Source organism: Bos indicus x Bos taurus, chromosome 5, assembly GCF_003369695.1.
Source record: "Bos indicus x Bos taurus breed Angus x Brahman F1 hybrid chromosome 5, Bos_hybrid_MaternalHap_v2.0, whole genome shotgun sequence".
Classification (NCBI taxonomy): Eukaryota; Metazoa; Chordata; class Mammalia; order Artiodactyla; family Bovidae; genus Bos; species Bos indicus x Bos taurus.
The window spans coordinates 60,057,118-60,298,351 of record NC_040080.1 but is presented as its reverse complement, the minus strand read 5'-3'; the positions used below and the strand labels follow the sequence as shown (position 1 = coordinate 60,298,351).

The 241,234-nt window shown below is 38.8% G+C and overlaps 1 protein-coding gene and 1 non-coding gene across 6 annotated transcripts; one reads left to right on the top strand and one right to left on the bottom strand.

Annotated features, from left to right (window-relative positions):
* Window positions 1-62,823: 62,823 nt before the first annotated feature.
* On the bottom strand, window positions 62,824-192,906 carry NTN4 (netrin 4). Of its 5 annotated transcripts, none has more exons than XM_027542117.1 (10): window positions 192,295-192,906; window positions 188,992-189,521; window positions 142,559-142,837; window positions 118,231-118,357; window positions 115,176-115,364; window positions 81,108-81,321; window positions 80,629-80,741; window positions 72,172-72,240; window positions 69,996-70,166; window positions 62,824-64,263 (listed from the first exon to the last, which is right to left on the bottom strand). In XM_027542117.1, the coding sequence occupies exons 1-10, from the start codon at window positions 192,347-192,349 to the stop codon at window positions 64,127-64,129; spliced, it is 1,884 nt and encodes a 627-aa protein (XP_027397918.1). In that variant the 5' UTR covers window positions 192,350-192,906; the 3' UTR covers window positions 62,824-64,126. The 5 variants fall into 5 exon arrangements, with proteins under 5 accessions (XP_027397918.1, XP_027397915.1, XP_027397917.1 ...); XM_027542114.1 differs by having other exon boundaries at window positions 80,617-80,744; window positions 192,295-192,848; XM_027542116.1 differs by having other exon boundaries at window positions 80,629-80,744; window positions 192,295-192,848.
* On the top strand, window positions 101,371-101,474 carry LOC113893897. Its single transcript, XR_003511409.1, has one exon. It is a non-coding gene; the product is annotated as a U6 spliceosomal RNA (small nuclear RNA).
* Window positions 192,907-241,234: the final 48,328 nt, after the last annotated feature.

Sequence of the window (241,234 nt, the reverse complement as noted above, 5' to 3'; positions counted from 1 at the left end):
AATTTCAGAGAATTTTCTGAGATTATTAATGACTTAAGGTCTTATAAGGACTAAAATCATTTGACTAAATGACAGGAGGAGGTGAAATGGAAAGAAGATGAAGTAAAGGCAGGCATAGGTGGAGAGTACTAAAAAGGATGTCTTGAATAAAATGTCTTTGATACAAAAATGTAAACTAGGGAGAGGTGCTCCATGGGAAGGGGGGACTGGAGATAAATTATCTGGAGATAATTGTTAATTAGGTTAATAATTAAAGAATAGGAATGGGATGAGCTTCCCTGCTAGCTCAGGTGGTAAAGAATCCGCCTGCAATGTGGAAGAACTGGGTTTGATCCCTGGGTTAGGAAGATTCCCCTGGCAGAGGACATGGCAACCCACTCCACTATTCTTGGCTGGAGAACCCCCAGGGACAGAGGAGCCTGGCGGGCTATAGTCCATGGGTAGCAAAAAGTCGGACACAACTGAGGAACCAAGCACAATAGGAATGGGATAGTGTGTAGCATAGCCTTTTCTTTATTATTTTTATCTTAATCCAACTTGGAAATTTCCTCAGCTACCATTTTATTTCAGGTCTTAACAACCTAGGCCTAAAATATGGCATGTCTAGCTTGTCTACTGAGCTCCAAGACCTCTCTATTGCAATCTGGTTTTTACATAACTATCATAAAAATCATTCTTCTCAGGTAATTTCCCTATTTGCTTTTTACCCACCATATAAAATCTAAGCTTTTAAATAACAACCACAACAAAAATCTCCATCCCTTCCCCTCTTTATCACCTGACTTCCCCAAACTTACCAATTGCATTCTCAAAATCAGTCAGTTCAGTCGCTCAGTGATGTCCGACTCTCTGCAGCATGCCAGGCCTCCCTGTCCATCACCAACTCCCAGAGCTTACTCAAACTCATGTCCATTGAGTCGGTGATACCATCCAACCATCTCATCTTCTGTCATCCCTTTCTCCTCTCGCCTTCAGTTTTTTCCAGCATCAGAATCTTTTCAAATGAGTCAGTTCTTCAGATCAGGTGGCCAAAGTATTGAAGTTTCAGCTTTAGCATCAGTCCTTCCAATGAATATTCAGGATGATTTCCTTTAGGATGAGATCATCTCACTTTCTTGGTTATGGAAAGTCTGGTTGGATCTCCTTGCAGTCCAAGGGACTCTCAAGAGTCTTCTCCAACACCACAGTTCAAAAGCATCAATTCTTCGGCGCCCAGCTTTCTTCACAGTCCAACTGTCCCATACATGACTACTGGAAAAACCATAGCTTTGACTAGACAGACCTTTGTTGGCAAAGTAATGTCTCTGCTTTTTGATATGCTGTCTAGGTTGGTCATAACTTTCCTTCCAAGGAGTAAGCGTCTTTTAATTTCATGGCTGCAATCACCATCTGCAGCGATTTAGGAGCCCAGAAAAATAAAGTCTGACACTGTTTCCACTGTTTCCCCATCTATTTCCCATGAAGTGATGGGACCAGATGCCATGATCTTAGTTTCTGAATGTTGAGCTTTAAGCCAACTTTTTCACTCTCCACTTTCACTTTCATCAAGAGGCTCTTTAGTTCCTCTTCACTTTCTGCCATAAGGGTGGTGTCATCTGCATATCTGAGGTTATTGATATTTCTCCCGGCAATCTTGATTCCAGCTTGTGCTTCTTCCAGCCCAGTGTTTCTCATGCTCTACTCTGCATATAAGTTAAATAAGCAGGGTGATAATATACAGCCTTGACATACTCCTTTTCCTATCTAAATGAATACAATTCCCAGATTTTCCAACCCAGACTTCTGTTAACTTCTGACCCCATATATCTATCTGCCTATTCAGTGTCTCTGCATGGATGTTGAATAGATAGCTGAACTTGACATTTGCAAAACTGAATTCAAAGTCTTCAAGTCTGCTCTGTTGTTGTTCAGTCACTAGGTCATGTCTGACTCTTTGTTACCCCATAGACTGCAGCACACCAGGCTTCCTAGTCCTTCACTGTCTCCCATAGTTTGCTCAAGTTTGTGTCCATTGGATTGGTGATGCTATCCAACCATCTAGTCCTCTGCCACCCCCTTATCCTTTTGCCTTCAATCTTTCCCAGCATCAGGGTCCTTTCCAATGAGTCATCTCTTTGCATCAGGTGGCCAAAGTATTGGAGCTTCAGCTTCAGCATCAGTCCTTCCAATGAATATTCAAAGTTGATTTCCTTTAGGACTGATTGGTTTGATCTTCTTGGTGCCCAAGGGACTCTCAAAAGTCTTCACCACAGTTCAGAAGCCTCGATTCTCAGTGTTCAGTCTTTTTTATGGCCCAACTCTCACATCTGTACATGACTACTGGAAAAACTGTAGCCTTAATTATATGGACCTTTGATGGCTTTTTCTGATGTTTAACATAAGATCATAGAGATTTATTCTTAACATACAGAACATTTAAAAAGTCTAAATAATGGGTTAAAAAATAACAGGAGACAGAAGTTACATGTGAGTATCCTGTCATGCTAAATTAATATAAACATTTGCTTGGTTCAGAATTATTAGTTCATGTCCTGTCTTTCCAACTGCAGCAAGAACCCTCCAGAGAACCATATTTATAGCTGTAGTCATTCACCATCTTAACAATAAGGATCAATGATCCTGTTCAGTCAATAACAAGTCAGAGGGTATTCATAACATGAATGGGCTCTGAAGCTGGCATCCAAGATGAGTTCAGAGATTAATGGGTGTGAATGGTTTAATGAAAGATGACATGTCACAGAATACTTCAAGTCCAGCTGGTGGTATAAGAATCCATCTGGGAATTAAGCTTATCAGGAGTATAAAAACCAGGTCTATTTAGGTTTGCCATGATTGAATGAAGCTAAAGTTTAGAGTTCTATGTTCTTCTAACATGAAAAAATTAATTTTTGAAGTAGTAAATGAATCTACTTATAAAGTGAACTGAGACTATTCTTTTGAGTGCCAGGGGGATTTCTAATTTCCCATCAAAAAAGGAGAAAAGATCTTAAGAGTGGAAAATCAGTATTTGTTTATGTTGAATATTTAAAGCACTTGACTTTTCCTGTTGAAACCCTTTCCTTAGTGAATTTAGCCATAAGGGGGTGCCCTGGGATAATACTGTTCAGCAAAGCCACTGTCCTTTCTACTTGGTTACCTGAAAAAAAGCAAACTTGTAGATTTGGTAGTTCTACTTCTCATCCAGACTCATTAACCTTTGAAAGGTGTCAGCTTAAATTAAAACAATCAAAACTAGTGAAATCTATTTAAAATAACAAGTGTCATTTTGTTAGACCTTTGTTTCCTTTTCAAAGAAATAACAAACATAATAAGCCAAAGTTACACTTGAATTCTGTTGACTTGGGAGCTAAATCCATATCTTGAGGAACTAGTAGTTACTCTTTTCCTTTAGTTCCTTTTTGTGGCATTACTTTCACTATGTCATTGTTTTTGGCCAATGCTTTGGGGGTGCATTGTAGTTGAAACTGCTTTCTTATGAAGTTTCGCCAGTGTTTCTGTAACCGCTACTGTTAACCTCTGCCACATTTATTGACAAATTCTTGCCTCCCTAAGTGTTGCAAGTGACACAGTAAGAAGGAAACTGAATTCTCTTTTTATGGCCTGGAAGGGAGAATGAGAGGCAATCATAGTATTCCAGACACAGAATGCCGTGAAGGACAACTAACTAGTCAAATCACTAACAGGACATTCAGTGAGATGGCTACAACATCTGATGGCTAGAACAGAGGGTCCTCATTGTTTTGGGCACAAGAACTCACTAGGTTGTACCACAGGATATGTGACGGTGTTGGCTCCTTAATTGCCTGGCAAATAGCCCTAGTATTTAGTAGAGGGATAGAGAGAAATGTTATACCTTTGCTTATAAAAGACTAAGTCTCTCTCTATATTTCCTAAACTCATCTCCTCAGGCATAACTCGGTGAGACTTCTTTAGTCACCCCTATATACAAGAGGGAAATTTGACTGAGGATTTATATAGTGTAATTTGGGAGGTTTTTTTTTTTTTTTATGATTGGTGTATAGCTACTTTACAATGTTGTGTTAGTTTCTACTGTACAGCAAAGTGAATCAGCTACACATATACATATATCCCCACCTCCTTGGATTTCCTTCCCATTTAGGTCACCACAGAGCATTGAGTTCCTTGTGCTCCACAGTCATTTCTCATCAGTTATCTATTTTATATATAGTAATGGATATATGCCAATCCAACTTGGGGGACTTTTAGAATAATGTATGTTCATCCATCTATAGTGTCCTTTTTTCCATGGCATTAACTTAAAAAATAAGATATATCCATATCAATATCTATATTTGAAAAATACATTTTTCTTAAATATATGTTGGGTTCCACTTCTTAGAATTGGTTACCTTTAAGCTTTTTTTTTTTAAGAGGTGATGCAGAGAAATGAGGGTGAGAAAGAGTTATGGGTAAAGGAAAATGTATATAAATTTTTTCCTCCTTATTTTTAAGGTTTAAACTAGTATTTTCCTGTTCTTTCCACTTGTGGTGGAAAAATCCAAACTTTTATTAGATTCCTAGAATCTAGTATTAGAAACCCTAAGAGTTTATCAAATGTCAAAGAACTAAAACAAAGAAAGAAAATGTTCTCTGTTTTTTCTTGCTGCTTTCCCATCCATTTAAGATGAGAACTTTAAAAAGATTTTTAAATAAGCCACAAACTGCACATGTCTGATAGTTGCCTCAAGGATTTTGTGGGCTGATCAAGCATCAGAAGGGAGATGTACAGTTACTAAACTGGCTCCTGACCTGCACACACATTTTTTTCTCATTAATCCTTTGCACAGAACAGATGCTCTGGGTGTAGCTTTAGGCCAGAAGAATGTCCAAGATATGTGGGTGTGAATTTGGCCAAAGGGTTAGCTGAATGTGGAGCTCAGATACCAACCTGGTAACAGGCCACATTTTAATGAAAAACGCACAATCAGCATGGCATTGTGTTTTTCAAAGAGGTAATTCCCAGCCATGGAGATTACAAGGGAGAAACAGGCAATCATGTGGAACTGCTTTAAAACAAAGTTCTTGTGTATCCTGGCTGGTGGGGCAGGGCTCTCTAGTAGCCCCTGGGAAATTAGATGATGGAATTTTGCTAGGCATAATTGAGTTTTTTTTGATCATCAGTCATAACTCTTCAAAAAGAAAAACCCTCTACAATTGAATAAAGAAAAGACTTCAAAATTATAATTGGTTATGGTAGAAAAAACTTTCTAAGAGGGGCAAAGATGTTGTGTCATTCACAAGCTGAGAACTGTGAATAAGCACAGGAACAGAATTTTCCTTGTTCCACTTAAGAAAAGAAAAAAAATAGTGAAGAAAACAAAGTGACCAAAAACTCTTTACCTGTACATAAAGAGTGAAATTCTTGTGCTTCCCTGTGTCTCAGCTGGTAAAGAATCTGCCTGCCATGCAGGAGACCTGAGTTCAATCCCTGGGTTGGGAAGATCCCCCTTGGAGAAGGGAAAGGCTACTCCAGTATTCTGGCCTAGAGAATTCCATGAACTATATAGTCCATGGGGTCACAAAGAGTCAGGCATGACTGAGCAGCTTTCACTTCACTTCACTTCAAAGAGTGAAATATAAGTCTCTTAGATATATGTTGTACTAGAAATGGTTCTGTTTCCTCTCAAGAAGCATGTATGTGTTTTAAACCATGTTGTATCATCTGTAAGTACATAAGCGGCTTCCCAGATGGCACTGGTGGTAAAGAACCTGCCTGCCACTGAAGGAGATGTAAGAGACATGGGTTTGATCCCTGGGTCAGGAAGATTCCCTGGAAGAGGGCATGGCAACCCAATCCAGTATTCTTGCCTGGAGAATCCAATGGACAGAGGAGCCTGGAGGGCTACAGTTCGTAGCATTGCAGAGTTGGACATGACTAAATCAACTTGCACACACACACATAAGTACATAAGAAACATAACTGAGGTTATCTTTTAAGAATGAGAGAAATGTAGAAACAGTAGACTCATTCACTTTTAAAAAACTTATTTACTTACTTATTTTGGCCCACCATGTGGCCTATGGGATCTTAATTCCCTGTCCAGGGGTTGAGTCCATGCCCTCTGCAGCAGAAGCATGAAGTCTTAACCCACTGGACCTCCAGGGATGTTCCAGTCATGTTTTAAATAGGAACATAATGCTATTTGATAGTGTTGACAAATAAAGATTTAATTTTATGTCACTGTTATGGCTAGTTGTATGCAGCATACAAAAACAGCAATAGAAAGTGGCTTCGGAAAAGGAAACACATTAATAAAGGTATTATGTGTGAAGTAAAGAAGGTGAGAGTTTATTCTACATTCTGCTAGTCAATTTTATGTTCAGAACCTTCCTTCAGAAGAGCTAAGGTGCTGAGGGGAGATGACATTAGGACAGCAAGGAAAAGTGAAAGAATCTTAGTGTTGGCAAGACTAGAAGAGTCAAGAGGAGGAAGAAAGATCAGACTTCTTCTGGAAGGACCTTATCATGTTGAATTTTGTTCAGTGAATGGAAAAAGTAGGTATTGGTCAAATTTTGGTTTAGTAGTGAGCTCTTCAGGGGCCTCCCAGGTGGTGCTGGTGGTAAAGAACCCACCTGCCAATGCAGCAGATAAGAGAGGATGGCTTGATCCCTAGGCTGGCAAAATCCTCTGGAGGAGGGCATGACAGCCCACCCCAGTATTCTTGCCTGGAGAATCCCATGGACAGAGGAGCCTGGCAGGCTACAGTCCTTAGGATCACAAAGAGTTGGACACGACTGAAGCAACCTAGCATGCACGCACGCATGCAAATGATTACAACTAACAATATAAAGAAAACTCTTTTGAGTTTTAACAACTATTGAAATAAGTTGAACCCCTTCTTGTTACCTTCTCTGTGAGATGAAAGTGGTTGTCAAGGGCTAGAGATTTCCTACACTTGGATTCAAAGAAAAGAAAAACAACTCAGAAGACTCTCTTCTTGTTCTGGAAGATCAGTGCTGGAACAGTTGAGTGTCTTTATGGGAAAAAGAGAAATAGACTTCTACCTCACACCATAGACATGCAACCTCAATGCATGAAGCAGGGCACCCAAAGCCAGTGCTCTGGGACAACCCAGAGGGATAGGGTGGAGAGGGAGGTGGGAGGGGGGTTCAGGATCGGGGGGACACATGTATACCCATGGCTGATTCATGTTGACATATGGTAAAAACACCACAATATTGTAAAGTAATTATCCTCCAATTAAAATTAATTAATTAATTAAAAAATCAATACCAGGTAGATTTATGACTTCAATATGAAAGTCAAAACTATAAAGCTATTAGGAGAAATATAGGAAAATACCTCAAGGTTTAAGTGACATTAAACAAGTTACAAAAATCACTAAACATAAAGGGAAAAATTGACTATATTAAAATTATGTCAAAAGACGACTTAAAAAGACAGAAAAGAAATGACAGAAAATGGAAGACTTTTGCAACCTGTAGGATCAATCAAGTATTTATTAGTACTCAGAATAAAGAACTCCTTTTAAAAAAAAAAAAAAAAAACAATCTATAGCAACAGCAAAACATGTGAGGGATTTTTCACCACTTCACAATAAAGGATATCCAGATGGCTGGTAAAATTTATGAAAAAGGTACTCAACCTCCTTTCTAATCAAGGCTATGTAGATTAGTGGGATACCTTTACACACCCAGCAGATTTGCAAAAATTAGTACATCTGACAATATCAAGAGTTGTCCAGGATAAAAAGCAGCTGGAGCTCATAGATTTCTAGTTGCAGTGTAATTAGGCACAATTGCTTTGGAAATTAGTTTGCATTATCAGGTAAAATTGAAGATATTCATATCCTGTGACATAAGAATTCCAGTCTTAGGAATACACTGTGTGCTTATGTTTATCACAGTTCATGTTTAACAGCATTCATAGCACTGTTATTGTTAGTAGTCCTCAAATTGAAACATCATAAATGTTTATTAGCTGTACAATGGAGAAATAAAAGGATATTTAGAAATGGAAAATTAGACAGAAGTAAAAATGAACAAGTATAGACATAAGCAACAATATGGAGCAAAAGAGAATACATATAGTATGATTCAACTTTTATGAATTTCAAAAATAGGCAAAACTAAATTATATTATTTAAGGATACATATATGGGTGGTGAAACTAAAGGAAGCAAGGACAAGACTATGATAAAAGTAAAGGTAATGATTAAGGGGATCGGAGAATAACAGAAGATCCATTCTCCAGAGTTAGTAAGTATAGATGATTTCTAGAAGGAACAAGGTATAGAAAGTTCGTGAGTTGAAAAGAAAGTGTGTCTAAAAGAGCTATCTATAAATAAGGTATCATCTAATTTTGAAATATCTTAGAAGATAAATTCACATCCAAACCTAACTTAGTTAATATGGGCTTATTTTACCTGAAATCTTATGAGGGTAGATTATTGGTAAAATTGTAGAATAGGCCAAAAATTTTCTTAGGCTGTCTGGTGAACTCGTTTCATCTCATTTCTAAGTTATTTAATGAAGATGATAACTGCCCTCTTGGTTTAAGGGATTAACTCTCCCAGGAATTTGTATTTTAAGAGATTTTTTTAAGAAGACTGAAAGGTTTTTAAAGACTTTAATAAAATCTCAGAGAGTGGAATTTAAACTATTTTTTTTAATGTGGAGCAATTTTTCACAAGAGGACTCACTTATAAGGTTTTGCAAGTAACAATCAGTCTCTGCTTATAGAAGGCCCACCAAAAGAGAGCCCTGTCTAACTTGGCAGTTGATTACTTTTGAAATCAGCAAAGATTTAAAACACTTTACCTGAAGCTTTTGCTTCGTAAGAGGTGAAATCTCTACTAACTCAACGATTTGTAAGTAGAGATGCACATTTTAGTTGTTCATATATGAGATGGCTTTTTTCAGTTCAGTGAAATGAAATATAACCAGCCACCAAAGTATGAAACGTATATCCTTTATAAAAGAAACTGAAAGCTTATACTCTTGGTTAGAATGGAATGAATTTCTTTGATTTATAAAGTATAAATTGTTAAGATCATTGGTTTGGCAAAATTAAAAAGGATGTATTACTATGCATGAGTATAAGAATTCTGTTGAATTTGAAATGCATTCTTTAAATAATTATCCCCAAGACTGAATCAACTCTCAGGATAGAAGCAATCATCAGAAAGTACTAAATTTCTAACTGATCAAGTAGATAATTTGTGGAGCTGTGCTTGCAATGAACAAAAGAATTTAAATAAGTTGGACTATATCCTAACTGTTGAATACCCCCAAATTCATTGAGTGGCAATAATTGCTAATTCAACTCAAAATTGTAGGTGAAAATACTCCTGTATTGGTTTAAATGTTAGCTCAATAATATAAAGAGTACAGTACAGTTGACCCTTGAACAGCAATACATTTGAACTGCTCAGGTGCACTTATCTGTGGATTTTTTCAATAGTAAAATAATACAGTACTATATGACCCAAGGTTCGTTGAACCCTCAGATGCTGAACCATGGGTACAGAGGAACTTAGGATATTGAGGAATTACTGAAATTTATATGCAACTTTTCTACTGCTCAGAGAGTGCGTTGTTCAAGGGTCAACACACACACACACACACACACACTTGAGAATTTCATTAGATTCTTGTCTGAGTAGTCAAGGATACCTGTAATAGATTTCAAAATGGATAAATATCCTGATGCATCTTTGTTTCAGAGTAGCCAATCTAGTTGCCACAGTTAAAATTTTATTTTCTACTTCCATTACCTGATTTTCAAGAAAATCTCACAGATGCACAAGGATATATATATGTATATATACTTATATATATAAGTATATAATGTTCTCCCCCAAAACATTTTTTAAGTTTAATTTTTATTTTATATTAGAGTGTAGCTGATTTACAATGTTGTGTTAATTTTAGATGTACAAAAAAAAGTGATTCAGTTATACATATATCCATCCTCTTTCAGATTCTTTTCCCATATAGATTATTACAGAATACTGAGTAGAGTTCCCTGTGCTATATAGTAAGTCCTTGTTGATTACTCTATATATAGTATTGTATATCTGTTAATCCAAAGCTTCTAATTTATCCTTCCCTCAGCCTTTTCCCTTTAGTAACTATAAATTTGTTTTCTATGTCTGTGAATCTCTGTTTTGTGAATAAATTCATTTGTGTCATTTTTTTAGATTCCACATATAAACGGTATAGCATTTGCATTTTTATACACTAACAATGAAAGATCAGAAAGGGATATTCCATTTACCATTGCATAAAAAGCAATAAAACACCAGACTTCCCTAGTGGTCCAGTGGTTAAGAATCTGCCTGCCAATGCAGGAGACATGAGTTCAATCACTGGCCTGGGAGGATTCCACATGCCACGTGGCAACCAAGCCCATGAACCACAGCTACTGAAGCCTACACTAGAGCCCATACTTTGCAACAGGAGAAGCTGCTGCAATGAGAAGCCTTCACACTATAACTAGTGAGTAGTCCCCACTAGAAACTAGAGAAAGCCTGTGCACAGCAACAAAGAACCAGTGCAGCCAAAAAAAAAAAAGAATAAAATACCTACCTAGGAATAAACCTACCTAAGGAAAAAAAAATCTATTTCTGCTTTATTGACTGTGCCAAAGCCTTTGACTATGTGGATCACAATAAACTGTGGAAAATTCTGAAAGAGGTGGGAATACCAGACCACCTGATTTGCCTCTTGAGAAATTTGTATGCAGGTCAGGAAGCAACAGTTAGAACTGGACATGGAACAACAGACTGGTTCCAAATAGGAAAAGGAGTTTGTCAAGGCTGTATATTGTCACCCTGCTTATTTAACTTATATGCAGAGTACATCATGAGAAACGCTGGACTGGAAGAAACACTAGCTGGAATCAAGGTTGCCGGGAGAAATATCAATAACCTCAGATATGCAGATGACACCACCCTTATGGCAGAAAGTGAAGAGGAACTCAAAAGCCTCTTGATGAAAGTGAAAGTGGAGAGTGAAAAAGTTGGCTTAAAGCTCAACATTCAGAAAACAAAGATCATGGCATCTGGTCCCATCACTTCATGAGAAATAGATGGAGAAACAGTGGAAACAGTGTCCGACTTTATTTTTCTGGGCTCCAAAATCACTACAGATGGTGACTGCAGCCATGAAATTAAAAGAGCTTACTCCTTGGAAGAAAAGTTATGACCAGCCTAGATAGCATATTCAAAAGCAGAGACATTACTTTGCCAACAAAGGTTCGTCTAGTCAAGGCTATGGTTTTTCCTGTGGTCATGTATGGATGTGAGAGTTGGACTGTGAAGAAGGCTGAGCGCCAAAAAATTGATGCTTTTGAACTGTGGTGTTGGAGAAGACTCGTGAGAGTCCCTTGGACTGCAAGGAGATCCAGCCAGTCCATTCTGAAGGAGATCAGCCCTGGGATTTCTTTGGAAGGAATGATGCTAAAGCTGAAACTCCAGTCCTTTGGCCACCTCATGCGAAGATTGACTCATTGGAAAAGACTCTGATGCTGGGAAGGATTGGGGGCAGGAGGAGAAGGGGATGACAGAGGATGACATGGCTGGATGGCAAACTGACTCGATGGACGTGAGTCTGGGTGAACTCCAGGAGTTGGTGATGGACAGGGAGGCCTGGCGTGCTGCAATTCATGGGGTCCCAAAGAGTCAGACACGACTGAGCAACTGAACTGAACTGAACTGAAGGAGGAAAAAACCCTGTACTCTGAAAATTATGTGATGCTGATAAAATAAATTAAATACACAAACAGATGAAAAGATAAAATGTCATGTTCTTGGATTGGAAGAATCAATATTGTAAAAATGACTGTACTACTTAAGGCAATCTACGAATTCAATGCAGTCCCTACTAAATTCCCTGGAACATTTTAAAGGGAAAAAAAAAATTGAAGACAAGCTATAAGCTCATTATAGTGGAATAGTTGTATTATGGTACAATGATAAAAATGAATGAGCTAGATTTATAGTATAAATGTAAAAGGATTCCTGCTCCTGAAATATTAGCTTCTTTCTCCCAACCTGTGCCTGTGGCCTCATTGGGAGTTGCCTGCAATCAGTTGATAGGGGAAGACAAATCTTAGGCCTGGTTTATAGATGATTCTGTGCAACATGCAGACACCACTTGAAAATGGACAGCTATAGTACTACAACCCCTTTCTGGGACATCTCTGAAGGATGGTGATGAAAGGAAGTCCTCCCAGTGGGCAGAATGTCAAGCAGCACACCTGCTTGCTCATTTTTCTTGGAAGGGAAAATGACCAGCTGTGTGATTATATACTGATTCATGGGCTGTGGCCAATAGTTTGGCTGGAAGGTCAGACACTTGGAAGAAGCATGACTGGAAAACTGGAAACGAAATTTGGGGAAGAAGTATATGAATACACCTCTCTGAATGAGTGAAAATGTGAAGTTATTTGTGTCTCATGTGAGTGTTCACAAAAGTATGTCCTCAATAGGGGAGGAGTTTAATAATCAAGTGGATAGGATGACCCATTCTGGGGATACCAGTCAGCCTCTTTGCTCAGCCACCTCTGTCATTGCTCAATGGGCTCATGAACAAAGTGGCCATAGTGGCAGGGCTGGAGTCTATGCCTAGGCTCAGTGAAATGGACTCGTACTCACCACAGCTGACCTGGTTGTGGCCACTGCTGAGTGCTCAGTCTGCTATCTACACTGAGTCCCCAAAAAGGCATCCTTCCCCAGGGTGATCAGCCAACTACCAGCCGACATGTTGATTACATTGGACCACTTCCATAATGGAGGGGGCAGCATTTTCTTTTTATTGGAATAGACACTCTAGATATGAATTTACCTTCCCTGCACACAGTGCTTCAGCCAAAAATACCATTTGTAGACAAATAGAATGCTTTATCCGCTATTAGGGTATTCCAGCATTACTTCTGATCAGGGAACTCAATTTACAACAAATAAAGTGTGACTATGGACTATGTTCATGGAACTTGTTGGTCTTACCATGTCTCCCATCATGCAGAGACATCTGGCTTCACAGAATGGTGGAAAGGCCTTTCAAAGACTCATTTATAATGCCACCTAGGTGGCAATTTTGAGCATTAGTTTACTAGCGTGTGAGATGAATGCAATTGTGCGGTAGTTTGAGCATTCTTTGACATTGCCTTTCTTTGGGATTGGAATGAAAACACCTTTTCCAGTCCTGTGGCCACTGCTGAGTTCTCCAAATTTGCTGGCATATTGAGTGTAGCACTTTCACAGCATCATCTTTCAGGATTTGAAATAGCTCAACTGGAATTCCATCACCTCCACTAGCTTTGTTCATAGTGTGCTTTCTAAGGTCCACTTGACTTCACATTCCAGGATTCACTTCACTGGCTCTAGGTCAGTGATCACACCATCGTGATTATCTTGGTTGTGAAGCTCTTTTTTATACAGTTCTTCTGTGTATTCTTGCCACCTCTTCTTAGTATCTTCTGCTTCTGTTAAGTCCATACCATTTCTGTCCTTTATCGAGCCCATCTTTGCATGAAAGTTTCCCTTGGTATCTCTAATTTTCTTGAAGAGATCTCTAGTCTTTCCCATTCTGTTGTTTTCTTCTATTTCTTTGTGTTGATCACTGAGGAAGGCTTTCTTATCTCTTTTTACTCTTCTTTGGAACTCTGCATTCAGATGCTTATATCTTTCCTTTTCTCCTTTGCTTTTTGCTTCTCTTCTTTTCACAGCTATTTGTAAGGCCTCCCCAGACAGCCATTTTGCATTTTTGCATTTCTTTTCCATGGGGATGGTCTTGATCCCTGTCTTCTGTACAATGTCATGAACCTCAGTCCATAGCTCATCAGACACTCTATCTATCAGATCTAGTCCCTTAAATCTCACATGCTAGTAAAGTAATGCTCAAAATTCTCCAAGCCAGGCTTCAGCAATACGTGAACCGTGAACTTCCAGATGTTCAAGCTGGCTTTAGAAAAGGCAGAGGAACCAGAGATCAAATTGCCGACATCTGCTGGATCATGGAAAAAGCAAGAGAGTTCCAGAAAAACATCTATTTCTGCTTTATTGACTATGCCAAAGCCTTTGACTGTGTGGATCACAATAAACTGTGGAAAATTCTGAAAGAGATGGGAATACCAGACCACCTGACCTGCCTCCTGAGAAATCTGTATGCAGGTCAGGAAGCAACAGTTAGAACTGGACATGGAACAACAGACTGGTTCCAAATAGGAAAAGGAGTATGTCAAGGCTGTATATTGTCACTCTGCTTATTAAACTTATATGCAGAGTACATCATGAGAAACGCTGAGCTGGAAGAAGCACAAGCTGGAATCAAGATTGCCGGGAGAAATATCAATAACCTCAGCTATTCTGATGACACCACCCTTATGGCAGAAAGTGAAGAGGAACTAAAAAACCTCTTGATGAAAGTGAAAGTGGAGAGTGAAAAAGTTGGCTTAAAGCTCAACATTCAGAAAACTAAGATCATGGCATCTGGTCCCATCACTTCATGGGAAATAGATGGGGAAACAGTGGAAACAGTGTCAGACTTTATTTTTGAGGGCTCCAAAATCACTGCAGATGGTGAATGCAGCCATGAAATTAAAAGATGCTTACTCCTTGAAAAGTTATGACCAACCTAGATAGCATATTGAAAAGGAGAGACATTACTTTGCCAAAAAAGGTCCATCTAGTCAAGGCTATAGTTTTTCCAGTAGTCATGTATGGATGTAAGAGTTGGACTGTGAAGAAAGCTGAGCACCAAAGAATTGATGCTTTTGAACTGTGGTGTTGGAGAAGACTCTTGAGAGTCCCTTGGACTGCAAGGAGATCCAACCAGTCCATCCTAAAGAAGATCAGCCATGGGATTTCTTTGGAAGGACTGATACTAAAGCTGAAACTCCAGTCCTTTGGCCACCTCACACGAAGAATTGACTCATTGGAAAAGACTCTGATGCTGGGAGGGATTGGGGGCAGGGGGAAAAGGGGATGACAGAGGATGAGATGGCTGGCTGGCATCACCAACTCGATGGACATGAGTTTGAGTGAACTCCAGGAGTTGGTGATGGACAGGGAGGCCTGATGTGCTGCAATTCATGGGGTTGCAGAGTCGGACATGACTGAGCAACTGAACTGAACTGAGGTGGCAATATCTTGTAGGAGTAGGACAAGATTGGCCAGGAGGTTTTATGTACTCTGTACTTTCTGCTGTTCTCCTGTAGCCAGGATTCATGAGTCCAGGAATTAAATGGTGGAAATGGGAGCAGCACCATTCACTATTTTCCCTAGTAATCCACTATCAAATTTTTTTCTTTCTGTCCTTATAAACTCATATTCTGCTGGCCTAAAGATCTTAGTGTTAAATGAAAGAATGCCTTTTTCCAGGAGACACAAAACAGATTGGAAGTTAAGACTGCCACCCCACCACTTTGGGCTCCTCATACCCCTAAACAGACAAAGAATAGAGTTACTATGTTGGCTGGGATGACTGATCTTGATAACCAAGGGGAAATTGGTCTACTACTTCACAGTGGAGGTAAGGAAGGGCATGTCTCTTAGGGTGTCTCTTTATTATTACCATGCTCTGTAATCAAAGTGAAAGTGAAAGTGAAGTCACTCAGTTGTGTCCAACTCTTTGCGGCCCCATGGACTGTAGCCCACCAGGCTTCTCTGTCCATGGGATTCTCCAGGCAAGAGTACTGGAGTGGGTTGCCATTTCCTTCTCCAGAGGATCTTCCCAACCCAGGGATCGAACCCAGGTCTCCCACATTGCGGGCAGACCCTTTAACCTCTGAGCCACCAGGCAAGTCAAAGATGATGGAAAGTTACAACAACCCAATTCAGGCAGGACTAGAAATAACCTAGATCTTCCAGGAATGAAAGTTTGAGTTATTTACGTGGTAAAGAACCACAACCAGCAGAGGTGCTTGCTGAGCGAAAGGGGAAATACAGAATATGGAGTGGAAGAATGTATTCTAAATACCAGCTGTGGCTGTATGACCAGTAGTAATAACTGTTGGTGAGGGACAGGTAAGCCTAGCATGTTAAGGTCCATGGGGTCGCAAAGAGACGGACACAACTGAGCAACTGAACTGTACTGTAACAACTGTAATTATCATGAGCATTTCATACTTATTTTATTATGAATGTCTGTATGTGTGTATTCCTAGCAAGTATCTTTGTTTTCTTCTTTTTTGATCCTCTTATATAACATAAGATGTATTAGTTTTATAATATTTAAGTTGTATGGTAAGAAGAGTGAACATCACCCAAGAACTTTGCATCTTCTTTTGGAGAAAGGGTTAGTGCTTTTTCAGTTGTACAAAGGATAGTTGTACCATATTAGATGGAAATATAATCTTATTGTTATGGATGGAATGTTTGTGTCCTTCCAAAATTAATATGTTGAAACTCCACCCCTACAGTGTTATGGTATTAAGAGATGGGGTCTTTAGGATTAGGATAAGATGGGGTCATGATGATAAAACCCTCAGGAATGGGATTAATGCCTTTATCAAGCCTACAAGAGAGCTTCCTGTCTCTTCCTGCTTTCTGCCATGTAATACAAGAAATCAGCAGTCAGTAACTGGAAGAGTTTCTAGAAGAACTTGTCCAGAACTTGACCATGCTGGCACCCTGACCTCTGACTTCCAAGCTTTAGAAAAATACATTTCTGTTACTTATAAGCCACCCAGTCTGTGGTACTTCACTATATAGCCTGAACTAAGACACTTGTTATTATCTTTATTTAGATATTAAGTATGATTTTAAAAGTACCAAATTGACAAAGGGTGTACTGTGATGATTAATCCTGAATGTGTCAACTTGGCTTGTCTGTGGTGCCCAGATGTTTGGTTAAATTCCAATTTAGATGTTGTCAAGGTAATTTTTAGATATGATTAACATTTAAATCAGTAGTTTTGAGTAAAGCAGATTATCTTCTATAATGTGGGTTGCTGAGAAGCACATAGAGTAAATTCCATTTTTATTAAAAATTCATATTCAAACATATGCACACCTATAAATAAGTAGTCATAGAAAAAGCTCTGGCAATAATGCACATCCAACCAACAGCGATTACCTCTGGGGAATGGGACAGGGGTTGAGGTGAGGAAAGAGGTGGATCATTCCTTTTGGATCTTATAAAATTTCTGTAATTAAAAGTTCACCAATCAGAATATATTTCTTACATTTGTACTATATTCCATAAGAAGATTCTACTTTTCTTTATTTAGTTTTTATTTTGGTTAAGAGGATCAGTTATCAGACTGACAAACTTGGTTCCCCGAGATTCACCTACAGCTATCTGCTGGAACTAGCGCTATGTCCAAAGCACAGCCACACCATGACCATCCTCCCTCCACCCTGCAGGCTGTATAAATGTGCATAATAAGACAAGGAATACTGTAACTTGTTTGAGATTCCATTTTTTTTCAATAACTACATTTAGTGTCATGAAGTATTAAAAATGTGAGATATTTTGTGAGGGAAAAGATGGCCTTTTTTTGGTAATGTACTTGCAGTGTTGCAAGTTGGGTTTCCCAGGCAGCAGACTCTGAGACACAGCTTAGCGTGCAGGATGTTTATTAAGCAGTGCCTTGGAATTAAAACTTGTTGAAACATGGGGAAGGAAGTAAAGGGATAAATCCAGCTGTGATGCACACCAACCACTGTCTCCGCTGACCCTACAAAGAGCTCTGAAGCTAGAATGGCCATTTGGGGTTGTCCTAAGTTGGCCCTAGATGGCTAAGTCTTTATACTTCCACATCAACCAGTCATTGGATAGGGGCCACCCTGGAAAGGGCATGGTTTGGGGCAAGGTTTCCCATCATAGCTCAGTCAGTAAAGAATCTGCCTGCAATGCAGGAGACACCGGTTTGATTCCTGGGTCAGGAAGATTCCCTGGAGAAGGGATAGGCTACCTACTCCAGTATTCTTGGGCTCCCCTTGTGGCTCAGCTGGTAAAGAATCCACCTGTAATGCGGGAGACCTGGGTTCAATCCCTGGGTTGGGAAGATTCCCTGGAGAAGGGAAAGGCTACTCACTCCAGTATTCTGACCTGGAGAATTCCATGGATTGTATAGTCCATAGGGTCGCAAAGAGTCGGACACAACTGAGCGACTTTCACACACACTTCAGGCAAAAGTCTCTGCTTCTGAGGCAGTCCTGGAAGGGGCTGGCTGATGGCAGAAACCTGATTAAGATAGTTCCTGAAAGGTGTTAACGTAGGGCAAGACTGTCTGCCAACAATGTTCTTAGCTGAGGCAACGTCTGTCAATGAAGAGGAATCTGGGCAGTGCAACACAATATCTACCTCATGCACCCTTTTTAGTCTTAGGATCAACTTCTCAAAACCATTCATATGTCTTTTTTTGTATGTAATTATATAATCATAGCAGTATGATAACTCAATGAGATAAGTCATGTGAAATATTTATGATGCCTATTAAGTGCTCTTATTATCATAATTATTAATACGATTGTTATTATTCTCACCTAGTTGGCAGATGTCTTGGAAAAAAGAAAACAGTATAATTTACCAAGCTGTTTTTTTATTAAGCATGGAAAAGAGCTAGTATAAGTGGAAAGGAAAATTATAACATTTCTGTTGAGCATACATTATATTGTTTATCCTAAAAAAGTTTCAAATTTTAGGTTGTTTTCTTGTGGTGTGAGTGCTAATTCCTTTCACATGACAAAGGGAATTTTATTCTTCCCTTTTTATTTTATAAGATATACTTCAGTGTTATTCAATGATTCCTAAGGAATTCTCTTTCCTGGTTTATTAAGAAAAGAGTTAGGCCCAGATTTTAAAGTCATTCCCTTGACAAATGTAATCCCATCATAAATCACCATAAATTAAAAGCTGGCTTTTGCTCTTGGAAAAAAATAGTCATGTGAGACTATTGTGTTAATGCATTGACATTTGGTTTTTTACATTTGACTGCTATGCTGATGAAAAATACTTGTTAACCAGGGGGAAAAAAGAAGCTCACACTTACTGAGTACTCTTCTAAGTATTTTACCTGCTTTATTTCATATGTCAATCTTCTGAGGTAGATACTAGTATTGTCTCTTTTACAGATGATGAAAGTGAGGTTTGATTAAGGTCAAACATGTACTTAGAGGCAGCACAGGAATTAGGGCCTAGGATTTTTGGACTGTAAGATTCATATCATTCCTCTTTACTAACATTAAGGACTGATTTGGGTTCATTTCTCTGTTAATTAATTGTTTATTGAAAACATACTGTGAGCCCAGCACAGCCCAGGATTGGAAAGATTTCAAGAAAATCAAGGGAAGTGTTCCCTACACCTTAATTATTCATTTACTATTTTTCTTTGTTGTCATGTGGTCCACATGAAGTATTACTTCCCCCTCTCTGAACACTTTTGTTTCCAAAACTTGACTTGTAAACTCAATTCTCCCAACTGTGTTTAAAAAAAAACCTTAACCAAAGAAATAGTTATTCTTTTATCTTTTGTATTTTCTTGAAAGGTAATTCAATACTTTGTTTAGGACAATAAGAAACTGAAGAGTGATGTAATAGTGGTGATTTATTTTACTATTGCAAATACTTCTGGTAATTTAATAATTCTATTTTCTTATTATCTTATTCTTTGAAAATCATAGTTGAGAATAATTGGTAAGTATTGATGAGCCAATTTCAAGGATGATGGCATAGCAAAATAATTGAATATATGAGAAAAATAAGGTCACTAAAATCCCATATGTTAGATTTTGAAGAGTTCATTGGACCTGTATGGCAATTACAAGATAATAACAGTTTAAGCCTAAAAAATAAAAACACAAAATTTCTCTTTGTTTTTTTACAATCTCTAAAATAAGTCAATCTTCTCAGATGAAGACCTCTATGAAAAGTTAATCTTTACAAATAGAGCTACTCAAAATAGAAATTCAATCATCAAAAAGGAGTCTAGTGGACACTGACATTATACCAAGGTTACATTTTGAAACAATTTTATGAGATAGATTCTATTATTTCCATTTTACAGATCAAAATATTCAGTGTTTAAGAAACTTGCAGTCAGTCCAGCCTTACAACCTGTGCTCATATATGTGCTTACTATTCTATAATAATTCTCCTAACCTCTCATGTCATCCTTTAGTTGTCCTTCAAAAACTATACATACATACAGCTTCTCACTGTAAGGACAGAAAGTATGTTTTGCTGACCTAAGTTTATCACTGCTTACAGTAGTGCCTGGCACAGAATCAATGCACAGTTAATATCAATAAAATTGAATAAAGAAGAGACAATTATTTAGTCATTGTGCTTAGCACCTAATCAGTTAACATGGGCAAAGGTATCTAAACACTTTATATATTAAACACATATTCTCTTAAGAGCAAGTTGTAGACTCTGGAAAAAGAAGATCAAGACATAATCCCTGTTCTCAAGGAACCTTTGATATAGATGGGATGTAGGGCAGGGAGCAAAGACAGGGGGATAAAAGGGTTAATAATAATGCAGGAGGGAAGGTATAGACAATTAGTCTATATAGAGCATCACCCTCCCTAGGAGCTTCTCAGCTTCACATGACGGAGTCATCATGAGGGTTCCATTTTGTCCAGGACAGAGGAAACTAACCCATATAAAAAGAGAAACGTATGCCTCCTTTTTCTAATCCATGGTCTCTTCCAGGACGTTATTTCAACCTATATCTTATATGCTCAGTTTAAACAGACATCCTCTTTTCCTCTTCTTAGAGATAGGAACTAGTGGTGAATGTTTATATGCAGACTTTGAGGATCATTTACTAAGTCACTCTCCAGTCTTCTTTTCTCCAGGCATATAATTTTTAAAAGTTTCATCCTAAGTTTTATTTTCCTACCCTCCAATTATAATTACAGCTTCCCTTAGACTTACCTGCAAATTTTCCAGGTTTATTTTAAGTTGTGAAGTTGAGATTTGAACATGGCCCTTATAGTCACTTCAGTTCAGTTGCTCAGTCATGTCCGACTCTTTGTGATCCCATGGACTGCAGCACTCCAGGAGACTTCCCTGTCCATCGCCAACTCCCAGAGCCTACTCAAACTCATGTCCATTGAGTCAGTGATGCCATCCAACCATCTCAACCATCCCCTTCTCCTCCCGCCTTCAATCTTTTCCAGAATCAGGGTCTTTTCCAGTGAGATGGTTCTTCGCATCAGGTGGCCAAAGTATTGGAGTTTCAGCTTCAACATCAGTCCTTCCAATGAATACTCAGGACTGATCTCCTTTAGGATGGACTGGTTGGATCTCCTTGCAGTCCAAGGGACTCTCAAGAGTCTTCTCCAACACCACAGTTCAAAAGCATCAATTCTTCGGCACTCAGCTTTCCTTATAGTCCAACTCTCACATCCATACATGACTATTGGAAAAACCATAGCCCTTATAGTAGAATCATTATTTACCTGTTTCTGCCTATTTTCCTCTTCTTCTTTTCTTTTTCTTTTTTTCCTGTGTTGGCAATGCCAAACAGTACTTTTTTCCCCCACTATGTTTTATTATACAGACATATTAGAGTCAAATTTTACTGATAATAGCATACTGTTAACTTTACCCAAGCCACAGCTCCTCTGTGGTAAATTGAACTATGCCTTCTGTTATTCAGGCCCCTGTGTTATGTTCTCCTCTTGACTGTGGGCTGGCCCTGAGACCTGCTGTAACTAACAGAATACTGAGAAAGTGACACTGTGCTCATTCCAGACTTAAGCCTCAAGAAGACCTAGTAGCTTTCTGGAGTAAAGCCAGCCACTGTGTAACATTTCCACCCTAAGACTGCCATGCCGTGAGCAGTTGTGCTCCACATCACCTCTCCACGAGCCCAAACTAGCCACATGGAGAGGCCATGTAGAGAAGACCAACCCCTGGCCAACGGCCCTTGCTGATCTAACTGACCATGCCAACTACACCAGCTTGACTTCCCACCAGTGAGGCCATCTTGTAAGTAGATGGAATTCTCTAATCATAGACATGGCACCCCATCTGAAGCCATGTGGAGTGATGACAAACTATCCTTGCCCATCCTTACCCAAATTACAGAATTAGAGGCAAATAAATGGCTTTTTAAAGCCACTATCTTTCAGGTTAATTTGTTAAATAGCAAGAGAATTGAAACACACTCTCTGTGCAAGATGTTTTTCATCTGTAAGATGAATTAGTCGGACAAGATAATTTCCATATAGCATAAACTCCCAGAAGTTGCTACTCAACTTCTGTCTGCAGCCTTATGTTGGTCCTACAGATTCTTCATATCAATTTGTGACTGATCTTGTTAAAATTTTTTCTTTTCTTTTTTAAATTTTAGACACAAGTCTCTAACTTGCCAAAGTCATTCTCGGTACTGATTTTTATCCTCCAGTATGCTAATGCCTCTCTCAGCTTCTTGGTGTGTCCATTTTATGACCTTACTTTCTACTTCATCGTTTCCTTCAGCAATCTCACAGCTGCATTCTCACAGCTGGACTGGCTGATTCACTGTCTTTCTTGGCCCTCAGAAAATCTTACTGGCATAGTTTCTAGGATTCAGAACCCTGCAACTCAACCTTCCCACCATTTTGCTGTTTCTGGCTCAAGAATACTCCTAAATGGGTCACTTTTCCAAGACATAGCATGTCCATTCCTGTGAATTTCTTATGAGTAATATGTGCTATTAGAAAGTTAATGAGAAAAATACTTCCCTTTTTTGGTGGTGTCTTGGCTCAGAATATTTCTGAAGCAATCGTCAATTAATTATGCCTCAGGACTTCTGTGATATTGATGTGAAACAAGTAATTTTTTCTCACATCATGTCTCAGAATATTACAGCACATCTGCTCTCCTTGAGCCGAATTCTTTCCAGAAAGAACATGTTTCTCAGTAAATATCATCCAGTCATTTCTGAAGGACCCTTAAGCTTAGAGAGTATTAAAGTAATTGATTCTCAGCATTTCTAAAACTACTTTCAATTTTAGCCACTGCCGACCATCTGTTTATTCACTTCAGAAAGAGTTCCAAACATAGCCTAGAGTCATCATGAGTAATCTTAACAGGCTCACTGGAGCATATGCTATAACCCCCATCTTCCCAGGATTTCAAAGTGCTTTAGAAAAAAAACTGCATGCCATGTTAGGATCCACTTATGCTGTCTCACAGATGATATACTCAGAATATCTAGGAACTAAACATGTTAACTGAGGTAAAAACAAAATAGAAGAGTTGATCTATGGGACAACTGTAAGGTTGTAAGGTTAACTCGACACAAATTCCCATGATGTTAGGTTACTAGTTCCAGGGCAGAAGATTGCTGCTTTCCCTCCTCACTAAACCTTTCAACTTGGAAAGCACCAATTGCCATAGACTCCTTAAATACATGCATAAAAATGTTCTGGAGTAATACGATTTACCAGACATTCAGCTTTCCTACTGCGCTGGACTCTCTCTCTTTTTTTTTTTTTTTTTTCATATCCAGCATCCTTTCTTTATGGGAACTGCCTCTCCTCTACTTCCTGTGACTCTTATTGGCTGCATTTCCCAGGGTCTCACTCATTTGGCAACAGTAAAGGCACATGAACCAGGCTTGGCCATTCATAGTAACCTCTTCTTCTAAACATAGTTATTGGCTCAGGAGTGGGCATTGATCTAAGCAAGACCAGTCTGAGACTTTCACTGAACTGATGGAAGGTGGTAAAAAGGATTCCTTCTGCAAAGCTGCCAGATTAGGATATAGCATGAAGCCTCACAGAATAATCCTCCCAGGCCTCATGGAGTCTGTCTTACACTAAGAGAAAATTAACACACAGGAGCAGAGTGGAGAAACAGAGAGAAAATGAAAGGTGCCGATATTGGTCTGGTTCCTGGATATACTTGTATTTAAACTTTTCCAGACAACCTAGTCATTTGCTCTTTTTCTTAAACGCATCTAAGTTGTGTTTGTCTCATTTTTAATTGAGTTATAATTAATAACAATCTATTCTTTAAGGATCTTCTAGAAGTGACACCAAAAACAGATGTCCTTTTCATCATAGGGGAATGGAATGGAAAAGTAGGAAGTCAAGAGATACCTGGAGTAACAGGCAAGTTTGGCCTTGGAATACAAAATGAAGCAGGACAATGGCCAACTGAGTTTTGCCAAGAGAACGCACTGGTCATAGCAAACACCCTCTTCCAACAACACAGGAGACAACTCTACACATGGACATCACCAGATGGTCAATACTGAAATCAGATTGATTATATTCTTTGCAGCTGGAGATGAAGAAGCTCTATACAGTCAGCAAAAAAAAAGACCCAGAGCTGATGGTAGGTCAGATCATGAGCTCCTTATTGCAAAATTCAGACTTAAATTCAAGAAAGTAGGGAAAACCACTAAGCCATTCAGGTATGACCTTAATCAAATCCCTTACAATTATACACTGAAAGTGACAAATAGATTCAAGGGGTTAGATCTGATAGACAGAGTGCCTGAAGAACTGTGGACAGAGGTTTGTAACACTATACAGGAGTCGGTGATCAAAACCATCCCCAAGAAAAAGAAATGCAAAAAGGCAAAATGGCTGTCTGAGGAGGCCTTACAAATAGCTGTGAAAAGCAGAGACACTAAAGGCAGAGGAGAAAAGGAAAGATATACCTATCTGAATACAGAGTTCCAAATAGAAAGGAGAGATAAGAAAGCCTTCCTAAGTGAACAATGCAAAGAAATAGAGGAAAACAATAGAATGGGAAAGACTAGAGGTCTATTCAAGAAAATTAGAGATACTGAGGGAACATTTCATGCAAAGAAAAGCACAATAAAGGACAGAAATGGTATGGACCTAACAGAAGCAGAAGATATTTAGAGGGGGCAAGAATTCATTGAAGCACTACACACACACACACACACACACACACACACACACACACACAAGATCTTAATGACCTGGATAACTCTGATGGCGTGATCACTCACCTGGAGCCAGACATCCAGGAGACATCCAGGAGTGTAAAGTTAAGTGGGCCTTAGGAAGCATCACTATGAACAAAGCTAGTGGAGGTGATGGAATTCCAGCTGAGCTATCTCAATCCTAAAAGATGATGCTGTGAAAGTACTGCACTCAATATGCCAGCAAATCTGGAAAACTCAGCAGTGGAAAAGGTCAGTTTTCATTCCAATCCCAAAGAAGGGCAATGCCACAGAATGTTCAAACTACCATACAATTGCACTCATTTCTCATACTAACAAGGTCATGCTCAAAATCCTCCAAGCCAGGCTTCAACAGTATGTGAACTGTGAACTTCCAGGTGTACAAGCTGTACTTAGAAAAGGTAGAGGAACCAGAAATCAAATTGCCAACATCCATTGGATCATCGAAAAAGCAAGAGAATTCCAAAAAAACATCTACTTCCTCTTCATTGACTACACTAAAGCCTTTGACAATGTGGATGACAGCAAATTGTGGAAAATTCTTCAAGAGATGGGACTACCAGACCACCTTACCTGCCTCATTAGAAACCTGTGTGCAGCTCAAGAAGCAATGGTTAGAACCAAACATGGAACAATAGACTGGCTCAAAATTGAGAAAGGAGTGCATCAAGGCTGTATATTGTCACCCTGTTTATTTAACTTACATGCAGAGTACATCATGGTAAATGTCAGGCTGGATGAAGCACAAGCTAGAATCAAGATTTCTGGGAGAAATATCAATAACCTCAGATATGCAGATGACACAACCCTTATGTAAGAAAGGGAAGAGGAACTAAAGAGTCTCTAGATGAAGGTGAAAAAGGAAAGTGAAAACACTGGCTTAAAATTCAGCTTTAAAAAAATGAAGATCATAGCATCTTGTCCCATCATTTCATGGCAAACAGATGGGGAAACAATGGAAACAGTGACAGACTTTATTTTCTTGGGCTCCAAAATCAGAGGAGGTGGTGAGTGCAGCCATGAAATTAAAAGACGCTTGTTCCTTGGAAGAAAAGCTTTGACAAATCTAGACAGTGTATTAAAAAGCATAGACATTACTTTGCTGACACAGTTCCATCTAGTCAAAGCTATGGTTTTTGCAGTAGTCATGTGTGGATGTGAGAGTTGGACCATAAAGAAATCTGAGCATTGAAGAATTGTCGCTTTTGAACTGTACTGTTGGAGAAGACTCTGGAGAGTCCCTTGGACCTCAAGGAGATTCAACCAGTCAATCCTAAAGGAAATCAACCCTGAATATTCATTGGAAGGACTGATACTGAAGCTGCAGCTCCAATACTTTGGCCACCTGATGTGAATAGCTGACTCATTTGAAAAGACCCTGATGCTGGGAAAGATGGAAGGCAGGAGGAGAAGGGGACAATGAAGGAGGAGATTGTTGGATGGCATCACTGACTCAACAGACATGAGTTTGAGCAAGCTCCGGGAGATGGTGATGGACAGGGAAGCCTGGCATGCTGAGGTCCATGGGATCATGAAGAGTCAGACATGACTGAGCAACTGAACAATAAAATTCTTTAAGGAAAGTCTATGCAACCTTAAAAGTTGCTTTCCTATCCAGTAATCCCGCTTTTTGGTATATATAGTCAAAGGAAACGCAGCCAGTATCTTGAAGCAATATCTGTACTCTTATGTTCATTGCAACACTATTCACAATAGCCATGGTATGGAAACAACCTAAGTGTCCATAAGGGCATCCCAGGTAGCACTGGCAAGAACCTGCCTGCCAATGCAGGTGACATTAAGACACCAGGGTTTGATCCTTGGGTGGGGAAGATCTGCTGGAGGAGGCCATAGCAACCCAATCCAGTATTCTTGCCTGGAGAATCCCATGGAGAGAGGAGCCTGATGGGCTACCATCCATAGGGTCACAAAGAGTTGGACACAACTGAAGCAACTTAGCATGCATGCATCCATTAACAGATGACTGGATCAAAAAAATCTCATCTGTCTGCACACACAGACACCAACACACACACAGGAATATTAGTCAGCCTTAAAAAAAGAAGGAAATCCTGTCATTTGGGACAATGTGGCTGAACCCAGAGGGAATTATGCTAGGTGAAAGAAGCCAGACAGAAAAGACAAATACTACCTGGTTGGGCTACAGTCCATAGGGTCACAACGAGTCAGACACAACGGAAGTGACTTAGCACACACACACACACTATGTACCTGTGGAATCTTAAAAAAAAAGTTCAAACTCAAAGTAACAGAGCAGACTGGTAGCTACCAGAGTCTAGAAGATGGGGGAAAAGGGGAGATATTAATCAAACCATACAAACATTCAGTTATAAGATGATTAATTTCTGGAGACCTAGTGTACAGCATGATGACTGTAGCTAGTAGTAATGTATTGCATACTTGAAATTTGCTAAAAGACTGTATCTCAGGTGTTCTTACCACACACACACATACACGCTACATACAAGGTAACTATGGGAGGTGATGGATATGTGAATTACTTTGATTGTGGTAATCATTCCATCATATATTTATACATATTACATATGTGTGTGTTTATATATATATATATATATATATCAGAACATCATGTACACCTTAAGTACATACAATTTTTATCTGTCATACATAAAAATTCAGACACAGTTTAAACTGAAAATTACTAATCAAAGTGAACAGACAAAATTCCAGTTAAAAAAAAAACAAATGGGAAGGGAAGAAGTAGAAGGGAAGAGGCATTCTTAAACTTGGAAAATCTTAGAGGATTATGCCAGTTTTCTTTATAAAGATAAAAACATTTAATTACAAAGATAGCAGTTAAGGTGAAATAAAAAGTTTACTGATCATCTTTGCTTAGAAGTGTCCTTTTCCATCTCCTGATACATCCATCAGAAAATACTTATGTTCAGTGGACTCTGCATCATGATCACATCTTGAAATCAGTACCCCCTGCCCCCCATCCCTAAGGAGGCACATGCCAGAGTTCCTTAATTCTGATTATTTCTCTGGGTTCTCAGTTTCTAATATTTCAGGCTAAAGAGATGCTGCAACTATATTTCTTGGGCTAAAACCTCCCAGTAGGTAAAAATACATTTTTTTGAAAGAAAATTAGGATGGAGAATCTTATCAAATAAGGCTCTACCTGCCTGGATTAAGGATGCCACTTCTAGCTCTGGTACTCTTGCCTTCTGAAAAATTATCATATTATATGAAAATTCTGTTCTAAAATTTTAACACCTGTCATTTACATTTCCAAAAAGAAGGCTAGTATTTATTTTGGCCATGTGGCTTGCAGGATCCTAGCTCCCCAACCAGGAATTGAACTCCATGTTTCTATGAATTATACATTTTATAGTGGAATTGACAGTTGCTGTAAACCAGTGACTACTGCGTATTTCCCATTTTTCCCTTTTCTGACTTGGAGTTTTTATTGTGGTTATCTTGTGTTTGTCATACTACATATTGGAATGGAATATGTATAAACATTATATATATATATATATATATATATACATACACACACACACACACACACACACACCACATTTTCTGTATTTTTCTTTATCCATTCATCTGTTGAGGGATACTGAAATGGTCTCCATACCTTGGCTATTATGAATAATACTGCATTAAATATGGGAGTAAAGATATCTGTTAAAGATGTAACTTTATTTCCTTTAGATATGTACCCAGAAGTGGGATTGATGAATCTTATGGTATTTCTATTTTTAATTTTTTTGAGGAACCTCCAAACAATTTACCATAATGGCACATGGGTTCCCTATCTACACATCCTCATATACAAGCAACTCCTGCAGCTCAATTCTAAAAAAATAAATGACCCAATCAAAAAATGGGCCAAAAAACTAAACAGACATTTCTCCAAAGAAGACATACAGATGGCTAACAAACACATGAAAAGATGCTCAACATCACTCATTATAAGAGAAATGCAAATCAAAACCACAATGAGGTACCATTTCACGCCAGTCAGAATGGCTGTGATCCAAAAGTCTACAAGCAATAAATGCTGGAGAGGGTGTGGAGAAAAGGGAACCCTCTTACACTGTTGGTGGGAATGCAAACTAGTACAGCCACTGTGAAGAACAGTGTGGAGATTCCTTAAAAAACTGGAAATAGAACTGCCATACGACCCAGCAATCCCACTGCTGGGCATACACAACAAGGAAACCAGAATTGAAAGAGACACGTGTACCCCAGTGTTCATGGCAGCACTGTTTATAATAGCCAGGACATGGAAGCAACCTAGATGTCCATAAGCAGATGGATAAGAAAGCTGTGGTACATATACACAATGGAGTATTACTCAGCCATTAAAAAGAATACATTTGAATCAGTTCTAATGAGGTGAATGAAACTGGAGCCTATTATACAGAGTGAAGTAAGCCAGAAAGAAAAACACCAATACAGTATGCTAATGCATATATATGGAATTTAGAAAGATGGTAACAACAACCCTGTATGTGAGACAGCAAAAGAGACACAGATATATAGAACAGTCTTTTGGACTCTGTGGGAGAGGGAGAGGGAGGATGATTTGGGAGAATGTCATTAAAACATGTATAATATCATATAAGAAACGAATCGCCAGTCCAGGTTCGATGCAGGATACAGGAAGCTTGGGGCTGGTGCACTGGGATGATCCAGAGGGATGGTATGGGGAGGGAGGTGGGAGGGGTGTTCAGAATGGGGAACACGTGTACACCCGTGGCGGATGCATGTTGATGTATGGCAAAACCAATACAATATTGTAAAGTTAAAAAAAATAATAATAATAATACACATCCTCACCAACAAGTGATACCTTTTGACTTTTTTAATAGTAGCCATTCTAACAGGTTTGAAGTGATATCTCCCATATTGTGGTTTTGATTTGCATTTCCCTGATAATTAGTGATGTCGAGCATCTTTCATATAACTGTTGGCCATTTTTATGTCTTCTTTGGAAAAATGCCTATCCAAGTGTGTTTGTATTTTATATTTATAGTACCTTAAACACATTTTCAGAGAAGGCAATGGCACCCCACTCCAATACTCTTGCTTGGAGAATCCCATGGATGGAGGAGCCTGGTGGGCTGCAGTCCATGGGGTCATGGAGAGTCAGACACAACTGAGCGACTTCCCTTTCACTTTTCACTTTCCTGTATTGGAGAAGGAAATGGCAACTCACTCCAGCGTTCTTGCCTGGGGAATCCCAGGGACGGCAGAGCCTGGTGGGCTTCTGTCTATGGGGTCGCACAGAGTCAGACACGACTGAAGTGACTTAGCAGCAGCAGCAGCAAACACATTTTAGAAGTATAATAAATACACATATATACATACAAAATAAGGCTAGAGACTTCTGGCAAGATTGGAGGAAATAGTAATAAAAACGTACTTTGATTTTAGACTCAATATTATCCTCTAAAAAATTAACAAGCACACTAGAGAACCTAGCAAAAATGATAATTTTGATAAGTACTTAAGCTGAAGTAATCAAATATTTTTGAACACCCATGTACAAGAAATCATGCCAAATACTGAGAATGAGAAGATGGAAATGATTTAATTCTTCACCCTTAGGAATTTAGTAAGGGGGATAGATTTGATTTCCCAAAGAAGCCGGACTAATACTTCTTCCATTAGGCTCTTATTGTAACTATCTCTATTACAGCATATATTATAATTATTTCTTTAAGTATCCATGTACTTTTTTTTTTAATTTTGGCTATGCTGGGTCTTCACTGTGGCACTCAGGCTCTTTGTTGTAGCCTGCAGACTTCTCTAGATGCAGTGCATGGGCTTCTCTAATTACAGTGTGCAGGCTTAGATGCCCCGAGCCATGTGGGATCTTAGTTTTCTAACCAAGAATTGAACCCACATCCCCTGCTTTTAAAGGATGGATTCTTAATCACTGGACCGTGTCCCTTCATGTCCTCTTTTAGAATAAAAATTCTCCAGTGGACCAGTTGATTGTCTTCATTTTTATTCTTTCAGTGTTAAAATCTTTTAACACTTAAAAAGTATCTGTACAGTAGATACTTAACAAAAACTTGATGATGCAACTAACTTATGTTAACTTATGTTAGTTCACATAAGGAGAACTCCAGTGGTAGGGTGGATCCAGAAGTCCCAATATGTCATCAAAGACAAAGGGTCATTCTGTTGCTGTGTTCTGTTTCAATCTGCAGACAGATTTCTTTTGGTGTTGAAGGATGGTTACTAGAACAATTAGGGTGCAGGCAAACTTGGCATGTGACAGGATAGAGAGAGATAGAGACCGAGAAGGAGGAAGTCACACACACACACACATATACACACGCACACACACACTCCTAAGCTTCTTTCTTAAGAGACATGAGCAGTTTTCCCAGAGCATCTAGAAAACCTCTTCTAGTTGGTTGGACTTGGGTCACATCATCATTCCTTCTCATCAGAGGGATGGGATTAGGGCTTCTCAGCCTTGACACCGTCAGCATTGGGCTGGGTCAGTCTTTGTTGTGGGGGACTGTCCTGTGCATTTTAGGTTATTTGGCAGCACCCCAGCTTTTACCCACTAGATGCCAGGAGCATCCCCCAGCCAGTTGCAACAACCAGAATATCTCTAGATGTTGCCAAATGTCCCCTAGAGGCAAAATCACCCTGAATGAAAACCACTGATTTAGATAATTCAGGATTACTCCAGAAGCTGACTGTAGATCAGCTTTGTGTAAAGCAGATGGGAACACAGACTTAAACTCATCAGGGTACTGTCAGGAAGGTAATGGATCTGCTTAGGTAACTGACTGACAATGTGCACTATGCTTATTGGACATAGAGACCAATTTAAAATTGGTATCCAATTTACAATTTTAGTTTTCTTCCATCTCTTATGTCCTCAAAACCAATTTCTGCACAGTTTAGTGAAATTAAACATGAAAAAATGAATTTGTGTTAGAATGATTATTGTCTCTAAGCAGTTTCTTACAAAAGTAAAATTGAGTCAGGGCACTTTAAGTTGGAAGTTACGGAAACACAATCCAAACTGTTTATGCAAAAATGGAACTCACTGGCTCATAATAATAATCACAGCCAAATTTTATCAAGTGCTTCTCCTTAACAAGAATTGTTCTAAATGCTTTCCATGTGTCAACAGATCTAATTCTCATAATAATTCTGTAAAATCTTTGCTATTGTTTCCGTAAGAAAACCAAAGCACAGGGAAGGTAAGTAACCAGTAACTAGCCAGTAAATGATCACAATTTTTAAGTGCTGTTGGAGCCCTAAGGAGGAATTGATTGATTCTGACCTGGGTATACTAAGGAGATCTTATAGAGAAGGGGCATTTTTACTTTGCTTGAAAGCAAGAGTAAACTATTTATATGGTTAGGATGACATTGTGTTGAAGGTTGAATAGAGAGAAGAAAATGTTCCCCACTACTGTGTAATGCTCACTCAGGGGTGTACTTTGGCAAAAACTCTGGATCCTAAAAGGTAGAGTTCTGCTCAGTTTACAAGTCCCCACTATTTCCTGCATAGGCACACTCAGATCTCTGATGTGGTTGCTTCAGATGGGTTCTGATATTAACTGAGAAGTACTTAGAAGCAGCACTCTTTCAACCCTTCTTGGGAAGCTTGGCTCATAAGTCTAGACTCCTGTCTTCACAATGAGTGTCTTCTAAAGGATTCCTTGCCCTTTCCTGTAATCTGACCTCACTCAGGATTGGGGCTATCACAGCCTTGCAGTTTGTGTGCTATACAATTCCAGGTGTGTCACTCACAGAAAACTATTAAATGTTTGCAAGAAACCATAAACCTATGCTTTTTCACACCCCAGTACAACCCTGGGGCCCACACCAGCAGGAAACAGACTGAGAAAATTTCAAGTATCCAAGAAGGACATAGTTTCTAATACCAACTTCAGATGTGGTTACAGAGGATATTGGTGAAAGAACCCCCATAGAGCAGAACTGGGGTGATCAGAAGTGCCAACCAAGGGACTTAGTCTTTGCTGGGGCAGGGAATCTTTGCAGTTTTTGCTCATTAGGAATTTACAGTTGCTGTGTACTAGTGACTACGACCGTATTTCCCATTTTTCCCTTTTCTGACTTGGAGTTTTTATTGTGGTTATCTTGCCTTTGTCATACCACTACATATTGGCTGTCTTATGAAAAGAAGCCACATCCAGATATGATGGAAAAGATTGCTTAATGCTCACAGAACTTGGACTCCAAGATGGATGTGGTAACTAGGTGGGATGTTGGATGGGTTCCCATGGGAAGGAAGTGGATGTGCTCTTATGTATCAGAAGGGTATGTGTCAACACTAGGGTGGCCAGAGAGGTGGTCTGTAGGAAAGCCTACTAATTGACCTCTGATAATTATTCTGTCAGTCTTTTATTTTTTTAATTAATAGAAGTTCCAGTTTTTAGTTGGGAAAACGACTATCAAGCTAGAAACAACATTTTCCAGCTTTCTCTGAATGTAGGCCATGTAACTAAGTTCTGGCCAATGAGATGTGAAAGGGATTGTCACACTTAAGGAAATATCTTTAGTTCTCTTTTTACTCTTTCACACAAGCTGCAGTGTGGTGGTAAACCAGCTTTGACTTTGCAGTAGAGAACTTCATTTAGTATATTTCTTTGCAGAGGTTGGCAAATTTTCTTAAAGGACCTGATAGGAGATATTTTGACTTATAGGCCATAGGGTCTTTGTCACAACTCAGTTCTGCTGTCATAGATTAAAAGCAGCCATAGCCAATACTTACACACTTGGGCATGGCTATATTCTAATAAAACTCTTTTTTTTTTTTTTACAAAAGTAAGCGATCACCCTACTGACTATAGTTTCTCTACCCCTGCTCTTGTGGAACAATAACATAGGTGAAATCTGGGTTCTTGGGTGACTTCATGGAAGAAAGCCACCCTACACTCCACATCATCTACCAGCTCAGACTTTTATGTGAAGGAGAAATAATTCTTTATTCTTATTTAAGTCACTGTTATGTTGGATTCTGTTAAGGTATGCAAACCAATGTCTTAATGCAGTCATATCTTATTGTGAGAAATTCCTAAATATATGTAATCATAATCCACTAGAAGTATTATTGCTTTATTTTAATCACTAATCTATTTCTAGAAAAAAGAGCATTGATTTGGGAATGACTTTCTCAAAATCCCATGGCAAGTCTGTGATAGTACTGAGAAATGCTCTCATTTCCCTTGATTTTGAAGATGTCAATCAGGCATAGCAACTAAAGTTTTTTGGTTTTGTTTTTAACTTGAAATCATTGTGAAAGTGCTTGGAAAATGTCAAATGACCTCTGAGCCACTTATTTATTGGTAAGGATATAATGAATAACTTTTCATTAAATGCACATTAGTTGCATGTTCTTACATGAAATTCTGGTTAAACATATGTATTTTAAAGATAGCATGTTGGTAAAGGAAATTCCAATATGATGCATTAAATTTACATTTTATCCATCATTCAAGGCCTTGTATGCACTATTAACTTCTCTAACCACTCTCTTTATTCATAATGAATATAAAATTGAAAGGAACTTCCTCTCCTGTTGTTGATAGCTTGATGTTTTCTGAAGAGCAAGATAATCAAAACAAAAGAATAGGTCACATTGAAAAAGAAAATTTACTGAATGAAGCAGGTAGTTGGAGGGAAGGGGTTATAATTATTGTTGAGAAAAGTTGCATAGATTGTTCATTTTAAAAGATCTTCAGAGTATTCTTTTTATTTTCCCTTTTTAGTGAAGGCATAAGTGTATGCTGTTTAATGTTCTCTTCTCTATAGTAAATAGCACATTCATTCACTTACCTAAAATTTTATCTTTTGGCTCCATAGTTTTAAAAGTGCAAAGTGATATTTATATTACCATTTTGGATTTTTGCAGTAGTAGGTGTGGTTGCCTTATAAAAAGCTCTTTTATTTGGTATAGTGAATGTCATGTTCCTTATTTGTGTGTTATTTGCTAAACATATTCAAGGCAGCACCCCCTGAGACAGCTGTGACAATAATGCCCCACCATGACAACAGAGGAACAGTGCCAAAGCTCAGCAAAACAAAATTTACTTGGCAGGGAAGAGAGAGTAGAGGCTTTCACTGCTCTTTGTAAATGCTAATAAGGTCTCAACCTTGAACCATGCTCATTTTTTATCTTGGAAACCCTTTCCAGTTATGATACAATCTGTATAAGTAGAAGGAAGAGATTCCAAGTTGGGAGTTTATGCAACAGCAGATTGATAAGAAGGGTTAGTCCAAAATCCAGGTGCTCTCATCTGGGAGAAGGTATACACGGGGCCATTTTAAAGTCCATAATCAACTTCTTTGGTCCCTTAAAACTTGAGTCTCCAGCTTGGCAGGCATCATCACCAGGGGTGGCATTGTGTTAAAATGGATGAAATACATTTGTGTTGTGTAAACAGTTGACTCAGAGCTCAGATTTTGTTCTGATGAATAGCTCTTTTAAGCTTACCTGCCCATTTTGTCCTACATTGCATAGTTGAAGAAAAATATTATTATTTCATGGCTGAATTTAAAGATCCACACTAAACCAACTAAACTCAGCCTTCATACTCACATATTCCCTCCAATGTATGGCAGTAATCTTTTAAGTAAGCAATCGGAGGAATACTGTTTTATGGGTGTATGAAAACTGGTCACTCTGTTATGTCTCAACAACTCACGGAAGCTTGAAGCTGGGTTGCTGGATGAAAACTTTCCCTTTTCTTTCTCTGCTGTATGCTCTTTGGAATAATTAGAAGGATGGTGCTTTCCTTCTGTGATTTATCTGTGTTTTCAATGACATAAATCCCATGAAGAGATGGGCTATTAAGAATTACAAAAGTCAATACATTTAAATATCTGTTTGAAATTTGTATTTCTTTTTTACTGTTTCTAAAAGACTAAGAATCTTGATAAATAAGCTATAACTCTCTTGTTGATCATTTTTAGTAATTTAAAGCCCCCACCCAATTATATAAACTGACACTGTTTGCAGAAGGAAATGGCAACCCACTCCAGTATTCTTGCCTGGAAAATCCCATGGACAGAGGAGCCTGGTGGGCTACAATCCAGGCGGTAGCAAAGAGTCAGACACGACTCAGCAACTTCACTTTCACTTTAGTATAAAAACAGATAATACAGGATCATGGGAAATCCAAGTTGTATCATTGCAGATCAAAAGTCAACAATTAGTTATGATTAACTGTCTTAAAATTTATCTCTTCCTACAGAAAAAAACAGTATTATTATTAACAGGCCCCTTTGGATCCTTTTTGTTATTTTTCTTTAGTACTGGATGTCTGGTAATATTTTTCTCTGTATTTTCATGCATGCTTTAATAAGTGACTTCCTTGGTGGCTCAGATGGTAAAGAATATGCCTCCAACTCAGGAGACCCAGGTTCGATCCCTCTACGGAAGATCTCCTGGAGAAGGGAATGGCAGCCCACTACACTATTCTTGCCTGGAAAATTTCATTGACAGAGGAACTTGGTGGTCTGTAGTCCATGAGGTCATAAAGAGTCGGACATGACTAAGTGACTAACACACACACATACTTTAATAAGAAAAGCAGATGAGATAAAAACAACATAGGAATATTATGTCTATGTAAATGAATAAGGCTTAAGTAAGTATTTTATGGCAATTAAATTAGTAATGTGAATAATAATATGTGATCACTGAGTGGTCTCCATAATAAAATGTTGGAAGTTATATTTACAGTAGTTTTCAAATTAAGATGAGGCAGTGGCACCCCACTCCAGTACTCTCGCCTGGAAAATCCCATGGATGGAGGAGCCTGGAAAGGCTGCAGTCCATGGGGTCGCTGAGGGTCAGACACGACTGAGCGACTTAACTTTCACTTTTCACTTTCATGCATTGGAGACGGCAATGGCAACCCACTCCAGTGTTCTTGCCTGGAGAATCCCAGGGACAGGGGAGCCTGGTGGGCTGCCGTCTATGGAGTCACACAGAGTCGGAAACAACTGAAGTGACTTAGCAGCAGCTGCAGGGACCAAAGCATACTTTCATAATAAAATAATTTTTCAGTGTTACTACAAACCAAACTATATGTGTATATCTGTATGTAAGAAAAGAATGCTTGTAGAAAATTTGGAAAAACTTCATCTAAGATTTTAAAAGAGATAAAAACAAATACTCTGTTACATCTTTCTAGTCTTTTTCAAAAAATGGACACAAGCATTTTCTCTTTTACAAAATTGAAATAAAAATCTGTATACATCTAACAGTGCTTCACTATCTGCTTTTGCTTTCACCATGTGATATTTTATACATTTTACTATTTCTTTCAATTTATTTGGTAACATGACTTTAAAGCTTAATCAGGTAAACACCACAATTTATTTAACAAAATAATGTTGGTCATTTAGATTGGGCTCAATTTTTTCCTTTTTATGGTAACATTCAGCATAATACCACTGAACATAAATCTTTGGATGCATCTTGATTATTTCTTAGGATAAGTTCCTAAGTTTAACCTTAGTGACTCCAAAGTTACGGTCACCTCAGTTTTAATGGGCGAAATAATTTTAAAAGTTATTTTCAAGTCAATAGTTTCCTTTAATTTCTATATGTGAGAAATAAGTTCTCTAACAAAATAAACTTTTTCCTTTTAAAGGTAAGGATAGTTTGGCTTATCCAACAAATGAAATTTTATGTCAGTGTATATGTGATTTTGTAAGCATTATAAAATATATTTGGGGAACAAATTGCCTTGGAGCCCCCCTTCTGCATGAGTGCCCCATTGCTTCATTTATAGCAATCCATTTGCAGCTGTTATTACCACCCCTGTCATTTGGGAGGGTGGAGGTAGAGACAAAGACTGATGATCAAAGATGGATTAGGAATTAATACCAAATCAGACAAGAAGGACATAAGTAAATGGTGAGAACTGGTCAGATAGTTCTAGAACCAGAGTAAATAATTTAATCTATTTCGATGAATACTAATCAGCTGGCTTAGTGACAATCTTGTCTTAATATACAAAAATACAATGGCTTATGCAAACATTTAGTTTAGTTATTAATATGTGGCCCTAGGAACAGATTACACAGTTGGATTCTTCCTCAATCATTTTCCTTTCCCGAACATGCCCCAAAATGCAGCTGTGGGAATCAAAACAACTATTAAAAAATATTTAGTTCAGAAGTGTAGTATTTTGAGTGAAAATGTAGTTCAAAGGTTATAGACAAGAAATAATTAATTTTTTATAAATAATTTTTATTCATGGAACAAAGCCAGAAGGTTTGAAAGCTATTTTGTGGTTGCACTGCTACTATGAAACAGTGAGGAACTTTCTTTATAGGAGTAGAGGACCAGCCGCCCAGGAAAATTGTTGCTACCTGGGATAATCTTCATTCCATCTAAAACTAAAGAGCAAGCATAAGTTATCCCTCCTTCCAAATTAAAGCAGAGGTAAGAGGGATAATTGAAATCCTGTGAGTCAGAATTTATCAGAGAGATGAGATGGTCAAACAGGGAGAGGTGATGTTAGAAATAAACAGATGTAATCACTGTTGTCACTGAGACTGTGTCCTCTGGCCAGGGTTGGATCTCTTAGAGCTGTGGTTTCCACATCTGAGCATCAGCTATAACTGAGGCATTGACATGTTCGAACTCAGAACCTTTGGAGGGAGGGGGCTTGAGATTCTATCTTGTAAAAAAGTTTCCAAATCTGTCAGGCTAGGAGCTACTGTCTTGAAGCTTTATCATTTTAAAATGTGACTGTGTGCTCTGGCCATCAGACCTAGTAAGAGTTTCTTAAAGTTATATAGTCTCCAAAGTAGGAATGTTGGAAAAAATATTAGAAATATCTTTATTTTTAAAATCTTATTTAAAACATTGTACATTTTTCATGCATTATGAAATATATGATACAGGAGTATGTATTATATAATATGATTTATAACTCAGGTGGCTCAGTGGCCACAGGAGACATGGGTTTGATCCCTGGGTCAGGAAGATCCCCTCCAGGAGGATGTGGCAACCCACTCCAATATTCTTGCCTAAAAAATCCCATAGACAGAGGAGCCTGGTGGGCCACAGTCCATGGGGTCACAAAGAGTTGGATACCACTGAGTGACTGAGCACAAACATGCATACAGTGGAACTTGTGCTCAAACTGGTAAGAGTTGAGTAGTCAAAACAGAATTTGGCAACCACTGTCTTTAGATAACCGAGAAAATTGAAACTTATGTTTAAGGGGCAGATGTGTATCCAGAAAGATTATTTGGCCTTCAGAAGCAGGTATAATGGACACCACATTTCTAGCGTCACTGTAGCGTAGAAAATGAATGATCCAGACAGGACAAGGGTAAAATACCAGGACAAGGAGAAACCAGGGCAGGAACTGCAGTTCTGACCACTGACAGTTTGAGACGGGGCATGACATAGCAAAAAAAGGGTAGACTTAGGAGTCAGCGGGTCTGACTGAAACTTTGAGTTCTGCCACTTCACAGCTGTGGAAGTCAGTGTTTGATGTCACATATCATGCTGTCTATAAGAAGTGATTTGGAAGTTTATAAATTTAAAAAGTCTCAGACTTTTGTAATATATAATAAAGTAGAATAATTAAATGGATAAATATATATTATTTGTCAATGAGTAAAACATTGTTGTGTACATTTAAAACATTGTTCCATTCTCATGCCCTTTTACATATACAGATTTTCAATGCTACATTAAAATGTAATCTTGAAATTATTTTAAGTGACATTAAATATAAATTTAAATATTTATTAGAGTATGCAAGTAACTGATAAAACCTGCATTATACTGATGTTCTGTCTGAGAATTGACAGCATTTTAGAATCAAATAATTTGAAATTTCTCTTTTCTAGGTATAGATCAAGACTCCTCTGTCTGTTACCTCTTTTTCTTGGGGAGATCTGTTGTATTCTAGTTAAGCAAGATTAATCACATAGTCCAATCCAGGACCAAGAGAACTCCAGGAAAGGGATATAGGCACTATCTTTATCTTAGAACAGAGGAGAGACTATAAAAAGAGCTGTACTGGACTTGGTGAAGTCAGCTTGGACTGTTAATGCCTGAGCTCTGGTGTTATTTGGAAAAGGAATGACCCTGGGCTTTTGGAAGTATATTGAAGTGATTATCTTTGAGACTCTCAGAGTAAGACCATACTTTGGTGAGTTTTGGATGGTGGTTTTCATGATGACAGTGGAAATTTGTGATCTTGGAAACTCAGTCATCTTGAAAGAAGCACTTCCTGGGACTGGAAATAAAATAGAACTTGGGTGAGCCTTAGACCAGATGAGAGAACTCTTTTGTCTCACTAGACTTTTTGGCATTTTGCCTGGGTTTTGCTACATGGACATTCCAGTACACTAGTAGTGGTGGGGCTGAGCCAATGTCTACCACATGAATGCAGGTTGAAAATTAGACATGGATGTGCCCTGAGGGTTCCTCATATTGGCTGCTGGTCTTATGGGCTCTGAAAGAAGTCACATCTTATAGCAGTTGTAAATTACTTCCCATGCCAGTCAGTCAAATATTGGTGTGCATGTATACCTTCTGGGGAGATTATTATCATATCTGAGTCCCACTTCCAGAAATTCTAATCAAGGGCAAAGTGGGGCCCTTAACCTTGTTTGTTAACAAGCACTTCAGATAATTCTAATGCATGTAGTTTAGAGTTTAGCAGATAATCTTAGGGTCTCTTCCAGTTTGTTACTTTTGAACCTTTGTTGAAGCCTTGTTATGGGTGATATAGTCTGCCTTGATGAATTATTAGAAAGGCCTGTTGCATGCTTGAAAAGATGTGGCAAAGAGAAGAATGATGCCACATCTCTAGGGCCAGAGAAGTGGGAGCAGTGGTGGTGACCAAGCTGAAGAAAGCTATGCTTAATAAAGTAACTACCTCACCAGGGACATCGTGATAGGGAGCAGCCTTACTCAGGCTGCTGGGGAAGTGGCAAGGTTGAAGCTTGCAAGGATTTCTCAGGGAAAGAAATAAGAGGAAGTAATTTGGAATCAAGGATCTAGCTAATTTAGATAAAAGGGCTCAAAATTATAGAGTGGTTTCCAAAAGAAGAAAAGGCCACCCTTTCTCCCCGATATTCCATCCTCAGATATATGTATAGCCAGGAAAGGCTGACTTCAGTTTCCCTCAAGGGTGACAAACAGGAAGAGAAGACAGAGTTCGACACTGCTGCTCCCTGGAACCGTTCTTATCAGCTGGGCTTCACTGAAGCTCCCAATGGTACTGCTATTCTTGGGGACTTCCTCCAGTTTGTGTGTTTGATAACTAACCTTTGTGTGTGTGTGTGTGTGTGTGTGTGTGTGTGTGTGTGTGTGTGTGTGTTCAGTCTCTCAGTCTTGTCCACCTCTATGCAACCTATGGACTGTAGTCCGCCAGGCTCCTCTGTCCATGGAATTCTCCATGCAAGAATACTGGTGCGGGTTGCCATTTCTTCCTCCAGGGGATCTTCCCGATCCAGGGCTTGAACCCGCCTCTCCTGCATTGCAGGCGGATTCTTTACCGCTGAGTCAATGGAGGAAGCCCGGAGAAGTCCTGGTGGTGGTGGTTTAGTCACTAAGCCAAGTCCGACTTTTGCGACCGACCCCATGGACTGTAGCTAGCCAGGCTCCTCTGCCCATAGAATTCTCCAGGCAAGAATACTGGAGTGGGGAGAAGCCCTGACCCCTTCCCAAATATCCTTAGGCCACGCAGTGACTAGAAACCGCAGTATCGCCTCTAGAGGGCGCCTGGATCTATCCCAAAGCCGTCAGTGGCCTGACTAATCTGAGATTGCCACTCATCTTCTAAGAAATTCCTTTTTTAAGGTTACACAAGAGAGAGAGGCCTGTGGGGTCCTAATCGATGTCCCGTGTTCTCTATCTTCTTCAGTGCCACGCTGGGGGGCAGGTTCCTCTCTCTGCCCTGGCTAAGGACACATTCTTAAATTTTCCGTTAGGTACCCTCTTCCCAATGCTCCTCCTGCACGGCAGGGTGTTGATGCCAGATCCATTCTCAGGAGTCTTGTGGTCTTGGCAACAGCCCTAATGACCTCCTTCTGTGTTGCCCCAAGTAGGGTGTAGGACCACAGAGGCAGACTGGGCTCAGGTACTGCTAGAGGAACTGATCACAGAGAACCCTAAGGTAGATTTGCAAGCTAAACTTTGAAAATCAGCCCCAGGAAGCACTGATCGGTATCAATTTCCAGGCAAGAACAAGTGAAAAGAAGTTCTCCTCTGTCAACCCCAAAGAAAAGCAGTTTTGACCTCTTTGTCCTCAATAGATTGTTTGCTCACAGTAAAAAATGTTCACATGGAATAGCTGCCATTAATATGGGTGACCTAAAGGTTAATATAGCCCAGGGAATGCTTTTCATTGTTCTGTATTGTTTGTTTCCCTTTTGTGAACTTGTGGCCAGGGAACTGCATCATTCCAGTATGTGGCCCAGTAGCACATTACTAATTGCATTCTTTAAAATACAGATTATGTTGATTTGTTTGGCCATACCAGGAGAGAAACCAGTGCAGGGGGTTATAAAGCGTCAAGGTTATAAACTTTATGGGGCTTTCAGGCAAATGAGGAATTTTTATTAATTCTTTAAATGCAAATGTCTAGTAATGTCCTCACTTGTCACACCCCTGCAGCGCTCCAGTTAGGAAAGGATTGCAACCTGCTCAGTTGGGGGCCAAGTGGAGGAAGAAAATCTGATTATTCATCAGATATTATTCAGGGGCTCTCCGTTGTTGAAGTGTATAACTGAATTAAAAAACTCCCCTTCTCCTCTGTCTCCTCTCCTAAAAAACCATGTGTCACATACAAATGCAAAACAGAGGAATCCCTCTCTTTTGTAGCCCCTGGCAGGACACATTTTAGAATGAAATCAGCAAGTACTTTGGCAGGCACCCAAGGTATCAGGTAAATTGTTAACTATCTGACTGTTCTTTTACAACCCCCAAACTGAGTGTGATGTTAAAGCAAAACCTCTTTATTTTAAACTAGTTGTTCATGATCCTATTTTAGATGTCCCTAAATAATCCTTCATAAGAACTTTTAAAAAGTGTGCTTTTTTTTTTTCCCTTTCATACTACAGCAACGGAAGTCCAAACTTAGAATAACAAATCAACATGTATCAATCACCTTCATATTCCTGTCAAGGGCATATTGGGTTACCATGAAAAAGACCCTAAACCTATCTTCTTGTTCCCAAGTTAGCATGGGATGAACTTTTCACACTTTAACATATTATTATCTGTAGCCACATGTTATTGCTGACCTGTGTTTTTGTTTATAATGCATACAGTAGAGATTTGATGGTTAAAGAAGGAGGAGATTGCTTTATACCAGTAGTTCTCAACATGTGAAAGTGGGGAATTAGAGACAGGGTTCTCTAATCAGCTGTGACACAGCACTGTCTGTGGATCATAAATAACAAATCTTGGGATGGGGTGGGAGATAGGAGGAAGGTTGAAGAGGGAGGGGACATATGTATACTTTTGACTGATTCATGCTGATGTATGGCAGAAACCAACACAATATTGTAAAGCAATTATTCTTCAATTAAAAATGAATTAATTTTTTTAATATCTTACATATATATGTATGTGCTTTATGAAATCAGGTGCTATATTGGTTTTTACTCACTTCTGTACCTTCAGTGCCTGCCTTGGTACCTGGGATATATTATGCATTCCATAAACAGACAACTATAGGAAATAATGAACATGGTTCTCCTAACATATGTAAATGCCATAAAAATACAAATTTTTTTAGTTTTTTTAATTTTTTTTAATTGAAGGATAATTGCTTTACAGAATTTTGTTGTTTAAAAGCATCACTAAATTCATATTTCATCATCCTGATTTTTTTATTGTAGTAAACTACTCATAACATTAAATTTACCATTTTAACCACTTTTAACTGGATAATTCTATGGCATTAGTCAACATGGTTTCTTAATACCAGGAATTTAAATACTAACCTGATGAATTCAAAGGGGACCTTATACTTAGAAACGCTGGAGACCACTTGTATTCAATTTTACTGATAGCAAGTCATCCAATGTTGACTATTTCCAGTATCATAGATCTCATCCTTTTGAAGGGGTGGCATGTTTCATGACTAGGCCATAAAAGTGTTAAAAATTTATCATTTGTATTGAACTGAAATCTGTCTCTCAGCATTTTCCCATCCGTCTTATTGATCCTAGCAGGAAGAAATAGCATCAATATACATTATGCTTTCTTCCAAGGAACAGCCCTTATTGGATGCCAGCTTTTAATTTTTTTTTTCCTTTTAAAGCAACTTGTTATAAAATCTTGATTAAATCTAACCAAAATTCCTCCCATTTAAATTTAAAGACTTTAAAAATTTTCTGCTTTCTATCAATTCTGGTTAGTAATATAAAAAGCATATGTAGTTTGGGTAGGCCAGGTATGTCACTCTCACACCTCAGAGACCAAGCCCTGGTAGGACAGCTCAAGTTTTCGCCTGCAAAGGGAAGGCCTTGTCCAAGACAGAGCCTCACTTGTCTTCTTTTTGTTATTAGTGATGAACCACACAGTGGGCTACGCTTGACCTCTCCTGCTGTTCCCCACAGCCAATCCAGCACAGAAGAGACTTGATGTTTCCCTTCCACAATCCTATATGTGCCAGCTTTAATAACATCTTTGAATCCAAAGTTATTACTTTCTTTTCCCGCATCATCAGATGTTTGGGTATACATTTTTTAGAAATGTTCTTTCTTTCTGCTGTCTATTTTCTTCTCCTGTCATTCTGTTTTCTCTCCACTATTCTGCCTTGTGTCCTATAGACCACTGCTTTCCTTCTGTGATTTGTTTGGCAACAATAATCTGAGTTATTCATCTCAATTAAGAGTAAATGTCAGTGTCAAACCAGACTCCTGGCTTCACGTTTTGATGAAGAGTTACTACACTCAGAAAACAGTGGGTCTAGTGCTAGGTCACACTCCAGTGAATGTTGAAGGAAGGTTGACTACTGAGTGAAAGATGAAATAACAAAACAAGCTAGTTGGAGCTGCCAGTCTGTACTTGGCTGCCTCTTGTGTTTCCCTGATTACCAGAGCCAAAATTAGCTATGAGTGGGAGATCATGCTTTCTTTTTCCAACTCCCACCCCATGTTGACTCACATGGACATTTCAAAGGATCCTCAAGTCCAAAATAATTTGTCACGAGTACAAATACTTCATTTCTAATTCTGGCCTTTAATTAAGGTCTATAAAGGAAGTTTGTACCTGATGGTTAAATAAAGTGTATGGGAACCAATATCTAAATTTAGGTTTTTGACTTCCTTCTAGAAGTCAGTTCCTGGACAAGTTCTGGACAGTTTAGCTTCTCAGTAGTTATTTCCACAAGTGAGCCTTTGTCAAAACTTATATAATATGATATGGAATCAATAGGGGCTACCTTTACCTGGTTTTCTTTTCTCCCAGCTGAAAAAACCACTTATGCTCAGTCAGAATTTTTCAGCACCCCTTTAATTCTTTTGCTGTTGTTCTAGAGAATTACTTGGAAGAACTAGTGAAAGTCAGCTAGGTCTAGCTATGATTTCAGGATTGAATTTAGCTAAGCCAACCCAATTGGACCATAAGTTCTAAGAGCAATATAGGCCTTCCGTAGTATTAACTAACCTGTTCTCTTTTCAACTAGGACAGGAAGTAATCTTGTCACTTCTTCCCAACAAGGAAAACTTCTGATTGCTCTTTAATGTAAAACAGAAATTCTGTTAGTCATTATCCCATGGTGATCCTCTGAATACATATGTAATGATGGGTTTCAGAGGATTCTAGGACTGGAAGGAAGCCCTCGGTAATATGGTACATTTCCACAATAATCCTTTATGTCCATGTTAAAGAGCCTAAGTCGGCTCTTGGTCATTTCCTCACCATGTTAAATGACATTATCTCTACGAGATTTGCTAGTGTCGATTTCCTCTCTTGGAAGAAGAAAACATTCCTTTTTCTGTCTGAAAGCATTTTCATGTGTCTACAGTACGATACAGTATAGGTTTTTTATCCTTTGCATATGGAGGAAACATTGTTAACATGCCATTATTAGGGCATATTCTTTAAGTGACAGTTTCTTCAAAAACAAATGTCATGCGGTAAAAAAAGAAGAAGGAGGTATCATTACAAATAAAAGGAAAGTTGAGGGCCATATCAGTTAACCAAAATCTATGGGCCTGGTTTAGATCTTGATTTTACCAAAACTATTGTAAAAACGATACTTTTGACACCGTTGGGAAATTTGATCATGGAATGCATACTAGATGATATTAAGCAACAATTGTTTTAAGAAAGAAATGATTGCTAGCTTTGTTAGATATGATCATTGTATTGAAGTTATGTTAAAAAGAAGTTCTTTTCTGATAGGGATTCAAACTGAAATATTTATAGTTGAAATTATAATATATTTGGTATTAGCTTTAAAACATTCTGGAAAAATAAGATAAAACAATTTAGAAAATAAAAATAAAACAATCTAGAAAAATAAGATGAAATAAGATTGAATAAATGCTAATTATTGATACTGTGTAAATGGAGATTCATTAGATTAGTTGCTTTAATTTTGTATATGTTTCAAAATTTCCCAAAATAGAAGGGTTTTTTTTTGAAGGAGAAAGAGCAATTCCTTTATTTTTCCAACTATTAATTTGTTATTGTTATTATTCTAGAAGCAGATAAAAAATATTATTCAATCTGGGTCTTACCTATATTATTTGTACTAATGATAAAAGAATCCAAAACATAGTTACTAAATTAAATAGCTACACTGGCTGTTTTTTTGTTTTGTTTTGTTTTGTTTTTTAGAGTTAACCACTATATTTCAAGTGCTTTATAAATATTTAATTAATTGCTCTGTAGTAGATTATGTTATTCTTTTACAGTTGAGGAAACTGCGCTTCAGAGAGCTTAAATAATGTAGGGTTAATAAAGTAACAGATGATTGAGCCTAAGGTCTGGACCCAGAGCTATCTCATTCCAAAGCCCATGCTCTTTGCACTACCACCCTACCTCTCATTCTGTGTGCAGTTTGAGACCTTGTTGACTAGAGGAAGCCACATCAGCAGGTTAATTAAGAGTGATTCTCCTAAAACATAATCCAGAGTATGTCATTCCTCAGCTAAAAACCTCCCAAAGAATTTCCATCTCACATAGCGAAATTCAGAACGTTTTCAGAATCTACAAGGATCCTAGTCATCTTCCCCCCTGACACCCATTCCACCTCATCTCTTTGCACTCTCGCCTTTGCTTACTCTGCTGTAGCCACACTGGCGACATCAGTGTTTTTCCTAAAATGTATAAAACATCCTCTTGTACAAGGCCCTTCACTTGGTGTGCCTTCTGCCTGGAATGCTCTTTCCATGGATATCCCATGGTTCACTTTCTTCTCCCTTCCCTCTGTTCCTTCAGTCTGCTCAGATGTCTTCTTATGAGAGAGGACTTCCCTGGCCATCTAAATTGAATAGCACCCCCACTGAAGTTTTCTCTTTTCCTCTTTAACCTTCTTTATTTTTCTTCATAGTGCTTATCCCTACTTGACATCATTATGTACTTAGTTGTCTGTTTCCCCTTGCATATTCAGTCACTTCAGTCATGTCCAATTCTTTTTGACCCCATGGACCATAGCCCGGCAGGCTCCTCTATCCACGGGATTCTCCTGGCAAGAATACTGGAGTAGATTGCCATGCCCTCCTCCAGGGGATCTTCCCAACCCACGGATCAAACCCGAGGCTCCACCATCTCCATCATTGCAGGCAGATTCTTAACTGCTGGGAAGCCCTGTTTCCCTTTATTAGAATGTAAACCCAGCGAGGACAGGGACTTTGTCTGTTGATTCACTGCTGTTTCTCTTATACCTAGAACAGAGCCTGGCACACAGTAATTTCTCAACAATATTGGTTACAACTGAGTGGCTGTGGGCCTCATCAGCACTGTGATCTGAGTCATCAGTCATATACATCATTGCTCAGTAACCAGGCAATGTGTGGGACTAACATGGGATCACTGATAGAGACCAGCAGCACCCTCTGATGTTCTGTTTTATGATGTGGACATTGTGGAAAGATTATCATTCCAGATCCATCATTTCCCAGCTGCCTATAAGTATATTTCTTAACTCGTTTTAGTCTTACATCTTTAAATGAGATAATAATGTAAAAAATGAGATAATAATTATTAATTACATGATTATCAGATACTCATGTAGAATACTGAGCAAGTTGTACAGTCCAAACCTTCTCTTTATGGTATATCAGACGGTCCTCCTTTAGCTCCAAACACTTTCTTTCATAGACCTAGACATCTGGTCAGGCAGCCAAGAGCTCTGAAAGGCCTTTGGCTGGAAACTGAGGATTTACTAAAGCCCATGTGCTCTCCCTCTTGTTTGAGCATGTAGATAACATGGAATAACCCCTCTGATTTATTGAATTGGCTTTTCCAGGGTTGTTTGTATTGCCAGATGATCACTTCCCATTTTGATAAAGCTCACTTCATAAGGGGGATTAGATGGTGCAAAAATGACAGTGGTCTCTGCCGGATCTGTCAGTCTTTTTTTTTTAACCAAAAATCTTCAGCATGCCAAAACTTTGCACAAAGACTTATTGTTGTACAAGTTTCCAGGACTTAATAAATTACCCATTGTTATGAGATAACCTCAAAACATTAAAAGATCCTGGCTAGGAGGCAATAAGATAATTAAAAAATGGAGTAGAAGTATGGATGCATCAGTTAAAAAAAAAAGCTTTAATCCCAGATATTATATTTTTTTTCCAAGTTTGAGTGGAAAGTAGTATAATCATAGGAATGTACATTAACAAAAAAACAAGCTAATTAAATAACACAAATGTTTTATTGTCTGGGTATTAATGCTTAAAGGTCGTGTCTTAGTTTACAATGGCGAAGGGAATTTATTAAGGGAAGGTTATTTGACAGGAATCTTTTTGTCCTACAAGTTATGTGGAGGTTAAGATAATCAACAGTTCTTTCTTATTTATTTTTTCCTATGAGTGGAATCACAGAGAAGAGAAGTCTCTGCAACATACATGTCTTGTTTGTTACATTATGGTGTTTGGCTCACAGGATCTTGGGAAGAGGAGAAGTAAAAAGAGGAGAGGAGAGGAGAAAACTCTTTTTGGGCATAAAGCTGGGGGCTAGTGTTCTAGTCAGCTGGCCATAGTAAGAGGCACTGAGTCTTGCACAAGTTTCTGGGATTTAATACCTAACAGAGCAGGAAGCAAATGAGCACTGAGCAATGTGGCACCATTTTCCTGTCATCTCTAAACAAAGAGAGCAAACGTCCAAAAGCACAAAGGTGGGTCTGGCACATGGAGCTGGGTTTCCTGGTGCCTTTATCTCTGTCTTGGCATTTGGTCTGTGTTTACAATCTGAGTAACAGATATGAGGTAATGAAGCAAAGGAGGGAAGTGCTAAATAATGACCGTAACACAGAGGTACTGTTTGCTTGGAGCCTTTTGGAGGGTAGAGGAGGGCTGGAAAACTCAGCTATACTTGAGTCTGTCTGCAGTACGTCTGTGGCCCAGGCTTGCTCCATTCAATAGTCCACCATCACTCAGGACCGCACCAGAGCTCCTGGAGGGCAGTGAGGGCTGTGAAAAGCATGTGACATAATGACGCTTTCAGAGAAAACTGTTGGTTCTAGCGACAATAACTGGGTGCCAAGAACTTCTTGGTGCTAGGCATAAAGAAGGTTCTCAATAAATATTTGAGGTGACTTGACCCTGACACAGGCTCTAGTAAGAGACTCCTTTCCTTTACTAGGATAACCTAGGCTGTTGTAGGTCTGTGTAGGGAAACTAAGAAATACCCCAGGCTTGTTTTGCTCAGGTGTCCCTATTTCACCTGGGAGTGGTAGAAGGGCTGGTAATCATGGAAGAAGGGCCAAGGACACACTCAAAGACATGGGCTAAAGAGAGTCAGTGGGTCCATGTCTTTCCTCAGAGACTTAAATGTTAGTCAAGAGGCAGTTTTGAGTATGACTGCAGTGTGTTCCCTTAGCTTCCCTACTCTAATTTTTTAGGGCCGTATGCAAGTTTGATTCAAAAAGGGTTTGGGGGACGAACTAGGAGACATGATCTTTGCAGGCAATATATATATTCAGTGGAGAGACTGCTCTGAGCCCCTCTTTGACAAAGGTATTACAGAGTCCCTTTAAGAAGTGTAACTGGAACTTCCCTGGTGGTCCAAAGACAAAGACTGTCTTCCCATGCAGCGGCATGGGTCGGATCCCTGGTTGGAGAACTAACATCCCTCATGCTGCAGGGATGCAGTCAAAAACAAACAAAAAAGAAAGTGTAACCAACTCCTGAGGCAACAAGGGGCATCAGCGTGTGCAGGAACTTTGCCACTAGGGGGAGCCATGGCTGAAGAGAGTAACAAGGAGCCTGAGACAAAAAGAGACTGGTCCCCACCAGACAAAAGTAATTCAGTCTGGGTATGACAAACTCTGAAGTAAATCAAATAATGAAATAGTCTTAAAGCAGAAACCAGAATTAAAGCTGCTTCTGAAGATGCCTGAAAAAATGTGATAACAGGCACCTCTGAGAGTCTCTGTCATCAGGTGGGCAGCATAGTTACTCCACCTTACTTGCAGGGCAAAGAATGAAGGAAGAGGCAGAGACCACAAAATGATTTTGTGGCAAGATGTAACTAGAACCCAGGAGTGGTGAAATCTGAGAGAGTTTCATGGGTCACTGGAAATTTCCCAGTAAGCACCAGGGCCAGATGAAGTACTGTTGAGTTCAGGGAAATAAATTTTCACTAAATGACAGTGATCAAGCAGAGTTAGCAGTTTTGAGCCTTGCCAAATTCAATGCTTTGTTAACACCGCGAACCAGAATTAAAGCAGAACACAGCTGGCCCTGCCTGTCTGTGGTTTCTGTGTCTGTGGATTCAACCGAGGATCAAAAATGTTAGAAAAATAAGTTTCAAAAAGCAAAACTTGTGTTTGCTGTAAACTGGCAACTGTCTACATAGCATTTACATTGTATTTGCAATTTACATAGCATTTACTTTGTATTAGGTATATAAGTAATCTAGAGATGATTTAAAATATACAGGAGGATGGGAAGATATCCATAGGTTTTGTGCAAACACCATGCCACTTTATGTAAGAGACTTGAGCATCTGTGGATTTTGGTATCTGGAGGGGGAGGGGGTTTCCTGGAACTAGTCCCTACATATACCAAAGGACTATGGTATTTGTTTCCATATTGTCTTTTGTTATTTGAACACTGATGTCATTACTTCCTAATCTCCAGTTTTATGGTTTTCTCCATACCTCACTAGGACCAGTCAGTGAAAGAATATTTAGCTGCCAGACAACAGGAAAATACCATGCATAGCACCTAAAGATGTATGAGTTTAGAAAAACATGATGGCCTCAGAAAATCAACAAGGATAATCCTAGCATATATCCAATAATGACTTATTTTAAACTATAGCTCATTTCAAGTAATCCTTCTGTTCCAGGAAAAAAGCACCTGTTCACTGCAATTCCTGACATGAGACTATAGGAAAAGTTCTCCAAGCCAAATTACTACGTAATACAAATAATAATATTTCATTATGTGAGATATTTGTTGGTGCCTTTTAGGCTTCTTGGAAAATGCTGCAGATTACGCCATGTAAAAGACAGAATGGCTGCTCTTCAGGATCATTACTTGCTCACACTCCCTTCCCACCTCAACCCTCTGCTAAGAGTCCCTAGGACAGACAAGTGGGACTTGAAGTAAGGAAAGCATTTGTACAAGGTCGAAATCCTTAAGATGTCAAGCCTGAGGTGAGGAGGACTAGAAGAGAAAGACTAGAGCCTGTGCAAGCAAGATGAGGGCCATCACCATGTTCTGAACTCCATGAGCTTTCGGTGTGTGGTGAGCTGTCTGGGAAGACAGACAGGGCTGGGCTTGGGGAAGGAAAGCAGCAGGGACTGGGGGGATGTCTGAACAGCAGCCTAAAATTGTGAACCTGGCCTACCCACCATTCTACTCTCTATTTTTATGAGTTTGGCTTTTTTAGATTACACAGATGATATAAAATGTTTGTCTTTGGATTATCTCACTAAGCCTAATGCTCTCAAGGTCCATCTGTGTTGTGCAAGTTCCTTCTTTCTCATGGCTGAATAATATTTCACTATTTATAATAGAATATTAAATATATATGTACATATCATATCTTCTTTATCCATTCATCCACTGATGGGCATTTAGGTTGTTTCTGCATCTTGGCTACTGTGAATATAGTAAACATGGGAGTGCAGATATTTTTTTCTCATTCTGTTTCTATTTCCTGGGACTTTCTCAAGGCCTTGCATGTTTCTTCTTGTTCTCTTGAGTCTCTGCCACTATCTTTGCCTGGCTGGCCTGCTGGTCCTGGGAGGATGAGAGACATAGAGTGTAGCTACCTGTCTGACCCACAGACCTGCAGATAACAGCAGAGATGCTTATATTAAACCACAGACAATTTAGAGATGGGAGCAAAAATATATTATTGTTGTTTTATGCCACTGAGTATTGGGAATCGTCATGTGCCAATAACCTCCCAGGTAGTGCTAATGGTAGAGAATCTCCTACCAGTGCAGGAGATGCAAGAGATGTGAGTTTGACCCCTGGGTCAGGAAGAGAAGGTTACCTTGAGAAGGAAATGGTACCCCAGTCCAGTATTCTTGCCTGGAAAATTCCATGGGCAAAGGAGCCTCATAGGGCTATAGGCCATGGAGCTGCAGAGAGTCGGTCACGACTGAGTAAGCACACACATGTGGCAATAGCAGCATTTGTTTACCTTTCCAAATATGAATCTTTAGCCTTTGGTGTCTCTTCTTTTGTGCTCTAGACTTTTATATCCAACTGACTATTTGACATCTCCACTGTGTCTAGGAGGCATCTCAAATGAAAAAATCCAAAATAGACTCTTTATTTTCAACCCCAAATCTGCCTTTTACCATCTCAGTGGATACCACCATTCTTCCAGTCGTTCAAGCCAAAAGAACTAGGAGTCATTCTTGAGTCTCTTTTTCACTTTCCACATTTAATCCTTTAACAACCCTGTGGGGTTTCCTGCAGAGTCGTGCATGTAAATACAGCCACTTTTCTCATGTTCATCAACATACCAGCTGCTGCTGCTGCTGCTAAGTCGCTTCAGTCGTGTCTGACTCTGTGAGACCCCATAGACGGCAGCCCACGAGGCTCCCCAGTTCCTGGGATTCTCCAGGCAAGAATACTGGAGTGGGTTGCCATTGCCTTCTCCAGTGCATGAAAGTGAAAAGTGAACGTGAAGCTGCTCAGTCGTGTCTGACTCTTAGCGACCCCATGGACTGCAGCCTACCAGGCTCCCCCGTCCATGGGATTTTCCAGGTAAGAGTACTGGAGTGGGGTGCCATTGCCTTCTCTACAACATACCAGCACTTGTTAGGAAAACTTCAATAACCTTTTAATTGGTCTTTCTTTCTTCACTTGTATTCTTTCTTTAATCTATTCCCAAAATACCAGCCAGAGGGGTCTTTTTAAAAAGTAAAACAGATTCTGCCTCTTTCCTCCAATTGCTCCTCATCATTATCTAGAATAAAATCCAAACTCTTCCAAGGTTCTCATGCTCCGGCCCCTGCCTGCCTCTTCAGATCTCATTTTATACCACTCTCCACCCGGACTGGCTGTTTGAACTTTGAACACTCCCAACTTGTTCTGTCCTGGGGGACACTGTTCTATTTCCTTTAATAAGAATGCTTTCTCCTCTCTACTTTATGGCTGCCACTTCCTCACTGTAGAGTTACCAGCTTAAACATTACCTCCTCAAAGAGGCCTTCCATGACCACATTTTCAGGCAGTGACCCGTCCCTTCCATCATGTCTTCTCGGTGGAATGCGTACTGGGTGCTATCCTGTCTCCCTTCAGTGGCAGCGGGCAGTCTTCAGCTGTCAGCCCCTTTAGGAACTTCTTCAGCTGCAGAGATCATGGTCATGCCCCTTCCTCAGGTAGCCCCCATCCAAAGAGGTATCTAAAAGCCTGTTTACCTCAGCCCCACTCAGGACAGCCCTGAAGGTTCACTCTGCTCCAGCTGCCCTTGTGGCGTGAACTGGGGCTATGGTTGGGCCTGCTTTGCTGTTCAGTTTCTCCTCTGATTACTTCTGTTTCCATCTCCTCCCTTCCACAGAGGTTGACCTCTCCTTAGTAAACATTCTAAATCCCACCTCCGTGCTCATTTTGCAGGTGGCACTAGTGATAAAGAACCTGCCCGCCAATGCAGGAGATGTAAGAGACACAGGTTCCACCCCTGCGTCTGGAAGATCCCCGGGAAGAGGGCATGGCAACTCACTCCAGTATTCTTGCCTGGAGAATCCCATGGAGAGAGGAGCCTGGCGGGCTACAGTCCATGGGATCGCACAGAGTTGGACACAAATGAAGCGACTTAGCACACACACACACTCATTTCTCAACACCAGGAAAGTGTCATTTCCTTCATAGTGTTTAAAACTATTTGAAATTGTTTCACTGACTGGTTTGTAAGTTTACTGTTTGTTTCTCCCACTAGAATGTAAGTTATATGTACACAGGGACCTATCTGACTTTTTCACTAATGTACCCCCGGTGCCCTGAAGCTTAGAACACCATCATCATCTTCATCATAGCAAACACCTACTGTTTATTATATGCCAGGTGCTGTTTTATTTATTTATTTATTGGCTGCATCACTTGACATGCAGGATCTTAGTTCCCTGGCCAGGGATTAAACCCATGAGCCCTGTATTGGGAACATAGATTCTTAACCACTGGACCCAAATCCCAGGTGCTGTTCTAAGCACTTTACCTATGTTAATTCACTTCTTCCTTACAACAATCCAAGGGTAGGTGGGTGCTGTTACTTGCCCCATTTTACAGATTGGGAATATAAAATACGGAAAGGTTAGTTGGTTAGCCCAGGTCCACATAGCTGATAAGCGACAGAACCAATATTTGAATCTAGGCAATCAGTTTACATTCTGTGTTCTTAAACACTCCATTAAGCCATTTCTTTTAGTAACTGCTGTTCAATTAATTTTGAGTAATTAAATATATAAAGAAAAGGGAACAGTTGAATATGTTTTGGGAGATACCACCTATTTATTCATTGACAAATATTTTCTGAATACCTGCTATATGCCAGGCACTCTGGTATGCATAGGGGATATAATGTGAAGAAAATAGATATAGTGAGTCCCTTACATATGAACCTTCAAGTTGTGAGCTTTCAAAGATGCGAACCCTGAAAGGAGTGAAGACTTCTTACAAAAGCCATAAGTAGTCATAGATGTGGATTTCCAAAGCTTAAGGAAAAACTACTCTGCAAAAATCAGATCACAATGTCTTAGTGCTCTGGAATAGCAACGCTTTATGTTAAAAATCTTCAAAGCTCTGAAATGTCATTGCCCAAAGCCAAAGGATAATTCACCAAATCCCAGATTGACCTCCCTATAAAATCAGCTTGTGGTTCATGATAAAAAACAGCAGGGAGAGAATCTATAGAGTTAATGACTAAACTTTGGTCTATTAAATGTACAAAGCATACGAGGATGGTGCTGAAACTTTGACGTAAGTGGAGGAATTTGAATTCTTTTGCAGCTGGAATGTGCTGGAACTTCCCAACAGCTTGAAAGAATGCCTAGTATTTCTTTTTCTATTATGATCACTGTTATTTCTCACAGGGGCAAGTGAATCTTCCCAAACTCTCATGACTGGAGTTGATGAGACCCCAGTAAGCTTGTGTGGGGAGCAAAGCCAGCCAGTACACCAAGGCTTGGGCACCTGGAATCCCTGTGTTTCTCATGCATGAGTGTCGCACAGAGCTGTTGTAAATCTTTGAAGCCAACAGGAAAATTAATGAGCACCACACAGAGCAGGACCTTGTCAGTTCCATAACGGGTGGTGGGAGGAAAAATTCTGCTGCTTCCCGCCTCCCCCCCACCCCACCCCAGGCATTTAGTGTAACTCAAAAATGCCTGCTTTGTGACCATTAGCCAATTTTAACAGCTTTCCATTCTGAAGAATGTAATCATTTATTGCTTTCAGTTCATCTGGGAGAAAATAGTGTTCAATGCAACCAAGATGACAGGGTTCATTGCATTAGATTTTCCCTTTAGTGATGAAAAGAGGATATTCCTCTTAAATCATTTAGGGCCAGGGAGCACTCCATAAATAATCCTTGCAGTGTGGATAAAGAGTAGGGCTTATTATATGTATCTTATGAAAGGCCTCTCCCAACACAGTGTAAGCTCCATGAGAGTAGGGATTTTATTTCATTGACCTCTGTATCCCCAGGACCCAGAACAATGCCCACTGCACAGGAAGGTCATTAGAAATACCTGTATTCAAGATGTTGTTCTGAGGATCAATTGAGATGAAAATTGTGATGAAGTTTGACACTCTGAAAATGCTGATTCTACCCCTGCCTCCCATAAATCATGTTGTTTCAGTCAGGAATTTACATAATGGATGACCTACTCAATGGGAGACTAAGCGAGTCAAGCATCTCTTTACTGCCTTAAAAATCGATATTAAAGAACTCTTCATGTTGCAGGGTACTTACTCTTCTTTTGTTTTTTTTTAATGTGTTATTTTCTTTTCTACTTGAAAATGGAAAGCACATTTTGTAAAGATACTGAATCAGAATCCTGAAAAATCAACCATGGCCTATACGAGGCTTTAAAACACCATTTCTCAAATAGCTTTTACCTAATCCAAGTTGGATAACATTTAGGGTCAAGCAAAAGCTTGGAGGGATCTTTCCTAAAGTTAGCTTTCTTTCCTGAGACTTGTAAAACTTGTAAAATTCTGGAGGATGCGAATTAAGTATACTTGTAAATACTGCATTAAAACAATGTATTCACTGTGTTTTTGCTTCAAACTACTTAGTACAACATTTATCAAAGGCAGAGAACACTGATAAAAATATCCAGTTGTGTATTCTCAATTATTATAAAAAGCTCTCAAGGTTGCTAAGGTCACTGCTGGCCAACTCTCTATGTGTAAGAGGTTGGAGCTTGTATGTGTATATAACAAGTATTACTGAAGTTAAGGAATTCTATTTTCTGTGATACAAGTTGTGTACATTTTCTCGATTTTTCTGCCCATGTGTATCAAGGAAAATGTTATCCTAGATTTTACTTCTCACTTACAGGAATGAGAAAGAAAAACGTGAAGTCTGTGCAGACTATTATTTGTGGCATGAATCCTTATTTCTGACAGAGGGTAAGTTAGATGGCTCTCAATGCTTTCCTTTCCCAATGTCACTGCTTTTTATATTTCTCCTTACTTCTTAAGCTTCTGAGTGGGTAGCTTACACTCACAATTGAGTGTATGAATAGGACTGGCGCTGCCTAAAGGGAAATTAGGAAGCTGCCTAAGCCGCCTGATTTATGAGGCATTGAAAAGCACAACTGACCAAAAATATCTCCTCCACTGGCCTGCCATCAGTGCCTGAAATTCCTATGATAAGAATCACCCATTAAAAGTTTTCTGCAGACACGCATGGTTTATTTGGGTCAATAAAACATTGTGTTCGGGAAAAAGAAGAAAGTGGGAAAATGGGAAGGTGTCTCATTATGATGGCTTATTTTACCTTATCAGTTTGTGAATCTCTTAGTAAAGAGCCGCATCTTGACAGGTAGGTACAGTATACAGTTAAGGCTGGAGGGAAAGTTGAGAGTCCAGAGTTTCATGTAGCATCTTCATGTAGACTCTCAGCAGTATGAAGGCAATAAGCGCTTGGGAGAAGATTGCCCAAAATGGACCAAGGAGCAAATTTAAATATTTCACAGTTCTGTTTCAGGCAAGGTTAAGAAGTAGGGTACATAATAGTTGGAGGAATCCCCTTTCAATTCCCTTTTCCACTGTCTTTGTTGTTGTTGTTGTTCAGTGCAACCCCATGAACTGCAGCACACCAGGCTTCCCTGTCCTTCACTATCTCCCTGAATTTGGGCAAACTCATGTCCATTGAGTCAGTGATGCCATCCAACCATTTCATCCTCTGTTGCCCCCTTCTCACTATTAGTTCTTGGGTAACCATAACAGGACTAATGATTTGGTTATTCATAAAATTAATATTCATGATGAAGGCCAAGTGGATTTATGATCAGAGGGAGATACATTTGTAGAAGCAGAACTAATGATCATTCTGACTTTGTTGAGACTATTCTGTAAAAGTGTCTAGGGCAGTTGTATCTGAATCACCACACAGATTTAATTGCCTCTCCCCGGTTCCCACCCAGAGTCTCTGAAACAGATGTTCTGAGATGGGGGTCTGGGACTCTGCATTTTAACAAATATGTCTGTTGATTCTTATGCACATTATTTGAGAATTATTGGTTTGGAGGTTTCAGTAGATTATAGAGGTTAAAAATATGGGTTCTAAAGGTAGGTAGGTCAGGGTTCATATCCCACCTCAGCTGCTTGCTTGTTTGGTGACCTTGGACAAGCAACCATCTAGCCCTCAGTTCCTGCCTAATAAGAATACCAACTTCACAAGATTTTTAAGTGAGGTCCAAGGAGCTAAGTTGTATGAAGTTTAGCACAGCATCTGGCACTTAATAAGGGCAAAAGTGATATCATTATTAAGATGAGTATATTTATTGGAAAAGACTCAGGCAGGACTAATATTAGATATTAAATATTTTGATGACCATGTACTTTATAAAAGATGATTTCAAAATTCTATTGCAATATATGGTAAAACCAACTGGTTTCCTAATTATTGTTCCCTAAGGTTTTTCTGTTGCTGTATCTTCTTTAGCTTTTCTGACTTCTCAAACATATCTAATAGCAAAAGAGTTGGATGGAATATTTTGTAATAAAAATTTGGAACAATCTCACCTAAATCATGGTATCTAGCAATGGAAGAATTGATTATGTTATACTTTGAAATATTTTGCATATTCTTACTAGAACAGACCACCTGGTTTCTTTCCCAGCTGTCACTTTCCTTTTCTTCTCTTATATCTTTACCCTTTGTTTCTTACCTTTTGCTCTCTCTCCTTGGTCAACATAGTGCCTACATTCTCTATTTTCTTCTGTTTCCTTGTCTCTCTGGTGTAATTCCTTCTCATTCATCTTGCAAGCAGAATTGCTCTACATAGCAAAATTTAAAGCTGAGAGAACCGATTGAAATTCTGTTAAATTGCATAGTAACTTATTCAGGGTCACTACTGATAAATGCGAAAGTGGACCTTTTACCTAAATAGATCTCAGAAAATCAAACCAAGAGGAAAAGAGCAAAGATAAAAATGGACTCATTGTTTCATCCTAGTGTAAACTATGGTAAACAGTTTTATGCTAATGGCAATGTAATAATAAGAAATAAAATTATGTAATCACAGAATAATGGGATACATTATAATTTGGAGGATAGAGAAGGAAAACTGGGATTCAACTGCAATCCAAAAGAAACAGCATGTGAAATCTAAAATATCACACAAATGAACTTATCTACAGAACAGAAACACTCACAGACATAGAAAACAGACTTGTGGTTGCCAAGGAGGAAGGTGGAGTTAGGAAGGGTTGGAGCTGAAGTCTGGGGACTAGCAGATGCAAACTATCATATATAGAATGGACAACAACAAAGTTCTATTGTATAGCCACAGGGGGCTATATTCAGCATCCTGTAATAAACCATAATGGAAAATAATATGAAAAAAATATATATATATATAAATGAGTCACTTTGCTGTGATCAGAAACTAACACAACATTGTAAATCAACTATACTTCAATGAATAAATAAATAAAAGAAACAGCCAATGAAAAAAATGGTGCTGTTGGCATCATCTCACATGAATTCCCCTCTGAATACTAGGATCCCCTTTTAGTGGTTGAAATATGAACTCTGGCAGTTAGAATGCTTGGGTTCAAACACAGGCTCCACAATTATTGGCTGAGTGTCCTTGGACAATTTAGTCTCACTGTGCCTCAGTTTCCTTGTCTGGGAATGTAGATAATAACAGCATGTCCTTTAAGGGTGCTTAGGAGGATCAAATGAGAATAACATGTGTAAAGCACTGAGAGAAGTGCCTTCTTTGTGGCAAACTCTTAAGTACTGATTGCTATTGATGTATTATCTTTCTTATTTTTCATTCACCAAGTTTGAAATCCTCAGTGATGTCCTGAGTGAGGAGGAAGTATTCAGCGAGTTTCTGGACAGACCATTTTGCTCACATTGTGAAAATTTGCTGACAGTGGTTATTTTTCTTTCTGGGAAGCAAGTTTCCTTGCCTGGCTGCCATTCCCCTTTATTCAGATAAATGCACTATGATTTGATCACCCCCAATAAACCTTGGATAGTTTTAGATTTATAAATTAACTTGTTATTAATGATCACACTTTGGGATATAATCACCCATCTGTGACCACATATTAAAAAACTAGAGGTGTATTCAGTATTTACTAAAACTCTCTCTTAACAGAACATGCATCTTAATTCTGGAAATATCTATTTGACCCAGTGCATATATCTTTCTCGCTCGTAACTAATACTGCTTTTTTTGTCTTTCAGCATATATAAAGACTAATAATAAAGCTGAGAATTTGTCTTTTAAAATATTGTAGGTCTCAAACACAGTAATGTTAAAAAAGTAGAGAAATGTTCAAATCTCTTTGGCAGAAGTGTAGGAAAGCAGGAACAAGGGCATCATTTTTCAGAAAGTATTCTCAGACAAATCATTCTCTGAGAGATTAAAAAAAAAATCAGTCATGCAAGGCACACCCCTTTGCTTCTATTCCATTTTTATCATGGCAATCTCCCCTACAAAATTGAGGTTGTTCGTAAATATTTTCCTTCCAAACTGTGGGAAATAAATCATGAGTAACTTTGGATCTTTGATAAAGTTAGGTTAGGGGACTGCTTATCATTGAAACAATGAACACAAAGGCAATTCAGTCCTGGGGCCTCTGACAAAACTCTCAACAGCTGAGGCGGTACTCACGCTCCTTTTTCTCAAGCATTCCAGGGGAGTGGCAAAGGGACAGACAGCACAAGGAATTTTCAAGGTTCTTTTTCCCACCCTTCAGAGTTGATAAGTCTCTAATCATTTAGAAAGGGATTTGTTCTGCAAGAACCCAAAGTATCCCAAAGAACTATATTTACCCATAACAGGCCTTGCTCTCTGTTTAATCTAGCCAGATGGACACTGCTTTTTGGACTCACAATCATATCCCTACAGATTTGACCTCATTTAGCAGACACTATTAAAAGATTATCCTATGATTGAGAATTTCCATTGCATCAAATACTAAATATTAGTAACATTCCTCTATGGGGAAAGTGATGTAATAAAAGGGCATAGACTGAGTTGACCTCAGACAAATTATACAGAGAAGTATGTGAAGATTATGCAACTAATCTGCTGGCTAATAAAGCCCAGCGGTACAGGGAATAAAGCTCTGGGGGCAGACTTTCCCACTAGCTCTCGAAGGAAGTGTTCATGTTCATCTGCAGCCATAGATGGAAGCTGTATGTGATTCTGTTGCCTTGGTACCGTCATGGTTATTTTGAAAGATGCCAAGGGTGAGAAAGTATACAGAAGTGTGGCAGAATGATGGAATGGTGGGATGGGAGTGGGGTCAGGAGGCAGCTTCCTCACATTTCATTTTGTTATTTACTTTTACAAATGGGGAGCATGAGGTTTCTTTTCTTTTTTTTTTTTCCCTCTGGAAGCCAACAATGCTCACAGGAAATTAAAACTGCAGTGAAGGGGCTAAAAATGATATGAAAATCAAGGCATTAAGAAATGATCACAAGAGGGGCCTTTTTTTTAGAATATTGCCAGAAAAGGTGTTGAAAGAGTACCTAGTGAAGATTCGAATCATAAGGACTGGATTCTGATCAAAAGACATGTTTTTTAAGCTGCTTGTAAATGGAAAGCCATATAGGGGGCCCCAGCAATGTGGTAAACTAGCTAAATTAAATTTTTGCTATGATTTTGCTTGAACATACTTTAAAAACAATTGATTAACAGTTAATTATTTTAAAAATGTTACAAAACCAGTACATAATCAAGGAAAGAAAGTCAAGCAATGCCGACATATGTAAAATAAAAGGTGAACGCCTCCCTCCTTCTTTCCCCTGCAGGGGCAAATATTACTACTATATAATCTATCTGTCAGAACTTTTGAAATGCTGTATATTTTATAAATGTGTTTTAGGAGTGGGAGCTAATACTGTACATATTGTTCTGTCATTTTCTTTTACTGAATAATATATTATTAGCATCTTTGTACTCTTTTAAAAAATAGACATTATTTATATTCTTCTTTTTAAGGGGTTATTTTATGTAAAGTGAAATGGAAACGAAGGCAACCTGGCAATTCTGAAACTTAAGAAAGTCATATATTTGATATATTTTTATTTTTATTGATATGATGTACTTACCACTATGTTGTATAAGTTGTTTGTAAATTATGCCTGCTAGATAGCATTCCATCTACCAGGATAAGACAGGAATAGAGAAGAAACTGAGACCTATGCTACAGGTTATAAAAGCAGATTTCCTAATAGTATGTATAGTGTAATTCCAGTTCTATAAAAGGTATGTATATGCATAGAAAGCAGTCTAGCAACATCTACACTGAAATGCTAATAGTTATTATCACAGGATTGTTGGAGTATAGCCATATTTTTCTCTCATTATGGTTTTCTGTATTTTCAACAATGAAATTTTATTGCTTTTAAAAAGTAAATGTAATATAAAAACGCAATGCATCTGATGAAAAAAGTTCACATCCAACAGCTACAGAAAGTAAACCCTTCTGAATTAGCTTCCACTCCATTCCCAAACCCCACGATATTTTATTTTCTTAATTTAAGGGATTAGAGTTGAGCTCCTACATTGAGAGAAAGCAATCTTTAATATCAGTGAAAGAGCTGATCAGAAAATGAGGCAAAAGTAAGGAGATCATATTTCTTTATTACATATATGAAGTATAAAAAACTTAACAGAGCAATATATATAAATTTTTTGCTAGTCCACAGGACCTCAGGAAAAACATATGTTCTGAATGTGAAGTTAATCTTATGGCACTGTGGTTCACGATTTATATATTCAAGTACAGAAGAAATGGTATATATAGTGGTTATGATGGATACAGAAGATGAATAATAATGAAAAACTGTAATTCGGTGAACTATCACATACATTGCATCCAAAAATGAGTGAACAGAATGACCATATACTGTTAATAAAGACAAGGAGGAAACTGTCTCAATATTCAGGTTTAAATACTAAACACAAAAAACAAATTCTGTGTCTACAATAATCTCTGAAGTGTATACAAGTGCATTGCAAATAAATGGGCTTTTTACAATTTAAAGTCCATTTCCTCTTTATCCAAGCATTTTCTATACTTAGGACTCCTTTCTCTTATTTTAGAATCTCTTCTTGTTTAGTTTTTTTTATTTTTCAAAGTTTGACCATTGCTGGTATCTGTGGAATCTAACCTCTAGCCCAAAGCTGAGACTTCATGCAAACATATTCTCCTTTCAGGTTGCATCTTCACATAGTTTCTCTAAGTGTTCAAGGTTAAAGAGTACAACTTTCTGTATGTGGTCATTTTTTTCCACACGTGGTGGCAGTGCTTCTGTTTCAGCAGGTTTTCATACACACCTTTTTCTCTTTTTTTCCTGTCAACAGCAGTCTCCAAACTTTCACAACACAAGTGGTAGGTAGTAAAGTGCTTTATACAATGAAATACTATATACATGTGGAGAGGATCCATTTAACACTCCACAGACCAAAGTTCACACACATCACGCAAGAGAAGGCTCTTTTTAAGAAACACCTTTTCTGATAGTAGGGTTGGGAATTCCTTAAAATCTCATTAATTACTTCAAGTAGCACAAATGTAAGTAACATGTCTGAAGATGGGAAGAGTCCTTGTTAGGTGCATTGGGCTTAATAGATTACTGCTAAATATCATATTGCTATTAAAATATCCTTAATAGTTATGAATTTCAGAATCAGTCTCATAGAAAATAGGTATCAGTATTAGGACTTTTCATTCTTCTTTATGAAACAAACTGCATTTAAACATGGGCCCAAAAGAGATACATTAAATAAGGTCCATGCATTGGAACATTTCTATATATTTTGGCACTTAAAAAAGTTTCCAGTTTCATTTTTGAGGTCTCCTTTCCATTAAGTTTGTCTTTTGTACATAGAGACGTGCCATTAAGTGCTATAAACCTTTACTGTTACTTGCACTCTCTTCTCAAAATATCCATGACTTTTCTTCCAAGAGATGGTTTCCAGTGCTGGACAAAACTTTTCATATTCACGACTAGTTTGCCTGTTCTTACATCCTCGTGTCCTGCTACGAGGTACTCCAAACCTAAAAGAGAACAATATTAGGGGCTATGCAGTATCATAATTTATGGAAGGGAAAGATATGATTTTAGCAGTTTTATATATACATGGTTCAAAGTTTTATCAATTCACAGTTGAAATAGGGAGTCACAGGCAATAATTTGGTAAATATTCGTTAAGTGCCAAATGCTTTAAATGGATTATCTTATTTAACCTTAAAAATAATCCTTTGAAGTAGGTATCACTTTTCTTCTTTCCTCATTTTACAAATAAGGACACTGAGGCTTGGCAAGATTAAGAAACAGTGTTTCCCAGTAAGCAGTAGCTCTTTGACTCAAGCTTAGCCCTGTCTGATGGTAGAAGTTTTACTCTTTGCTATATACCACTCTCCATGGTGAAGAAGTGAGGATTCTGTGGGTACTTAACATGCTGCTATAAACCAATAGTTCTTGGGGACTCACTATATATGGTAGTGTACATTAAGGAGGATTTTATAAAAGTGAAACAACCATTTGGGAAAACATATCGAAAGAAAGAGAAGCCCCGGTGGCTCAGCAGTAAAGAATCCACCTGTAACGCAAGAGATGCGTACAGATGTGTGTTCAGTCCCTTGGTTGGGAAGATTCCCTGGAGAAGGAAATGGCAACCCATTCCAGTATTCTTGCCCGGAAAATCTCATGGACAGAGAGGAGCCTGGTGGGGTACAGTCCATGGCATCACAGAGTCAGACACGACTGAGCAACTGAACAACAACAACACTGGAAGAGAAGTATGGATTATACAAAACAGTACATATCTCCTAGATAAAGTGTTTTTGGAATATAGAATGTTTGTTTGTCATACTTTTAAAAAATGATGAGACTTGACAAGACCTACTGCTGATTTTATAATAAAAGAATTTTATAAAATTCCTTTCAGGCTTCAAATAAAATTTTTTGGCTAACAAATAAAAAAACCGAAAGGACAATCTCATTATCTATACATTAATAAATAGAAATATGATAATCTCCCTCAGTAGATGTCTTTAGTAATATCAATATTGGTATTTTGAAACAGTTTTCTGTAATATTATAGGGTAAAACAAATAAGTAATTACATTTATAAAATAAAACTGTCCAATATAAGATAAAGAGACATACACTTTAAAACTCAAGGGAAAACATGAGACATTAAAATTCAGTTGAAAATATCAATTTAAAGTCTTGATTTTATATATATATATATAGTCTTGTTCATTCACTGGAGTGAAAGTAAAGTGCTAGTCTCTCAGTCCTGTCTGGCTCTTAGCGACCCCATGGACTGTAACCCACCAGGCTCCTTTGTCCATGAATTCTCCAGACAAGAATACTATAGTGGGTTGCCATTTCCTTCTCCCCGGGATATTCCCAACCCAGGGATTGAACTCAGGTCTCCTGCATTGCAGGAAGATTCTTTACTGTCTGAGCCACCAGGGAAGCCCCATTTCATTTTCTGAAATGGTTTTAAAAAATGCCATTCTAATGGTAAGGATTACCTATTACAAATATAACGTGGTCTCTAATAACAGGTATCACCAAAAACAACACAAAACAAAGCTTCTTGAAGAAATGCTTTTTCTAGTTCCAAGGCAGAAAGATACAGGTACGCATGGGACTTATTATGCTAAAAAGGCTCATAGGAATCATTTTAAAAGGGCACAGTAAAGGAATCAGTAAAGGAGGGTTATAACTTGTCAAAGTTATGATAATTTGAGCACCAAGAGCATAGTAATTGTGTGCTAACATACTGAATCAACAAAAAATCCATAATTCCAAAGTGATACTCAAAAAGTACCAGAGAGAAATTAACTTGCCATCTTGAGACAGTTGTTAAAACCATTCCTTACTTTGGAAATTGCTGATTAAAGGAAACAATTTAGCCTTTATCCTGCTTTTATAATAGGAACTATATTTCATAGTAACCTAATAGCCCACCATGGGAGAGAAAGTCCTCTTACAGAATAATGTCATGTAATAAATGAAGGGAATTAGACAAAATTAGAAAAAATGTTTCTCAAACTAATTAAATTATTCATCCAAGAAGGGATTGCCAGTTGGGTGACAAAATCACTAAGTGAATAGTTGATGGGAACTGGATGTTTGCATAGTGGCTAAATAACTCACACTCATTGTTTCCTAGTCTCAAAAGGGAAAACAAAACTCTCCAATGGAGAGATCAGACTGTTCATTTTGAGCAACCCAGATGTTTAGATCCGCGATGGTGGGTCATCCAGGTACTGTATATCTTGTGATGTGATTTAACATGAAACAACACAACAATATCTATAATAAGTGCTAGCCAAAATGCTTATCTTGAGCCTATCAAGATAAACTGTAGAGATTACAAGAAAGATAGGAAGTAGAGAGACAAGCTAAATGACACTACAAAGAACCAACCAAATACAGAAGGCAGGATAATTTACAGAACACCTGGCCTATTTTTTTCAACAATAATTTCTAATGCACTAAAAAGAAACTCATCATAAATCTAAGATATTTGAGGGACTTAAAAACTAGATACAATTTGTGATTTTGGATTGAATAGTTGGATTCAATAGTTTGGATTGAATACTGTCAAGGACAAACCCTAAAGAGCATTTTGGGATCAGTTGGGAAATTGGAATATGATCTCAGTATTAGAGTATATGAAAATAAACGAAAATTTAAGGTAAAGATCATTAACTGAATAAAGTAGGTTGCAGAATGAAGTGTATATTATGATTTCATTTTGGTTAAAAATATAATGTATACATATATAGAGAAATATCTGGAAGGATTCACACTAGGATGTTAACAGAAATGATCTTTGGAGGACACAAGTGTAAAATTTAAAAATTTCCCCTAAATTTCTATAATGTACATGTGTTGCTTCTATAATAATAAAAAAGGTTATTTAAATTATTAAAAGAAATCAAGATTATTAAAAGAAATTAAGTCTAGGACTTAAAAGCTTCAAGTCCTAAACTTAAAAATAGCTATGATGATATTTTCAACAAAAAAAGGAGAGAGACAAAAGAAAAAGGAAAATAATGACATAGGTTTCAAACACTGGAGAGCATAAATGTAAGGTGAATTATAAGGTATTTAAATTCTTTAAAGGGTAACCTTAGCTTCTCCATGAAAAAGAATCCCAGTATTTAATCAACAAACTAGTTGAAACATAATGGTTGTGATATTATTTGTATCATCCCTAAAATAATAAAACCCTCTTTAAAAATACAATGAATAATTTTTAGGAAACTTTCAGTGTTAAGTCTAGTATTTAGATGAATTTACCTTGAAAGTATAAATAAAACAAATATTATAAGAGTTTGCCATTATGTCAAAGTATAAATATAAATTAAACTAATGAAAGTGATGCTGAATAAATCTGTAAATTATGGAACAGCATCATACCAAAAGTTAGCATGAAAAATAACTTTATCTGTTGTATCACTTATTAGCATTTACATTTAATTTTGATATCTCTTTGCTTTTGACATCTACTTTGCTGAAAGGTTGAGGGCACAAAGCTCACTTTTTATCCACAGAAAAAGAAAATACAATATTTTAGTGCTAGTCTTGACATTCTAAAATATTCAATAGATGAATGAGCAAATATATGCATGAAAGTAAGAATGAATGAATTTTTAGGGATGCCAACTAGATTACTACTTTTCAAAAGTAGCAAAGGAAACAGGTTGGCGTGTAAGGTTTCAGTGTTTTCTTATCAGCTTTCTTTGGCCTTAGCTATTAAACTTGTAAAAATGGAAAACAAAGTGAAAGAGTGTCTGGTTTTGCTTTGGCAAAGTCTTTTTATCAAAGTGAATAAACATGTTTTCAAGAATTCTTTGAATAATTGTGCTTATGTTTTCAATTGTGATGAACTCAGTTGGTTCTTTTACTCTGTTTGGCAGAAACCTGATTAGGAAGTATAGTTCACTTCCTGGAGGGTGGTGCAGATGGTCAAAGCTTTTGTTTTTAATGTCTTACTAAAAAACTGAGTAGATTTCTTTTTTTTTTTTTTCGTTTGCCAGTTTAGTCAAAAGTGCTTATAGAAAGAGCCCCTATGCAGAGATCACTGGGAAACAGAACTTAATGACTCAGTCTCCAGTATTCAAAACCCAAGATTCTGATTAGTTCGTTCTTTGGAAACATATTTTAAAATGTCTTTTAAATTTTCCTTATTAAAATTATACAGAGTGAAGTAAGCCAGAAAGAAAAACACCAATACAGTATACTAACGCATATATATGGAATTTAGAAAGATGGTAACAATAACCCTGTGTACGAGACAGCAAAAGAGACACTGATGTATAGAACAGTCTTTTGGACTCTGTGGGAGAGGGTGGGATGATTTGGGAGAATGGCATTGAAATACGTATAATATCATATATGAAATGAGTCGCCAGTCCAGGTTCGATGCACGATACTGGATGCTTAGGGCTGGTGCACTGGGACGACCCAGAGGAAGGGTATGGGGAGGGAGGAGGGAGGAGGGTTCAGGATGGGGAACACATGTATACCTGTGGTGGATTCATTTCAATATTTGGCAAAACCAATACAATATTGTGAAGTTTTAAAATAAAATAAAATTTTTAAAAAAGAAAGTGAAAAAATAAAATAAAAAATAAATAAATAAAATTTAGATTAAATAAAATATGAAGAGCTACAAAAAGGGTATGAGAGGTTAGTCAACAAAGTCAACAGTTATATCATTGTTTAGATTGTTTAGGTTGGGGGATATTTTATTGATAGCTTTTCTCTCTCTCTTACTCAGTTATCTGCTTCTCTCAAATTTATTAACCAAAGACCATAAATGACTTCTTAATGTAACTGTGCTTTCCTGGACTTAACTTTGAAAAGAATTAGATCCAGAACACAAATTATGCACCTGTTTCAGCAGTGTCATTAAGACACAAATGGCAACTTTGTAAACAGGGAAGTACAGAAGATTTAAAAAATATATTATTTGTTTTGCTAGAATTCATTATTTGTGTACTGCAGTACTATTATCTTGGAAATAATGGTAGATCCTGGAGACAGTATGGTCAAAAATCTAAATCCCATCCTCAAATTTAGAGAGAGAGAGAGAGAAATAAGCAGATTATGACACAATGTAAAGAGTGTGCTTATAAGGTAAACAGATCAGAATCCCATGCTTACTGGCCTGCCTCTGTGTCTGTCATATTATTTTAAGGTGTAAATTTCCCTCCATTCCAAGTTTCTCTAAGATTCTGTAGTTTTGCTGCTGTTTATTTTTACTGTTCTTGATTTGAAACCAGAATGATCATTTAATGAAAAAGAAGATGATGACAACTTGAGAGTTGTTTTCTATCCAGAAGAAACAGATGCTTCCCATGCAATAGAAAAAATGAATTCAATATTATTTGCACAGATGGAATTTTGCCTTTGAAATTCCTTTGGGAGCAAGTTCTAACCAGGGCATTGTAATAGGACCTAGCTTTCCAGTACAGTATTAGTGGCAGAGGAATTCATGAAAATGTTTTCCTTGCTACTGCCACTGGAACCAATCTGAGACTTCTCTTCAAGACAGAAAATATTAAATTGCTGGATTTTAAAATATTTTACTTTCATAGAGCATGTGAAGAATTCCGTTTGGACTTTCCCCAGAATTCAGGTGGTGAAAAGGAGAGATGCTCTTGCTGAGTTTATTTAGATTGTGATTCAGACAATGTAAGACAAGCAGCAAATCAGCAGAGACAAGGTAGGGATCAAGCTAGTAACATCTAATGCTCACCAGGATTGAGGATTGGACAAGTGCAGCCTCTGTTAGTCCATGATTCTGGATACAGTGTTCGCTTTCCTCGTAAAATTTTCAGTTTGGTGGATTTTAAGACTTTTTTAATCTTCACGTTGACCTCAGCATGAGATCCTTTATCATGAGCCGATAAGATCTTTATTTTTAGCACTGTAGGAACACAATTCCAAAAGTAAAAATGAATAGAATTTCATACTACTCTTTGAACTTTGAACAACTTAGATATGCATTTCAGAGTATAATGGAAAAGTGAACTAGTGATTATAATGTGGAAATATGCTTTAAAAATCATTAGGGATTAAGAGGTACACATTTCTATGTATAAAATAAACAAGTTACAAGGATGTATTTACAACACAGGGAATATAGCCAATATTTTATAATAACTGTAAATGGAATATAACCTTTAAAATTGTGAATCACTAGTTATACTCCTGAAACATATAATATTATATATTAACTATATATCTCAATAAAAGAAAATCATTAGGCTCATTGATTTTACACTAACTTCATCCAATCTATCTATATTAACTATCCTCTTCCTTCTTAGACATTTTCAAATGTTACTTCTTTCCATATCATTATGTTAAGAGAATATCAACCATTTGTCTACTGCAAATAAATCTTAAGCACATTCAGCTATCAAATCTAAAAAGAAAAAAGATGCACAGGAAGTAGAATTGTTATCCTGGCTTTTATTTAGATTCTGACTATATTATACTCTATGGCTGGCTTTGTGTAATGTTATGACAAGGAGCAAAACGTTATTGCCAGGACATATTTTACATAGTCTAAAGAGATTAAATATTATTGGTTACTTTTCTTCCCTGGTGTAAAATTCAAGCTGACTGGGATTAGGAAGCTGTCCTGTGTGATGGCAGAGCTCCAGTTTCATGATTCTATTATACTCTTCCATTTATGAAGTGGATGTGGATAGGAATTATGTATATTTTGGGCTGTATAAGTTATGGAATAATAAAAGACTCAGACACTAGTCAATGATATGGCAGCAAGATAAGGCATCTTTAATATATTGAAAGTGAAAGTGTTAGTTGCTCAATCATGTCCAATTCTTTGCAACCCCATGGACTGTAGGAACTGTAGCCCACCAGGCTCCTTTATGCATGGAATTCTCCAGGCAAGAATACTGGAGCAGGTTGCCTTTTCCTTCTCCAGGGGATCTTCCCAACCCAGAGATTGAACCAGGGTCTCTGGCATAGAGGGCCTATTCTTTACCATCTGAGCTACCTATACTTAAGAATAAAGCCATTTAGAATTTAAAAATAGTAACAGTCTTTACTTAGGGCAATGACATTTTCCTTTGTCCATACACTTTATCTTCTGGGTATTTGAAAGGTAGAGGAGTAGACAGAGATGGCAGGGAAGAGAGTCAGGCAGAGAGCTAGTCTCAATGCCTTTCCAGTATATTTCTCCTTCCCTCCTACTACTTACTGAGCATCTAGTATGTGCAAGGAAATGTGCTGTGTGGTTTTCAAAAATCTCATTTCATGGGGAAGATGGCATCATCCCTGTTTTACAGATGAAGAAGTTTGGAGATGTTAAGCTGCTGCTGCTGCTGCTGCTGCTAAGTCGCTTCAGTCGTGTCCAACTCTGTGCAACCCCATAGATGGCAGCCCACCAGGCTCCCCCGTCCCTGGGATTCTCCAGGCAAGATGTTAAGGTACCCACCCAATAAACCAGAAATAAAACACACATAAGGTCTGAATCCAAAGCCTGAGCTTTTAATCACTGTGAATACACTGCTTTAAACTGATTTCTACTTAGTAGTACTACTGGCCAAGGAGTCATTTAAATGGCTAGAGACTTTCCTTTTAGATTAATAAAATAAGAATCATTCATAGGAAAGGATTATATGTCAAGATTTTGTTGTTGTTGTTGTCTGCCTCTTTTCCACATACTAGGATAACCTTGCTTTTGCTCTAAAAGCCTCCTACTCTCACTAAGACATTCAAAACCATCTCTATTAGGAAAATCTAGGTCAAGACCAGAATACTGTATTTACTACTGTTACATAAGACTAATGCTTTGATTTACTGAGAATGTCATAAACCAGGCCACTCATTTCCTTCAAAACTCTTTGTACAGGTAGTTTGAATAGATCCTTGGAAGCACTCATGGACTTCAGACTCACCATATGAGTATTTCATTCCACAGAATGCCTTGGAGTTTCCTAACACCTGTTCCTTACATTCACATTTACCTAAAGAAAGTAAATGAACATGGTGTTAGTAATTTGGAAACAAAGTAAAAAAAAAAAAATCAGCAAGTAAATCCAAGTGTCATAACCTTTTAAGACTTGAGTGATTTGTACAATATAATCCATAAGAAACCATGAAAAGTCACTTAAAAGAAAACTATTTTAATTGAATTAGTTATCATCCAACAAAGTATTGATGTAAGAAAAATATAGAAAAGTAGAAACAATGATATATTTTAATGCTTGTAACTGATGTAGGTAGATACAAAGATGTAGGAAACATTGACATATTGGTTCTAGCTAAAGTTTCTTGAGAAATCAGAGCACAAGATTTGCAAGTTGAAAATCATAATGGGATTAAATAATGGGAAAGATAAATCAAAAGTGCTTAAAATGAACTATTGTGATTTGTTCAATAATACTGCTTATCATCCAAACAAAGCAGAGGATTGCTCCTGCAGAAATTGTAGCAACCTGAGTGGATACCTCATGGCCTTTGATGATTCTACCAAAGCAGGAGAGTATGGTAACTACCATGTTAATTGAAATCCAAATGCTAAATGAGCTACAAAAGCCTAATTGAACTCCAAATGCTAAATGAACTCCAAAACCTATTTGAACTCCAAATCGCATATCTTTAAAAATTTATTTATTTATTTGGCTGTACTGGGTCTTTTTCACAGTTGGCTTAAATCTCAACATTCAGAAAACTAAGATCATGGCATCTGGTCCCATCACTTCATGGCAAATAGATGGGAAACAATGGAAACAGTGACCGACTATTTTGGGGGGCTCCAAAATCATTGCAGATGGTGACCACAGCCATGAAATTAAAAGACGCTTGCTCCTTGGAAGAAAAGCTATGACCAACCTAGACAGCATATTAAAAAGCAGAGACATTACTTTGCCAACTAAGGTCCATCTAGTCAAAGCTATGGTTTTTCCAGTAGTCATGTATGGGAGAGTTGGACTATAAAGAAAGCTGAGCGCCAAAGAATTGATGCTTTTGAACTGTGGCGTTAGAGAAGACTCTTGAAAATCCCTTGGACTGCAAGAAGATCCAACCAGTCCATCCTAAAGGAAATCTGTCCTGAATATTCATTGGAAAGACCGATGCTGAAGCTGAAACTCCAGTACTTTGGCCACCTGATGCAAAGAACTGACTCATTTGAAAAAACCCTGAGGCTGGGAAAGACTGAAGGCAGGAGGAGAAGCGAACGACAGAGGATGAGACGGTTGGATGGCATCACCAACTCAATGGACGTGAGTTTGAGTAAACTCTGGGAGTTGGTGATGGACAGGGAGGCCTGGCATACTACGGTCCATGGGGTCACAAAAAGTCGGACACAACTGAGCAACTGAACTGAACTGGGTTTAGTTGCAACACATAAGATCTTTGCTGGGGCATGTGGGATCTTTCAGTTACGGCATGTAGACTCTTAGTTGTGGCATGTGGGACCTGGTTCCCTGACCAGGGATCAAACCTGGGCCCACTGCATTGGGAGCACAGACCCTCAGCCACTGGACCACCAGGGAAGTGCCCTCCCCGCCACCAATGGCATATCTTATTCCTGAATGTAATGCTCTTCTCTTTAGTCCTTCAGCCTATAAGAACATGGGTAGGGAGGGACAACATAGTGGTAGGGGAGTGGGAGGTACAACCTATTGAGTGTTAGAGAGGCTCAAAGATGTATTGTACAACATGGGGAATATAGTGAATATTTTGTAATAATTGTGAATGGAAAGTAACCTTTAAAAATTGTATGAAAATAAAAAAGGGGAAAAAAGAAAAAAATTTTTTTAAAGAACAAGAATAGGTCTGTTATTTGAAAACCTTTTCTTGGCTGCTTTCCAGTACTCCCTTTTCATATGCTAAGAAATCAGACATTAAAATTTGAATAAATCTTTCTTGATTAGGCCTCAGCCCAGACGCGTTTTCTTAATAGAAATCTGGAAGAGGAGGAAAACCTATTTAGTTATACTGGGTTGTTAGAATATTTCATAAAAGAAGTATTATTTATAGTTCTGTTGTACTAGTTAAAGCCAGTTAAGTGAAATTTTCATCTGATGTTCTCCATCTCACAAGACGTGGTAGAAATTAAGAGTATCTTCATGTAATGCATTATATTCCTAGTTATGGAAACATGGCAGGTAAATAGGTAAACAAAGTTGGAGAATTTGAAAAACCATTAGAAAAATAGAAGAAATCTTTCAAAAGCAATTGTTCAAACATAGAATTCAGACTAAGTAGCATTAAGGCACAAAATTAATGGGAAAGATTTTTCCTTTTCAAATGCTAAAAAGATAGATACCACAACTTCATATTATCTAATCTTTCCTACCTTCTTGCCTGTTGTAAATTAAAGTAACACCAGTTAAGAAAATGATCTTAAGATTGTTAAGTGAAAAAAAATCATGATACAAAATTGCTGATATCGAGTGTTTCTCATATTTGAGTTCTTGATTCTTGAAAGGTCCATAATTCTCTAGGAGAATGCATTAAAACTGTGGTTTCTTAACTCTGCTCCAGCCACACTTGCCTCCTTGCTGTTTCTTAAATAAGCCAGGCCTAGCTTTCATGCGTTGGAGAAGGAAATGGCAACCCACTCCAGTGTTCTTGCCTGGAGAATCCCAGGGACAGGGGAGCCTGGTGGGCTGCCGTCTGTGGGGTCGCACAGAGTCGGACATGACTGAAGTGACTTAGCAGCAGCAGCAGCAGGCTTCCCAGGTGGCGCTAGTGGTAAAGAACCTACTTAGAAGTATGTCCCTCTCAAGTCCTTCTTTTCCTCCATCCCTGCTTTATTTCTCTATTATACTAAACATCATTAAATATTTAATTTATTTATTAGCTGTCTTCCTCTGCAGGAATGTAAGCTCCTAAGATACTGAGATTTTTGTCTGTTCAATTACTCTATTTGCAGCACTGGCACATAGCATAGGCTACTCAATAAGTATCTGCTAAAAGAATGAGTTTATAAAGAACACTTACAAATTAGTAAGAAAATTACAAATAGGAAATTCACAGAAAAAGAAACCTGAATGTCCCAGAAGTCATGAAAAATTACTAATCATGAAAATGAAATTAAAATGGCAAGCTCCCATTTCACACCCTTCAGATTGGCAAAAATTTAGGTTTGATAACATTAATTTTAGAAGTCCAATAAATATTAACTGAGTTAAACTGCCTGAATAAATGAGTTATGATAGTGCTTGGCCCTTTGTATATGCTACATAGATATTTGCAAAATACAAAGTATTAGTGAGGATGAACAACAGGATGTCATATTTTGCTGGTGGAATGCAAATGGATACAACCACTTGAGAGAGCTATTTGGCAGTAAATGATAAATTTGACAGTAAGCACTCTTGCGACCCAACAAAATTCCAGTTGAGCTATTTCAAATCCTAGAAGATGATGCTGTGAAAGTGCTACACTCAATATGCCAGCAAATCTGGAAAACTCAGCAGTGGCCACAGGACTGGAAAAGGTCAGTTTTCATTCCAATCCCAAAGAAAGGCAATGCCAAAGAATGCTCAAACTACTGCGCAATTGCACTCATCTCACACACTAGAAAAGTAATGCTCAAAATTCTCCAAGCCAGGCTTCAACAGTACCTGAACTGTGAAGTTCCAGATGTTCAAGCTGGTTTTAGAAAAGGCAGAGGAACCAGAGAGCAAATTCCCAACATCTGCTGGATCATGGAAAAAGCAAGACAGTTCCAGAAAAACATCTATTTCTGCTTTATTGACTACACCAACGCCTTTGACTGTTTGGATCACAACAAACTGTGGAAAATTCTTAAAGAAATGGGAATACCAGACCACCAGACCTGCCTCTTGAGAAATCTATATGCAGGTCAGGAAGCAACAGTTAGAACTGGAAATGGAACAACAGACTGGTTCCAAATAGGAAAAGGAGGACGTCAAGGCTGTATATTGTCACCCTGCTTTTTTAACTTACATGCAGAGTACATCAGAAGAAATGCTGGGCTGGATGAAGCACAAGCTGGAATCAAGACTGCCAGGAAAAATATCAATAACCTCAGATATGCAGATGACACCACCCTTATGGCAGAAAGTGAAGAACTAAAGAGCCTCTTGATGAAAGTGAAAGAGGAAAGTGAAAAAGTTGGCTTAAAACTCAACATTCAGAAAACTAAGATCTGGTCCACCACTTCATAGCAAATAGATAGGGAAAGAGTGGAAACAGTGAGAGATTTTATTTTGGGGGGCTCCAAAATCACTGCAGATGGTGAGTGCCGCCATGATATTAAAAGACACTTGCTCCTTGGAAGAAAATGCAGAGACGTTACTTTGCCAACAAAGGTCTGTCTAGTCAAAGCTATGGTTTTTCCTTTAGTCATGTATGGATGTGAGAGTTGGACCATAAAGAAGGCTGAGCATTGAAGAATTGATGCTTTTGAACTGTGGTGTTGGAGAAGACTCTTGAGAGTCCCTTGGACTTCAAGGAGATCCAACCAGTCCATCCTAAGGAAATCTGTCCTGAATATTCATTGGAAGGACTGATACTAAAGCTGAAATTCCAATACTTTGGCCACCTGATGCAAAGAACTGATTCATTTGAAAAGACCCTGATGCTGGGAAAGACTGAAGGCGGAGGAGAAGGGGATGACAGAGGGTGAGATGGTTGGATGGCATCATCGACTCAATGGACATGAGTTTGAGTGAACTATGGCAATTGGTGATGGACAGGGAGGCCTGGCAAGCTGCAGTCCATGGGGTTGCAAAGAGTCAGCCATAGCTGAGCGACTGAATTGAACACTTGAGACTCAACAAAATGAGGTTGTATCCTAGAACAGGGATCAGATAATAAACATTATAGACTTTGTGAGCCACAGGGAAAAATTAAGGATTTTATGTAGGTATTTATGTAACCACTTAAAGTGTAACTGTTTAAACCTTAGAGCAGTTAGCTTTCAGTTCAGTTCAGTCGCTCAGTTGTCTCTGACTCTTTTCGACCCCATGAATTGCAGCATGCCAGCCCTCCCTATCCATCACCAACTCCCGGAGTTCACTCAGACTCATGTCCATTGAGTCAGTGATGCCATCCAGCCATCTCATCCTCTGTTGTCTCCTTCTCCTCCTGCCCCCAATCCCTCCCAGCATCAGAGTCTTTTCCAATGAGTCAACTCTTCATATGAGGTGGCCAAAGTCCTGGAGTTTCAGCTTTAGCATCATTCCTTCCAAAGAACACCCAGGACTGATCTCCTTTAGAATGGACTGGTTGGATCTCCTTGCAGTCCAAGGGACTCTCAGTAGTCTTCTCCAACACCACAGTTCAAAAGCATCAATTCTTCGGTGCTCAGCTTTCTTCACAGTCTAACTTGCATATCCATACATGACCACAGGAAAAACCATAGCCTTGACTAGATGGACCTTTGTTGGCAAAGTAATGTCTCTGCTTTTGAATATGCTATCTAGGTTGGTCATAACTTTCCTTCCAAGGAGTAAGCATCTTTTAATTTCATGGCTGCAATCACCAAAAATAAAGTCTGAAAAAAAACTGTTTCCACTGTTTCCCCATCTATTTCCCATGAAGTGATGAAACTTTAGCCTGCAGAAAAGTATAAGGCAGGCCAGATTTGGCCTGAGGGCTGTAGTTTGCCTGATCTAGTGAAACTCCTTCTCAAGTACACAATATAACATATGTAGGAAAATATTCATGGTAGCACTGTATGTAATAGTGGAAAACTGGAAATTGGAGATAACCTAAATGGCAAACAATGGGAGAATAAAAATGGATAAATCTAAAAAAAAGTACACATTTAAGTAAAAATAATTTTAAGGGGTAGGTAAGTTATCATGTACATAAGATTTTTAAAATATTATATATTATACTAATTATATACTATTTACTATGAAAGTGAATAGGAAAAGGAGTTCATCAAGGCTGTATATTGTCACCCTGTTTATTTAACTTATATGCAGAGTACATCATGAGAAACGCTGGACTGGAAGAAACACAAGCTGGAATCAAGATCGCTGGGAGAAATATCAATAACCTCATATATGCAGATAACACCACCCTTATGGCAGAAAGTGAAGAGGAACTAAAAAGCCTCTTGATGACAGTGAAAGTGGAGAGTGAAAAAGTTGGCTTAAAGCTCAACATTCAGAAAACGAAGATCATGGCATCTGGTCCCACCACTTCATGGGAAATAGATGGGGAAACAGTGGAAACAGTGTCGGACTTTATTTTTCTGGGCTCCAAAATCACTGCAGATGGTGAATGCAGCCATGAAATTAAAAGACGCTTACTCCTTGGAAGGAAAGTTATGACCAACCTAGATAGCATATTCAAAAGCAGAGACATTACTTTGCCAACAAAGGTTCGTCTAGTCAAGACTATGGTTTTTCCTGTGGTCATGTATGGATGTGAGAGTTGGACTGTGAAGAAGGCTGAGCACCAAAGAATTGATGCTTTTGAACTGTGGTGTTGGAGAAGACTCTTGAGAGTCCCTTGGACTGCAAGGAGATCCAACCAGTCCATTCTGAAGGAGATCAGCCCTGGGATTTCTTTGGAAGGAATGATGCTAAAGCTGAAACTCCAGTACTTTGGCCACCTCATACGAAGAGTTGACTCATTGGAAAAGACTCTGATGCTGGGAGGGATTGGGGGCAGGAAGAGAAGGGGACGACAGAGGATGAGATGGCTGGATGGCATCACTGACTCAATGGACGTGAGTCTGAGTGAACTCTGGGAGTTTTTGGTGATGGACAGGGAGGCCTGGCCTGCTGTGATTTATGGGGTTGCAAAGAGTCGGACATGACTGAGCGACTGATCTGATCTGATCTGATGAAAGTGAAAGTGAAAGTGAGGTCGCTCAGTTGTATCCGACTCTTTGCGACCCCATGGACTGTAGCCTAACAGGCTCCTCAGTCCATGGAATTTTCCAGGTAGGAGTACTGGAGTGGGTTGCCATTTCCTTCTCCACGGGATCTTCCCAACCCAGGGATCAAACTCGAGTCTCCTGCATTGCAGGCAGACGCTTTACCGTCTAAGCCACCAGGGAAGCTCACTATTTACTATATGTATAGTAAAATAGTAAAAATATGAAAGTGTATGGTGAACACCAAAATTCAGGTTAGTGGTTATTCTATGGCATAAGGAAGGCTAATTGAGTTTGTAGATTGGTACACCTAGGGCTTCAAATGTATCTGTAATATCTTATAATTTAAATGAAAATATGGCTTCCCAGGTGGCACTAGTGGTAAAGAACCCATTTGCCAATCCAGGAGACACAAGAGATGTGGGTTCAATCCCTAAATCAGGAAGATCCCCTGGAGGAGGACATGGCAGCCCACTCTAGTATTCTTGCCTGGAGAATCCCTGGTGGGCTAAGTCTATAGGGTCACAAAGAGTCGGACACAACTGAAGTGACTTAGCACATGAGATAATTATTGCAAAATTAAGATTTGATAGCATTACAAGGTGTTCATATGGGTGTTCATATCATAGTTTTGGTGTTTGTAATGTTTAATAATAAAAATATTTTAAAACTTATTTTAAGTTTTATTTGGATGATTTGGTGATCACTTTATAGCCAAATGCTGACAAGATTTTTTGTCCACATTTGTATTTTTGATAAGAGTAAGTCGGTGCTAAATAGAAACACTTGATTTTCTATGAGAAAAGAATACAGACAGGATAAACCCAGAAATTATGTATTCACACCAATATTACAGCATGCTCCTCAAATGACAGAGCAGATAAATATCACAGCAAAACTGAATCAGAAGAAATAGTATAGACTTGATAAGCTCAAAGAATCATCTTTATATAGTAAACAGTGTTTTGACTTCAGTAAAAATCATGTTTCATATTCAATTAATGTTGTTAACATGAATTTTATTAGTTTTATTTGGCTTATATTTAGTCTATAAAATTACTTTTAGAGTTGTAACAAAGCTATAAACATAAGGCGTTCACAGCTAGTTTTTGCTTTATGCTATAAACATAAGGCAGTCACAGCTAGTTTTTGCTTTGTACATACTGAGTTACACTCGGTCTATAAGAATATTTTTCTTTTAAATGGATCTGTACATTTCCATCAAAACAGTATATTTTAGAGAGAAGGAAACACAACAAAGTACCAAGAGTGGGATAGTGAGATTTGGGTATTTTTTTACTTGATATTTTCTGTTTTCCAATTTTTTACTCTAACTATATGTTACTCTACCAATAAGAAAATTTAAAAAGCTTGTTTTATATTTAATAGTTTTATACTTATGGGGTTCACTACCTGGTTAACCTCAGAACTAAAGCATTCCCCTTATAAGATTCAAAATCTGTTCTCTGGTTTGTCATGGATCACTGCTACTCGAGACCAGACCCAGAAATATCATCTCTAATTATACCTCTTGTCCCACCTGAATGTCGAAGTGCAGAAAATCCTTGCTCATCCTTCCAATCCCAGGTTGGCTCACTCTTATTGTGCATGGAATGGAAGTCAGGAACTTCATGATACCAGTCTATGTCTGTGCTGCTAATAAAATAGAAAACGATGAAGAACCTATTAAGGAATCTCTTAGAACTTAAATTAAATGAATGTATTTATAGGGATTTAAACCTTGTCAGCTATCTTCCTATCTTTTCACTTTTCAGAAATAAATAGTATCATAAAGGGCCTATTGTTAAAAAGAATAATTCACCTTGCAAAATGAACCAGACCATCTCTAGAATCTTGCAAGCACAATTTCCTTGATTCTGCAATTTGACAAAAACTCTTTAAAGAGATGTGAAACTACATCTTTGCTCCTCCAGTGGCATGTAAGGTTTTCCAGATCACCATCAGATCTTCAAAAGAATGTGAAAGACACAGATGAGAGCAAGAGCCCTGCCTGTTCACCTGCTGAGGCAGTCTCCTGTATGAGGGTCGCAGCTCCCCGCACAGTCACAAGGCCGGCAGCCGTAGTCTCCGAAGCCCCAGTACCCCACCATACACCTCTCACAATGTGGCCCTGCCACCCCAGGCTTGCACGGGCAGTCACCATTGCTGGGGTCACAGAAGGTCACCGAGCTGAAAGGAAGGACAGCTGATCCAACTGGATGACAGGAACACGCTACAACAGAGAAGACACAGAAGCACCAATGAGTCAACTGGTTATCTGCAAAGATTGGTCCCCAGCTGTTTCCTCTCACCACACAGCACATCTCTGAGGCTCCTCCTTTACCCACTTAATGTATGCTCAGCGAGTGAAAGCTAATTAAACTGCAGATAAGAAGACATCATCAGAAAAGCACATCTGCTGCTAAACCACCTAATTTATCATTAAATTAAAGGCATTAATATGAACGGCTTTTTGTCTGGGGTGATGAGGATGAATAAGCAAAGAAGACAAAGAAGAAGCAGTTAGTGAGAAAGAAAAAAAAATCATGAGTGCATGGTGTTCTGGAAGCCGAAGCTCCAAGGAGGTGGGCAACATCAACTGTGTTAAATGCTGTGAGTCCAAGCAGATGAGGGGCAGGAATGGATCAATGCACCTGACAGCATGAAGACCACTGGTGTCCATGACAGGAACAGTTTCAGTGTAATAGTGAGTAGTGAACCTCATTGAAGAAAACTCAGGAGAGAATAGGAGTAGAGGAATTTGAGCATGAAAACAGAGAGCGCTATTGAGAGCTTTTCTATAAGGGCACAGAAATGTAGTGGTAGCTTAAATTGGAGATAGGAACTGAAGTGAAGGTTTCAGTTTTTGTCCGTTGTGTTTGTTTTAAGCTGGGAGAAATTACAGCATGCTTGATGTTGGAAAAGATCCAGTAGAAAGGGGAAAACTGATGAGTAAAAGAGAGATGGGAGAATTTTAAAAGGGATATTTGGGCATACTTGGGTAAGGACAAAAGGATGGGATTTGGTGTAGAAGAGGAGGTGTTGGCCTTGGGTAAAAGCATAATTAGTTCATAGTAATAAGATGGAAGGCAGAGCATGTGGATACAAATGCAGGGAAGTGGATAAACGCCATGGTGGGAGCTGGGACTTTTCTTCTGACTGCTTGTTTTCTGGATGAAATAGAAAACTATGTCATCAGGTGAGAAAGATGACGAAGAATGGGAGTGGGAAAGTGACTGAGAGACTTAGGAAGTGAAGTATAATTGCCAGCAGCATAAAGGGCACCTTTTGAGATTAGTAGTCATGAATTCATAGTGACTTCAGACAAAATGGTTGTTTCTTCAGTTCTATACAACTAGGAGAGTTCAGATGTGGCACAGGAAGAAAGCTTGATTTGATTTGCTGAATGTTTGTGTCCTTCCCACTATATTTGCATGTTGGAGCCTAATCCCCACTGCGATGGTATTAAGAGGTGGGAAGCCTTTGGGAGGTTTGGATACAGTTTAGGGGAGATGATATTGGTACCCTTATAAGGGAAAAAGAGCGCAGAGCTCTCTTCCTTGAGAAGGATGTGAGGCAACAACAGAAGTTGGCAGTCTGCAACCCGGAAGAGAGCTCTCACCAGAACCGGGCCATTGCTGGCATCATATTGCAGACTTAAACCTTCAGAACTGTGAGAAATAAATGTTTATGTTTAAGCCACCTGCCTGCCTGTCTGCTAAGTTGCTTCAGTTGTATCCAACTCTTTGCAACCCTGCGGACTGCAGCCTGCCAGACTCCTCTCTCCCTGAGATTCTCCAGGCAAGAATACTGGAGTGTGTTGCCATTTCCTCCTCCAGGGGATCTTCCCAGGGACTGAACATGCATACCCTGTGGCTCCTGCTTTGGCAGACGGATTCTTTACCACTGAGCCATCTGGAAAGCCCTTAAGCCACCTAGTCTATGATATTTTGTTATAACAGCCTGCGTAGGCTAAGACAGCTCCTCAGACTAGAATCTATAATCACCATTTCTGCAAGTTCTTTATATTAATCAAGAGTCCTTCTCCTCAGCCCTATGGACAGAGAAGCCTGGTGGGCGCAACTTAGTACATATGCAACAGCTGACTAACAATGCTGTGACAGTTTCAGCCTCCTTCATGCCTTCGAGATAGTTAACCACTCTTTCTTCTACACTGCCTCTGTTCTTTGTATGTATTTCTATTTTGTGTGTATCACAGTGCATCATTATTATTTGTTTATGTGCCTGTCTCCCTTATTACTAGACTCTGAACTCATTGACAGAAGCGTCTTTATCTTCTTATTTTGGCTTTCTATACTCCAGAACAGAGTCCAGAATATAGTAGATGCCCAAATAAGAATTTATGGAATTGACCTGAAGGTCATTCTAGGCTGTGCAAGTCGTATGTGAAAGGGCCTATTTGGGGAATGTAAGAAGTTTAGTGTGTGTAGAGTGTACATTTAGGGGAAAGCAGTTGGAACTGATACCATTGTTGTTGTTTAGTCACTAAGTCATGTCTCCATGGACTATAGCCCACCAGGCTTCTCTGTCCATGGGATTTTTCCAGGCAAGAATACTGGAGTGGGTTGTCATTTCCTTCTCCAGGGGATCTTCCCAACTGATGAGGCAGAAGAAAAAGTGTTGAGTTAGGTTTGGAGCCAGACCATGGCAGAACCTAACCTAAGAAGTTGAATTTTGTCTTATGGGTATAAAGAATCATAGGAAGCAAATTGTTTTTTTTTAAAAAAAAAAAAAGAGCAGAATTATGACATGGTTAGAATTTAATTTTGACAGTTACTTTGGTGACATCATAAAGAGACTACAGTAGGGAGAGGCTAATGTCAGGGAAACCAAACAAATGAGAGAAAACAAGGAATTGAACTAAGACAGCAGATGAAGGAACAGGAGAAAAGGTTGGATGTGAAAAACTTTTAAAATATTGAATTGATAGGATTCAGGGGCTGGATGATGAGGAAGAATGCACTGTTGAGGGACAATAGAAACTGAGGAAGATTTTAAGGTTTCTAGTTTATGAAAGTGAATAGAGCAGGTTGGGGTAGGTGAATCCATGTTGGGGTGGAGATAAGGAAGAGAAGGAGAAAAAGATGAGTTCAGGGTTAGACATATTGAGATGTCTGAAGAATACACTAAGTTATACTGTGTATGTATGTGCTTAGCTGCTCAGTCATGTCCAAATCTTTGCGATCCCGTGGACTATAGCCCACCAGGCTCCTCTGTTCATGGGTATTCTCTAGGCAAGAATACTGGAGTGAATTGCCATGGGCGATTCAGGGCATCTTCCCAACTCAGTGATCAAACCCAGGTCTCCTGTATTGCAGGTGGAATCTTCACCATTTGAGCCACCAGGGAAGCCCAATAAGTTATACCAAGCAACTGGAAATAATAATCTGAAGTGTAATAGAAGGTTGGAGTAACAAATACAGTTTTGAGAATTGTCAGAAGATGAGAATTGAACCTAGGACTACTGGATGAGATTTCCCAGAGATAGTATACAAAGTAAGAAGATAACCAAAGTGGAACACTGGTGAACACCCACATAGTCCAGGCAGTGGAGGAGCAGTAACTTGTGAAGCAGATAAGGACCAGATAGAAAGGGAGAAGAATCAAGTAGGTGTTATGGAAACCAAAGGATGAGAAAGTTTCAAGTGATTAACAATGTCAAACAAAGCAGAATGTGTAAGTCACATAAGATATATAATAGGACAGTAATGTTGTCACATAGGAGGGCATTGGTGACTTGGAAGAGCAGGATCTGAAGAAATGGAGGTATTAATGGCATAGTATTCTGTTCAGCGGAGAAGGCAATGGCAACCCACTCCAGTACTCTTGCCTGGAAAATCCCACTGATGGAGGAGCCTTGTAGGCTGCAGTGCATGGGGTCGCTAAGAGTCCAACACGACTAAGCAACTTCACTTTCACTTTTCACTTTCATGCATTGGGGAAGGAAATAGCAACCCACTCCAGTGTTCTTGCCTGGAGATGTCCCAGGGACGGGGGAGCCTGGTGGGCTGCCGTCTATGGGGTCGCACAGAGTTGGACACAACTGAAGCGACTTAGCAGTAGCAGCAGCAGCATTCTGTTTAGATCTCCCTCATTTTGTTAAGCCTATAATCATTAGGGTAGTAGTTTTCAAACCAGCAGGAATGTGAGAAGTCTGCAAAAATTCTATACTTGTTGTATCTGTGAAACATACCCTTCCTTTCCTCTCTTATGCTCTCCTTGGTTGAGAACCACTAAAATAAGAACATGGAATATTGCCCTTTTTAAAAACAAAAGGTATAAATTATCTTCTTGGGACTATTCATTTACTTGCTCACTCAACCAACATGTGTTAGTTAATAATTCTAATGTGTATGAAGCATTTGTAGTTTACAAAACACAACTACTCCTTAGTCAAATATTTAATGTCCTTCATATTATGGCCCTAGCCCACTTTCCTACTTTAACTTCTCATTACTCTCTTGCGTACAGCCCTTATTCTAATTGAATGAGATGAATTCTTGCAGTTAGCCTTTATTCTAATTAAGTGGAACCCCAATCTTTCCTGCTCTTTATGAATCCCAATAGGGAAATCTTTTCTCCTACATCTATCTTTCAAAATTCTACACATCCTTTAAGATCTATTCAAGTGTCAACCCTAAAGGTTGTCTCTGGAAGGCCATGGTCAAAATGATTCAACGATTTGGAATAGTGGAAGTGCTCGTGGTAGAAGCCCTGTTTGCATCTTTCTTATAAAGACAGAACCTCACAGTTGAAATTCAGTGATATTCAGAAAAGATGCAGCACCCTTCCCGCTGCAACCCCCTCCCACCCCACCAAGTATGAAGCCCAAAGCAGCCATTCCATTTATCCATCTAATGGGCAAGTTTACCTTAGAAATCATTCCCTATTTCAACATAGTTGAATATGATTTCATCCTTTATTTGAAACCTCTTGGTGCTTTAAAAATAGCATTTCTTGTTATAGCTCTGCTCACTTCTACTTTGCATTTCAGACAGTCAGGCGTCTACTTTTCTCTGACCAACCAGTATGTAAATTCCTTGAAGGTGAGCATGGGTTTCACTCACCTACCTCCGGAAGTCTTCAGTGGAGAGACTTGGGTTCAACTCCAAGCTAAATGTTTTTATCTTTATGAGCCTCACGTTTCTATTTTACCAGGTTGTATTAAGAATTAAATGAGTCATAGTGTATGTCCCTTGGAGAAGGAAATGGCAACCCACTCCAGTGTTCTTGCCTGGAGAATCCCAGGGATGGGGGAGCCTGGTAGGCTGCCGTCTATGGAGTCGCACAGAGTCAGACACGACTGAAGCGACTTAGCAGCAGCAGCAGCAGCAGTGTATGTCCCTAGGACTTAACAGGCAGCTAGCAAATAGCAGATTCCGGCTACTCAATAAAAGATGGTTTATTTGAATTAAAAGGCAGTGATGAAAAAGCTATTTACAAAGGGCAGCAGAGGAAAACACCATAATTGACATTGCTTGAAAAGATAAATGTGTGTGTTTGTTTAAGGCAGCATTTATTTATCTGTTCACTTATTCAATAGACATTTAATGAGCACTTACTGTGTGTTAAATACTGAACAGACTTCCAGGCACCGATTTGATATTTTTGGCTCTTAAAGATATCCAGAATTTAGAAGAATAATTATTAGAAGATTAAAAAAACTTATCTAATGCAAGGAGAAAAGTAAACATTCTGCCTCTAAAACACTGAGTTTTTCAGGAGACCAACTTTATTTCGGTTCATACAGTTATGGTGATTGCTGACATTAAATCCCCTGATTTTTTTTTCTTTTGGTTGGGTTTTGTTATGAAAACATTCAGCATTTCCTCTTGATAGCAAAGTATTTTTGATTTTTCATTTGTTTTTAATTAAATAATTTGGAGAGATTATACAGTATGTAACATGAATGTATCAAAATGCTAAATTAAGTCCCATAATCCAATAGAAACTTTTCATCATTTTGAGGTAACTAAACCAATAGTTACCGTATCACTCAGTTAAGTCAACTTAGTTCTTGACAGCAGACAGGGGACCAGAAGAAAGACAAGGTAGGACTCATCTATTGTATTATATGGTATTCCACCACTACCACCGCTGTCTTTTACTCTTATGGGAAAATCCAGTCCTTTCTACGATTTGACCTCTCTGTACTGCCATATATTTTAAAACCTACACACATTTCAGGAATGGCCAGAGAAGAATGTGATTCTATTACACATGCTAGTGGATTTCTGTCAATGTGACTTTTCACATAAATAAAAGATAAAAATACCATTAGGAAACTATGCAGAATTAGCTCCAGGCAAAAGCTCCTGACACCTTTCATGGCATACTTTTTCAGAATGCACACTGAGGCTCGCCTTGCATACCTATCTCCTGAAGTTTCTATGGCAAGCAATATCTATTACATACATAATCTACATTTCTTATTTTCTTCCAAAATGGAAGTATATTTTCTCCTTGTTTGGGAGGAGGAGGGAAGGTTCTTCTTAGATTCCAGTTCAGGTTATGATCTTCCAACATAAATAGTAAGTGCTTGGGTTGAATTTTAGAATCAATAATTTACTAATTGTGTAAATCAATAACTTACTAATTGTTGACTCTAAAATTCAACCCAAACACTTACATTTTATACATTCATTATGGTGAATATCAAATTAAAACCAAGGGGGCTTTCCTGGTGGTTCGGTGGTAAAGAATCCACCTGCCAATGCTGAAGACATGTGTTTGATCACTGGTCTGGGAAGACCCCACGTGCTGCAACTAGGAGTTCACATGCCACAACTAAAGACCCCGTAATGCAGCAGCTAAGATCTGGAGCAGCCAAATAAATACATTTAAAAAAAAATTAGAACCCAGAGTGACATAAACCCTTGACTTCAGTTTTGTCTTCTCCTTGTTAGACACAAAACCCAATAGCAGAGATTGAACTGACACCATATACTATTATTCTAAACTTAATTATTAGTTTCATTATCATTTGGGGGGGGTATTCAGCTGTGGTAAATTGTTCCCGACAGCCAAAATTGTTGGTAAATTGTTCCCGACAGTGCTTTGAGTAGTAACCAGATACACTGGGTTGGCCAAAAAGTTCGTTCAGGTTTTTCTGTAACATCTTATACAAAACCCTGAATGAACTTTTTGGCCAACCCAATATTTAGAGGCTATGTGGTCTATCTAGGAAGCAAATTATTACTGGAGTAATTATTAATACCACTACCTCCCAAAAGAAAGCTCACCCTAGGCTGCTCTCATACAACCATACTGACAAAGCAAAATTATTTTTTAAATGTCATTTTAATTCCTCATTATTGTCACAAGATTTCATTAATAATGAAACAACTTATTTTAAACAGTATGTTCTGTCTGGTATGTCCTGTTATAAGAACACATGACACAGTAACACAAAATTTCCAGAACAGATGAGATAGAGGAAACGAGTACTTCACAAAAGATTTCACAACAATTTTCCTTCAAATAATGAATTTAAATAATTGCTAAATGTTGTACAGATCTTATTTACAGATACGTATTAGTAGCACCACATCTATTTTGTGATGTATTGTCCCTCCACAGAGCATGTACAGACAAGAGTGAGGACAGAGGCGGTTTTTTCCTTAGAAAAGGTAACTACAAATAGAACAATAGATGAAGACTTTTAAAATAACCTTGTGTATATATAAGGCTCTGAAACTAATATCTGTTTCAATCACAAAGGCTGACGATAAATACAACTGTTTGGAAAGTACCTGTAATGTCTCAGGAAGACATAACCTACAATACAAAGACAATCTAATAGAGTTGGTAATGGCAAAAACTTAGAGAGTCAGACTAAGAGTTCAAATTCTGGTTATGTGGCTTACTCCTTATATAACTGTGAAATTAACCCCCTCAAGTCTCAATTTTCTCACTCATGAAAGAAGAGTAATAATACCTATGCTACAGAATTGTTTCTTTGAGGACTAAATGAGATAATGTATATATGTAGCAATGTTTCAGGCATTAGTAGCACCTTATGTAAGGGGACGCCAGAGGATGAGATGGCTGGATGGCATCACTGACTCGATGAACTTGAGTCTGAGTGAACTCCGGGAGTTGGTGATGGACGGGGAAGCCTGGCAGTGCTGCGATTCATGGGGTCGCAAAGAGTCGGACACTACTGAGCGACTGAACTGAACTGAACTATGCTTAGATAATCACTGTTATTGTTATCTGCATGAAACATACCAGCTTTAAATGTCCACCATTTATTCATTTATTCATCAAACCTTTACCAAAGAGTTATTGAGCTTTGGTGTTAACATGAACTATGCTAGGAGATGAAGATACAAAGACAAATAGAGAGTCATATCTCTTCGAGAGATATGTAAATAAATTGTTGTTGCTAAGTCGCTAAGTCGTGTCCAACTTTGAGACCCCATGGGCTGTAGCCCTCCAGGCTCCTCTGTCCGTGGGATTTCCAGAACAAGAATACTGGAGTGGGTTGCCAATTCCTTCTCCAGGGATCTTCCCATGTCTCCTGCACTACAGGTGGCTTCTTTACCACTGAGCCACCAGGGCAGTAAGTGTTAGAACAGAGGTAGACCAGGGTGCATGGAAGCACAGAGGAAAGAATAAAAACTGCCTCATTAAAGATATGAGTTTTTTTAAGGAAATTAATTATCTAACTGGCTTTCAAAACAGGCTGAAATTCCTTGCTTTGTACCTGGAAGGAATCGGTGGCAAATAGCTTTCTTGACTAATCTAAGTCCTCTAGGTTACTCGCCCTGTTACATGTTCCCTTCTCTGCTTAAAAGAAAATTAATCAGCTATCACTCTTATTTTGTGGGTCAAAGTATGTTGAGAAAAAGTAGGGTATTATCCATGGTCCTGCTGCTTATAGGGAGATACCCTGCAATGGAATGTAGGACAAGAGTCACAGCTGTCAATCTGCATGAACATAATAAGCATGTCAACATGGATACAGAATGGCCAGGAATATAATGGAAGAGCTATGGCTTCCTTTATTCTGATGGGATTGCTAAAGCCTTTGGTGGTAGAGACCATTGCTGCCTTTTCACCTTTATTCCCACCTTCACTGCAGCTCAATGAGTCTGCGTATCATTCACTCAAAGAGTGATCCAGGATGCCAAGTGTGGGAACCACCTTGGGAACCACAGAAACCACCTGCTGAGTTTAGCATCTCACTATTTTTTAAATTGTCAGGACTTCTTAGTATTACCTGATGGCTCTAGCTTTTGCCACTTTGTTAGTAGAAGCTATACTGGGAGCAAAATACCCTGGAAGTATTTGCTTCTGATTTAGCTTTTCTAAAAACAGAACTCCAAGGTCACGGCTCTCAGCTGGGAAAGAAGCTGCTCGTGAAGCTTTTTCCCCACTGCTCAGCAACCATGCCTTCAGCAGCACCTTCCAGCCTCCCAACATTGTTTTCTCCTGAAAAGGCCAAGGCCCTACAAAATTTCTGATGGGGAATTTCTAATACCAAAGCCATTTCAAAAGTTTCCCAGCTTCCTGCCAAGGTTCTTAGAAGGAACAGGAAATGACTTTCAGATGCAGCTCCAAACAGGAGACAGTATGAACTGTCATTACTATATTAAGTGTGAAGTTAAGCGTTAGATAAAATGAAGTTGTCTATTTTTTTGACATTATTTTCTCCTTTCCTTCTACTATCAACTATTTTTTTGCTAGTGGATGGATAGCTATAAAAAATAAACAAAAAATTTGTACATGAATTTTACTCAAATAAAATATGTTTTACCCCTTTATTCTCCTAAGGAGCATGTTTCTATTCACTTTTTAAGTGTTATACACATTGTATTCAAAGATAGCTAGTTCCACAATATTCAAGGTATATATTCCTTTAAAAAAACTACACTAGAATAAACTTAATAAGAAAATAATCTAAATTAAGATTGCCTATCAGTTACTAAAATGCAATGTCTCCTGAATTGTACATCCCACACAAAGATAGAGATTCATTTATGCCTGATATCTATCCATTCTTGCCTCTATTGAATAATTTTTAAAAATAAATGGAAGGTATTTAAGTATATTTCCTATCTGTCTTCTATAAGCTTTTAAATGAGTAATGCAAATAAATACAAAAGTCATGCCCTTTATTTATTTATTTTTGGAATTGAATTGTTTGGATATAATCCCACTGAATTCTTATTTTTTTATTTATGTATTTATTTTTGGCCATGCTGTGCAGTATTCAGGATCTTAGTTCCCCCACCAAGGGACAGTCCATACCCCTTGTAATGTCCCCTGCAGAATCTTAACCACTGGATTGCCAGAGAAGTCCCCAGGCTGTTTATTTTTAATGCTTTACTATATGACCACTGCTCAGACCCTCAGTTTGATCTCTATATCATTCCTTTCCTGTTTACTAGTTGTAACTGAGCCAGTTCCTATTTATTTCTGGGTATATGTAAGAGATCTTAGAGAACTAAATAGCTGATTTTTATATTCCTGGGTTGCTACTTTAGTTAAAATTGAAGGAAGTACTTTTGAGTGTATAGACAAATTTTACTATGGCAAAACTTTTTGGTACAGTTTTGGACACTGTATTTGGAGGATTTGGTTAGATTATACACCATTGTCTTTTTGTTAAAGACAGCCTTCTGTATTCCCAGTCCACTCAGGTACCATCCACTTAGTCATCTCTAACTCCTTTTTCCTTTGAAGAAAGAACCCCTATGGACTCCATTTATAGCCCCTGCTAGACTGTCATGGTACCCCTTCCTTCTTAATACTTAATGTAGTTTTTTTTTCCTTAATGCAGTTTTTAATTTACACATTTACTTGGGTAAATTTATTTATAGCTTGTTCACATGGAGTTAGGGACTCTTGCTGTTTGTATCATGAATAGGATAGACCAGTCACATGATAGGCACTGGGTAAATCTGTGTTGAGTTTTTTAAAACTGGGTTAATTACAGTCAGTTAATAAATGTTTCCTAATGATTGATGGTCTTCTGGCCTCCAGTGTAATTTCATTATGATTTTTCACCTCACTGCCATCTCTATAGGATATTGTGAAGGCCTAGAAGGTAGAGGCCTTGTCTTTTCATCTCTGTATTCCCCAAAACCTAGGACCATGACTGACCCATTTTTAGGACTTACTCAATCTCTATTGAGCAACAACCAGGAAATTATTTTATGTTTTCAAGAACCTCCTAAAAGGCTCATACTATTTCTTTTACAGGTTTTTAGTAACACTAAGATACTAGAAACAGAACAAGCAGAACAAATTCATAAAAAATGGAAATGGCCAAATAGAAGAGAATATTCTGAATCTTCCTAGAGCAAGGCTGTTCCCTGCATTAGTGCAAGACTGCTTCCTACATTTAATGAGCTACTCGGTCAAATAATATTATTTATTATTTGTAAAAAAAGTTCTTTATTCTAACTCTGTGGGAGACATTCCCCACCCATAAATCCTCTCACTGGCAGCAAAATATTTTTTTCACATTAATCAATCTGAAATTCCTTTCATCACTTTCAAACCAATTATATCTAATTATGACTCTTTGTTCTAGGAAATTCAGTTCTTTTTTTGCCACTCCATTTGTAAGCTAGTAAAGAGTCCACCTGTAATGTGGGAGACCTGGGTTTGATCCCTGGGCTTGGAAGATCCCCTGGAGAAGGGAAAGGCTACCCACTTTAGTATTCTGGCCTGGAGAATTCCATGGACTATATAGTCCATGGGGTCGCAAAGAGTCCGGACACAACTGAGCAACTTGCACTTATGTACCCTTATACCTTTCAAGTATATGTAAAAAGTTGTATTCTCCCTGAGCAGTTTCCTCATTGATCTGAGAATATTTATTCTCTTCCATGTTTATTTATTAGTATCTCTTTTCCTGATTCTTCTGTTGGTCTATTTGAAGCTCTCTCCATTTACCTTCACCTTTGTTATACTAAGTTTAAGATAAATGCAGTTCTTAAGGTCCAAGAATATAAGTATACATATATAATTTCTGATTCTATCTGCCTTTGTTTACTCCTTTTGTTTTCACCAACTAGGTCACAATGTGGTGTGGAATCAAATTCTTTGGATCTTAACAGGTCTTTGGATCAAAGTCTTTGGGAACAGATAAACCTGAGTTCAAATCTCTGTGCTGATCAGTTGTGTGAACTTGGACAAATTATATAGTCAATTTAAGCCTTGATATCCTCATTTATGAAATACAATAGATACCACCCAACTCATAAAAATTGCTAAATGGGAAAACTTATGTAAACTGCCCAGCACAGTGTCTGACCTATAGTAGCCACTCAACAAATGCTAGCTCTCTTCTTTATAGCCTGTCTAATTTTGTCTAGGTTTTCTGAGAGTTTAAATATTTTATCATTGTTTATTTGATTATTTAATGCTTCTTCTCATCAAGTGCAAAATAGCATATTATTTATTTATTCAGTGAATTGTCCTAGAGACATTTTAGAGAACAACGGACTGGTTCCAAAAGCAAAAGTTAGAACTGGACATGGAACAACAGACTGGTTTCAAATCGGGAAAGGAGCACATAAAGGCTGTATATTGTCACCCTGTTTATTTAACTTATACGCAGAGTACATCATGCAAAATGCTGGACTGGATGAAGCACAAGCTGGACTCAAGATTGCCAGGAGAAATATCAATAACCTTAGATATGTAGATGAAACCACCCTTATGACAGAAAGCGAAGAACTAAAGAGCCTCATGATGAAGGTGAAAGAGGAGAGTGAAAAAGCTGGCTTAAAACTCAACACTCAAAAAACTAAGATAATGGCATCTGGTCCCATCATTTCACAGCAAATAGATGAGGAAACAATGAAAACAGTGACAGACTTTATTTTCTTGGGCTCCAAAATCACTACAGATGGTGACTGTAGCCAGGAAATTAAAAGACACTTGCTCCTTGGAAGAAAAGCTATGGTAAACCTAGACAGCATATTAAAACACAGAGACATTACTTTGCCAACAAAGGTCCATCTAGTCAAAGCTATGGTTTTTCCATTAGTCATGGATGGATGTGAGAATTGGACCATAAAGAAGGCTAAGCATTGAAGAATTGATGCTTTTGAACTGTAGTGCTGGAGAAGATTCTTGAGAGTCCCTTGGACAGCAAGGAGATCAAACCAGTCCATCCTAAAGGAAATCAGTCCTGAATGTTCATTGGAAGGACTGATGCTGAAGCTGAAGCTCCAATACTTTGGCCACCTGATGCTAAGAGCTGACTCATTAGGAAAGACCCTGGGGCTGGGAAAGATTGAAGGCAGGAGGAGAAGAGGATGAGATGGTTGGATGGCATCACCAACTTGATGTACATGGGTTTGAGCAAGCTCTGGGTGATGGTGTGAAGAACAGCAAAGCTTGGTGTGCTGCAGTCCATGGGGTCGCAAAGAGTTGGACCTGACTAAGTGACTGAACAGCAACAAATGACCTCTCCCATTTCTCTGCCCAAATTTCAGTGACTTTTATATTTATCAGTTCATAAAATATCTCCTTTTGACAGTGAATTTTAATGTTATTTAATCTTTTAAAGGATAGTCCTAGTATGATTATTACAATATATATATATGCATTTTATCTATCTCTTTGACTACTTAACATTCTGGTTTTACATCCTAGATTTTTTTAAAACTGAGATTAAAGTTTCCCAACTCTTATTGCCAAGTCACTGTTCTATTTAAAGTTCCGTTTTCAAAAACAGTTACTTCATATTGATTCTATGCTAGAATCATTCACAGTTACTTCCAAAATAAAACAAAATGTCTGTGTTGTTTATACAACATAAGATAAACTCATGTGGCTTTGCTAAAACTACAGTTTCAAAGAAAAAACCCACTAAGCTACTCCTGGAAACCATGTCAATACCCTTGGGGAACAATTCTTTTCTGAGATGGACTGGAATACAGGTACAAGAATGAAAAATGGAAGGTAATACTGTGGTAAGGCAGTCTGGATTTGATTAACAATTTTACTTCAAAGACAATTTGAAGGTAAAGAATAACTATGCCAGGGGTAGAATGAAATACTTGTTAAATAGGAGTACGAGCAGAGAGTGATTCTTGTGAATCTTCTTGGGACCATGATGAGAAGGTGATGTCTGAATAGGACTGTGAAGGCTGGAAAGAGGGTCTGTGGCAAAATAGTTCCCATTCAAGGCACTTGTATTTCTATCAGCTGAACAGTTTTCATCTAAGCCAGAAAGAAGAAAGAAAAAAAAAAAAAAAGGCAAGAAGACACAAAAGAGATTTGAATGGATGATAAAACTCATTCTTTACAAAGATAGTTGGCTACATAGGGTAATGGTAACCAAGTAACCAGACAGTATCTTGGTAAACATTTGGTTTGGGGTTTAGGGCAGAGGGACTAAGTTTGTTTTTATTCACTCTCTGCTAAAGGCAGTTGACTACATTTATTTTGTCCCACCAGGGAGGAAGGAAGGGCATGTCAGTTTTTCAAGCGGTTGTTTAGTTTGACAGAGAATGAGTTCTACTTTCTTTTCCATTCGCTGATTTTTCTTTAAAGGTGGAAAGAGAGTGTGCAATAGGTAAAAATATATCTTGACATAAAAGTCAATTCATTTATTGTAAAGTAACTGTTTCCCAAAAAGAGAACTAATGCTGTTCTACAAAGCATTTCTTCAAACATCTATTTTAAACCACAAGTCCCACTAAAGTAAGGGAAATTTTCTATAGAAAAATGTCAAGGACTAGCTGTCTATATTCCACATGCAATCAATTTCCCACCCATCGAACATTTAACACATCTTGTGGTGTTAAAAGAACAGAGAAGGGGGAAGGATGGGACTTCATGAAGTACTGGATTCAATAATCATTTAAATACCAACATAACGTAATAGTTTAATGCTACTTCTGGAATATGTAATATAGAAGTAAAGTAAATTGTCAATGTGGTGGTAAACTAATTTTATTATAAATTCCAGTCTCACTACAATAATTCACTTTAAAGTATGAGGTATTTATGGTAAATAAATCTGTATACTATGAATGGGGGTGTGTGTCTCTGAATGGAATTGCTAGGTATTTATTTTGAAATTGTTATATGAAAAACAGACATCTTAGAATTCTGCCAGAAATTTTGTTGCAGAAAGGCAGAGATTCTGAGTGAGACATTCTTAAGTGGGAGAAGATAACTGAACGAGTGCTTATCAACATTCACATCTATCATTGAGTTAGGAAAACATGTCTAGCCAGAGTTTTAGTAATCCTTTAGAATTTTCCACCAGAGATATGGCTAATTCAGTAAGTAGACTAAGTTATAGATGATAATTAGCTCAAAACCTTTGGTCCAAGAATGAAAGTGAACAGAGTTCATCCTGGAAATAGGAATAGCATGTGTAGTGCTATCATATGCTAACCTGGAGACCAGAAGGCTGAATAAGAATCACCAATGATGCTACAAATTTCTGTCGCCACTTCTGTTGGAGATTCTGATTCAATAGACCTAGGGCAGGACTCTGGGATTTCATATTTCAACAAGCCTTCCCAAATGATTCTTTTTTTTAAATTTTTTGATTAATTTTTGTTGGGGTATATAGTTGCTTTGGGAGAAGGCAATGGCACCCCACTCCAGTACTCTTGCCTGGAAAATCCCATGGGCGGAGGAGCCTGGTAGGCTGCAGTCCATGGGGTCGCTAAGAGTAGGACACGACTGAGCGACTTCACTTTCACTTTTCACTTTCATGCACTGGAGAAGGAAATGACAACCCACTCCAGTGTTCTTGCCTGGAGAATCCCAGGGACGGGGGAGCCTGGTGGGCTGCCGTCTATGGGGTCGCACAGAGTCAGACACGACTGAAGCGACTTAGCTTAGCTTAGCTATAGTTGCTTTTGCATACAGGTTTGGGAACCAATGACTAGATAGCAACAGTGCTTGAGATAAAATAAGGGTACTGTGAAAGTGGAGGCAAGACTTTGTTCAAAGGAAAGAAACCATCCTACTTTTATTTAGAATCTGAGTTTCTGACTTTAAAAAAAAAGCCTGGTAGCTTGAAATTGGTCATGGTGGAAACATTTAAATAATAGAACTGACCAGTGCTGCAAATCAGGGCTTCCTCCCCACTAAAAAGCCAGCACACCACTGTCTAGTAGGGTTATTCTCATATTTTTAAAAGGCCTGCCATAGGAAAATCTATCGAGGTTACAGGCTACCAAAGGCACATAAGTGACTTTAAGGATTTCAAGTGAGTTACTCTAGAAGAAACTGCTGTTTTAGAACAAAGACAGAATTCCTTCACCATGGCTCAGGACACAGTAATAGATTTCTCCTGTACCTTAACAACTAGTTTGTGCCTCCATTTTGTTCTCAACCCTAAATTCAGCTGGAGAGATTCACAATGTCCCTTGTGTTTACAGACCTTAAATGCACTGTCCTTAAATAAATTTTTTTTCTAAGTTGTAGAAATAAATTCAGTTTCAATGATCCCTTCTAGTTTAAAAAAAAAACAAACAACATCTCTAAAATCCTCAAAAGTGATTTCTTGGCTATGAAAATATGTAGTTGATTATTTGGGTCCCACAGGTGACTCTAGTTAATGCTAAAATAAAGAGGAAGTGAGAATAGAGATGATTTAATTTCTCACAGGAATAAATCTATTGGCTAGTAGAGTTGACTCGGGGCCCTGTTTATTCAGGTTTGGTGAATTTATGGCCAGTAACTAAAAGTTTACACACAAGGACCATAGTATTAAGCATGGTGTTTGTTAGGAGGGGAAAAAACCCTAGAACATCCATGGGACCAATAAGTCCTTGGCTTATCTGGCAGAGGGATAGTTACCTAACTGTGAATAGAGTCCCAAGAGCAATGTTATTACTATTTGTTGAATGAACTAATGTGCCCAGGTAAATATTCTATTAAATGTACAGTAGATTCTGCAAGGAGGAATAACATCAATTCATTCCCTTTCCCAGATCACCTCATTAAAGGCAATACAGGCAATCATTGATTAGAAAGTAGGACAAACTTTGTGTTTTGGCACTTTAAGAGGGAAAAATAAAAACAGTCACCAAAGAAATATTGAAGACATCTCTTCAAGGAAGTCTCCCCTTATGCCCTCACACCACCCTCAAACTCTCCTTAAGGCACTTCGTGTCTCACTTTCATTGCACTTTCTTCATATAATAGGGGACAATAATATTACCTACATGAAAGTGCTTTTGTGAAAGATAAGTGAGTTAATACCTATACAACCCTTTGAACAGTGAACAGAAAAGAGCAGGCACTCAATGAATGTCAGCCACTACTATTACACCATCACCACACCACAGTGTATTGAAATGATCTATTACAATAAATTTCTCCCCATCGAGGATATAAGATCCTTTAGGGAAGACCTCTTCATCTTTACAGATCCAGTACTTACCACAGTGCCTACTGTAGGGGAGACACTCAATGAGTGTTTCTTTGGCTAAACTGCACTTTGATTTTTACACTTCTAATAAACTTTGGACTGCTGTTTCAGGTTTTCCAATAGTTCCAACTCCTGAAAAGACATAAGCTAGGAAATAAAGGAGAGAAGGATTTTGATACATCATTGATGGCCATCCAATAGATTATAATTGCCCAGGCCTATTTAATATTAGAGAGCAATACCATATAGGAACCTGGAATGTTAGGTCCATGAATCAAGGCAAACTGGAAGTGGTCAAACAGGAGATGGCAAGAGTGACCATCAACATTTTAGGAATCAGCAAACTAAAATGGACTGGAATGGGTAAGTTTAACTCAGATGACCATTATATCTACTACCGTGGGCAAGAATTCCTTAGAAGAAATGGAGTAGCCATCATAGTCAACAAAAGAGTCCGAAATGCAGTACTTGGATGCAATCTCAAAAACGACAGAATGATCTCTGTTCATTTCCAAGGCAAACCTTTCAATATCATAGTAATCCAAGTCTATGCCCCAACCAGTAATGCTGAAGAAGCAGAAGTTGAATGCTTTTATGAAGACCTACAAGACCTTTTAGAACTAACACCCAAAAAAGATGTCCTTTTCATAATAGGGGACTGGAATGCAAAAATAGGAAATCAAGAGATATCTGGAGTAACAGGCAAATTTGGCCTTGGAGTACAGAATGAAGCAGGGCAAAGGCTAGTAGAGTTTTGCCAAGAGAATGCATTGGTCATAGCAAACACAACACAAGAGAAGACTCTCCCAACAACACAAGAGAAGACTCTACATATAGACATCACCAGATGGTCAATACTGAAATCAGATTGATTACATTCTTTGCAGCCAAATATGGAGAAGCCCTGTAGAGTCAGCAAAAACATGACTGGGAGCTGACTGTGGCACAAATCATGAACTGTTTATTGCCAAATTCAGACTTAAATTGACGAAAATAGGGAAAACCACTAGACCATTCAGGTATGACCTAAATCAAACCCCTTAAGATTACACAGTGGAAGTGACAAATAGATTCAAGAGATTAGATGTGATAGAGTGCCTGAAGAACTATGGACAGAGGTTCATGACATTGTAAGGAGGCAGTGATCAAGACCATCCTCAAGAAAAAGAAATGCAAAAAGGTGAAATGGTTGTCTGAGGAGGCCTTACAAATAGCTGAGAAAAGAAGAGAAGCTAAAAGCAAAGGAGAAAAGGAAAGATATACCCATTTGAATGGAGAGTTCCAAAGAATAGCAAGGAAAGATAAGAAAGCCTTGCTCAGTGATCAGTGCAAAGAAATAAAGGAAAACAACAGAATGAGAAAGACTAGGGATCCCTTCAAGAAAATTAGAGATGCCAAGGGAACATTTTATGCAAAGATGGGCTCAATAAAGGATAGAAATGGCAAGGACCTAACAGAAACAGAAGAGATTAAGAAGAGGTGGTAAGAATTCACAGAAGAACTATACAAAAAGGTCTTAATGACCCAGATAATCACGATGGTGTGATCACTCACCTAGAGAAAGACATCCTGGAATGTGAGGTCAAGTGGGCATTAGAAAGCATCACTATGAACAAAGCTAGTGGTGGTAATGGAATTCCAGTTGAGCTATTTCAAATCCTAAAAGATGATGCTGTGAAAGTGCTGCACTCAATATGCCAGCAAATCTGGAAAACTCAGCAGTGGCCATAGGACTGGAAAAGGTCAGTTTTCATTCCAATCCCAAAGAAAGGCAATGCCAAAGAATGCTCAAATTACCACACAATTGCACTCATCTCACACACTAGCAAAGTGATGCTCAAAATTCTCCAAGCCAGACTTCAACAGTACATGAACTGTGAACTTCCAGCTGTTCAACCTGGATTTAGAAAAGGCAGAGGAACCAGAGATCAAATTGCCAAAATCCATCAGATCATCGAAAAAGCAAGAGAGTTCCAGAAAAACATCTATTTCTGCTTTATTGACTATGCCAAAGCCTTTGACTGTATGGATCACAACAAACTGTGGAAAATTCTTAAAGAAATGGGAATACCAGACCACCGGACCTGCCTCTTGAGAAATCTGTATGCAGGTCAGGAAGCAGCAGTTAGAACTGGACATGGAACAACAGACTGGTTCCAAATCAGGAAAGGAGGACGTCAAGGCTGTATGTTGTCACCCTCTTATTTAACTTATATGCAGAGTACATCATGAGAAATGCTGGACTGGATGAAGCACAAGCTGGAATCAAGACTGCCAGGAAAAATATCAATAACCTCAGATATGCAGATGATACCACACTTATGGCAGAAAGTGAAGAATAAAGAGCCTCTTGATGAAAGTGAGAGAGGAGAGTGAAAAGGTTGGCTTAAAACTCAACATTCAGAAAACTAAGATCATGGCATCTGGTCCCATCACTTCATGGGAAATAGATGGGGAAACAGTGGAAACTGAGAGACTTTATTTTGGGGGGGCTCCAAAATCACTGCAGATGGTGGCTGCAGCCATAAAATTAAAAGATGCTTACTCCTTGCAAGAAAAGTTATGACCAACCTAGACAGCATATTAAAAAGCAGAGACATTACTTTGCCAACAAAGGTCCATCTAGAGTCAAGGCTATGGTTTTTCCAGTAGTCATGTATGGATATGAGAGTTGAACTATAAAGAAAGCTGACCGCCAAAGAATTGATGCTTTTGAACTGTGGTGTTGGAGAAGACTCTCGAGAGTCCCTTGGACTGCAAGGAGATCCAACAGTCCATCCTAAAGGAAATCAGTCCTAAGTATTCACTGGAAGGACTGATGCTAAAGGGAGGAGGGTTCAGGATGGGGAACACGTGTATACCTGTAGTGGATTCATGTTGATATATGGCAAAACCGTGCTCGCTTCGGCAGCACATATACTAAAATTGGAACGATACAGAGATTAGCATGGCCCCTGCTCAAGGATGACACGCAAATTTGTGAAGCGTTCCATATGTTTTTTTTTATCAATGGTGCTGTATAGAAGGAGAAGTTTTGAAACTACTGTAAAAATAAGACCAATAACTGGAAGCAGGAGGCTTAAATCCAAACCCTGACTCCAGGGAACTCCTGACTCCAGGGAACATTAATTGACAGGAGCTCATCAAACGCCTCCACACCGATACTGAAACCAAGCACCACACAAGGACCAACAAGTTCCAGGGCAAGACATACCAAGCAAATTCTCCAGCAACAAAGGAACACAGCCCTGAGCTTCAAGATAACAGGCTGCCCAAAGTCACCCCAAAACCATAGACATCTCATAACTCATTACTGGACACTTCATTGCACTCCAGAGAGAAGAAATACAGCTCCACCCACCAGAACACCAACACAAGCTTCCCTAACCAGGAAACCTTGACAAGCCACCTGTACAAACCCACACACAGCGAGGAAACGCCACAATAAAGAGAACTCCACAAACTGCCAGAATACAGAAAGGACACCCCAAAATCAGCAATTTAAACAAGATGAAGAAACAGAGGAATACCCAGCAGATAAAAGATATATGGCAAAACCAATACAATATTGTAAAGTTAAAAAATAAAATAAAATATTTTAAAAAAATAAAGCTGAAACTCCAATACTTTGGCCACCTGATGCGAAGAATTGACTCATTTGAAAAGACCCTGATGCTGGAAGAGATTGGGGGCAGGAGGAGAAGGAGACAACGGAGGATGAGATGGTTGGATGGCATCATGGACTCAATGGACATGAGTTGGTGATGGACAGGGAGGCCTGGCGTTCTGCAGTCCATGGGGTCTCAAAGAGTCAGACACAACTGAGCAGCTGAACTGAACTGAACTGTGATCATTTCACTGCTAGAAATATAAAGTTTATTTTCTCCTTAATATACAGGTGTAGGCTCTGGCTGTAGCACTTGAAAATGAGGAACAAACATATAGAAGGAATCTTCTAGGATATGTCTTTGTAAGTGACTCTTCATATAGGTAAGGCCACTATACAATGCAATATTTCCAGTGTGTTCTATGGAACACTAGTCCTGAAAGAGACTCCATAAGAAAAGCATTCTCTGGTTAAATTTGGGAGTCATACTTCAAAACTATATAGGAGTTTTATCATGAACACTGTCATTTAAAAGCTCTGAGAAATCTTTAAGTAAAGAAACCTTTGACTAATTTATCATTTCCTGAATCTGAAGGCTGTAGAAAAACTCCCGTATATCTAATTTCTATTAATATCTTATGGAGTTAGTGTTCCATGAATCAAACTTTGGAAAACACCAAATCATAGAAACACATGTATCCAGATTTCCATCCTTTTCATCAGATTTCCATCCTTTTCATCTATGTAATTCATTAAAAATCTAAGTCTATATGCATACAAAGAGAGATGCAAGCTTTGGTTAATTTGAATGCTCAGGAATCGTAGGTTATACTGTCTGGCTAACTAAAAAAAAAAATTAACTGTAGAATAAGTGCTAAATGAATTTAACCCTTGATGAAAAGTATTCTGCCCACTCTCAAACTTTAAATATAATCACCTGAGAGTTTTGGTAAAGTGCATGTTGGCTTCAGCAGGTGTTGGGTGGGGATCAGAGGTTCATCAGCAACTGAATGATCCTAATGCAGCTGGTCTTTGGACCACACACTGAGCATCAGGTTACTTTTCTGCCTTGGAAAGCACAGTAGAATAAATACATTGTTATTTTGAATAACATTATACATGTTGATGAAGCCACACACTGAGATAGTTTAATTTTTTTTTCAAATGTCCACTTGTTTTCTTGATATGACCTTCCTCATATAAAAGTAAAGTGGGACCCAATGGGCAGAAAAGTTGTAGCCATGATTCTCTATCAGCACTTAGCATGAAATATGGTGCACTGTCCTGTGTGTGCTAAGTCCCTTCAGTCGTGTCTGACTTTTTGTGACCCCATGGACTGTAGCCGTCCAGGCTCCTCTGTCCATAGGATTCTCCAGACAAGAATACTGGAGTGGGTTGTGCCCTCCTTCAGGGGATCTTCCCAACTCAGGGATCAAACTTGTGTCTCTTATGTCTCCTGCATTAACAGGCAGGTTCTTTACCACTAGAGCCACTTGGGAAGCTTGTGGTGCACTGTAGGTACTTGATAAATGTTAAGTACATTAACATATTTTTCATAAGCTTAATTCTCAGCCTTGGTAAATCTAAAGGTGATATAGAGACACATCTGCTAAAGAGGGAGTTAATAATATGAAATATTACTAAATAAAAATGAAAACATTGCCAAACATGTTGCCAACCAAACAGCATGTTATGGAAAATACTTAAAAGAGAGAAAAATAGGATGTGCTAATAAGTGGTGGAGTCTACTCCTGACTCAGAAAAGGGAAAGGAAGAACTAGAGTCATAACCTGGAATAAGGTGCCAGTTAAGAAAAGCCATGCTTGGGAAGTCACACAGGCATCTGTGTCCCAAACATGCTGGAACTGTCATAACATGAATGGAGATATGCCTTTCTCAGGCAGTCTACCCAGAATCGAAGGCATGTCTGGAGAAGAAAAAAAGGAAATATAGATCTTCCATACTAATCCATTTACCTCCTACAAATTATACTAAAAGGACTAAATTGGTACCAGTTATTTTCATAATTCCCCTATTTGTTGCACCATACTTAGAAGGTGTAAATATTTTGAATTAGGAGTGATTCGCATTATGAATTATTGGTGGTAGTTTCTAGCTTCAAGTCATTCAGGATTCCAGATGTAAGGGAATACTATGATAATTTAAGGGGTTCAGAAACTAATCCAGAAAAGTGTGTTACAATTATCTTACAATGTTTTGTTTTGTTCTAGAATGTCATTACTGTGCTGTTCATGGACTTTTCATTGAAATAGCTTTGGTACCTTTAGTCTTCTGACAGTTTGACATTGCCTATAAATATCTTTTGGTAGGGTCCAGTAATATTAAATGGTACTTATTGACTGACTATCACCTGCTTGTGGGATAGTTCAACCCACAGCATCTCACTGATGGAAGTATCCAAGATGAGGGCACCTCCAGCCAACCACCCATCTTCTCTACTTCTCTCACCCTCATACTCCTCTACCATGCTCCCCCTTTTTTTCCCCTCTGTAAGGTCTGTCTTGGAGAAGGCAATGGCACCCTACTCGAGTACTTTTGCCTAGAAAATCCCATGGACGGAGGAGCCTGGTAGGCTGCAGTCCGTGGAGTCGCTAGAGTCGGACACGACTGAGCGACTTGACTTTAACTTTTCACTTTCATGCATTGGAGAAGGAAATGGCAACCCACTCCAGTGTTCTTGCCTGGAAAATCCCAGGGGCGGGGAAGCCTGGTAGGCTGCAGTCTATGGGGTCGCACAGAGTTGGACACGACTGAAGCGACTTAGCAGCAGCAAGGTCTGTCTAGTCAAGGCTATGGTTTTTCCAGTGGTCATGTATGGATGTGAGAGTTGGACTATAAAGAAAACTGAGTGCTGAAGAATTTATGCTTTTGAACTGTGGGGTTGGAGAAGACTCTTGAGAGTCCCTTGGATTGCAAGGAGATCCAACCAGTCCATCCTCAAGGAGATCAGTCCTGGGTGTTCATTGGAAGGACTGATGTTGAAGCTGAAACTCCAGTGAAGAACGGACTCATTGGAAAAGACCCTGATGCTGGGAAAGATTGAGGGCAGGAGAAGATGACGACAGAGGATGAGATGGCTGGATCGCATCACTGACTCAATGGACATGGGTTTGAGTAAACTCTGGGAGTTGGTGATGGACAGGGTGATGGACAGGGAGGCCTGGCATGCTGCAGTTCATGGGGTCACAAAGAGTTGGACACGACTGAGCGACTGAACTGAACTGAACTGAAGTATTCTAAAATTTTTCCAGTTCTTTGAATATGCTATAGTCTTTCTTCCTTCTGTTCCTTTTTAGCACTGGTTGTTCTCACTGCTGGGAATATCCTTTATCCATATCATGTTGATTCCTATTAAACTTCAGGTCTTAGATCTTAAGTCGAAAAATCAACTCTTGTTCATTGCCCCTCCTATGATCTCTCCTGTATACTCTAAATAGTACTGGTCATACTGGTGTGATTTAACACACACATATATATCACTAGTTGCCTATGCACACACACACACATACATATATATATTTATTCACACATAAGCTCTGTAAAAAGACTGTGTCTCAAAAAAAAAAAAAAAGACTGTCTCTCTTGTTCACTGTTATAATTCCCAGAAATGAGCACACTTAGTACACAGTAAAATTCAATAAGAATTTGTTGAATGAAAGGGAAAGTTTTTAAAACGTTCTAATTTTGTTTCAACTCTATTGACCTTGGAAATCAAACAGTATATTATGGAAAATATTGTCTCTATAGACATTTTCATGGACTAAAAAATAATAAAAAGTTATGTGTTTTGTAGTTTTAGCTACATTCTCACATTTTGCTGATGTTTTTATAGAACTGTAATTTGGAGACCAAAACCTATAAAGCCTTTTCGGCAAAGGTCCCCAGAAGAGCTACATTAAGTAGTGGGATAACTTTTTAAATAATCTCCTCTTTCATGATCTTTTTATAAAACTCTGAAACCATGAGCCCTCTAGTATTTAAAGAGCTAGAGCTGACACAACCTTTTTACATTTTGTAAGAATATGAGCAGTAGCTTGAACACAGAACAGTAACAAAACAAAAGGTGTTTATTTTGGCTCCAAGTCAGCCAATAAACCTTTTATATTTCTCTTTTTATTGGTAAGACTTAGACATTAAAAAAAATTATCTCTGTTTCAATCTTTTATACATTTACTCATCTTGCAGTTTTGAAAAGCTGAAGAATTTAAATGTTGACTAGTAAAGTAAAATGCAATGAAAAATATGCAGTGCTTTCAAATTAATCTGAATATTATATTAGTAAAATATATTTGAAATATATGAAACTTTCCAGATTAATCACTGCAATGGCTCCCAGTACCCTAGAAAATTAATACCAAAAAATTTTAGGCTAGCATACAAGGCCCTCTAAAATCTAGTCCTAATCAATGTTTCAAAGTTTTCTTTCTCTCTTCTTACAGATCTTCTGCTTGTTACTCTAATGAAAGTGACCAGCCATTTGCTATACCAGAACATGTGCATGCATGCTCACTCGGTTGTGTCTGATTCTTTGTGACGCCATGGACTGTAGCCCACCAGGCTTCTATGTCCACGGAATTTTCCAGGCAAGAATACTGGAGTGGGTTGCCATCCCCTACTCCAGGAGAATCTTCCCAACCCAGGAATCAAACTCGTGTCTCCTGTGTCTCTTGCATTGACAGATGGATTCTTAACCACTGCGCCACGTGGGAAGCCATATTAGAACAGTGAAAGTGAAAGTGAAGTCGCTCAGTCGTGTCTGACTCTTTGCGACCCCATGGACGGTAGCCTACCAGGCTCCGTGGTCCATGGGATTTTCCAGGCAAGAATACTGGAGTGGGCTGCCATTTCCTTCTCCAGGGGATCAGAGTAGATGCTTAAATGTTAGTTAGATATCAGAAACTAGGTTTGTTTTAATCAATGTAAGTAAAATTTGCAGAGTCTTAATCTAGACCAGTGTTTCTCAAACTGCTTGCATCAGAATCACCTGGCAGGCTTGTAAAATTCAGATTTCTGGGCTCCACCCCAAAATCTGGTGCAGCTGGTTTGGGTTGCAGTCTGAAAACTTGCATTTCTAACACATTCCCAGATGATGCTGATGGTCCAGGAACCAGACATTTTGAGAATCACTGGTTTGCTTGTTGACTGCAACTAAACTTGAATTGAGCTGCCTTTGTTCAACACAAGAATGAATCTTTGAAAAGTAAGTCAGATTATACCACTTTTCTGTTCAAATATCTATGCTGGTTCATCATTTCACTTCAGGTAAAATGTGCTGTGCTTTCAGTGGCTTACAGGCCCACATTATTTGCCTCATACCTCTGGTCTCATCACCTGTTCCCCCCAAATCCCATTCTGATGCAGCCACGCTGACCTCCTTGTTTTCATTTTGACACATTAAGCACCTTCATGTCTGAGGACATTCGCTCTGGGTATTCCATCTGCTTAGATTTTCTTAAATATTTGGCCAACTTTTTTACTATCTTCAGTTCTTTGCTCAAGTCTCACCTTCTTAGTGATGAAGCCTATCCTCATTCAATACTGCATCTTGTCTATGTTCTCACTTATATCAGTGAGAAGCTAAAAAACCAAACTTACAGGAATAGAGAACAGATTGGTGGTTTCCAGAGGTGGGGAATGAGGGGTTGTTAGGGCAAAATAGGTGAAGATGGTAAAAAAACAACAACAACAACAACAAACTTCCAGTTATAAGATAAATAAGTTTTGGAGATATAATGTACAGCATGATAAGTACAGTTAATACCATACTGTGTATGTGAAAGTTCCTAAGAGAGTAGATTATAAAAGTTTTCATCATAAGGAAAAAACTATAATTATGTGAGGTGATAGATGTTAACTAAACTTATTGTGGTGATCATTTCACAATTATATATACATATACCAAATGATTATGCTGTACATCTTAAACTCATATAGTGCTATATGCCAATTATTAAATAATGAAAGTGAAAAATAATACTGCATCTTGTCACTCATCTTCTCATTCCAAACCCCTGGCACCTCGGATCCTTCTTAACTTGTTTGATTTATACTTCTTTGGTGATGTTATTAATAGCACTTACCATCTTCTAACATATTTAATATATACTTCATTTATTAATTTTATTTATTGATTTTTATTAGTTTTTATTGGAGCATAGTTGCTTTCCAATGTTATGTTAGTTTCTGCTATACAGCAAAGTGAATCAGCTATACATATACATAGCCCCTCTTTTTTTGGATTTCCTCCCCATTTAGGTCACCACAGAGCACTGAGTAGAGTTCCCTGTGCTATAAAATGTTCTCATTATTTGTGTATTTTATATATAGTATTACTAGTGTATATATGTCTGACCCAACCTCCCAGTTCATCCCACCCTCTTCCCCGTTTGGAATCCATGCATTCGTTCAAGGCTATGGTTTTTCCTGTGGTCACGTATGGATGTTAGAGTTGGACTGTGAAGAAGGCTGAGCACTGAAAAATTGATGCTTTTGAACTGTGTATTGGAGAAGACTCTTGAGAGTCCCTTGCACTGCGAGGAGATCCAACCAGTCCATTCTGAAGGAGATCAGCCCTGGATTTCTTTGGAAGGAATGATGCTAAAGCTGAAACTCCAGTACTTTGGCCACCTCATACGAAGAGTTGACTTGTTGGAAAAGACTCTGATGCTGGGAGGGATTGGGGGCAAGAGGAGAAGGGGACGACAGAGGATGAGAAGGCTGGATGGCATCACTGACTCGATGGACTTGAGTCTCAGTGAACTCCGGGAGTTGGTGATGGACAGGGAGGCCTGGTGTGCTGTGATTCATGGGGTCGCAAAGAGTCGGACACAACTGAGCAGCTGATCTTATCTGATCTGATGTCTCTATTTCTGCTTTGCAAATAAGATCATCTATACCATTTTTCTAGATTCCACATATATGTGTTAATATACAGTATCTGCTTTTCTCTCACCGACTTACTTCACTCTATATGACAGTCTCTAGGTCCATCCACATCTCTCCAAATGACCCAATTTCATTCCTTTTATGACTGAGCAACATTTCATTGTATATATGTACCACATCTCCTTTATCCATTCCTCTGTTGATAGATATTTGGGTTGTTTCCATGTCCTGGCTATTGTGAATAGTGCTGCAGTGAACTTGGGGGTGCCTGTGTCTTTTAGACTTATGGTTTTCTTTGGGTATATGACCAGGAGTAGAACTGCTGGGTCATATGGAAGTTCTATGTTTAGTTTTTTAAGGAACCTTCATAATGTTCTTCATAGTGACTGTATCAATTTACATTCCCACCAATAGTTCAAAAAGCTATACAAATTAGAAAATAAGTAAAAATGTCAGTGTTTGCAGATAACATGATACTATACATAGAAAATCCTAAAGTTACTACCAGAAAACTACTAGAGCTAATTAATGAATCTGGTAAAGCAGGATACAAAATTAATGCACAGAAATCTGTTGCATTCCTACATACTAACAGTAAAAGATCACAAAGAGAAATTAAGGAAATAATCTCATTTATCATTCCATCAAAAAGAATAAAATACCTAGGAATAAACGTACCTAAAGAAGTAAAGGACCTGTACTCAGAAAACTATAAGACACTGGTGAAAGAAACCAAAGATGACACAGAAGGTGTTTTTGGGTGGGAAGAATCAATATTGTGAAAATGACTGTACTACCGAAAGCAATCTACATATTCAATACAATCCCTATAACAGTATCTTTCTGAAAATGTTGCCCATTGCCATGCAAGGTAGTAAACTAATTTCCTGTTTCATCTGCTTGTTAGTGCATATATTCTTTCTTTTAGACATTTTTACTAGTGGTCTGAAGATGTGAAATACCCCCATACACATATATATTTAAATATATCCTGTACAAAATGGTGCTGGGTCGGAATATGTTTCAGATTGAAAAATTTCATAAGCAGACCCTTCACTGAGCACACAGAGTTAAGGAAACTACATGTTAGTCCCTAAGGTACTATGGATTTTAAAGGAGTAATTATTTTTGTTATAAGGTATTTTTAATCAATAAAGAGTAGATCTTATAGGACAACAGTTTATACTAGTTTTTCATTTCTTTAGGACTTACTATACAACAAGAAACCTGCTAAACACTCCACATATTTTAGGTTATATAGTTCTCATTACAACCTTGTGAGTAGAAAGACATTGGTGTCCAAAGACCTTCAACAGCTGGCATTGGGTTACACAACTGTAAGGGGCAGGGTAAGTTTCTATTCTAGATCTGTTTGAATTCTACTAAAATTAAAGTCTGATGGTTGGGGCATGTAGAAGGGAGGCTCAAGTATATGTGTATCAGTTCAGTTCAGTCCTTCAGTCATGTCCGACTCTTTGCGACCCCATGAATTGCAGCACGCCAGGCCGCTCTGTTCATCACCAACTCCCAGAGTTCACCCAAACTCATGTCCATCGAGTTGGTCATACCATCCAGCCATCTCATTCTCTGTCGTCCCCTTCTCCTCCTGCCCCAATCCCTCCCAGCATCAGGGTCTTTTCCAATGGGTCAACTCTTTGCATGAGGTGGCCAAAGTACTGGAGTTTCAGATTCAGCATCAGTCCTTCCAATGAACACCCAGGACTGATCTCCTTTAGGATGGACTTGTTGGATCTCCTTGCAGTCCAAGGGACTCTCAAGAGTCTTCTCCAACACCACAGTTCAAAAGCATCAATTCTTCGGCACTCAGCTTTCTTCACAGTCCAACTCTCACATCCATACATGACCACTGGAAAAACCATAGCCTTGACTGGATGGACCTTTGTTGGCAAAATAATATCTCTGCTTTTCAATATAATATCTAGGTTGGTCATAAATTTCTTTCCAAGGAGTAAGTGTCTTTTAATTTCATGGCTGTAATCAACATCTGCAGTGATTTTGGAGCCCCCCAAAATAAAGTCTGACACTGTTTCCACTGTTTCCCCATCTATTTCTCATGAAGTGATGGGACCAGATGCCATGATCTTCATTTTCTGAATGTTGAGCTTTAAGCCAACATTTTCACTCTCCACTTTCACTTTCATCAAAGGGCTTTTTAGTTCCTCTTCACTTTCTGCCATAAGGGTGGTGTCATCTGCATATCTAAGGTGATTGATCTTTCTCCCGGCAATCTTGATTCCAGCTTGTACTTCTTCCAGCCCAGCATTTCTCATGATGTGCTCTGCATATAAGTTAAATAAGCAGGGTGACAATATACAGCCTTGACGAACTCCTTTTCCTATTTGGAACCAGTCTGTTGTTCCATGTCCAGTTCTAACTGTTGCTTCCTGACCTGCATATAGGTTTCTCAAGAGGCAGGTCAGGTGGTCTGGTATTCCCATCTCTTTCAGAATTTCCCACAGTTTCTTGTGATCCACACAGTCAAAGACTTTGGCATAGTCAATAAAGTAGAAATAGATGTTTTGCTGGAACTCTGTTGCTTTTTCCATGATCCAGCGAATGTTGGCAATTTGATCTCTGGTTCTTCTGCCTTTTCTAAAACCAGCTTGAATATCTGGAATTTCATGGTTCACGTATTGCTGAAGCCTGGCTTGGAGAATTTTGAGCATTACTTTACTAGCGTGTGAGATGAGTACAATTGTGTGGTAGTTTGAGCATTGTTTGGCTTTGCCTTTCTTTGGGATTGGAATGAAAACTGACCTCTTCCAGTCCTGTGGCCACTGCTGAGTTTTCCAAATTTGCTGACATCTTGAGTGCAGCACTTTCACAGCATCATCTTTCAGGATTTGAAATAGCTCAACTGGAATTCCATCACCTCCACTAGCTTTGTTTGTAGAGATGCTTTCTAAGGCCCACTTGACTTCACATTCCAGGATGTCTGGCTCTAGGTCAGTGATCACACCACAGTGATTATCTTGGTTGTAAAGATCTTTTTTGTACAGTTCTTCTGGGTATTCTTGCCACCTCTTCTTAATATCTTCTGCTTCTGTTAGGTCCATACCATTTCTGTCCTTTATCAAGCCCATCTTTGCATGAAATGTTCCCTTGGTATCTCTAATTTTCTTGAAGAGATCTCTAGTCTTTCCCATTCTGTTGTTTCCCTCTATTTCTTTGCATTGATCTCTGAGCAAGGCTTTCTTATCTCTCCTTGTTATTCTTTGGAACTCTGCATTCAGATACTTATATCTTTCCTTTTCTCCTCTGCTTTTCACTTCTCTTCTTTTCACAGCTATTTTTAAGGCCTCCTCAGACAGCCATTTTGCTTTTTTGCATTTCTTTTCCATGGGGATGGTCTTGATCCCTGTCTCCTGTACAGCATTTCTTTTCCATGGGGATGGTCTGGATCCCTGTCTCCTGTACAATGTCACGAACCTCCGTCCATAGTTCATCAGGCACTCTGTCCATCAGATCTAGTCCCTTAAATCTATTTCTCACTTCCACTGTATAATCATAAGGGATTTGATTTAGGTCATACCTGAATGGTCTAGTGGTTTTCCCCACTTTCTTCAATTTAAGTCTGAATTTGCTAATTCACTATGTTACAGCAGAAACAAAAACAATGTTGTACAGCAATTATCCTCCAAATAAAATAAAAAAATTAAAGTCTGAATACAGAGATAGCATTTAGAATCAAATCCCATACTGGCCAGAGAAGCTCAGAGGGCTCAAACATACCTTGTACGCACCAGGACCTGGAGACCCCACAGAGACTGAGACAGAACTGTGTTTGGGTGTCTCCAGAGGAGGTACAGGTCAGAAATGGATTGCTTCAGGGGCAGGGGCTCTGGGTGCACTAGACCTGGGTATGGCATAAGCCCTTTGGGAGGAGGCTGCCATTAACCCACCATAGAGTCGCTAGATCTTACACACGACTGGGGAAACAAACACTCAAAGGGCACAAACAGAATCTTGTATGTACCAGGACCCAGGAGAAAGGAGCAGTGACCCCACAAGAGACTAACCCAGACTTGCCCATAAGTGTCCAGGAGTCTCTGGTGGAGGCGTGGGTCGGCGGTGGCCTGCTGCAGGATTGGGACACTGAGTATAGCAGTGCGTGCATGGGACCTTTTCATTACCTCCACCATAGTTTGGCCTCAGGTCAAATAATACCAACAAAGGTCCATCTAGTCAAGGCTATGGTTTTTCCAGTTGTCATGTGTGGATGTGAGAGTTGGACTGTAAAGAAAGCTGAGCACTGATGTTTTTGAACTGTGGTGTTGGAAAAGACTCTTGAGAGTCCCTTGGACTGCAAGGAGATCCAACCAGTCCATCCTAAAGCAAATCAGTCCTGAATATTCACTGGAAGGACTGATGCTAAAGCTGAAACTCCAATACTTTGACCACGTGATGTGAAGAACTGACTCATTTGAAAAGACCCTGATGCTGGGAAAGATTGAAGGCAGGACGAGAAAGTGACAACAGAGGATGAGATGGTTGGATGGCATCACTGACTCAAGGAACATGAATTTCAGTAAATTCCAGGAGTTGGTGAGGGACAGGGAAGCCTGGCGTGCTGCAGTCCATGGAGTCTCAAAGAGTTGGACATGACTGAGCGACTGAACTGAACTGAACTGAGTACAGAAAAAAAACAGGAGTAAAACAATTCTTGGAGAAATATTGTGACATAAATCAAAATTTGGGGCTTAGTGTTGAAAGTGAGCTGTTCCATGTTCTATCTTCAACAATATAAGAGAAAAAGCCTGTTAACAAGTAAGCCCACTCATATTTCATGTAAATACCTCCTGCCTTATGTCAAAACTGTTTTTTCAAGAGCAACAGAATTTTTCCTTTAAATTAAAAACAAACTCAAGATTTTAAATGATTGTTTCCCATTGTATTGTTCCTTTCCTGTCTCTGTTTTTTGACCTAGCGTAGAGTCCTTAGTGGGAAAAGGAAGGGCATGATCATTCATCTCCATTAACAGTCTTGAGTGGTTTCTGTGATCTAATCATCTGAGTCAAGAGACATGTAAATGCTCATGTAGTTAGAGGAACTATTCATCCACACTGGATTTTTACTTAAGCTCTGTCTACATCCTTCATAGTCATGCTTCAGAGAATGTCTCATTAACTGGGCAGATCTTTGAGAATTATACTCTTTCTTTGAAAAAAAACCTCTTATTGGATTTATGCCAACAAAAAGCAGAACCCATTCTTTAATAGTTTAGTATTTGGAGGGAATGTAAGGAATTACTGTTATGTTCTAAATTCATTTATGATACCATGGTACATTAGAGCAGAGTCAACCAGATTGCATTCAGAGTGGAACCAAAATCTGTCATTTTTCAGATGTTCAAGTTCACTGCAGAGATGAAAACAAGAATGACCCAAGTGCAGATAACCACTCTTTATTTCATCAGTTTGAGTCCATTATTGTCTGTGTCCTACTCATATATTTGGTCTTAAGAAAATTTGAGCACCGCAGAATTAATGTTTTTGAACTGTAGTGGTGGAGAAGCCTCTTGAGAGTCCCTTGGACTGCAAGGAGATCTAACTAGTCAATTCTAAAGAAAATCAACCCTGAATATTCATTGGAAGGACTGATGCTGAAGCTGAAACTCCAATACTTTGGCCACCTAGTGAGAAGAGCTGACTCATTGGAAAAGACCCTGATGCTGGGAAAGATTGAAGGCAGGAGAAGGGGATGACAGAGGATGAGATAGTTGGATGGCATCACCAACTTGATGGACAGAAGTTTGAGTAAGCTCTGGGAGTTGGTGATGGACGGGGAAATCTGGCGTGCTGCAGTTCATGGGGTTGCAAAGAGTTGGACATGACTGACCGACTGAACTGAGCTGAAGATAATCTTAAATATATCTTCCTCTTGATCATTCTTTTTTCCCTGTTAGTAGTCATCTTGTTTTCCAAAATATGGTGCTATAGGAGACAATTTTACTTCATGGAGAGTGAGTAAGGAGATTGTTTTTATGACTATTGTACTGTGCCCACCTGACAATTTTTACCCCTTATCAATGAAGTTAACTGAAGTGTATGAGTAGATTGTCTGAGAATTTCATGACCTCTCTCCCTTGGGTGAGCAAATGAAGGATGCCGTGTCATCTCTTTTGTAAGAATCAAACTTTTCCCCCCATAACCATGAGTTCACTTACATTTGCAAGCATCTGGGGCAGAGAAAGGTCTTCGGAGGTCCCAGTAGAAGCCTGGCTTACATCGCTGGCAGTGTTGACCTTCTGTGTTGTGCTGACAGTCATTGCAGACGCCGCCACTACGATTCCCTGATGCCTCCCACACATTAATGTCAAAGTGACAGGCGTCAGCATGTCCATTGCACTTGCAGGCTGGGGGAAAGAAGAATCAGAGGAAAACAAAGAATTAAAAATAAAATGACAGTTTCTCTAGTATTCAGGCAGTTACGAGTAGGGCAAACTGACCGCTAAATTTTTTTAAAAATTAGTTTTTTCAGATTCATAAGTAGAAAACAGACTTGTGGTTGCCAAGAGGGTGCGAGGATGGGGAAAGAATAGAGTAGGAGTTTGGGGTTAGCAGATGCAAACTATTACATATAGAATGGATAAACAATGAGGTTCTACTGTAATAGCACAGGGAACTACATTCAATAAACCGTGATAAACCATAATAGAAAAGAATATGGAAAAAAGAATACATGTGTGGTGTGTGTGTGTGAAGTTGCTTCAGTCGTGTCCGACTCTTTCATCCCTTAAAGACTGTAGCCTGCCAGGTTCCTCTGCCCATGGGATTCCCCAAGTAAGAATAGCAGGATGGGTTGCCATTCCCTCCTCCAGGGGATCTAACTGACACAGGGATCAAACCTGTGTCTCTTATGCACTGGCAGGCGAGTTCTTTACCACTAATGCCACCTGGGAAGCCTTATGTATGTATAATTGAATCACTCTGCAGAAATTAACACAACATTGTAAATCAGTTGTACTTCATTTTTTTTTAATTTAGTTTTTTGAATAGTATACATTTTCACAATACAGGAGTCAAAACAGTGTAAGCAGGTTTATATATTAAGAACTCTAGTCTCCCCATCCCTATTCACCCTGTTTCCTCTGGCCCTCAGTAGTTTCTTTCCTTTCTTCCTTCCTTCTCTTTCATCCTTCTCTCCCTCCCACCTTCCTTCAAACCTAGAAGGAAACCTCTGGTGCACAGGGGTTAGTAACTTGGCAGATAGATTGATTTGCCTTTCATGAAGTACTATTCTTCAGTTATTGTACTTGAGTGTATGAGGTGGTCTCCTAAAGAGGCCTTAATTTTCTTATGGGAGAGGCTTGCAAGTTTCTTATGTAACAGATTCTCAAAGTCATTTCTAAGATTATAGTCAGTAGCACCAAGTGACAAGTCTCTGTGTTCTATATGTATTTAGATATGCAGCTGGTTTCTGTGGAAAGGGTCATAATGGCACTCTAGGAATTCGGAAGAAATTCTTTAGATTCTCTTGATTGATTTAGAATAAGGATCTGAACTTTTTCCTGGAGGTCAACTGTATTTGAAAATGTTTTTGCTATTGTTTTTCATTGTTTCCTTGATGTGTTATGATATTTTGACCAGATTCATAGTCTTTAAAAAGCATACTATAAGATAATTTAAGATTTATGCTTAGAGGAAATCCTGTACATTTCCGTGAAACTAAAATAAATCAGCTATGATTCCAAACTACCTATGGGAAGAGACTTCCCACAATTTTACCCACTGTATTTGCCTTTAAATCCTAGTAAAGTTGAAGTTTGTTAGTGTAAACATTGTTATGGGCACGTGCATTTCTCGGTGCCTGTATATTTCCATTTCATGTGTGCTTCATTTTTAATTGCAAAGAAAAAAATGGTTCACATTCCCATATTTTTTACTCTTCTATCTAATCTCAAACCCAAAGTTAGCCATGACAGTATTAGTCTCATTCTTGATGAATTGGCATAATTTCAAATCTAATTTGTTTTTAAAAGTATAAGTGAAGAGACAGGCATTATGGTATTCTAGAAAAAAGTATTTAATTTGGAGTCTGAAAACTAGGGATCAAGTCCTGACTCTATCATTTACTAACTTTGGCAAGATACTTAAAATTTTATTGTGCCTCAGTTTACTGATCTCTAATATGGGATTAGGAGAAGGCGATGGCACCCCACTCCAGTACTCTTGCCTGGAAAATCCCATGGATGTAGGAGCCCTGTAGGCTGCAGTCCATGGGGTCGCTCAGAGTCGGACACGACTGAGTGACTTCACTTTCACTTTTCACCTTCATGCATTGGAGAAGGAAATGGCAACCCACTCCAGTATTCTTGCCTGGAGAATCCCAGGGACAGGGGAGCCTCGTGGGCTGCTGTCTATGGGGTTGCACAGAGTCGGACACGACTGAAGCCGACTTAGCAGCAGCAGCAGCAATATGGGATTAACACCACCTACTTTATAGGATTGTTTCGAGAACTGAATTCAAGATACCTATTTTCATTATTATAATTCAGTATCTGTGAACTCTAAACCTCAGTTGCTCTGTGTCTGGCCATGTTTTTATTACATCAAACTCTCAAGAAGGGTGCTCAGGTTCAACATAGAGTCCCAGCAAATAAGCAACACATTTTTGGCAAAATAGTCATACCAGCAACTTTGCAAGCAGTAATTGTTTCCTGAGCACCGAAGAATTGATGCTTTTGAACTGTGATGTTGGATAAGACTCTGAGAGTCCCTTGGACTGCAAGGAGATCCAACCAGTCCCTTCTGAAGGAGATCAGCCCTGGGATTTCTTTGGAAGGAATGATGCTAAAGCTGAAACTCCAGTGGCCACCTCATGCGAAGAGTTGACTCATTGGAAAAGACTCTGATGCTGGGAGGGATTGGGGCAGGAAGAGAAGGGGACAACAGAGGATGAGATGGCTGGATGGCATCACTGACTCGATGGACATAAGTCTGAGTGAACTCTGGGAGTTGGTGATGGACAGGGAGGCCTGGCATGCTGCGATTCATGGGGTCTCGAAGAGTCAGACATGACTGAGCGACTGAACTGAACTGAACTGAACTGAATTGTTTTCAGTGGCTGAAGTCACAGTGGGCAGTGATATGGGCTATGTTTGTGTAGGTTAGCATCTGTAACCTACCACTTAATATTGTGTTTCTCAAGACAACAAACGAGAAGTCTACAGATGTTTACTTAACAAAGAAGACTTCTGAGTCTGTGGACTTGGTACTTACTTCTGCACTCATTTGGAGACCCTGTTTTTCCATCAGCTGCCTCCCAGGGGCGGTCGTTATATAAAGGTGCACAGTGTTGGCAGTGGGTGCCTGCTGTGTTGTGCTTACATATACACTTTCCATGGACCTGCAAAGAAAAGTAAGAGCTAAGAGCACAAACAACGCTAGGAAAGAACATTCTTCCCACAAGCTCATCTCGTTCATTGGCTTTAGCCATATGACATTCATTCACTTGAAGATATTAATCATCAAGATGAGAGATCCTTTCTTTGGTTTGTCTTTGCTGTTAATTCAAAAAACTACATAATATATATTTTCTTGACAGCAGGATACATGACCCAAATAAGCAATTCTGAGATAATTGCTAGGCATTTACTTAAATTTTTAATACTTCAAATTTTTTTTTATTCTTTACACAAAAGTGATACGTCTTCAATACAGAAAATGTAGACCTTTCCATGTCATTAAATGTTTTTGTACAACACCCATTTAATGATTTCCTTGTACAATATACAGTTTATTTGACCAATCACCTATTTTTGGTTATTTAGGTTTTCATATATTTTTATACAGTATATTTTAATTCTATAATTAATATCCTTGTAGCTATTGTGTACATCTTCATTTATTTGGAATGTGTTTTCTAGAAGTAAAGTCAAACAGTCATCATCTGTATATTTTTAAGGCTTTGAAGACATTTTGTCATAATACTGGGCATTTTCTTTTAATCCCATAATTCAGAGTAGCTGAGGGTTTTAAAAATAGTATTTCTCACAAGGAAAAATATTTTAGTGGAATTGTTGCAGGAAGGGGGACCCCTTCCAGGGCCCGAAACTGGGCTCTTGTCTAACACTCGGAAAAGAATTGTCCAAGGAGACACATGTGCTGACAAAACAAGAGATTTTATTGAGAAAGGGCACTCGGGTGGAGAGCAGTAGGGTAAGGGAACCCAGGAGAACAGCTCTGCCACATGGCTTTTATGGTGATAGTTTATGGGGTTTTATGGGTTTTATGGGTTTTTATATGGTTTTATTGGGTTTTATGGTGATGGGATTAGTTTCCAGATTGTCTTTAGCCAATCATTCTGACTCAAGAGTCCTTCTTGGTGGTGCACGCCTTGTTCAGCCAAAATGGATGCCAGAGAGAAGGATTCTGGGAGGTGGTCGGACCTGTGGTGTCTCCTTTTGACCTTTCCCGAACTCTTCTGGTTGGTGGAGGCTTATTAGTTCTCTGTTCTTTACCAGGACCTCCTGTCGTAAAACAACTTATGCAAATGGTTACTATGGTGCCTGGCCAGGGTGGAAGGTTTCAATCAGTGTGCTGCCCCTAACAGAATTATTTGGGATCTGAGCATTTTATGAGAATTTTAATATTTTGTATTATCTCATCAATAACTTCTAAAAATTAGTATTTGGGATCATCTGGAATACTTCCTAATAACTAAGTTTGCCATGAATTCCAGTACCACAATGAATTTATTGACACATGATATCATGACTGTACAAACGAACGTTTTTTGAAGTAGCTCAGAGACAGAGTCCCAAACTTGGATCTATGAAGTATTGTTTGTTTTTTCTTGAGAAACAGTATAAAAAATAAATCAATGCAGAGGTAATAAGTTATATCAACCATTTATAATTATTTAATGAATACCTACTAGAGAAAGTTGCTATATTAGGCAATGTTTGATACACAAAGCGTTACAAAACATGATTTCTGTCTTTAAGCAAAGTACAATGTAGCTGGATAAAAAAGATTTACATAAAAAAATTATGCATAAACAAGACAATAAATAAATACCTAAGAAAGAAAATTATGTTGGAGTTCAAAAGATGCAGAAATCACAGTAGATTAACAGTGACTGAGGACTTTATGAGACAGACGGGCGTTGAAGTTGGGCAGTATTTCTGACAGGCAGAAGGGAAGAGACTTTCCAGGAAGAGGAAACAAAATTAACCAAGCTGTGGTTCTGGGAGGTTACAGAAAATCTATGAACAAAGTTTATTTCAATATATCTGAAATATTCTGACTGCGATGATAAAGGAACTACTAAAAATGAGACATACTTAGACTGGCCAGAAATAAAATTAATCTTAGGGTTCAACAAATGTGGAAATAGCTACAACCAATACATTGAGGTATTACTGCTTGACCTAACTTAACACTTGAGAAAGTTGCGTTGTCTACCCAAAGTCTCCTTTCTCTTTTCATTCTCTTGGAATATATTTCTTTGGTTCCACTGGTAGAGGCGCTCTGGGAATAGCATATGCATTATCCAAGTGTGTTATGTGACTACTGTGGACCTTTATGTACACATAAAATTCAAGTGCAGGAATTATTCAGGGCTTGGAGGTCCACAGGCTACTTGTGAATGAATCACATGATACCTAAGAGCCATCTTGCTAAATTTAGTTTCTATGTATTATAAACAAAGGTTTTTGTGCTTAATGAAAATGAACTATAGCTGTCCTTTTAGTTCTTAGGGATTAGCTAGGATATAGATTTTTTAAATGGTAGAATTGACTCAGAGTGCAATATGTTACAAAAATTTTTGTTGATTTTCTTTATAGAAACTCAGCTAATATTATAGATTCAATGTATTGGTTTTGTTCTTGGAATGCCCAAGCATGAGATGAATTATAGTTACCTTTTTTCTTGGGCTTTTCTTTGTGAAAAGACTTGTTTATACAACAAAGCTAGGACTTGTTTATACATAAAGTCCCATGGAGTTGTTAGGAGTTTACTATACATAACTATTCACACATCCAGCTAAGAGCTAAAGACAACTTTGCACTTAAATTTGGAGAGCTGCAGGAATTCAATGTTCACTACTCTATAAGAATGAGGTGTTTTCATCCTAGCTCCTGAATATCTAATTTTTCATATATTCTGGTAGAAATGTTCTAGTCCAACTGCTTTTTATTAAATCTTTTAAATTCAACATTCTTATCATCATGAAAAAAAAATTCTATCAAATAACTCCTACAAGGTAAGATTCTTTTTCTTAATTGAAATATAGTTGATTTACAATGTTGTTATTACTTTCAGCTATACAGCAAAGTAGTTCAGTTATGCATATTCATATTCTTTTCCATTATGATTTATCACAGGACCATGAATATAGTGCCCAGTGCTATAAAGTAGCTTGCTGTTTATCCACCCTGTATATAATAGCTCGTATCTGCTAGCCCCAAACTCTCACTCCTTCCCTCCCCCACACCCCCATGGCATCCCAAGTGTGTTCTCTCTATGAGTCTGTTTCTGTTTCATACATAAGTTCATTTACGTCATATTTTTTTAACTAAAAATTTTTTACTGGAGTATAGTTGATTTACAACATTGTGTTCCAGGTATACAGCAAAATGAATCAGTTATATATAGGTGTGTGTATATATATATATCCAGCATATATATATATATATATATACCTCCAGCACTGCAAGCGGATTCTGCTGCAAATTATTGCTATTTTTCTTTAGAGAAACTAAACTATCATTATAAGTCAGTTTATCAGGTTTGGTCTTGGAATGCCCAAGGGCTGTATGTAATTTCACCCAACTCTGGTTAGTCCTGGTCCACAAATTCCAGAACTCAGGAGACCAAAGACACTTAGGGAACCTCATCAAACATTCACGTGCATCACAAGATGATGTGGACCGGTCAGTTCCCTCTGGAGTAAGGATCTCAGAGCACTTCCTTGCACCCACATGCAAGGATTGGGATGAACCTCCCGGGGTCTGAAAGATGCCAGCCCAGCAAATATTTCTGCACACAGAAAAAGTCAAGGAACTGTCATTTTGAGAATTACTAAAAATAGTTGTAAATCATTACCTAGACCATTTGAAACAAGAAATCCTTTCTCAGCGATACAACTGTTACTGTTCAAGCTTGAAAGATCACCCACTATTTGATGCTTGTGAAAAATGTGCAAGTGAAACTAGGTCTTCACTGGGGAAAAAAAAAACAGAAAAAGGAAACTTTAGTAACAAGTTAAACAAAGCTCTTGTTTGGTACACAAACATAAACTAGATAAAGAGCAGGAAAATGGGATTATGTATTTAAGGCTTAGTTGAAAAAGAGAGGTGTCTGGCTGTGTAACTGGGAAATGAGAATTCATCTTTAACAACAAATCTACAACCCTAATTATACAAGAGTTATACCTTGGCATTTTTGATAGTCTATGAATTTCATAAACCCCTCCATTATACTGAGAGTACATTTCTCCATTGATGTCAAAAGTTTCTTACTATATCCCATACAGGGAGGGAATCATACAAACTTTGAATAAGAAATTTAAGGGATTACTAGAACAGCTTGCTCATGAATACCTGTCTACTTTGGTGACAAATATGATATATTAGAGGTAAATAGACACAGAAGAGAAAATACTGCTCCTTCATATGTAAGGCTCTAAGAATCTATGTGGGAACAAAATGAGGAAATTATTATCTTTCAAATTTGTCATTGTAAGATAACCCATCTTGCTTAGAAAAGCTCATTTTTAATTGTTCTTTGGGGGCAGAAGGCCCTCTAGTAGTCAGCAAACATAGACTTGAAGAAATTGTCCATGGCAGGAGGTTGTGAGAATCTGGCCATTGGCAATGTTAAGCATAAGGGTTGGACAATCGCTTATCAAGATAGTGTAGAATATTTAAACATTAAATGGAAGATTGGCTTTGACAACTTTTAAGGTCCTTTTAGTCTTAAGTTGATCCGTCCTGGGTGTTCTTTGGAAGGAATGATTCTAAAGCTGAAACTCCAGTACTTTGGCCACCGCATGCGAAGAGTTGACTCATTGGAAAAGACTCTGATGCTGGGAGGGGTTGGGGACAGGAGGAAAAGGGGATGACAGAGGATGAGATGGCTGGATGGCATCACCGACTCAATGGATGTAAGTTTGAGTGAACTCCGGGAGTTGGTGATGGACAGGGAGGCCTGGCATGCTGCAATTCATGGGGTCGCAAAGAGTCGGACACGACTGAGTGACTGAACTGAACTGAACTGAGTCTTGCTGCTGCTGCTGCTAAGTCGCTTCAGTCATTTCTGACTCTGTGTGACCCCATAGACAGCAGCCCATCAGGCTCTGCCGTCCCTGGGATTCTCCAGGCAAGAACACTGGAGTGGGTTGCCATTTCCTTCTCCAATGCATGAAAGTGAAAAGTCAAAGTGAAGTTGCTCATTCATGTCCAACTCTTAGCGACCCCATGGACTGCAGCCTACCAGGCTCCTCCATCCATGGGATTTTCTAGGCAAGAGTACTGGAGTGGCTTGAGGTTCTATGATTCTAAGGCCTGCCTCTGTGTATTGTGAATACTGCCTGGTTGAAGGCAACTACCCATAATCCTTTCTAAGCTACCAAATAAGCCTTAAATGTCATATGGCAGGTCCTATTACCATTTCACCAAGAGTGTTTCCAAATAATGTGAAAGTCAAATAAGGGAGAGTTAGGAGAATATCTCTCCTTTTTAGCAGGCACTACCTGATGTGGCAGAAATGAAAAAGTAAATGTTAATAGTCTCTGAAGATGGATTTGCATATGTCGATAATGACTATACCAAAACTAAAATAAGTTTCATTCTTTCTGATTTTTCTCTTACTGTTTTCCTCCTTCTGTACTGCATTTTCCCCATTGCTTATGAGAAAAGTAATCAGACTGTCATTCTAGCACCTGCCTTCCAAATAAAGGTATATTTTATCATCCACAGACATTCATTATAATGGAAATACCAAAGCAAATAATAAATATGGTTAAAGCTTTGGAAGACTCAAATTAACTGAATTCTTTTATCAATGTCTGATAAAATTTGCTTCCCAGCTGCTCTCCAAGAAAGAAAGAACCAACTATTGTTCAAGTCCTACTACAATTTATAATGAAAGTTAGTGGGAAAAAAAAGATTTTACAGCCAAGTATTCAGAAATTCTTCAATTTCTGAAGAATTGGGTACTTCAATTGGGTACTTTCCTTGGGCTCCTGTGCCATTATTGTTTTTATATACATGATTTTATTTTCTTTCTTTACCATTCAACTTTGAATTTCAATGGAAAATGAATATCCTTTCATACCATCATTGGAACTTTAAAAAATGTTTGTGAAAAGAGAACACAAACAGTGCCCATTCTATGATCCTAAGAAAATTGCCCACTTAAAGGCAGCTATGGCAATTCACAGACCTTCATTTAGCGCTGATAAATGATTTACAAAAGTGGAACAGTGCTTTGCAGCAACTTTAGAAAAGATGTAAAGGCAAAAAAACTGATTTAATTTCTAAAGAGATAGTATGTCCCTTTTAGAGAAAAGGATTAGCTTCCAAATGAATGAACTTCTTATGTATGAAAAGAGATAAATTCTAACAATGGGCTAGCCTGTTAGAACCTGCTCCTCTTAAGCAGGACAAAAACAGTCACCACAATGCTACAGCACAAACCCTTGACTAGAAAGCATTGTGAGGAAAACATGTCTTTTCATTAACAAATAAAATCTTTCTCTACCTCTATTAAAGGTATGCATATTTCAATTTAACAGAAGTGGGAGTTCTATGGTGAACATGTAGCACAATAATTGAGTTTGGTAAAAGGAGGCTTGAAACATAGTGTTAGAATGGAGTAAAATGAAGACTGAATATTTCAAACCCTTGCCCAATAATATAAATATCGCAGGATTGTAAGCAGTGGAAAAGCTCTACAATCTATTCTTTGGTCTATACTTGAACACTAGAGAAAACAGGTCTTGTAAGAAAGCATGAGCAATAAAATAGGTATAGAGCAGAAACAATTATGATTAAAGAATGAAAATCAGCCACAGGAGACTTCTCTCTTCCCAGTCAGCCTGTTGCCTGAAATTCTTCCTATCAGAACTCATTCCTTTAGGCCCTGAATATCGTTTTAGGTTCAAGAGCTCCCTACAAAAAGGGACTTAAGCTCAGAAACCGAAAATCCTTAAATTATTAGCAGCAAACATATCAGCAGGGATTATAACCATCTGTTCTCAATTTTAGAACTGTACTCAGAGTTGCCTAAAGAAGGAAGTAGCTTTCTGGTGGAGGGAAAGGGAATGTCTAAAGAGAGGGAAGGAGCCAAAGATAAACTGTCCCTACTGCACTAAGGTGCCAAGTAACTGGCTGACAAACCTGGAAAAAATGCATGGGGCCAATGCAAATTTCATAACAAAACTGCATTTAAGTACACTGTATGGTAATCATGTGTTTATATACATCTCTCTGATAGATTGTAAGCTCTTGCAGGGAAGAAACTATGGCTTAAATTTCTTTGAATCCTTATTAACTGGCATATAATAGGTTTTCAATTGATATGTGTTAATTTTTTTCATTCAGCCAATATATATTCAATGGAACATGGAGAACCTTAGTTATTGAGTTTAAGTCCATTTTCAAAACTTCCCAAGAAGAAAGGGTGCTAATTATTCATTTGAAGTGGGAATGGGGTACTTTTGTTTGTCACCAAGCAGGATTTGGGACAGAACAGGGTTGAAAGATATTTAGCTTTGTCCAGAGCACTTTTGGACAAGTCACACTGGTAAATATGATGCTATGTAGAGAGTTACTGTAAGCCTAAGGCATAAGGTTAATCAGGGAGGGAAATGAGAATAAAGATGAAGATGATGATGATAAATAATCAAAATAATAGTAGTAGTTAATATTGATTAGCACTTACTATGTACCAGGTGCTGTTCTAGGCACTGTATAAATATTAATTCATTGGATTTACACAAGAACCCATAGTATTTTAGTTGCTAAATCGTGTCCAACTCTTGCAAGCCCATGGACTATAGCCCTCCAGGATCCTCTGTCTGTGGGATTTCCCAGGCAAGAATACTGGAGTGGGTTGCCATTTCCTTCTCCAGGGGATCTTCCCAACCCAGAGACTGAACCCAGGTCTCCTATATTACAGGCAGCCTCCTGCATTGCATGTGGATTCTTTACCAACTGTGCCACCAGGGAAGCCCCATAAGAACCCTATAAGGTAGGTATAACTATTGCTGTCATTTTACAAATTAGAAAACTGAAGCTTAAGTAATTTACCCAAGAATTCTATAGCAGTCTGACTCCAGAGTCACCATCCTAACCCTTAAATGACCCTGGGGAGTAGGATTTTTGAGAGATCTACTTTGGCCAAATATCTTCAGTGTGTTACTTAAATAATATTGATGTTTCAAACCAATTTGTCTGTCCTTGAAGAGTTCCTCAGGATGAAGGTTGGTATGGACTCAAAGTGAGTCATTTCAAGGGTATTCTGTTCTTGAATGGATTATTTGTCCTCTTCCTCTGAGAAGCCTAGCAGTTTTGGCAATGGGTGAATATAGGAAGATTGGCCCCATTTCCCACGCCTGGCATCAATAAGTTCAGGGCATGTAGGAGTAGAGAATATTTTTAGATTCTTATTGGTGCAATGTAAAATCTATCTGTACCTTGGAAATTCTGATGCCTCCTAGGGGCATTTGTGGGCCACTGCAGGTGTTAACAAGTCTTAGAAGTAAAAGTCAATCAGTCCTGTCCAACTCTTTGTGACTCCATGGGCTATAGTCCATGGAATTCTCCAGGCCAGAATTCTGGAGTGGGTAGCCTTTCCCTTCTCCAGGAGATCTTCCCAACCCAGAGATTGAACCCAGGTCTCCCACATTGCAGGCGGATTCTTTACTAGCTGAGCTACAAGGGAAGCCCAAGAATACAGGAGTGGGTAGCCTATCCCTTCTCCAGGGGATATTCCCGACCCAGGAATCGAACCTAGGGTCTCCTGCATTACAGGCAGATTCTTTACTGCCTTAACTTAGAAACTCCCCTGAATAAATTTGCAAATGGAGATAACAGGAAAGTATGTAAATACATTCTAATTAAAGATTTGCTCTTTGTGAATAGCCTCCCTTTTGTTATCTGTTCTCCCTAATTGATATGATCTGGTAAGGATAGATAGTAATACTGTGTAATGTGATGGCTTTTACAGTTAGTTTTAATTTATAAGAATGGTAAGTCAAACATTGTACATAACCTAATGATTCAAGTCAAAGTTAAGATTCAGGCTGTTGGCTTATTTCCATTTTTTTAATGTACAAAACTTTGTATGCCCCAAAGCTTTGATTTGTATATCTAAATGGCAGTTTTTCTGTGCCATTGTGCATGCTATTTATCAGAAGAAATCAGTAGCTGAGGTACTATTCGGAAGCATGAATTCACATACACAGAATTTCCAAATGCTACTAGATCTATGTATTCCCAACTGTGGACATTAATTTTAAGATTTCTTAAAGATGTATTTCAGTAGACCTTTGTTTTGTAGTATGACAGCTAGAACTGAGAACTAACTAAAATCAAGTTCTGTGGTTTATCTTCCAACATACCACATGGCCCTTGCTGAGAAATTAGATGATTGGTCAAAACAAAGCAAAACATACAAAATCAAACCTTCCAAACCCAGTATCTGCAGAAAAAAAGGCAGAAACTTCTCCAGGACAGAGAAAAGCTTTTTGGACCTTCCAAATCAAGTTCAAAATACTTTTGAGTTAAAAAATGTTAATAAAGTAACCTATTTTAAAAGCCAAGTGAAATATTTTAAAATATTCCCATTGTTTTAAAATGTACTATTAGCTCAACTGTGTTTTGTTAAGTGAGCACTTTAGTTTAAATTTGGGGTTCTTCAGTAAATTTTAGGTACAATTTCCTCTTAGCTTTCAGAGTGATGATTTCCTAGAATAAAGAAAATCTCTCTTTGTGAGTCCAGGGATAAGGACTACTTTTATTTATAACCATGGGCAGGATCAATGCAGGATCTTTTGGAAAACCACGTTATCAGAATACTTTTCTTTGCATTTTTCTCTAATTAACAAATAATATTCTTTCTATTGGATAAAATTGTGATAAACTTTGAAATGCACCCACCCCCCATAAAGAGAGACTAAGTGTTCTGGCTAACATACTTTTCTAGATTATATCTGCTTTTTTTTCTTTTTAATTGAAGTATAGTTGCTTTACAATGTTGTATTCATTTCAGGTGTACACCAAAGTGATTCAATTATATATAAATATATATATATATATTCTTTTTCAAATTATTTTCCATTATAGGTTATTACAAGATATTAGATATAGTTCCCTGTGCTATACAGGAGGTTCTTGTTGTTTATCTGTTTTATATATAGAATTTGTATCTGTTAGCCCAAAACTCCTAATCTATCCCTCCTCTACTTTTCCTTTGGTAACTATAACTCATATGTCTGTGAGTCTGTTTCTGTTTTGTAATAAGTTCTTTTGTATCTTTTTTTATATTCCACATATAAGCAATATTATATTGTATTTGTCTTTTTCTGACTTATTTCACTTAGTATGATAATCTCTAGGTCCATCCATGTTGCTGCAAATGGCATCATTTTATTCTTTTTTATGAGTAATCAGATCAGATCAGATCAGTCGCTCAGTCGTGTCTGACTCTTTGCCACCCCATGAATCGCAGCACGCCAGGCCTCCCTGTCCATCACCAACTCCCAGAGTTCACTCAGACTCACATCCATCAAGTCAGTGATGCCATCCAGCCATCTCATCCTCTGTCGTCCCCTTCTCTTCCTGCCCCCAATCCCTCCCAGCATCAGAGTTTTTTCCAATGAGTCAATGTTTCGCATGAAGTGGCCAAAGGACTGGAGTTTCAGCTTTAGCATCATTCCTTCCAAAGAAATCCCAGGGCTGATCTCCTTCAGAATGCACTGGCTGGATCTCCTTGCAGTCCAAGGGACTCTCAAGAGTCTTCTCCAACACCACAGTTCAAAAGCATCAATTCTTCGGCGCTCAGCCTTCTTCACAGTCCAACTCTCACATCCATACATGACCACAGGAAAATCCATAGCCTTGACTAGACGAACCTTTGTTGGCAAAGTAATGTCTCTGCTTTTGAATATGCTATCTAGGTTGGTCATAACTTTCCTTCCAAGGAGTAAGCGTCTTTTAGTTTCATGGCTGCAGTGACCATCTGCAGTGATTTTGGAGCCCAGAAAAATAAAGTCTGACACTGTTCCCACTGTTTCCCCATCTATTTCCCATGAAGTGATGGGACCAGATGCCATGATCTTCATTTTCTGAATGTTGAGCTTTAAGCCAACTTTTTCACTCTCCACTTTCACTCTCATCAAGAGGCTGTTTAGTTCCTCTTCACTTTCTGCCATAAGGGTGGTGTTATCTGCATATCTGAGGTTATTGATATTTCTCCCAGCAATCTTGATTCCAGCTTGTGTTTCTTCCAGTCCAGCATTTCTCATGATGTACTCTGCATATAAGTTAAATAAGCAGGGTGACAATATACAGCCTTGACGAACTCCTTTTCCTATTTGGAACCAGTCTGTTGTTCCATGTCCAGTTCTAATTGTTGCTTCCTGACCTGCATACAAATTTCTCAAGAGGCAGGTCAGGTGGTCTGGTATGCCCATCTTTTTCAGAATTTTCCACAGTTTATTGTGATCCACACAGTCAGAGGCTTTGGCATAGTCAATAAAGCAGAAATAGATGTTTTTCTGGAACTGTCTTGCTTTTTCCATGATCCAGCAGATGTTGGCAATTTGATCTCTGGTTCCTCTGCCTTTTCTAAAACCAGCTTGAACATCAGGAATTTCACGGTTCACATATTGCTGAAGCCTGGCTTGGAGAATTTTGAGCATTACTTTACCAGCATGTGAGATGAGTGCAATTGTGTGGTAGTTTGAGCATTCTTTGGCATTGACTGAGTAATATTCCATTGCATATGTATATTTATATATACATATACACACCACATCTTCTTTATCCATTCATCTGTTGATGGACATTTAGATTGCTTCCATCTCTTGACTGTTGTAAATACTGCAGCTATGAATACTGGGGTGCATGTATCTTTTTGAATTAGAGTTTTCATCTTTTTTGGATATATGCCCAGAAGTGGGATTACTGGTTCATATGGTAAGTATATCTTTAGTTTTTTAATGAACCTCCATACAGTTTTCTATAGTAGCTGCACCAATTTACATTCCCACCAACAGTGTGGGAGGGTTCCCATTTCTCCACATCCTCTCCAGCATTTATTGTAGACATTTTAATGATGGCCATTCTAACTGCTGTGAGGTAATACCTCATTGCGGTTTGATTTGCATTCTCTAATAATTACTGATGCTGAACATCTTTTCACGTGCCTGTTGGCCATCTGTATGTTTCTTTGGAGAAATGTCTACTTAGGTCTTCTGTCCATATCTGCATTTTATTATCACTGAACTATTTCACAACTCCATAAGCTGTAGAAAATTAACGATAATGCAAATAGTTCTTCTCCACAGAAATGCAAGTCAGTTGTGTCTGACAGTGCAGTTGAACAATTCTTATCATATTGACCTGTTTTGCACCTCTTTGTAAATCTATTTATTTGCCAATGTATGTGTGTTTTTTTAAATTTTTCTTTGAAGCAGTAGTAAGGTCTTACTGTCCCCTTATTAATTACTGAGTTAAATAAAATTGTTGACATGTTTTTATTTTATATCTGTGTGAATCATGACTTTACTCTTTAAAAGAATATCCTTAAATATTGCCATTTCTTATCCTCCACATGTTACCTAAAGTTCTTCCATGTAGACTACTTAAGAGTATACTTCTAAAAGTGGAATTTCAACATGCTATATGTAGTTAAATGGGTTTTGAATGTCTCATATCTTTACAAGATTAATTCTACTAGCTTTGTTTTTTTCCGTTTCATCAGGCACTTCATCTCTCCTGTGGAAACTGTAATAAATATTTCAGCCATAAAAGTGTAAATAGCATTAAACTAAAAACTATGATGCCCAGGAGGCTTATGAAGATTACATTTAGATAAAATCAAACTATTACCAATTTAGGTGATTTTTTTTCTATCCTTACTTCATTACATAGAACCATCTCTTATTTGCTTTTCGTTTTCAATGAGCTTTACGTATTATTTCTGACTACAGGATTCTAAAAATGATGTCTGTCCAAACAGACTTACTTATTTGGATAAATCCTACAAATGAATACTTAGGTTACATGCATAATCTGGTTTCAGATTTGCATGTGTACAATGGAAATAAAGCAAGGCACTCTGATTTTAAGACATTTATTTTGGTGTATCTATGGAATTACCTCAAAATGTCAAGTCAGCTCCTTTTCTACAGTTACAATTTCTTCAAGGTACAGAGCAAGAGAAGACTGACAAATACCATTAGATTCTTGCTGCCGTTCTTGTTTATAGGCAGACTTTGATTTTACTTAAAGACTATATATGAAACTACCTTAGTATACAGATTCGACATGTGAAATCTGTTTCAAGCCAGATTGCTACCTGGTTACTGTGTTGAGTTACTGAAACAGTTGCTACATAGCCATGTGATCCACTTCATCTCTGTTCTTCATTTGATCTCAGTTAAGTCTTGTTTTCATAAGTTAACTTTGCACTTATCTTTTTATATTTAAGCTTTTCCAGGGTCACAAGGCAAGCCAGTGGCAAAACAGGGAACAAAACTCCCAAGAGAATCCAAAAATATTAGAGGCTTCCATCTTGGAACAGTGATGTCATCAGGAAGATTTTTTTTTTTTCCTTCCCACAAACACCTAAAATAACTTCTTAGGATAAACTTTCTTGAGGGGTAAAAAGGATAATTTCAAATTTTTATCTAGTTAATTTGAATAATTTTAGAAAGAAAGAGCGAAAGTGGAGTTAACAGTATATAACTTCTATGCTGTTAAAACTATTAACACAACAATTGTCAGACAAGAACCTGAGAAATTAAGTGAAGGGAAATACTAGAACTCATTTTGTGAGCAACTTATCTGTCAAGCAGCATTTGACACAAGAATGAAGGAAGGTCTTGTGGGGTTTTGTTCAGTGTCTTTTAGGATTTAGATGGGTTTTTATAATTAGTAGAAGACCAGGTAAATTCTATTAGAAATGCTGTGGGGGATTATTAAGTACTTTTCACTTGCTCAATGTGTTCACATAGCTTCTGGTTATTTTAAAGAAAATTCCTTGTCGCAGACTATTTTGCATTCTCTTACAATTTTAATTCATTCTACTTCACATTTCTCACTGTTTTTCCTCTTTTCTTGACAGTTCTGTTTAACTGTCATTCAGTATTCTATACAGTGCAGAGGGTGTTACAAAAGTTGACTTGTTTAAGATAAATGAGCCCCTGATTGTCGTACAAGAAGCCAATTGCTAGGGCATGTTTTCTTCCATAGTTTTTTTTTTTTTTTTTTTTCGTTAAATTAATTCATTCAGATGCTTCTTTTCACATAGGAAAATTGCTTGTTTCTAGGTGAACCATGTAAAACATAGTCTTCATTACTGAATATGTTCATGTGAATGATCAAGGTGGAAATACTGATATATTAAAACTTATGCTTATTGGATAACTCTATCAGAATGTCATTACCAAATCTGTGGTCATTTGTACACATCCAGAAACAACAACTGCAGCTACTGAAAGAACTGGTTTGCCTCAATACCCATCCATCCAAAGCTAGTGCTTTTTAAAACAGTCCCAGCTAATGACTGGGACTTGAAAAGAAATATATTCATTTTGTAAAGTTCCTTTATAACCAGCCATAGGTTGGTTTGTTTTTCAGCTTTTGATTTTTTCCTACTGAGATTATATTCACACAGCATAAAATGTATCATTTTAACTATTTTAAAGTATACAATTCAGTAGTTTCTAGTATATCCAAAAAAAATTATGCAGTCATTGCCATTATCTCATTCCAAGGCATTCCCATTACTCCAAAAAGAAAATCTGTGTCCATTAAGCAGTTACTGCCCATTCCTCCCTAAGCTCCAACTCCTAGCAACCACTAACCTACTTTGTCTTTATGGATTTGTCTCTCCTGGACATTTCATATAAAAGGAATAATACAGTACGGGGCCTTTTGTGTCTGGCTTCTCTCACTCAGCTAATGTTTTCAAGGTTCATTCTTGTTGTAGCATGTATCAGTACTGCATTCCTTTTTATGGTTGGATAATACTCTGTTGTATGGATATACCACATTTTGTTTATTCATTCATCAGTTGATAAACACTGGGTTGTTTCCACCTTTTGGCAAGAATAAAGCAACTATGAATATTCAGGTACAAGGTTTTGTGTAGACATTTGTTTTCCATTCACTTGGGCAGATACTAAAGAGTAGAACTGCTGGGTCATAAAATAATTCTGTTAAACTATTTGAGGACCTGCCAGACAGCAGCAGCACCATTTTACATTCCTACCAGCAGGGTGTGAGGGTTCCAATTTCTCTGCATCCTCATCAAAACTTGTTATTATTTGTGTTTTTCATTATAGTCATTCTAATAGATGTGAAGAAGTATTTCATTGTAGTTTTGATTTGCATTTTCCTAATGACTAAGAATTTCAAACATCTTTTCATGGGCTTATTAGGCATTTTCATATCTTCTTTGGAAAAAATACCTGTTTAAACCTTTGCCCATTTTTAAATTGGGTTCTTTTCTTAGCATTATGTGGATAAATATGACATAAAGAGAATAAACTTTGGAATTAGATACATGGGGTTTCCAATCCCTGCTCTCAGTAACCTTGGATAAATTCCTTAATAACAAGCCACAGTGTCCTACCTATAAATAGTACTGGCTCCATGTATTTGAGAATTAAAAGAGAAAATGCGTGTAGATGTGTGACACAATCAATCAAGAGCAGTCATTATTATTGATTTTTAACATTATCTGAAATAAATCCCTTATTTTTAAAATTCTATTGATTAATTCATTCATATATTAACTGGTGATATTTTGAACCCACTATGTGTTTGATATTTTGATTATTCCATCATCTGCCTTTAAAGAATCAGAGAGTTTAGCAGATAGGAAAAGCTGAATATGTACGCAAATGATACAGTGAGGTAAATATTTTAATTGCGAGAGGTACAGGGAACTCTTGGAGGTCTGAGGAATGACTGGGGCTTTGTGTCTAGGCCACTAATAACCTATTTGTTTGAAAAAATAGGTTGTAATTCTTTACTTCACATGTTAGTGAAGTTAAGTGCCAAAACAGAACCCACAGAGTGAAATTCCCTTTTTATTAACTATGAGAACTGGCAAATGAGAATTAGCGGCTAAATATACTACAATTATGATCTTTAGCCCTTATTCAGAATAATGGAAATACTAGGATCCCATGTTTTCTTTAATCTTAATGCCTACTCAGGCCTTATGGGGGAAACAATGAAACCAATGCCCTTCAGGAATTCTGAGAGCTGACTGAGCCAGCTAAATTACATGCCTGGTACTAATGCCCTTAGAGATGCAAAAATAGAAGGCCAAGGACACTTGGTCATTGTTTACTTTTATAAATTTAATAACTGTATCTATAAAATATTTACTAGTGGAAAAATAATCATTTTTCCATTTCCACATATATTGTAGTTTTTGAAACTACAATATATTGTAGTTTTTGAAGCCATAATTTTCTCTGCTTTTTCTATCTAGATAGCTAGAGCAAAGAGTTTTAAAGATACCAAAATTTCATCTTATTAAGAATTAACTAATACTATACTGTTTCTATGGAGAAGGCAATGGCACCCCACTCCAGTACTCTTGTCTGGAAAATCCCATGGACGGAGGAGCCTGGAAGGCTGCAGTCCATGGAGTCGCTGAGGGTCGGATATGATTGAGCGACCTCACTTTCACTTTTCACTTTCATGCATTGGAGAAGGAAATGGCAACCCACTCCAGTGTTCTTGCCTGGAGAATCCCAGGGATGGGGGAGCCTGGTGGGCTGCCGTCTATGGGGTCACACAGAGTCGGACACAACTGAAGTGACTTAGCAGCATACTGTTTCTATACCCCCACATGTGTACTATTTCATTCCATTAAATATTTACATTGCTAAGATATAATATGACTGTAGTTCCAGTTATAGTATTAAGGTTTTGAATGCTAAGACTTAGACACTTTGCTGTTCTCACTATTTGAAATGACTCTGAAGTTTCTCCACCTTGTGGAATAATTATTATATATATTATATCATATATTGTATATATTCATATATTATATATTCATATATTATATATATGAATATATATATACATATACATACACACACATGTGTATGTGTGTGTATTTTAACTTTGTATGTTTGGTCACTAAAATTCACCTCATAAGAGGGAACAGGACTTAAATTACAACTTATCTTCCACTGAATGTAATTGTTTTAAGACAAATTGAAGTACATTTCCAGCTCTTACAAAATTGGCAAGACACAAGTGAAATACCACAGAGATACGAGACCTGGGGTTGTGAACCAGAAGTCAGATATCTGTAACTTCAGCTTCTTTCCATGTAGCTTCACCCTCCACTCACTCCATTATACTAACAATTGAACAGGGAGACTAGGCTTTCCAGACACACAGATCTGATCTAGGCTTCCAACTATCTATGAGATGGACCTTCCAAATGCTACAGCACTGAAAAGGAATTAGTCTTAAGAAAATTTGCAAAGTGATATGTTAAACTCATTTTTGTACCTTTACAATACTCAAAATTTGACCTAAATATACATGTGATTCATTTTCTTCAAAGCATATTCATGAAAAGTTGAATGTACAAAATATAGTATTTGGAGAATCAACCTTATTTTCCTATTGGCTTGTATTTTATTTTCAGAGATGTCAGCTCTCACACTAACATCTTAGCTTTCCAGTATTTTTATCCTTTAACCTCTCTGTTAAGCAGTCCAAAGCCCATAAACAAATACTTAAATGTTCTGGGGAACCTTTGAAAGGAACTTCACAGGGAATTGCTTTCCTGAGTGCAAAAATTATTTTGTAACACTTCTAGTTCTTAAGTCTTCTGGTTTCCTAATCGTCAAATAAAAAGAGTAATCTTAGGCAACGTTTGCCATTAAAATAGAGTATGTCTTACTGTTTAGAGGGAAAATAAGGCTAGATTCATTTGCAGTCTTATGGTCAAAACACCAACAATTTCCAACCATGAACATATTTTCCTGACTTGTCCTGCTACTAGGAAACACAAGGTAGGAATGAAGTATAAAGAACATTCTGTACACCTTCTATTATTGTATCTGTAGTTACTCATTGCCAAGGGACTACTGGCAAAGCTATACCATACTAACATAGGAACACTGAAATAAGAACATTAAGATTTTGAAATGAGTTGAGAATAGTCTCACACTAACTGTGTCAAGTTGGCAGTTTCTATTTTGTTAATTTTAGGAACAACATTGTGTCCCCGTTGGTGATAGGATTACCCATTCCTCCATGTGACGCATCAAGGGTGTGAGGTTGCTGCTGCCTTTCATTAGCTGTGAAAATGATTTAGGGCTGGAGATGGAAGTAAAGAATGGTAGGTCCAGAAAGCCCTCTTTCTAGTAAAACCAAAGATACTCAACAAAGATGAGTCACACACTCCAAAAGATAGGTACTTCTAAATTATTTTCTTTGTAGATTTTCCAGACTTGTTTTTACTCTTTCTTGCCTTTGGACCATTTCACTAATGAATAGAAGAGAAGACAGAACCAATGATAATTTCAGATTCAACATTAAAATGCAGATGACTTGGATAGATTACCTATTCCTATGAAAAGAGTCTCTTTAGTGAAAGCTTTTTCCTTGGTAGCATATTGAGGGTAGAGGTGGGGTACAGTAAAAAGAACTCTGAATGTAGAAATTACTACCACTGTGACGATAAGCAGGTAAATTAATCTCTCTGTACCTCAGTTTCCCTTATCTGTGAAACAGTATTGACAATGCTCATCTTCCAGAATTGTAGTAAGGATCAAGGGGGAAAAAATGCATGGGAACGGGCTTTATAAAATGTAAAAATTAAGAGCTTTTGGTGGTGGAAATAGTCTTTGCTCTCTTATGTCATTACTCAGTTTATTTATTTATTTTTTATTTTTTAGCCATGCCACACTGACCTGCATCTTCTGCGATAAAAGCACAGAGTCCTAACCACTAGACCACCAGAGAATTCCCTTTGCTTGGTTTAGATTCCATGATCCATGATGATTATTAATTACTTGAGTCTACCTCCACCTCTCTTGCCCTCATGTCCTGTCTATGCTCTTTTTTACTCTGTTCTTGACATATTATCAACCCTGTATAGATTAAATTTTTACAGTACAAAAACAACAAAAAAGGATGGACGATGAATTTAACCTGAGCTCTACTCTTCATTAACCTTTGGGAAGTCAGTTAACATTCCCAAGCCTCAGTTCCTCATCTAAGAAACAAAGTGATGACGACACTCCACCCAGTTATTGTGAAGATTAAATTCAATAACACCTGTAACATGACAGCACGAAACCCGGCACACAGTAAGTGGTAACTGTTAGTAGTAGTGTTTATAATCCATGATAATTATTTTTTTCTCTGCTGAGAACTCAGACCTGACACTAATTTACAAATGTTCATTTCCAAATATACATGTATGTTTGCTATAAAAATATGTTAACATTTTGAATATTCTTATTTAATAACCTTATTGTTTTTAAAACCTATGTTCTTTGCCTTAATATCTTGAAGAGCCAAGAGCTTTCAAATTAATACATATTCACAGTACGGCAAAGAATTTTTAAAAAGAATATAAAACTATGGCCTTAAATCTGTCCTGAATTTATAAAATATGACATATAAGAGATACAAATATAAATATGTGAATAAAAGTCTTCAGATTCAGAGGGAGAACAATGTTTGTAATGACGTTATATGAATGATTCTGCTACCTGACTTACATAGCTAGTAGCTAAGTAATATCTTTCTCAAACCTCACTCTATGGTTCCACAAGTTTTGATGTTTACCTTCAGATTTAGAACACATTAGTCAAAACTCTTATAAAAAAGAGTTTCTGGTTACAAAAGAAAAATCCGCCTTAACCTTAGTGTAACTCAAGGCATTTAAACAATTCTCCACAGCATTCTAAGGCCTGTGTGTTATCCAGTGAATGGTATTTTAGTAAAACAATGAAACATTCCATGTTCCTTCTTATTACCATCCATCATCCCACAGCTGTAAAATCGCCAACTGCTAGGAAAAAGGGAACTAAATCAGTCCTCCCCAGCTGCACAGAGAAAAAGCTTAAGATCTCCCTGCCACATCATTTCTGGGATCCCAGCAGGCTGGAATCAAAGTACCATTTTCCGTGACATAACACCCCTGCTGCTGCTGCTGCTAAGTTGCATCAGCAGCAGTGTCCGACTCTGTGCGACCCCATAGACAGCAGCCCACCAGGCTCCCCTGCCCCTGGGATTCTCCAAGCAAGAACACTGGAATGGGTTGCTATTGCCTTCTCCAATGCATGAAAGTGAAAAGGAAGTCGCTCAGTTGTGTCCGACTCTTAGCGACGCCATGGACTACAGCCTACCAGGCTCCTCCATCCATGGGATTTTCCAGGGAAGAGTACTGGAGTGTGGTGCCATTGCCTTCTCTGCAAAAAGCACCTACTCTATGATTTATTCTTGTTGTTATTGGGAAAGAAGTGTCTGTAAGAGAAGTGGTAGAAAAGACAATACAAGATAACAATAGTGATGTAAATAGTGGCTACCGAATGTCAGGCACTGGCTACCCCGTTTTTAAGCCTCACAATAACTGTGTAAGGTAGACACTGATCTCATTTCCTTAAGGAAAATTTTCTTGCTGCAGTGGCAGCAGACTTGCTGTTTTTCATAGAACATGATTTCTATAATATGGTCTATTAATAAAACCCCTCAGCTATAGGAGGACAAACAGGCTGACCATTAATGTCAGAACTAGGGCTTCTCACGAAGCCTCTAATACAGGCCACAAAGGAACCCCCAACACCATAGAGTGCTTCCTTTAAAGTTTCCAAAATATTACAGTGGAGTGATGGGCAGGTTTTGGGGGGCTCCGACTTTCTTACACATGTAAATTCTTAAGAGAAAAGCTGTAAATATAAAGATGGGGAAGAATTTAGTTTAGAGCCACAAAGCCACCAATGTTTCTGCCCCATTTCACTATACGTTCTTTTTTGAGAAACACTGCTGAGTGTTAGCACTGTGGTTGAAAGAAATGATTCACTTACCACCATCCACCCTCCTTTATCCTCCTTGTGAATCTCATGAGCTCAGAGGCTGAAGACAAGGTTTTCTCTGTTTTCTCTCATCAGGGAACTCACTGAGTGACCTGGTGGCTGTCATGAGAGAGGCAGCCTAGTTGCCTGTGTCCCTTGCCACAGAGATGTGGCTGACTTTGTCATGTAGATGGAGAATTCCTTGGTTGGCCACTCCACCTACTTAGGTGGGTGTTAGACCTGTGAAATGAAACTTGCCAGTTTGGTCAGGGATGTGCCGCCCATTGTGTGAGAAGCCCTCTTTCTTGAGGCTGGAGGCAAGTTGAATCTGAGTGCTAATGACACAGTTGGCCATGCCTTTAATTTCTTGCAACCATTGTTTTTTGCAAATCTGGGCTGGTCTCGGGATTAAGGCAATCAGGACTCCACTGAGAATACACAGGGTGGATCAAGATCTTCAAGTGCAATTCCACCCTTTTGGCTCCATTGGCATCTTTGTCGAATCATAGTGAAGGCTCCCACATGCTCACGTATAAGCATAGGACTTACATAGGCATAGGACTATGTAACGTTCTTGGCATAGGACTGGCAGAGATAAACACGAATGCCCTCTTTCATGAAGTGCTGCACAGCCCAGACATCCTTGTTACCATCACCACTGGCAAAGCCCTTGATCATCTGGCTGAAGATTATATAGAATGGTTGTACTTTAAGACTTCTGCCATCAGCAGACCAGGTCAGAAAGGGGCACTGAGGTGGCTCTGCCTTGCTGCTGGTACCGATAACATCTTACTTCAAATCTGGATATTGAGGCCTGCAGTGGCTCTGGGGCAGCAGTGGCTGAGGCTGAAGCACTGGGAATTGATGATGTCCCTACCGGCTAGTGTATAAAGATGCTTGCTTTTATTGAGGGGCCACAGCTAGGCCTGGCTGTCCTTGCCCTCAGAAGCACAGAGGGATCCCTCTGGAGAGATAGTCACAGTGGTCAGGTAGTCTGGGGGGCTGATATGATTGGTCTTCAGTTTGCAGTTTACCAGGCTTCGTATCTTGACCAGCTTATCCCAGGCACAGGAGACAGTGATGGGATTGCTGCTATTGAGTGAGAAGCATATGCAAGACACCCCTCTCAGTGGCTCTCAGTGGCTCTCACTCTAGACAGTGTACTTGCAAATACCCAGAATATATAATAAAAACTTCCGGGATTTTCTCTTCAGCCTTAGAAAATGTTGCTAGAATTGGCATAGGATTGGCAGAGATAATCTGCCAACTTGAAAGTTTATATTCAGAAGATTTACTTTAAAAAAAAAGAAAGAAAGAAAGAAGCTATTGCTTTTAAATGCATACCCATGAATGCTTTATAAGGCTCTTGAGAACTCTAGTAATTTAGTTTGGTTGATCAGAGTCATTCAGGTTGTCTCATAGGTCATGAGACAAATCAAATGTGGCCTATTCTGTGCCACTCATGTTTTGGGGGCCTCTAAGCTTGTATCCGTCCTCAGGACTCTACCCTGAAATTATCCTGTAAGGCTCAGGTTACAAGAGACAGTTGAAACAAGAGGCCAGTGTCGTAGTCTGTTTGGGCTGCTAGAAGCAAGTACTATAGACTGGGTGGATTATAAAAGACAGAGATTTACTTCTCAGAGTTTTGAAGGCTGAACGTCTGAGACCCAGGTGTCAGCCTGGTCAGGTACTGGTGAAAGCTTTCTTCCAAGTTGCAGACTGTTCACTGTGTCCTCACAGGACAGAAGGAGAAGCTAGCAAGCTGTCTGGCTTCTTCTTCTCAGGGCACTAGTCCCATTCATGAGGGCTCCACTCTCATGACCTAATCACTTCTCAAAGGCTCCATCTCTATGTACCATCACACTAGAACTAAGGGCTCAACAGAATTTGGGGGTGGGGACACAAACACCCAATACATTGCAGCCTGCAGGCTCTCCTTTCACTAATGCACCTAAATATAATGGCAGAAAGTTACTAACATCTTACCTCATACAGACCTGTTTTCAGTCTGGTTGACACGTCTCCAGAATATCTAGGTTACTTTCTATTTGACTAATACCTGAACCCAATTAACTTAGGTATAAAAAATAATTTCATCATTTATTTGAAACAATATTGATTCAAAAACCCATTAATGAGTAGAAACTAGTACATGTTTGTTGAATGAATATTGTACTTTCTTCCACTTGGGAACCCTAGATTCACTTCGAAGTAATAGCATTATTTCTATTCTTGTTACTTCCTGGCTGCTGTCCTAATCATTTCAGTTACCCCAGTGCTACTCTGCACCCTGCCAACTCAGCCCAGCTAACAAGATAATCAGGCTGGCTAACTGGTTCATGGTCTCTGGTGGCCCTATCCTATATCAGGGCTGGTAGAAAGAAGACAAATGTGTATGTCAATGCTTTAGGTAACAAAGTAAGGATATTCTGAAGCCTTTTATTTTTGATTTGGTTTGATTAGAAGTATCAGAAGAAAATATAAAATTAAAGAATTAGAATGCTCTCCTATTTCCCTATTCTCCATTCATGCCTCCACATGAATCCCAAATGGTACTTGCTGTCTGAGACACTCTGTGTCTTTTTTGGAAGAAGATGAGGTGAGGACAAATGGTGACAGTAATTTACATCCTCTCCCTATTCCTATGGTGCTATCATTCAACCAAATACCTGCTGAACACCTTCTTCTGGCTCAGGTAACACAATAGATCCTGAGAATACAAAGATCACACAGTGCCTGTCCTCCTAGGAGAGGCAAACGAGTAAAAGTTCACAGGAAAGTGCAATGAGAAGTGTGAGCCTAGAGGAAAGAGCATTTAAGTCTGCCTTAGGGTGAGAGGCCACTCTTAAGAGAGGAAAGTTATTATTCATTCTACTGGCTGGCAAGCAGAAGATACCAGGAGTTAAACTAAGGTTCTTATTTTTTACACTCTAAAATCCATTTAACAATAGTACCCATTTACTGTCAAAGCTGGTTTCCATGTGATAATGCCACAAATATGATTATGTTAACCTCTCCTACTGCTCACCTTACACTTTATATCTGAAGGTCATAGTACTAAAATCTGGCATGAATGTTTTCCAAGGAATCTGGTTATCATGCTTGACTATTTATAATTCAAAAATGGAAGATTAAAAAAAAACAACAAAAAACCCAAGTTAATAGGCACATCCTGGGATGACCATGGAGTTGGAGGAGTGAATCATCAGAGGAAGAAAGAAGAAGCACTATGCAAGCATAGACTCACTGTAAGAGAATTTAGACTAAGGATTTTTTTCATAAGTGAGGACTTGTTTTACATACCACGTGGAATGCTCCAGGGGCCTTGACAGGTCTGAAGCCATCAATAGGTATGCACTGGTCAGCATGGCCGTTACAGAAGCAGCTGCCCTTAACAATGAAATCATAGATTGCATAGTGGGTAAAATGTTGAGGCTCTGCATTCAAGTGGTTTCTCTGACAGGGACAAGACTGTCGTTTTAGCAGCTGCACACGGAGGTTGGTGATCTTCAGCTGCTCCTGCACCTTGGCACCGTAAGGGTTCTCCATATCATTCGGTGGTGACAAAGCTCTGAAAATAACCTGTAAAGAAAAAGAAAACGCGGTGCATATACAGGACTGTGTGCAAACCCTGAACTCTCCCGCCCCGTGTAGTCCTGCTTTGCTTTATACCTTTCATCATCTACAAATGATAAGATAAGAGGGTTTCAGACCTTGATTCCATCTGGGGAAGAGCTGCCCTATTATTTCAAGGAACAGATGTGCTGCCTGTTTGGATGCAGAAGTATAAACTGAGTAACAGCAGAAACCTGACTCTTGGGATAAAGGCAGCCATACAAAGATCTTGAGAGAAGAGCCTTCCAGGCAGAAGGAACAGCCAGTTTAAAGACCTTTAAGTAGAATCAAGCTTGGCTTATTCAAGGAAGAACAACAAGATCAGTGTGACCAGAGTCCAGGGGACAAGGGGACAGTGTTCAGAGAGGAGGAGAGAGCTCTTGTATGACAGATTATGAATACAGCGCCCTTTAAAGGCCATGGTAGAGTCATTCTAACTGTAGTGGGAAGCCACTGGAAGGTAATAGGCAGAGAAGCGATGTGATCTGATTTGCATTTTTAAGAAAGGGAACTTACTTTTGTGAGGAGGGTGGATTACAAAGAGTAAAGAACAGAAGCAAGAAGACCAGTTAGGGAGAGACTGCAAAATAATAAAGATCCAGGTACTTATATTTGTAAATGAGGTATGACCTTTTCAAAGGCTCATCAGTTATTAACTGAGGCCACTTCCACTAGAAATATTTTTGGTCCTCCTTTTCTGGATCTGCCTGGCAAGCCTGTGGCATATATTTGGAATATTTTTGTGTGTTAGTCACTCAGTCATGTCCAACTCTGCAACCCCATGGACTGTAGCCCACCAAGCTTCTCTGTGCATGGAATTCTCCAGGCAAGAATATTGGAGTAAGTTGCCATTTCCTTTTCCAGGGAATCTTCCCAACCCAGGGATTGAACTCAGGTCTCCTGCATTGCAGGCAGATGCTTTACCATCTGAGCTACCAGGGAAGCCCAAAAGTGAAGTCACTCAGTTGTGTCTGACTCTCTATGATTTCATGGATTGTAGCCTTCCAGGCTCCTCTGTCCATGGGATTTTCCAAGCAAGAATACTGGAGTGGGTTGCCATTTCTTTCTCCAGGGAATCTTCCCAACCCAGGGATCAAACCCAGGTCTCCCCTCATTGCAGGCAGACTCTTTACCGTCTAAGCTACCAGGGAAGCCACAATATTTTTACTGGCAGTAAATATACAACCCTTTGAGAATGGATCTGATTTCTGAAGTTAGTCAAAAGTCATTTAAATACAGAGGAGGCAATGACAACCCATTCCAGTACTCTTGCCTGGAAAATCCCATGGAGAGAGGAGCCTGGTAGGCTACAGTCCTTGGGGTCGCTAGGAATTGGACACGACTGAGGAACTTCACTTTCACTTTGCACTTTCATGCATTGGAGAAGGAAATGGCAATGCACTCCAGTATTCTTGCCTGGAGAATCCCAGGGACGGGGGAGCCTGGTGGGCTGCCGTCTATGGGGTCTCACAGAGTCGGACACAACTGAAGTGACTTAGCAGCAGCATTTAAATCCAATGCAGTAAGTAATAAACCTGATTGAGTTAGTTAACAGCACTTTTGGTGAAAAGCAAGGTATAATTAAGCAATGATTTTTTTTATTGTTTAGGTTATAGATAGGTTATAGATTCTATAGGCAATTTAAGGTGTTAGGAGGGAGGGAGGAAAACCAGAGGGAGGAAGGCTCAGAAGGGCATGCGAAGGAGTCTATACCTTATATAGGGGTAATAACATGGGCCTTGGGGTGGGGTGGTGTAAAATTCTCTAGTGGACCTGTTACTTTGGAGTAGAGACTGGTGGAGAAGGAAATCACTGCCTGTTGAAACTAGTGAATATAAATATAATGTAACATGAAGGATTATTAGAAGGAAGGCAACACTCATGCATGAGTTGCCTCAACACTCATGATGAATTACCCCTCATCATGCAGTTAAACAAAACAGACAAAACCTCAGTCAATCTCATTGATTTATATAGTAAGAAACACAAAGCTCCTCTGAAAAATTCTTAAACATCTCTTGGCTTTAAAAAAAAAATGTCAAAACCTTATTTACAAAAAAACAGAAATATTTTGATAACCACATACAGCCATCCCTTGGTATTCAGGAGGACTGGTTCCAGCACTGCCCCCGCCCCAATACCAAATTTTGCAAATGCTCAAATCCCTTAGTTGGTCCTCCAAATCCACAGATATGAATCCTGTGGATACAGAGAGCTGACTATACTATGAAATAAATTATTAAAAAGTAAACTTTGGATAAACTCCCATTTAGAAAGAATGTATGTAAAAGTGACTTTCCAGGGGAAAAAATTTTTTTCTTTAAGGAATACTTTGGATAGAAAAATTTCATTTTACAAATCAATTTTGCATGGAAAGTATGAAAAGACAAGACTCTACTGTGTAGGATCAGATTTCCAGATCTACTGGTACAGAACTGTCCTCAGTGAAATATAACTTAAGGCAAGGTGTTAATTCAATGGACACTAGACCTCCTCTAGCCAATTCTCCATCCAGCAGCCAGAGTGATTCTTCACTAACAGAAATTGGACCATGTCCCTTGCTTAAATCCACACCCACCCAAAGACCTCCCATTTCTCTCAGAATAAAATACAAAGTCCTTATAATGGCCCTGCTTTATTTTTTATCTTAGTGCTATTACTACCTGCACATTATAGTTGTAGTTGTTTAATGTTTTACTAGTAGTCTTTTCAATATAGAATATAAACTTGTTTTTTTTTTTTTTTTTTGGCTGCACCACAAGACATACAGAATTTTAGTTCCCTGACCAGGGATCAAACCCATGCCCCCTGCAGTGGCAGCGTGGAGTCTTAACCACTGGACTGCCAGGGAATTCCAGTTCCCTAGAATGTGAACTTCTTGAGGAGAGTCACTGATGTATCTCAGGACAGTGCCTGGCACAGAACAAGGCCTGGTATTCAATAAATTTTTGGTAAATAAATTGATTAATTATAACATTGTTCTCAGCATTCAAATAACAGATGAGAATTTCAAATAACTTCCTTCTATAGGGTCATAAACAAATTCACATACTGAATTCATGTCACAGCACCAGAAGGGAACAGGTAAGTTATATTAAAGCAATAGTTATAAATAATGAATTATTAACCAGTATGTAGCTAATTTTGAACTTGCAAAACTTAAGAAAGCTGTGTCTTAAACAATAGTCTGTCCCCTTCATTCACATGTAAGGTGGCAGAAAGCAACACATTATCAACTAAAGTTTTCCAACAAATAATATGTCACCTATTTGAAAGTCAATATAAAACTAATATCTTTTGAGACTTCCCTAGGGGTCTAGTGGGTAAGACGTGCTCCCAGTGAATGGGACCTGGGTTCCCTTCCTGATCAGGGAATAGGATCCCATGTGCCGCAACTAAGACCAGGCTCAGCCAAGTAAACAAATATTTTTTTAAAAGAATGAATGTCTTTTTCTTTGAACAACAGACTAAACATAACATGGTTTTATATTTCCAATCATTAAAAAAATTTTAAAAAACAGTGACTTCATTGTGAGATTTACATAGGGTTTATTTTCCATATGACTCTCAAACACTGGCATTATGTTAGACACTTGTGAAGAACTCTTGCTCTAAATAAGATCAGTGATGTGGCTACCTCCCAATTTATTAACCAGTGGTGCAAGGACATGGAAAAGGGTAACCAATGCTAAGTAAATGTGTTCCACTGAAAAGTCTTTGCATACTACACCGTCACCCACCCATCCTTTTCCTGAACATTGGTGGCAACTGTGTTTGCTCTCTCTGCTCCTGGCACATTTTCACCCTTGACATTTACCCTAGTTCCCTCTCTCTCCCTCCCCGTGAGAATTGTTCAGCACATGCAAGACTACAGGAAGATCTGTCAAGGTTTGTAGGAACTCAGAGGCTATTTTGCTTCCTGAACCCAGACTGTGGAAGCTGAATGGTGGCTCTGTGCTTGGTGTGCATGACACCACAGTTGGCACGCTGATATCAGCAGGGAACGGGCATTGTGACCCCCGAGGCTGCATGCTGGAAAGGAGACAGCAGAGTGCCACAGACACAAAAGTCAACGGGAATTTAAACCATGAAATCTTTTTTTCTAGAAAGGAGACGCCTTAATCTGATACCCTGGGAAATGGATCTACCCTGCACCAGGAAACAGAGAGTGTGCCAATCCAGATGCTTCAAACTTCTGGCAGGTCGCCTTTTGGGTCCCACCCAGTTTTTCTTAAAACATCCACAGAAGAAGCTTGTATGGCACTACTAAAATGAAGGAAGAAAAAGTGTAGAAGCTCTCCATATAACATCAGCCTCTTGTGTCTTTGTTCCCATCAGGAACTGGATGTATACACAGGGGCCATCGCTGTTCCTCTGTCTGTGATTGCTTCTGAAGATGCACTCCTAACAAGACATCGTTAAAAAGCCAGAGGGGGATGAGGATCCAGCCCAATTCAATGTTTCCAGCTTGTTGGTGCTATTGGCCAGGACTTCATGATCTTAGGCTTCCCAGGTGACTCAGATGGTAAAGAATCTGCCTGCAATGCAGGAAACCCTGGTTCAATCCCTGGGTTGGGAAGATCCCCTGGAGAAGGGAATGGCTACCACTCCAGTATTTTTTCCTGGAGAATTCCATGGACAAAGGAGCCTGGCCAGTTACAGTCCATGGGGTTACAAAGAGTTGACACAACTGAGCAACTATCACTCATGATCTTATCTTTTTAACTAAGAAATTTGATTATGTTTTAGTGATTATACTATGCTCATTACAGGAAAATCTGTCACTCAAAGTGTAGAAAACATTAAAAACCTACAATCTGATCCACGTGGAAGACAACCAGGGATGCCAGCTTGATAATATTTTTCCATCTGAACTTCTATATGTATACATACAGAGTATAATGTAAAAACTTTGGTTCAAATTTGCAAAACCTTGTGAATATTCTTCCAAATCATTAAAAATAACTCTACATCAGTTGTTCTCAAAGTGTGGCCTCCTAGACCACTATCATCAGTAACAACCTGGGAACTTGTTCAAAATGCAAATTCTTGGGCCCTACACCAGATTGACAAATCAAAAACTCTGGAGATGGAGCCCAGCAATCTGTGTTTCAACAAGCCTTCCAGGTGGTTCTGAAGCACAATAACATTTGAGAATCACTGCCACATAATTTTAAAAACTGCTTAGCGTTCCATTGTGTGACTATGACACAATTTATTCAGCCAGGCTGGTATCATTGTTTCCAGCTTTTCAGTATAACTCATTACAAAGTACAATGTTATAGCTAGAATATGGGAGTTTATAATAATATCTTGACACATTTCCAAATGTGAAAATCAAGAGTTATAGTTTCAAAACCTATCAGAGCTTCTTGAATGAATCATGTACCCTTTCTTACCTAATCTTTGGAATCTTGACATTTCTCAGTCTTGCCTCACTTCTCTAAGCCTGGAATGCCTCAAACTTTGCCTAAGGATCTGGATTCTTGGCTTAGGCTCTGCCATTTCTCATGCTCTACTAAAACAAAGAGATCTTCTAAACAGGGTAGAATCACCTACATGTTCTTTCTTTTCTAGAATACTTACAAAAAACTCTAAATAATACTGAGAATTAGTTTAAAAATGGCATTCTATACATTTACATAGCATTCTATTTATACTCAGAAATTTCAACAGAGTACCAACACAGTGTGGACAAAATAAGTAGTAGAGTAATATTAGGTATATAATAGTCAAGGAATTCTTTCCATTCTGAACTCATAATTTACATACTGTTTTATACCTAAAACTGTATTGCCTGTGTAGAATAATACTTCAAGAAACTTAGTTATCACATTAAAAAAAAAAAAAAACCTTTTTAGCTGCTAGTTTGAGGAATATTTCAGGTCCAAGCTGATTACCCATTCCATGGACTCCTCTGGCACTTGTTCTTCCCATGATGGCATTTTTACACTAGTACATTGTTATTGCTTATTTACTTGTCTGTATCCCACATTAGACTCTGCTCAGTGGGCAAGGATCCTGTTTGTCTGGTTAACAGCTGTGTCCCCCAGCATGTCCCACAGTCTTTGGCAAATTGTAGCATTTCATAATTAAGTTGAATGAATAAATGAATGACTGATTTCTCCAAATAGCATTTTTTAAAAAGGAGAAGCCAAATAGGGAATAGGGTTTAGAAAAATAAAGAAAGCAAGATGGTCTTACCACAAGTTCTGCACTCCTGATGAGGAGTATGTGAACACACATATTTGTATAAATACCTATGTAAAAATATAGGTAGTACATTTCAAGTGGTTTCATAGATTCTTTCCCTTCAGTAGCACACAAGATCTTTCATGTTCTTCAGAAAACAAATCAGGCAGGCATGAGCAAGGACCCAAACACATACAAATACTAGATATTTCCCATGGTTTCTGGTCTAGTTTTTTTTATTTACCAAAAATAGAAGCTTCAGGATCATAACTGCAATTGTTATTTAATGGTTTTTGAAAACCTAGATAGCTTCATGTTCTCAAAAGAGCTTTTGGTTTCAATGATTTTCTTTATTTCTGTATTTCGCTTTTGCTTTTTAAAAACAAAAAAAATTTTTTTTAATTTATTTTTGGCTGTGCTGGGGCTTCATTGCTGCTCGGGCTTTTCTCTAGTTGTGGCGAGCGGGCGCTACTCTTTAGTTGCTGTGGCTTCTCTTGCTGTGAAGCATGGGCTCTAGGTTGGGCAGGTTTCAGGAGTTGCAGCACATGGGCTTTGTAGTTGTGGCTCCCAGGCTCTAGAACACAGACAGGCTCAATAGTTGTGGTGCTTGGGCTTAGTTGCTCCAAGGCATGTGGGATCTTCCCAGATCAGGGATCCAACCCATACCTTCTGCACTGACAGGTGGATCAGATCAGATCAGATCAGTTGCTCAGTCGTGTCCAACTCTTTGCGACCCCATGAATCGCAGGACACCAGGCCTCCCTGTCTATCACCAACTCCCGGAGTTCACCCAAACTCATGTCCGTTGAGTCGGTGATGAAATCCAACCATCTCATCCTCTGTCGTCCCCTTCTCCTCCTGCCCCCAATCCCTCCCAGCATCAGAGTCTTTTCCAATGAGTCAACTCTTCGCATGAGGTGGCCAAAGGACTGGAGTTTCAGCTTTAGCATCATTCCTTCCAAGGACATCCCAGGGCTGATCTCCTTCAGAATGGACTGGTTGGATCTCCTTGTAGTCCAAGGGACTCTCAAGAGTCTTCTCCAACACCACAGTTCAAAAGCATCAATTCTTCGGTGCTCAGCCTTCTTCAAGTCCAACTCTCACATCCATACATGACAACAGGAAAAACCATAGCCTTGACTAGACGGACCTTTGTTGACAAAGTAATGTCTCTGCTTTTGAATATGCTGTCTAGGTTGGTCATAACTTTCCTTCCAAGGAGCAAGCGTCTTTTAATTTCATGGCTGCAGTCACCATCTGCAGTGATTTTGGAGCCCCCCAAAATAAAGTCTGACACTGTTTCCACTGTTTCCCCATATATTTCCCATGAAGTGATGTGACAGGTGGATACTTTACCACTAAACCACCAGGGAATCCCCTTAGTTTTGCTTTTACCTTTATTACTTTTTTCTGCTTCCTTTGGGTTTCATTTTCTTTTACTAGTTTCTTGATAGAACTGTAGATCATTGTTTTGAGACCTTTTCCCCTAAGTGCTTCATTAGTTGCAGCTCATAAATTTTTCTATGCTGTATTTCCATTTATAATTCAGCAGAAATGCTTTATAATTTTCCTTTCTATGTCTTCTTTGACCCATGGGTTATTCAAAAATGTGTAATTTCCAAATATTTGGGGATTTCCAAGATACCTTCCTATAATTGATTTCTAAGTAATTCCTTTGTGATCAGAGAATAAACTTTGTATGATTTAAATATTTTTATATTTCTTGGTACCTGTCTTATGACCCAGTATATGACTTATCTTGATAAATGCCCTTGAAAAGATTTATATTCTACTGTTGTTGGTGAAGTGTTACATAAATGTTAATTACATCAAGTTGGTTGATAATGTAATTCAAATCATCTATATTCTTTTCCCTACTTGTTATATCATGATTTTCTCTACTTATTATATCAATTTCAGTGAGAAAGTTGTAGAAGTCTCCAACTATAACGATCAGTTTATCTATTCCTTCTTGCAATGTTTGCCACACTCATTTGAAGCCTTTTTATTAGGTGCATAAACATTTAGGGTTGTTATGTTCTCTTGATGAACTGGCTCCTTAATCAGTATGAGAAGTCCCTCTTTATCCCTGGCAATATTCTTTGATCTGAAATTTACTTTGTCTGATAATAATATAGCCACTATCAGAAGCTTTTGATTAGTCTCAGCACTTATCTTTTTCCACTCTTCTCCCTTTAAATTATTTACATCTTAATATTTAAAATGGATTTCATATAAGCAGCATGATTATGTCTTTTGAAAATCTATATTCAATTTCATAATCTCTGCCTTTAATTGGAGTGTTTAAGCCTTTTAAATGTAATATGATACGCATTGTGTTTAATCTACCATCTTGGTTTTTGCTTTATATTCTGTCCCCCTTCTTTTTATATTTTCCATTAGATTGAACATTTTAGGGTCCTTTTATAATTTCCATTTTTATTAGTTATAACTCTTTTTAAAAAAATAGTAATTGCCTTAGGATTTATAGTATACATCTTTAACTTAGCACAGTCTATCTTTAAGTAATATTTACTACCTCACAAACAGTATAAGAAATATAATAGTGTACTCCCTTTCCTCCCTTCAACCTGTGTCACTGTGGTCATGCATCTGACTTCTATATATATTATAATCTCCACCACATATTGGTAATACTTTTCCTCTAAAAAGTCAATTATCTTTTAAAGAGATTTTAAAAATAAGAAAAAAGTATTTTACATGTAGCCACCTATTTTCCCTTTTTGATGACCTTCATTCTTTACTATTCCTTTATCTAGATATCCTTCTGCCTGAAGGATTTCTTTTTAAAATTTCCTGTAATGCAGGTCTGCTGGTTGCCTTTTCATGCCTGAAAAAGTCTATTTCTTCTTCATTTTTGAAAGATATTTTTGCCAGGCATAGAAGTTTAGGTTAACTTTTTTTTTTTTTTCCTGTCAATACTTTCAGGATTCTGCTTAACTATCTTTTGGCTTGTATTGTTTCTGTACAAAAGCTGCCATTCTTGTATTCATTCTTTTGTACATAAATGTGTTATTTTTTTGTCCCCCTCTGGCTGCTTTTAAGTTTTTCTCTTTGCTATTCATCGTTAAACTACTTGATTATGATGTGCCCTGGGGCAGTTTTCTTCCATTTCATGTGTCTAAGGTTTGTTATACTTGTTTGTTTAAGGTTTGTTGGATCTATGGATTTATAGTACAATCAAATTTAGAAAAACTTCATCCATTATTCCTTAAATTGTTTTCTGTTCCTCTCCTCTCCTTCATGGATACCAACTTATTCATGTACTACAGCTCCCTGATTTATTTATTTTTTTAAATTGCTGAGTTATTTATTTTTCTGCTTTTTGAAGTTGTTCCACAGCTCACTGATTTATTTATTTAAACTGATGATTTATTTATTTATCTGCGTTTTTTCTCCCTGTGTTTCATACTGGACCATTGCTACTGCCATGTATTGAACTTCACAAATCTACTTATCTGTAGGTCTAACCTACTAATCCCATTCCATGTATTTTTCATCTGAGACATTGTGTTTTTCAACAGTGGATGTTGAACTGGGATTTCTGCCATATTTTCCATGCTCCACTTAACATGGTCAGTCTTTCCTCTACATTCTTAAACATAAGGAATACAGTTATAATCGTATTAATGTCCATGACTACTACCCCTATCATTTATTTGTGTCACTTCTGGATCTGTTTCTGTTTACTTTTCTACTCATCATAGGTTGTATTTTCCTGCTTTTTTGCATGGCTTCATTGGCTGCCAGACATTGTGAGTTTTACCTTATTGATGGCTGGATTTTTTTTTTTTCTTTTTAATTCTTGAGCTCTTTTCTGGGATGCAATTACTTGGAAATAGCTTGAAGTTTAAATAGCTTTTAAGTTTTGTTAGGTGGGACCACTGCATTTTTTAGTATCAGGCTAGTTCTGTCCTTTCATTCAGGCAATACCCTTCTAATTATTCTACTGATGCATTACAAGGTTGAATTATAAAGTTTTCCACTGTGGCTGACTAATCCTGGTCCTGTGTGATCTCTAAGGATTTGTTCCCTCTGTCCTTTAAGGTGGTTCCTTGTCTGCCCTCAAGTAGGTTTCTTAAACACATGTGTTGATTGGTACTCTGCTGAAGACTTGAGGGGGACCGTTTGTAGATCCCTGGAAGTCTCCCCCAGTGCAGCCGTTTTTGTTGTTGTTGTTGTTTCTGGTGCTCCACTCTGCAAACTCTGCCTCCTTGGTCTTCTCAAACTCTCAGCTCTTTAATTCAGGAAATCTATTAGGCTTCTCCTCAGTTCCTCTTTCCTGTGCCCCAGCCTGGAAACTCTAGGCAATAAGCTAGGGCAATCATAGAGTTCACCTCATTTGCTACTGCTCTCTTCAGGGACCACTGGGATGTCCAATACCATCAGGGACCTGCTGCTTGATGTCCAATACCTGAAAACATTTGTGTCATATATTTTGTCCATTTTTTTAGTTGTTTCAGGCAGCAGGATTAGTCTGATTCTTGTCATTGCATCTTAGCTGTGAGCTGAAGTCTAAAGAACCAAGAGAGTTTAATTGTATAAAATATAATTTAAAAAATGATAATTGAACTAAGTCCTTAGTTTTGTATAAAGCTATCATGGAAATTATACATTGAAATTTTAGAAGTGCGGGAACCATACTTGGAACATTTAGTAGATAAAAAGGCTTGAAAACTTGTTTTTTTATGGGGCATATCAAACTAAGAAATACAAAGAATTGAAAACATAAGCATCTGAACTTTGTAAGTTTATTCAGTAAATCTGTTTTGGTAATTTGTATATTTTAAAAGACAGGAAAATCCTCATTATAACATTCTTTACAGTTTATGTGACTTATTATAATCTTCTACTTTATATTTTTAAGTTTATATCATGCTTTGATGCATCTTTGTATTCCCATCTAATACTGTCTGACAGATTAATAATACTACTGAAAGAGTGTGTTAATTAGGATCATGTTAAAACAGGCTTAAATTTTCTGATTTAAGAATAATAATATAGATATAAAAATTTTATTTATATAATGTGAATTTTATTCATAAAAGAACATACTAAGCACATAGTACTTCACAAGAAAGTTTATCATCTTAAAAATACCTTAGTTGTTTGTTAGTCTTACACTACCTAAAATTTTTACCTTATTAAAAAAAGGATTCACTATAATCAATATTAAAATACTTTCTGAGTGCCAAATTTGAATAATGTATTTTCAGTAATAAATTTACATCAACTGCAAGAATGACAACACATTTAGAAAGGGAATCCCTGGTACTTTTGCCTAACATAATTTAATAAAAAGATAAAACACCTCTACCATAAAAACTAACTGTATATATATATTAGAAAAATAATCACACTTCTTCCCAGCTCTACAGAATGACATCTATGTGGAGAGATATTTCCAACTGCATTATAAAGCATTTGTTTCGTGTGTTTCAGGTCATTTTTTTTCATGTGTTTGCTTCAAGTTGTTTGTTTCATGTTTACCAGTTCTTTAGAAATTGCATCTGTTTAATTCATTTGAATCTCATTACTACACATTGACAACTGTTCTGTTTATTGTTAGGTTGATGACACACCTTAAGATCTAAACATAGAAACTAATATATCTGTCTTCATTTTTACTGTTCCTCAAGCGAGACTGCAAACTCTCCTACTTAAAAAGTTCCTAAAATTTAGTGGGATTCACACACTCTAGTTTTGTATTGTCACCACACAAACAAGGAAGGCTTTATGTCACCTGGCTTCTGAAACTAGTTGCTGGCACCGTGTAAGCTGACATTTTAGGAATCTGAGATGGAAAGCTGAAAGATTCTTTGAGTACCTGTACCCTAATATATTTTTGAAACCAGCTCTCTGTTGTCCTGGGTAGGTAATCTTTGGGAAAGTATGTGAAGTTTCAGGCCTCTTAAGGGTTGCAGTGAGTGGAGTTCTGGTTTCAAGGGGAAAGAAGGCTGGACAAGGAGCAGACAGCATAATTAACAGGTGGGTGTCTGTGGCACAGCAGCTGGTTGGGTTAATTTTAGAACATTTGTCCTTGACTGTGCCACTTTAAGTGGAGCACCTACTTGTGTTAGAGAAGTGTGTCTGTCTTTGGGCAGTGCCAAAATCCTTTTGCTTACACTCTGGAGCATTAAGCACCCTGTTTCATCAGATAGCCCACCTTTTAAAGTGGGAGAGTTTTATCTACTCAACTAGTTCTTCTAAGATAGGACAATATAACCTAATAAACCTCTCAGTGGAGCAAGCTGAGGAATGCAGTGCACTCAAGTGACTTACTTGTACGATAATAACCTCGATTTGTAAGTACACAAAAGGCTCTTTGCATGTTTCAAGGACATATTTACAGTTTTAAAATGATGAAAAGGCAGCTTCTTAAATATCTTCAGGGGGAAGGGAAATGACAGAACTGCAAGGAGAAACAAGAAACAAGACAGAAGATCAAAATAAAAATAAAGACTGGGGCTAAAAATAAATTTTAAAACATTCTCCAATACATTTGGAATGCTAGCTTTTCCTTTGCCCTCAGTAGTTGGAGTCTTGGGATCTGAGTGTCAGAAGAGTCCTTAGCAACAGATGATCTAGTCTGACGAGAGGAAATCGAGGTGCAGACTGCTTAAAGTGATTTACCAAAGGTCAGTAAACAGGTTTATGACCAAGCTAAAACTAGCACCCAGTTTCCTGATTCTAATCTCATGAGTTTTCCAATATATCCCACTTTATACTTGTTTGGCAGCCAGCCATTCCTGAATTAAAGTTAAATTTTAAATTCAAGATTAAGGAGAATTTTATATATGATTTATCCCACTTGTCATCCTCATAATGGATGGGACCAACTGTGCCACCTTTTTTTTAATGGATATGACTAACTATAACCTTCATAAAAGTAACAATACTTACTCTTGATTGGCTCACAGGGATGCAGGGAAGATGTTTTAAAAGATATCAGATATAGAAACATTTTGAAAAATCACTGCTCTTTATAAATAAAATTGATTGGTGAATAGCTTTTTATTAGGGACCTGCCTTGTTTTTGTCAATCTACCTTCTTTGGGACTGAGCAGCCCAGTGGCTAGGATTCATGATAGGCCCTTCAGATGAGGGCTGTATGTCAACCTGAGTAACTTCCCAGTCTTTCCCTTCTGTTTCCTGGCAACACAGTCAGTCTACAGTCTGGAATACCCTCTGCCTCATCTCGGGTCATCAATGCCTTCTGTTTGCCTCATCTATGCTGGAAATTGCATACGTGACCTCTCTGCTTTCACTGCCTGTCCCTTCCAACTCTTGCTCCCTCTTTGTACTCAGTTTTGTATACGCCAATCATATTGAACTCCTTTCTGTTCCTAGAGAGCCCCATGGTCTCTCTCCCTTCCCCTTCCCAGACTTGGCCCATAATATTTCACTGCCTGGAATCCTTTTTACTTTTTTTTTTTTTTTTTTTGGCCACTGTCACCCACTGCTTGACTCCCCTTCCTTCCTTGGCCAACTGGTTACCTATCTTTTAGGTATCATCTTCCGCATCTTTCTTCACCATTCCTCTCCACTGTAAGTTTAGATGAGATGTTCTCATATGCTACTTCAAGCACCTGTTATTTCTTGCAGACTTCACACTACTGTGTCTATTTTAATTGCTTATATTCCTCTCTAGACTGTGAGCCCCATGAGTGCAGAGGGCCGTGTTTGCTTCTCCACCAGTACATAGCCGATGCTTGCCACATATAAGTCGCTTAGTCATGTCCGACTCTTTGTGACCCCATGGACTGTAGCCTGCCAGGCACTGCTTCCCATGGAATTTTCCAGGCAAGAATACTGGAGTGGATAACCATTTCCTTCTCCAGGGGACCTTCCCAACCCAGGGATCAAACCTGGATCTCTCACATTGTAGGCATTTTATTTACCTTTTAAGCTACCAGAGTCCAAAGAGTTAACACATATTTTTAAAAAGATGATACTCATACTTAATAATAATTCACATGTCACACACTGCTTTCACCTTTATTTACCTCACTTCATCCTTGCAGTAAACCTATGGTTGGTATTATTCATTGCCATTTTTCAGACATAGAAATTCACCTAGCTAGAAGTGGCAGAGCCAGTATTTGAACCCAGGTTGTTGGATTCCAAGTTCAATGTTATTACTATTACAACAAACTTTGTTTGGTTATAGAATAATTAAAAGTCTTAAGTAGGTGACCAAGGGAGAGACATAATTGGAGCTTCTCTACTGCTGCTGCTGCTGCTGCTAAGTCGCTTCAGTCGTGTCCGACTCTGTGCGACCCCATAGACGGCAGCCCACCAGGCTCCCCCGTCCCTGGGATTCTCCAGGCAAGAATACTGGAGTGGGTTGCCATTTCCTTCTCCAATGCATGAAAGTGAAAAGTGAAAGTGAAGTCCCTCAGTCGTGTCCTACTCCTAGCGACCCCATGGACTGCAACCTACCAGGATCCTTCATCCATGGGATTTTCCAGGCAAGAGTACTGGAGTGGGTTGCCATTGCCCTCTCCAGAACTTCTCTACAGAAGAATAAATCTGGCAAAGAAAAGCGTCTGAACCATAGTGGAGGCAGTGAGGAAAGGGTAGGGCAGACAACCCATAGATAAAAGGCAAAAAAAAAAAAAAAAGATTAGAACAAAAACTAAGAACTAAAGGCTAAGCTTTAGGAGCCACTTTTAGTTAAAGGCAGAAGAAAGGAGATGAGCCAGAAATAATACAAAAGAAGGGTCAGTGAGCAATGTAGGAAAATATTAAAAATTCATTTTCCTAGAAGCCAAAGGAAGTGAGAATGAAAATAAAGAAAATTAGCTATTAGTGGTGAGCTGAATACAGGAGGCAAGAAAGAAGACTGAGGAAAAAAAAGGGGTGGGGGGGGTGGCTGACTGACAGAAGACTTTTGAGAGCCTAGATGGAATAAGGGATGGTTTATAAAAATTTCAAGAAAGAATAAGGGACAAAGAAGTGGAAGCAAAAAAGAAGTGACTGCAGAATTTTGGCAGTTTGTTTATTCATTAATTAGTTGATAGACATTTGGGTTGTTTACAGATTTTGGCTATTATGAATAAAAGTGCTATGACATTCACACAAAAGTAATTGTGAGAGTCACAATAAACTGTGGAAAATTCTGAAAGAGATGGGAATACCAGACAACCTGATCTGCCTCTTGAGAAATTTGTATGCAGGTCAGGAAGCAACAGTTAGAACTGGACATGGAACAACAGACTGGTTCCAAATAGGAAACGGAGTTCGTCAAGGCTGTATATTGTCACCCTGCTTATTTAACTTATATGCAGAGTACATCATGAGAAACACTGGACTGGAAGAAACACAAGCTGGAATCAAGATTGCCGGGAGAAATATCAATAACCTCAGATATGCAGATGACACCACCCTTATGGCACAAAGTGAAGAGGAACTCAAAAGCCTCTTGATGAAAGTGAAAGTGGAGAGTGAAAAAGTTGGCTTAAAGCTCAACAGTCAGAAAACGGAGATCATGGCATCCGGTCCCATCACTTCATGGGAAATAGATGGGGAAATAGTGGAAACAGTGTCAGACTTTATTTTTCTGGGCTCCAAAATCACTGCAGATGGTCACTGCAGCCATGAAATTAAAAGATGCTTACTCCTTGGAAGGAAAGTTATGACCAACCTAGACAGCATATTCAAAAGCAGAGACATTACTTTGCCAACAAAGGTCTGTCTAGTCAAGGCTATGGTTTTTCCTGTGGTCATGTATGGATGTGAGAGTTGGACTGTGAAGAAGGCTGAGTGCCGAAGAATTGATGCTTTTGAACTGTGGTGTTGGAGAAGACTCTTGAGAGTCCCTTGGACTGCAAGGAGATCCAACCAGTCCCTTCTGAAGGAGATCAGCCCTGGGATTTCTTTGGAAGGAATGATGCTAAAGCTGAAACTCCAGTCCTTTGGCCACCTCATGCGAAGAGTTGACTCATTGGAAAAGACTCTGATGCTGGGAGGGATTGGGGGCAGGAGGAGAAGGGGATGACAGAGGATGAGGTGGCTGGATGGCATCACTGACTCGATGGACGTGAGTCTGAGTGAACTCCGGGAGTTGGTGATGGACAGGGAGGCCTGGCATGCTGCGATTCATGGGGTCTCAAAGAGTAGGACACGACTGAGCGACTGATCTGATCTGATCTGAACTCATTTTTCCTGGGTATTTAGAAGAGGAATTCTTAGGTGGTGTGATAAGAGTGTGTTTAATTTTATTGGGAACTAAGGGTCTGTTTTCTAAGGTAATTATACTATTTTCCATTTCTCCTAGCAATATATGATGAAACTTTTAGTAGCTACACATTCTCACCAACACATGGTATTGTCAGTCTTCTTAACTTTAGCTTTGATAGTGAATATGAATAGTCTCTCACTGTGGTTTTAATGTACATTTCCCTGATGACTAATGGTGTTGGGCATCATTTCATGTGTTTATTTGCTATACATCGTCTTTGGTGAAGTAGCTTTTCAAATCTCTTGCCCATTTTTATTCTTGTTGTTTTCCTTCTTGTAGACTTGAGTTCTTTATAAATTCTGATATATAATATATATGTGGTAAAGAATCCGCCTGCCAGTGCAGGATATGCGATTCAATCCTTGGGTGGGGAAGATCCCCTTGAGAAGGAAATGGCAACCCACTCCAGTATTCTTGCCTGGGAAATCCCATGGACAAAATAGACTGGCGGGCTACAGTCCAAGGGGTCACAAAGAGTCAGACACAACTGAGCATGCATGCATGCATATTCAGATATATTACTGGCACGTATTTTTTTCCAGTCTGTGGTTTGTCTCTTCATTTTCTTAATAGTATCTTAAAAGCAAAAATTTTTAATTTTATGAAATTGAACTATGGTGTTGGAGAAGACTCTTGAGAGTCCCTTGGACTGCAAGGAGATCCAACCAGTCCAACCTGAAGGAGATCAGTCCTGGGTGTTCATTGGAAGGTCTGATGTTGAACCTGAAACTCCAATACTTTGGCCACCTGATGCAAAGAACTGACTCATTTGAAAAGACCCTGATGCTGGGAAAGATGGAAGGCGGGAGGAGGAGGGGATGACAGAGGATGAGATGGTTGGAAGGCATCACCGACTCAGTGGACATGAATTTGAGTAAACTCCGGGAGTTGGCGATGGACGGGGAGGCCTGGTGTGCTGCAGTCCATGGGATCGCAAAGAGTCGGACACAACTGAGCGACTGAACTGAACTGAACTGAACTGAATGAAATTGAATTATCAATATTTTCATTTTATGATTTGTGTTTTTTTTGTCCCACCTAAGAAATTTTTGAGTAACTCAAGCTTATAAATATTTTCTCCTATGTTTTCTTCTAGAAGTTTTATAGTTTTAGCTGTTACATTTAGGTATACAGTCCATTTCAGGTTAATTTTCTCTATGGTGTGAACTCTGTGTTAAGAACTAAGTTTTTGTTTCTTTCTTCTCCTTCTCCTTCTTTTTTGCATGTGGATATCCAATTACTCCAGCACTGCTTGTTGAAAACACTACCTTTTCTTTATTGCATCACCTTGATAACTTTGGTATATAGTTTTCTTTATGTTTCTTTTGCTTGAAGTTTACTGATATTATTAGAGCTGTGGATTTATAGTTCCCATCAAGTTAGAAAAGATTTGCCTGTTATTCCTTAAAAATATATATTTTTTGGTCCTCTGCTTCTCCTGTTTAAAAAATATTATCTATTCGTTAAATTTTTTAGTCATACCACACAGCATGCAGGATAGATCCCCAATCAGGGATTGAACCCATGCCCCATGCAGTGGAAGCACAGGCTTAACCACTGGACCGCCATGGAAGTCCCTGCTTCTCCTTTTAGACACCAGCTATATGAATGTCAGAGAAGGCAATGGCACCCCACTCCAGTACTCTTGCCTGGAAAATCCCATGGATGGAGGAGCCTGGTGGGCTGCAGTCCATGGGGTCTCAAAGAGTCAGACACGACTGAGCGACTTCACTTTCACTTTTCTCTTTCATGCATTGGAGAAGGAAATGGCAACCCACTCCAGTATTCTTTTTTTTTTTTTCTTTTTTTATATTTTTAACTTTACAATATTGTATTAGTTTTGCCAAATATCGAAATGAATCCGCCACAGGTATACCTGTGTTCCCTATCCTGAACCCTCCTCCCTCCTCCCTCCCCATACCCTCCCTCTGGGTCATCCCAGTGCATCAGCCCCAAGCATCCAGTATCGTGCATCGAACCTGGACTGGCGACTCGTTTCATACATGATATTATACATGTTTCAATGCCATTCTCCAAAATCTCCCCACCCTCTCCCTCTCTCAGAGAGTCCATAAGACTGATCTATACATCAGTGTCTCTTTTGCTGTCTCGTACAGGGTTATTGTTACCATCTTTCTAAATTCCATATATATGCGTTAGTATACTGTATTGGTGTTTTTCTTTCTGGCTTACTTCACTCTGTATAATAGGTTCCAGTTTCATCCATCTCATTAGAACTGATTCAAATGTATTCTTTTTAATGGCTGAGTAATACTCCATTGTGTATATGTACCACAGCTGTGATCCATAAGTCTACAAGCAATAAATGCTGGAGAGGGTGTGGAGAAAAGGGAACTCTCTTACACTGTTGGTGGGAATGCAAACTAGTACAGCCACTATGGAGAACAGTGTGGAGATTCCTTAAAAAACTGGAAATAGAACTGCCTTATGATCCAGCAATCCCACTGCTGGGCATACACACTGAGGAAACCACTCCAGTATTCTTGCCTGGAGAATCCCAGGGACGGGGGAGCCTGGTGGGCTGCCATCTATGGGGTCGCACAGAGTCGGACACGACTAAAGCGACTTAGCATATGAATGTAGATCACCTCAGTATTGTCACACAGTTCACTGACATTCTTCTCATTCAATTCTCTTTTTTCTCTATGCTTCATTAATTTATAGTTTTCACTGCTATGCTCTCGGGTTCACCAGTCTTTTCTTCTGCACTATCTACTCTACTGTTAATCCTTTACAGTATATTTCCATTTCATATATTGCATTTTTCATCTTTAGAAGTTCCATTTGGATCTTCTTTATATCTTCTATCTCTGTATTCAATGTGTTTTCTGTATTCAATGTCTCAAACATACAGAGTATACTTATAATAGCTGCTTTAATGCCTTTGTCTGCTCATTCTATCAGCTGTGTCATTTCTGGGTGTGTTTCTATTAACTGATTTTTCTTCTAGTCAGGAGTTATTTTCTCACGATTGTTAAATTTTTTTATTTTTTAAAAACTTTCTATTGGAGTAGAGTTTATTTACAATGTTGTGTTACTTTCTGCTGTACAGCAAAGTGAATCAGCTATACATATACATATACTCTTTACTCTTTTTTTTGGGGGGTGGGGGTGCTTCCCTGGTGGCTCAGATGGTAAAACGTCTGCCTTGCAATGCGGGAAACCCAGGTTCAATCCCTGGATTGGGAAGATCCCCTGAAGAAGGAAATGGCAACCCACTCCAGTACTCTTGCCTGGAAAATTCCATGGACAGAGGAGCCTTGGTAGGCTGCAGTCCATGGGGTTGCAAAGAGTCAGACATAACTGATCGACTTCACTTATACTGTTTTTTAGATTCTTTTCCCATGTGGGTCATTACAGAGTATTGAGAAGAGTTCCCTGTGTTACACAGTAGGTCCTTATTAGTTATCTATTTTATATATAGTAGTGTGTCATGTTTGTTAATTTTATCTATTTTTGGCTGTGCTGTGTCTTCATTGCTGCACAGGCTTTTCTCTACTTGCAGTGAGCAGGGCCTACTCTCTAGTCGGGTGCAGGCTTCTAATTGCAGAGGCTTCTCTTGTTGCAGAGCATGGACTCTAGGGCATGAGGGCTTCAGCAGTTGCAGCACGTGGGTTCAGTCGTTGCGGCACAGGGGCTTAGTTGGTCTGCAGCATGTCGGATCTTCCTAGATCAGGAAGTGAGCCCATGTCTCCTGCACTGACAGGAGGATTCTTTACCAATGAGCCACCTGGGAAGCCCAAGTTTGTTCATTTTGATTGAACATTAACATTGTAAACATTATGCTGCTGGTTGCTGGATTTTGACGTACCTTTCTAAGAATGGTTAGACTTTGTTCTGCAGTCAATATACTTGAAGTCAATTTAATCTTTTTAAAAATGAAAAGTGTTAGTTGCTCGGTCATGTCTGACTCTTTGCGACCCTGTGGACTGTAGCCCGCCAGGCTCCTCTCTCCATGGAATTCTCCAGGCAAGGATACTAGAATGGGTAGTCTTTCCCTTTTTCAGGGTATCTTCCCAAGCCAGGGATCAAACCTGGGTTTCCTGAATTGCATGCAGATTATTTACTCTCTAAGCCACCAGGGAAGCCCAATCTTTTTGAGGTTTATTTTAATTTTTGTTAGGGTGAATCCAGTCTAGTCTTTATTCTCAAGCTAATTTAGCCCCACTATTAAGGCCATCTGAGAACCCTTCCAGGTACCTGTGAGTTATGAGGTCTTTCCACTTCGGATGGTAGGACCATAAACCATTCTCAGCCTTGTGTGAATACTAGGGATTGTGCAGCTAGCCTCTACATTCTACTGGTTCTTTCTCTACTCTCATAGAGTTTAGTTCACACATAAGCAGCTCAGTATTCAGCCAAAGATTTGGGGGGACCTTTGGACAGATCTCTGGACTTCTCCATGCAGCTTCCTCTTCTTCAGGGTTCTTCCTCACAAACTGTAGCTGTCTTGGCCTCCTTGAGCACTGATCTCCTGAAGTCAGTAAGATAACTGGACTTCAGGTTCCCCTTCACCATGCCTTAGAAATGCCCCATCAGTAACCTGGACAGTCACAGGGCTTGTCATGTTTTGTTTTCCCTCTCAGATCAGTTTTATGCTACCTGTTGGCCAATGTCTGAAATAATTGTACCACATATTTTTTCCTGGTTTTCTAGTTTTTTAATGTAGGAAGGTAATTCCTACAGCAGCTAATTCTTCACAAACAGAAATTCCATTTCAAATTGCTAATTTTTAAGATGCTATAGGGCTTCCCAGGTGGTACTCGTGGTAAAGAACCTACCTGCTAATGCAGGAGATGCAAGAGATGCAGGTTTGATCCCTGGGTCAGGAAGATCCCCTGGAGGAGGGCATGGCAACCCTCTCCAGTATTACTGCCTGGAGAATTCCATGGACAGAGGAGCCTGATGGGTTACAGTCCATAGGGTCACAAAGAGTCGGACACAACTGAAGTGACTTAGCACATACACACACACAAGATGTAACTTCTGGAGTGTCAGAAGACAAAAGGGAAAGCCTATATGATTTAATACTTAAATGTAATTATTCTTTCTTTCTTATTTCTTCCCTACCCATATCCCTTTCCCTCCCTAAAAGATAGAGGATTCTACTTGAGATTTTTCCCTTGAACAAATGAAACTTGCAAATGAAGTTGCTTTCTATAATTTGTTGTATTTGGAGGTATACTCAGTATTTAAGAAGCAGAAACCATAGCGTTGCAGATACTTTCTTTTTCAAAGTAGATGGTATTACAATAGCTCTGGGTTGCTATTTCACTTACTGAATTAACAGTTCCTAGGATTTCACTTTGGCCCTGCTATCATTCAGCATGATCAGAACAAAGCTATTTACAGCCTTCTATGCCTCCTCAGTCACTTAATTGTAATGCTGCTGCTGCTGCTAAGTCGCTTCAGTCGTGTCCGATTCTGTGCGACCCCATAGATGGCAGCCCACCAGGCTCCCCCGTCCCTGGGATTCTCCAAGCAAGAACACTGGAGTGGGTCGACATTGCCTTCTCCAATGCATGAAAGTGAAAAGTGAAAGTGAAGTCGCTCAGTCGTGTCTGACTTTTAGCGACCCCATGGACTGTAGCCCACCAGGCTCCTCCATCCATGGGATTTTCCAGGCAAGAGTACTGGAGTGGGGTGCCATTGCCTTCTCTGCTTAATTGTAATATCAAGTACTTTAACACAGAATGTAAATTGTGCACATGGCAAAAGTGAATTTTCCTGCATCACAGTAATTGAGATATCCCTTTAAATGAAGTGACCTAAGAGGCATCCTTGGATCTCCAGTGTACTTGAAAAACAGCCACATTTAAAAAAGATAAACCATGAACACTCAGTTATTAACATCCAGAAGAATTCTCTAAGTCTACAATACCTGCTGCTGCTGCTGCTAAGTCGCTTCAGTCGTGTCCGACTCTGTGCGACCCCATAGACGGCAGCCCACCAGGCTCCCCCGTCCCTGGGATTCTCCAGGCAAGAACACTGGAGTGAGTTGCCATTTCCTTCCCCAATGCATGAAATTGAAAAGTGAAAGTGAAGTCGTTCAGTCGTGTCTGACTCTCCTCAGCCCCATGGACTGCAGCCTACCAGGTTCCGTCCATGGATTTTCTAGGCAAGAGTACTGGAGTGGGTTGCCATTGCCTTCTCCGATACTAAACCTACATTTCTATAAATACATCCTCCTCTTTAAGAGTAAGACAACTCTTAAACACTAACAGGACCAAATGCCAGTAAAATTGTCCACTGTAGCAAAATTTTCAGCCATTTTTTCATGTTAAAGGCTTTAAAAATTTTATTCCTCTTTGTGCCCTCAATTAATCTTCCTTATAAAAATGCATATATATATATATATAAGTTAAAAATAAACACTTTCCCTAACTGGCTACCATAGAAAACCACAGTTAGCAATTAGTTTGACTTTAAAACTAGCTTTCTTGTTGAACATCTGTGTGCCTATTGGAGGTTTTCCATAATGCAAACCTTTGCTAGAATGTGCTTTCAACTTTTCATTCAAGAGACTTAATCAGGAGCAACCAAAATATCCTGCTTAGGGTTTAAAACATATATCAAACTTTAAACACTGTTACTCTGGTGGGGAGATCCTGGCTACCAAACAAATAGACTTCAAAGGGACTCCCTGGGTTTCCCGAAGCCACAGACAAATATTTGCTATTATATTACTGTGGTAATAGATAGCATATGGCCACTTTGTCCTTCACCTGCCGGAGATCTTGAAGATAGCTGTTGATCACCACAATGAAGTTTTCCCAGTAGAGATGAATCTCATATACCTTCTCCCATTAAGTTCTAGTCTGACATACAATGACTAGTTGCAAGAGCTTAATTAAGGAAGAGAGCTGAGAACTTAAATAGAAGGATAAATTTGCAGAAATAAACGCCCCACTCCGGTGTTCTTGCCTGGAGAATCCCAGGGACGGGGGAGCCTGGTGGGCTGCCGTCTATCAGGTCGCACAGAGTTGGACATGTCTGAAGCGACTTAGCAGCAGCAGCAGCAGCAGCAACCTGGCTTAAAGATAAAAAAGATACTATTTCTCTACTTCGACCTACATATAGTGAAGTACAAGCAGTTCAACTGAAAGACTGGTATCCCTCATTTATATGATTTGTAAAGACAGAAAACAATAAACACTATAAAATTAGTGTAAATTTGCTTCTGCTCCAGAGTAGAGATTTACAGAGAAGAACTAGAAGTATACAATTTTCAGAATGTTTAAGCCATTGAGCTTATACAACAGGAAAGCCCATAGAAGAAATTCTGACCTCCAAAGAGAAGTAAGTTAAATCTCATTTCCTGGTGTCTCAGACAGTAAAGAATCTGCCTGCCAATGCAGGAGACTCAGGTTTGATCCTTGGGTCAGGAAGATACCCTGGAGAAGGGACTAGCTACCCATTCCAGTATTCTTGCCTTGAAAATTGCATGGACAAAGAAACCTGGCGGGTTATAGTCCACGGGGTTGCAAAGAGTTGGACATGACTGAGCGACTAACACTTTCACTTTCAGTTTCTAAAAATGTTTCTCTCATACTTTAGGTAAGAAAAAGACATTTCCAACCTGGATATATTTCAAGCTTGGCTAATATAAATCCCAATTGTGACTCTTATCAGCAGTGTCATTTCTGAGTGATGACAGAGCTGTGATTAAATAAGATAAAATCCCAGGTCTATGTGACATTAAGCCTTTTTATAGAAGAAGCATTTACTTATTCATTCAATCATTATTTATTGAGGAGTACTTTGTATCAGGCACTGTGCCAGGTACTCTGGATACAGAATTGAATAAGAAAAATCAATCATACATAGGATTTCAGTTATTCCATAATTCTTGAAAATTGAGTGAACTCTGTCAAAAGTGATTTATATGACCTAGAGGGGTGGGATGGGGGGAAGGGGAGGGAGGCTCAACAGGGAGGAGATATACATATAATTATGACTGATTCACGTTGTTGTACGGCAGAAACAACATTGTAAAGCAATTTTCCATCAACTAAAAAATAATTCTTTTTTTTAAAATGGTGTTAGAAAACAGCTCAAAACATACATATTTTTTTAAATCAGAAGGGCACATAAGGCCATTTAATCGAATTTCTCAATGCTGGAAGTTCCTCTAGAATGGCTAATACTCTATTAGAGTATTAGCTACTCTAATAGAGTATTAGCTCCATTCTCTACTAGATCCCACAACCTCATCAGGCAGCATGCTTCATTTTTAATGATTCTAATTATCAAAAAGTTCCCTTATGTTAAGCTAGGATCTGTCCTCTGTAACTTCTAATACTGATCTTGGAGCTACACAAAATAAGTCTATTTTATCTTCAACAGGAAGTCCTTCAGATACTTAAGGGCAGCCACCAACTTCACTTGCATTCTCTAGGTAAAATATTGACAGTGTCTCATATCACATAGTTTTAAGATCATTTTCTACCACTCTGGCTAGGGAGCAAAAGACGTCTGTTTTATTTACATATGTAAGCTACCAATGACACTCTTTTCCTCACATTTTCCCCTCTAAGATTTCAAAAAAAATTCTAATCTCTACTGGTGGACATTTTTTTTCCCAATTCTTTTTCAGTCCAAATGCATTTCAAAGGTTTTTCTGTAACCTAAGGAATATACATAGGTTTTTTTTTTCTTTTTGTATTATTGTATTTTTGTTTTTGTAGGAGAAGGAAAGAACAGCTTTATTACAGGCAAAGGGGGAAGACAGTAGGCTAGTGCCTCAAGAACTGTGCCTGCCCCCGCCCAGAAATATTCAGATTTGTTTAAAAGACCTATAGTATTCAATACAGCTATTTGGGAAGAAATGGAGTTGATGACTGGAGACAATGGTATTAAAGTGAATTCATGATGAGAATATTGTTTATGTGGCCTCCTGAGCACTCACCTACAATCATGGTCAAATAGGGAGGCAAGACTGCAGTAACGTCATTATTTTGGGAGGTGGGGAAGGGAAGGAAAGTCACTCCTGTATATGAATAGAATGTTGTGATATTATCTGCATATTTCCATAGCATTCCAATGATATATCTGTCATTGTATTATTTAGTTCTTGAGAAAATAATATTTCTGGTTATATGCCAATGAAACCGATAGGAAAGCTGGCAGGTAAAGCTAAAGTAACAAAGGTGGGTTGGGAGAGGTGGCAGCAGTCTAAATATTCAGTAACTACATATGAACAAATTGGTTCCCCCTGTCTCCAGAAGTAGCTGAAGTGATGAAGGTGACTGGTTGGAAACTGACCAGGAGATTAAAATGGCCTTTGAGGATGAAAGTACCAGGGGCCAGCTCCACAAGTAAACATCCTTCTGGTTATACTTACAGCACCTGCTGGGTCACCCAGAAGCAGCTAAATGCTTCCTCAAGTGGGCTTTTTTTAAAAAAGGAGAACTAAAAAGGAGCAGAAATAAATACATCACTGAACTCCTGGCCCATGAAGCTGGTACATATTTCATAAAGTTCTTGGAAAACAGGCATTTTCCACCTGTTCTGGTGACAGTATTTCAAATTGATAATCTTTTGAACATAACTCCCTAACTTGAAAAGGACTTCAAGAAAGACTTTTTCAAGCATATTGTTTTAAAAGACCATTAATTTTAGCTACAAACCAACAAAGTCATGAAGAGTATCTAATCTTAACCAAAGCATTAAGGCAAGTCCAAATACAGAATCCAGGCCAGGGCCAGGAACTGAACTTTGCTCACTCACTCTGAGTTCACTACAGAGCAACCTCTTACTAGAATCACTTGAAAACTCCTCCTTGAGTCTGAAATATCAACAAGGTGTAGGCAGATACTTTTCAGTTTTGATAAGAACTTTTACTTTAAGCTCATACTTGTGTCTTAACATAACTTTGCCATCTAAAAATATCTTTAAAAACGTAGTTCCTTATCTTGTACTTGACATTCATAATATACTTTTAAAAGAATTTGTAGCATCACAATAGATATGTAGAACTAAATATGGAATGACGAGACATGAAATGTTCTTTGTACGTGTGATGTGTTCATTTTTCTCTCACTCTAACTCCTTCTACTCTATTTTGCCTGTTTGTGAAGATGACTGGGCTAGTACTTTAATAAAAAGTATATAATTCTTTATATTCACTTTATTTTCTATAAAATGACTAAGACACATGTGTTCTCTAAACTAAATACCTGTCCAAATTAAGAAAGAAATGTACACACTTGATGCTCTTGAAAAACTTTGACAGTTAACCAATGTTAGTACAGAATGTCCTGAATTTGCAAGTGACTTGTGTTCTAAAAATTTATTTGTAAGGTCAGTTACTTGGGCTTTATTTTTGTTTACTACTGTATCCCTAGAGCCTGGGATACGGCTAGACACACAATGGGCATCCAAATATTTGCTGATTGACTGAATGAACTGGCCTAGAGTGGATTTCACTAATGATACAGTTGAATTATATTATAATAATAGTTAGCATTTATATAGTACTTAGAATTTATAGAACACATTTATATGAGCCATATTTTACCCTTTCTCACATTGATTCAATTTACAAATGTAGCATCTAAGCTGCACAATGCAAAGAAATAGAGGAAAACAACAGAATGGGAAAGACTAGGGATCTCTTCAAGAAAATTAGAGATACCAAGGGAACATTTCATGCAAAGATGGGCTCGATAAAGGACAGAAAAGTTATGGACCTAACAGAAGCAGAAGATATTAAGAAGAGATGGCAAGAATACACAGAAAAACTGTACAAAAAAATCTTCATGACCCAGATAATCACGATGCTGTGATGACTGACCTAGAGCCAGACATCCTGGAATGTGAAGTCACGTGGGCCTTAGAAAGCATTACTACGAACAAAGCTAGTGGAGGTGATGAAATTCCAGTTGAGCTATTTCAAATGCTGAAGGATGATGCTGTGAAAGTGCTGCACTCAATATGCCAGCAAATTTGGAAAACTCAGCAGTGGCCACAGGACTGGAAAAGGTCAGTTTTCATTACGATCCCAAAGAAAGGCAATGCCAAAGAATGCTCAAACTACCGCACAATTGCACTCATCTCACAGGCTAGTAAAAGTAATGCTCAAAATTCTCCAAGCCAGGCTTCAGCAATATGTGAACCATGAACTTCCAGATGTTCAAGCTGGTTTTAGAAAAGGCAGAGGAACCAGAGATCAAATTGCCAACATCCGCTGGATCATGGAAAAAGCAAGAGAGTTCCAGCAAAATATCTATTTCTGCTTTATTGACTATACCAAAGCCTTTGACTGTGTGGATCACAAGAAACTGTGGGAAATTCTGAAAGAGATGGGAATACCAGACCACCTGACCTGCCTCTTCAGAAATCTGTATGCAGGTCAGGAAGCAACACTTAGAACTGGACATGGAACAACAGACTGGTTCCAAATCGGGAAAGGAGGACGTCAAGGCTGTATATTGTCACCCTGTTTATTTAACTTATATGCAGAGTACATCATGAGAAACACTGGACTGGAAGAAACACAAGCTGGAATCAAGATTGCCGGGAGAAATATCAATAACCTCAGATATGCAGATGACACCACCCTTATGGCACAAAGTGAAGAGGAACTAAAAAGCCTCTTGATGAAAGTGAAAGAGGAGAGTGAAAAAGTTGGCTTAAAGCTCAACATTCAGACAACGAAGATCATGGCATCCGGTCCCATCACTTCATGGGAAATAGATGGGGAAATAGTGGAAACAGTGTCAGACTTTATTTATTTGGGCTCCAAAACCACTGCAGATGGTGACTGCAGCCATGAAATTAAAAGACGCTTACTCCTTGGAAGGAAAGTTATGTCCAACCTAGATAGCATATTCAAAAGCAGAGACATTACTTTGCCAACAAAGGTTCGTCTAGTCAAGGCTATGGATTTTCCTGTGGTCATGTATGGATGTGAGAGTTGGACTGGGAAGAAGGCTGAGTGCCGAAGAATTGATGTTTTGAACTGTGGTGTTGGAGAAGACTCTTGAGTGTCTTGGACTGCAAGGAGATCCAACCAGTCCATTCTGAAGGAGATCAGCCCTGGGATTTCTTTGAAAGAAATGATGCTAAAGCTGAAACTCCAGTACTTTGGCCACCTCATGTGAAGAGTTGACTCATTGGAAAAGACTCTGATGCTGGGAGGGATTGGGGGCAGGAGGAGAAGGGGATGACAGAGGATGAGATGGCTGGATGGCATCACTGACTCGATGGATGTGAGTCTGAGTGAACTCCGGGAGTTAGTGATGGACAGGGAGGCCTGGAGTGCTGCGATTCATAGGGTTTCAAAGAGTAGGACACGACTGAGCGACTGAACTGAACTGAATTGAAGCCCTGCAAATTTTTTTTAACTTCTCATTTAGGATTTATTGTTAAAGTTGACTTGGATTATCATAAGTATTACAATGGTTTGAGCTAAGTGGTATCCAACTCTTTGCAACCCCATGGGCTGAAGCATACCAAGCTCTTCTGTCCGCCACTATCTCCTGGAGTTTGCTCAAGTTCATGTCCATTGAGTCAGTGACACTATCTAACCATCTTATCCTCTGGTACCTCCTTCTCCTTTGGCCTTCAATCTTTCCCAGCATGAGGGTCTTTTCCAGTGAGTTGGCTCTTCCCACTAGGTGGCCAAAGTACTGGAGCTTCAACTTCACCATCAGTCCTTTAGTGAATATTCAGGGTTGATTTCCTTTAGGATTGACTGATTTGATCTCCTTGCAGTCCAAGAGACTCTCAAGAGTCTTCTCTAGCACCATAATTTGAAAACATCAGCACTCAGCCTTATTTATGGTCCACCTCTCATATCCATACTTGACTACTAGAAGAACCATAGCTTTGACTATAGGGACCTTTGTTGGCAAAGTGATGGCTCTGCTTTTTAATATGCTATCTAGGTTTGTCATAGCTTTCTTTCCAAGGAGCAAGCATCTTTTAATTTCAGGGCTGCAGGCACCATCCACAGTGATTTTGGAGCCCATGACAATAAAATCTGTCACTGCTTCCACTCTTCCCCCTTCTATTTGCCATAAAGTGATGTGATCAGATGCCATGGTCTTAGTTTTTTGAATGCTGAGTTTTAAGTCAGCTTTTTCAGTCTTTTCTTTCACTCTCATCTAGAGGCTCCTTAGTTCCTCTTAACTTTCTGCCATTAGAGTGGTATCATCTGCATATCTGAGGTTGCTGATATTTCTCCCAGCAATCTTAATTCCAGTTTGTGATTCATTCTGCCTGGCATTTTGCATGATGAGCTCTGCATGTAAGTTAAATAAGCAGGGTGACGATATACAGCCTTGTTGTACTCCTTTCCCTTTGGAACCCAGTCAGTGTTCCATATCCGGTTCTAACTGTTGCTTCTTGACCCACATGCAGGTTTATTAGGAAACAGGTAAGATGGTATGGTACTCCCGTCTCTTGAAGAATTTTCAACAGTTTGTTGTGATCCACATAGTCAAAGGCTTTTACATAGTCAATGGAGTACAAGTAGATGTTTTTCTGGAACTCTCTTGTTTTCTCTATGATCCAATGAATGTTATCAATTTGATCTCTGGTTCCTCTGCCTCTTCAAAATCCAGCTTATACATCTGGAAGATTTCAGTTCACATATTGCTGAAGCCTAGCTCAATAAAGTGTTGTCAAGAAACTGTAGGCATGATAGCCACACTCAACATAACCCAAGGCTGCTCATAAGACCCCTAAATTAAAGAGAGAGCCATTTAAGTTACTTGAGAGGATTGGGTGTGAGATGAGGGAGCTTGAATCAACATGGTGACAGTGGAGGTGAGAACCAACTTAGAGACAGAAACACCAGAGCCTGGTGATGGACCTCATATAGGCTCCAACTCCTACACGTATGGTACCACATTGCATCTAATAGTGTAAGCTGTAGATAAAATATCATCTCTTCATACAAAATAGAGACTCGGAGAATAGAGACTCATTTCTTTTTCCCCTGTCACCCTTTTCTTTAGCAGTTAAGTGAGATCTTTATGTTCAGTGATTGAGAAGGACCCTCTCACTTCGAAAGAAAAGAGATATCCCCAAAAAGATTAGAACAAAATTGAAGGCTCCTGTCTAGCTAGCAGGAAGACTGATGTGATTAGCTAAGCAGTCTGAACCTAAGACCCCTGCTATTGGAGTAGTTTGAATGTAAAGAATTTACTCACTCTATGGTATAACCCTTGTATTCAGAGGTGGGTGAGACATTAAGGGGTCCTGAGACAAATCTTCAAATCTGCACACAAATCCTCTCCATAACATCTCTCACAGAGGCTCATTCAGGTCTTGCTGAAACACTTCATGGGATGAGAAACTCAAGGGGCCTCACTTTGTCTTTTGGATACATCCAGTTTTTAAGAAAATCTTTCTTTGGTCAAACTCTTGCTTTCTGAAAAGCATCAGAGTCCATTTAATCCCTCTTCAAATATCTGAAGAATGCTAGCAATTCCTGAACATCCATAAATCCTCTCTCATAGGCAAAATATCCCAAGTTAATTGTTCATTATATAATGAGGTTTCTAATTGATCTCACAAGTTCTGCTCAGCCTTCTCTAAATAGGAATATCTTGACCTGAACATAATATTCGAGCTATGCTTTGACTAGAGAACACAACAGAAGGACTATTCTCTTTTGTTTGGAGCATTATTCTCCTATTAATGCAGCCTAAGATTGCATTAGCTTTTTTGGCAGTCATGACGTACTGTTGACTCACACTGAGATTACACTCAACTGAAACCCTCAGGTCTTTTTCACATGAATGGCTGATAAGTCACACCTCTTTGGTAGTAGTACAGCTGAGTTTTTAAAAGAGGAATTTACCACAATTAAGTTTAATGTCATAAATTTTACTCAAGACTCTTTCACACTGTTCCCTGAGCTGTTTTTCTTAAACAGCTCTGATAATGTTATCCTTACTCAGAACTGTTGATTGATCTCTGCTACCTATAGGATCAAATCCAAAATACTTTGCATACTGCTGCTGCTGCTGCTAAGTCACTTCAGCAGTGTCCGACTCTGTGCAACCCCATAGACAGCAGCCCATCAGGCTCTGCCATCCCTGGGATTCTCCAGGCAAGAACACTGGAGTGGGTTGCCATTTCCTTCTCCATTGCGTGAAAGTGAAAAGTGAAAGTGAAGTCACTCAGTCGAGTCCAACTGGTAGCGACCCCGTGGACTGCAGCCTACCAGGCTCCTCCATGGGATTTTCTAGGCAAGAGTACTAGAGTGGCTTGCCATTGCCTTCTCCAACTTTGCATACTAGACCCTGTATAATCCAACCTGAGCCTTCAGGGTCAGCCTCATCTCCCCTCAGCTCTCTCTCCTCTCCACACCATACCATACCAGACTCTCCAGTCATTCTAAGGGTTGACTTTCTTCATACATGTGCACTTTTCCATGCAATTCCCTTCTCCGCCTTGTAATTATTACTTCTACTTTTAAGAGACAATTTAAAAGTCCCAATTAGGATGTGAACTTCCTGAAGGCAGGAATATACTACATGAAAGTTCAGGTAATAGAAAATAGGAGCTTCCCAGGTGGCGCTAGAGGTAAAGAACCCACCTGCCAATGCAGGAGACACAGGTTTGATCACTGGATCAGGGAGATCCTCTGAGGAGGGCATAGCAACCCACTCCAGCATTCTTGCCTGGAGAATACCCGTGGACAGAGGAGCCTGGTGGACTACAGTCCATGGATTACTAAGAGTTGAATACAACTGAAGCAGCTTAATTTAAAAGTTTTATATTTTTACTTTTTTTTTTAAGAAAATAATATTTAAACCTCTTTTTCCTTGTAAACTAAGCTGCTTCAGTTGTCTTCAACTCTAGAAATCCAGGTGAGAGGCATTTAGCTTACTTGAAACAGTAATTCTTAGGGAGAGGAAGTAACAAGCTTGGCAGTTTACCCGAGTGAACCACATAGCTGCACAGGTTTGTCAAGAGGCAGTGTATTATTGTGATTATTTTCCAGAATCACACACACACAAAAAAACCACCTTTGCACCCAGTACAACACTGTGAAAAGAAATCCAGTTGGAAGCACTGCAGAAGCAATCATTTCCAGTGATATTGATGAAAAACTAAACAAAATCTCCCTGTTAACCTTTTCCTACCCCTTCCATTGTGTTCCAAGAGATGTTGATGGATTTGTATCTTTCAGTCTAAACTGCTTTGTGTCAGGACTTTGCAGATTAGAAATAGAGCCTGTTGTTTGGGTTTGTAAAGGGATAGAGGCTAAGACATTGTTCTTGTTCAGAAATTGTACTAGTCAACTATCTGCCTTAGAATCTGTCATCCTAAATGGCTAATTTAACAGATATTTAGCAAGTCATCTCTCAAACAGACTGTTTAGTGTACCTGCACACCAGGTGAAAGTGAAAGTGTAATCATTCAGTCATGTTTGACTCTTTGTCTGCCATAAAGATGCTTTAAACAACTAAAGGTAATAAATAGTCATTACCAATAATACTGGGCTTCCCAGGTGGCACTAATGGTAAAGAATTGCCTGCCAATGCAGGAGACCTAAGAAACACAGGTTCGATTCTTGGGTCAGAAAGATCCCCTGTGGGAGGACATGGAAACCCACTCTAGTATTCTTGTCTGAGAAACCCCACAGACAGAGGAGCCTGGCAGGCCACAGTCCATAGAGTCACAAAGAGTTGGACACTACTGAAGCAACTAAGCATGCCCACATGCATGCACCAATAATATTAACAATGATAATGCCTCAGAACCAGAGATCAAATTGCAAACATCTGTTGGATCATCAAAAAAGCAAGAGAGTTCCAGAAAAACATCTACTTCTGCTTTATTGACTAGACCAAAGCCTTTGACTATTTGGATCACAACAAACTGTGGAAAATTATTAAAGAGATGGGAATACCAGACAACCTGATCTGCCTCCTGAGAAATCTATATGCAGGTCAAGAAGCAACAGTTAGAACTGGACATGAAACAACAGACTGGCTCCAAATAGGGAAAGGAGTACATCAAGGTTGTATATTGTCATCCTGCTTATTTAACTTATATGCAGAGTACATCATGCAAAATGCTGGACTGGATGAAGCACAAGCTGGAATCAAGATTGCCGGGAAAAATATCAATAACCACAGATATGCAGATGACACCACACTTATGGCAGAAAGCGAAGAAGAACTAAAGAGCTTCTTGATGAAAGTGAAAGAGAAGAGTGAAAAAGTTGGCTGAAAACTCAACATTTAGAAAACTAAGATCATGGCATCTGCTCCCATAACTTCATGGCAAATAGATGGGGAAACAGTAGAAACAGTGAGAGACTTTATTTTGGGGGGCTCCAAAATCACTGTAGATGGTGACTGCAGCCACAAAATTAAAAGACCCTTGCTCCTTGGAAGAAAAGTTATAACTAACCTAGACAGCATTTTAAAAAGTAGAGACATTACTTTGCCAACAAAGGTCTGTCTAGTCAAGGCTATGGTTTTTCCAGTAGTCATGTATGGATGTGAGAGTTGGACTATAAAGAAAGCTGAGAGGCAAAGAATTGATGCTTTTGAACTGTAGTGTTGGAGAAGACTCTTGAGAGTCCCTTGTACAGCTAGGAGATCCAACCAGTCCATCCTAAAGGAAATCAGTCCTGAATAACATTCACTGGAAGGACTGATGCTGAAGCTGAAACTCCAATATTTTGGCCACCTGATGCAAAGAACTGACTCATTTGACAAGACCCTGATGCTGGGAAAGATTGAAGGCGGGAGGAGAAGGGGGCAACGAGGATAAGATGGTTGGATGACATCACCAACTCAATGGACATGAGTTTGAGTAAACTCTGGGAGTTGCTGATAGACAGGGAGGCCTGGCATGCTACGGTCCAAGGGGTCGCAAAGAGTCGGACATGACTGAACGACTAAACTGAATGCCTCAGAATCCATGTATTTGATAAACAACTATTTATCAGGCAACATGTTAGAGGCAAGGGTAGTGTTTCTCATACTGTGGTCTGGACTATCTTAAGGAACTCACAAAACAATGTGATGAAAGCCATAACAGAGGTGAATGTGTACCAAGAGTGCACATGTGTGATGCACATACATCATGCACCTAACCCACAATTTGGGAAAGAGGTGAAGATTAAGCCAAGTCCTTAAGGATGAGTAGGAATTATCTATTCTTTTATCTATCTGTCTCCCCAAAATATATGAGTGACAACTTAGCTAAATGGATAGAGGTAGGACTCAAGAAGAGGAGCATCTCAGGAACTGGAAGCATGTGTGCAAGGGTCAGGGGATGAGAAAGAGCATGGCACCTTGGGGTAAAACAAGCAGTTCCACATGTAGAGCTGGAGGCTGGGGAGTAAGAGGCAGTGAGGAGGCTGAGGCAGCAGACATTCAGAAAGGGCATGGCATTAAACAGTGTGGACAATGTGTGAGGAAACTGGAGAGTCAGTGAAGGGTTTTAAGCAGAGAAGTGACATTTTGGATTTCACAAAGATCCTTCAGAGTACGATATAGAGAATAGATTGGGGAGCAAGCAAGACCCAACAGAGTGAACTCTCAGGTAGAGGGGACGTTCCTATAAGGCATAGAAATGGTCTGCACCACCACTGGTAGCTTAGGGATGGAGAGAAGCATATGGACTCAAAAGAGACTCCAGTAGCAGAATGGGACAGGCCCTGGTGAATGTCTAAGGCTAGTGAAGGAGAGAAAGGATGGAATATGGGTCTCAGTTTTTGTCTTGATGGGCCTTTCTGAGTTAGACAGTAATACCATTAATTTCAGTTTTTATTTTCTCAGTGAGACAAGAGGCAAGCTCTGTGGCTGAGAGCAAGCAATGAGTGTGAGGAGGGGTCTTAGGGACAGGAGAAGACACTTTGAAAGAATCACTACAGGAATGGAGAAGAGTTAAGGGAAAAAAAGGATTTCCAGGGTAATTTAAGGGCCACATTCAGAGTGGGAAAAAAAATTTGTAGAGGCATCTCTAAGCACAATTGTGTTATTATTTTACCATTAGAGTTCAGCTCTTTAGCTGAAGGAAGAAGGTGAACAGTAGAATTGATTAGCACTGGGCTGAGATGGACAGACAAGAGGGCAATGGAGTTGAGCAGACTCATAGAAGATTCAAGAGAAAATCATGGGAACAAGCTAGGTATCATGCCCACTTTTGCAGACAAATAGCTATGTGGGGGCCAGAGAGGAGAGAAAATAAGTGGTCTAATGTGGCATAACTAGATTATTAAAAAGAAGAAATAAAAATTAGAAAAATGGCCAAAAGTAACAAATAGGAATTGATAAGGAAAGGAAGGGAGCTAGGGATTTGCAGAGGAGGAGTTGACAATTACCTGTTTGTTCTTACGAACTACACTTCTTCACTACACCCTCTGTTCTAGGAAGGATCCCCTAGTGGACCTCAGTTCTTCTGAACTTTGATAATCATCAGAGAGGGAGCTATTGTTCCAACAGGGTGACTGCAGTGTCCTACCCCTTTAGATGTGCTGGGAGGGGAAACATGGGTTGTTGGAGATGAGGTGCCTAGTTCTCCTGGAAGAGCCAGAGCACTGGTCCACGTGACCTCCATTTATCTTTGCTTCTTATCTGGAGGTAGGGGTGGAGTCAGAGGGCTATGCACTAGGATACAGGATATGAGAAAACTATAGGAATCAATTACAAAAGGAACTGATGGAAAACCTCAGAAACCTCAGAAAGGTCAGGTTGACTGCCATAAAAAGAAACATAAATTCTTAATGGAGATTAAATAGTATAAGAGAGTGATTAAATTTTCTCTTTTCAATTTAATTTTAAAACACCCAAACCTTTCTAGTAGCTGCTGAAAGATAGTGTTAGCACAGATGATGTCACCCAGAAAGCATCTGAATGTTTTTCATAATTTTTTTTGTTTTGTTTTAGGAACTATGTGATTATGAAGTGTAAAGTAACGTCTGCAAACATAGCAGAGGCCTTGAAAGACTTCTGCTTCTCTCTGTTACAGACAGGAAAGTTAGGAAGAGAAGTGAAATATGACACAGAAAGAGGATTAGTGTTTTCTTTTTGTTTGTTAATAAGACAAACCATCCAGGAAAAGAGCTTGTTTCTTAAAGTGAGATGTATACAAAATGCCCAACAGAGAAACTGGCACATTTTACTGTGATCTCTAAATGATACTTTTCTCTTCTCCTCCTCAAGAGAACAATTAAACATTCATTAAAACAGTAACATTTTCTGAGATTGTGAAAATGTAAATACTTTTACATAAATGGGATTAATTGCATAGCACCCTTGCCTTAAGTAGATGTTCTCCATCACATTCTGCAAATTAAATTTCATAACTCGTTAAGCAGAAAAAATGTGTACAATGCTCTATTTTAATTTCATTTCCAATGCTGTGACAGCTCATGGATATTAAAAATGACTTCTAAAAAATCATCCTGCCAAATTTCTCCTATAGCTGGAATTTAGGGTCAAAAAAGGATTAAAAGTTGAATAAGTCAAGATAAAATGGAACGTGAGGCCCTTAAAATCTGAAAGCCCCTAAAATCAGCATTTCTCTTTCAGCATGTTTTCAAAGATGTCTTTCTCCTTCAATACTGTTCCCTCTCCCTTTTCTATCATCATTATCTGACCAGTCTTTCCTGTCTCCCTATTTATTTTAGTTCATCTTTTGAAAATCTAAAGTGGCAAATTTCACGCCTTCCCTCTCACTTTTCATTTTAGAATTTGTACCGACTGTATTGACAGTGGCAAGTCAATGTTATTCAAATTCATGATGTTGCTTAATTAAACAGCCATTGAATCTGCAGGTTGGTAAGACTGGTCCTTGTATATGCCTGGGCAGTTGCAAGTGTTTTTGGTAATGGCAGAGTCAGTGGAATAACTTTGATCCTCCCCTGGACTCCATTCTTGGACATTCCTCTTTTCTGTCCACACCCACTCCCTTGATGATCTCATCCAGTTTCATGGCATTAAATATCATCTCTGTGCAAATGACTCCCAAATGTATATATTTAGTTCAGATCTCCCCTTTGAACTTTAAACTCCCAGAACCAACTGCCTACTCAGTATTTCCACTTGGATGTGTCACAGGCAACTTATACCTAATGTGTCCACATATGAGTTCCTGACATTCCTTTCCAAATCTACTCCTTCTAGAGTCTTCTCCACCTCAGTAACTGGCTGTCCCATTCTTCAGGTACTCAGGCTAGAAACATCCTTATCTGTTTCTTTCTCTCATACCTGCACCCAACCTGCCAACAAATGCTGTTGACTTTATCCATAACATTGATCCAGAACTCAACTACTTTTCATCATTTCCACTGCAACCTTCTGTTTCTGCGCCATCAGATCTAGCCTGAAATTAACGGCAATAGCATTCTAGCTGGTCTCCCTGCTTCCCTCTTTGGTCTTTCCTTACCCATAAACCAGAGAAATCATATTAACAATAAATTGATCATATTATCCCTCTGCTTAAAGCTCCAATGGCTTCAAGTATCATTCAGAGTAAAACTCAATGACTTTATAAAAATTTATTGTCCAGATTGGGACCTCTTTGAGAGTGAAAGGGAATGCTATTAATAGTTTAAGTGATCTCGGTGTAAATTTGGGCCATCCTAGACACCCGCTTATAAGAATCTGCATAATTTCCCACACCTTGCCATTATCTCTCTGGCCTCTGGTATAGTGTAACATACCTCAACCCTTCTGCCTCAGCACCAGCCTCTTCACTGTCCTGACGGCAGGAGGCAGACTTCCTCAGGACCTTTGCCCTTCCCCTAGACATATCCATAACTCATTTCTGCTTCCCTTCAGGTCCTTATTCAAAAATCCCATTAAGGTGTTCCCTGGAAGCTGTCTAAATATTTAAAACCCCCTTTCTACTACCTAGTCCCCTTCCTTGCTTCTTTATTTTTTTTATAAAATTTACACTTATTACTATCAAACATCCCATATATTTTATTTACTTAACTTGTTTAGCACCTTACACTTAGAATGCAATCTCAAGGGCAGGAATTTTTGACTTTTTGTTCTGTACCCCCCATTCCTAAAATAGTTGGAACATAGGAGACAGTATGTAAATATTTGTAAGAAGAATGAATGAATTATGATTAGTTTGAAAGGATACACAGGAGTTGTGTAACATCCGACACATTTAATAAATAGTATTATCATTTCACAGTTATTTTCATAGAATTCAATTCAGCACCAGCCTCCTTGCTGTCCTGAAGTACTGTCTGAATGTATTTGGACATTTATGGCTTCTGGGGATATATGATAGATGCAGAAGTTGGGGGTCTAGGAGCCACAGAGCGAATACAATGAGAAAAGAGGCAAAGTTCTTCAAGAAGTGAACACTGTAGGAGTAGAAGAGATAAAGGACATGATATTATAGTTGCATGTGAGTGACACAGAGTGCATGGGTGTGCAGAAGAGACGCAGTTTATATTCAATGACTTTTCAGACACTTCTGATTACTGATCAGAAGCAATAACTTCCATATTCTCTGGAATGACTCATTTTCCTCATCTTCCAAGGTGCCCAACCCCTGCTGCTGCTGAAGAATCCCCATTCTGGTTTGCGTTCTCCATCCCTTAGTAGGAAGCTACCTTGTATGCCCTACCTGACCTTCAGCTGTCTGTTCCTCATTGTCTTAATTTTTCAACATGAATCATCGGTTACTAACTCGGCATTTTGCAATCTGATCTCTCAAAGTTTCCACAATATTACAATGAAATACTGGCAAATATGAAGCAAACAGATGCTAAACAGATTTTTTTAATAGCCACAAAGAAAGTATTTGCAGAGGAAAAATCCACCCATTGAAACCAATCAATCAAAGTTTATTGATTTAATCTCTGGGTTTGTTCTAATTTTTAATGTAGTTTCTTTGAATAATTTTAATTGATAACCATCCTGTGGGTTTTCCTTAAACTAAAGGCAATTTTTTAAAATGTGCTTTTATAAGTCTCCTGCCCCACCCCTACAGGAAGGGAGTAGCCTAGCCCCAGGGTGTGGATAATCAAAGCACTCTAAACAAACAGATAAAACATTTATTTTCCAAAAAATTCAACAAAATTATAGCTGAGAACATGCTTCAAAGTATAACATTAATAACTTAGAAAAATTACTTAAAGCAGTTACCAACTAGATAAAAAGTATTTCCTTCACCCCCCCCAACAAACAAACCAATCAATAAAAAGTATGCTAAATGGCACTGAAGAACTGTTAATACTCATTACCATATGGTTTATGCTAAACGATCTTGTGTTAGTCGCTTAGTCATGTCAGACTCTTTGTGATCCCGTGGATGATAGCCCGCCACGCACCTCTGTCCATGAAATTCTCCAGGTAAGAATACTGGAGTAGATTGTTATTCCCTTCTCCAGGGGATCCTCCCGACCCAGGACTCAAACCCAGGTCTTCCACATGGCAGGCAGATTCTTTACCATCATCTTGGGTAACATTAAATGCAAAGAGTCTTTGCCTATTATTTTTCTATCTAATGTAAAAAAAAATTAACTTTATTATACAAAATTTTCATGCATGCATGCTAAGTTGCTTCAGTCGTGTCCAACTCTTTGCAACCCCATGGACCATAGCCCACCAGGTTCCTCTGTCCATGGGATTCTCCAGCTGAGAATTCCATGGTGGGTTGCCATGCTTTCCTCCAACCAGGAATTGTCTCTTATGCCTACCTGCAATGGCAGGCTGGTTCTTTACCACTAGTGCCACTTTGGAAGCCCAAAGTTCACATAGCCATATTACAAATGATCAATTAAACTGTAAGTTTTATAGTTTAATAATTACCAGAGCAATTTAATTTTGTTTTTAATTTTTGAGTTATAATAAAACCTAATCATATAAATAATTTTAAGGCAATCTAGTCATCCCAGCTCCAGCATTGATTACTTCCTCTGACAAAGTTACCCTGACTCACTAAGTCTCAAGGACTTTATCTGTAAAATAGGGTTGATACTGAAACCCAACTAACAACATTCTTTTGAAAATAAGGGATGTAGAGAACTCTACAGAATGCCTGGGATATGGGAAAGCTTCAGTATATAAGAGCTGCCACCATGACTCTCATGACTGATACTGCTGCAAAAACAGGCACAAGCATATTTCAATGACTGAAGAAAACAAGTAGCTAACCAGAGTAGTGTCTCCAAAGTATTCCTACTTGTGTATTACTTTATCTTTACAGTTTAAAAATCCTAAATATTGCTGAGCACCTTATACATGTAAATACCTATAAAACCCTGATTAATGTATCATTTTCTGCACATTTGTGCCACACTGACTTTATCACAATGTACTGAAATGTAATCCTCTTCAATAGCCTAAAGAGACAAACACTCAAATCTTAAAAAGCATAGGACTTGCACAGCATACTGGGGGAATTAATCATGCACTGTCTCATATTATTTAATAAACCAGTCCATAAATGATATTTAATCTCTTACGCACTAGACTGTAAGGACTACAAAGGAAAAGCAATGTATGTAGTTTTTGCATCTTTCACACTACACAGCTTGACACAAAGGAATTTCAAATGATTGGGCTGCCCAAAAAGTTCGTTCATGTTTTTCCGTAAGATGTTACAGAAAAACCACAAACAAATTTTTTAGCCAAGCCAATAGTACAGTGGAGTTAGCACTAGCAGAGAAGTCAGGAAATACAAACTTCAGCTGAGTAATTGTAGACAAGACATTAATTCTCTTCAGGCTTCAGATTACTCATCAGTCATGTGCTTTTCCATCTATGACATTGAGGTTCCTTTTCAAATGCTCTCATTCTAAAAAACACTAGCAAGAGGGATTTTTACCAGTGTCTGTTATTTTAATACACTTCATTTTTCCATATCAAAAGATTGAAGGAAGCCTTAATTATAGATTTTGTTCACTCATGAAATCTTGCCAGGAACTCAGAGTTCTTATCACTGTCTGTTTCATCCAACACAAATCCTTCAATCTGTTATAAGAACAGCAACCCCTCCACTCCAGCATTCCCACTGTCTGTGTGTTAGTCACTCAGTCGAGTCCAATTCTTTGCAACCCCATAGACTATACAGCCTGCCAGGCTCTGCTGTCCTCTATCCATGGGATTCTCCAGGCAAGAATACCGGAGTGGGTAGCCATTCCCTTCTCCAGTGATCTTCCTGACCCAGGGATCGAACCCAGGTCTCCTGCATTGCGGGTAGATCATCTGAGCCACCAGGGGAGCCTCCCCACATCCTCTATTCTGTTTTATTTTCGCCTTAGAAGTCATCACACTCTGGCATACTGTATAACTTAGCTAATTTGTTTTGTCTTCCCCACCCCACTCTCACTACTGTGCCAAGCACCAGGCCCATCTGTGCCTTTAAAAAAAAAAATGGAGGTATATTTGGAAATTAAGAATTATATGTATTTAAGGTTTACAATTTGATGATTTGTTACACATAAATATTGTCAAATAATCACCACATTTAAGCTAATTAACATTTCTGTCACTTCAGATAGTCACCACTTTTCAGCACACGTGGTGAGAATACTTAAGATACAGCCTCCTGGCAAATTTCAAGTACACAATAAAGTGTTGTTAACTGTAGTCATGAATGCATGCATGCTTAGTCACTCAGTCATGTCCGACTCTTTGCGACCCCATGGACTATAGTCTTCCAGGCTCTTCTGTCCATGGGATTCTCCAGGCAAGAATACTGGAGTGGGTTGCCATGCCCTCTCCAACTATAGTCATACTATTGTACATTAGTTCTCCAGAACTTGTTTATCTTTCATAACTGAAACTTTGTGCCCCATGAACAATATCTCCTCCTGTTTGCGTCTTTCACCAGGATTTTGGGAGCACTTAATACCTCACCCCAGCATTTCCCAAATTATGCTCTGAGGATCTCTAGAGTTCTAAAAGATAGGAATTGGAGTTCTGCAAAGACAGGATTGCATGGGCTAATAAGTTTGGGAATGTCCCATCCTATACCTCCCATTTGAAGATACAGGACACATAATGAGAATATTTATGTGTTTATAAATGTCTCATTTTGTTAAACCCAATCAGTGTCTCCCAACCTAGTTTGGCTATGGAAACTTTTATTCCCAGAACACCATCGACATCTCAGAGGACACTTCTGCTTAGGAGAAAACTGTTTGGCAAATTCTTTTTTACCTTCATGTCACATCCAAATGAACAGCAAATGTGAGAGAGTGAGCAAGGGTAAAGGCAGACATCTCTTTGCTATCAACTCTTAGAGGTCAGTAATGGTGAGAGAACATGGTTTTATGAAACAAATACTATACTTAAAGTCTTTGTGATTTAGTCCAAGCTCTGTCACATAACTAACTGTATGAAAGTGTTAGTCGCTCAATCCTGTCAGACTCTTTGCAATCCCATGGCCTATAGCCCTCCAGGCTCCTCATCCATGGGATTCTCCAGGCAAGAATACTGGAGTGGGTACCCATTCCCTTCTCTAGGGTATCTTCCTGACCCAGGGATTGAACCCAGGTCTCCTGCATTGTAGGCAGATTCTTTACCATCTGAGCCACCAGGGAAGTCCAACTAATTGTAAGCTGAGCAAATCACCTTATCTCTGAGCCTCAATCTCCTCTCCTATAATGAGACACATTGTAAGATAATCATATCCTGTTCTTTGAAACTGCTGACCAGCTTAGAACGTTTTGTGTAAACTTAAACTTATATTTAAAAAGTATTCTTCTGTGTGGATTTTTGAGGCCTGTATTTTTTAAAGTCCTCTTTCAGATGACTGGTGCCTTCCACTCTGAAGATGGACATATCTGATTTCTTAGACATGAAACGACAGGATTCTCTAAAGCCCTAAAAAGCCCAAAGAAGTATTTCAGAGTCGACAATGGAAACAAATTTAAAGACTGGGATATATTTACGTTAGCCTACGTAGTAGGATAATACCTAGAGAAGGCCTGAGAAATCTTATGTAGAATGGAGGAACATATAGGTCTACAGTATTATAAATAAGGAATAAATGAAATCTGAGCCTGCTTATTTGATGCTAGATTAATTGGATTATTTTTCTGCTCAGTTTTCAAAAGTAGTGACTGATGCTACAGAGTTGTACTGAAAAATTAATTTGTAGCTCAGCACTAATTTATATTCCAAAGCAACAAAGGAGCGGTAGATAATGATCGCTTCCAAGGAGGCTTCCTCTGGTCCTTATCTTTGAGGAAGATTCTCTTCTAACTCAGGAGGGAAAGATTCATTCCCAAACCTGTCTCTAAGGGAAAGAAATTCTATGATGGTTTAACATATACTTGCAAGTAATGCTCTAGAGAGAACTAGATGGCATTTAATGTTTTTCTTGCCATTGAAATATGTCTGCTGAAATAACTACAATAAAAAAATTCTTAACTAGATATAAAAGGTGACTGCACACTGAAAGATCGATCTACCATAAGTTTTAGTCTCTACCTGCTTGAAATTTGACATAAGCACTGATGACAATAAGTAGTTTGGCTTTAAAGAAAACAAGATTTTTGCTCTGCAGTGGAGAAGGCAATGGCAACCCACTCCAGTACTCTTGCCTGGAAAATCCCATGGGCGGAGGAGCCTGGTAGGCTGCAGTCCATGGGGACGCTAAGAGTCGGGCACGACTGAGCAACTTCACTTTCACTTTTCACTTTCATGCATTGGAGAAGGAAATGGCAACCCACTCCAGTATCCTTGCCTGGAGAATCCCAGGGACGGAGAAGCCTGGTGGGCTGCCGTCTATGGGGTCGCATAGAGTTGGACACGACTGAAGCGACTTAGCAGCAGCAGCAGAGTAAATAAATGTTTAGTCATTACTTTAGTCATCTCTAAGTAATTTCTGGGCCATTGAAATACATTTAATATGATATTTGCTAAGCAAGCATGCCTACCATCTGGTTACTGAAACTCTTATTTTTGCTACTTCATAGATAACATGACCCAGTAGCACTGAGATGGAGGGAACTGATATGAGCCTGTGGATCAATTCCAAAGCAATCTGAGAGTTCAAGCCATTCATTTGTTTGCAACACAAAGTGTTCTCCACAGAAGAAAACAAAGAGTCTAACTTATCTGTCTCTTTCCTGTCCTGGTATCTGGAAAAATGTCCATCGTGACAGGGTGCACACAGGTTTACAATACTAAGCCAACTTAAGGAAGAATGGAACGAAGAATAAGAATGGAACACCATCTGCGTGCTGCTTGGGCTGTATCCTCCTTGGTTCTGGTGCCAGCAACACTGTTCCAGGTCTGCAGAGCACACACAGAAACAGCAGCAGCTGGATAACATGGCAAAAGTCCACACGTCTATGGGAGTAGGGCAGAGAAGTACCCAAACCAATCTTTCCATCAGTCCCTGGCAAGTACCCCTGTGCACCAAACCAAAGACAGAATTTGTAGCACTGCCTGACACATAGTAGGGACTCAAATATTTACTAAATATAATCATCTGGGAAGTCTATGAATAGTAATATAAACACTGCTGGAAGAATGATTAACTTAATGTCTGGATGTATGCTTAACACTTGGTCCAGACGTTCACAACTTTGACACTATTAACATTTTGAGCAAATAATTCTTTTCTGGGAACCAGAATGGGAGGAGTGTTATCTTGCGCACTGTAGAAGGCTGAGCGACCTCCCCAGTCTCCATCTACTAGACACCAACCGTGTCACCCCCACCCTCAGCAAAAGTGTCTCCAGACACTGCCAAATAGCCCCTGAAGGGTGATGTTAACAAAATCACCTCTAGTTGGGAACCACTTATCTACTCTCTGTGTCACGTGCTAGAACTAGAAATACTATATTCTCTTCTCTTTTTTTTCTATGTTGATATTTCTTGATCTATATATTGAAGGTACTTTATTCTCTAAATCTGCTTTCACCCAATTGTCCCTAAACTCCATGTTTTCATACATCTCAGTGGGGGGAGGGCTTTCTAGGTACATCCATACAAATTAAAAGAAAAAAAAAAGTCTCCCCCTTGAGCATTGGGAAATATGAAGCAAAGAGTAAACATTCTGTATAGAAATGGTACTAGTAGATAAGGGGCTGTTTTGCAGAGTGATATTGAGAAGGTCTTGCACCCAGGATAGACCCAGGAGCCTGAGCTGCAACTGATGTGTGTGTGTGTGTGTGCCCAGAAAGAATTCCTGCGTCTAAAAAGAAACTAGCTTCATTTGTTTGCTATGCAGTCTCTTAATCTTAACAATAAAACTCCTCTGTTATACAAAAGTATCCTTCTGACAAACATAGTATTTTCCTCCCTTGGCTTTGTTTTTATTTACTTCCTATTTATGTTAAGGTTGCAGAAAGATAGGCATGGGCTCCAGGAACAGGCAGTCTCAGTAAGGCTTGCCCCTGCAGAGGCACAGTAAGCAGTCCTGCTGTCTGAAGACACCAGTAGTCTTTTAAACCTCTAAGGTAAACTGATAATGTTGCCTATCTACTCTTCCTTTAAATGAAAAAAAAATTAAAATCTTAGAATTCTGATTTAAACCTAGCCAGTGGGCAACCCGCTTGAAAATGATTCCACATGCATGTCTCAGGGTGAGAAATAATTTATGACAAATAAAGCTCATGAAAAATTCTAATTTCATTCATGTTGCTACAAGTATACCTTCATGCTTTAAAAAAAAATGTGGGCTGGTAACATTTTTCTACCTTACTTACAGTGTAGAGTTAAACCTGTGCCCTTACCTCTCCTCCAGTGCAGGGAAAAGGATTGGAGTATCTAGAAGTGCAAATAGCTCCCTTCTTGACAACATCGTCTTCCAGGCCAAATGTAGCTGAGCAGTTAGTTGCAAAGTACTTGTAAGGCTTCCATGTTTTTCCAAAGTCCTGGGACCGGTCCAGCACCATGGCTGCCGGCCGGGGAGACTTGAACACCATAATTAGATGAGTGAAGTAGAATTCAGCTTCCAGGTCTAGCTGGATCTTTTCTCTGTGTACATCCTCAGCAGACTGCCACCACGTGCGAGGATACCTGAAGGAGGAGTCTGCCATGGCAGCTGGTAGGTGAGCCAGGTGAGGCTGGGCAGCATTGCATTTGTCACATTTGGGCTGCTGACAAGTCAGATCAGTGTTCTCACTGTAGAAGCAGTACAGTTCAGTGGCGTTCTGACCACAGGTGGTGTCTGTCCAGAGTTTTCTCCCTAAAGCCAAATTTCCCATCCGAGGGTTACAGGCTTTTTCACAGCGGGAACTCACTCCAGCCACTCCACTCAGTCCTAGAGATGGGAAAGCATATGTTATTCAAGACAAACCCATCTGGAAAGCTCTTCTGTCCACCCAGTCCATCTTCAGCAGTCCCCATGTTGCCCTGAGACTTTCAGTAAAGAGGAAATTCTACCAAATGCAAATATGGAAGTGTGTGAATGTGCATGAGTGTATGAGGGTGTGCCTGCATGCGTGTTTCATGTTCAGATGTACAATTCACATAAAAGAAAATAAAATCACTTTAGGTAAAGGGTGAGAGGAAGGAAAGTGTTAACACTGGGAAAAGATAATGGGCCTAAACCTTTTCAAATATTTTTAAACAGTCTCTATTTTTGAAACACACTCATTTGCTTTTGAAGCCATGACATAAATAATACTAAAAACCAACAACGTTTTTAAGATCACTCAGTTTAGTCTTTCAAATATAATTTGAGTCCTTGGCATTATCTAATATGTGTATGAGAATGCACTACAGAGGGAATATAGAATTCTACCATATTTTTAAGACAAAAATATGAAGGGACAAATTCTCTAGGAAAATCAATATGAGATACTGGTGTACCATGGGATCTCATTTAGGGAACTAAGATGTGCAATATCTGTTTTTAGTACTGCATAAATGTAACTAAGAAAAAACCCTCTAAACTACCAGATGACAGAAAAGCTTATTTGATGTGCTCTCTCCCTCTTGAGTGCTTCTCCCTATGACAGGTTATATAGTAGTCACCTGTTTGCCTAACAGGAGAATGGTTACAGTCTGGCAGCCACTAACAGCACCTTTAAACATAATCTGTGAACTAAAACACCTTCTTAAAGAAACATGTGCTTCCACCCAAACAAAGGCCCAGCAGACTTTAATGTTTCAAAATTACTTAAAATGATAAACATTATCCACCCATTAACATTCTGACTACATAATACAATCCTTTAATTTGGGCTTGTCATTTTAATTATGAATACCTTAAACAAAATTATCTATTTTAAAAGTTAAAACAGAGAGGGAAAGAAGGAAAAGGAAGCCAAACCCCAAATTCTAGCTAATTGAACTTTTCTGCTTCTTAAGAGGGTGCACCTCTGAATTGTTATCACTATAAGCCAAATGACAACTTAGACCAAAAGAGAGACATTTCACACACTGACTACCACGAGCCTCACATAGTCTTTGCAACCTTAAGAAAGGGCTTCCTTAGGCATAGTTTTTAAATGTCAGATTCAAGTGTGCCTTATGTCTGGACTCTGCTTGCCACTTTTCTGATTAGCTGGGGCATCAGCTGCTTGTGGCCAACATCACACGAACACACAATGTGCTATGACTCACCTGTAAAGCATTTCAGGGAAAATCATATACTGCCCGTACAAGTATTTTTGACTTGAAACACTTGCCTTGTGATATTTATTTACAACCTTTTGATTGCTTGCATGTTTTTGCCATAACATGGTTTGAAAGGTTTATTAAAGTTCACTTTGCGGTTGGGGGAGCATACATAAGTGCACACAGGGATGCTTAAGTAGCAGGAATTAAAATAAAAGCTTAGACCCTTTAACAGTTCCTTGGGAAACGTTCTGAGTAATTTTAGAGCTCCCCCTGCCCCCCGCCAAAAAAAAAACTAAGAAGCAATCCAGAGAAGACTGGAGTTAGATAAATAATCGATGGACACAGTACTTAGAGATCCCTAAAGAAGTGACCATCCAAATATAGCAAGGATGCCCCTAACAGTTCGACTGGGGTTTGGGATGCAGATTCTAAAGCCTGGCTTTTCTTCATGCTGGCATCTCTGGGGGCAGAGTAGATGAAACCGAAGGGACGGGAGAAGTGTGCCAATGCTCCCTCTCCACCCGTCAGTCCCTCCAGCCCACACTCTCCTTTCTGGAGCAAGTGAGATGCTTTGAAAGACCAAGAGGCCAAATAGTTACTCACTGTCTTTCCCCCTTACACCCTGAACTGCACTTGAGCCTAACTGGAAACCAGGTGACCTACAAGAGGAGAGAGAGGAACAGAAGGGGCTCCCAAATTTAGAAAGAGCAAGCTAGGACTGGTGGCCAAGGGCAGCCCAAGGCAGCCCGGGTGGGAGTGCAAGGGCGAGCGCATCTGACGACGCCGCTGCCCGGCGTCCAGTTACCCAGACAGGAAGCAGACCCGCCTCCGACCTCCCGCGGAGCCTCCGCCAGGGTACCAATTCCCCAGGGCGGCAAACCAGCTCCTTGCAACCTAGGGTGATCACCACCTACCTTCCCAGGCCGGGGTCTGAGTTCTAGCCACTGTCCCGGTGAGAGAGCCCTCACCCCGCCCCAGGTGTCCCTACCTGGCTCCCAAGTACCCAGCAAGAGTTCGGGGACGACGGCGATCGCTCTCAACAAGAGAGCGGCCCCGGCCCACGCGCGCCCAGGGTCGCTGGGCCACCCCTCCCCGTCATTCCTCAGGCCATGTAGTGCCGGGGGATGGCGAGCCTGGTCCTTTGTTCCCTCACAAAGTGGAAAGGCAGTTTTTTACTAGTCCAAACCGAGGAAAAAACCAAGGTCGCACTATCTCAGGCAGGGCGCACCCAGGATATCGGGTTATCCAAGGGCATGTGTATCGCAGATGCAAAAAAAAAAAAAAAAAAATCAATAATATTTTAAACTGCGGAGACCCGGGGAAAAGGAGGCGGAACATGGCCACTCATTTCATCCTTGGGCGCTGAGCTCGGCGCTCTCAGCCTGCGCACCCCTGTATCCCCGAGTCCCGAGATGGGGAACACAAGAGCGAAGGAAGGGGGGTGGGGGCCCGGCAGCGTCACCACCCACCTGCGGCCACCGCGGAGCAGCCCCAGAGCAGTAGCAGCCGCGCGCAGCTCCCCATGGCCGGGAGAAGCCGGGAGGACCCGGGCCGGGCGCGCGGGAGGGAGTCGAGCCCTCGCGGCTGTGGGATGAAGCGCCAACAAGTCCTCGGGAGGAACCAGGGCTCTTTTATTTCTTCGTCCTCCTGGGGTGCCTGGTTCGGTCAGTGGGCGGGGGCGCCGGGAAGCCGCGGGCTGGGGCCGCGCTGGGAGGTGGGGTGACCCTCGCGCACCGGCCTGGAGGGGCCCGGGCACCTCGGGGGCGGCAGAAGCCCCGGTACCATAACCTGCCCGGCCGCGCTGCCCAGCGGAGCAGTCCGCGGGCTCCTCCGCGGCTAGTCCGGGGCTCGGCGCCCGCAGCAGCCGCTGAACTTTGCGAGACCTTTCACTTCCCGGCCGCCGCCGCCGCCTCCTGGGCGTCCTCCTCCGCTTTTACCACCTCCTCTGGCTGCGGCGTCTCCGTCCTCTGCTTCTCCATGGGCAGTTCCATGGGATGCATTTTTATTGCACCGACACAGCGGCGCTCCGGTGCCAGCCCTCCTCCCCTCGCACCTCCACCCCTTCCTCCCTCCCGCCCCCCGCGCTCGCTTTGACAGCCGGGGCGCTGTAGCCTGTGAGGGCGAATTGCCGCCGCAGCTCGGGGAGGGACGCCCCCCACCCCACCCCCCACAGCCAGACCAGCCGCCCCGATGCCTCGCTGCCAGCTTGACCCGCCCGCCTCCGCCCCTCCGCGCGCCTTTCACCTCGGGCCCCCAGCTTCGACCGTGCCCCTCCCGGCTCTCGCCCTGCATGTCCCTGCGTGACCCCCCTGGTGCCCTCCAGCACCCACAGGCCTCCTTTAGAAGCAGTCTCCCACCTTCTCCCGGAACATTCCACAGAGCAGTTGACTCCTTCTTGATCAGGTCAGGGCATGCCAAGGGGCTTAAAAAACCGCGAAATAGGCTAGCGCCTACTTCCAACATCCCCCCAGCAAAAACAAACCCTCCCTCTTCTCCCGCCACCCCTTCTCCCAGAGTTTCACGACCCAGGGATAGAACCCCACACACACACGCCCACCCAATCGGGGTCATGGGCAAGAGAGAGCTCATTAACTGCATTCGCCGCTTCTCTGCTGACCCTCAGGGGAGTGGAGGAGGGAATCTTGGCTAAACAATCAATGCTTACTTTATCCGAGGTGTATCCTTTTTGATATAAAAAGTATTCCCTAACTCAAACTCAGGGTGCTAAAAGAAAAGGGGCACAGGATTAGCCAGTGCCCAGTTTAAGAACATCCTTGCTAGAGGCAGGGGCACGACAAAGAGAACCTCTTTGGTCCTTCCAAGCACTGTCCTTCCAGTTGTGCTGCGAAACAGTGAAGTTGTGAAATAACCTAAGGGAGAAGATTTAGTAGCAGCCAAAAGCAGCTAATTGTCCATAGCATTGTGCCGGGCTGCTGATTATGGAAGCCGGTTATGGAGCACTTGAATCTGGGGCTTTCTCAAGTTCTGTGAAAATCAAGTTCTATGTACACATCCAGGGAAACTGGCAAAGTTAAGTAGAAAGTAGTTTTTGATTGCAATGTTCATTTTGTGCCTTTAAATATTTTCCTGAAAAGTAACTGTTTTACAGATACAATTCAGTTGTGTGTGTTGCTGATGATGACAATTTAGATGCCTCGGAGCACAAGTAGGTATTATTTATGACTCAGCTGAGGCTATAGAAGAAGTTTATATCTCACAGGAGGGACTGGGACGTGGTCAGCATCATCCATTTGGGGACATTAAAATTATTCTGGCCAGCACTGGAAAGTGGCAAAAGATGTGGAATAGCAATTTATATAACATTTCAGAAAATAAACCCTTTAAATTTTCAAATATTGGCAATTTGGGGGCTTTCTTCATATCTTATAGACATGCTTCCAACTGAGTCAATTGAACATCTCTCCATATTATTCTTACCAAATAAATGACAGGAAATAATAACAATCCAAGGGCTCTTAACACCAATATTTAACCTAATTATCAAAGCAAACTTTTAAAAAAGAAAAAAAAAATGCACATTTATTATTAACTTCTGATTCTACCCTATTGAGGCAGAACTACTCCATTTCCCATTACAAATATTAAGGGCATTACTATCTGCACCAATCCTGCCTTGATAATGTACTTCTTTGATTGCTCTGTAACTGGTTTCTACTTCCTTTAAGGAGACAGTGAGTTCCTTAATGGTCAAGCAGTCTGTTATACTTAGTCTGAACAAAACATTATTATCATTTTCTTTTATTCTTAACTGAAAACACCTGCTAGATATAAAACAAATTTTCATTAAACATTTTTGACTGGGTTATGTTAAAAAGCGATTGCAGTATACCAAAGACCAGGGATTAAGAAGAAAACCAGTGAAATCAGAATGATTCCCCATATTCTAAAGAAATCTGTATGTTTATACCAATATTTTATATATGAAGCAGCTCAGAAGAGAATAGTAATTAGCTTTCTAATCAATTTCATTTGGTTGCATAGTCTAATTTAGTTATAAATTCTGTTTTCATCATTGAAAATTTTTTTGTTACTTTTTTTTCTATTTTCATTTTGAAGATGCTATACAAGGAAAGTTTGCCTACCTAAGGAAAATCTTGCTCAGTGATAATCAAGGGCATACACTGCCTGTGATTAAGTGTTTTTGAAAATTTCAATAATGAATTTAGAATTTTTTTAAAATTTATGTTAGTAGGAAGCTTAGCAAACCTATGGAATTTTGATAACAAGTTTCCAGACACCACATAATTGACAGATCTAGAATACTCCTGAGAATTTGAAAGAAAGCTAAAAAATGCCTTCAAGAACTAAAATTGATGGCAAAAAGTCCATATACCAAAGACCTTATTTACAGGTGAGGTCTTTAGGTCTTCACTTAAATTATCCATGCAGTGTTAATAAGTTTGGTTATGCTGTTATCCTAGACGACAGCATATTTAGAAGCAAGAAAGTAGAATGAAGCAGGAGGTTGTTAAAACAAGGAATGAGTTGAGGCAACCTGGTAATAAAGAGGATGCATGTTGTGCATGCTAAGTCGCTTCAGTAGTGACCGACTCTGTAAACCTGTAGCCTGTAGCCTGCCAGGCTCCTCTGTCCATGGGATTCTTCAGGCAAGAATACTGGAGTGGGTTGCCATTTCCTCCTCCAGGGAATCTTCCTGACCGAGGGATCGAACCCCCCGTCTCTTCTGTCTCCTGCATTGGCAGGTGGGTTCTTTACCAATAGCGCCACCTGGGAAGCATAAAGGGGATGGTAGAACTATGAAAAGCAGCATAAGGACCAAAAACCCCATAGCAATCTGAGGCCTTTAATTCAGAGGCAAAGCATCAAAAAGCTGCAAAGGTGTCACCCTATTATAACTTAGTACAGTAAGTGATGTTTCTATTGGATCATGGAGTTATTTAGCATCAAAAGGGACCTTGGGGTCCTTGAGGGCAACTTCTTACCTCATCAGATCCTCTCCCCAGAATCTCTGTCCAAAGGTCACCCAGATTCTGTTCTAGAAATCTCAGTAAACAAAAGCCTCAAAAGCAGCCCTTTTCATTTTGGGTACTATTGTAATCTTTCTCCTTAAAATTCTACCTGTGTTTATAGTTTAATTGTCTGAACAATATAGAATAGGTCCAATCTTTTTCCGATAGGTAATTGAAGGTCTGAAGTAAAGTTTTATTGCTCCTCCTATTTTCTTCTCCAAGTGTTTAATTGCCCGTATAGCATGATTTCCAAACCTTTAACCATCTTATTCACCCCTTTTCAGATATACTACAGTTTTGTCAACATTGCTTTTATACTGTGTACCTAGAACTCAACTCTAGGTTTGTCTGAATTGGTGTAGAATAAAACTGAACTAATAGTTCACTTCACTTAGGTCTAGGGCTTATATTTCATTACCCTAAAAGTGTATTAAAAGTTTTATGATGTCAACTGATATTATGCTTGAAGAAAATTAAAATCCCCTTTTTTATGCTGATGTCTTAAGGACTCCTTAATAAAAGGTAAACGTATTTTGTTTAACCAGAAGGAAAGAGTTCCACTAAAATACACTGCAGATAGAAAGCATTTGATAAATATTAAGGAAAAAATCCACAAATGCAAATTGTTAATTTTTGAAAATGATTAAATTTTTAAAGGAAACTATTAGTTCTGAATGGGGTAAGTATTTTCTGAAAAAATAATCACTTTTATGGAAAATTTGATTCTTTAACAACACTGTATTCTGCTGCTGCTGCTGCTAAGTCGCTTCAGTTGTGTCCAATTCTGTGAGACCCCATGGACGGCAGTCCACCAGGCTTCTCTGTCCCTGGGATTCTCCAGGCAAGAATACTGGAGTAGGTTGCCAGTTCCTTCTCCTTAACAACACTGTATACATTGATATTATTATACATTTCCAAGAAAATGAGGAACTTTGAAATAGTGATTTTAGTACACTTAGTATCTTCCCTCCACAGAACTGTAAACACTATCTCAGTTATCCCGGAAGCATCAACATGTGGGAAGGAACAGGAAAAGTTTTTCACATTTTCTGAGAGAGAAAGTGATATGAAAGACATAATGCCAAAGTTAGATCATCCAATAAATATATACTAGAGATAGGACATGGATTTCCAGATTTGTTTGTGTTTTAACCATTGCTTATCCATCAGTTTTCCATGAGTACAATCTTCTCTTTTTGAACTAGAAAACCATTAGGATAAAATGAAATGGAGAATTGTTTCCATTCAAATAATCCTATATTTTGTTGTCTACCTGGTCTATTCCCTTTGAATGCCATTTAAAAACACCATCTTGGGAATTTCCTTATGCTTTCATCTAAGCCTCTTACCACTGGCACTGTATTTCTTATTTCATCTGCTTCCTGGCTATAACTGTTCATTCCTAGGAAGGGAGCAGGAACCTTTGAAAATATATTTGCTCTTCCAGGAAGGTAAGCAGTACGTTTCTTTAAAAAAAAAAAAAAAAGCATGCTCTCTCATGTTCAGATTAATTATATGGAATCTAGAAAGTTCAAACAAACAAGAACAGTTCTGTTGTTACAGAGATAGCTCCTCTGGACAGCACTATACTGACACAAATTTTAAACAATTTCTCTTCAGAATACTTGTTAGCTAAAACTTTCTATACATATTGCTATTTCTGACACTAATGAAAAGATGCTGAGACAAACAACTATTTTTTTAATGTAGGAAAATAGATAAAGAAATAGCTACCAAAGGCCTCATAAGGATGAAAGAATAGTGAGCAATGTGAGTAATTTCTCTTATTTATTTATGTCTTTTATATAGAAGTATAGTAATTAGGGGAGGAGGAAATGGCAACCCACTCCAGTATTCTTGCCTGGAGAATCCTATGGACAGAGAAGTATAGTGGGCTACAGTCCATGGGGTTGCAAAGAGTCAGATACGACTGAAGCATTTTAGCACACACACATGCATAGTAATTAGGAGCATGGACTATGGGATCTGTTTCCACAGATTTGAAGCCTGGCTCTGCCATCTGCTAGCTGTGTGACTATGGGCAAGTTACTTAACCTATTGATTCAATCATTTCCTTATTTGCTGTATGGGAATAATAACAGTATCTAATTAGTAAGGTTATTATGCACATGAAATGAGTTAATATTTATGAAAGGTTAGAAAAGAGCAAGATACATTGGAAGCACTTTGTTTTGTTGTGAAAGTTGCTTAGTCATGTCCAACTCTTTGCAACCCCATGGACTATACAGTCCATGGAATTCTCCAGGCCAAAATACTGGAGTGGGCAGCCTTTTCCTTCTCCAGGGGATCTTACCAACCCAGGGATCGAACCCAGGTCTTCTGCATTGCAGGCGATTCTTTTGTTAAATACCTAAAATAGTAATAGAAAAATCCATCAATTACATACAATCTCCTTTGACCTGCCCTAGAATTCCATCTTCAAGTTATTGGTTGACGAAAAAGTTCTTTTGGGGTTATCTGCAAAATGTTGTGGAAATATATATGGGTATTTAAAAGGCAGAAATAAAAGAGTTGCCCTGACTTAATTTTACATGCAGTTTTAGCTGTATTAAAAGTTGCTACACAGGAGATGAAAGTATGAAGCAACAAATCTTTTCTAACTAGAGGGAGAAGAGAATGGCACTGATGGAGCAACTATAATTTACCAGGCACAATATTGAATAGTTTATAATACTCATAACAACTCTAAAGCTAGGTTGTTGACCGCTTGTTGAAAAAACTGAAGCTCAGAGAAGTTAAATATCTGAGCCAAGTTCACACAGCTAAGTAAACTGACAAGGCAGGATTTGAACTGCGGCATGTCTGACTTTAAGCACAGTATTCTTTCCATTCCTCTTTCAAGAGAAATGACATAGGAAGGCAATTAAAGAAAGGGTTCAAGACTAGATTGCCAACTTTCTCATTGGCAAAGACACCCATAGAATAGTTTCTACTTTGACAATGTCAGTTTAACCCATTGAGCTGTGGATTTATCCACCACCCTACTTTGTTTATTCCCAAATGTCACTCATGAGCTTCAAGGTCATCAATGGACAGCTCCACTTAGACATCTTTAATTCAACACATTTAAATCTAAACTCACTATCTTTCTCTTCTATCATGTTACTCCTCCTATAGTAGAATGTCATAACTAAATCCATCTACTGGATCAACACAAGTAGTATTTTCCAAACTTCCACAGAATACTCGTGCTCAGTGAGCTATACGAAGTGTTCTGAGGAAAAACAGCTCTGTAGTCAGATGACATCAATATTAGATTAAACAAGGTTAAATAGGACTTCTCAAAATCTTTCATATGTTAAGTCATTGCAAATCATTAAGAAGTGGACATAATATTAGATAGGATTGTATTCAATTGCATGGACTCAACTCAGTAGCTTAACCAAATCAAGACTGATTTTCTTCCCATGGCAAAGAGGCAGGAGGTAGACAGTCCAGAACAAGAAAGTCATTAGGACCTATGTGGTTTTCTTTCTCATGGTTGCAAGATGGCTGTGCCACCTCTAGGACTTGTATCCCCCTTCTAGGCAAGAGAAATGGAAAAGAGAGAAGGGGAAAAGATATATGCCAGCTGAGTCTTTAAAAGCTTCCCCAGCAGCCCCACACATCTGCTTATATCTAACTGGCCTGAACTGGATTATGTGGCCTCTTCAGACCATGAGGATGTCTGAGGAGGTGAATATTTTAACTGGGCACATTGCCACCCTTAAAAAATGAAACCTTTTCTATTAGAAAGAAGAGTAGGTTGAGTGTAAGTAGACATACTGTGTATGTCATCAAATGTTAATAATTTCACCAGTGTATCTGGCCCAAGCACCCAGTAACATATTTCATGGCTCCCCGTCATTGACAGATGGAATTCATGCTGCTTGGCTTGGCACCCAGACCCGCCATGTACCAGTTCCTGCCACAGGGTCTTTGGCTCCACCCACAGTGAATTTCCTGCAGTCTCTGAGCTAACAATGGGCTTCAAGCTCCTTGTTTCTGCACACTCTCTCCCTCTGTCTCCTCTTCTCTTCTGCTTCTGGCTAGCTCTGGCAGATACTTGGAAATTCAATTCAGACATAACTGCTGTGACATCTTTCTTACTCTCTACTCTTCCAATAGTGTTATTTGCCCCTCTGTCATCCCATAGATCACTTCATTATCCTCAATTACAGTTTTTTTCTTATATATTGAGTGGGGGCAAAACATGAAGCAAAATTGTATCTATACCTTAGTTATCTATACCTATGGAAAACATACATATTAAAAAGGCATACAATATATTAAAATACTAGAGATGACCGTTTCTCTAGCTTTGAAATTTTCAGCAATACCATATAATTGTTATGATCACATTTTTATTGTGAAATTGTAACAACTTAAGGCTGAATATGATAAAAACAGTATCTGATTAATGACATATTGGTAGGTGATGAGTAGCAGGTGGAACACTGTGGGCTCAGAAGATTAGAAGAGCTATCCAGAGGATGTGGACATATCTGACCCCTAACATTTGAATTGGTTTAGATGGATTGGTGGCCAATGTGGGTCAGCCTTGCTTGTAATGAACAGGAGTGAATATACAAGGTGCCTCCCAGGAGAGCGAGTGGTATCTAATAGGAGAGGGGTCAGCATGAGATGGGGAAAAAGTAGACTAGGGACAAATAGTTAATGCTTTGGTGAGTCCAGCTGATCTGTGTTGAAAAGCTACATGATTACAGCTGTTATTATCTAGATGTGACCCATAGTAGGGCTTCCCCAGTGGCTCAGTGGTAAAGAATCCACCTGCAATTCAGGAGCCACAGGAGATGTGGGTCTGATTCCTGGGTTAGGAAGATCCCCTGGAAGAAGGCATGGCAATCCACTCCAGTGTTCTTGCCTGGAGAATCACATGGACAGAGGAGCCTGTCAGGCTACAGTCCACAGGGTCGCAAAGAGTTGGACATGATTGAAGTGACTTAGCACACACACAAGACCTATAATAAATTAGAAAAAAGAAGACCTAGAAGGAGAGTTGAGAGCTACTTTATGAGGAGACTTGGATATAAACCAAGGTGATGTTAGAGAAGATGGAGAGAGAGGAATTGAAGGAAAAACAGGGGGTTGACAGGACTTTGTAAATGATCATGGTATTGACAAAGAAAGAAGTTAGAATGTTAGAAGAAAGTTAGAAGTTAGAACCTGGTGGCTCTGAATCTGGTTAGTTGAAAAAAAATGATAGCTTATTTTATCAAAATAGAAGAGTCAGAAAATTCAGTTGCTTTAGGAGGTGGGGCTATAGGAGATGGCCTTGAACAGGTTGAACTAAAGAGAATAGCTGAGCAGTCAAGTGTCCAGACACAGGTTTAGGAATCATTTACATAAAAATACAGTTGAAGGACTTTCCTGGCAGTTCAGTGGTTAGGACTCAGTGCTTTCACTGCCATGGCCCAGGATCAATCCCTGGTTGGGAAACTAAGATCTCACAAGCTGTAGGATATAGCCGCCCCCAAAAAAGATACAGTTGAAATAATAAGCAATAAACAATAAGTTTAAATCCCCCTGAAAAGTGGGTAATTTTAAGAACATTTGCCATCTGTACTGTAACTATCTATTTTGTAATTTTCACAATATAATATTGGCATAGGAAAAGACTTTGGAAATTATTAGGCCAACCGCTTTTTATGGCATGAGAAAACTGAAGTCTGCTGAGACTATACATTTAAAACCTTTTATTCCATGAGCCCCAGTCTACTCAGGGTTATATAGCTAGTTAGGACAAGTGACTAAGTTGGGGTTGAGCCTTCTCTGTGCCCAGTACTCCTAAATCGTCAATTTGGAGCACAAAGGAGACTCCTGAGAGTCCCTTGGACTGCAAGGAGATCCAACCAGTCCATCCTAAAGGAGATCAGTCCTGGATATTCATTGGAAGGACTTATGTTGAAGCTGAAACTCCAATACTTTGGCCACTTGATGCGAAGAGCTGACTCATTTGAAAAGACCCTGATGCTGGGAAAGATTGAAGGCCAAGAAGAAGGGGACGACAGAGGATGAAATGGTTGGATGGCATCACCGACTCAATGGAGATGAGTTTGAGTAAACCCCGGGAGTTGGTGATGGACAGGGAGGCCTGGCGTGCTGTGGTCCACGGGGTCAGAAGAGTCAGACACAACTGAGCGACTGAACTGAACTGAACTGAGAGCACAAAGGTTCTACTCAGTTTTTCTAGCTCTTCAGCTTAAAATCAAATAAACTATCCCCCAGTACACACAGCTTAGAAACCCAACTCTAAAATGCCCATAGTCTCCTAAAGCAGCAATTTTTAAAAATTTTATTCACGTTTAGTTGATTTACAATGGTGTGTAAATTTCTGCTTACAGAAAAATGTATTCTTTTCCATTTTGGTTTATCACGGTTTATTGAATATAGTTCCCTGTGCTATACAGTAGGACTTTGTTACTTATCCATTCGATATATAATAGTTTGCTTCCTAAAGCAACAATTTGATATTAAAAAAAAACTTTGCAAGTGGGATTTCAAGATAAATAATATAGGACAATATATTCAAGCTGCTAATTAAGCTAGGTGTGCTCCTAGTTTGGTTTTACCTACAGATCATAATTTCACTGGATAATTTTTAATCCTAAACTTGGGCTGTGATTTCAGACACAAGCGCTTTTCTCAATGTTTTCATTTCAGGTCTCACAAGATTACAATGCAATTTAGCAGGTAAATCTGTGACATAATTTGCTCTAACCCTAAATTGAGTATAATAGACCTCATTGTAGAACACAGATTCAGTTACCAGGAACATCAGAGAACCTCATTAAATAATGTCAAACCATACACCATCTTCAGAGATCAGGATAACAGCTTCAGAGTATTAATACATTTTGAAAGTCTATCAGCTGAGTGGTAAAGAAAATGGAAGGCCTTAGCCACCCAAGGTTACAATAATAATAATTTCATTTATGTTCCTGCAAAATTCAAAATGGCCCCTCCCATGTTCTACCTTAAACTTTCTGTACTTATAAATGCTATTTACTCACAGAAATATTGCCTACTAAACTTGAGGAATAAGGGCCTTAAATCCAAAGTTAATACAAAATTATTATGAAAATAGTCCTAACTCTGATGAAGTCTAAGCACTTTTTCATGAATGCAGTTAGTTTCTCTAACATAACTATAGAAGATTCCTTCATCATAAAGGAATAATATAGCATTTTCCCACTTTCTTCCTTCCTTCAGGAATGTTTGAATGAAGGCAAGTTTTATTACAAACAGAAAAGAAGGAATCCTTTTTAAAATGATTGATTATTGTTAGAATACATAATATCCTTATTATGGGGAGAACTCTTTTTGGGAATGAAAGCATATATTACTTTTAAAGCAGTATTAGAATTTATATTAGAAAAAATTCCAAATAAGTAGGAGATTTCTCAGTCTACTAATGATGCTTTAGGGCACTTTAGGGGAAAGTCCCTGTAGCTCAAATGGTAAAGAATCTGCCTGCGAGGCAGGAAACCAGGGTTCAATCCCTAGGTTGGGAAGTTCCTCTGGCGAAGGTAATGGCAATCCAATCCACTCCAGTATTCTTGCCTGTAGAATTCCGTGGACAGAGAAGCTTGGTGGGCTACAGTCCATGGGATTGCAAAGAGTTGGGCACTACTGAGCGACTAACACACACACGCACACTAATGACCGTGTAGGAAGTTTGCTCTGTAAAACTATCATTTTCTCTGGCTTCCTACCCATCCAACAGGGAGAAAGAAGGAGGCTCAGATTACTGTCTCTTACTCTGGGAAAAAAAAAAGGTCAAACCTGCAGACTTGAAGTAATAAGTAGCTAAATTCACTAGCTTTGAATTCTTTTCAGTCTCACTGGTGTGGTCCTGGGTTATAATACTTTTAAATACACAAAGAGAGTCCAATACACTTGTAATTTTCTAGTATGTGTTCTTTTTTGTATACAAAAGTATTTTTAATCACCCCTCTATGGACTCAGAATATTCTGCACTTAGTAAACAAATATCTTGGATATGATGAAATCCAAAGGGATCAGTAAAAATAAAAACCCCCTTTGAAAATTTGGGATGAACCTCTTCCTAATGTGCTTACTCTCAATAGGACTTAAAAAAAAAAAAAAAAACTACTGTAACCAGTAACAATAGCTACTGTTTATTAGAGACTTACAGTGTGGCAGACTCTGTGCTAAACCTGTGACAGGTATCACCTTCAGTCCTCACAGCCACAGCAGAGAGAGACCTTCAGTCATCATCTCATTTGACAAATGGGAACTGAGACTCCCACAGCAGGGTGGAGACAGTAACCCAAACCCCTGTTCTCTAAAACCCATGATCAAAGCCTCTATGTCCATCATGGTCTTTGGGAAATATGGAAAAGCAGTAGAAAGAGCAAACCCACTGTAATGAAAGGGCAAATCAGCCAAGATGGCATGCTCAGGCTCTCTCGCCCCACGGCCTCTCACTCTTCCCCGCGTTTTGTAAATAATGATCACTAACAGCTGAGATCACTGATAGCACTGTGCGTGAGCATCACAAGGAACTCACTTGGTCACGGACTACTTTGTGAGGTACACCTGTATGAGCTTTACCATGAAAGCCCTGGCTGCTGCTGCATTGGGGCTACATTGGAGCGACTTCATGATTATGTTATATGAGGTTATGTTATGGCTCTGTTACGGTTGTGTTGTGGCTGCTGCCACAGCTGCTGCATCAGGCAGGAGAGAGGTTGTGTTCTGGCTGCCATGCCAGCCAGGAGAGAATAAATGTGTCTGCAGTTCCTATGGCTCCTCAAGACTCCTTCCAGCCTCTTAGTTTGCACCTTGCCCACCCTGGGTTCAGCGAACAGTGTGGACAGCATGAATAGCAAGACAATTGGCATCACGAACAGGATGAACAACAATACACCCATCATACCAAGAAAGCAGTTTACATTTTGGCATATACTTTTCTGATTGTATTTCTAGCCATACGATTTTGGTTTCATACTCTGACTTCTTATTATCGAGTTATTACAAATTATTTCAAAATAACATCACCATGGCCAACAACTATTCCAGTGACTGGATACTCCTTGTTCAACTTAATGCCACACTTGTTTGGACATTTGGGCCATTTTCAGGTTTTTGCTGTAAATAATACTTGCATAGCTATTTATGGGAGTTAAATATTTTCTTAATCTGAGATTATTTACAATCATTAAAATGGAAATACATTTAAAAGCCACATTAATTACATTTAAGGTCACATTGCAAACTTCTTTTCAAAAAGGGTTATTTCAGTTTGTACAACTACTTCTAATATACTGACTATTTTACCTCACTCATACCAGGACTGGGTATTATACTTTAGAAATATAAATTTCCTAATTCAGTATGTGAAAAGTGATTCTTCTTAATTTGCATTTCTTTTCCTGGATTATATGTAAAATTGAACATTTATTGTAAAATTTTCTATGCTTGCTAATCAGTTTTTTTTTTTTTTTTAAATTTTTCATTTATTTTGGCTGCGTTGGGTCTTTGTTGCTGTGAGCAGGCTTTCTCTAGCGGCGGCCAGCAGGGGCTTCTCTCTGCTCGCAGAACATGAGCTTCTCAGTGCAGTGGCTTCTCTCGTTGCGGAGAACAGACTGTAGCTCACCAGCTCAGTAGTCCTGACACACTGGCTTAGTAACGCTGCGGCCTGCAGTATCTTCCCAGACCAGGGATCAAACCCATGTCTCTGCATTAGCAGGCAGATTCTTAAGCCCTTGGGCCACCAGGGAAGCCCGCTAATTGGTTTTATTTCACCCTTTTTATTAGATTCCCAAGGTGGAAGCTTATTGACTTTAGTTCTTTTCTAACATATGCATTTAATTCTATAAACTTTCCTCTAAGCAAATTGATTTTGCTGCATCCCACAAATTTTAACAAGTTGTACTTTTATTTTTCTTTAATTCAAAAAATCTTTAAATTCCTCTTGAGATTACTTCTTTGGCTTGAGTTATTTAGAGGTATGTTGTTTAATTTCCAGATATTTTGGGATTTTCCAATTATCTTTCTGTTATTTGCTTCTACTTAATTCACTGTGGTCTGAGAACATACCATGCTTGATTTCTATTCTTTCAAGTTTATTAACATGTGTTTTATGGCCCAGTATATGGTCTACCTTGGTATATATTTCTTGTGTGTCTACCGTTGTTGTATAGAGTATTCTATAAATGTCAACTTGATCAAATTGACTGATCTGTTCAGGTCATCTATACCCTTACTGTTTTCACCTTTTTCAAATTATGCTCATTTTTTACAACTAGTGAACAAAACAACAGAAAAGTAAATAAAAAACTTAATTACACTTAAAGTTTATAATGCAGGAAACAGATTTCCATGCATGCTTTTCATGAAGTTTTTCACTTTTGCCTGTTACCTCATTCTAACAATGAAAAGGATGTATGAAAGGAAAAGGTGGGTGAGAGGGTAAGCCAGAAACACAGAAGAAAGTGTTGAAAGGAAACACCAGTTACGTCACTAGCCTGAGATTTTTCCATATTCTAAATGATGCTTTCACACCTATTTTTTTAAAAAAGCTTATTTTCTCTTTGTCTTCTTGAGAATTTGTAATTTTTAATTAAAAAGTGATATTATAACTCTTAAAAAGAACATCTATAATCTTGTGATTTGAACTGACCTTGTTTTCACTGTAAAATATCACAAAATCACAGTTATAGAGTTGTAAAGGTAACTGTAATACGGAAAGTCTGGCTGATAACATAGTATTATAGTTTTAAGAGCTCCTTCAAAAGCAATCAGACTAGTTGGAAAACCGTTTTCATAATAAATGTCTTCTTCCTTTAAAATGTAATCACTGAGCCAATCTCAGAAGCAAACACTGACTGCATACTTGTAGCAAGCCGATTGTTGTATTTTAGTTAGAACAATCCAAAAACGTGAACCATAGGTTTACTTTTTAACTCCAACCCTGTTCAAAGATCACTTATTGGCCTCTGAAGGAACAGGTGGCATGTCTGTTATAGTTTAACAAATGGCCTTTGGGTGAGGTATAGTCACTCAGATACCTCTGGATGCTTTGGACGCTCTCATGTGTGGCAGGCTGCACTTGCTAAAACATTCTCCTTTCTAGAACTGGAAACCCAGAGTCTGTGTCTTAGGCATTAAGCTGGTATTCCAGACTTCCCTTCTGAGTCATAGATGAAAAATGCCATCTTGCAACTGAGGCAGCAATTCCTTTGCTAAGAAACCACATTCCTAATTTCCCAATGTTGACATTAATGTCCAATTCTTGGTATATAAGAGAACTGTTGTGTTTGCAGTATACATATATCTGAGCATTCATCTTTCTGATAGCAAACTTCTCAAGGATTTTTTTCTCCTATTAGAGGTAACTTTAATTATATTAGACTCCCCCCAAATTCCAGATTCACTTTAGGTACCAGCAACTCAATTATATTCCACTACTCATAGCTATTGAGTTGTGTTTAACTGGAATTGTATTATATATTCAAAGTTAATTTTAAGGTTATTTACTTTCTTCAGAAATTGAGTTCACATTTTTATGAATATGGTATAACTCTTTATGTATTTAGGTCCTCTTTAAGATATTTCAATAGACTTTCATATTTTCTTCATAAAAATATTGTCAATCTTTAGATTTATTCCTAGACACTATCTTTCTAAGTGTCTTTTTAAAAATAGCATTTTAAAAATCATTGTTGTTGGCATATTGGGACATAATTGATTTTTTTGTGTATTGATCTTATATCTAGCAACCTTACTAAATTCTTAGTTCTGATCATTTTTAGTTTTTTGGACTTTTCTGTATAGACAGTCTTATCATATGTGTATACCTATGGTTTATTTCCAGTCCTTATAAGTTTTATTTGTTTTTCCTTGATAATTACACTGGCTAGAACACTTAGTACATTTTGAATAGTCACAATACTGGATGACTGATGAACTCATTTTGTGAGGTAAGCAAAATGTGCGTGTGTGTGTGTGTGTATGTGTGTGTGTGTGCATGTATATGTGTGTGTTTTGGCCAGCTCCAGCTTGTAGGATCTTAGTCCTCTGACCAGGGATCAGACCAGGGCCCCCTGCCATGAAAGGGAGGAGTCCTAACCAATGGATTGCCAGAGAATTCTAAACAAAGTGTTTTAAAGTTTTGTTTTGTTTTGTTTTTTTAACCCAGCACTAGGTGTTTTGTACTGAGAGAAATCAAATTGTCTAATCTGCCCTATTGCTAGAGTCATAGCCTACCTTTAATCATTTCCCATACTTTTACCTAACCTTTTCTACTAGGTAAATTGCTCTTTATACATTTTCTGAGTCCATGTTTCAAATTCACTTTTCTCATTTCCAATGGTGTATTTTTGTGAAATTGAATATTGATTGTGAAATCAAAACCCTAGTGAGAAACTGTCTTTCTCTTTACATTCCAGTTATTCATACTTCTTAATATTCATGGCTTCTAGGAAAAACTTAATTAAAAATGAATGTACTTTCAAAGACAATGAGATGACTATGGGTCTACCTAGCACATCAGTGTTCTCTGTATCTTCCTACAGTTTTTCTAGTGCTTCCAACATGCAGCTTGCTTTGTTGCACAACATCAGAGGCACCATTTACATTACTGTCTCTGTGAATGGCACTCCCTGAAATTCTGCAGCACACAACCTGCAAGGCTGCTGTGGTGGCCTTGCCTGTCTATTTCACTTTTCTGTCTAATTAGGACTCTGGGGTCTCTCTCAAGCAAGTAGTGATAATCTGTAAATGTCTGACTCCAGAAATAACCCTAAATGTGTTTCAAAAAGATTCTTTGGCTACAAGTAGAAAAATGCTGTCTAGGAGACATGTTGTCATTATAATGTAGCTATAGTAGAGTAGCCTCCTTCTTCCACTCCAAATCAGTGTTGATTCAATGTTCTTTAACTTTAGTATTATGTAATTAAGTAAATTGTCACTCCTGTTTGTATAAACATATGATTAAGATGAGGTGAAAAAAAGGAAAGAATTAAATGTATTGCTTGGGGGAAAGAGTCAATGTAAAACTATTAAATTACAAATCTCACCAGTAGTAATAATAATATCTGTGATTAAATAATGGTAAGGTGCTAATGATAATAATGAGTCCTAGTTGTTTGGTTTAGTTTCATTTTTTTAACTCTTTTTTCTTAACTGATTTACAGTGTGGTGCCAAATGTCTGCTATACAGCAAAATGACTCAGTTATACACAAATAGACACTTTTTAATCTTTTTTCCATTATGGTTTATTACAGAATATAAAATATAGCTTCCTGTTCTGCACAGTAGGACCTTGTTGTCTATCCTTCCTATATATAATGATTTACATCTGCTAATCCCAAATTCCCAGTCCTTCCCTCTCTTACCCTCCCTCTCCTTGGCAACAAGTCTGTTTTCTATGTCTATGAGTCTGTTTCTGTTTTGTAGATAGATTCATTTGTGCCATATTTTAGATTCCACTTATAAGTGGTATCATATGATTTTGATATCACTTTGATATCTCTTTCTAATTTACTTTACTTAGCATGATAATCTCTAGTTGTATCCATGTTGCTGCAAATGACATTATTTTGTTCTTTTTAATGGCTGAGCAGTATTTCATTGTATATATGTACCACACCTTTATCCATTCATCTGTCAATGGACATGTAGATTGTTTTGGCTATTGTGAATAGTGCTGCTATGAACATAAGGGTGCATGTATCTTTTTGAATGATAATTTTGCCCAGGTATATGTCTAGGAGTGGGATTGTTGGATTGTATGGTAATTCAGTTTTTTAACTTTCTGAGGAACCTCCATACTGTTTTCCATAGCAGCTGTACAACTTACATTCTCATCAACAGTGGAGGAGGGCTCCCTTTTCTCCATACTCTCTCCAGCATTTGTTACTTGTAGACTTGGCTTAGTTGCAAATTCAAATTGCTTTGGGGCTTCAGTTCAGTTCAGTTCAGTTCAGTCACTCAGTCGTATCCGACTCTTTGCGACCCCATGAATTGCAGCACACCAGGCCTCCCTGTCCATCACCAACTCCCGGAGTTCACCCAGACTCATGTCCATCGAGTCAGTGATGCTTAGTTTCTGCCATAAAAAATTCTTAAGACAGAGGATTATATACCATAGTTGCTACCTTCTCACTAAGAAATGTCAGTGTTAATGACATATGCCAGACATACAATGACACCAGATTTCCAATTTTTTGAACTCTCATCTTGTGCCCAAGCAATGTCAAAGTTAATTTTATCTGACTGAACCCATAAAGTTATCTTTAGAAAGACAGATCTTCAGTTTTAGACTAAAAGGGGGCAAAACTTATAGCCAATTCATCTTTGTACCTGTACATCCGTAGCTTTGAGTTACATATATTTCATTGATTCATTCACTATTGTGTAGCAGTTTTAGACCTCACAGAAGATAATACCACAAAGGAAATAATATGTGCTGAGTACAAAGTTGTTGCTGTTCAATAGCTAAGTTGTGTCTGACTCTTTACGACCCCATGGACTACAGCTCACCAGGTTTCTCTGTCCTTCATTGTCTCCCAGAGTTTGCTCAAACTCATGCCAATTGAATTGGTGATGCTATCTAACCATCTTATCTTCTGCTGCCCCCTTCTCCTTCTGCCCTCAATCTTTCCCAGTATCAAGGTCTTTTCCAATGAGTCTGCTCTTTGCATCAGGGCCAAAGTATTGGAGCTTTAGCTTCAGCATCAGTCCTCTCAGTGAATATTCAGGGTTGATTTCCTTCAGGATTGACTGGTTTGATCTCCTTGCTATTCAAGGGACTCTCAAGAGTCTCCAGCAGCATAATTCGAAAGCATCAGTTCTTCAGTGCTCAGCCTTCTTTATGGTCTAATTCTCACATCTGTACATAACTACTGGAAAATCCATAGCTTTGACTATATGGACCTTTATCAGCAAAGTGACGTCTCTGCTTTTTAAAATACTGTCTTGGTTTGTCATAGTTTTTCTTCCAAAGAGCGTCTTTTAATTTCGTAGCTGCAGTCACTGTCTACAGTGATTCTGGAGCCCAAGAAAATAAAACGTGTCACTGCTTCCACATTTTCCCCTTTTATTTGCCATGAAGTGATGGGAATGGATGCCATATTAGTTTTTTGAATGTTGAGTTTTAAGCCAACTTTTTCACTCTCCTCTTTCACTCTCATCAAAAGGCTCTTTACTTCCTCTTTACCTTCTGCCATTAGAATGGTATCATCTGCATATTTGAGGTTGATTATTTCTCCCGGTAGTCTTTATTCCAGCTTGTGATTTATCTAGCCTGGCATTTCACATGAAGTACTCTGCATATAAGCTAAATAAGCAAGGTGACAATATACAGCCTTGTCATATTCCTTTGTCAATTTTGAACCAGTCTGTTGCTTCATGTCTGATTCTAACTGTTGCTTCTTGACCTGCATACAGGTCGCAGTAAGGGTTTGCAACCAATTTGCACTGTCAGAAGAAAAGCACTGGATGGAGCCGAAAGAGGAGTGTAGGTCAGTCGTGACCTCGATATAAAAGGACAAAATTTGGATGCTTGGACGTATTTGCTAATAATGATGCTAGCAGAGGAACTAAACAGAAGGCAAAAAGAGAGACCACAGGTTATATAAAAAAGTTACGATTAGTCAAGAGTTGGAAAACAAGTTAAAAAAAAATAAAAGCAGTCTGCCCTGCCAATGTATAAAGTATAGTAGGCTTGTCACTACTATAACAAAGGTCAGCATAGTCAAAGCCATGGTTTTCCTAGCAGTCAAGTACGGATGTGAGAATTGGACCATAAAAAAGGCTGAGCACTAAAAAATTGTTGCTTTTGAATTGCAGTGCTGGAGACTCTTGAGAGTCCCTTGGACAGCAAGGAAATCAAACCCTAAAGGATATCAATCCTGAATGTTTATTGGAAGGACTGATGCTGAAGCTCCAAAACTCTGACCACCTGATGAGAAGAGCTGACTCATTAGAAAAGACCCTGATGCCAGGAAAGATTGAGGGCAAAAGGAGAAGGCAGCGGGAGAGGATACGATGGTTAGATAGTATCACCAACTCAATAGACATGAGTTTAAACAAACTCTGGGAGATGGTTAAGGACAGAGAGCCTGGCATGCTGCAATCCATGGGGTCTCAAAGAGTCAGACACCACTGAGTGACTGAACAACACTACTCTGAGGTGGCCAGGGACAGTAACTGTATTACTTCATCCTTATATCCCCAATCCTGGGCACAGAATAAGCTCTCAATAAATACATGTTGAAAACTGAAGAAGGATGATCAATTAGATAGATATGTGATTTAATTTAAAATATCCCAACTCACAAATGTCACATGTTATTAAAGGAAATCTGTTTCTGATTTGTTTTGTGGGTGTGGTTCACCCAGCATTGGTGACACATCGGGAAAGATAACAAACAGACTGAGAACAAGCTGCAAAAAGTGATCTCACTGTAAACAGCATGGGTGGGCCCGGTAGGTCAGTTCTCATACAAGCACAGTCATCATAGAAAGCTGTCATATGACTAAGAACTGCGAACAGAAATCAAAGAGATTTCATCATTAAACAAATAGGAAACATCAAATAGGTAATGGAAAATGCTGAATGAGGATAGGAAGAAACATTTTTAGTTATTTTTATAACTTTCTGCCCTTTCAATCCTTTTCACATATTGACCTCTCTCTCTTCCTATTCCCCTTGCCCTCTTCCATCCCTACCTTACAAGGCAGGGATGTTTCCCTCTGATCCATTCAAGAGCACCATCTCTGGAGGTTAAGTAACTTGCCCAAGATCACCTAAGAAGAGACAGAGCCAAGATTTGAAAAATTGGACACCAGAGCTGGTGGCTATTACCATTCTACTAAACTAGATGATGCAGTAGTTACATGGCAGGATAAAAGCAAATGCCTTGAAGTTGCCATGGGTTTTTCCGCTATTCTGTCACTAAGCAGCATTATCCTTCAACTAAAAGATTCCAAGATGTCAACCTTCCTCACCAGAAAAAGCCCCCTAAATGTTTCCAAAATATTCAAAGAAATTTGAAACAAGAAAACACCAAAGATCCAGGAATCTCCAGGAATAAAGAATAGAGGTGGGAGGGGAGAGGGTGAGCATTTTACCCACCCACTTAACCTCATTCATAAAATGGGAATAATAATGATGTGTATTTTGTAGGTTTCCATAGAATTGAATAAGTTCATTAAAACACTTAGAATAATGTTTGGCACACTATAAGCATTTAATAACAAGTTAACTATCATTTATCTTTTTTCTATCAGGGATAGTGGATTGTTTTCTTTTCTGATATTTTTTCTAAAAAATATTTCAATACAGCTACATGTTTTCAATTCCTGTCACCCAAAAATGTGATTTCTAGCATGTACTTACATTTTTTAAAACTCTATAGAACTTATTTGGATATTCCATGTTGTAAAACAACACAGCTCACCTCACTCTTTTAACTAGGAATTTATATTGCTTTAACAAAAATGAATTAAAAGATTATCGATCTTGTTGCAAAGGCAGAATAGTGAGATGCTTAAAAGCTCAGACTCTGGCATTCTAACTCTAGAAGAATCCCAGTTCTTCCACTCACTAGCAGAGTGACTTTGGGCAAATTATCTACCCTCTGTATACCTCAGTTTTCTCACCTATAAATTAGGATACTAAAAATAGTATCTACTTCATAGACTTCTTATGAGGACTAAAAAGTCATTTCAAGTAAAGTTCTAGGAATATACCTTGTACATAGCATGCACTTATATGAGTTTTTATTTCTCCTATATTTTGTCCATATAGTTGGAAAATGTATTTTGCCAATTGATTTTTTAACATTTAGCAGCAAAATGTCCATAGGGAAACATTCAAATTCCCCTACTCTAAATGCCTAAAATATATTTAACAGGTGGTTGAAATTCAGACCTTTCTAACTATCTGCCTAATTTTAGTATATTATAATTATTGCTTTAATTCTATTTTAATCCTCAGATACTTTGTTCAGGGTAGTTGCCGTTTACTGTCTCAGCCTGTTACTTTTCCTAAAACTCATGCTCAAGTTTAAATTTGTTTATATAATTTTATATTAAGCCCCTTTCTATCAAAGCAAACTCTTAAGGTATAGTAAATGGTAATAAATGCTTAGAATATTTTATCTGTTTGTACAGACTCTGCTAAACATCATAAGGCTTAGAGCTCAAAAATTAAAATACATGTATATATTTTTAAATTTTATGCTTAACCACTGTTTATGAGTGTTGAAGTTAGCAACAGTCTCAAATCAAGCAGAGAAATATGCTTGTGACTCATCACATTTTCATGCTGCTTAATTTTTAGGCTTCCTGTGTGAATTAGCTAAGAGATACAGCAATTTAAATAATAATGACTAAAACCTTTTCTATTTCCTGTTTAATTTCTTTCTGAAGGAAAGTATTGGTGTTTGAATAGTTCTCAGATGTTCTCTATATAAAGAAAACCAGGGAATTAGAATTCTCTTAACAAGCATATTTTCTAGACCTAAGAATTTTAGATGAAGGAAAAAAGTTAATAGAAAAAAAAATTTTTATTTATTTAGAAATAATAGGTCTATGTAGCTCTAGAGTTTAAAAAGTTCAATCAAATATTGTCAGTTTCATTTTGATAGAATGTTATTTTGTGAATTCTCCAGTCTTGTCCCAATGTCTGACTTCATTCACACACCTGCACACCAGGTACTGGTGGCAGTAAGACAGCACAGTGATCACCTCCCCTTGGAAGAAAGATGAATAAAGAATATTTGCCATTTGGTTCACTCCTTGGAAAATATTAGAAGCATAATAGGAAAAACAATTAAAACTATAAAGAAATTTTTAAAAAATTATTAAGAAGTCAGAGTGATCAGTTTTCTTATTTATAAGGATGGAAAACATTTTATTCACATTACTAAGGGTGTAGATAAGGCTTTCTTTAACTACACCATGTCCTCTCATAGAACTGAATATTTAAAAATATAATGTACAAAATTTAAAAACTCTCCTGGTCCAAAATCAGTTGACTATTCAAAAACCTGTGTCTTCCTCTGCTTCCATTTCATGATTTATAAAGAATTAGCTTCAGCACTCTTTTTAGAGCATAGGTTGAAAAGGCATTTTAATTTCCATCTCAGGGTAATTTTAAAACCACATCAATTATTTTTCATGTGCAGCTGTTTTTATCCACAAATTATTGCTCTAGGCATTTTTACTTTACCACACATTTCAGAAGAGAAGGAATGAAGGGAAACCAGCTAATCTACAAATATTTCACCAACAGTAGATCAGACCACATAAAAGTGAAGGGGGAGTTATAAACCAACATTTCTTTAGGAATAAAAACTACTCATTAATAGTCTGAACCTGGATATATAATCCACTTTGGTGGTGCTGGTGTAGTCACTTCAGTTGTGTCCAACTCTGCGACCCTATGGACTATAGCCTGCCAGGCCCCTCTGTCCATGGAATTTTCCAGGCAAGAATACTGGAGTGGGTTGCCATGCCCTCCTAGGGGATCCCCCCAATCCATGGATCAAACACGTGTCTCTTAGGTCTGCTGCATTGGCAGGTGAGTTATTTACCATTAGCACCACGTAGGAAGCCCATAATCCCTTTTACTTGCATTTAATTTTCACTAAATAGATGAGGAAGCAGTGGAAACAGTGTTAGACTTTATTTTGGGGGGCTCCAAAATCACTGCAGATGGTGACTGCAGCCATGAAATTAAAAGACGCTTACTCCTTAGAAGGAAAGTTATGACCAACCTAGATAGCATATTCAAAAGCAGAGACATTACTTTGCCAACAAAGGTCCGTCTAGTCAAGGCTATGGTTTTTCCAGTGGTCATGTATGGATGTGAGAGTTGGACTGTGAAGAAGGCTGAGTGCTGAAGAATTGATGCTTTTGAACTGTGGTGTTGGAGAAGACTCTTGAGAGTCCCTTGGACTGCAAGGAGATCCAACCAGTCCATTCTTAAGGAGATCAGCCCTGGGATTTCTTTGGAAGGAATGATGCTAAAGCTGAAACTCCAGTACTTTGGCCACCTCATGTGAAGAGTTGACTCATTGGAAAAGACTCTGATGCTGGGAGGGATTGGGGGCAGGATGAGAAGGGGATGACAGAGGATGAGATGGCTGGATGGCATCACTGACTCGATGCGTGTGGGTCTGAGTGAACTCCGGGAGTTGGTGATGGACAGGGAGGCCTGGAGTGCTGCGACTCATGGGGTCTCAAAGAGTTGGACACGACTGAGCAACGGAACTGAACTGAACTGAAAGAGTTGATTCCTGATTTACTTTCCCCCTACCATTTACTCATTTAATAAATATTTATCTATGTGCTTGGAAACATAAGTAAACCCTAAGAATGTTCTCAACCAGCTTACAATCTGATTAGGAATATAAATGCCACTGCTGCTAAGTCACTTCAGTCGTGTCCGACTCTGTGTGACCCCATAGATGGCAGCCCACCAGGCTCCCCCGTCCCTGGGATTCTCCAGGGAAGAACACTGGAGTGGGTTGCCATTTCCTTCTCCAATGCATGAAAGTGAAAAGTGAAAGTGAAGTTGCTCAATCATATCTGACCCTCAGCGACCCCATGGACTGCAGCTTTCCAGGCTCCTCCGTCCATGGGATTTTCCAGGCAAGAGTACTGGAGTGGGGTGCCATTGCCTTCTCCGAGGAATACAAATAATTGTACACAAAACAAATAGAGAATACTACAATCCAATAAAACACACTAGAGACCGGGATGCCCAGAAGAGGAAGGAGAAGAAGAAGAAAAGAGGAAAAGCAGCAGCAGCTGATGGAGATGATAAGCTAAAGAAAGGCAGGAAAGACATTCTGCAAAGGCACGAGTGAAGGCTTAAAGTGAATAGGGAACGCTTGGATACACTGGGTAGGCAAGTCGTAGGAGCAAGGTTCACAAAGGCCAGTGGAATAATAGAATTTAGCTCTGGAATGGAGCTTAGATGCCATCTTTCTGAAGGTGCAAAAAAACCTCTTTTATAGCATCTCTGGATGATAGCCATTTAACACCTACTGTTATGTGTTTCTTGTTTGTTTAGCAAAACACTAATTATGCTCCAGGTTCTACTCTGAAGACTTCACCATTAACTCGAGTGGTCTCATAACAGTCTTGTGATAGAAGTATAATTGTTATCCCTACTATACAGATGAGGAAGTGAGGCAAGGAGAAGATAGGTCATTGGCCTCAGGTCACGTTGCTGAAAGTGACTGATCCAGGATCCTTATGCAGAGTCCACACTCTGACCAGGTGTTTACCCCTTTCGAGGGTAGAGATGACCCTTCCACTTTTGGCCAGATTAGGTAATTAGACATGAGGTCGGAAAACTTCTAAAATTTTTCCTATATTTCAGCATTATTTGTGATGTAGATTTGCCTCATAATAATGCAGATTTCAAGCAAAGTATACTGTAGAACTCTAAAAATTTGAGTGAAAATCTTCCCTGACTTACAGTGGTTACACTCTAGTAACCGCACTGTAAACCGAAGGCATCATAAATCAAAAATGCCCTTAACCTACCAAACATCACAGTTTAGCCCAGCCTACCTTAAACGTGCTCAGAACACTTACATTAGCCTACAGTTGGGCAAAATCATCTAAAACACAAAGTCTGTTTATAATAAAGTGTTGAGTGTTTCATGTAATTTACTGAATACTGTGCTGAAAGTGAACAACAGAATAGTTGTATCAGTGGTTTACCCACATTCTTGTGTGCCTGACTGGAGCTGCAGCTCACTGCCACTGCCCAGCATCATGAGAAACTGTATCACTAGCTCAGGAAAAGTGCAGAGTTCAGAATTCACAGTACAGGCTCAGCTGTATGTGAATCACTTTGGCATCATCAATATAAACTGAACCAGAAAGAAAGTACTTTTCCAAGGAGCATGAGAAAGTGGAGCTCCCTTTGAGGAACACCTGGGTCAGATGCTACCTCCCAGCAGCTTTTAACTCCTCCCCAGGCTGAGAAATTCTAAATTTTAAAACATCCTAATAATTTTTAAAGTATCGATAATGATGGTAAAATAAACACTCAAATTTAGTATGTGGTATTATCATATAAAACAAAGTATTTTATCATAGAACCAGAAACTGACACAAGGCTCAAATATTATTACAAGATTTTGGCTATAGAACCAGAAATACCAGTATTTAAGCCATGACTCATATAGGATGATTTTCTCCAAGGACAAGGTTGATCATTCAATTAAGCACTTAGTATAATAGTGTTTATGAAGAAAAGTTCAGATGTTTCTAAATTCTAAGGCCAGAGAGAAAAAGTTAAATCAGTGACTGAAAATTTACAGATTTTATTGAATAAATGATAAAATACTTGGTTGTGAAAATATGTTTTTCTCCCTAGAGTTACAAAATTTATATCATTCTTTAAGAAAACATCCTAGGAACATCATCAATTATAAAGAAGGATCAGAATTCAGGCTTTTTGCTTTAAGGAAAAGGAACTCTGAATATTTCTTTAATTGCCTGAATAAAACAGCTGTAACACAGCCTTTTATACCTCTGATACAAGCCATATGCTCTTTGATCTATTCAAGTTGTGAAAGTTTTTGGTGGACAAATAATTAGAACCCAAGATAGATTCTGTTCTCTTATAGCAGGTTCCATTTTCTACATGTAAGTTCACAATGGATGCTATAACCCACTAGGTCTATACACAGTCATTGCACCAAATTAGGACTTGAAAATATTCTTAGTTTACTTTACCAAGGCTTTGCACATGTATCAGGGTTGCATGTGTGCGTGTGTTAATCACTCATTCACGTCCGACTCTTTGACCCCATGGACTGTAGCCAGCCAGGCTTCTCTGTCCATGGAATTCTCCAGGCAAGAATACTGGAGTGGGTTGCCATTTCCTTCTCCAGGGGATCTTCCTGACCTAGGGATCAAACCTGGGTCTCCCGCATTGCAGGCAGATTCTTTACCATCTGAGCCACCAATAGGATTGCATAATAAGAGAAAAATAAACCCTGGTACAATTTTCATAGCATTGACATGATCTCTGTTGAGTAAAACCACAATTAAAAAAACAAAAAACCAAAACGGCCCAGTATACTATCGTAACTATGGCCTTAAGTTGTTTAAATAAAAAGAATTGTCATGTTAAAGAAAAATTCTGTTTGTTATTCAACACCTGATATTGGTAGATTGAGACTGTGACCAACAGAACTGAGAGTTCCTGAAAAGAGGAGGCCTTTTAAATAAGGAAAGAATCTGAAACAAAGACAATAAACAGATTTCAAATTTACTTGGTTTTAAGCGTCTTTACACAATGTAGTGAAATTTCATTGATTTGCATTCATAACATCAACTAATGTCACCTAGATAGTGCCAAAGGTTACTTTTGAAGTATTTATTATGCAAGAAAATCAATAATAAAAATTTAAAATAGTTCTTTCCATTTAGAATGCATAAAATGAAAATATTTGGACAAGGTGGCTCAAGGAAATATTTTTAATTTGTAGAGCAATTCCTGGGATTTAGTTTGCTCTGCAGGGAAGAACAAGCTTCCAATAAATATTTTTCCAAATAAATATGTTATTACATTTTTTTCTTAAGTAGTCTAATAGGAAAAATATATATGTAAATACTTTGATTGGTATATATAAATCAAATATTTCCAAAGTAGATATTGCCCACATTTGCCTATACCTGAATTTACAGGGTTTGTCTCTATTTTCATTCACATGATCAAATCATTAAGCCACCATCATGGATGCAGGCATCAGCCATACATTCTAGTTATTGCCGGAGTGAAAGTGGAAGTCAAGAGGTTTAGGAAAAGCGACTAGGTAAGTGCTTTTGCCTGTCTCAAGAAGGGGATTCCAATCTGGGACCCATGAATGAGCTTTAATGAGGTCTGCAAATCTGCAGAAACTGCATGAAAATTTTTGTTTATATGAACATTTTCAGAGAGTCCATAGTTTTCATGATCATCAAAGGTCCTTGCTGCTGCTACTGCTAAATCGCTTCAGTCGTGTCCGACTCTGTGCGGCCCCACAGACGGCAGCTCACCAGGCTCCGCCGTCCCTGGGATTCTCCAGGCAAGAACACTGGAGTGGGTTGCCATTTCCTTCTCCAATGCATGAAGGTGAAAAGTGAAAGTGAAGTCACTCAGTAAGTGCCGACTCTTCGTGACCCCATGGACTAGAGCCTACCAGGCTCCTCCATCCATGGGATTTTCCAGGCAAGAGTACTGGAGTGGGTTGCCATTGCCTTCTCCTCAAAGGTCCTTATCCCCCTAAAAAGTTAACAATTGTTGATTTAAGGAGTCTTTGTTCATGGAAAATCCAGTGTGCCAATAAAATGCAATACGACTTTGAATTAAAAGATTTGGGAGAATGGCATTGAAACATGTAAAATATCATGTATGAAACGAGATGCCAGTCCAGGTTCAATGCACGATACTGGATGCTTGGGCCTAGTGCACTAGGATGACCCAGAGGGATGGTATGGGGAGGGAGGTGGGAGGAGGGTTCAGGATGGGGAACACATGTATACCTGTGGCGGATTCATTTTGATATTTGGCAAAACTAATACAATTATGTAAAGTTTAAAAATAAAATAAAATTAAAAAAAAAAAAAAGATCTGAAATGGGAATTCGATGGCAGTCTAGTGGTTAGGACTCAGTGCTTTGACTGCTGGGGCCTGGGTTCAATCCTGGGAAGTAAGATCACCTAAGCCTTGTGCAGTGTGGCAAAAAAAAAAAGATCTGAAATGATGTCCCATCCCCACTGACCATAAACTGAGCTTTGAGATTAGAGTCACAAGTTTCTCCTGAAAAACACTTCAAATACCTAGCTGCCATTTGAAAGAAAAACTATTCTAAATGTAATGTTATACACTTTGGTAATATTAAACAGTTTTCTGTTAAAGTCTCTTGTATCCCTTCAGTTAACAATATTTTGGCAACAGTATTACATGCAGTAGATGTTGAGAATAAAAACCAGGAACCAAAACAGATATGCCCCTCACCTTACAGAATGTATATATAGCAGAAAACATTCTCAGTTTTCCTCCTTCTTTACATCAACTGGAGAGGGAAACAAATGTCTAAGACATATTCAAGTTCATCTAATCTCAACTCAAAGCACTCACATTTAACTGAATTAATGAAGTAAAGTGACATCTAGTGTTGGTTAAGCGGCAGTGAACCATGTATAAGTACACTGAGGCTTTAGCTTATTCTCTGGAAATAATGTTAAACTTGACCAATTCTTGAAAGCATAGTTTTGTTTTCATTTTTAAAGATATTCTGGAGTATTTTGAAATAATCTAAATTTAAATGTTGATATTGTTTTTACTTTCATAAAAAAAACTCAAAGTGCAGAAAGAAGTATCATATAGACACTCAAGTATCTATCACCCAATTTTGGCATTTTACTGTATTTTCATCAGATAGCTTAAAAGTAAAACACAGGAGACACATATGTGCCCTTTGAACTCTCTCCTGGCTTCATTTGCATCTTTTTCTCCTCAGAAGTAACCACTATCTGGCTTACTATTTCTGTGCCTGTTTTTATATTTTTATTACATATTTGTGTGCCTATAAAATTTATAATACTTTTTATGCTTGATTTATTGATAAATAATACCACACTGAATAAATCCTCTGCAGCTTGCTCTTTCTATCTCAATACTATACTTGTCAGATTTATTCATATAGATCTTTAGTCATTTCTTTTAACTGCTGTATGGTAGTAATCCATTGACTGAATTATAGCACGATTTATTTATGAACATTTAGATTGTTTCCAGGATCTTGTTCTTTTAAACCATGCTACAGTGAACATGGAAACTGGAAAAGGTCAGTTTTCATTCCAATCCCAAAGAAAGGCATTGTCAAAGAATGCTCAAACTACCACACAATTGCACTCATCTCACACGCTAGTAAAGTAATGCTCAAAATTCTCCAAGCCAGACTTCAGCAGTACATGAACCGTGAACCTCCAGATGTTCAAGCTGGTTTTAGAAAAGGCAGAGGAACCAGAGATCAAATTGCCAACATCCGCTGGATCATGGAAAAAGCAAGAGAGTTCCAGAAAAACATTTATTTCTGCTTTATTGACTATGCCAAAGCCTTTGACTGTGTGGATCACAATAAACTGTGGAAAATTCTGAAAAAGATGGGCATACCAGACCACCTGACCTGCCTCTTGAGAAACCTATATGCAGGTCAGGAAGCAACAGTTAAAACTGGACATGGAACAACAGACTGGTTCCAAATAGGAAAAGGAGTACATCAAGGCTGTATGTTGTCACCCTGCTTATTTAACTTATATGCAGAGTACATCATGAGAAACTCTGGACTGGAAGAAGCACAAGCTGGAATGAAGATTGCTGGGAGAAATATCAATAACCTCAGATAAGCAGATGACACCACCCTTATGGCAGAAAGTGAAGAGGAACTCAAAAGCCTCTCGATGAAAGTGAAAGAGGAGAGTGAAAAAGTTGACTTAAAACTCAACATTCAGAAAAATAAGATCATGGCATCTGGTCCCATCACTTCATGGGAAATAGATGGGGAAACAGTGCAAACAGTGTCAGACTTTATTTTGGGGGGGCTCCAAACTCACTGCAGATGGTAACTGCAGCCATGAAATTCAAAGACGCTTACTCCTTGGAAGGAAAGTTATGACCAACCTGGATAGCACATTGAAAAGAAGAGACAATACTTTGTCAACAAAGGTCCGTCTAGTCAAGGCTATGGTTTTTCCTGTGGTCATGTACGGATGCGAGAGTTGGACTGTGAAGAAAGCTAAGCACCGAAGAATTGATGCTTTTGAACTGTGGTGTTGGAGAAGACTCTTGAGAGTCCCTTGGACTGCAAGGAGATCCAACTAGTCCATTCTGAAGGAGATCAGCCCTGGGTGTTCTTTGGAAGGAATGATGCTAAAGTTGAAACTCCAGTCCTTTGGCCACCTCATGCGAAAAGTTGACTCATTGGAAAAGACTCTGATGCTGGGAGGGAATGGGGGCAGGAAGAGAAGGGGACAATAGAGGATGAAATGGCTGGATGGTATCACTGACTTGATGGACATGAGTTTGAGTGAACTCCGGGAGTTGGTGATGGACAGGGAGGCCTGGCGTGCTGCGATTCATGGGGTCGCAGAGTCGGACACGACTGAGCGACTGAACTGAACTGAACTGAACAGTGAACATTCTTGTATGTGACACCTGTGCACACCTTTGAGAATTTCTCTAGGCTGTATGCCAAAAAGTAGTACTCAGGTATATACTTAAAAAAAAAAAAACTATAGATATTGAGAAATCGCTTTCCACAGTGATTGGACCAATTTACACCCTCATCAGCAATGAACAACAATGGTGTAAGAAAATTTCTATTTCCTCACTATCTCACCAACACTTGACATTGTCAGGTGTTTAAATTTCTAACTATCTGCTTGGTACAGAATATTATTTCATTGTTATTCAATAAGTGTTTCCCTGATTAGCAGTAAAACGGAGTTTCTTTAAAAAATGTTTTTACCATCCAAGGGTCTACTGTGAATCGCCTATACCTCTCCTGTGTCTATTGGATTACTGGCTATTATCCTTACTGAATTGTTGGAGTTCTTTACATACTCTTTACATACTCTTGATATAAGTACTGTGTAGGTTCAACATTGCAAATATTTTATTGTTCCCCAGTTTACAGTTTGGCTCTTCACTATGTTAATAGAATCTTTAATTTTTGATTGAACCAACTTTAGCTATCTTGCCCTTTCTCCCTTTATGGTGCTAAGTTGCTTCAGTTGTGTCCAACTCTTAGCAACCCTGGACTGTAGCTGACCAGGCTCCTCTGTCCATGGGATTCTCCAGGCTAGAATACTGGAGTGGGTTTCCACGCCCTTCTCCAGGGGATCATCCCAACCCGGGGATCAAACTCACGTCTCTTACATCTCCTGCCTTGGCCGGCAGGTTCTTTACCACTAGTGCCACCTGGAAAGCTCCATTCCCTCTTTATAGCTCAAGAAATTCTTTCATGAGCTTTTCTCCTAGAACGTTTGAAGTCTTGATTTTCATATTTAGTTTTCTATATTGCTAACTTATGTGTATTATGTGAGGTAGGAAATTCGTTTTCTTTTTTCCTATGAATAGTAATTGTTCCAGCATTATTCACTGAAGAAACTATCTCTTCCTTACTGTTCACAGTAAAAGCTGTGCCAAATTTCTCTTGTGTAGCACTACTTGAATAGGACCTTTAGTTTCCCTCTACTGAATCAAGCGTATCTCCTGACACAATGCATCTGTGGGCTTTTCCGTACTCACTGAAATGCTGGACCTGGTTTGCCATCTGCCCGAGAAACACTGGGCAATCTCAGGACCATTCTTTCTAATGTTCTGAGACAGTGTCTGTGTTCTCACCAGTTCTTGCAATCCATATCCTTGTTTGTGTTCCTATTCTGGGTTCTGAGTTAAGGTGACAAGCCATCCAGGTTTGCCCAGGAGAGAAGTCTCCCAAAAGCAGGACTTGAAGTGCAAAAAATGGGACAGTCCCCAGCAGATTGGAGTGGGCCAGGTGGTTACCTTAGTTCTTTCACCTCCAGTTTTAGCTTCCTCCCATGTTGAGTCCTTTACTGTTTAAAGTTGGTGCTATCTCCGTGTTCATCAATCATCTTTATATTGAACTCATGTTTGTTGAGCACCTACTTTATCAGAGGCTGTGTGAAGCATTTTCACATAGGGTATCTCACTAAATAGTTGCAACAGAGTTACGTGTCTTCTTTTTATACATGAGAACTGTATTAATAATTGGCAAGAATCACAAAATTACTGACATAAAAGACAAAATATTTTATTTCTACTAAACTTTCTATCATCCCATCTGTAGCAAAACACTGATGTAATTTCATATATGGGATCCACCCTTATATGAACTTAAGTACTAACTGAACTTCTGGGTGGAATTCCGTTATGTCTAGCTTCTTGCGGTCCATACAATTTTGGTCAAATGTTATTCCTGGTACATTTGACAGTACATAAAGTCAACTTTATTTATTATAAAGCAAAAATCACAATTCCATTTGTTATGCAACAGTACAAACATCTCAATGACTCATTAGGATAAAAAACAAGAAGAAAAACACGAATGTTATAGAATGGCTCATCACACTGCCATGTCAGACTGTATTCCTCCAGTCAAAATGTTACTGCATGGATGTGAGATCCTTTCATCTTACTTCATCCACTTTATCAATCTTTTCCTTTTTATAGCTTATTTAAGAAATCTTTCATTGTGGTCTCTACTTTCTCCAAATCCCAAATCTTATGTATAAATTGTTAATACAAAAGCCATTTGTATAATATTAGTTCCCCAAATATTAACAGGACTTAGATGGGAAAAAGAGAATTCAATTAGTTTGGAAAACAAATTTCCTTGTTCCAGAACTTTTCAATCTTTATTTTGTCAGTTTCCTTTGTTACTTCCCTACATAGAGATAGCGTAGCATCTTTTGAATGATTTGACCTTGGAACATTTTTGTTTGTTTTCTTTTCATAACTTATCCAGTGCTTTGGAATATACAAAGAGAAATTCTGCTTTCATCCATCACAGCAGAATATCCTCCAGAGGGCAGCAGATTCCCTTGGCATATGGCCAATTACCTGTTCATTGAATAGGTTGACAAGGGTCCTGGAACATATTCTATGATTATTCAGTTCATAGATGGAAAATTTTAGTTCCTATAGCAGGAATAGGCATTGAAATCTAGCTGGAAATAAATGTGTGGCAGAAAATAAATGTTCAGTACTAAGATATAATACTGAAAAATAAACCAATGGAGTCTCTCATTAAACACAAGTACATCGTTGGATTATATAGTTCAGATAACAGATCACATCTTTTCCTTCTTCATTCTTCAAACTACAAATATGAACCAAATGTTCTATACAGAATAAAATGAAGTATTAGAATCAAGATTGGGAAATAATTTAGATAAGGCAGCATGTTAGCTCAGTGACTTTCATTCCTGGATGTGATTTAGAATCACAATAATAATGCCCAAGTCCCACCTCAGAACAATTAAATTTGAACCTCTGTATTTTAGTGTCAGGCACGGCATTAAAAAAATACTCTCAGATGATTTAATGAGCTGCCAGGGTTGAAAACCACTATATTATGATAATCAAATAATGCTTTGGGGAAGCAGTTTCTGACCCTTTCAAAGAAAAGCAGAAATTTAGGCTTTTCCCCCACAGGAAATGTTTTAAAAGTGTGTGCATGCACACTCAGTTGCTCAGTCATGTCCAAGTCTTTGTGACCCCATGGACTGTCGCACACCAGGTTCCCCGGTCTGTAGAATTTTTCAGGCAAGAATACTGGAGTGAGTTGCCATTTCCTATTCCAGGTGTTTTAAATGTGGAAGAATACAGAAAGGAAAAGTCATTCTTACAGCTTCTATCTATAGTTAACCTATGTCAACATCTTTATTCTTTCTTTTGGTCATCATCAGAATTGCATACAACAAAATCAAACAATAACTCCACATTTTATAGTTCCTAATGGCATCCAGTCCCATCAATTCATGGCAAATAGAGGGGGAAACATCTATTTTATTTTTTTGACTGACTTTACTTGGCTGACTTTATTTTTTGGGCTCCAAAATCACTGCAGATGGTGACTGCAGCCATGAATTAAAAGATGCTTACTCCTTGGAAGGAAAGTTATGACCAACCTAGACAGCATATTCAAAAGCAAAGACATTACTTTGTCAACAAAGGTCTGTCTAGTCAAGGCTATGGTTTTTCCAGTAGTCATGTATGGATGTGAGAGTTGGACTGTGAAGAAGGCTGAGCACCAAAGAATTGATGCTTTTGAACTGTGGTGTTGGAGAAGACTCTTGAGAGTCCCTTGGACTGCAAGGAGATCCAACCAGTCCATTCTGAAGGAGATCAGCCCTGGGATTTCTTTGGAAGGAATGATGCTAAAGCTGAAACTCCAGTACTTTGGCCACCTCATGTGAAGAGTTGACTCACTGGAAAGGACTCTGATGCTGGGAGGGATTGGGGGCAAGAGGAGAAGGGGACGAAAGAGGATGAGATGGTTGGATGGCATCACTGACTCAATGGACATGAGTATGGGTAAACTCCAGGAGTTGGTGATGGACAGGGAGGCCTGGCGTGTTAAATTCATGGGGTCGCAAAGAGTCATGACTAAGCGACTGAACTGAAACTTCTCAGGAAACATTTCCTAGACTTAGAGCAAAAGACATCATTTTTTGCCTCCAAAACTTCATTATCACTCATCTTAACAAGTAGCCTATCTCATTACAAGTTGATCCACCGGACCCATAAGGGCCTCATCTGACAAAAATGAATTCTGTTCACTTGTCACCTGAATAGAGCTAAGAGGATTATTTGTGCAAAAACTAACCTGTGAGACAGAGGAGGATGGAGAAAAAGATCAAGAAAATATGAATGAATATACATCTTCCCTGGATGGCTAGAATGAGAACTGTAGGCTATAGTTACGGATCGGAGGTTTTCTTCATGCAAAATTAACAGATTTACAGTGGGAAGTGAATGCATGGAAATGTGTCTCATTAACATCATATTCTTACCTTGAGCTCAGTTAGTGTCAATAACCTGATAGGATGGCCATTTTTAGGGCATCATAAAACTGGAGCCCTCCTGAAGACAATGATAAGTCTTTGAACTAAAAGATGGTATTTGAAAATAAAATTCAGGCAGAAATACGAATGCAGGTCCTCTGACAGCTGATAGAGATTTTAAGCAAGGAAACAAATCAATCTTTTGTAAAAGACTTTAGAAATCAAACTAAAAATGCCTAGCTAGGTCTAATAAAGTGTACTTCGAGTGATCCAAAGGAATATATTATTATTATCCATATTTTATGGATGAATTGGAGAAATTAAATAATTTCCCCATGACTGCAAGCAAATAAGAAACAGACAGGCTTCAAAGTCTGCATGCTTGACTACTACACTGTATTGCCTCAGAACTTGCAGAAAATTTCACGTTGCAATACAGAACACACATATTCGCGCATATCACATGTATTTCCTGTTGTAAGACACTTAATTTAACATCTCTAAAACTGGGATATTACCAAAAATCAATGAGGTCTACAATCATAATTACCTATACTGATACATAAGTGATACCTATAACTATAACAGATACATAACTGATAATATAAAACAATGCTGTGTCTTTGAAATATAGTAAAATAAATCTCATAGGCACTTATAGTTTTTCCTTCCTATAGAAAGATGTTCGTAAAATCAGAAATCTTTTTTTTTTTTTTAAGAAAAGTGATTAAATAAATACAAATTTCTGCAAATGAAAGTTCACTTACTCTTTTAGCCACCAACCATTCATTGAGTTTGGTGATCAAAGTAGCAAAAACTCTGAAATCAGACAGACTTAATGTTAAATACTAGTCAAACCATTTTCAAGCTGTGTGACCTTGAACAAGTTACCTAATCTCTCCAAACCTCAGTCAGATGAAGATGTTAATAGTAACTCCTAAAGTTATCATGAGGATTCAATGTAATAATTCATTTAAGGGACCAGCACAATGTTTAGCACACTGATAAGTGTTATCCACTATCATCACTATTAATTTTAAAATCTTTTACATACCTCTGTTGTGCTACACAGTGTCCTAAGGTTAGGTAATACCCCAGTGTTCATCACAGCACTGTTTATAATAGCCAAGACATGGAAGCAACCTAGATGTCCATCAGCAGATGAATGGACAAGAAAACTGTGGTACATATACACAATGGAATATTACTCACCCATTAAAAAGAAAACATTTGAATCAGTTCTAATGAGGTGGATGAAACTGGAACTTATTATACAGAGTGAAGTAAGCCAGAAAGAAAAACACCAAAACAGTATATTAATACATATATTTGGAATTTAGAAAGAAGGTAATGATAACCCTGTATGCGAGACAGCAAAAGAGACACAGATGTATTGAACAGTCTTTTGGACTCTGTGGGAGAGGGAGAGGGTGGGATGATTTGGGAGAATGACACTGAAACATGTAAAATATCATATGTGAAATGAATCACCAGTCCAGGTTTGATGCATGATACAGGGTGCTCGGGGCTGGTACACTGGGATGAGTCAGAGGGATGGGATGGGGAAGGAGGTGGGAGGGGGGTTCAGGATGGGGAACACATGTACACCCATGGCAGATTCAAGTCAATGTATGGCAAAACCAATACAATATTGTAAAGTAAAATTAATTAATTAAAATAATAATTAAAAATTAAATAAAAATTTAAAAATAAGGTTAGATAGCATATTAAAAAGCAGAGACATTACTTTGCCAACAAAGGTCCGTCTAGTCAAGGCTACGGTTTTTCCAGTGGTCACGTATGGATGTGAGTTGGACTATGAAGAAAGCTGAGCACCGAAGAATTGATGCTTTTTGAACCGTGGTGTTGGAGAAGACTCTTGAGAGTCCCTTGGACTGCAAGGAAATCCAACCTGTCCATTCTAAAGGAGATCAGTCCTGGGTGTTCTTTGGAAGGACTGATGCTAAAGCTGAAACTCCAGTACTTTGGCCACCTCATGCGAAGAATTGACATTAGAAAAGACTCTGATGCTGGGAGGAATTGGGGGCAGGAGGAGAAGGGGACAACAGAGGATGAGATTGCTGGATGGCATCACTGGCTCGATGGACATGAGTTTGAGTGAACTCCGGGAGTTGGTGATGGACAGGGAGGCCTGGCGTGCTGCAATTCATGAGGTCACAAAAATTCGGACACGACTGAGCAACTGAACTGAACTGAACCGAATGACTTTAAAACAATGAAATAACGAAAAGATTTAGTTGTCATAAAGCTTATATATATCCTAGTAGAAAGGGACAAAATTATTAATATATATACTTTGTGGTCAGCACCAGGCAAATCACTTAGGGTTTAAGATGTGAGTTACATATAGTAATAACAAAGTAATGCTCAAAATCCTCCAAGCCAGACTTCAACAATATGTGAACCATGAAATTCCAGATGTTCAAGCTGGTTTTAGAAAAGGCAGAGGAACCAAAGATCAAATTGCTAACATCCACTAGATCATCGAAAAAGCTAGAGAGTTTCAGAAAAACATCTATTTCTGCTTTATTGACTATGCCAAAGTCTTTGACAGTGTGGATCACAACAAACTGTGGAAAATTCTGAAAGAGATGGGAATACCAGACCACCTGACCTGCCTCTTGAGAAATTTGTATGCAGGTCAGGAAGCAACAGTTAGAACTAGACATGCAACAACAGACTGGTTCCAAATAGGAAAAGGAGTACATCAAGGCTGTATACTGTCACCCTGCTTTTTTAACTTATATGCAGAGTACATTATGAGAAACGCTGGGCTGGAAGAAGCACAAGCTGGAATCAAGATTGCTGGGAGAAATATCAATAACCTCAGATAAGCAGATGACACCACCCTTATGGCAGAAAGTGAAGAAGAACTAAAGAGCTTCTTGATGAAAGCAAAAGAAGAGAGTGAAAAAGCTGGCTTAAAGCTCAACATTCAGAAAACAAAGATTATGGCACCTGGTCCCATCACTTCATGGCAAATAGATGGGGAAACAATGGAAACAGTGTCAGACTTTATTTTTGGGGTTCCCAACTCACTGCATATGGTGACTGCAGCCATGAAATTAAAAGACGCTTACTCCTTGGAAGAAAAGCCATGACCAACCTAGACCAACCTAGCATATTAAAAAGCAAAGACATTACTTTGTCAACAAAGATCCATCTAGTCATGGCTATGGTTTTTCCAGTGGTCATGTATGGATGTGAGAGTTGGACTATAAAGAAAGCTGAGCACAGAAGAATTGATGCTTTTGAACTGTGGTGTTGGAGAAGACTCTTAGAGAGTCACTTGGACTGCAAGGAGATTCAACCAGTCCATCCTAAAGGACATCAGTCCTGAATGTTCATTGGAAGGACTGATGTTGAAGCTGAAACTCCAATACTTTGGCCACCTAATGTGAAAAGCTGACTCATTTGAAGACCCTGATGCTGGGCAAGATTGAGGGTAGGAGAAGGGGACGACAGAGGATGAGATGGTTGGATGGCATCACCAACTTAGTGGATGTGAGTATGGGTAAACTCCAGGAGTTGGTGATGGACAGGGAGGCCTGGCGTGCTGCAGTCCATGGGGTCGCAAAGAGTCGGACATGACTGAGCGACTAAACTGAACTGAACATATAGTAACCTAGTAAGCTAATTGTTGGGCTTCCCTGGTGGCTCAGTGGTAAAGAACCTGCCTGTCAATGCAGTAGACACGTATTCGATCCCTGGTCAAGGAAGATCCCCTAGAAAATGAGATGGAACCCACTCCAGTATTCTCACCTAGGAAATCCCATTGACAGAGGAGCCTGGCAGGCTACAGTCCATGCGGTCACAAAAGAGTCAGACATGACTCAGTGACTAAACAACAACAAACTAATCATTAACACCTAATTGTAGAAAGTCCCTTTGAAAGTAGTTATGTCCTTAACAAGGACAATCAAGACATTTCTACTTATGGCCTAGTAAGAGATTCAAACTAGTTAATCCAAAAATATTTGTTGAATCAAATTAGGCTGCCTATCTCTTCATTCTAGTTTGCTGTGAGCCAGGAAACTAGAAGGGGCCTTCTTCCAGATAGTTTTTTTAAAAACCAGTTTCCCTCTAAAAATGCTACTATAGAATCACAGGAAATTTTAAAATGTTGAATATTTTCAATTACACATTTTAATTACAATTACACAGGTAATTAATTACAGTTACTTCCAGTTACACATTCAGATACTTCCAATTATACATTCAGATGTTTCACGCATTGCTATGTGTCATTCTGACATATTAACTAAGTTGTCCTTCATCACTAGGGTGATTATTTTTTATCATCAATGATATGCTGAGTCACCAAAAATTCAATCCACCACATAAGATGAGTTCGGCCCCAATGACTAATTCTTCATGATCTTTTACATGACTCCAACCATCTTTACCTTTATATAAGATGATAACTATAGCAGGTGAGATGGTTTAGTGGCTAATTTTCTTTGTATCAGATGAGAACTAGAGAAATCACACTGGTTTCATGACTCTTACCTCAAGGCTCAGGAAAAAGCATCTGAGCCAGTACAGTTTCCCGGTTCCAGTCTAAGAATGTTCCATATAATATTCCTGGTCTCAATTTAGGAACTGAAAGAGATTTTCTTAAGTATTTTTTTGTGAATATGAAAGTAACATACATACTGGTTTCTGAATATTTGGTAAAAAGAGACGTATATAAATGTAACACAATCTTATCACCCAGAGAGAGCCAAATATTAACATTTTTACATATTTCTCTCTAGAAAAAGGAAAACAGTAAAAGAGGTGAGTACATATATATACAGATTCAGTTCAGTTCAGTTCAGTCGCTCAGTCGTGTCCGACTCTTTGCGACCCCATGAATCGCAGCACACCAGGCCTCCCTGTCCATCACCAACTCCCGGAGTTCACTCAGACTCACGTCCATCGAGTCAGTGATGCCATCCAGTCATCTCATCCTCTGTCGTCCCCTTCTCCTCAGGACATAAACAAATGTATAGGTGAAATCAACAAGTAGAGTACTTTATGAAAATAAATAAAAAGATGTGAGTGATTCTTAGAAAACTATAAATTACATTAATTGACTCAAGAATAAGAAGTTTTTGTTGTTTAGTCACTAAGGTATGTCTGACTCTTTTGTAATCCCGCCAACTACAGCCTGCCAGGCTTCTCTGTCCATAGGATTTCCCAGACCAGCATACTGGCGTGAGTTGTCATTTCTTTCTCCAGGGGATATTCCTAGACCAGGGATCAAATCTACGTATCCTTCATTGGCAGGAGGATTATTTATCACTGAGCCACCAGGAAAGTCCCCAAGAATAAACAGTAGAAAACCTAAACAGATCTTCAACTATGAATGAAACAGAAAAAATTTGCAGAAATATACCTCCATGAGGTAGACACCATTATAACCCCCATTTTACAAAATGAAGAAGTTACACGTCAAAGAACTAGCAGAACTGGGACTTGTCAGTGGTTTCCATGATTGTAATCACCATACTCTATGTAGGTCTGGACCCCAATGAGGAAAGATTCTTCCTATGGTAGACAAGCTATTTAACAATCAGTAACCCAGCACCTTTTCTGTGCTAAGCATTGCTATGGATGCCGGGGACACAAAGATGAATAAGTACACCACGGTCTCTGTGTTCAAGAAGCTTCAAGTTGAGTCAAGACCAACAAATAATTATACAGACTATATTGCAACATATCAGTTGTATTGCCAGAGCCTAGAGGAAGGAGTGATGCCATGGGAGATAGGGAAGGGATCATATTGAAAATACCATCTGGGCTGTCTCTGGAAAAGTTTGGCAGAGAAGGGAGAGGCAGGCATTCCATGCAGAGGGAACAGCACGCGCCAAGGCAGAACACTATAGATAATCTACAAGTTGATGTGTCATTAAATCTCTCTTTAAAACAGTGCAAAGAGACATTATGCTGCTTTTGACAGAAGGCAGCAGTTCTCAGCAGCTTCTTCTTCCATCATGACAAAAACTGCTCTCAGTTCACTTTAAGGGGGTAGTGATATTTGGCAGAAATCTACTGTATTTCTTCCTTAATGAGTTGTCAGAGATTCTGCCATGCCATTTGTCTTCTAGGCAAGTTATTATGAAGGCTGTCAGTAAAGAGTAAAAATGAGGATAAGCAATATATTCACCAGTCAGCAGGGGGCTGAGAATCTGTTCATTCAGAAGCAGCAGGGGGCTGTGGGAAAATGTCTATCCTTTAAGCAAGCCTATGAAGGACAACCATTCAAAAGAGAGGGCAGATTTGTAAGAAGCTAAGAATGTCTTTCTCTAATTTAAACTCCCAGGAGCTTTCTTTGGTTCCTATATCTGCTTACAGACAGAGAATAGAATAAAGAATAGCAGACATTCTGATATAAGAGTGATCTTAATTTTGACCACACATCAAAACCTAATTTGGAGACTGACGGACGAGTCTGATACTATACGGAAGGTTATGTGTATGGGTAATTAAGTGGACAATCACATATGTCAAAATAAATCACATTCAGTCTGCAGTACAGAAATTTCACTAACTTAGGCTATTAACTGTATGTAGAATTAAGATAGATTGTGTTTGTTTGTTTTCCCTGGGCTTCATACAGTTTGCATTAGAAGTGCTAAGGAGCAAAGTTGGAGAAAGATCCTGGCTCTGAGGTTTAATCCTTGTGGGATTTTCTGCAAGTTACTTAGCAACTCTAGCTAATAATAGCTGCCTCACAGAGTTGCTGTAAGGATTAAATGAGATGATATATGTAAAGTGTTGACACATAAGTGCTCAATAAATGGCAGTCATAATGATGCTGCTGTTGACTTAAATATTATTATTATTATACAGATCTGAAAACAGTCTAGACTTTCCCCCAAGCATAGCAAGTTCCTATAAGGAGAAGAAAACTTTTATTGTCTAAATAATTATGGATAAATAAATTACATTATGAATAAAAATAGTCTGCTGAATAAATTTAATCTTGTGTCAGTTATAAAAATCTAATTTGTCATCTATAATTGGATAGAAGCAGAATCAGCTTTAGTTTCCCTTCTAAATTATTACATTTCTAATTGCTCTATTAGACTATGGGAATCAAGATACAGATGTTTAACAGCATCATTGCAAAATCTCATTTTACAGTGTATGGTTTTAAAAGAATCATATTTTCTTGCCTAACACTCTGAACATACATGGAAAACTGAAAGGCTTAATCTGTAAGAAACACTGTTACTCAAACTGAAAATCTATTCTGTCTTTTATTTGGGAGTATGAAGGATTAGTCTCATATAATTGAGACCATGGTTACAATTCAAGTTACAACAATAGTTACAACTATATCAAAATAGGTATTTCCTATTTTAATCTTCAATTTATTCCAGTTATTAATTTAAACTATCAGAGAAAATGATTTATTTCAATCCCTTAATTTGACTAATGCAAAACTAAGGCCTAGAGAGGTCAACGGACTTCACCAAATATCTATGGGATCAAGTGTAGAACTAAAAAACTTCTTTGTTTTCAGAATCGCAGCAACCATAAATAAAATAAGTTGATAACTGCTAGAAATAAATAGAACTAGTTTGGTATGGAATAAACCTGACTTTTAAAATCTTAACTGGTTCTCACACCTAAGGATAAATATCAACTATTTGGAACAATGTAAATAACATTAAGTGCCTCATTTCTACAGTTCTTTACACAATAGCCCACTATATTTCTACAACACATGGACAGGTTCTTCAGTGCTTTAAAAGTCAAAATGCTACTCAAATTCCATCATTTTAGACATTGGCTAGCAATAGATGTAGCATCATGTTTGGCTTTGGGAAATTTCACTTTCTTGGTGTATAACTAATACATTCCTCAAATATTTGTCTATATTGTATTATTCACTGTAATTACTGTATATATTGGCCAAAAAGATCAAATAATTTTTTAACAAAAGATACTCTCTGTGTTTGAGAATAACAGAGAATGGCTATTTTTTTACAAGCTAGTTGATGTTACTCTATAAAATATACAGTAATTATGATTAAAAAAAACTAAATAGACTTCTTAACCTTATACGTCAACAATTTTTCACTCATTCACATTCAGTCATGCATGCAAAGCTGTCATTTCCAATCTAGACTATTTCTGGTTAGTCTCTGCTGTTCTGAAGCAATGCCAATCAGAGTGATTATGTTATCACTGTTGTGGCAATTAAATGCTCTATTTTTTTTACTACTGAAAGCATGACTGATCTGATACATAGTCAAATCATAAATAGTTCTGTGTCTGATATTAATGAATGCCCATAATGCATTTTTCCAAAGTTATTTCTTCACAGTTAAAATAACTCTATTTACAATGAAAATCCTTCCTATTTTAATCAGTGGTTCTCAGCCAGGGGCAACTTTGTCTCCCAGGGACATTTGGTAATATCTAGGGAAATTTTTTCACAACAAACTATGGAAAATTCTGAATTAGATGGGAATACCAAACCACTTGATCTGCCTCTTGAGAAATCTGTATGCAGGTCAGGAAGCAGCAGTTAGAGCTGGACATGGAACAACAGACTGGTTCCAAATAGGAAAAGGAGCATGTCAAGGCTGTATGTTGTCACCCTGCTTATTTAACTTATATGCAAAGTACATCATAAGAAATGCTGGGCTGGAGGAAGCACAAGCTGGAATCAAGATTGCCGGGAGAAATATCAATAACCTCTAATACACAGATAAAACCACCCTTATAGCAGAAAATGAAGAAGAACTAAAGAGCCTCTTGATGAAAGTGAAAGAGGAGAGTGAAAAAGTTGGCTTAAAGCTCAACATTCAGAAAACTAAGATCTTGGCATCCGGTCCCATCACTTCATGGCAAATAGATGGAGAAACAGTGGAAACAGTGGCAGACTTTATTTTGGGGGGTTCCAAACTCACTGCAGATGGTGACTGCAGCCATGAAATTAAAAGACACTTACTCCTTGGAAGGAAAGTTATGACCAAACTAGACAGCATATTAAAAAGCAGAGACATTACTTTGTCAACAAAGGTCCGTCTAGTCGTGGCTATGGTTTTTCCAGTAGTCATGTATGGATGTGAGAGTTAGACTATAAAGAAAGCTGAGTGCAGAAGAATTGATGCTTTTGAACTATGGTGTTGGAGAAGACTCTTGAGAGTCCCTTGGACTGCAAGGAGATCCAACCAGTCCATCCTAAAGGAAATCAGTCCTGAATGTTCATTGGAAGGACTGATGTTGAAGCTGAAACTTCAATACTTTGGTCACCTGATGCGAAGAGCTGACTCATTTGAAAAGACCCTGATGCTGGGCAAGACTGAAGGCGAGAGGAGAAGGGGATGACAGAGGATGATATGGTTGGATGGCATCACTGACTCAGTGGACATGAGTTTGAGTAAACTCCAGGAGTTGGTGATGGGCAGGGAGACCTGGCATGCTGCAGTCCATGGGGTCGCACGACTGAGCGACTGAAATGAACTGACTGAGGGACATTTTTGATTGTCGTGACTGACGAGAGGAGGGATGCCACTGACATCTAATGGGTAAAGTCCAGGGATGATGCTAAACATCCTCCTATATATAGGACAGGCACCCTGCTTCAGCCCCAACAAAGAATTATTTGATCCAGAATGTCTGCAGTGAAAAAGTTCTGGAGATTGATGGTGGTGATGGTTGTACAATAATGAGTGTACTTAATGCCAATAAACTATATGTTTAAAAATAGTTTACATGGAAAATTTTATGTTATGTATATTTTACTACAACAAAAACATCAATAAATCAATAGTTCTGAGACAGAGAGCTTTAAATCACTTAGCGTCCTTTTATAAGGAAAGTATTTCAGTACTTCTAGGAAGGCCGAAAGACTCTGCACCTGGTAAAGTGACATTAATAAAGCAAACAACTTTACTTCCTTCTATCAAATCATATTTTGTTCTCTCTTGACTTACTTCCAAATTTCTTTCATCCACTAGTGAATGACTAAAAACAACAGTTTCCTCACCAACATGCACACTGTTGAAACAAAAATGAAAACAGAAACTATAATCAGATTGTTTTTTTTCCCTTAGGCTAGTTTCAGTTACATGCAACCAAAATCTTGACAAACATAGGACACAACAGAGGAACTTGGACAAAGACCAAATGTAAGAAAAAACATGTGGGCTGTATGGAAAAGAAAGAAGAAAAAAGCAATAAGCAAAAGATATAAAACATATGTTCAGTTCTCTAGTAGTCATGGAAATACAAATTAATATGAAGTATTAGTTCACACTAAACAAGTTGACAAAATTACAAGAGTTGGTAACACTGTGAACTCTCAAAAGGTGTTGGTAGAAGTGTAAATTGATACAACCTGTAATGGTTAATTTGATGTGTCATCTTGACTAGGTTATATTACCTGGTTGCTTGGTCAAACACCAGTCCAGATGTTGCTATGAAAGCAACAATGTATTTTTCGATGTGATTGACACTTAAATCAGTAGACCTTGAGTAAAGCAGGTTACCCTGTGGAATGCAGGTGGGCTTTACCCTATCAGCTGAAGGAATTAAAAGACTGAGGTTTCTCAAAAAAGTGATTCTGCCCCAAGACTGCCCTGACTATATTTTCAGTTACTGAACTGTTCTGCAGATTTCAGGCTCAAACCAGTAATATCAACTCCCACCTGAATCTGTAGTCTGCTAGTTTGCCCCACAAATTTTGGGCTTGGCCCACAACCTTGTGAGCCAATTTCATGAAATCTCTGTCTCTCACTCCATATTATATGTATGTGTGTGTGTATAATCTCTGTATGTTTGTGTGTTTATATGCCTGTGTGTATACACACAGAACCTCTTGGTTCTGTTTCTCTGAAGAACCCTAATACACATCCACTTTGAAGAACAGTGTGGCAATTTCTGGGAAAACTGAAGATGAAAAGGTCTAGAAAAGCTGAAGATGGGCATAGCCATTTTCAGATCTAGGTATGCAGCCTGCAGTTCCTCTCAAAGGGGAACTACTGGAATTGTGGTGGGGAAGTGTAAAATAAGATGAAGGAATGGAACTTCTATGTCTTAAAGAGTGTGGGGTGGGGTGGGAAAAAATATGGCAAATGTTAGAATGTGCTAAAAACAGAGATGAAGTATATTTCATGTTGCCATATTGTTTTCTGCCTTTCTTCTGTATTTTGTAATATTCTGACACTTCAATAAAAGCAGTTTTATAGCAACTTTTGTTAAGCCTGATGGCAATGGAAGTGGCCCTGACTGACAGGCCAAATGCACTTAAGCTCAAAGGGGAAAAGACAGTCTCAGCAGAGAACAAGGATGGGTGAGGAGAGGTTAAAGGAGAAAGTGAGTAACACTTGAGAACCCCAACACTTTCAGAATTCCCTTTGTGCACAGAACTTCCTTTGACTTCAAAATGGCTCATTTATCATTAACTGGCAAAGTAGAGAATACACATTTGTCAGATTAACATGATGCCCATGGATATCAGTGATCATCTTGACCTTTATTACTTTGTTAAGGCAGTGTTTGCCAGATTTCTGTACTATAAAGTTACTGTTTTCTCTTTTTATAGAAGTTTTTGAGTCTCATCTTGGAAAATGTTATAAATGGTTAATTTGCTATAATATCAAGTACAACCCTTTGATGATTGTCGCAAATGAGTTTTATGAGAAGTCGAAAGAAGACAGATCACAGCAAGGAAAAACTATAAAAAGCCTAGAATAGGACAAAGGTAGGAAAAAAATGAGATGTTGCTTAATCCCTAGTACTTTGCTATTTTTCTCTGCCTTCCTTTGTCCTAGAAGTTTTTTTTCTTCTTTCTTTCACTAACTGGGTCCAACTAGGTCCAAGCACGCAGGAACCCAGCCTCTATTTGTTAACCCTTGGATCTCCAGAGCCTGTAATAGAGTCAGTGATAAATAGATACTTATTGAAGAAAAGGGAAGAGAAAAGATAGGAGAAAAAGAGGAAATAACTGACCATACAGATTATCAATATATTTCTTAATATTTATTTTCTGTTACATAATCTTAAACTGAGCTTCATTGATTTATATCTTCTCTCTTAAAATATTTTCAAAAGTAGATTTTTTAACTCGATATCACTCTAAAGTCGTTATTTTTTTTATTGGTTACCTGCCCTAAATAAAAATTTTACCATGCTTGCTTTAACCCATAGGAATTAATTTCAAATGCTAAAACTTCTAATTCCCTAGGAGATAAACAGGCAAAACTCCTAGCTACACTAAAAATATGTACTACATTAGACTATAGTATTCTTCTTACTCCTTATTTGCAGGAAATATACACTAAAGTATTTGGTGTAATAGAGCATCATGTTGGCAACTTACTAGCAAATGATTCAGGAAAAATAAAGTTAATGTGCCGTGCTTGCAATATTTCAATAAATTTGAAGTTATTTCAAAATAAAAATAATAATTTCCTTTCCATGAATGTGATTAACTACTTGATGTCCTAAGGGCTGGAAACAAGCTTACATAACTAATCCATTAGTTTATATTTGCTGCTGCTGCTGCTTAGTTATATCCAACTCTCTGCGACCCCATGGACTCCAGGCTCCTCTGTCCATGGAATTTTCCAGAGAAGAATACTGGAGAGGGTTGCCATTTCCTACTCCAAGGGATCCTCCCAACCCAGGGATTGAACCTGAGTCTCCTGCATTACAGATTCTTTAGCAGTAGTGCCACCTGCAAAGCCCTAATTTATTATAGGTGGAACTGAAAAAAAAAGGCCACAAACCTGGTCACCATTGCAAGGTTTCCCTTCTCTGAAAGCATCAACCTAAATCAAGACTAGAAAGAGTAGCCATACCTTTTGCTTAACAAAAGTAGCATCTGCAGTGGAACTCGCAATTGGGAAGAAGAGAATAAGCATTAAGACTACAGTTTCAAGGTTCTATTCCCTTCCTCACGTATAATTCTAATCTACGGCATGTCTGTGAGATAATCTAGATCACAGCGAGTCCGGTTATCATTTTCTTCCACGTGTTTTATTCATTCAGTCAATACTGGCAAAGTGAAGCTCTACCTTGGGTGTCATCTGATTGAGTGATGGACTAGGGCCAAACAGTGAAGGAAGGAATCTGCAGGCAGAAGGGTCAGTGACCTGACTGGCATTCCATGGACCGGTATTTGTGGGCTTGATATGGCCAAACACTTCAAGAATTGTGCTCCAGAAGAGCAAACTTGCCTGCCCCCTCGTCAGAAGAGCCTTGCATGTAGAGGAAAGTGGTCTTTGAGCTTGGTTGTCAGCTGCTCAGGGCTGTTCCCTACAAGTGCTGGAACACTTAGCACTTGGAACCTTTGTAGAGAGAGAGAGAGCCAGGAGCCACCAAGCCCAGCAAGCTTATTACCAAGCAACCCAGAAAGAGCCACAGGATGGTCCAACAGACACGCTTGTTTGACTCACTACACTCTGTTAACATTTATCAGAAACACTGAATTTTTGTTTACCTGGAACCAAAGGAATTTGAAGTGAAGTGCTTGTTGCTCAGTCATGTCCGTTTCTTTGCAACCCCATGAACTATAGCCCCTCAGACTCCTCTGTCCATGGTATTCTCCATGCAAGAATACTGGAGTGGGTAGCCATTTCCCTCTCCACGGTATCTTCCTGACCCAGGGATCAAACCCAGTCTCCTGCACTCTAGGCAGATTCTTTACCGCCTGAGCCACCTTGGAATCCAACAGGGTGGGTAACAGATGAAAAGTAAAATAACAAACGTATTTTTTTTAATTTAGGGACTTCCCTGGTAGTCCAGTAAAGACTCTGCACTTCAAATGCAAGGGGAAGGGTTCAA

Excerpts from the sequence above, each read along its gene's own strand:
- NTN4 (XM_027542114.1), bottom strand. The coding sequence starts at position 192,349 with ATGGGGAGCTGCGCGCGGCTGCTACTGCTCTGGGGCTGCTCCGCGGTG. Across the intron at positions 189,522-192,294 it reads CTGCTCCGCGGTGGCCGCAG|GACTGAGTGGAGTGGCTGGA; the intron begins GTGGGTGGTGAC and ends TCCCATCTCTAG. Across the intron at positions 72,241-80,616 it reads ACATTCAGGTGGGACAAGAG|GTAAATGTGAATGTAAGGAA; the intron begins GTATAATTAGAG and ends TACTTTCTTTAG.